Genomic DNA, 257561 nt, shown 5'->3' on the forward strand with positions numbered 1-257561 from the left:
AATTAGCTCGGATTTAAACAAGCACTTGGGGCTGGTGACTACTATACTTGATGGTCCAGGCCTAGGCATCTAGTGGGTAGGGGAGGCATTAAGATACAACTATGCACCATGGACCAAGGGCTGCTCAATGACAGGCCTCGCAGACAAAGGCGGTCACAAGGGTTGTCACGGCTCTGGAAAGCTCCCATCGCCTGGTGTTTTTACAGAACCAGTGCTCTATTGTTATATAACACACATCTCACTGTGTTACACCTGCCCACAGGATGCAGAACAGAGACATCTGTACAGGTCTGTAGCTGAGAGCAATAGGCTATGCAGAGCAGCCTGTGTGTGGTAGGCTGTCCCATCTGGGTTTATGTAAGTACACTCCACGTCTACACACAGTACAACTGGCTAATCACACCTTTCTCAGAATGTATCTCAACTGTGAATAAGATCAAACACAGGGGTTGGTGCTGTGGCACAGTAGGTTAAGCCGTAGCTTGTGGTGCCGGTTTCCCATGTTGGACAAGAGTGCCAGTTCAAGTCCTGGCTGCTCCACTTCCACCTCCAGCTGCCTGATGATGCTCCCAGGAAAGCAGCAGAAGATGGGCTTGGGCCCAGCCACCCACGTGGGACACCTGGATGGAGTTCCTGGCTCCTGGCTTCAGTCTGGCCCAGCCCACGCTGTTGCAGCCACTTGGAGAGTGAGCCAGTGGATGGAAGATCTCTCTGTCTCTGTCACTCCCTTCCACCCCTGCCATCATTCTGCCTGTCAAATAGATAAATAAATCTCTTTTTTTCAAGATTCATTTATTTATTTGGGAGTCAGAGTTACAGAAAGAGAAAAAGAGAGGGGGAAAGAAAAAGAGAGAGGGAGAGGAAGAGAGAGAGAGAGAGAGAGAGAGAGAGAGGTATCTTCCATCCACTGGTTCACTTCCCAAATGGCCCCATTTTCTGCTGCTTTCCCATGCACATGAGCAGGGAGCTGGATCAGAAGTGGAACAGCCAGGACTCACACTGACAGCCATATGGGATGCCAGTGTCTGAGGCGGTGGCTTTACCTGCTATGCCACAGCGCTGGCTCCTAAATCATTTTTTAAAAGCAAAACACAGAATTACCCTGTGATTCAGCAATTCACTTCTGGGTACAGCTCCCAAAACCGAAAGTAAATATTCAGGCAAATAACTCGCACACAAATGCTCACAGCAGCGAAAGGCTGAAACAACCCAAGTGCCAGTGAATGGGCTAGGGAATGTGACACAGCCACACAATGGTGCCACATGGGCAGCTTGGCTTTCCTCACTATTCTCAGTTCTGTGCAGAGGGCCAACAGGCAGAGGGGCTGGGGTGGCCAGATGGGCAGCAGGCCGGAGTGACGGCCAAGTGTCCCCTGCCACCTGAATGGTGCTTCACGCTTGATAAAAAGCTTCCACTGATTTCTCGTTAGATTTGCACAACCACCTGTGGATCAGCCAGGCCAGTGGGCCCCCTCCTCACCTCACAAGATGAGTCCCAGAGACACAGGGTCATCCATCGAGAGCTAGGACCCCCCCCCCGCACCTGCACCCCAAACTCAGAGCTATTGCTCGTCTTGATGCCTCCTGGAGCACACCCCCACACCAAGAATCCCTCTGCTCTCAGAGAGCACTTTTCCTGAATGCCAGAGAGGGGGTGGCAGGGTCACGGGGGTTTCCCATGTGAACAAGCTGTCCTTGGCCTTGGAAAGACAAGACGATAAAGTCTGCTGGACGGAACCAGCATGGGGAATCCCAGGTTGGCCAGGCCTACCCCTGGTCCCCAGTGGCCCTGCTCCCACTTCCCTGGGTGCCTGCCAAGGGTCTCAGCGGCGCCACTGGTGCTGAACTCTGGGAGAGGTCCCGGGCTGGCTGCAGAGAGCTGAGCCAATCCCCATGGCTGCCAAGCTGCCCAGGGACACACAGCGGGTCCTCTCAAAGTTGCTGGGGTCTGGAAGGTCAAGGCAGAGAGCAGCAGAGGGAGGCCAGATACTGCCCTTGACCTGAGCTAGCCCTGGCTTGCCCCAGATCCCCTGAGGTGGACCCTACAACTGGACCTTTGCCCTTGGCTCTCACCTGGCACAGAAAGTGCCAACCTGGAAGCAGCACTGTTTGCCTATCTGGACATCCTCTAAATTTGCCTCATGCAGCTGCAGGGGTCAGAGGTGAGAGGTCGTGGGTCAGATCCCCTAGACACAGGGCCCACAGGTCCTCTGCTGCAGGGCCCGTGGTCTCCAGGCAGAGTAGCTGCCCTGCCCCCAGCTGACCTTGTGCTCCACCTGCAGCAGCCTTAGGAGCAGGGAGGGGAGGGTGTGGGGAGAGGAGTCATTCGTGACCTGCAAGGTGTCCCCTCCCCCCTCAGCCTCTGCGCCTTCCCCTGAGCAGTGAGGTCCCTGGGCCCCTCCTGTCCCTGGAATTCTCCACCTGGGCATCCACACTCCCCGCTTCCTTCTTGTGATAGGGAGAGAGCCACCCTCCTGGGGTCGGAGGTGGGGGGGCACCAGGCAGGCTTTGCTGCATCACCTGTCAGTGTGCCCACCTCTGGCCCTAAGCCCAGGCCACCGCTCAGTGCCACCACCCACGAATCACACACACCTGCCTGGTCCTGAGGCTTAATGATTAGCACGGCTGGAGGGGTCAACAGCCCCTGGGCCTGCAGGCCAGAGTACTCTTTTTTTTTTTTTAATAGTTTTTTAAATTGATTTATTTGAAAGACAGAGTGATTGATAGAGAGCATTCTTCTATCCACAGGTTCACTCCCCAAATGGCTGCAACAGCCAGGGCAAGTCCAAGCTGAAGTCAGGAGCCTGGAGCTCCATCCAGGTCTCCCACAAGGGTGGCAGGAGCCCAGGTACTTGGGCCATCCTCCACTGCCTTCCCAGGCCCCTTAGCAGGAAGCTGGATTGGAAGCGGAGCAGCAGGGACTGGAATTGGCGTTCCAGTATGGGATGCTGGTGTTGCATAGCTTAGCTCACTGTCCCACAATGCCTGTCCCTAAGAGCCGGGGGCTTATATACAAAGCACTTGCACATGCATTTCTTACATCCAAGTTTGGCGAGAGGCCTCATCTCTGTCTTGGTTGGATAAAGAAACAGAGTAGGAAACAGGCAGCCCAGGAGAGCTCCTCCAGTGCTCAGATCCCCAAGTCCACATGCACGCTCCTTGTCTACACCCCTGGCTGCCAACACCTGTCCTTGGGTCTGTGCTGGGTACACTGGCAATCAAGGACCTTGCTTTCCAAGATGCTGACTCATGAGCACGGCTGGAGGGGGCGGGCCCAGACAAAAGGCTTCTCTCTTCTGCTGCCCTCGAACCTGCTCCAGAACCTGGATCCCAAGATTGCCCTCGTCTCCCAACTTCGGCCATGGTCGGTGGAGTCTCTATGTTCATGCTGGGCCCCGATGCAGAGTCCTAGTCTTTCCTCGTCAGGTGTCACCAAACACCTTAGGTCTCTGTGCTGCTACCTCGAGACCTGCCAAGGTCAGGGTCCTCCTCCCTCAACGTGCTTTCCAGTCACTGCCCCTTGCCTCTTCCCACAGGTGCACACACCTGGGCCTGGGGTACCCTGATGAACCTGCTCCCCTGCCCTATCAGGGCATCACCCTCTGTCTCCACTGTACCTATTGCTCCACAGGAAGGGTGGCTTGTGTGAGCCGCCAACAACCAAAGGCACTGAAGACACCGCACAGATCCTGGAACAGAGGTCTCCAGGTGATCAGGACGCCCACATGGACTTGGGAAATGCTGCCACCTGCCACACTCCACTTCCCTCCCACAGCACTGACCTAGTTTACACAGCTGCCTTCGGTGCCTTGGGCCCTCTCTGCTCCACCTGTCCCCAACATGTGGCACCCAACTGGTTGTCCGTGTTTGGATAGACCTAGCCGTGAAGCATGGGCATTCACACTGCACTCCAGGTCCCCAGAGGGGAAGTGGAGGCTATGCTGGGGCAGAGAGACCCTTTGGTGAGGGGATCCAGCTCCACATTGGCTCCAGCTCACTCTGCAGAGCTGTGTGGCCAGGCCATCACTCCCTTACCTCCCAAAGCTGGTTACTGTCCTTGCAAGGGCCCAAAGCCAGCAGGAGCAGCTGCCACACTGCCCCGGAAGCCCCCAGGGACTGTGGCTGAGAAGGGACTCCTGGAGGCTATGGCTTCAACCAGGGGAGCAAGGTGCCCCCTCCCAGCTGTGGCCAAGGGGACAGAAGACACAGGAAGGGAGGAGTTAATGTCATACTTGACCCAAGTGTCCCTTGGGCACAAGGCTCCCTTGGCAAGAGCCCTGGAGCCTCCTGATGACAAGGCAATGACTGTGCCCCTGCGGAGCTCTTACCAGCAGGGACGATAGAAGCCGTGGCTCCTTGCCCAGCTTGGTGAGTGCCACGTTGCTGCTGGAGCTCAGGGGCAGGCGCATCTCAGAGGCAACACTCAGCTTGGCTCCTTGGGGATGAGGGGGAGTTTGTCAGCTGGACAGCTGGAGAGGAAGAGGGTTGGCTTGGCTCAGCCTGGTTTCTGTGGCTCCAACACCTGTTGTGAAGAATAGGAGTCGATTATGAAGAACAGGCATGCATTTGGCTCATGGCTCTGCAGGCTGGGAAGTCCCAGAGCCTGGCCGACATCTACTTACCATCTGGTGGTGGCCTTGGTGCTGCGTCATCCTATGCGAAGACAGAGCAGCCGGGCGTCTGCCCAGGTCTCACTTCCTCTTCTTGTAGTCACCAGTCCCACGGCGGTGCCCTCATCTAACCCGAAACAGCTCGCAAAGGCCCAGCTCCAGATACCTTCAATAGATGGATTTGGGATTAAGCTTCCAACAATGAGATTTGGGGCACACAGTCAAACCCCAGCAGCGTCAGGCACAGGGGATGCTGCAAGTGAGGCGCAGAAAGACCGTGGGGCCCCGGATCTGCCCTTGCACAGTCGCCTGATGGGGAGAAAACACAGGCAATAATTTTCACTCATCGGGAGTCACATCCTGCGTGCTGCCGGCATGGAGAGCGGCACACTGGGCAGCAGGAGCGGGGGCAGGCGGGGAGCCAAGAATAAATCAATCTCTGGCCGAGAGACATCCAGTCTGGCTGGGAAACGAGGAGAAAACAAGTAGCTGAAGGTCATGGAATTTTATCCAGAGATGGAAAGTTCCAGAAGACCTGGCCCAAGTCTTTCTTTCTAAACATGGAGACCCAGGAGGTGGCGTGAGGGGATGGCATGGTAGAGCAGTACCACATCAAAGTGCAGGTTCAAATCTCACACCAAGTCCGGCTCCCTGCTAATGGCCTGGGGAGGCAGCCAGGGATGGCCCAAGTACTTGGGCCCCTGCCACTCCTGTGGGAGACCTGAATGGAGTTCCTGGCACCTGGCTACAGCCTGCCCCAGCCCTGGTGGTTGTGCCCATTTGGGAGTGAACCAGCAGATTACAGATCTCCATCTGTCTCTATCTCTCTGTGTCACCCTAAGAGGTAGACGTCTAAGACAGAAGGCCGGCTGGGAGGAGAGCCAGATCAGACTCAGGTCTTCAGAGTTCTGTCCCAAGTTCCTTCCCCTGTGCCAGGTGTGGGTGTCACCATGACAAGGAGGCAAAGGGGAAGACTTGCAGCTGGGTGGCATGGGGGTGAGGCACCTGGAGGCTGGTCCTGGAAGGCCACCAGTGGGTGTGGGACCCGGATATGGGTGAGCCCAGAGGACCTAGACAGAGAGGGCCCAGCTGGAGCCAGGGCTTGGACACTAGCATGAGCCAGTCCCCACACTAACCTTCTAAGAGGCTGATACTTTATTTCTAAGCAATGACAAAATGAGGAGACCTTGAAAGGCCCTGTGGGATCAGAGCCATGGTTGCTTGGTTGCTTGCTTGCTTCCTTCCTCTTTCTCTCTTTCTTGGCAGAGTGACAGAGAGGGAGAGACTGAGAGAATTTCCATCTGCTGCTTCACTTCCCAAATATCTGCAACCACTGGGGCTGGGCCAAGCTGAAGCCAGGAGCCAGGAACTCCATCCCGGTTTCCTATGTGGGTGGCAGGAACCCAAGGACTTGGGCCATCGTCTGCTGCTTTCCCAGACACATTAGCCAGGGGCAGCCAAGAACTTGAACTGGCACTCTGATATGGGATGCTAGTGTCACAGGTTGCGGTTTAACCCACAATGCTGGCCCCAGAGCCATGTTTTTGAGACAACTCTGGGACACACAGTGTGTGGGGTGATGGAGACACAGAGCACAGGGAGGGAGCCCACTGAAACCACAAGATTTGGGTAAAATGAGATGCACGGGATACTGGTGGCTTTGAGGTCATACAAACAAGATGGAAGGACTGGGCAGTGGGAAGAGACTGCTGGGGACCAGCTAAGCACTGCAAGGAGGAGCAAACAGCTCCAACTGAGGACTCCAATTGCCACCCACCCCGTCGCTGGCCCTTCCAAATACGCACCCCCACTCAGGCGCCAGGCCACCCTTCCAGGCAAATGCAGAGTTGATGATTCTGGCTTTGAGAGCTGCCCAGTGCTTTTCCGGCTTGGCTCAAGCCATCCTACCCCTAGAGTATCATCTGTTCATGAACTCCTCTTCCTGCCTGTAAACCCACTCCCCAAGAGTCAGCCCTCATACCCCCCAGTGACGTGACTGCACCAGCCGCTGCCCGTGGCCCTGTGGTGCTCCCAGTCCTGACCAGCTCCATGCTCTTTCCCTACTCTTCTGGGCACATGTAGACTTTTTCCCGCCCCCTGCCTGGTGGGAGCTCTGGGAAATCTGCAGCCTTTGGAGAGAAGAAAGTATGCTGAATAAGAGGCAGAGATGGTTGTCCACACCTGCAGGGTCTGACCGTACTGCCAGCCTGGGTTCACAAATGACTGCAAGGCAGAGTGTTGGGAAGAGATGGGATAGGTAGCAGGTGCAAAACCTATCAGGGCCGGCGCCGCAGCTCAACAGGCTAATCCTCCGCCTTGCGGCGCTGGCACACCAGGTTCTAGTCCCGGTTGGGGCGCCCGATTCTGTCCCGGTTGCCCCTCTCCCAGGTCAGCTCTCTGCTGTGGCCAGGGAGTGCAGTGGAGGATGGCCCAGGTGCTTGGGCCCTGCACCCCATGGGAGACCAGGAGAAGTACCTGGCTCCTGCCTTCAGATCAGCGCGGTGTGCCGGCCGCAGCGCGCTGGTCACGGTGGCCATTGGAGGGTGAACCAACGGCAAGGGAAGACCTTTCTCTCTGTCTCTCTCTCACTGTCCACTCTGCCTGTCAAAAAAAAAAAAAAAAAAAACACTATCAAATGAGGAGATTGCTCCTAGCTGAAAGGAGGGGAGGGAGGGGGAGAGAGAGAGGATAGGATGGGTGGGAAGGAGGGAGGGAGGGAGAAGGAAAAAGAAAAACACCCATGAGAGATCAGGTTCAGAACGCTTCCTCTGTAAAGTTGGAGTATATTCAACTTTGCAGGCCAGGCAGCCTCTGTCGCAAACACACAACTACACAACTCAGCCAACGCAACTTGAAAGCACCCGTAGATGATCAATACACAAATATGCCTGGCTGGACTCCCATACGCTTTATTGACAGAAAAAAATGGAGGCCAGATTTGCTGTGTGGGCTGCAGTTTGCCGACTGCTGGTCTAGGGCTGTGTGTTCGTGTCTGCCTTTCTGGTGACTACTGATGGAGGCTCCCGTGTCTGTGAAAGTCCCCGTTAGCCTGCAGATGTCAGAGAAGAGATCATTCCAAAAGATGCTCTGGGGATGTCAGGTTCTAGCCAACCTCTGATCGTATTCTAACACTTACTTACATAGCTCCCCTGAGCTCAAGCAGTTCAGCCTTCAAAGTCTTAGGTTGTTGTTTTAAGATTTATGCACTGGGGGACCGGCGCTGTGGCAAAGCTGGTTAAAGCCCTGGCCTGCAGTGCCGGCATCTCATATGGGCGCTGGATGGAATCCCAGCTGCTCCACTTCTCATCCAACTCTCTGCTGTGGCCTGGGAAAGCGGAAGATGGCCCAAGTCCTTGGGCCCCTGCACCAGTGTGGGAGACCCGGAGGAAGCTCCTGGCTCCTGGCTTCAGATTGGGGCAGCTCCAGCTATTGTGGCCATCTGGGGAGTGAACCAGCAGATGGAAGACCTCTCTCTCTCTCTCTCTCTCTCTCTCTCTCTCTGCCTCTCCTTCTCTCGCTGTATAACTCTGACTTTCAAATAAATAATAATTTAAAAAATTGTATGTATTGGGCCAGCACTGTGTTGTAGCAGGTAAAGTCCTTGGGCCCTTGCACTCTTGTGGGAGACCCAGAAGAAGCCCTTGGCTCCTGGCTTTGGATCAGCCCAGTCCTGGCCATTGTGGCCATTTGGGGAGTGAACCAGTGAGCGGAAGGTCTCCTTCTCTTTCTCTCTTTCTCTGTAACTCTACCTTTTGGATACATCGATCTTTTTTAAAAAAAGAAAGAGGGATAAGACATCAACATGAGTTCTGCTAAAAATAAAGATGTATGTATTTATTTGAAGGAGAAAGTGACAGGGGAAGAGAGAGAGAGAGAGAGAGAGAGAGAAAGAAAGAGAGGAGAGATACCGTCCATCCACTGGTTCACTTCCCAAATGTCTTCAGCAGCCAGGGCTGGACCAGGTTGAAGCCAGGAGCCAGGAACTCCATCCAGGTCTCCCACACGGGTGGCAAGGACCCAAGTACCTGAGCCATCCCCTGCTGTCTCCCAGGGTGCACATCATCAGGAAGCTGGAAGTGGGAACACAGCCAGGACTTGAACCCAGGCACTCTGATATGGGGCGTGAGCATTGCAAGCAGAGGCTTATCCTGCCATGTCTCAGGGTCTACCACCACTACCCCCCCGCCCTGCCGTGGCTTTATAAGGACAGGAAAAGGAGCAGACACACACATAGACACAGGCGCTCCCGGTCTCCTGCCACGTCTTGTCCTGTGCAGGCTCAGTCTCCTGCCAACGAGGTTGCTGCCAGGTGAGACCCCTGGACCTTGCACATCCACAACCATGAACCAAAATAAACCTTTTTTCTGGATAAATTTAGCGTGCCTCAGCTATTTCCTTATACTAACAGGAAACTGACACACCCTGTTATCGTAACTCTGTTCTCCAAATTCCCCCCGGGGCCAGCTTCACTATCCTGCTGATTCCCTCATTACAGAGATAAGTAAGCCTCCAACCATGTCTGTCTTTAAAAACAAAAACTCTCAGTAAGAGACTGAAATGGGAGATGATCAGGGAAGGCTTCTTGGAGACAGCAGCATTTGAGAAGGGCTGGAAGGCTGCGAAGGTGGGCTGGCCTGGAGGACAGGCGCAGGTGCTCCAGGGCGGCTTGGGGCTGGAACAGGACATGAGTACGTCCAGCGGAGACCCTCCTCCAGGGGACAGCGGCTCAGGGACCACAGTCCATTCCCACAGCCCCGCGTGGTCTCCTGCCTGGGGTCTGCCTTACTCAGGGCTGACGGGGAGGCAGCCGAGGGAGGTGGCACTCGGAGGGCAGGGAAGAGGGGTGGGCTCACAGCTGCAGCACCACTGCCCTCTGTGTGGTCCTCAGTACACCGCTGGGCCTCTGGACAGCTTGTCCTCTTCTGCAGATGAAGTGAATGATAACTGTGGAACTCACAGACTCAAGGCCCCTGGGTGGGGGGCTCACTTTCCCAGGTCAATCCCCCAGCTTTGTGCCCCCGCCCTAAGCCACCCTGGCTTAGGCTGTGCTTCAGCCACCTGCTCCCCACTGGAGACAGGTGGCTCCGAGGCACCCAGAAGGAACCTGGCCACTTTGATGATCGTTCCCTGGTTCTGGCCACAAACAACGGCTGAGGCCTGATGCAATATTTTCCCAGGTAACTGCACAGAGTGCAGGGAAGGCAGGACAGCCCCATTGCGCGGGCGGTCACGCTGCAGTTCAGAGGGCACGGAGACACAGTCACCCACCACGTCATCAGTCAGGACGGGGCCTGAGCGCCGCGCCCTGGGCTGTTATGAGCACAGCCTCCCCCTCCTCCTAGCAGCTTCTGAGTCCAGGGGGCTGTGCAGAGGCCCCGGGGGCAGTACTAGGTGCGTGTCATCACACGGATGACGGCTGTAAGTCAAACAGCCTCCTCGGCCACTTCGAGTCTGTGCCAATACAATTCTGACGAGTCTGGGGTGGGGGTGGGGGTGGGGATGAAGCCCTTACACCTGACACCTCCACAACCACGAATCCAAATCGACTTCTCCGAGAGGCAGCTGCGTCTCCAGCTGTGCGGACGGAGCCCAGACAGCAGCGCTGCGTCCACCCGATAGCCCTGGACGTCCCCTCTGCCCACTCACATTCTGATTCGCTGGCCCTGGTGGTACCACAAGCTGAGCTCCGAAGGGAACGCTGGTCCCGCCTGTGACGGGGACTTGTTGATTTGTTCCTTGGGCTTCCTGCCAATCAAGGCTAACTCCCAGACACCCAAAGCCCCCCTCTAGGCAGGCTCGGCCCCTGGCCGTCTGCCACTCCAAGGACGTGAACTTAGGTCCCTGAGCCATTTATCGGGCTGCGGGGCCGCGTCACAAAGGACACACGAGCAGCCAGGGAGGTCACCGCAACGCTGGGCTTGCAACGGGCTGCCCAGCCTTGCTCCAAGCCTGGGGGATTAGGCAAGAGTCCCGCGGCTCTTCCCGGCGGCTTCTGACGGCTGCCCCTTCCGAGAGGGCGAGTATGGCAGCAACGTGGGCTTCTCGCCATCCCACAAACATTCCACAGCCCCTTTTACGGCCCTGGCATTCATGGAAAATCCCTGCAAATCCTTCTGAAGGTTTCCTTAAGAAACAACTCATGACAGGGCAGGCATTTGGCCTAGCAGTTAAGACACCCACGTCCCACATCCAAGGGCCTGGATCTGGTTTCTGGCTCGGGCTCCTAACTCCAGCTTCCTGCTGATGCACACCCTGGGAGGCAGCATGCGATGGCTCAACTAATTGGGTCCCAGCCACCCACGTGGGAGATCTGGATGGAGTTGCCAGCTTTGAACTTTAGCTGCTGTGGGCATTTGGAAAGTGAACCAGTGGATGGAAACTATCTTGCTGTCTCTGTCAAATAAATAAATAAACACACTTGATCTTGGCCAAAAGGCTGAGAAGCAATGGCAAATAAGTTATTTATTTATTTATTTATTTATTTAAAGATCTATTTTATGTAATTGAAAGACAGAGTTACAGAGAGAGGTAGAGACAGAGAGAGGTCTTCCTTCCATTAGTTCACTCCCCAGATGGCCTCAACAGCCGGAGCTGAACCTATCCGAAGCCAGGAACCAGGAGCTTCTTCCAGGTCTCCCACGTGGGTGCAGGGGCCCAAGGACTTGGTTCATCTTCTACTGCTTTCCCAGGCCATAACAGAGAGCTTAATCAGAAGAAGAGCAGCCGGGACTAGAACTGATACCCATATGGGATGCTGGCGCTTCAGGCCAGGGCTTTAACCCACTGCGCCACCGCACCAGCCCCAGTAAATAAATAATTTAAACAAGCAAAACAAATCATGAGATGGCAACTCCACTCATATTTATATATATTTTATATATATATAAACACACACACACATACACACATGAAAGAAACGAATATGTATGCCCACGAAACATATGTAGAACAGTCAGGGTGGGGCAAGTATTGTGGGACAGCCCATTAGGCTGAGGCTTGGGACACCCACTTCCCATATTAGACTGTCTGGTTCAAGTTCTGGTTATTCTATACTTCTGATCCAGCTTCCTGCTAATGTGCATGGCAAGCAGCAGATGTTGGCCAAGTAGTTGGGTTCCTGCCACCTACATGGAAGACCAGGATGGAGTTTCTGGCTCTGGCTTCAGCTTGGTCCAGCTCTGGCTATTTGGGCATTTGGGGGAGTGAACCAGTGGATGGAAGATCTTTCCCCCACCCCCATCATTTGGTCTTTAAAATAAATAAATAATTTTTTTTAAAAAAAGTTCAGGACAACTTAATGCATAATTGCCCCAAACTGAAAACATGTCGGGGCTGGTGCTGTTGCATAGCGGGTAAAGCCACTGCCTGCAGGGCTGGCATCCCATATGAGTGCTGGTTCAAGTCCTGGCTGCTCCATTTCTGATCCAGCTCTCTGCTATGGCCTGGGAAAGGAGTGGACGATGGCTCAAGGGCTTGGGCCCCTGCACCCACGTGGGAGACCTGGAAGAAGTTCCTGTCCCCTGGCTTTGGATCAGCTCAGCTCCAGCCATTGCAGCCATTTGGGGAGTGAACCAGTGGATGGAAGACTTTTTTCTCTGTCTCTCCCTCTCTCTATCTATAACTCTGTCTCTCAAATAAATACATAAAAATTTTTAAAAAGCAGTATAGGGAAATTTCAGGGTGTTAGAAATGCTCTTTGTCTGGGTGGTGATTGCGTAAGGGTAAGTGTGTAAGAGCGAGCGAGCGACAGAGAAAGAGAGAATGTGTACTTGCACAGCTGTATAAAAATCCTTCAAGTTGTACATGTAAGATTTTTGCACTGTATGTATCTTACGCTAAATTAAAAAGACCACATTCAAAATGTGTCTTTTTGTAAAAATGACTTATTTCTTTCTGTATTTCTTTCTGTATTTATTTCTCTGCAGTGGCAGAGAAAGAGAGGGATCTTGCAGCCTCAGGTTCACTCCCTACACGCCCTTAACAGTCATCTGGGTCTCCCACATGCGTGGCAGGGGCTCAGGGACTTCCCAGGTGCATCAGCAGGAAGCTGGATTGGAAGTGGAGCTGCTAAGACTTGAAGCAGTGCTCCAACAGGCAATGCAGGTGTCCTGAGCGACAGCTTAACCCACCGTGCCACAAAGCCCACCCCTCAAAATCCGCCCTTTAAGATACACATCTCAACTTCTCTTTTCCGACCAGTTGAAGCATCCTTGCAATCTCTCGCCTTCTCCTTTGGCCGGATGCTGGCTTGGCCAGCTCCATAACTGGCTCTTCAGAGATTTCCCAGTCTGAAGCATGTACAGCTCTGAACTGCTGCCCCCCTGACCTGCCCACGGAAGCAGCTTCTTCTCTTTGCCTTCGGTCCCCTTAACCTCAACCCCAGATAAAATGCCAGGGCCAAAAATAGAAGGGGAAGGTGCATCCTGAGCAGGGACCTGGTGTGAGAACTTGAGAAGAGCTGTGGCAGAAAACGTCTGGGAGCCTGCAGGCTACACGGGTAACTGTGGTTACCGCTGTAGAGAAGATGGTAAGGGGGCATTCAGGGCTGCAGAACAGCTCGAGTTTTAAAACAAATATCGGGGCCGGCACTGTGACATAGTGGGTAACGCTGCCACCTGCAGTGCCGGCATCCCATATGGGCGCCGGTTTGAGTCCCGGTTGCTCCTCTTCCAGTCCAGCTCTCTGCTGTGGCCTGGGAAGGCAGTAGAAGATGGCCCAAGTCCTTAGCACTAAAAAGGAAGACCTAGAAGAAGCTCCTGGCTCGTGGCTTCATATCTGCACAGCTCCAGCCATTGCAGCTATCTTGGGAGTGAACCAGTGGATGGAAGACCTCTCTCTCTCTGACTCTGCCTCTCTATAACTCTGCCTTTCAAATGAATAAATAAATCTTTTTTTTTTTAAATAAAATGAACATAAAGTCACTGAACTATTTCTGTCTTCAGAAGTTACAGGCCATATTCCCAAGCCCATACAGGGCAACCTTCTCGGCTGGTGATGATGGAGTGAGGGCAAGGAGGGAGGAAGTGCCGTAACAGACACCACACACGGCTACAAATGCTGGCCAGCCCCTCTGCTTACCAGAGCTGGCTCTAATCACAGCTACCCAATGCTGGCCAGCCCCTCTGCTTACCAGAGCTGGCTCTGTACAGAATGCAGCCTGCAATCACAGTTGAGTGCTCATCACTGATAATTTCATATTGTTTTCCTACTGGAGGAGCACCAGTGGATCTTCCAAGATACCTAATGTATTAGCTCAGGCTGCCATAACAAAATACCTGGACTGGTGGCTTAACAGAAATTTCTTTTCTTTTTTAGATTTATTTATTTATTTGAAAGGCAGAGTTACAGAGCGAGAGGGAGAGAAAGAGAGAATGAGATCCTCCATCTGTTGGTTGACTCCCCAAATGGCTACAGCAGCCAGGGCTGAGCCAGATGGCAGCCAGGAGCTTCTTCCAGGTCTCCCACAAGCGTGCAGGGGCCCAAGCACTTGGGCCATCCTCTGCCGACATCCTAGGCGCATCAGCAGGGATCTGGCTTAGAATTGGAGCAGCCGAGACTCGAACTGGTGCATATGTGGCATGCCATGCCACGATGCCGGCCCTTATTTTTTCTTAAGATTTATTTTATTTAATTGAGAGAGAGAGAGAGAGAGAGAGAGAGAGAGAGAGAGAGAGATGTCTTCCATCTGGGAGTTCGCTCCCCCAAATGGCCCCAACAGCCAGGAACTTGAAAATGCATCCAGGTCTCCCATGGGAGGGGCAGGGGCCCAAGTATTTGGGCCGCCTTCTGCTGCTTTCCCAGGCGCATTAGCAGGAAGCTCTATCAGAAGTAGATCAGCAGAGATTGTAACCAGCACTCCAATATGGAATGCATGTGTTACAGATGGTGTAACCCTCTGTACCATGACGCCAGCCCCAGAATTTGTTTTCTCACAGTTCTGGAACCTGCAAGTCCAAGTTCAGGGTGCTGGCAAGGCCAGATGGAGGCTCACTTACTGGCTTCCATACAGGGACCACCTGCTTGCTGTGCGTTCCAATGGGAGCGGCGTGTCTTCTTGAGAGGGCACTGACCCTATTGGACCAAGGCCCCACTCCTGTGACCTAGATGGGTTCCAAAGACGCCATCCCCAAATGCCATCACACTGGGGTTAGTTCTTCAACTTGAAAATTCGCATGGTGGGGCCACAAACCCTCAATCTGTAACATGTAATGCTTCCTAGACACGCAACAGCATTGCAAACCCTTTTCCATTTTGGGCTGCTTCTTCTGAATGTTACTTTATTCCATCAACAGATCCTTGTGGAGCATTTCTTATGTTCTAGGATCTCAGGATACAGCAGCGGAGGACAAAAATCCCCGTCCAAAGGGATTCTCCTTCAAGGCTGGAGGCCCCAACCTCAGGCCTTGGTTTACCTGTCTTGTTTTAATGTCTTTTCCCGCCTCTGGTGGTTGCACTCCGTCCTATGGCTGCAGGTGACAGTGTTATTGCGAAGACTCTCACCCTTCAATTTCCAGGCCCCGATCTCTCTCTGCTAGGGTTTGAAGGTGTCCCTGAGAAATTCCGGTGTTGAAACTTGATGGCAAATGTGACAGAATTAAGGGGTGGGGCTTGTAAGCGCTGACCAGGCCACGAGGGCTCCTCCCTGGGGAACAGGATAGAAACATCACGCAGCAGTTGGCTCGCTGGCCCTCCTGCCTTCCCCCATGAGGAGGCAGCCTCCCTTTCATCTGGGCAGCGGAAAGCAGCCGTCCCCAGACAGCGGATCCTGCGGGTGCCTCCGTCTTGGACTTCCCATCCTTGAGAAGAGTAAGAACTAAGTTCCTGTTCTTCATAGATTGTCCAGTCTCGGGTACTTTGTGGTCAGCCCGCCTCCATCACGAGTCTCTCTGTGGCTCTCACTCAGGGGTTGTGTGTGAACAAGGCAGCCACGGTGGCCACGAGTGGGGCCGCACACGAGTTCTCCCCCTCTACTGCCACTGCTGAATGTCTCCTGTTAGCAGACAGGCATGCACAAGCCAGCTGCCGCTGGCTTGAGAGAGCGAATTACTCAATTTTCAGGAATTTGGGGAGACAGCTGAGGTCATGATGGGAGCCTGAGATTGGCCAAGGTGGAGGTGTTTACCCCTCGGAAATCAGCAAATGCTACATGAGGGCTCCTACCCCACCCTGCCACCCACCCCCCCCAGAGGAAGCTGTTAAAATTATTAACTTCCACTGAGTAGAGACTGATGCTGGAGGACACGTGGGGACAAGTTGATTATATTGGAATCGAAATGCTTAGCAATTCATCCAATTCATCTTGACTGTAATGAACAGTTTTTCCTACCCACAGTCTCTGCCAGCACCGTTATCTGAGGATTCGCAGTGTTGGATTGGTTGACATGACACCTGCATTATCTAGCATGGGACTAAGGCATGTTCGTTTGAAAAAAACATAAGTGTAGCAATAGGCACATGACCATGGGATCCACTGGCCCCATCCCACAGGGCGCCACATAGACACTGCCAGCCAGCCAGAGTCACGGCACAGCCTTTTGAAGGTACAGTTGAGGCACCAGCTTGTGGGCAACACATACCCTAAGTCAGTGACCTGTGTAAGGGGCTATCCTCCCACTAGGTGGAAGAGAGGGGCCTGGGAATGAAGGGGTGGAAGGCTGAGGCCCTGCTTCCCACCTCTCAGTGGCAGGGCTGGTTGCCCCCCTCTTCACAAAGAGGCAGGAGTCCTGTGCCACAGGAAGGCTGGGGAGGACTATGTTGGGCACCTGAGTGGTTCACGGAAGGTATTGTCTGATACGCCCTTGCCCAAGTTTCTGTTGGTTTTATTGAGGCAAAATTGGTATACAATAAAATTCACTATTTTGAAATATGTGAGAGACAGAGAAGGCGAGAGAAAGAGAGAGAGAGAGAGCGCTCCTAGCCCCTGGTTTGCTCCCACAAATAGCCACAGCAGCTGGGTTTAGGCAGAGCTGGGCTGGGGTCCAAGCCGGGAGCCAGGAACACTATCTAGGACTTCCATGTGGGTGGCAGGAACACAACTTCCTTGAGCCATCACTGCTGCCTCCCATGTCTGCTTTAGCAGGAAGACGGAACCAGGAGTGGAGCTGGGACTTGAACCTGGACAGCCATGCATGTCACTGTGATCCCACTGTGCTTGGCATTTGCTAAGGACTAATTATAATAGTGATATACATATGTGTGTGCATGTGTGTTTCATAGATATATGATAGATGTGTGTGGTACATGCATGCGTGCACATGTGCTTCATGTGTATATGATGATGACAATATACATGTGTATGATTCATAAAGATCACAGAATTTGCAGACTTTTCATTCCAGTTTTCCACCAATACTCTCAAGTCTCCTGTGTGTGTACACATCAAAAACTTAATGAAAAATGCATATAATGAAAAAACCATGCATAGATTTCACACTCACATAAACTTTCTTCAAAGTCCATTTTTTCACAAACGTTTTAAAGCACCCTGTGTATGTACACAGGGTATGTATATATTTGTATACATGCATATATATAAAATCTTTGGTAAGCTTCTTATTTGCCACCCATATATATCCTGAGAAAGTGTCTACTGAAACATTTCCAACTTTTTATTGGGTTTTGCCTTCCTACAAGTGCGATATAGTTCTTTTTTTAAAAAAAGATTTATTTATTTGAAAGAGTTACACAGAGAGAAGAGAGGCAGAGAGAGGGAGAGGTCTTCCATCCGCTGGATCACGCCCCAGTTGGCTGCAATGGCCGGAGCTACGACAATCCGAAGCCAGGAGCCAGGAACTACATCCAGGTCTCCCACATGGGTGGCAGGAGCCCAAGTACTTGGGCCATCTCTTGCTGTTTTCCCAAGTGCATTATCAGAGAACTGGATCAGAAGTGGAGCAGCAGAGACTCGAACTGGCTCTCATATGGGATGCTGGTGTCGCAGGAGGCGGCTTAACCCACTGAACCACAACACTGGCTCATATTTACTGAATCTCAAGTGCCTCATGTGGTTGCGTTGGCAAGGTCTGTCCCAAGGGCTGGACAGAACTCACCCCTGGAAGCCCTTGGGTGGATATATGTTTCACAAACCCCTTCCCTCAATCTGTGGCGTGGCTTACTTTGTTAACAGTGTCATTTGAAGAGAAAATGTTTTTTAATCTTTTTTTTTTTTTTTTTTGACAGGCAGAGTGGACAGTGAGAGAGAGAGACAGAGAGAAAGGTCTTCCTTTTGCCGTTGGTTCACCCTCCAATGGCCGCCGCGGCCGGCGCGCTGCGGCCGGCACACCGCGCTGATCCGATGGCAGGAGCCAGGAGTCAGGTGCTTTTCCTGGTCTCCCATGGGGTACAGGGCCCAAGCACCTGGGCCATCCTCCACTGCACTCCCTGGCCACAGCAGAGAGCTGGCCTGGAAGAGGGGCAACCGGGACAGAATCCGGCGCCCCAACCGGGACTAGAACCCGGTGTGCCGGCGCCGCTAGATGGAGGATTAGCCTAGTGAGCCTTGGCGCCGGCTAGAAAATGTTTTTTAATCTTAATGAAACTCATTTGATTAATTCCCCCCTTTAGAGCTTACACTAGTATGTGTATTTGAAGACTCGTTCCCAACTCAAGATCGTATTGTGTTCCTCGCGTGTCTTGCTGTGGTCTTCATAGCTGCAGCTCTCACATGTTTTCTGACACTCAAGTTGCTGCAGTTTGGATGTGGTTTGTCCCCCAAGGGCTCCTGTGTTGGGAGCTTGAGCCTCAGCATGGCGGTGTTGGGTGGTAATGTGGAACCTTGAAGGGGCAGGGCCTCAGGAGCGATGAGGTCATTGTTTAAGGGAGACCCACCTCACACAAAATGCCCCAAGGGAGTCAGAAGTTAAGGTGATGGCAAATGCAGACACACAATTAAAAGAGACAAAACTTACTGTCAGAGTAGACATCCCTATTCAATGTCAAAGACACTGGGCTTTAGAAAGTAGCTGACACACACCTCGCCAGGCCCACCAAGGCCAGAACTTTTTGGGGGAAGGGAATGATCTCAGGAAAGCTTGCTGGGAAAGGGGCCCAGGGACCCAGGTCACCGGAGAGGCTGGCACAGGCTGAGCATTAAAAAATTTTATTTTATTTTATTTATTTGAGTTACAGAGAGAGGGAGAGACAGAGAGAGAGGTGTTCCATCTGCCAGTTCACTCTTCAAATGGCTGCATGGCCAGAGCTGTGCTGATCCGAAGCCAGGAGCCTGGAGCTTCTTCAGGGTCTCCCACACGGAAGCAGGGGCCCAAGGACTTGGGCCATCTTCCACTGCTTTCCCAGGTGCATTAGCAGGGAGCTAGATTGGAATTGGAGCAGCCGGGGAGCCGGCGCCGCGGCTCACTAGGCTAATCCTCCGCCTTGCGGTGCCGGCACACCGGGTTCTAGTCCCGGTCGGGGCGCCGGATTCTGTCCCAGTTGCCCCTCTTCCAGGCCAGCCCTCTGCTGTGGCCAGGGAGTGCAGTGGAGGATGGCCCAGGTGCTTGGGTCCTGCACCCCATGGGAGACCAGGAAAAGCACCTGGCTCCTGGCTCCTGCCATCGGATCAGCGCGGTGCGCCGGCCGCAGCGCGCCGGCCGCGGCAGCCATTGGAGGGTGAACCAACGGCAAAGGAAGACCTTTCTCTCTGTCTCTCTCTCACTGTCCACTCTGCCTGTCAAAAAAAAAAAAAAAAAAAAAGGAATTGGAGCAGCCGGGACTCGAACCGGTGCCCATATGGGATGCCTGCACTACAGGCCGGGGCTTTAACCAGCTGCGCCACAGTGCTGGCCCCAGGGGACATCGAGCCCAGTTTGGGGGAAGCAGGCCCTGAAGAGATTCCTCCTGGTGAGTTCAGACCCGTGTCCTGACCCTGAGAGGACCAGAGTTCAGGTGAGGAGAGAGACCAGCAGCCAGACGCCTTATCGGCCCCAGTTCTCTGCGTGACTTGGGCAAAGGCACTTCCCCTCTTGGGATTTCAGCTTCCTTAGTTGCAAAAGGATTTGGGCTTTGCTGATCTCCAAGTCCACCTTTTCGCACTGAGATGTGAAAGTTCTTCCTGCTCTTTTGTTCCCCACCCCCTCCCTTTTAAAAATGTCTATTCAACCCGTTACTGGTCCTGCGCCAAATCCTCCAGGCGTGGGAGGCAGTTAGCCAGGGCTCTAAGCCTAAGCCCCTGCTGGAGGGACGCAGCCAGCCCCCATGGCCTGCTGGGTTAGCCGAGGGCACGGCGGGAGGGGCTCCAGGGGCCTGCCCCTTCCTCCCTTCCTCTCCAAGGCCAAGGGTGCGCTGATGCGGGGTTGCCTTCCCATCCCCCCGCCGCCCCTACTTTGCAGGCTTCCTACCTCACAGGAGACCCCTTCTAGCTGGAGCCCTTGCCCTTGACTCCCCGCAACCTTGAACAAGGGCCTTAACCACTTTGGCTCTCGTGGGCTCTGAAACTCACGCTTACTTTTCCATACCTTAATTGTACGGACAAACAGAATGCCAGACTGCTGCGGTTTGGAGGGTGCTCGGGACTAGAAGCAGGCCAGACTGACGCCCTCCCACAGCTCCTGGCCGGCACGCCCAAACTGCAGCGCCTTCCAGCACGTACACGCTCGGCAGAACAGGGTGGAAGCTCGTTCTAACAAATACTTATCACCGATGACAAGAGCTAGGTTTCCATGACAAGATCCAGGCTTAGATAAAAACAAGCCAGCGAGGGCTCCGGGAAGCCTGCCCGATCTTCACGGTAACTAACGTGTCATCACCACCTTTGTACCTTGGAGATAACGTGTGGACACACAAAAACCTTGAGGCTGGCAGACCTCAGCAGCTTGGTCTCTCTCTACCAGCCCCTCCCATCCTACTGTTTGGAGCTTCTCTTTTCCTCACTTAAATAAAGCTTCGCTTCTTCTACTCTCACCGTCATGTCCGGTCTTGTAAATCGTCGACACCAGCAGACGAATGCAGACGCCTCTCCGTACGTTGGGAATGTGATGCCCCCCCCCCCCTGCAGTGGTGTTAAGGAGGTGGGGCCCTGCCCCTGACCAGGGGAGGGATCTGCCCTTGGGAATGGATTCCTGTCCTCAAGAGCGGTTTGTTCCAAAAGCCAGTTCAGACCCCTCCTAATCTGTCTCACATGCTGTCCCCATGTGTTGTCACCGTGAGACGCCGGCCAGGTGGTGACGCAGCAAGAAGGCCCTCGCCGGCTGTGGCCACTCCACGCGGACTTCCGGCCTCCGCAACCCTATGGATCTCTGTCGGTCACACGTTGTTCCGTCTCAGGGACCCTGCGACAGCAGCAGAGAACGGGCTCGGACCCAGCCCAGAGGACTTTGAGAGCTTATGACGTAAAACTGATTCTAAAAAACATATTTCAGGAGGCGCTGCACGGCTGGCACGTCAGATTAAGCCATCCCGGGGGAGCTCATTAGGTCATGGGCGGCCCCGCTCAGAAGATGTGAATGTATGAATAGTTTTTCAGGGATGCAAGTTAGCTCTCCTGAGAGCAGGTTGCTCTTTATTAATTTTTGAATGGCCAGGGAGAGAGAGAGAGATGGAGGAGAGTTCTTGTATCTGCAGGATTATTCCCCAAAGGCCTGCCACAGCTAGGCCTGGGCCAAGCCAATGGCAGGATCCTGGAACTCCATCTGGGTCTCCCACAAGGGTGGCAGGGACTCAAGTACTTAAGTTACCACCTGCTGCCTCCCAGGTGTGCACTGGCAAGAACCTGGCCTAGAAGCAGAGCTGGGACTGAAACCAGACACCCTGATAGGGAATGCACGTGTTCCAGGCCGTGTGTGTGTGTTTTTTTAAAACCCAAATTACAGGCCGGCGCCGCGGCTCACTAGGCTAATCCTCCGCCTAGCGGCGCCGGCACACTGGGTTCTAGTCCCGGTCGGGGCGCCGGATTCTGTCCCGGTTGCCCCTCTTCCAGGCCAGCTCTCTGCTGTGGCCAGGGAGTGCAGTGGAGGATGGCCCAGGTGCTTGGGCCCTGCACCCCATGGGAGACCAGGAAAAGCACCTGGCTCCTGGCTCCTGCCATCGGATCAGCGCGGTGCGCCGGCCGCGGCGGCCATTGGAGGGTGAACCAACGGCAAAGGAAGACCTTTCTCTCTGTCTCTCTCTCTCACTGTCCACTCTGCCTGTCAAAAAAAAAAAAAAAAAACCCAAATTACAGTTCCACTCAACTGCTCCTTTTTGAAAAGATGAAGAACTATTGCTTTCTTTTTTTGTAAAAGATTTATTTTTATTTATTTGAGAGGCAGAGTTATAGACAGAAAGAGGGGTCTTCCATCCGTTCACTCCCCAAATGGCCACAACGGCTGGAGCTGACCGATCTGAAGCCAGGAGCCAGGAGCTTCTTCTGGCTCCTACGTGGGTGCAGGGGTCCAAGTAGTTGCACCATCTTCTGCTGCTTTCCCAGGCCGTTAGCAGGGAGCTGGATCAGAAGAGGAGCAGCCGGGTCTCAAACGGGCCCCCATATGGGATGCGGCCCGGCAGGCAGAGGCTTAACCTAGTACGCCACAGCACTGGGCCCCTCAACACAGCTTCTCCCTTACCCCTCTTTCTTTTTTAAATCCCATTCATTTGTCCTCTGGACAGCCCAATACGGCCTCTGGTCTAACATCGTTATCTCCGGACACATAAGAGGTTTTCACGTGTGGGTCACAGGAATGGTTTCTCTGTCACTATCGGATCACATGCAGAACTGAACTCCGAACCGATTGTTAGACCCAAGCAGTGTCTTAACCACTGCACCCAACACCCGCCCCTGAGAGCAGGTTGTTACAGAAACAGCGAGCCGGCTTCCTGTCCCCCCGCGGGACCTCTTCTGCGGGCGCTCCCACCATTGTGATGCTTCCGCCGTGAACCCTCCCCAGAGGCCAAACCGGCGAGGGCTGCCTGATCTTGTACTTGCAGCCTCCGGACCGGGAGCTGGGAGCTGCGTAAGCTTCTTGTCTTCACCGAGTACCCACTTCAGGTGTTCTGTTATGGCAACAGAGACAATACTTGTATTGCTCGGGGCGCCTTCGAAGACGCGAGGCTGTCAAGGCAACCGAGGTGGGAGCCAAGGCAAGCGTACCAGGCAGGGTGCAGGGGTGGCTGGCCCGTCCCGGGGCGGCTGAGCAGCCTGAGAACTTACGGGGACTTTTCTGCGCGGAGCCCTCGCCTGCTGACTGCCTGTCCGGGCTCCTGCCAGGCTGCAGACGCCGTCCGGTTCTAGTCCAAGGACAGTGCCCTCAGAGGCTGCCTGCTCGCTCCAGGTGTGGTTCAGACACAGATGGAGAGAGGCCAAGAGGCTCAGCGGCTTTGTTCTTTCCTCTGCAGAGACGATGGGCCCGAACGAGGCTTAGAAAAGGACAGAAATGTGGGTTAAGAGGAGAGAAAATGGAGGAAATAGGAGGCTACCTCGAAAAGCTCGCAGAAAATGAACTAAAGACAGGTTTATATAATCATATTTATATAATAAATATACATATTTATTATTTGAAATCCCTATTGAGGGAGTCTTCAAAATGTTCATGGAAAATGCATATTATGAGAGTCTCAGGCATGGCTTTCAGAATTTGCATCAAAATATACATTTTAAAAGAAATTTCCTTTTTTTAAAAAAAAAAGATTTATTAATTTCATTTGAAAGGCAGAGTGACACACACGAGAGAGAGAGAGAGAGAGAGAGGGCTTTTTTTTTTTTTAAAGATTTTTATTTATTTATCTGAGAAGTAGAGTTACAGACAGTGAGAGGCAGAGACAGAGATAAAGGTCTTCCATCCACGTCACTCCCCAAATGGCCACAACGGCCAGAGCTGGGCAGATCTGAAGCCAGGAGCCAGGATCTTCTTCCGGGTCTCCCACGTGGGTGCAGGAGCCCAGGCGCTTGGGCCATGTTTCACTGCTTTCCCAGACCATGGCAGAGAGCTGGATCAAAAGAGGAGCAGCCGGGACCAGAACCAGCACCCACATGGGATGCTGGCGCCGCAGGTGGAGGATTAACCTACTGCACCATGGCGCCAGTCCCAAGAGGTCTTTCATGCACTGGTACACTGGTTCACTCCCCAAAAGCCAGTAGCCAGGACTCCATCTGGGTGTCCCACAGAAGTGGCAGGTGCCCAATGGAGCATTTCTACTGCCTTCCCAGGTGCATTAGCAGGGAGCTGGATCAGAAGCAGAGCAGCTGGGGGCCAGCATTGTGCACAGGGATTACGCCACTGCCTGCAATGCCCTGCATCCCATAGGAGCACCAGTTCCAGTCCCAGCTGCTCCACTTCCAATCCAGCTTCCTACTAACGCACCATGGAAAGCAGCAGAAGATGGGCCCCTGCTATTCACGTGGGTGACTTGGATGGATGGTGAAGCTGCTGGCCATTTTGGCCACCTGGAAGTGAACATATGGATGGAAAATTTCTCTCTCTGTCTTTCATTCCACCTTCCAAATAAATAAAATAAATCTTAAAAAAAAAAAAGCGTAACAGGTGGGATTCAAGCTAGCACTCCAATATGGGATAACAGCACTGCAAGCAGTGGCTTAACCTGCTGTGTCACAATTCCAGTCCCCAGATAAACGTACCTTTAAATTCCATTTTCCTAGGAATATTTGGAAGTGCTCTAGTGTGGGACACTGTGGACAGTCAGAGGTGAATTTGTCATATGCTGCCCCCTGAGCAAAATACTAAGTTCTAAACCACAGGAGAAGGCACACAGAGCTGCTACATGAGTATCTTCAACCTCAACACGGAAAACACTGGAAGTGAAGTTCAGTGACAATAAAAACAAGGCTAAAAAATGCTGTAATTGGCCGGCGCCGCGGATCAATAGGCTAATCCTCCACCTGCAGCACTGACACACCGGGTTCTAATCCCGGTCGGGGCGCCGGATTCTGTCCCGGTTGCCCCTCTTCCAGGCCATCTCTCTGCTGTGGCCAGGGAGTGCAGTGGAGGATGGCCCAAGTACTTGGGCCCTGCACCCCATGGGAGACCAGGAGAAGCCCCTGGCTCCTGCCATCGATCAGCGCCGTGCGCCGGCCGCAGCGCGCCAGCCATAGTGGCCATTGGAGGGTGAACCAACAGCAAAGGAAGACCTTTCTCTCTGTCTCTCTCTCTCTCTCACTTTCTACTCTGCCTGTCAAAAAAAAATGCTGTAATTAATATTATAAGTAGAGTTCTTACTTAGAACAAAAACAGAAAGGGCCATCACCCCATAGAAAAAACTTTCAATGGATATGAGCTGGTAACTCAAGAAACAAAAATAGTACATGTGAAAAAGTGCCCAGCCTCATTAGTAACAAGGAAGTGCAATACAGTCACCTCCCCCCACTCTCATCTTCAGTTTTGCTTTCCATGGTTTCGGTTACTCACAGTCAGCCATGGTCTGAAAAATAATAAATGGAAAGTTCCAGAAATAAACAATTCGTCAGTTTTAAATTGCATGGCCTTCTGTGTAGTGTGATGAAATTTTGTGACGTCCTGCCTGGGCTGTGAGTCATGCCTTTGTCCGGGGTATGCCCGCTGCAAATGCCGTCTGCCCATTAGTCACGTAGAAGCTGTCTCGTTTACCAGATCCAAGCGGTCCAGTTCCAACGTCACATCGCAGTGCCTGCGTCACTCACCTCACGGCATCTCAGGGTGCAGCCTTTCTTTCTTTTTCTTTTTTTTTTCTTTTTGACAGGCAGAGTGGACAGAGAGAGAGAGAGAGAGAGAGAGAGAGAAAGAAAGGTCTTCCTTTTTTTCTATTGGTTCACCCCCCCAAACGGCCGCTGCGGCCAGCGCGATGTGCCGATCAGAAGCCAGGAGTCAGGTGCCAGGTGCTTTTCCTGGTCTCCCATGGGGTGCAGGGCCCAAGCACTTGGGCCATCCTCCGCTGCACTCCCAGGCCACAGCAGAGAGCTGGCCTGGAAGAGGAGCAACCGGGACAGAATCCAGCGCCCCAACCGGGACTAGAACCCTGGGTGCCAGCGCCGCAGGCAGAGGATTAGCCAAGTGAGCCGCGGCGCCGGCTGGTGCAGCCTTTCTACAAGGGCATTTGGAAAATTGGTGGACGTATGGAAAGGAGGGGTAAGTTTATTTTGGTGCAAAAAAACTTGAAATTCATGCACAGCTGCATAGTTCTTTCATAATACGCACTTCCTGTGAACTTTCTGATGAGCCCTCGTATCATCTTGCATCATCACACAAGAAGGGTGAGTACAGTAAAGATATCAGATATTTCCAGAGACAGAGTCCGCATTTGCGTAACTTTTACAACAATACATTGTTGTAATTATTCTATTTTAGCATGTCATTGTTGTCCGTCTCCTCCTCTGCCTGATTTAAATATTGACTTTTATCATAGCTGTGCATGTATAGGCAAAAACACAATATGAGTATATACAGTTCAGAGCTCTTCGGGTTTTCTGGCAGCCACTGGGGTCTTGGGACAAACCCCCTGTCAATATGGGGAAACTAGTGCGTAAAACACAGTGCGAGGGCAGGCATTGTGGTGCTGTGGGCTAAGCCACGAGCTGGGACACTGGCATCCCATGTCAGAGTGCAGGTCTGGTCTCAGCTCCCTGCTTCTGATTCAGCTTGCTGGGACAGAGTGGAGGGTGGCCCAAGTGTTAGACCTCTGCCACCCCTATGGGAGACCCAGATGGAGTTCCTGGCTCCTGGCTTCAGCCTGGCCCAGCCATGTTTTTTGCTGTTGTTGTTGCTTTTTATTTGTTTGTTTTGGCTTTTTAAAGATTTATTTATTTGTTCGAAAGGCAGAATTACAGACAGAAGCAGAGGCACAGAGAAAGAGACAGAGAGAGAGAGAGATTTTCCATCTGCTGGTTCATTCCCCAAATGGCTGCAATGCCTGGAGCTGGGGCAATCTGAAGCCAGGAGCCAGGAGCTTCTGGGTCTCCCACGTGGGTGCAGAGGCCCAAGGACTTGGGCCATTTTCTACTGCTTTCCCAGGCCATAGCAGAGAGCTGGGTCAGAAGTGCAGCAGCCGAGACACAAACTGGCACCCATATGGGATGCCAGCGTCGCAGGTGCTGGCTTTACCCCTATGCCACAACGCCAGCCTCTGGAAACACACTCTTGTCCTGGTTGCCATGACCCTGACCTCCCCTGGTCTCCTCCTTCCGTGCCACCTGTTCTTCTCGGTCGCCTTTGCTGGGGCCTTCTTCTGTCTAGCATCTCCCTGTGCATGTTCCTCAGGGCTTTGTCCCAGGTCTACCGGTACCAGCCCCCAGTCTCCCTGGGGTGGTTTAATGGCTTCACAGGTTCATTAGCACCCAAGGCCCACGATCCCCAGACCTACATCTCTCCCCAGAGCTCTCTCCAGCTGCCAACTAGATGGCTTTGCCTAGTACCAAAAAGGAGTCTAGGACTCAGAACATTCAAGTGTAAACTCATGCTACTCCTTCCACCTGCTCCCATACCACCCTCTCCCTTCTCTTGGCCAAGGGCATGGCTATTTGCCCAAAACAAAAAGTCACTATTGGATTTTCTCTGCCATGTCATGTTCAACCAACATAAGGCCCAGCCCTGCATTTGGTTCCATGCCCATCAGCCCACCCATTCCCACACTGCAGCCAGAGGGGTCCTTTGTGTCAAGTGCACTCCTGCCCCTTTGCCACTTCAATCTGGCCCAGATTTCTCACTTCCCTTCGGATAAACTCCACATTTCTGACCACGGCTTACATGATCCGCACACCTCCAGCAGGTGTAGCTCCTTTCTTACCACTGCCTGACTCAGCTCCAGCTCTCCCTGCAGCATCCCCTGCCAGTCACCAGTCCCCCTTTCTAGCTCTCAGGCGTCCACACAAGGGCCCCTCTCGCCACCTCCCTGCTTTCCAGAACAGGGATCTCATTCCGTACAATCACCTCCAGGGGAAGGAACAAACGGCAAGGCCCTCCCATCCCTGGGGGCACCGAGGGAGAAAAAAGTTGCAGTGGGCAAACCGAGCCCACCAGTCATCAGGGCTCCTGGCCCTCCTTCCTTTCTGGGGGTGATGCCTGATAGCAGCCCCGGGCTTGGGAGGAGCTTCCAGAGTCGCTAATGACCCGCACCTCCAGACCTAGTCATTCTGTAATGCAGAGCCGCTGCTGCCCAGGGAGACGAGTAACAGCTGCCTTACTCAGCTTCCGGCTGCAGAGCCATCAGTGGGCCCCGGCCTACCTGTCAGCAAACAGTGGGGAGCTTATTATCGAATCTTGACATGATTTTGAGGAACCCTGATGGAAGGGGAGGTCCAAAACTCATTCTGAGGTTGCCGCAACCCTGGATGGAGCCCCAGCGCCGCCTCCCCACTGTCCCCTGAGGACCCCTTCCCTGTTCTCCCTGAGTGTAAGGAGGCCAGGAAACCCTGGCTGCTGAATAAGCCACAGCTTGTTCTGAGCTCTGAGATGTCTCCAGGCTCTAGGACTACATTCTTGGGACTTTACTAGCACTATGGAAACAGGCTCCAGCTCATCCCAGTCCCACACTGGGACTTGCTTAAGCGGATCGGGTTATGTCTCACTGACCGCTGGGACAGGAAACAATTTCCGTTTGGATGCAGGAGGCCAGAGCCGATCCCTCTCAGCCCGCGGCCCCTTCCCTGGGTTCACTGCACCCCAGACGAGTCTGGGAGGACAGCCAGTCCTGCACTCACCCTGAGACCCCTGAGTTTGCTAAGACCTTCTGTAAAGTGGCTCACTTGCCAGAAACCCCAAAGCCCTTGTCAGTTTAATCCTGCAGCTGGGGGGTGGGGGAGGAGATGGAGGCTGGGGGTGGGGGCTGGAATCAGATTGTCCTTGACCTTCAGAATCCACTTGAGAAATTCACAGGAATTCCAGAGAAGCTTGGAACCCATCCTGACTGGTGACAAGGAATGATACTATGTCCTGAGAACATGGAGGGAGGGTTCCTGCACATGAGGCACGGGTGGGGAGCCCGTGACGATCTCCCTGCTGTGCCTCTTGGACTAGGAGGCCAGTGCCTCTGGGAGTACACAAGGTCACAGGATGAACTTGGCCCCTGCGCCAGGGTTCTCATCCACTGTCTCCTGCTGTCCTGGTACTTCAGGGGAAGCGTCTAAGACACAGAGTCCCCGCAGAGAACACCCAAGAAGTAATGTTGTTTGTTAGCCCTAAAATCTCTTCCCAACGGTTCCCTTGGAAGGAAAGCTATGAATTCTGAGTAATACTCAGACTCAATTCCCAGTGCATCTCCAGAGCTGCCCAAGAAAACGGCCTCTTTTATTCATCTATTCTTGGGTGTCTACGAGCCCTGCACAGTGTAGAATATTGGAAATAGAGGCTGGTGCCCTGACACATGCTTGACAGTAACTTCCCAAGGGTCCCTGGCTGCTGAAGTTTAGTGGGAGAACAAAGGATCAAGTGTGAGTTTCCCAGAGCGAGGCACAGAGACCCTGAAGAAAGGAGCTCTGCCTTTGGACTACAGCGGCCACTGTACTGAACTGCAGTGCTGGAGAAAGACCCTTCCCCTTACTAAAGGATACTGTCCCAGCTTGAGGCTTGGAGAAATAAAGCAACCAGCCCAGGGCCACACAGAGAAGTGAAAAATGTGGCTTTGGTTCTTAGCCCTGATGCTAAAACTCATGCATGCTCTGTCCTCTGTGCCTCAAGTCCTTGAGAGAAGGTATTCTTAGTGCCAACCCTGGCACTTAGAAATGTTGTGGGTGGGGGGTGGGGGGATTCTTCTCCAGGGGCTGGGGAAGGCCGGGGAGTGACTGCTGCAGGGTAAGAGGTTTCCTTCTGGGGCCAGACAGAGGTGACGATTGTAGAGCGCTGTGCATGTACGAAACACGTGAGCTGTGCACTTTAACACGGCTAATTATACGTTACATGAATTTCAATTTAAAGAAGAAATAAATAAAACGAAAGGGCTTCTCTTTACTAGGTCGGGCGTCGTGGCTCCTCCCCGCTGTCTCTGCCGAATCGCCGAGGCCGTGCATGGGCAGCAAGGGATTCAGCTTCTGGTGCAGAGGGTCTCCCTCCTAGAGAACCCATCAGTCTGTCTCCAGAAGCTTCTGAAAGATCAAGTCTGAGGTCTGGGTGCCCCAAAGTATCCACTGTGGCCCAGTTTACATTGCCGACCCCACCACGCTACAGGAAAGCAATTTTTAAAAAAAATGAGACCCCTATGGAGAGGTTTATTTTAAAATGTGACGCTCACATCACCAAATTCCACGGATGTTATTCAGGGAAAGTCAGAAAAGCAGATTCCATTGCTATGACAGAGACAAATGGCCCCTGGTCAAAGTTCAGGTATAGGTTTGGGTTCCAGGGATAATTCTAGAACAAAACTGCAGAGGGGACCTCTCAGACAGGAATTACTGAAGATGCTACTTTCTGTCATTTCACCAAAGTGATATTAATCCAGTTTTAAACACTTTCATGAGCCCCAGAGTCTCACGTCTAGAAACACACTTTCTTGGCTGGAATAACAAAGACAGTAAGAGGACCAGGGTGACAAGAGCCACTTGCCAAGGCCTCTGAACCAGGGTGGGTGGCCAACACCACCATTTTCACCCTGATCTCATCTGAAAGGTCTTTTTTTTTTTTAAGTAATTGATTTGTTATTTGAAAGGAAGAATGACAGAGAAGAAGGGAGGAAGGGAAAAAGAAAGAGGGGGGGAGAGAGACAGACAGACAGACAGACAAAAAGGAAGGAAGGAAGGAAGGAAGGAAGGAAGGAAGGAAGGAAGGAAGGAAGAGAGAAAGAGGATGAACCTCCCCAAATGGCCACCCAGCCATGGCTGGGCCAAGCTGAAGCCAGGAGCCAGGAACTCCATCCAGATCTCCCATGTGGGTGGCTGGGTGACGGGGCCCAAGTGCTTGGGTCATCATCTGCTGCCTTCCCAGGTGCATTAACAGGAAGCTGGATCTGGACCGGAAGCAGAGCAGCTGGGGCTCCAACCTGCTGCACCACATCTGGAAGGCCTCAATTTGTTTAGGAAGCTATAACAAGATGCCGTAGATGGGGCAGTTCGTAAACAACACACATTTATTTCTCGCAGTTCTGGAGGCTGGGAGGTCAAGGTCACAGTGCTGGCAGACCTGGTGTCTGGTGAGGACCCAGTCCCTGGTTCTTAGCTAGACGGTGTCTTTTCACTGTAACCTTACACGGTGGAAGGGCCAGGCTCTCTCTCCCTCTGGCTTAGAGAACTAGTCCCATTTGTGAGGGCTACGCTTTTGGAACTCCCACCCACTAACAACTTCACCACAGGGGGTTGAGATTTCAACACATAAATGTTAGGGAAACACAAATATTTAGAGCCTAACATTGGCCAAGCCACAAGAGAGACCCAAGTGCTCCACAAGAACTTCAGGGCTTTCTCAAGTCCTTGGCTGAGTGCTGATGGGAATATGTGGGAGTCGGGGAAGAACCACCAGAAAGTTGCATGCCAGATGGCTCCTGGGGCACACCCAGGACTAGAAGTGGTCCCAGCAGCCAGAGTGCAGAGCCCTTATAACACAAAGGGCCATGCCTTGGAAATGGGAATGAGTCAGACCCGCATCCACAGCTGTGATGGACCCACCCTGAAAAAGTTTAAAAGCAAGTCTCAAGGGCATCAAACTGATTCCAAGTTCCTAATTGCTCACCACAACGAAGGCAAACGCTATTTGAATAAATACAACCACTCCATCCTGTGTCAGTGTAAAATCGACAATGTCTGGCAGCTGATCAGATATTACTGTGTATGCAAACAAGCAACACAAATGGCCCCTTACCCTGGAGACGAATCCGTCAATAGCAACAGATCCAGGATTGACAGAGATGATGGAATTAGCAGACATGAGTGCTAAAGGACCTATTGTAAACATGCTCCCGATGTTCAAGTAGTTAGAGTATAACAGGAACAATACAAGGAAGGAAATGAAAGATACAAAGAGACCCAAATGGAACTTCTGAAGATGAAAACTATAATCTGATACGAACAGTACACTGGATGGGATAAACAGCACAGAAGATAGGGCAGGAAAAAGGATCAGTGGGCCTGAGGCATATAAATAGAAACTACCCCAAGGGAAGAATGGAGAAAGACAAACCAAAAATAATTAACAAAAAATTAAGGATGTGGGGCTGGCATCGTGGCGCAGCAGGTTAAGCCACAACCTGCAACGCCAGCTTCCTCACTGGAGCACCAGCTCAAGTCCCAGCTGCTCCACTTTCAATTCATCCCCCTGTTAATGCACCCAGGAAAGCAGGGCAAGATGGCCCAAGTGCTTGGGCCCTGCCACCCATGTGGGAGACCTGGACGGAGCTCTAGGCTCCTGACTTCAGTCTGGACCAGCCCCAGTCATTGCGGCCATTTAAATCAGCCAGTGAAAGCACGCTCTCTCTCTCTCTAACTCTGCCTTTCAAATAAATAAATTTTTTTTTTTTTTAAATTAAGAGCTCATCAGTGACTTGCAGACACTACCAACCACTCTGACACATTACCTGAATGATGACAGTGGCCACATGCCTCATCTTGAGCTGCAGGACTCTACCCACCTCCCTTGGACCTCTCCAATCTCGGCTCCTTCACTCTCTCATTCATCCACTTCAAGCTAGCCATGCTGGGCTTCTCTTGGTCCACACATGCTGCTCCCCGTACCTGGAGGTTCTCCCCACTCCCAGCTGACTTTTTTTTTTTTTGGACAGGCAGAGTGGACAGTGAGAGAGAGAGAGACAGAGAGAAAGGTCTTCCTTTGCCATTGGTTCACCCTCCAATGGCCGCTGCGGCCAGCACACTGCGCTGATCCGATGGCAGGAGCCAGGTACTTCTCCTGGTCTCCCATGGGGTGCAGGGCCCAAGCACCTGGGCCATCCTCCACTGCACTCCCTGGCCACAGCAGAGAGCTGGCCTGGAAGAGGGGCAACTGGGACAGAATCCGGCGCCCCGACAGGGACTAGAACCCGGTGTGCCAGCACCGCAAGGCGGAGGATTAGCCTAGTGAGCCGCGGCACCGGCCCCAGCTGACTCTTACACCTCTTCTGGATCTCAGCTAAATGTCACGTCCTCAGAGAAGTCCTCCCTGACGTCCCAGCCAAGCTCAGTGCTCTCCGCGCTCTTACCACCCACTCTTCTCCATGGCAGCATTTCGCACATTTGAGATGAATTAATCACAGATTTAATGTTTTCTTCCTTACAGTCTTAGAGTTCAGTGCCATGTGCCTAATGCCTGGGCCCCTTGGCTGGAACCATCTCTGTTGTGGCAAGAATTCCCTGGCTTGATATCCGCCTCCTCAGCTTGGAACCACAGTCTCGACTCAGCTCACGGCAGCCCTCCTGGCTACTGGCAAACACCATGCCTGCCACAAGCAAAGGGTCCAGGGGAGCCGGGGGCCCAGAAACCCACCTGCATTATTACTGTGAGTTCTCCAGACAAACAGAACTCAGAGAGAGTGGTGGGGAGGATGGTTTGCATGTTCTGGGGTCCAACGAGTTCATGATCTGCAGGGTGGGCTGGCTGGAGACCCAGGGCAGAGCCATGTTGGGGTCCAAGTCTGAAGCTCTGTCTGCTGGCAAAGTTACCTCCTGCTCCGGAAGGTCGGTCTTTACTTTAGGAAGACCTTTGGATGAGGCCCACGCCCATCATGGGGGGCAATGTGCTTTGCTCAAAGTCCACTACTTTAACTGTTAATCCCATCCGAAAACACCATCACTAAAGCATCCAGAATAATGTCAGACCAAGTATCTGGGCCATGAGGGCGAGCCAAGTTGACACATAAAATGTGAACCCCTCATACATCCCCTCCCTCTGAAGCCGCCCCAACCCCAAGAATGTTCTTCAAACTCTCAGGCCTCGGCTGTGGCTTTCTCACCTCTGCCTGGACCTATCACCCCGCTCTCAGCCGAGTGAGTGGCTGTCTAATGCATGTCTGTGCCCCCAGAGACGGTCTTGGTGCCTGACTCATAGCACATGCAAACTGAATGCAATGGGCTAAAATGTCAGGCCTCCCTCACGCTGAGGACGCATGCTCCAAAGAGCTCTTCGGTGCCTGGGCTCACATGCATTTACCTGGGGATGAAGCAAAGTGGAGTTCAGGGGAGTCAGGAGAGGCAGGGACGCTGGGCCCAGGCCCCAGCAGCTGAGAGAGACGCCCTTTAACCTCTGCTTTGCTGATTCCATAATTAGGAGCACAGGACTTTCCCACAGGGAGCCACAGGGGAGAAAGAAAACATATGGGCTTTGTAGTCCACATAACAGGAGCCAGATGCCAGCTGTTGTCTTAAAATTCAGAGACAAACAGATGAATGGTACAACAGAAAAATAGCTAAGGATATAAGCCCAAGTCAAAGAAACAAAAAAGGAGAGAGCGAGAGAGCTTAATTTCATTAAGTCACACACACACACACACACACACACACAATATAGGACATAAGTTTTCCTCTAAGAGATGAACAGAGATATAAAAGAACAATAATATCCAAGGTTGGCCAGGCTGCAACGGAACTGGAAACCCCACACAGGACAGCATAAATCACAAGAGCTCTGGGAAAACCGATGTGGAGGTCTTTAAAGTTCAAATGTGCAGACACACTGGGGCTGGCATTGTGGTGCAGTGGGTTAAGCCGCAGATTTCGATGTTGGCATCTCATATCAGAGTATTGTTTCAAGTCCTAGACATCCTGCTTCTGATCCAGCTTCCTGCTAACGTACCTGGAAAAGCAATGGAAGATGGCCCAAGTGCTTGGGTTCCTGCCACCTACGTGAGAGCCCCAGATGGAGTTCCAGGTTCCTGGCTTCAACCTGGACCAGAACCAGCCATTGTGGCCAGTGGGGCAGTAAACCAGTGGTGAAAGAGATCTCTCTCTCTCTCTCCCTCCCTCCCTCCCTCCCTCTCTTTCTGTAACTCTGCCTTTCACGTAAATAAGTCTTTAAAAGAATGTGCAGACTCTTTGAGGGAGCAAGTCCACATCTAGGAACTTATCCTACAGAAATTAGCAAAGATAAATGTATAAGGATGTTCAAAGAAGTACTAGTGTTAATGGCCAAAAAGAAAAAAAGCAATTTTAAGTACATGACAATAGTTCATAACATGTGATCATATGCAGCTATTTACAATATAGTATGAGGTACATGCTCTAACATGGGAAGGTTTCAGTGAAAATAATAAAGAATATAAACAAACCAGGTATGTATCTACTAGCTGTGCCTAGAAAAAGTCTCTGCAGAAATGCACACAAAAGCCTTTCTGGGGATATTCGCATTTTCTGTTTCTTTTATGTTTGTTATAATAAGCACTTATCACGCACACTGCTTTGGAATAAATAAAAGGAATACAGAATGCTTCTTGCTTCCCTTACTAGTTGCTAGCAAGTGACTGCCTCTACTGACTCAAAGATTCTTATTTGTAGAGTGGTCAATAAGAGCATCAGCCTAGGAGAGGTCAACGAGGAAACGCCTACAAGAGCTCAGAGACCGAAGACTGGGCTTAGCAGACGCGTGGGCCCCCTGTGTTTCGCTGTGTTTCCCAGAACTCCTCGCACCTGCTGGCAGCCTTCTGGGAGGGCCTCCTCAGGGTCCCAACGCTCACGTTAATGACTAAAGTCACCCTCCTGCAGTTCCTTCCCTCTCTTTAGCGAAGAACATGCCTGGTGTTTTGGCTGAGGCCAAACAGCTGGCCGGCTGCCAGCCCTGGGGCGAGGGTGAGGGTGAGGGAGAGGGGACAGAAGGCGGGCAGCTGACAGCAAACAGCTCAGCCCTGGCCGTGGCCTCCCGTTCCTACCTCCCTCTGCGCAGAGCCGGCCTCCTCTCTGGGACTCTTCCCAGGAGCTGGCCGTATCCTCCCTGTGCTTGTTCTTGGCTGTGCTTCCCTCTACTCCATTCCACCCGTCGTATCTGCTTTACAACTTCCGGAAACTCATTTCAAGCCCTTGCTGGCTGATGGCCCACCCTGTGTTCCTCAGGATTAAGGGTTTCATTTTGTTTCTTTTTCTAATTTTATTTCACTTTTTTTTTAAAGATTTATTTATTTGAAAGTCAGAGATATAGAGAGGGAGAGACACAAAGAGATCTTCCATCTGCTTGTTCACTCCCCAGATGACCACAATAACCAGGACTAAGCCAAGCCAGGGGCCAGGAGCTTCTTCCAGGTTTCCCAGTGAGGCAGAGGCCCAAACACTGGACCATTTTCTGCTGTTTTCCCAGGCCATTAGCAGGGAGCTGGATCAGAAGTGGGGCAGTCAGGACATGAACCAGCGCCCACATGGGATGCTGGCACACCAGGCAGTGGCTTCACTCACTATGCCACAATGCTGATCCCTATTTTCCTTTCTTATATTATTGAATTATTTATTTAATGTATTTGAAAAGCAGAGAGATGGAGACACACACACACACACACACACACACACACACGAACAGAGAGAGACAGAGAGAGCGTCCATCTACTGTTTACTCCCTAAATGCCCGCAATGGCAGGGCTGAGCCTAGAACCCAATCTATTAGTCTCCTGGGAGGCAGGACTCAATGACTTGAGTCTCCCACTGAGTGCACATTTAGCAGGAAGCTGGATTGTGGAACCAGCTAGGGACTCTAACCCGGACACTCTGATTTGGTATGTGGGAGGCCAAATGTCAAGTGTCCCAAGTGTCACCTTCATAGCTACACCAAATGCCCCCCATCTTTTCCTCATTTGAACGAACGATCAGGGATGGTGGACGACAAAACACGGGTGCAGTGTGCTCCTTAGCAAGGGAGTGTAAAGGCTGTCTGCTTCTACATCAAATTCAAATGTCCCAAGAGGTCTGACTTCCCATTGTGAACATTTATGTGCCCCCGCAGATGGAGACTGTGAGTGCCCCTTTAAGCAGAGGCAGAGGTCTGTGTGTGCCCCTTTATAAGAGGTACTGGACATGCACCACTCTATTACTTGTCATGGAAACCCAGGGAAGAGGGAAGTAGAATCCCCATCTTAAACATGAGGTCAGTGGGGCTTAGAAAGGACACTGACTTGTGTGGAGATGTTCATTATACTCATTCAACAAACGCCTTCGATGTGCCTGTCACTGTTCTAGTGCCAGCGCCAGAGGAGTAAACAAGGGAGCCCCTGACTTCTTAGAGCACACTCTCTAGTTGGCAGAGACGGACAGTGTATAAACAAATGACTAAATGCACACCCAGAACCTGCAGGTTCTGCACCTGCAGACTCAACTAACCAGGGATCAAAAATATCTGGAGGCCGGCGCCACGGCTCACTAGGCTAATCCTCCACCTAGCGGCGCCGGCACCCTGGTTCTAGTCCAGGTCGGGGCGCCGGATTCTGTCCCAGTTGCCCCTCTTCCAGGCCAGCTCTCTGCTGTGGCCAGGGAGTGCAGTGGAGGATGGCCCAAGTGCTTGGGCCCTGCACCCCATGGGAGACCAGGAGAAGCACCTGGCTCCTGCCATCGGATCAGCGCGTTGCGCCGGCCACAGTGCGCCAGCCGCGGCGGCCATTGGAGGGTAACCAACGGCAAAAGGAAGACCTTTCTCTCTGTCTCTCTCACTGTCCACTCTGCCTGTCAAAAAAAAAAAAAATAAATAAATAAATAAAATAAAATAAATAAAAAAAGGAAAACAAATACACATATACACATGCACTCATGCACAAATTTATGTGGTGGAAGACTGCACAAATTCCAGAGCCTTGTCACCCCTATATCTATGCCCTTTTGCAAAGTGACTTCACAGCTCTTTTTGTCAAAATATGGAGTCTGACTACTCTACTCCTTGAATCTGGCAGTGCCCATAGGATTTGCTCTGGTCAGTTTCATGAACAGATACGGTGAAAACAAAGGGTTGAAACTACACGTGGGACTGGCGTTGTGGCATAGCAGGTTAACCTGCCGCCTACAGGGCTGGCATCCCATATGGGCGCTGGTTCGAGACCCGGTTGCTCCACTTCTGATCCAGCTCTCTGCTATGGCCTGGGAAAGCAGTAGAAGATGGCCCAAGTCCTTGGGCCCCTGCACCTGCGTGGGAGATCCAGAAGAAGCTCCTGGTTCCTGGCTTCAGATTGGCACAGCTCCGGCCGTTGCAGCCAAATGGGGTCTGAACCAGCAGTTGAAAGACCTCTCTCTGGCTCTGCCTCTCCTTCTCTCTGTATATAACTCTTTCAAATAAATAAATAAATCTTTAAAAAAAAAAAAGGAAAAAGAAACTACTCATACATGGGGTATAACTCTTTCTACTGCTTCAAACTCTTCCATTGTCAGGTGGGCCTGGGCTAGTGTGCTGGGTATCAGTCACCTGCAGCTGATATCAATGACGTGAGGACCCCTGCCTGCCATCCTGTCCAAAAAGCCTGCCAACTTCAGACACATGACTCAGGCTCTCCTAGACTGTCTAGACCCAGCTGAGCAGGCCAAGTCTGGAACTGCCTAGCTGGCCTACAGAAACTCCAGCAAATAAAAATGTTTATTGCTTTAAATCACTGAGTTTTGAAGAGGCTTGTCATGCAATAAAAGCCAGTGTTGGCCTGCATAGGACAGAATCTCTGAACTGGCTGCATAGGCTGCCCGGGAGGTGGTGAGGAGTGGGTCACAGGCTGGGGTGGGAGGAAGGATGGTCACAGTACTGCTTTTTCTATATTTTTGAATGTTGAGCCATATGAATGAATCCACTCTAAAAAATAAATACAGTTGTAAAATGTTAAAGTCATAAAACATGACTGGTGGAGAAGGTAGTTCTAGTTCTTCTTTGTTATGACTTAGAAAATAACTGGAAAAAGTGAAAATATAAGTTTTTTTTTAAATTATTTATTTGAAAGTCAGGGTTACAGAGAGAGAGGAAGAGAGAAAGAGATATTTTCTATCTGCTGGTTCATTCCCCAAATGGCCGCAACAGCTGGGGCTGGGCCGGACTGAAGCCAGGAGCCAGGAGCTTCTTCTGGGTCTCCCACATGTGCAGGGGCCCAATCACTTGGGCCATCCTCTGCTGCCTTCCACGGTGCATCAGCAGGGAGTTAGATTGGAAGTAGAGTAGCCAGCACTCCAACAGGCGCCCATACGGGATGCTGGCACTGCAGGCGATGACTCTACCCACTATGCCATAGTGACGGCCCCCAACCAATACAGGGATTTTTGTTTTGTTTTCCTTTCTCAGATAGATATAAGGCCTCTGTATCCCAACACAATCAAGGCCTTGGTGTACTACTGGTGTTTGAGACAAGAGCCTAGTCTCCCATCCCTTATTCAGTGGCTTAATACAAGTCCTTCTGACATTTTTAAAATATTTATTTATTGGCCGGCGCCGTGGCTCAATAGGCTAATCCTCCACCTTGCGGCGCCGGCACACCGGGTTCTAGTCCCGGTCAGGGCGCCGGATTCTGTCCCGGTTGCCCTTCTTCCAGGCCAGCTCTCTGCTATGGCCAGGGAGTGCAGTGGAGGATGGCCCAGGTGCTTGGGCCCTGCACCCCATGGGAGACCAGGAAAAGCACCTGGCTCCTGGCTCCTGCCATCGGATCAGCGCGGTGCGCCGGCCGCAGCGCGCTGGTCACGGCGGCCATTGGAGGGTGAACCAACGGCAAAGGAAGACCTTTCTCTCTCTGTCTCTCTCTCTCACTGTCCACTCTGCCTGTCCAAAAAAAAAAAAAAAATATTTATTTATTGGCCGGCGCCGCGGCTCAATAGGCTAATCCTCCGCCTTGCGGCGCTGGCACACCGGGTTCTAGTCCAGGTTGGGGTGCCGGATTCTGTCCCGGTTGCCCCTCTTCCAGGCCAGCTCTCTGCTGTGGCCAGGGAGTGCAGTGGAGAATGGCTCAAGTCCTTGGGCCCTGCACCCCATGGGAGACCAGGAGAAGTACCTGGCTCCTGCCATCAGATCGGCGCGGTGCGCAGGCCGCAGCGCGCCGGCCATGGCGGCCATTGAAGGGTGAACCAACAGCAAAGGAAGACCTTTCTCTCTGTCTCTCTCTCTCTCACTGTCCACTCTGCCTGTCAAAAAAAATTTATTTATTTATCTATTTACTTATTTGAAAGGCAGAGTGACAAAAGAGAGATCTTCCATCTGTTGGTTCACTCCCCGAATGGTCACAATGGCTGGGACAGGGCAAGACCAAAGTCAGGAGCCTAGAACTCCATCCAGGTCTCCCACATGGGTGGCAGAGGCCCAAGCACTTGGGCCACCATCTGCTATTTTCCCAGGCGCGTTAGTTAGCAGGGAGTTGGATCAGAAGCAGAGCAGCTGCTCCCAGGCCTGGGGGTGGCGGCAGTGAGTGCGGGGTTGGGGAGGGAGAGCACTTGAGATCAATCTGCCAGTTGGAGCTAGGGGAGGGACCATTTTCAGAAGAGGCAAATGTTGCTTCCAAAAGAATGGAGAGTGCTGGGCAGAAAACCAGAATCTGAGGACAGAGAGAAAAGTAGGAACTGTGGAGTCAGACAGGCCTGGGTCTGTGTCCTGGTGTTGCCACCACTGCGGCGTGACTCTGGGCAGGTAACTCCATCCTTCCGAACTTCTTCTTCCCTCTAGTATCACCCAGCCCTAGGGGCGTCTGAAGCTCTAACAACCGTAAGCCTGGCAGTGGCGGCAGGGGCTTCCGTCTGACCTCGTTGCAGTCTGGGAGTTTCTGTTCACGCTCAGCCCGGAGCGGGAGCTGCACAGAGCACAGCTTTCTTTGCTTGTGACAAGTAAAGGAGACAATGGGGGAAAGGTAGACTTCTCTAAACTGAACTGCCTCTCCCAGAAGCAGCTGGCCAGGGCTTTCCTACCAAGAGGTGTCCTGTCTGCTCAAGCCAAGCACAGCTGCATGCGTTGTCTGTCCCAGAGTCTTGCAGCTTGCCCTGGCTGGTGCCCTTGGAGCCTAATGTTGCAAGACAAGCTTCCCTGGAACATCCTTGGGGGGAAAAAAAAAAAGCTCAAGCCGGAACTGTTTGAGGTTCTTTGCCCTCCGTGTCCCCCAGGCTCTTAGACTCCGGGGTACACTTTGCTTGGCTCCGGCACAGACCGGATCTCCCTTAGATTTCCTGCAACACCAAAACTACTTGTCCATAAAGACTGCGGATATTGCGGCTGGAAGAGATCTTAGATACCCATCAGCCACAGTGCTTGTCCACTGACCGGTTCCAGGTCTCAAGAGAGTTGTCAGGAGTTAATGGAAAGATTAGGAAAACGTAGTTTTCAGTGAAAATTAAGGGTATTCACTTTTAAATATCTGTTTTTTATTTTAAAATTATGTTCTAAATGTTTGGGCTAAAGTGGTTTTTAAAAATATTTATTTTCATCTACTTGAACGGCAGAGTGACAGAGAGGGAGAGAAATCTTCCACTGTTTACTCCACTAACGCTGTAATAGCCAGGGCTAGACTCGGCCAGGAGCCAGGAACTCCATCTGTATCTCCCACGTGGTGGCAGGTACTCAAGCACTTGACCCATCATCCACTGCCTCCCAGGATGCAATGCAGGAAATGGGCTTGAAAGCTGAGTAGTTGGGACACAGAGCAGCACGCCAATACTGGATGCGGGTGTTCCAAGTGGCAGCTTAGCCCACTGCATCACAATGCCCACCCCCTAAATGGTTTTAACAATGAAACAATGGCAGTGGATGGTAGAGGTTTTAAAATGTGAAACAACATGAAAAGTTGACAACACTGCAATGATTTCTGTTTTTATCTCTCCATGAGAAACCCAAAAGTACAGGAACCACTGATCTGGCCCAACTCGTCATTTATGAGTAGAAAAATAACCAAATCCTAGAGTACCTACAGGACTCCTTCAAAGACCTAGAGGTAGAAAGCAGATCGAACAGAGACCATCTCCACTCTGGGGGATGACATCTGATCCATCAGATGGTTTTGTTTTTAAGATCTCTTTCATTTAAAAAAAAAAACAAAAAACAAAACAAAAAAAACAACGTTTTAGGTTCACAGCAAAATACATCAGAGAGTACAGACAGTTCCGTATACCCCACACATACAAAATGTCCTCTAGGGGGCTGGCGCTGTGGCGCAACGGGTTAACGCCCTGGCCTGAAGTGCCGACATCCCATATGGGTGCCTGTTCTAGTCCCGGCTGCTCCTCTTCCAATCCAGCTCTCTGCTGTGGCCTGGGAAAGCAGTAGAAGATGGCCCAACTCCTCGGGCCCTGCACCCACATGGGAGACCAGGAAGAAGCTCCTGGCTCCTGGCTTCGGATCGGCACAGCTCCAGCCGTTGCGACTATCTGGGGAGTGAACCAGCAGATGGAAGACCCCTCTCTCTGTAATTCTTTCAAGTAAATGAAATAAATCTTTAAAAAAATGTTCTCTAACAGCAGCATCAGGCACCAAAATAGCACATTTGTTTCAATGGATGACCCTATATTGACACATCATAGTCATCAAAAGTCCATCTGGACATTATGGTTTGCTCTCCTGCATTCATTCTTTCTTCTTCTCCTTCTCCTTGTTCTTCTTCTTTTTTAGAATTTTTTTATTTATTTGAAAGGCAGAGTTACAGTGAAGAGAGGGAGAAAGGAAAGATAGAGATGTTCCATCTGCTGGCTTGCTCCTCAAATGGCTACAACAGCCAGAGTTGGGCCAGACCGAAGCCAGGAGCCAGAAGCTTCATCTGGGTCTCCCACAAGGGTACAGAGGCCCAGGCACTTGGGTCATCTTCTGCTGCTTTCTCTGGGCACATTAACAGGGAGCTGAATTGGAAGTGGAGATGCCAGGACTCAGACTGGTGCCCATATGGGATGGGGTGGCACAGGTGGCAGCTGTACTTGCTACAGCACAATGCTGGCCCCTCTCCTGCATTCTAATGTGCATAGTGATGGCGTGTATATCAGTAGGGTATCTTACAGAATAGCTTCACTGTGCCCTAAAGTCCTCAGAGTTCTGCCGATTAATCTCTCCCACCTTCTGTAACCACTAATTTTTTTTATATTTAAAGTTTTTTGTTGTTGTTGATTTGAAAGGCAGAGTAACAGAGAAAAAGAGGGAGAGACAGAGAGAGAGGTCTTCCAAAGATCTCATCTAGTTCACTCCACAGATGGCTGCAATGACCAGGGCTGGGCAAACTGAAGCCAGGAGCCAGGAGCTTCTTCTGAGTCTCCCATGTGGGTGCAGGAGCCCAAGTACTTGGGCCATCTTCAGCTGCTTTCCACAGGCGAATTAGCAGGGAGCTGGACAGGAAGTGGAGCAGCCGGGACTCAAACCGGCGTCCATATGGGATGCCAGTGCTGCAGACAGCAGCAGCTCAACCCGCTGTGCCACAGTGTCAGCCCCCACTCATTTTTATGAAGGTCTCCAGAGTCTGGCCTTTTCCAGAAAGTCATACGGGTAGAATTACACAGTGCGTAGCCTCTTTAGACTGGCTTCCTTCACTTAGCGATATGCATTTAAGGTTCCTCTGTATCTTGTGTGGCTCGATAGCGCTTTTCTTTTCAGCACTGAATAGTGAGGATTCACAAGACTTTGCCCATGCACCTCCTGAAGACATCTTGATTACTTCCAGGTTCGGGTAATCATGAATAAAGGTGCTATAAACGTTTGTTATAGGCTATTGTGTGCACCGTTTTCAGTTGAGTATGTACCTGGGAGCCCAACTGCTGGGTCACGTGGTCAGACAATGTTTAGCTTTGTAAGAAATTGCCAAACTACTTTCAAAGCAGCTGCACCAGTCTGCATTCCCACCAGCACTGAGTAAGAGCTCCAGAAGCTCCAAGTTCTCACCAGCATTTTTTGTTCCATTGATCTACTTATCTATTCTAAAGCTAATATGCTCTGTCTTGGATCCTGTTGTTTTATAGTAATCCTTAAAGTGAGGTTGTCAAGAGAAACCAAAAAAACGAGAGTTTCATTTTGAAAATCTGAAAATACAAAAAAACAAAAAAAAACAAAAAAAAACAAAAAAAAACAAACCAGCTCATGACAAGAGCCTCGGGTGGTTACTGACATTATAATAAGAGTGTCAATCATTGAATCAACAACGGGAGTCACTGTGCACTTGCTCCCCATGTAGGATCTCTGTCCTTAATGTGTTGTACTATGAGAATTAACGGTAAAACTACTAGCCGAACAGTACTCTATATCTTGTGTGCTGTGCGGGTGCAGTCTGTTGAAATCTTTATTTAGTATATACTAAGTTGATCATCTGTATATAAAGATAATTGAAAGTGAATCTAGATGAAGAATTGGATGGGAGAGGGAGTGGGAGATGGGATGGTTGCAGGTGGAAGGGAGGTTATGGGGGAAAAAGCCAAAACAATGCAAAAGTTGTCCTTTGTAAATTTATATTTATTAAATAAAAAAAATCAGAAAATACAGATGAGCTAAGAAAATATGCTCTCCCTGCCCACTGAGAAGCAAGCCGCTTCCACTACTGCTACATGTGTCCCTCAGAGCTGGGTGTGTGAGCACGTGCAATCAAATGGGAGAGCCCCTGGGCTCATGCAGCAACCTGTTGAAGAGGGAGCAGCCACCACGTAACACTCACAAGTTAGGGAGTTAAGTTCTAAGAAGGAGTAAGTGTTAAGACCAGGTTCTAGGGGCTGGTGTTGTGGTGCAGACGAAGCCGCTGCCAGCAAAAGCAATCTCCCGCATCAGAGTGCCAGTTCCAGTCCCAGCTGCTCGGGGTCTTGTCCTAGCTGCTCTACTTCTCATTCAGCTTCCCACTAATGCACCTGGGAAGATAGTGGACGATGGTCCAAATGCTTGGGCCCCCGCCACCCATGTGGGACACCAGGATGGAATTCCTGGCTCCTGGCTTTAGCCTGTACCAGACCAGGCTGTTGCAACCACTTGGGGAGTGAATGAGCAGATAAAAGATATTCATATTCTCTCTCGCTCTCTGCCTTTCAAGTAAACAAGCAAATCTTTGGGGGGAGGGAGAGATACAGGTTCCAGAGTAATATAAAAGGCAAGAAGGTCGTATGGAAAGGAAGGAGAAGAATAAAACTGTTCTTGTGAGAAGAGGTTATAGAGGGCACAGAAGTCAGGAAGACCTTGCAGTTTTGAGGGTCCGAAAGAAGTTCAGTAGACGGAGGACACAAAAAAAGCCAAATGGAGGAGAGAACTCAGGGCAAGAGGAATTAGCTTTTATGTTCCGGTCGGTGAGAAGCCAGGAGATGGATCAGCTGCAGGTGGAGAGGGAATTAGAGAAGGACAAGTCTGGAGTAGGAGGCAAAACACTCATTCACTCAACAAACATTTCTGTGAATATCTACCACGCGCCAAGCACTGCTCTCAGCATTGGAAATGCTTAGAAAGAAGCAACTCATACTCCAGGGTGCTTACATGCTAGTGGTGGTGACAGATGACAAAGAAATAACTTCAGAGAAGAAACATCTGTGAAGAAACAAAAAACAGGGTAATTGAGAGAAACTGAAAGAGGGCAGAGAGATGAGGGGCCACGGGGAGCCAGGTTACGCAGCCTATGCAAGACCTGGAAGCAGAGGTGTAGTTCCCCTCCCCTGGGTGGAGATGTGGTCTTGCTAGTGCTGTGTATGCTTCAGAAGGAGCAGAGCTCAACACTTACAAAGCTGCCCTTAAATGGAAGCACAAGGTTTGTTCATCTTCCCACTGGGTGATGCAAGCCTGAGTTTTAAAAAAGCAGTGATGTGGCAATAATCTGGCTTCCTTCGCAATTCTTGGAGGACCCTCCATGTGCAAAAGGTTCAGTCAGGGGCAGGGCAAAAGCTGAGACACGTGCAGCGATGCACTGTGGCCATATCACTCCCTATAGGCACTGGATCTTTGGTTACATAAATTAGGAACTTGGAGTCGGAATGCATGTCTTGTGTGTGTGTGTGTGTGTGTGCAAGTGTGTGTTCTCTTTTCCCGATCTCTGATCTAATCTGTAACATTGCTGGAAGGAAAGGAAGACCTCTCTGAGACAAAGACATCTACTTAAACTAAGAACTAAATAAGAAGGTACCAGACTTAGAAAGATCCAGAAGAAAAGCATTCCAAGAAGACAGAACAAGAGGAGGATCGTGAATCTGGGGTGTTCCTAGCATAGAAATTGTTGGGGCCATCGCTGTAGCAGAGTAGGCTAAGCCTCTGCCTGTGTGCCAGCATCCCATATAGGCACCGGTTCGTCTCCTGGCTGCTCCTCTTCCGATCCAGCTCTTGCTGATGGCCTGGGAAAGCAATGGAAGATGGCCCAAGTGATTGGGCCCCTGCATCAGTGTGGGAGACCTGGAAGAAGTTCCTGGCTCCTTGTGGGGAAATTAGGCACACGAGGCAATTCAAAGATGGCACTCAAAGGAAGTAAGATGGGCGGAACACAAAGTACCACTAAAGCTAATTGGCCATGCAGCATCAGGGGAAGTGACGACAACTGATAATGAGTGTATAGACATATGGCTAGTCCTATAAAAATCACCCCGTAAGATGACCTTTTAAGTGATTGGTTGGTCCTTATGCCCTGCCCCAATGACTCTGCAGTTTTGTGCTTTAAAAGACTTTGCTACGTGCACAATAAACAAGTTTTTGCTTGACTTGGCTCCTTGCTGCGTCTGATTGTCTCCGGGATCGCGAGGCTGGGAAACAGGCGAGCGGCGTGCTTACCTTTCCTCGGGCCCAGTACATCCTTGTACAGGTGGACTAAGACCCTGCAGCTCCTGGCTTCAGATCAGCCCAGCTCTGGCCTTTGCAGCCATTTGGGGAGTGAATCAGCAGATGTAAGACCGCTCTGTCTCTCCCTCTGTCTGTAACTCTACCTCTCATATGAAGAAATAAAGCTTAAAAAAAAAAAAAAAGACAGTGTTGCTGACATAAATGGGACCGAGGTCCGAGGTGGGATCTATGGATGTGAGGTTCGGGAGGGATGCAGGGGTCAGACTACTCAGGATCTCGAGGGTCTTGCTAAGGTGTTAGCAAGTACATTGAGAGACCACTGGGAGAAAAATGATCAGACATTTTTAAAAACAGTAGGTTGGTTTATTTGTAAAGGATGGAAACAGGGAACCCAGTTAGGAGACTATTCTAATAGTCCAGGCAAAGGAGAGAAATTGCTTCGATGAGTTTGGGGGTGCACCTGAAGACAGTGCTAAAGGACCTGTGGCATCTGTGGGATTGTCTGCTGTGTTTACTGGTCAAGATTAGGGACCAGTTTGAATACGATGGTTGGTGATCATTGTGATGCCTGCAGCTGAAGGGTAACCAAGACGGTGTGTGACTGCACCAGCTCTTTCATTGAAGGAATCATCATGATGTTACATCCAGGGGATAGCTGGGTCCCAAAGTGGCAGGGTTCAGTCACTTTAAGACCAGGATATGTGCAGTGTCAATCACTGATGGCCTGCTCCAGAGAATCCTGCAGGAACTGGGAAGTGGAGGAGTCTACAGATCTAGAGACACAGCTATAAACACCTAGTAAGATACAGGGCAGCCAGCACCTTTGCTCTCTAGCTCCTGTCTCTACTTATTTTCTGTTGTGGATGTAAATGGGTAGAACTTGAAATATTCCTCACTCTACAACTCTGAGACCCAGCAGACTCTTTTTTAAATTTTCATTTTATTTATTTTAAAGGCAGAGAGAGAGAGAGAGAGAGAGAGCTCTTCCAACAGGTTCACTCCTCCAAATGGCTCCAAGGGACTGGGCCAGGCCAAAGCCAGGAGCTAGAAGCTTCATCCAGACCTCCCATTTGGGTGCAGGGGCCCAAGCAGTTGGGCCACCCTCTGCTGCTTTCCCAGGTGCATTAGCAGGGAGCTGGATTGGAAGTGGAACAGCTGGGACTCAAACCGGTGCCCATATGGGATGCTGGTACTGCAGGAGGTGGCTTAACCTGCTACACCATAGTGCTGGCCCCTCAGCCGACTAAGAGAGCAGCACATCAAGTCCTGGGTCACTTTACCAGCTTTGGATTGGTGGATCAACAGAGCCTGAATGGAGGGGAAAGTAGGACGCTGGCTTTCCTCCCAAGGTCCAGGGCTGCATCCTTACCCATTGGTCAAATGCCAATAAACACAAACCTCCTAGAAAATGATTAAAGCAAAGAAAGGAAAGGAAGGGAAGGAAGGGCATGAGGGAGAGAGGGAAGAAGGAAGGGAGAGGGGGAAGGATGGAGGTGTGAAGTGATAGACATAGAGGGAAGTGGGTAAATTCACATCTTTAGGCAGGAGATCCACTCATGAGTGAGACTGACAAGGGGCAGGCCTGGTGGTGGTGTGAAGGAATGAAAGCAAACAAGGACTCCTAGCCTTTGTCCTGAGTGCCTGGGTAGATAATGGCACCATTTCCCAAGACAGGCAAGTGGAGTCGATGCAGGGATGAAAAATCAAAAATTCCACGTGTAACATTAGGTTTGAAACACCTATCAGACACATGGAGCTGTCAAATTGTTTTCGTGTAGACTTTGTGTATTTTTCATTAAAATAGATCCTTAATTTTATATATTTGGTGCCGCTGTGAAAGGTGGGTTTTACACTCCCTTTTCTATTTGCCCATTGCTAGCATACAATTGTAGAAATACAATCCATTTTTTTATATATTGACCTTGTATTCTATGACTTTCTAAGTTCACTTAGCTATAGTTGTGTTTCTGTTTGGTGGATTCCACAGTATTTTCTTCATACACATCATGTTGCCAGCGAATAGTTTCATTTCTTCCTTCCCAATTGGTGTACGTTTTATGTCTTTTTCTTGCTTTTTGTAACTGGCCAGGCCATCCAGCAAAGTGTGAATTGAAGTAGTAAGAACAGACAGTCTTGCCTTCTTCTCCATATTAGAGGGAAAGCATTTAGTCTTTCACTGTTAAGTATGACATTAGCTGGAGGATTTTCATAGACGCCTTTATCAGAGTAAGGAAGTTCTCCAGCTAGGAGCAAGCAAGCACAGCCCCTAAAGGGCCCTGACAGCTACACTGGGGAATTAAGATTTTATGTTCAGGTTGGTAAGAAGCCAGGAGATGGATCCGCTGCAGGTGGAGAGGGAATTAGAGAAGGGCAAGTCTGGAGTAGGAGGCAAACCACTCATTCACTCAACGTTTTATGAATATCTACTATATGCCAAACACTGCTCTCCATATTAGGAATACTTTAAAAAAAGCAACTCATGCTCCCAGAGTGATAATACTTTAGTGGAGTTGACAAACAAAAAAATAATCACAGAAAAGAAATTCCTGTAAGGAAAGAAAAATAGGGAAATTGAGTATAAAAAATGAAAGAGGGCAGGAAGAGGTAAGAGACTATGGGGAGACAGGTCTTGGAGAATATGAAAGACCTGGAAGCAAAGATGTGGTTTTCTTCCAGATCCTTTTAGGTCGGGCACCTTCTTAGTTCATAGTATAAATAGACATCTTTGTCTAGGGAGATCTTCCTTTCCTTCTAACAATGTTGTAGATTAGAATAGAGACTGAGCAAAAAGAAGGCACACAGACATGTTTACAGATGCATTATCTTTTGGATGTAGTCCTAGATGGCTGGGAATTTTATCATGAAAGCTGTTGAATTTTTTTCAAGTGCTTTTCCTGCATCTACTGTGAAACAACTGTATGATCTTTTCTCCTTTATTATTCTAATGTGGTGAATAACATGGATTTTCAAATTTTGAACCAGCCTTGCATTCTTGATATAAACTCCATTTGTTCCTATCTTTTTTGATATACTGTTGATTTCATTTCCTAATATTTTAATAGAGAATTGTCTGCCTATGTTCATAAGGATTATTGGTCTGTAATTTCACTTTCTCACAGTTTTTTTTTTTTAAAGATTTATTTATCTACTTGAAAGGCAGAGTTACAGAGAGACAGATGGAGAGGTCTTTCATCTGCTGGTTCACTCCCCAAATGGCCACAATGGCCTGAGCTAGGCTGGTCTGAAGCCAGGAGCCAGGAGCTTCCCCCGGGGTCTCTCATGTGGGTGCACTTGGATCATCTGTTACTGCTTTCCTAGGTGCATTAGCAGGGAGCTGGATCAGAAGCAGAGCAGCCAGGACTCGAACAGGCGCCCATATGGATGCCAGCATTGCAGATGGCGACTTTACCTGCTATGCCACGGCACCGGCCCTCTTTCTCAGGTTTTGTTCAGCGCCATGATAGTTTTGTGAAATGATTTAGAAAATTTTCCCTTCTCTAATTTCTGAGAGGTCGTGTAGGATTGCCATTATTTCTTCCTTAATATGTAATGGAAGTGAAGACATTTGGGCTTGTGGGGAGATTATGAATAGGATTTCTTTACTAAATATGGGATATTTTGTTTTTAAATTTCTTCCATTGTCTTAGGAAGTTATGTCTTTGAAGGAATTTATTTATTTCATCTAAGTTGTTTAATCTTCTAAAATTTTTTTTTCACTGTATCTCCTTAATATCTTTTTAAGTCTGTAGGACCTCTTTTTCATTTCTAATTTTGTTTTTCTTTTCTTTATCATTCTTGCTGGAGATTTATCAGTTTTGCTTCATTCTTTAAAATAACTAATTTTGATGGTACTTATTTTTGCGACTTACATTTTACATCTCCTTTTCTAAAATAAGTATTTAAAGCTATAAATTTCTCTTTAAGCACTATTTTAGTTTTATCTCACAAATTTTTTAAAAAGACTTATTTATTTGAAAGGCAGGCATACGGGGGAGGGGGGGAGATATAGAGAGACCTTCCATCCACTGGTTCATTCCCCAAATGACCACATCAGTTGGGGCTGAGCCAGGCCTGAAGCTAGGAGCCAGATTCATTCGGGTCCCCCACATGGGTGCAGGGGCCCAAGGACTTGGGTCATCTTCTGCTGCTTTTGCTGGTGCATTAAGAGAGCTAGATTGAAGTGGAAGATCTGAGATACAAACCAGCGGCCATATGGGATGTCAGCCTTGCAGGTGGCAGCTTAACCTGTTAAGCCACAATGCTGGCCTCTATCCCACAATTTTTGTATGTTGTATTTTCATCATCATGCAGTTAAAAATATTTTCTTTGTAATTTTTTGACCCATGGATTATCTGATAATATGCTAATTTCAATATTTAGAAATTTTCTGAGCATTTTATTGTACTTGATTTCTAATTTAACAATGGTATGGTCAGAGAACATACTGTTTAATTAATTAATTAATTAATTTTAAGAATTATTTATTTATTTGAAAGTCAGAGTTTACAGAGAGAGAGAGACAGAGAGATCTTCCATCCCCTGGTTCATTCCTCAGATGGCTACAATCACAAGGGCTGTACCAAACCAAAACCAGGAGCCAGGAGTTTCTTCCAGGTCTCCCACATGGGCAGCAGGGACTCAAACACTTGGGCTATCTTCTGCTGCTTTCCCAGGCCATTAGCAGGGAGCTGGATCAGAAGTGGAGCAGCTGGGACACAAATAGGTACCCATATGAGATACCAGCATTGCAAGCAGCGGCTTTTTAACCTGCTATGCTACAACACTGCTCACCCCACCCCCATACACTCTGATTAATTTAAAGCTTTTTAATATTTAGTGAAATATATTTCTCTTATGGGCCACCATAGTAATCTTGACAAATGTTCAACGTACTCTTGTAAAGAATGTGTAGAATGTGCATCAGTAGTTGCTGGAAGTAGTATTTGGTAAATGTCAATTAAGCTGGCTGATGTATTGTTCAAATATTCTGCATCTTTAATGATTTTTTGGCCTGTTCTATGCATTACAAAAAGAAGGGCTTTTTTTTTTTTAAAGATTTGTTTATTTATTTAAAAGGCACAGTTAGAGAGTGGCAGAAGCAGAGAGAGAGGTCTTCCATCCACTGATTCACTCCTCAAATGGCTGCAACAGCCAGAACTGGGCAGATCAGAAGCCAGGAGTCAGGAGCTTCCTCTGGGTCTCCAATGTTGGTGCAGGGGCCCAAGGACTTGGGCCATCTTTGGCTGCTCTCCCAGGCACATTAGCAGGGAGCTGGATAGGAAGTGGAGAAGCCAGGACTTAAACCAGCACCCATATGGAATGGGGGCACTGTAGGCAGTGGCTTTACCCAGTGTACCACAACACCAGCCCCAAAAACGTAGGTTTTAAAACTTCCGATTATGGCGTCAGTGTTGTGGCTCAAGCAGGGTAAGCTCCTGCTTGCAATGCTGACATCACAGATAGGAGCACCAGTTTCAGTCCTGGCTGTTCTGCTTCCTACACAGCTTCCTGCTAATGTGCCTGGGAGGGCAGAGAAGATGGCCCAAATGCTTTGGTCCTTGCCATTCAGTGGGAGACCCAAATGGAGTTTTGGGCTCCTGGTTTCAGTCTGGCCCAACCCGTTTTTGTGGCCATTTGGGAAGTGAACCAGTGAGTGGAAGATCTCTCTCTCTCACTTTGTTTTTCAAATAAATAAGTAAATCTTTTAAAAGCATGCAATTATGATATGAATTTGTCTTGTTTCTATAAACTTTTGCTTCATGTGCTTTAAAGTTCTGTTATTATGTGCGTACAAATTGTGGATTTTTATCACTTCTTGATGAATTAAACCTATTGTCATTATGAAAATCCCTCTGGGGCCAGCACTGTGGCATAGCAGATAAAGCCACTGCCTACAGTGCCGGAATACCATATAGGCACCGGTTCGAGTTCCAGCTGCTCCACTTCCAATCCAGCTCTCTGCTATGGCCTGCGAAAGCAGTAAAAGAAGGTCTGAGTCCTTGGCTCCTGAACCCATATGGGAGACCTGGAAGAAGCTCCTGGCTCTTGGCTTCAGATTGGCACAGCTCCAGCCACTGTGACCATTTGGGGAGTGAACCAGCAGATGGAAGACCTCTTTCTCTCTGCCTCTGCCTCTCTGTAACTCTGCCTTTCAAATAAATAAATAAATAAATCTTTAGGGGGAAGAAAGAAGAAAATCCCTCTGATGAATTTTATCTTATATTAATATAGCCACTCCAGTTTCCCATGCATTTGAATGGTACTTATATCTTTTTCCATTATTCACTTATCTGTCAGTACATTTAAAATGTAACTCTTGTAATGATTGACTCTTGTTGTTTTATCCAGTCTGACAATCTGGAATGGGTCCATTTGCATTTAGTGTAATTATTGATATGGCTGGTTTTAGTATATCACTTTACAATTTGTTTTCTCTGCCTCATCTGTATTTTTGTTCCTTAATTCCTTTCTTGTTTATTTTTTATCAGTAACTTGAGGGTTTTTCTTTTTTTAAGTTTCATTATATCTCATCCACTGGACTTTTGGCTACAGCTTTTTAGTGGCTACTCTAGAGAATACAATATGCATCCATATCTCAGTGCAATCTACCATGAGTTAATATTTTACTACTACTTCATGTATAATATAGGAATCTCACATTACATATTATTTTTTCTTTGAGCAGTTATCTTTTAGAATCTAACAAATGAGAAGAAAGCATATTTTATTTACTCAAATAGATGTAGCATTTCTCGTGCCTTTCATGCTTTGTATAAATTCTAGTTTCCTTCTTCCATTATTGTCCTTTGACCTGAAAAGGTTGTGTTAACGTTTCATTTCTTCCAGTGCAGGCTTCCTGGAGATGAATTCTCTCAGCCTCTTTGTCTGAAAATATCTTTGTTTTGCCTTCTATTTAAAAATAGACTTTATTACTTAGAACAGTTTTAGGTTCACAGCAAGACTGAGTGGAAAGTACAGAGAGTTCTCATATACTCCTTGACTCCTCCCACAAAAACAGGCCTTCATTTTTCAGGAATATTTTCGTGGCTATAGATGCCCAAGTTGATGGCATCCCGCTTTCAACACTTTGAAGATGTTTCTCTATGCATTGTCCTCTGGCTACCTTATTTCTGTAAAAAACCAGCGATCATTATTACTCTTGTTTCCCTACCTACATCTCTTTTGACCTCCAGACGCTCTCAGATTTTCTCTTTTATTTCTTCAACAATTTGACTCTGGTATACCTAGAACTCATTTTATTTTTCTTGCTTGCAGGTTCACTTAACTTCTAGGCTTTGTGAACTGATACTTTTCATCAAGTTAGGAAAAGTGTTTGCATTGTTTCTTTCCGATTTTTTCCACCCTTGTCTTTCTCTCCTCATTCTCAGCCTGCAATCATACGCATCTTCGAACACTTGATATTGTCCACAGTCCCTGTTCTCTTTTTAAGCCTTTGTTTCCCTCTGTGAACATCACTCTGGAAAATTTTTATGTCCTTAACTTCAAGTTCATTGATCATTTCTTCTGTGGTTCTCAATCTGCTTTTAATTCCATTCAGTGAATTTAATTTCAGATGCTATGTTTTTCAGTCCTAGAATTTCCACTTGACTTTTTGTTTCTTCGTAAGGTTAAGCAGTTATCTTTTAGAATCTAACAAATGAGAAGAAAGCATATTTTATTTACTCAAATAGATGTAGCATCTATCTTATCTTGTTCTTTAAGTCTTGCTGTTTATTTATTTATTTAAAAGGCAGAGTGACAGACAGACAAATGCACACGCAGGCAGCGGTAGGGGTGGGAGGGTTTCTTCCATTTGCTCGTTCACTCTCCACAGGCTCTCAACAGCTGGGACTACGCCAAGCCAAAGCTAGGAGTCTGGAAGCAGAGGGAGAGGCAAGACTTAACCATCGCAGGCCCTCTGATACTGGATGTGGCCACCCCAAGGGGCAGCTTAACCTGCTGCCCCCCAATGCCATCCCCATTTCATTTTCTTTGGTGAGCTCCCCCCTGTGTTCACCTGATACTTTTTTCTCTTTTAAATCCTTACATGGAGGTGGGTGTTCTGACACAGCAGGATAAACTGCCGCTTGGAACACTTGCCCATGTCGAAGGGCCTGGAATCAAGTCCCACCTGTTTCCATCCAGCTTCCTGTTAATATGCGTCCTAGGGGGCAGTGGGTGATGGCTCAAGTACCTGGGCCACGCTAAAGCTCGAGCCTGGAACTCCATCCAGGTCTCCTATGTGTGTGAGAGGGATCCAACTATTTGAACCATTACCTGCTGTCTCCCAAAGTGTGCGTTAGCAGGAGAATGTAATTAGAAGTGGAGCCAGGACTTGAACCTAGAAATTCCAATATGAGATTTGGACAACCCAAGTGGCATCTTAACTGCTAAGCCAAATGCCCACCCATAAGACTAATTTTTAAGCTTTACTGGGAAGGTCTATAGTGGCCCATTGTTTATAGCTAGAGCAGCCCTACTCATAATGAATGGCTTTTCTGGGGTCTCAATGGAATGCTCAGAGTGTTTAATGAGGTCTCTTGATTCTGGCTAATAGGAACGCCTTTGTTTCCCAGCACTGTGAGAACCAGTAGCTGTTCTCTGCCAGGCCTGTAGAGACTCACCCTGCACATATTTAAGTCTTTAGCATTTGGTTAAAGATTTAAGGAGATTGCGGTGCAGATTTTTGGTGCTCCTTCCATGCACTCCCTTCTCTCTAGTACACTGACCCACAAATCCCACAAAGCCCAGCAGGTCCACATGTTGTTTCTCCTGCAGTTTGGATTCCACCTCACTACCACAGCAAAACGGGCCTTCATGGACAGCCAGGAAGCAGTGGGGCTCACTCTGGATGCTTCCTTTGCCTTGGGGTTCAGTCTTACTCTGCCTTTTGGTACAAAGTCCGCAAACAGGGGCCTGTGTGTGGTGCAGTGGGTTAAGCTGCCACCTGCAACACTGGCATCCCATATGAGTACCATTTCGAGTCCCAGCTGCTCCACCTTCAGTATAGCTCCCTACTAATGCGCTTATGAAAGCAGTGGAAGATGGCCCTAGTGCTTACCCCTGCCACGAATTCCCTAATGGAATTCGTGTCTCCTGTTTTCTGCCTGGCCCAGCCCTGGCCATCTGGGAGTAAGCCAGTGGATGGAAGATCTCTCTCTCCCTCCCTCTCTCTGTAACTCTTTCAAATAAATAATCTTTTTTTTAACTTTTATTTAATAAATATAAATTTCCAAAGTACAGCTTTTGGATTACAGTGGCTTCCCCCCTCCCCATAACTTCCCTCCCACCCGCAACCCTCCCATCTCCCGCTCCCTCTCCCAAATAATCTTTATTAAAAAGTCCACAAACAATTGCTTCATATATTTTTTCCAGTTTTATAGTTTATGGCAAGAAGGTCAAAACAGTGTACAATTTTAAATATCATACTCTAATTTGATGGGCATTTAGGTTGTTCTTTTTTCCTCAGAAACCTTTTATTTAAGGAATATAAACTTCATGCTTTTCATAAATACAACCTTAAAAATACAGTGATTCTTCCCACTGTACCTACCCTCCCACCAAAACTCTCATTCCTCTTCCTCCACCCTCTATTCCCATTCTTATTTTTTTACTAAGATCTAGTTTCAATTAACTTTATACACATACGATTAACTCTATGCTAAGTAAAGAGTTCAACAAATTGTATTTAAAAAAAAAAAAAAACTGGCTGGCGCCGTGGCTCACTAGGCTAATCCTCCACCATGCGGCGTCGGCACACCGGGTTCTAGTCCCGGTCGGGGCGCCGGATTCTGTCCCAGTTGCCCCTCTTCCAGGCCAGCTCTCTGCTGTGGCCAGGGAGTGCAGTGGAGGATGGCCCAAGTGCTTGGGCCCTGCACCCCATGGGAGACCAGGATAAGTACCTGGTACCAGCTGCAGCGGCCATTGGAGGGTGAACCAACGGCAAAGGAAGACCTTTCTCTCTGTCTCTCTCTCACTGTCCACTCTGCCTGTCAGGAAAAAAAAAAAAAAAAAACTGTTCCTAAACAGTCAAGAAAAGGGCTGTTCAAAGGGCTGTTCAAAGTCATTGCATCTTGAAGTGTTAATTTCACTTCTTTAGATTACCTTTTAGGTGTTCTATTAGTTATCAAAATCAGAAAGAACACATGGTATTTGTCCTTTTGGGACTGGCTTATTTCACTAAGTATGATGTTTTCCAGCTTCATCCATTTTGATGTAAATGATGGAATTTCTTTTTTTTACCACTGTGTAATATTCCATGATATATATATCCCATATATATATATATATCTTTATTCAGTCTTCAGTTGACAGACATTTGGGTTGATTCCATATCTTAGCTATTGTGAATTGAGCTGCAATAAACATGGGGGTGCAGATAACTCTTTCATATGCTGATTATATTTCCCTTGGGTATATTCCTAGGTGTGGGATGGCTGGGTCATATGGTAGGCTATGTTCAGATTTCTGAGGTATCTCCACACTGTTTTCCACAGTAGCTGTACCAGTTTACATTCCCACCAACAGTGGATTAGAGTAGCTTTTTCTCTACATCCTCACCAGCCTTTGTTGTTCGTTGATTTCTGTATAAAGGCCATTTTAATGGAGGTGAGTTGAAACATCACTGTGGTTTTGATTTGCATTTCTCTGATGGCTAGTGAGCCTGAGCATTTTTTCATTTGTCTGTTGGCCATTTGGACTTCCTCTTTTGAAAAATGTCTGTTTAAGTCCTTTGCCCATTTCTTAACTGGATTGTTTCATTGTTGAGTTTCTTGATCTCTTTATATATTCTGGTTATTAATCCTTTATCAGTTGCATAATTTGCAAATAATTTTTCCCATTCTGTCAGTTGCTTCTTCACTTTGATGAGTACAGAAGCTTCTCATTTTGATGTAATCCCATTTGTCAATTTTGGCTTTGATTGCCTGTGTCTCTGGGGTCTCTTCCAAGAACTCTTTGCCTATGCCAATGTCTTGCAGGGTTTCCCCAATATTCTCTAATAGTTTTATGGTATTGGGTCATAGATTTAGGTCTTTGATCCACCTTGAGTTGAGTTTTGTGTAAGGTCTAAGTTCGAGGTCTTGTTTCATACTCTGCATGCGGAGATCCAGTTCTCCCAGCACCATTTGTTGAAGAGACTGTCCTTGCTTCAGGGATTGATTTTAGCTCCTTTGTCAAAGATAAGTGAGTTGTAGATGCATGAGTTGATTTCTGGTACTCCTATTCTGTTCCATTTGTCTATCCATCTGTTTTTGTTTAGGCTGTTCTAAATGATGGTATAATTCGCAACTCTGGGTTCAAGTCTAAGCTCTCATTTGCTGCTTGCTGTGGATCCTTGAAGAAGTTACCAGCTATTTTCCCAACTTATAAAATGAATATATAATTATAACAATCATTCCTAGAGTTGTTCTGTGAAGTACATGAGCATTCTTAGAACAGTTCCTGGAACGTGGTGAGTACTAAAAAATGCTAGCTATTATTAATCCACATTCTTACTATCACAAACAATGCGACAATGAATACTCTGGAATGTATTTCTTTTCATTCTTGTGTAATTATCTCTGGAATTCCTGGATCACTGGATATATGCTTTTTATAATTTGATAGATATTGCCAAAAACTCTCTGCTTTTCAGTGCCAATATGGGGGGGGGGGTGGGTAGAGAGAGAAATATGTGTGTGAAAGATCTGTGTTCATCTACTTGTACACTCCCCAAATGGCTGCAATGGCTGGGGTTAGGCCAGGCCAGAGTTAGAAGCCAAGAACTCCATCTGGGTCTCCCACATGGGTGGCAGGGCACAAGTAGTTGGACCATCTTTTGCTGCTTTCTCAGGGACATTAGCAGATAGGTGGATGAAAAGTGAAGTAGCTGGGACTTGAACTGGTATTGCGATATGGGATGCTGGTGTCTCAGGTGGTAGCTTAATCTGCTGTGCCAAAATGCTGACTCAGCCAGGTGCTTTTTAAAACACTGCACTAAAAATATCCTGTATGAAGGACCTCGGTGGGTGAGACCCCAGTGGAAAGAAGTGGTCATCAAAGAAGGAGGTACTTTTTTCTGAAGGGAGAATAGAACTTCTATTCTGCTTAAAAGGCTTCCATAGCTTAGGCAGCTCATGCCAAGAGCCTCGGGTGATCACTGACGTCATCTATAAGAGTGTTAATGTTTAAATTAACAGGAGTCATTGTGCACTAACTGCTCATGCAGGATCTCTGTCCTCAAAGAGTTGTATTATAATTATGTCTAAGTGCTCACAAGTATCATTCTTGGGTGCTTCTTTAAAGTTAATTAAGTTTCTAAAAAAAAAAAGTGAAATTAACTTCAAGATGCAATGACTTTGAACAGCCCTTGTCTCAACTGTTGAGGAACAGTTATGTGTATGTGTGTGTGTGTGTGTGTGCATGCGCGCGCAAATTGTTGAGCTCTTTACATAGTATAGAGTTGGTCTTCTGTGTATAAAGTTAATCGAAAATGGATCTTAGTGGAAAATGGGACTGGGAATGGGAGAGGGAGGAGGAGGAGGGGTGGGACTGTGGGTGGGAGGGCAGGTATGGTGGGAAGAATCACTATATTCCTAAAGTTGTACCATTGCCAAATCTAAAAGATATGGCCAGAGCCAGCATTGTGGCATATCAGATAAAGCCACCACCAGTGACACCGGCATCCCACATAGGTGCCAGTTGGTGTCTTGGATGCTCCACTTACAATCCAGTTCCCTGCTGATAGCCTGGGAAAAGCAGCAGAAGGTGGTCCAATAGTTTCGGCCCCTGCCAACCACAGGGAGACCCAGAAGAAGCCCCTGGCTCCTGGCTTCCGCCTGGCCCAGCCTCAGCCATTGCAGCCATTTAGAGAGTAAATCAGTGGATGGATGATATCTCTCTCTCTTTCTCTCTTTTCTTCTCTCTATTTCTGCCTTTCAAGTAAGCAAAAAAAAAAAAAAAAAAAACACACACACACACCAAATCTTAAAAAAAAAAAAAAAAAGATATCTTTCTGTGTCTCCCTTTCTAAGTCCTTCAAGTAAATCTTTTTTAAAAAAAAATATGGGGGCCGGGGCTGTGGCGTAGTGGATAAAGTCACAGCCTGCAGTGCTGGCATCCCACATGGGCGCTGGTTCAAGTCCCAGCTGCTCCTCTTCCGATCCAGCTCTCTGCTATGGCCTGGGAAAGCAGTAGAAGATGGCCCAAGTCCTTGGGCTCCTGTGGCCACGTGAGAGACCCAGAAGAAGCTCTGGCTTCGGATCGGCCCAGCTCCAGCCACTGCAGCCATTTGGGGAGTGAATCAGTGGACAGAAGGCCTCTTTCTCTGCTTCTCCTTCTCTCTCTGTTTAACTCTTTCAAATAAATAACTAAATCTTAAAAAAAAAAAAAGATATGGCCAAATCTCTAAATTTTGCTGGTCTGATTTGTGACAATACAATCACTTTTTATACACATTATGGACAGGGGCCAGCGCTGTAGCATAGTGGGTAAAGCCACTGCCTTCAGTGCTGGCATCTCATATGGGCGCCGGTTCAAGTCCCGGCTGCTCCTCTTCCGATCCAGCTCTCTGCTATGGCCTGGGAAAGCAGTAAAGATGGCCTAAGTCTTTGAGCCCCTGCACCCGCGTGAGAGAGCTGGAAGAAGCTCCAGGTTCCTGGCTTCGGACTGGCACAGCTCTAGCTGTTGTGGCCAACTGGGGAGTGAACCAACGGATGGAAGACCTCTCTCTCTCTGTCTCTGCCTCTCCTCTCTCTGTGTAACTCTGACTTTAAAATAAATAAATAAATCTTTTTTAAAAAATAATATAAACATTATGGACGGAAGTTGAACATCCTTCTTTGTTTATTGGCTTTTTCTACAATCTCCTGTTGATGTTATTCCTTTGTTTATTTTATGCTAATGATTTCATTCAATTAATTGTACTGAGTACAGATTAAGGATGAAACAATTAACAAGACAAAGACCCTTCCTCATGTAGCTCTTAGTCGACTTAGGGAAGCTAGGGAGACAGAATAAATGTGCTGGTAATAGGGCAGAACAGTGTTGTGGCACAGCAGGTTATATGGGATGCCTGTGACACCAGCATCCCATATTGGATCACTGGTTCAAGTCCCAGCTGCTCTGCTTCTGATCCAGCTTCCTGCTAATGCTACTGGGAAGGCAGCTGATGACAGTCAAAATACTTGGGTCCCTGCCACCCACGTGACAGACTTGTGGAATTCCTGGTTCCTGGCTCTGGTCTGGCACAGCCCTGACTGTTGCAGGAATGTGGGGAGTCAATCAGCAGATGGAAGATCTCTTCTCTGTGTGTGTGTGTCTTTTTCCCTCTGTCTCTGTCACTCTGCCTTTTGAATAAATAAATCTTTTTACGAATGCAGACAATAGGGGCTGGTGTTGTGGCACAGTAGATTAAGTTGCCACTTGTGTTGGCATCCCAAATGAACACAGGTCAAGTCCCAGCTGCTCCACTTCCCACCCAACTCCCTGCTGATGCACCTAGGAGAGCAGTGGAGGATGGCCCACTTGGGACCCTGGTCCAACGTGGTAGACCCAGATGGAGTTCCAGGCTCCTGGCTTCAGTGTGGCAGTCCTGGCTGTTAAGGCCACTTGGGAAGTGAACCAGCAGATAGAAGATTTCATTCATATATTCTCTTTCTCTCTCTCCACTTCTCTCTCTAACTCTGCCTTTCAAACAAATAAAATAAATCTTTGAAAAAGAAAGTGCTGGCAATGGAACCAGCTGTTTGGCCCAGTGGTTAAGAAACTGCTTGCGGAGCCAGCGTCTTGGCTCACTTGGTTAATCTTTTGCCTGTGGCTCAGGCATTCCATATGGGTGCCAGGTTCTAGTCCTGGTTGCTTCTCTTCCAGTCCAGCTCTCTGCTGGAAAGGCAGTGGAGGATGGCCCGAGCCCAAGTGTTTGGGCCCGTGCACCCACATGGGAGACCAGGAGGAAGCACCTGGCTCCTGGCTTCAGATCAGCATAGCTCCGGCCGTGGCGGCCTTTTGGGGGATGAACCAACAGAAGGAAGACCTTTCTCTCTGTCTCTCTCTTTCACTGTCTAACTCTACCTGTCAAATAAAAAATAAATAAACTGCTTGGGACACCTACATCCTATCAGAGAGCCTAGTTAAGTCCTGGCTCACTCAGTTTCACGCTAATGTGCACCCTGGGAAAGCAACAGTGATGTCTGAGGTACTTGGGTCCCTGACATCCACATAGAAAAACAGGAAAGAGTTCCTAATCCTAACTTCAGCCTGGTCCAGCCCTGGCAGTTGTGTGCATTTGGGAAGTGAACCAGTGGATGAAAGATCTCTGAGCTCTTTGTGTCTGTCTTTATGTGTGTGCGCGTGTGTGCGTTATGTCTGCCTTTCAAAAAAGAAGGGATGGAGAGGAGCCAATGCTGTGACAAAATAGGCTAAGCCTCTTCCTGCGGCGCCAGTGCTGGTTCATGTCCCAGATGCTCCTCTTCAGATTCAGCTCTCTGCTATGGCCTGGGAAAGCAGCAGAAGATGGCCCAAGATCTCGGGCCCCTGCACTCATGCCAGAGACCCAGAATAAGCTCCTGGCTCCTGGATTCGGATCAACCCAGCTCCAGCCACTGTGGCCATTTGGGGAGTGAACCAGCAGAGGGAAGACCTTTCTGTCTCTCCCTCTCTGTCTGTAACTCTCTCAAATAAATAAATGTCTTTTTTTTTTTTTTTAAAAGATAATTTTTAAAAGATTAATTTTATTTATTATTTGAAAAGCAGAGTTAGAGAGAAGAGGCAGAGCCAGAGAGAAAGAGAGGTCTTCCATCTGCTGGTTCACTCCCCAGATGGCCGCAACGACCAGAGCTGCACCCATCTGAAGCCAGGAGCCAGGAGCTTCTTCCGGGTCTCCCACGTAGGTGTGCGGACTCAAGGAATTGGGCCATCTTCCACTGCTCTCCCAGACCATAGCAGAGAGCTGGATTGGAAGTGGAGCAACTGGGAGTTCAACCGGTGCCGATTTGAGATGCTGGCACTGCAGGTGGTGGGTTTACCCCCTACACCACAGCACTGGCCCCGGAAAGTAATTTTTTTTACAATGCTGAAAATAAAAGCAAAGTAAGAGTAAAGCAATCGTAAATCCTGTAAGAAGAAAACAGAGGATGTTGAAATCAAGAGTGAACAGCAAGGGCCATTGTGGTATAGCAGGTTAAACCACTGCCTGAGATGCCATCTTTCCACATGGATGCTGGTTCCAGTCCTGGCTGCTCCACTTCCAATCCAGCTCCCTGCTATGTGCCTGGGAAGGCAGCAGAGGATGACTCAAGTCCTTGGGCCCCTGCGCCAATGTGGGAGACCTGGATGGGGCTCCTGTTTTCTTTCTTCGGCCTGGCTCAGCCCTGGTCATTGTGGCCATTTGGGGAGCGAACCAGGAAATGGACGCTTTCTTTCTCTCTCTCTCTCTCTCTCTCTCTCTCTCTCTCTGTCTCTCCCTTTCTGTTTCTGCCTTTCAAATAAGTAAATAAATTTTTTAAAAAAGTAAATATCAGAGGGGGACCATTTTCCTTATAAAGAGTACTGGTTGGCTGGCGCTGCAGCTCAATAGGCTAATCCTCCGCCTGCGGCGCCGGCACACCAGGTTCTGTCCCGGTTGTTCCTCTTCCAGGCCAGCTCTCTGCTGTGGCACAGGAGTGCAGTGGAGGATGGCCCAAGTCCTTGGGCCCTGCACCCGCATGGGAGACGAGGAAAAGCACCTGGCTCCTGCCATCGGATCAGTGCGGTGCGCCAGCCGCAGCGGCCATTGGGGGGTGAACCAACAGGAAAGGGAAGACCTTTCTCTCTGTCTCTCTCTCACTGTCCACTCTGCCTGTCAAAAAAAAAAAAAAAAAAAAAGAAGAAAGAAAGAAAGAGTACTGGTCATGGAAAGAGCTTTTAAGGAAATGCAATTTAAGCTGGGAAGAAATCAATGAGAAAGATACAATCATAGGAAAAGCAGATCATGCTTTAGGTGGAAGAAACAACCAAATGCAAAAGCTCTAATTAAAGAACGAGGTTAAACATGTTTCAGGAGCAGACAGGCCCTGGCGGCTGCACGTACTTGGGGAGGGGACAGGAAGAATGCCAACCCAAGGGCAAGGGCCACAGGGGAACACACTTTATCTCAGGTGCAGTGGGAAACCCAGGGCGCGTTTTAAGCAGGAACTGGCATGATCTCCAATTTTAAAAGCTCACTCTAGCTGCTCTGTGGAGATCAGACAGGAGGAAGTCAAGCGTAGATAAAGGAAGAAGTCTGGTTAAACCAGTGCAGGAATCAAGGCAAGTGACAGTAAGCCAGGGTGGGAGTGCAGGCACTAGAGATTTCAGGAAGTGAAGAAGCTAATGTTTCTAGATACAGAGCTGGCTTGGTCAGGAATCAGTGAGTGGTGTTTTAAAAATGGCTCTGAGGGCTTTCGCTTGTCCTGTGGAGTGAACAGTGTGTTTGCTAACAATGAGGAAGATGATACAAGGGGAGCACGTTTGGAGGTGACGAGGGAGATGGTAACCTGAGGCTTGGACATGTTGACTTGGATGTGGTGGTAATGTTACAGGAATACGTTCTTGCCCCAATGTGATGTAAGAATTCAAAGCAGATGCGTAAGTAGGGTGCATAAATGAGAATAGGATTTATTAAAAGAGTGAATATACACTCACACAACCCCACGAGGAGTGATACCCACCGTGAGAGGCTCAGAGAGCTGCCTATGAGGAGAGAGATCATGGAGAAGGGGAGGGACGGGACAACCAAAGAGCAAGAAGCCAAAATGGCTGCTCCAGTACACATCAGTCCCCTTTCCGGGGTACACAGTGGTTCCCAAATGGAATGTACATACGGGGTGGAGTTTGGGAGGGATATACTATGTGTGGGATTTCTGGGAGCTTTGTGGTGCCTCCACATGGAGTTTAACTTCCACGTGTTCATAACGGCATCTCCTCTTTCCCAGTCCCAGATGAGACGCAGATGCATCATGGGAAAGTAAGCGTACTAGACTGACATACAAAAGGTGGAATTACAGCACAAGGCTGAGAGACACAAGTTGTGTGGCAATTTCCCAGCTCATTTTTTATCTAACTTCCTGCCTAGTTCCTCCCTATCAATAAGACACCCCCACCTAGGTGACAAGAAAGCACTTCATATATGAATCAGAAGCTCAAGAGGGGTCCGAACTAACCAAATAAATTTAACGAAAATGCTCCTAGTGTTTTCAACATGAGGCTTGAGAGAAATTAAACCTGGCGATATGAACATTCAAGAGTTTTACAAACTAAAATGATTTAGCAAGGAAAAGGTCATGTACTTATATTGGCCCTTTCTCTCAAAAACTGAAGACTAGGAAGTCTAAGACCATGGTGACAGTATCTGTTTGGCTTCTGGTGAGGGTCACGTGCTTCAGCTCATGCTGCAAAGCTACCATCAATCAGTACTCTTCCCCCATGCTTGTTGCCTTTGAAAGGGACTTAATTCAATGTCCAAATCTTTTATTTATGATCTTTTGTCAAAACAGATCAAAATCTGAACTCACATTTCAGGTTATTACAATGGCCTTTATTACCAAATATGACTTGATTAGAATCAGTATGAAGGTCTTAATCCGATTTTATTCTGCTCCTTCCCTGAGTAGTAAATTTAGGCAGAACAATTAATTTTCAGAAGTGTCAATGTGAACGCAAACATGTGATTCATATCCTGGATAAGACAAATAAACTTAGGATTAGCAGAGCCCATGAGGCAAAGGATTTAGCTGGCTGGCCACCACTTGGGCCAGAAAATGTTTTCTTTACAATGTACATGACGGAGGATAGTGACGTGGGAAGGCAATGCATTGTTTGTACTGGGGACACTATGCTGATTTACATGTACTTTTCATGTTGAAACCATGAGTCAGTCCCTAAATGTATGTGATGGTGTGTACTAGGGTACTGTGACTGTGTATCAGGTAGAATGCCACAGAATCTACAGTCATTAGGATTATAACCCAGTTAAGAAAGCAACCAAAATAAATGACACTGTCACAAGAACACATGAAAAGCAAAGAAACAAGAATGCCAGGGCAGACGTTTGGCACAGCAGACAGGATGCTACTTGGGACCCCACATCCCACATCAGAATGCCTCATTTATACCCCAGCTCCTCTGCTTCTTATCTAGCTTTCTGATAATGCAGATCATAGGGGGAGGCAGCAGGTGATGGCAAAGTACTTGGGTCCCTGCCACCCACATGGGAGACCCAGATGAAGTTTCAGTCTCTTGGCTTCCTTGGTTGTTGCAGGCATCTGGGGAGTGAACCACCAGACAGAAAATCTCTCTCTGTCTCAGTCTCTCTTTCAAATAAAAATAAATAAATAAAACTTTTCAAAAACAAATGCAAAATCATGTTACACAAACTACTTAAATGCTGAGAACTCAGAAAGTGGAAGCAATTTTCTTCTCTCCTACTGACCTCTGATCAATGATTTGTTTGCTGTTTTCCCCAGTGACCTGATTAGGCATGGACCGTATGGGATTGGACTTTCTATTCCCAGCACCTATCCAAATAATTGACAAAGAGGAGACACTCCACAAATGTTGAATAAAACACAATAACTGGTTTTATAGAGGTAGGGCTGATCAAGGAATCATGCTACAAACAGTATGTTTAAAAAAAAAAAGGAAACCTTTCTTTTCCTTATTGTAAAAGTAATAAATACTCATTATAGAAAATTCAGAAAGTATTCAAGAAAACACAGCTGTCTTGGTCTATCCATCAAGAAACAATCATTATTTTTTTCTAGTCTTTTTGCATTGAGCTGTTATCTTCAAAATAAAAATTATCACATTTTAAAAATATTTTACATTAATTAATTATTAAAATGTTTAGAAGGCAGAGAGACGGCATGATGGGGAGCACGGATTCATTCTCTAAATGTCCTTTACAGCTGGGGCTGAGCTAGGTAGACACCAGCAAGCCAGGAACTCTATCCAGGTCTTCCATATGGGTGTCAAGGACACACCTACTTGAACCATCACCTACTGTCTCCCAGGGTATGCAACTGCAGGAAGCTGGAATTAGAAGTGGAGCCAGGACTCAAACCTAGTCACTCTCACATGGGATGCAGGGCAGACATCCTAAGTGACATCATAACACTGTACCAAATCCTTACAGCCATCACATTATTTAAAATAATTTTTTTAAATTTATTTGAGAAGTAGAATTAGAGACAGAGAGAGAGAAGAAGAAACAGAAAGAAAGGTCTTCCATCTACTGGTTCACTCCCCAAATGGCTGCAGTGGCTGCAGCTGGGCCTATCTGAAGCCAGGAGCCAGAAGCTTCTTCCGAGTCTCCCACATGGAGCAGGGGCCCAAGCACTTGAGCCATCTTCTACTGCTTTCCCAGGCCATAGCAGAGAGCTGGATTGGAAGTGGAGCAGCTGGGACTTGAACCGGCGCCCATATGGGATGCCGGCACTGCAGGTGATGGCTTTACCTGCTATGCCACAGCGCCAGTCCCTACTGGGAACATTTTAAAATTATTTATTTGCCTATTTGATAGGCAAAGGGATAGGGAGGGAGTATCAGAGCCAGAAGTCAGGTGCCAGGGACTTCTAATCTAGGTCTCTCATGTGGGTATCAGGGACCCAACTACTTGTGCCATCACTTGTTGTTTCCCATAGCAGGAAGCTGGAATTGGAAGCACAGCTGGGAACCAGATCCTGTAGGCCAAACACCTGCTTCAGGATACTTCTTTAAATCACATCATTTCACAGCAAACTGTGGTCCTTAATCGCCAGCATGTCCCGAAAAAAAAAAAAATACTATGACCAATTGGCTCTAAGCCTGTTAAACTATTTTTCTTGCCTAAATTTTCATTTGATTTTGCTCAATACAGTTCAGAGAGACTTCTGTTAAGGATCAAACATCAGTTTCTTGGTATTATTTTTCTGATATAATAAACTCCCTGATGCGCTGGACCCTAAGTTTTAATTACTCCTTTGCAGATATTCTTTGTACATCAAATGGTCTCATTTGGAGCCAGCATTGTGGCACAGTGAGTTAAGCAGCCACCTGCAACACTGACATCCCATATAATTTTCCAATTCAAGTCCTGGATTCTCCAGTTCTACTCCAGCTCCCTGCTAATGAGCCTGGGACAGTAGAGGAAGATGGCCCAAGTTCTTGGACCCTGGCACACACGTGGGAAACCGGGATGGAGTTCCAGACCCTTTGTTGCAGCCATTTGGGATAGAAGATCTCTCTCTCCTTCTTTTGTTGCAATTCTGCCTTTCCAATAAATAAATACATAAATCTTTTTTAAAAAATATGGTTTCATTTGTGAGGTGTCATGATGTATAAAAATATGAAGAGAGCAAAAGGAATCATCCAATTCATCTGACATTGCAAATTATGAATTCCACACTGAGATCACAGAAGTCCAGTGCCCAAGGCTTTGGCCAATCTTTCAAAAATAATAGTCTATTCAGTAACTCGTGCTAAAAAAAAAAAAAGTGCATAACTACATGAAGAACAATGAGATTAAACCCTTATCTGTCATCATATACAAAATCCAATGCAGAATGGATTAAAGACTTAAATGTAACACTCCAAACTATGAATCTACTAAAAGAAAACATAGAGGGAACACTCCATGCCTTCAATCTAGGCAATGAATTTCTGATGTGACCTCAAAAACAGAGTTGACAAAAGCAAAAATAAACCAGTGGGGTTACATCAGACTAAAAAGCATCAGCACAGCAAAGGAAACAACAAAGTGAAGAGACTACCTATAGAGTAGGAGAAAACATTTGCAAGCTAGGTTCCTGATATATTCCAAAAGATAAAAGGAACTCAAACATAACTCACTAGCAAGAAAACAAATCGATTTATTTTATAATGGGCAAAGATTTGATTAGATATTTCTTTTTTTGTTATTTGACAGGTAGAGTTACAGACAGTGAGAGGGAGAGACAGAGAGAAAGGTCTTCCTTTTGTTGGTTCACCCCCCAAATGGCCGCTATGGCCAGTGCTGCGCCGATCCAAAGCCAGGAACCAGGTGCTTCTCCTGGTCTCCCATGCGGGTGCAGGGCCCAAGCACTTGGGCCATCCTCCACTGCCCTCCCGGGCCACAGCAGAGAGCTGGACTGGAAGAGGAGCAACTGGGACTAGAACCTGGCACCCATATGGGATGCCAGTGCCACAGGCGGAGGATAAACCAAGTGAGCCACGGCGCTGGCCCTGATTAGATATTTCTCAAAAGAAGACATATTAATGGCTAACAGGTATATGATAAAAATGCTCAACCAGCAGGAGAATGCAAATCAAAGTCACAATGAGGTGTCAAACATAACAAAGGTTGGCCAAAAAGAAACCCCTACACTGTTGATAGGTATGTAAATTATGGAAAACAGTAAGGAGATTCCTCCAAAAATTAAAAATAGAACTGTCATATAATCCAGCAAGCCCACCAGAGGTTATGTATTCAAAGGAAATGAAATTAGTATATTGAACATACATCTGAGAGCCGGCGCCGTGGCTCAATAGGCTAATCCTCCACCTTGCGGCGCCGGCACACCGGGTTCTAGTCCCGGTCGGGGTGCCGGATTCTGTCCCGGTTGCCCCTCTTCCAGGCCAGCTCTCTGCTATGGCCAGGGAGTGCAGTGGAGGATGGCCCAGGTGCTTGGGCCCTGCACCTCATGGGAGACCAGGAAAAGCACCTGGATCCTGGCTCCTGCCATCGGATCAGCGCGGTGCGCCGGCTGCAGCGGCGGCCATTAGAGAGTGAACCAACGGCAAAGGAAGACCTTTCTCTCTCTGTCTCTCTCTCTCACTGTCCACTCTGCCTGTCAAAAAAAAAAAAAAAAAAAGAACATACATCTGTACTCCCTTGTTTTTTCCCAGCATGATTCAAAATAGCCAAGATGTGACCTCAATCTAAGTGTCCACAAGCAAATGGATGAAGGGATAAAGCAAATGTGGTGTACATATACACAATGGACTAGTATTCAGCCATAAAAAAGAATGAAATCTTGTCATTTGCAACAACATGGATAAAACCAGAGGACGTTATGTTAAAGAAGTTTGCTATAGACAGAGAGACAAACACCACATGATCTCACTGATCCATGGACTGAAAAAGACTGATCTCAAAGGGTCTGACTCGGGCTAAGCAGCAGCTTTGGATGCCAGCATCCCACACTGGCCTGCCAGTTCCATTCCTGGCTGCTCTGCTTCTGAGCCAGCTTCCTGCTAATGCTCCTGAGGCGGCAGAGGAAGATGGCCCAAGTACTCGGGCTCCTGCCAACCCATGTGGGAGACCAGGATGGAATTCCTGGCTTCAGGCTGGCCCAGATCTGGCTGTTGCAGATTCTGGGAGTGAATCATCAGATGGAAAATTTCTGACTCTTTGTTACTCTGCCTTTCAAATCAATACAAAATCTTCAAATGAAAAAAACCTCTAATCTCATAGAAGTAGAAAGTAGATGGTGGTTACCAAAAACTGGACTGGTTAGAGAGTGGTCAGAGGACATATAATCGCTTACAGGAGGAGAAAGTTCAAGAGATGGACTGGCCAGCAAGGGAGCTATAGTTAGTGACCACATATCGTGGTCGTCGAAACGGCAAAAAGAAACTGCACTTTGAGTAAGCTCGCCACGAACATCCTAATTATGTGAGGTCATGCATAATTAGCTATATTTAACCATTCCACAACATATACACAAGTATACTTCGCTACATGTTGTACATGATGCATTCGATTTTATCTCTCAACTTAAGAAAAAAAAAAAGCGCTGGGAACTGTTAAATTCAATCTGGCCTCACAGCTACCCTTCTAGTCAAGGAACCAGAACCGAGGTAAACACGCAGCCTGCAACCGAACGGAACCGCGCGCTCCCGTGCCCAGCAGCGGAGTCCCGGCCAATCGCGGCGGCCGAGCTCTCAGCCAATCACGGGCTGCGAACGGCCCGGCCATTTCCAAATAAGGAGAAGCCGGGAACCGCAGCCAATCAGGCCGCTTCTGCCTGTTGCTGATGCTACTTTTTTTTTTTTTTCCTACAAACCGCGGCTGCCCGCCTTGCTGAGGAGGAACGCTCCGAATCTTTAGTGGACAGGTCAAAGGAGATCTTTGCGCAAATAAATTCTGTTAAGTCCACCCAGAGCTCCGCCCACTTCCAACGCCTACTCCCTGAGGGCCCTCTGCCTCGGCAGCCCGGCCGCGCCGGGAACCGTTATTCCGTCCGCGCCGCCCTCAGGCAGCCGTCACCTCAGCATTCCGCCGGACGCCGCTCAGGAAGTGGAACGAGGGCGACCCCTTTAAGGAGCCTGCGGTCGTCCAGGTCCCCCCGCCGGCGCCCGCCCCCGAGGACCGGCGCGGGGCGGGGCCTGCGCCCCGCGCCACGCGGCGCAGCCAATAGGAGCGCGCGCTGCCCGGCTCGGCGGTCCGCTCCGCGGGTGCTGAAAACCCGGCGCGCGGGCGACGGCGCACGGGCGCGCGCCAGCGGACCCGCTCCCGGAGCCCGCGAGACCGCCGTGCGCTACCCCGCGGGCCCCGAGCGCGCGCGCCTGACAAGCCCCTGCCGGGCCGGCGCGCGGCGTCGCCAGGCCGGCGATGGCCCCCGAGACCCCGGCCGAGGGGCCCAGCCCGCGCTACTTCACCTGGGACGAGGTGGCACTGCACTCCGGACGCGAGAAGGAGCGGTGGCTCGTGATCGACCGGAAGGTGTACAACATCAGCGAGTTCGTCCGCCGGCACCCGGGGGGCTCCCGGGTCATCAGCCACTACGCCGGGCAGGATGCCACGGTGAGCGGCGCCGGGCGGGGGCGGGGCCGGGCGGCTGCAGCCCGAGGCTGCCTGCGCGGGAGACAGGAAGTTTGGCATCCTGGGGGCCGAACACCGACAGATCTGGGCGCCCCGGCCAACCTGTTGTCGGGTGGTTGGGAGTCCCGTGGACGCAGGTGGCCAGGGCAGGAGAGGGGCTTTGGAAACCAGGCCGACGGGTGGGGATGGAGTCCCGCAACGTGCGCACGCACACAAAGGACTTGCGTTGCCAACCCGTGCATTCGGCCCGCAGCCCCCGGGCGCCTCACGACCCGAAGCTGGGCCGAAGCAGGGGAGCGAGAATGCATGGCGCAGGCAGCGTTGGTGCGGCCGGGATCGGGAGGCGCGAGGGAAGGGGGGCTCCGTGTCAGAGGGACGGAGGCCCGGCCCGGCCCGCGGCCTCGCCTCGACGCTTACCCGGCTCGCGAGCTGGGGCGCCGCAGGGAGCAGGAGAGGGGCTGTAACGGGCCCCCCTGCGTGGTGTGAAGCGGGAAGGGTGGGGAGGGGGCTGCAGTGGCCCGAGGGGCCGGCGGGGCGGGCGCACTGGGAGAAGCGGCGGCGGCGTGATGGAGGTGGGGCGCCGGCACATGCACACACTGAGCGGGGATCCTGGCGGTGCGGGCGGCCACTCCGCGGCAGGCCGGCGCTGAGGAGGGCTGTTCTGTTCCGGGGTCGCGTCCCCCGCTCCCCGGAGCCTCGCTGCAGAGGCAGCGCCCCCCCCCAGCCCCAGCCCCAGCCCCGCTGCTTTGCGGACCACCCGCTCTCGGGGCTAAGGCGGGAGCGCCCAGGGTGGGAGCGCCGGGCCCTCCCTGGGGGGCGTTGGCGTCACCGCATTTCCCTCTCCAGGGCCCCCGACCATCGCTCTAACATCCCAGAGCGCGTCGGGTCTCCGGGCTTCCCGGTGGGTCTCGGCCGAGCTTAGACGCTGTGGGACGAGGACCCGCTCCTCGATCCGAGGCAGCCCGCCTAGAGGGCGAAAACAGAGCCTGCACCGGGCACCGCGGTGTCCACGCCGGAGTCCGGGCCACTGCCGCTGCGACAGCGCAGGCGTGGGCCTGCGCCTGCGCACTCGAAGCCGGACACTTGGGTTTCCCGCAGTGGGATTTGGGGCCAGAGATGCGGCGGCACGCGCGGCGATTGGTGGTGATGTGTGGTACCACCGGCTGTTGACTCCGCCCTGGCCCCCGCCCACCATGCTGTGTCCCGGGGTAGGGGGGTGGGGGCGCTCGACCTGCCAACGGGAACCTGGTAGCAATGGATTTGAACCAGAATTAGCTACCCTGGGGCCGTGGGGTGGCCAGGGCACCTCTCCAGTACAGCAGCAAAGGGAAGAGGGAAAGATTGGAAAGTAACCCCTATTCGGGCATAAGGAGACCACCTCATCGCAGTTTGTGGGGAACCAGGGCTCACAGACTGGAGAGACTTGTTGGAAATCCCACCCAGTCCTTCTGTTTCATCTGACTAAATCATGGGCAGAAGTTGTCCCCAAAAACCCCCCGGGGAAAGGCCAGTCCAGGCTGTCTCTCTGGGCCATCACAGCGACATTCTTAATGGAATACAGATGCTGGGTGAGCTCCAGTTGTGGACACCCCCAGGGCATCTCGGGGAAGAGAAGTGGTCTGGGCTTCAGCGTAGCTTCACCCTTCTTTCTGGCCAGCAGGAGTGCGGGGAACGGGGGCTAGCCCTCACCTGTCTTCTCTTGCTTGCAGGATCCCTTTGTGGCATTCCACATCGACAAGGGCCTTGTGAGGAAATACATGAACTCTCTCCTCATTGGGGAACTTTCTCCGGAGCAGCCCAGCTTTGAGCCCACCAAGAACGTGAGACCCTGTTTGCTGTTTGGAGACTTGGCTGTTGAAGGGGAGGGGCCAGGAAGCAAACCTAGATGGGGTGGCGAGGGACAGGGACCAGTCAGTAGCTCTCTGGAGTCTCAAGATCCTGCCTTCTCTTACACGTGGGGTTCCAGGCCCAGGGGAACAGGAATCCTAGCACACCTCAAGGTGGTCATCACCATTACCACCACCATCATCATCGATATGAGACTTAGTATATGCCAAGTATGAATTCATACACGAGGGCGGGCAAGAGGCCAGGGATCACATGGGTAGTCAGTGGCAGAATGGGGACCGGAATCAAGTCTGCTTAACTGTAAGGATCCCAGGGCACCTCCTCTGGTCATCCTTATTTATTGATGTGGTATCTCGGCCTAGGACTGGACTTCTCGCAGCTGTCTCAGTGGGAAGTCCATGAGCCTGAGAGAGCCGTTGTCTCCAGCAGGGCTGGGTTGCAGCTGGGAAGAGTAACAGCTCCTCCTTCTTCCCCATTCTTCCACAGAAAGAGCTGACTGATGAGTTCCGGGAGCTGCGGGCCACAGTGGAGCGGATGGGGCTCATGAAGACCAACCACATCTTCTTCCTGCTGTACCTGCTGCACATCCTGCTGCTGGATGTTGCTGCCTGGCTCACTCTTTGGGTCTTTGGGACGTCCTTAGTGCCCTTCCTCCTCTCTGCAGTGCTGCTCAGTGTGGTTCAGGTGAGACCTGTGGCTTGTCGATGCGCAGCCATGCTCACCATCAATGGAGGAAGCTTTCTGTACCCTTCAGAGGCTAAGAAACCTTGTGCTCTGACCAGGGCAGATCTGAAGATACTTGGGACAGTTGCTTCAGAAAAAGAAAATACATTCCACTGTGTGTGGCTTTTATCTGCTCTTCCGCCACATGGACCGCTTTGTTTCTCTCACTGCCTCTAGCTGTTTCTTCCAGGATTCCATTCCTGGGGAATTTGTTCTCTAACTTCAAGTTCAGGTCCCACGATAGCCCAGGTGTGCCGAGAACTAAGATCCTGCTTTCTCAGCAAAGCTTGGTTCCCTACTGCCACCGACATTGCCCAATGTGCTGATAATGTTTGGGAACTAATAGTTGGGTGTCAGAAGCCATTTAGCAAGCCTGCTCACCACTGAGTCTTCTCCATAGTCTGGATGTCAGCCTGTCATAAGTCCTGGAACTTCAGAGCTGGGCAAAGTGAAGAACAACAGAAAGCGTCGTGATTTGTCTCAGTCAGGGGTGGAGCCAGACTCAGGAGCTGGGTTTCCTGATTTCTTTCTTGATTTGCCTGGTAGGGGTGGTGCGGCTATCTCAGCCCTGAGTGGAAGAAGGAAGAGAGGTTGGAGGGGATGCTGGGCTGGTGAGCTGCTCTCAGCATGAACCTTTCCCCCCAGGCCCAGGCTGGTTGGCTACAGCATGACTTTGGGCACCTGTCCGTCTTCAGCACTTCCACGTGGAACCACTTGCTGCATCATTTTGTGATTGGCCACCTGAAGGTTCGTGAGATGGGGAGGGGCCACCTGGAACTGGGAAGTGAGAGACAGTAGGTTTTTGTACTCATATCTGGTTTTCTACAGGGCGCCCCTGCCAGTTGGTGGAACCACATGCACTTCCAGCACCACGCCAAGCCCAACTGCTTTCGCAAAGACCCAGATATCAACATGCATCCCTTCTTCTTTGCCTTGGGGAAGATCCTCTCAGTGGAGGTGAGCAAAGGTATCACTGGAAATGGCTCAGAGAATGGAAAGCAGGCAGCACAGAGGGCTTTGTGACAAATGATCACAATGTTGTCAGTGTAGTAAGACATCAGAGGATGACGGGCTGGCTGGGCCCCTTGCTGTTCGGAAGTTCTGGGTGGCAACAGATTATTTAAAGCAGGACTGCCTAGAACAGAATCCCTTGTCCTTCCTAGAGGGACTTCTAGCACAGATTAGTTATTGCATGTAGTACACATGCTGCGAAGGACCCAGAGAGGAACTGTGCAAGGCCCTGCTCATGCTTATTGAGAATGAGTGGTACTTTTTGACACTCCTGCCCCAGGCAGTCACTCCCCTTGCACTTAGTATTTCTGTTTTTTATACTTGGAGATCCTGTTTTTGTCACAGTCTCCCCATCCAGGGCTGGACTGTCTGACTGTTCTTTGATGCTCCAGTACCTAGAATATTCATTCACTGAGTAGTCAGTCTTCCATAACCATCAGTTCTGCATCTGTGGATTCAACCATCTACAGAGCAGAAATATTAGGAAGCAAAAAAGTGCATCTGTACCAAACATGTACAGGCTCTTTTCCCTGAGCAGTGCAATAAAACAACCATTTCCATAGCACTTATGTTCTACTAAGCATTGCAAGTCATACCTGGGGGGAAAGGGACTACAGCATCTACAGATTTTTGTATTCTCAAGGTGGGGGTCCTGGAACCAATCCTCCACAGATACTGAGAAACAACTACTTCCCACCATCTGATCACAGATTGATCTCCAGGGCCGTCAGAGTTGGGTTTGAAATGCCATCTGGCCGGTGCCGCGGCTCAATAGGCTAATCCTCCGCCTTGCGGCGCTGGCATACCAGGTTCTAGTCCCAGTCGGGGCACCGGATTCTGTCCAGGTTGCCCCTCTTCCAGGCCAGCTCTCTGCTGTGGCCAGGGAGTGCAGTGGAGGATGGCCCAAGTCCTTGGGCCCTGCACTCCATGGGAGACCAGGATAAGCACCTGGCTCTTGCCTTCAGATAGGTGTGGTGCGCCGGCCTGCTGGCCACGGTGGCCATTAGCGGGGTGAACCAACAGCAAAGGAAGACCTTTCTCTCTGTCTCTCTCACTGTCCACTCTGCCTGTCAAAAAAAAAAAAAAAAAAAAAGAAAAAAAAAAAAGAAATGCCATCTGAGGTTGTGAGCAGAAATCATAAGCCGAAGGAAGAGTGCTTGGGGACAGAGATCTAGTGAACTTTTATTAAGTCTAAGGCAGTAGAAGGTTCTCAGTGGCCAACAGAGTACTTTGAAAAGTTGGTTTAAAACCCCAGCTCAGTTCTACCAGCTCCTGCACCCCCACTTTATGACATTTCAGCCTGCCAGGAATTAAACTGTTGTTGGACAAGTTTCAGTTCCAGGCACGAGTTCAAGGTAGCCTGGCTCTCCTCCTCCTTCCCCTCCAGCCATGAGGACTCTGGGAGGGCCTTGGCAGCACTGGCTGTCCTAGCACGAGGAGCTCATAGCTTGAGGCTTATGCCCCATCTGTCCATACAGGTCTCGTGTTCCCACCTCCTAAGCATGGGCTGCTCTGGTGTGTACACATCCAATGTTGTTATGGTCAACAGTATGCTGACCATGAGACAGCCTTGACCTCACTTGGTTCCAATGGCTGCTTCTAGGGCAGTGTGGGCACAGCACTGGGCTCTTGGTAGCACTTCTGTTGTCACTAGAGTCTTTTTAAAAGGTCAAGGTAGGGAGGTGGGGAGCTAAGTGGAAGGGAACTGTCGCACACTACTGCCCTCATTGCTTCTTGATTTAGGGTTTTCGGGAAACTCCTGTCTACAGACATCAAAAGTAGAGACTGATTTAGGACCCAAAATAGGCTTTTGTTCCTTCTCGCCCCATCCCCCCAGCTATGAGGCTGAGCATAGGCTGCCTATTAGAGAATGCCTGCAGGCTGCTTAGGGCTTGGTTCATTTCCTCTGGATGCAGATTATTTGACATTGATGCCTATGCTGACACAGTGGCATCCACCCAGAGCCTCCCAACTCTCGGACAAGAAGGACTTTGCCCTAATTAGAACCCTTCTGACCTCCAAGGATCTAAACAAATGGGGCAAAGTCAATAAGGTCATAGTGGCATTTGGTTGCCATTCAAGGAGGCAGCAACAGATAGAGCACTTTCCCTTCACAGTTCCAAGATGGGAGGCCAGGGGTGTGTCCCACCCACCACACAAAAAAAGAAGGGTGCTCTTCTTCCAGGTTTCCCTTTCCATTAGTCTTGCCTAGGGTGGTATGACTCACCACTGCAAGCCTTGTTCACACTGCCTTCTAAACAGATCTCAGGTCTGTCAGCTTCTCCAGCCCCACTGGGTCTGGTCCATCTTGTCTGAATTAGCTTTGGCATCTTCACTGGTCTCCCTAAGACTGTACCTGCAGCCTGCAGTTCATTCTCCACATCTCCAGCCAGAGGGAGCCTTCTAAAGCACAAAGCATAGAAAGCCTTCCAGTGACTTCTCATTGCCATTGAACTAAAACCCAGACTCCTTAGTGAGGCCTCACTGGGACTTCCTAAGATCATATACTTTCTGGCCCCTGTCTGGTTTTCCTGGTCTTGAACATCACAAGAGCCTTGGTAAAGCCATTCCTTTGACTTTGAATGTTCCCCTGAATCTTTGCATTGCTGATCCTTCTCATGATTCAGGTCCAAGTTCAGATGTCAGCATCTAAGGGAGGCTAGACTGCTTCACTTCACCAAAACATCACTTGCTGTAATGTTTTCCTGGTGTTTTTTTTTTTTTTTTTTTTTTTTTTTTGACAGATAGAGCTAGACAGTGAGAGAGAGAGACAGAGAGAAAGGTCTTCCTTCCGTTGGTTCACTCCTCAAATGGCCGCCACAGCCAGCACTGCGCCAATCTGAAGCCAGGAGCCAGGTGCTTCCTCCTGGTCTCCCATGCGGGTGCAGGTGTCCAAGCACTTGGGCCATCCTCCACGGCCCTCCCGGGCCACAGCGGAGAGCTGGACTGGAAGAGGAGCAGCTGGGACTAGAACCTGGCGCCCATATGGGATGCTGGCGCCACAGGCGGAGGATTAACCAAGTGAGCCACGGCGCCGGCCCATGTTTTCCTGTTTTTAATCTGTAAATTACCTTGACCTCTATGTGGACTTACTACCAACTTCATCTTCTCAGGTTATAAGCTCCTGTGGGCAGGAACTTTGTATTGTTCACCTCTGAATCTTCAGTACTCAGAATAGGGCCTGGCACACAGTAGGATTTCCAGTAGTTGTTGAATGAACTCATGAATGTAGAAGGAATGCTTCCTTGAGATCGGCTCTCAATAAATGTCCTGGGGCCTGCATTGAGACACAGCGGGTTAAGCTGCTGCTTGGGGCACCCACATGCCTTCTCAGAGTGCCATTAGAGTCCTGGCTGTCTCTACGTCCTGCTGATGTACCAGTGGTTGATGGCCCAAGTACTTGGCTCCCTGCCACCAACATGGGAGAGACCTGGATGGAGTTCCTGGCTCCTGGCTTCGGCCTGGCCCAATCCTAGCTGCTGGGATATTTAGAGAACGAACCAGCAGATGGAAGGCCAACCTCCTCTCCTTCCCTTCTTCCCTCCCCTTAGTTCTCCCTGTTTCTTCCCTCTCCCTGTCACCCTGCCTTTCAAGTAAACAATCTCCTTTTTTAGAAACAAGTCGTGAACACAGCAGGTGGGTGCTGAGAGGATGCGCCAGCATTCTGCTGTGGGTTCTGTGCTCCTCCTCAGCCCTGGGGATGCAGGAGAGGAGGCGTGGAGTGAGACAGCAGAGCTTCAGTGTCAGGTTTCTGTGAGCCACGCTGGGGTTCTATGCTGGCCGGTTGACCTGGAAGTTCCAGCTTATCTCTTCAGCAGCTACACTTACAACCACCAACCACCAGGGAGAACTTTGCCAGAACCTTCAGATCTCGAAGTTGTTCTTGGTATCCTTTGCACAAACATGCTAAGCACAGCATAGCTGGCAAGGAATTTTTATTTTAAAGATTTATGTATTTATTTATCTGGGAGGCAGAGTGACAGACAGCGAGAGGGAGAGAGAGAGGTCTTCCATCTGCTGGTTCACTGCCTAAATGGCCAGAAGAGCTGGAGCTGGGCTGATCCAAAGCCAGGAGCCAGGAGCTTCTTTTGGGTCTCCTGCGTGGGTGCAGGGGCCCAATCACTTGGGCCATCTTCTGCTACTTTCCCAGGCCATAGAAGAGAGCTGCATCCAAAGAAAACCAGCTGGGACTTGAACCAGCGCCCATATGGGGTGCCAGTGATGCAGGCGGAGGCCTAGCACACTGTGCCACAGCGCCAACCCTGGGATCTTTGTAAAGTTCATGTTGAAGTCAGGAGACCAGAAGATTTTGGGGGCTGGGGCAGTTAGAGGCTGGACATAGAGGGAGTAGTTTCCTGTCTAGGGGTGAAAATAGTTTTCCATGGAGACTCTGAAAGGTACCACATGGGAGGAAGGAAGACGGCAGTGGGGCTTGGGCCTGGAATTCGTATGACAGAGGTATTGGAGCAACACAGGAGTCTTGAGGACTTGGAGACTCTGTGTTGTGCACAGCCTCTTCTGGACGTGGACCACTGAGCTACAGGCCTTGGCAGATTCCACAGATGCAGCCCATGGCTTCGTGTTCCCTGTGCTGGAAGTAAGGCTGGGCCTGCTAGGAGCTTCCAGTAGCACTTCTAAGCTTATAGCTCCTGCAGTAGGCCTAAACTTCTGAGCAGGGAGAAGCCAAGGTCGTAAGGGGGAAGAGGCAGCTATTAATGCTGACTTGCTTGCTCTTTTCACAGCTTGGGAAACAGAAGAAAAAGTACATGCCATACAACCATCAGCACAAGTACTTCTTCCTGAGTGAGTGTCTGGAACCAACCCAGGAGTTGCTGCACGGGGGGGTGCTGAAGGGGTGTGAGGCGGAAGCCACTCTTCCAAGGGACTGTGGTATTCTCGGGCAAAGTGCAGAGAAAGGACTCTGCCCCCAGACTTGGTTCCTCACTGTATGGGCACAGTTTGCCATCGCTGCTGAGCAAAGCTGACCATTAGGCTAATGTTGAATTAAAAGGCCTTGAGATTGTGGCAGACCAGCTCCCGCAACCCCAGTGTCAACGCCTTTTAATTGACTCAGAATCTGCCTGGTCAGGTGGGGCTTTCCTAATTAAGCTTTCGTCTTCAGCTTCGGAGATCTGGGTCAGAGTGACCTGGCGGGCCCAGTTCAGCCCCCTGGGAGAACGAGAGTACAAACAGCTGTGGGCGGGAGGCCTGAGGAGGCAGTGAAGGAGCTGCTGAAGCCAGATGTCCCTTGGCTGTCTTATACACTTTCTGAAGACTGCTTTAAAAGTCTTCCCCTAATGCTTCAATGTGGAGCTTTAAACTCCGTAAAATTTCAAATCGCTAAAGGCAGGGAGGGAGGAAGTCCTGTGATCCACTTTGGTTTGAAGTTTATCGTAACTGCCTCTTCCCAACTACCCCTTCTAAAGAAAGGTGGACAGGACGGGAGGGCGGAGCAGACTTCCTGAAGAAGGAATTTTAGAGTCCTGGGCCTGGAGATAGAGGAGCCACGGTAGGCTCTGCAGGAGGTCACAGGTAACCGCAAGGTACTGCAGAGAAAGGATAAGAGAAGGAAATGGAATCCACTTCTTCAGTTCATAGTTTTCTTTGAAAAGTCCCTCTGTTCCTTCTTACAGCCGACCTCTAGGGCTTGAGGTTGGGGTTGCACAGGCCCACACCCTCCCCCCACCCCACGTCCAAGGAGGTGGGCTCAGCCTGTGAAGGGTCCCTAGGATCCTGCTGAACACACACCTTCCTGCCCCCGTTTCTGCACCTGCATGGTGGAGCAGCCAGGAACACAGGGCAGATGACAGGAGGGGCAGGCTGGGGGCCAAGAGGAAGGCCTGGGGCAGGATACAGCGTGTCCAGTGCAACACCCGGAAGTGCCCTTTTCAAGGCACGGGAGCAGAGCACATTCCCCCGCTGCCCTCTTCCCTGGAGAAGAATGTCACTCCCACCCCTTGCCCTCCCTGGCATCCCCAGGCTGACACCCACAGCCACCTTCACTGCCTGCTGGTGTCAGGGGCTTGCAGGGTGCTGAGGCAGTTGGAGGGGCCACAGGAGGGGATGGCAGAGGAGGTACCCCCTACCAGAAGCTGTCTCCCCACCACTCACTGCCACTGCTCATGCCTCCTGTCTCTGTCTCTCTCCCAGTTGGGCCCCCAGCCTTGCTGCCTCTCTACTTCCAGTGGTATATTTTCTATTTTGTTTTCCAGCGGAAGAAGTGGGTGGTGAGTACCCTTGGCCCCAGAGTTACACATCCAGTTGTCTGGGGAGGGGAAGGGATCTCCCAAGGGAAGCGGAGACTGACTCCAGGCCTAATTTAGAGCAGAGCAATGGAACCAGGTGTAGATCCTTATCTCTGGGTAGGGCGGAGTGACAGGGCTCAGCAGGCAGCCTGGCCTTAGTCCCTGGTTGCCTACAGCCAGTGTTTCCTGAGGCTCTTGTGCTGGGCATGAAGCCAGGGAAGAGGGAGATGAACCCACTCTCAGCAAACTTGATGAAGCTGACCGTGGTTGATCCCTTAAGAGGTACGGGCAACAGGTTGTGGGGATCCCAAAAGGGCCCTGTGGCTGCCGTTTTGAAATTGCTTTTCTAGCTGGCCTTGGAGGACAGGCAGAGAGAGGTTGGGGAGGGGGAGGATGAAGTGAGCGGAGAGGCTAGGAAGTAAGGGGTAAAACAGGCCACCAGACACATTGTGTGTCAGGGCAAGAGTATGGTGCTTGGTTCGGTGTACGAAGAGGGTTTAGAGATTTGGTTGGGCTGAGCCGTGGTCCTGAGCATGTGGCAGCAAGCAGGGTTTAGATGGGTTGGGGAGGAGCTGGAGGTGGGGAGGCCCCGGATGGGTCTTGTTCCTTATAAAGGTGAGAGGCCACGAGGGCCAGGGGTAGTAGAAAGGGACAGGGGCACTGGGTATCACAGGGCGGGGCAGCTGAGTGTTGCAGTCGGGTACCTGCAGGACTGTGCCAGGTGCAGAAACAGGCGCAGTGAAAGGTAAGAGCTGCTTTGTGGCAGTTGTGCCCTCCGCCTTTGCCGCTGCAGGACTTGGCCTGGATGGTCACCTTCTACGTCCGCATCTTCCTCACATACGTGCCGCTGTTGGGGCTGAAAGGCTTCCTGGGCCTTTTCCTCATTGTCAGGTAGAATTCGGTGGGGGTGTGGGCCTGGGGGCAGCAGCAGGGGTTTGGGAGTTGGTGTGGAGGGTAGACGGGGAATGAGAGCCCTGGGCTCTGCCTGTACTCTTTTGGTGTGTGTGCTTTGGACAACAGGTTCCTGGAGAGCAACTGGTTTGTGTGGGTGACACAGATGAACCACATCCCCATGCACATTGATCATGACCAGAACAAGGACTGGGTTTCCACCCAGGTAAGGCACGGTTGCCTGGAAGATCCCAGCATGACACAACTAATGAAAAAGATGGAAGAGGTAGTGATATATATTTTTTAAAAAAAAAAAAGGCCCCCAAACAGCATTGCCTCATCAGCTTGAGGCTTGTCTCCTGCCGCCACGTGAAGGGAATGACTAGGGATGACCCCACACCCTGTACTTGGAGGAGGCTGGGCTGGCTCAGGGACATGCTCTTCTCTGACCTCCAGCTCCAGGCCACGTGCAACGTCCACAAGTCCTTCTTCAACGACTGGTTCAGTGGGCACCTCAACTTCCAGATCGAGCACCAGTGAGTGGGATGGCTGGGGAGGCCAGATCCCAGGGGCGTGGGGGGGTGTCAAGTGAGGTGGGCAAGGAGCAGGCGGGACAGCAGGAGCCACCGACTGTCCTCTTCTCTCTCGAGTCTCTTCCCCACGATGCCCCGGCACAACTACCACAAAGTGGCGCCCCTGGTGCAGTCCTTGTGTGCCAAGCACGGCATAGAGTACCAGTCCAAGCCCCTGCTCTCAGCCTTTGCCGACATTGTCCAGTGAGTATCTGGGCCCAAGAAGGGCACTGTAAGTGGGGGAAAGGGTAGGGCGAGGAGAAAGGTGACAAGCGTATGTGGGAAACATAAAGGTTTCCCAGTCTGGAGTGGAGGTGACCATGGCCCAAGCTACCTTTTCAAGAAGTGGAGGGGGAGGAAAGCCACTATAAAAGGACAAAGGTCTTGAAGCCCAGGGCTGCAGCGCCGTCACTCCTGCACCGGCTGCCTCCCTCACCATCTGCCCCTCTTCTGTCCTGCAGCTCTCTGAAGGAGTCGGGGCAGCTCTGGCTGGACGCCTATCTTCACCAATAAACACCAGCTCCCCCTCCCGTCGGGAAGAAAAGAGGAGGACCCTGGAGCCAATGCCAGGGAGCTTAAGGGACAATGCCACTAACAGTTCTCATATTCAGAGGGGGTGGGTTTGGGGACAGAAAGGCTCATACTCTTCCCCTTCATCTTCTAGGTGTAAAGGCCCAAGCAGGGGTCCGGGGAGACGTGAGCCCCCAGGAGGAAGGAAGGTGCTGCTGGGGCAGGGGAATGAGTTTTGTTTCCTTTCTCTAGCTTGATGGATGCAGGATGCTTGGTGAGCAAAAGGTAACCAGGAGGTCATTAAAAAGGGGAGAGACTTAACACTAAAATTCCACTCAGATTAAGGGGAACTCACCTTACTGGCCCACTTCTCAGCAGCCTTCCCGGGCTCCAGGCAGTGCCTGGAGTGCAGCCCCAGGGGTACGACCTGTGTCCGTCCCAGGCCGCTGGGAAAAGCCTTGTTTGTTTCCCAAGTGGCCCAGAAGGTCTCTAGCACCACGGATTGTGGTCTCATGTTCCACCCAGAGTCTGAAGGGAATATCAGGCCCTACCTCCCTGTGGTTTCCTTTTGCCTCCCAACCTGTAATCTGAAGTTTAAGAAAGTGATTATTAGCACAAGTGACCAAATTGGGAGATAGGTGTTACCAGCCAAGAGGAAGGACACGAGTTCAGGCAAAGTACAAGGCTATGAGCAGGAACTCTAACCTAGACAGCACTGCCTTGGAGCAGCAGCAGTGGCTTGGAGACGATTGCTTCACAGTTCTAAATCCAGATAGGAAGATTCAAGTTTGTCGTCGTTGCTGTAGTTACGCTTCTTACTCTGTCCTGTCTTGTTTGGGTATCTTACGCTCCTGGAGACCAGATAGGAATTTAGGATAAATTCTTAAAATGCATATCAGTCTAACGGAAACAATTTTCTAACCTCATGGTTCTGAAGAGTTTCCTGCATCTCTTCAGAGAGCAAACATAGGAATAAGGCCTGGGGATCTTGTCTGAAGTCCCAGGGCCTAGCATTACCACTCACTGTCTCTCTTCCCTCCCCACACCCAGCCTTCTGGTCCAGGTGAGGGGATGATTTACTCTAAGCATGTCAGCCATTTTGGATACTGGGAGAAGAGAACATTGACTAAAAGGAAAAGCACTTAGTTTTAGGAGGGAATGGCAGGTCCAGATGAGGGTCCTAAGATAATGCTGGGCTAGGGTTCAACGTGTCACCTGCGGCAAGGCTATTAGGAATGCTTAGAGTTTGTCAGGGCTGGAAAGAGGGAAAACAGTTGGGGGAGAACAGGTTGCAGAGTTCAGATCTTTCCCATTAGGACAGGTTGTGCCCGGCTGGAGAACTGGTTTAACAAGGCCTGAGTATAAAAATGAGAAGCAGAATTGAAGAGTTCTGCGTTAGCTTCCTCACTACAGAACAGGTGCTGATCCCACCCCATTCCTGTTCCCTGCCACCTAGGTATAGATGTGGCATCACCAGCTTGCCAAGCCAGCTGGCTTTGGGCCCAGGCTACGCAGTCTGAGCAAACACCAGTGAGGCTCTATTGTGCCAAGCCCACGTCCTCAAAGTACCTGAACCACTGTGGCCTTCTCCCCTCAGCCCATACCTATGTGGTCTCCAACATGGCCACAGCTGGACACATCAGAGTGTTAGAATGGTAAGATCTTTCTCATTTCTGCTGACAGAGGAGAAAATAAGCTTAGAAGAAAAGCCACCTCCGTCACATAGATCGTGGCACCTCGTTCAATGTTTTTTTTAAAACTCCAACATCTGTTTACTTTTGTTACTCATCTTTCTACTACCTGGCCAAGGTATTTTCTTTAATCAGGCCTGTTTCCAGTATCCCTTTGGTGTGCCAGTTTTGTTACCAATTCCCAATGAAGTAAAGCTGTACAATAAAGTTAATTTTGACCAAATGAAGGATATTTGTTGGTAATGTTTGTCCACACGCACACAGGATTCCCAGTGCCTCTGCTACAAGTTACTGTTCACCTCTGTACTTCCTTCTGAACATGAATCACTGCAGATTCCCTTTTGGGTAAGCCCCTTGGGCAGAGGAAGAAGCCTTGGGACCCTCCAGGAAACCCCAGGGCAAGGCAGAGCACAGCCCAGTCCTTCCAACAGTACCTGTCTATTCAAAGGCTAGACAGCCTAAATACACCTGCTGGGTTCCAGTACATGACGTCCTGCTCCTGAGGTAATCAAGTGTCCTCAAACTTTTGCCTTTTCCATTTTGAATTTTCTCTGCAGGCTCAATGCCATAAGGGCTATAAGCTTCTATCCTACTGTACCTCCCCTGGACAAAACCATGAGACCATTCGCAGGCAGAAGTGACTTCTGCAGTGTGCTCATGCAAATAAACTTGTAGAAAAGACCTTGCAATCCAGTTGCACAAACTACATGCTTGACTTCTGCAGTACAAGCCCATAATTAGAGTGACTACGCAAGAGCAGTAACTCCTGAAGTCTTACTGCCTCAGGCCCCATCACCATTACTATAGGTTTAGAATCAAATTACCTGAACCAGAAAATGGGACTCAAATAAGCTGTGTGGTTTGGTTCAGTCTAGAAAAATGTGCTTCATTCATCAACTGCTGGAGTACAGCAGTAGTGAAACAAAGTTCCCTGCCCTTGGGAAAGAAATTTTTTAAAAAAAAAAATCTACCTTGAAAGTTACAAATACCTTTCTCTCTGTCTCTTCCTCTCATTATCTGTACCTCTCAAATAAATAAATAAAATCTTAGAAAAAGGGGGGCCAGCGCTGTGGTGCAGTAGGTTAATCCTCCACCTGTGGCACCGGCATCCCATATGGGCACCAGTTCCAGTTCTTGCTACTCTTCCCATTCAGCTCTCTGCTATGGCCTGGGATAGCAGTAGAAGATGACCCAAGTCCTTGGGCTCTTGCACCCATGTGGGAGACAAGGAAAAAGCTCCTGGCTTCAGATCGGCGCAGCTCCAGCCGTTGTGGCTATTTGGGGGAGTGAACCAACGGAAGGAAGACCTCTCTTCCTCTCATTATCTGTAACTACCTCTCAAATAAAATCTTAAAAAAAAATAAATCAAAAGAAAGTTACAAAGATCTTTTCATCTGCTGGTTCATTCCCAGATGGCCGTAATGGCCAGTGCTGGGCCAGAGCCAGCTTTATCCAGGTCTCCCACCTGGGTTGCAGGAGCGCAAACACTTGGGCCATCTGCTGCTGCTTTCTCCTGATCATTAGCAGGAAGCTGGATCAGAAGTGAAGCCAGGATACAAACCAGTGCCCATATGGGGATGCAGGTGTCAGAGGCAGCAGCTTTACCTGCTACACCACAACACCCGCCCCAGAATTCTTTTTTAAGAGTGACACAGGAGAGACAGTTCTCTCATCAGCTGGTTCACTTACCAAGTGGCTACAACAGCCAGGACTTGGCCAGGCCGAAACCAGGAGATTAGACCTCCTTCCCAGGTTCTCCACATGGGTAGCAGGGCCCAAGTACTTGGTCCATCTTCTTCTGCTTTCCCAGATGCATTAGCAGGGAGCTGGATCAGAAGAGGAGCAGCTGGGACTCAAACTGGTGCTCACAGGGGTTGCTGCCATGGCAGCCAGTGGCTTAACCCACTGTACCACAACACCAGCCACAGGAAAGAGTATGTTTACACCCGCAGCAGTTTCCCCGGTTTTGAAGCCATTGCTGGGGAGACTGAATCCCACCTACTTGAACCTACAGTCAATCTTCAACCCAAGGTTTCACTTGAGGAAAAAGTTTGCTCCATTAAACGCCTTAGAAACCACTGGTCTTTGGTCTTCTACCTGTGTACCGTCCAGAGACACTGTCAACTGAAACTTCCAGAGAAGTATCCTGGTTCTCCTGGCGGAAATAGGAATGACAAATCAAAAACTCAGATGGGCTAGCTCCCACCAAGCTTTGTCAGGATTATAAACCCTCTGAAGTTCAAAAACATGCATCTCTTTGAGAAACATCAACCTGTATTTGATGTCACAAAAGAAACAGGCAAGTGGTTTTGGACTGGCAATTTCAATTTACAAACCAGCAAAGCAGATATCTGGGTGAGCTAGTTGATCTAAATTATGAGGATTCTCCAGAGTTCCTTTATCTCACACAAAGTAGATAAAGGACTAACAATCAACTCATTAAAATCCCTCTCCCAGCCAACATCCCCCGAAGGTCTAAAGTTCTCCCACAGCCACTGGGGCCATTTTATGGGGTGTGGCGCCATCTTGTGGCCACACTCAAACCATGTGCCAGAGCACAATTCCAGCATGAGCACTAGGGCTCTTTTCAAATGTTCTCAAAGAATGTGACGTTCTGGCTACTTTTATTTTATTGATTTTTTTTCTCTTTTTATCTTTAACACAAAAACAGGACGCACAAACCAGTGTCTTACCCAACGTCGCAATTCAGTTCGACTGCCTCAGAAAGGCCGTAAGAACACTATCACCCTACTCCTCCAAATAACCACTGTAAAGATTCAAATTACATAGCAAGTTCAAGTTTCTGCCCACCTCAAGACAAAGCCAGTAACCAAACCCTCCTGCTTGCCTGTCGGGCGCTCTCACCACCTGCAAAGACTGGGTCTTCCTGATGGCTATCTTTCAGGGTGGGTCAAGGCTGACCTAGAGAGCAGTCTGGTTCCATCACCTCCCACAGGCCATCAGTTGGCCAGCCAGGAATTCATTTCCACAGTCTTTCATCTCCATCATTTATCTCCCTCTTCCTTCTCCAAATTTGTTGCTATCACTTTCATATAACAATGGGTCCAGTGTCCATTAAACTGCCTGAGAAGTGGTTTGAGCCTGACTCACTTTCCTGAGCTAAAAAAGAAAACAAACACCTTTATGTCTTTCTGCCAAGAGATCAAGTGGGGAAAGGAAAAAAAAAAAGGAAAAAGCTACTGAGAAGCATAGCACTAGGAAAGTAATGGAATCCCCTCCCCACCCCCATGGAGATTCTTCTAGCTGTAGCTCTGGAGGGTACAAGGCAGATATTCTGGGGTCAAGGAGATACGGTGAAGGGAAACATCTTTATTTTCCCCGTTTGAACTTCCCTGCTGCCCCAGTCTTTGCCTTCTTCTTAGCCGATCCTTTGGGTTCTGGCTCCTTGCGCTTAGCTGAAGAGAGTGAGCCGGTCACCTTGAAGAAATCGTCCAGGCGGCCCTGGGTGCTGCCTTGGCGGCTCCTGCTCAGCCGCCTGACTCCACTGCGGATTCGCTCCTCGGAGAACTGCTTCTCACCACACATGAACTTGACCAGCTCTTCTTCGTTTGGCTCACTCCACTTCAGCTCTACAGACTCTGGGTCCAGCACCTCGGGCTCCAAGAAGAGCTGCTGGGCCTCCTTGTGCAGCCAATTTTCTGGCACAGCGTACTTATTGGGGTCGAGCCGCCGCACGATCTCCTCGATGCTCTTGTGCTTCTGGATGAGGTCCACAGCTCGCTTGGGCCCGATGCCCCGGATGCTCTCACAGTAGTCGCTGCCCAGCAGGATGCACAGATCCACAAACTGCTCCTGGTTCAGGCCCAGCTCCTGCAGAATCCGGCTCAGGTGGAACTCCTGGATGGGCAGCTTCTTGGCCTCACTGGCAGTCAGGTGCCGCATCAGCACAGGGCTGCCGAAGGTGAGGCAGTCCATGTCCTCTGTGGCCGCAGCATAGACTTTGCCAGCCTTCACCAGGGCTGCACAGCTGGCCTCTGCCTCACTGGGCGCGTCGAGGTATGGGATGCCCATGAGGCTCAGCAGATGTTTGCACTCGTCATTGTGCTGTTTGGTGACCTTCACCAGCCGCTTGGTGAACTTTTCCACCTCCTCCTCAGCTCCGGCAGCCTGAGCCTGCTGCAGCTGCTTCTCCGCCTCTGCCCGCCGCTCACTGCGTTTGGCCAGCTCCCCTGACTTGAGCTGTGGGGGCTTGCCGTCAAAGACATACACAGGCTTAATGCCATTCTCCATCATGCGGATGGTGCGGTAGAACATGCCCATCAGGTGGCTGGTGGTCTCACCCTCCTCGTTCTGCAGCACTTCCCCACCCTGGCGGACCGCGATCAGGAACTGATAAATGCTCATGGAGGCGTCAATGGCCACCTTGCGGCCAAAGTAGCTCTTGATGTCATTCTCCCGGATGGCACTGGGGGCCACATCGGCAATCAGTTTGGCCAGGCCTTGAATTCCCATGGCAATTTGGAGGAGGGATGGCTAAAAAAAAAAAAAGGCAAGTAAGAGGCAGAGAAACTTCAAGGTTGCAAAGAAGAAGAGGGTTATAACTGGTGCCTCACACCAACTGCATGTCCCAGCTACTCCAATGCAGCACTGCAAAGGCTGAGAAGATGACCAAAACAATGGCCGTCGTTCTCAAGAAAATTACAGTCTATCAAAAGAGGAGAAATAAAGACACTGCCACGTTCATGAGAGGACCCTGTGGCAAGGACAGCACTATCACCTCTCATTCAAGACCGAAACCCATGTATCAAGAACTGGAGAAGACGAGAAGATGGCGGACGCAGCTTGAGGAGTTTAGGGAGCAAGCTGGAAGAACTGAGCCCTAAAGGACAGGCAAATAGCAGCTAAGAAACAGGGCTTCAAAAATTTTGTGGAGGGGCCAGCACTGTGGTGCAGCAGGTGAAGCCACCACCTGCAGTGCTGGCATCCCATTTGGGCACCAGTTCGACTCCTGGCTGCTCCAATCCAGCTCTCTGCTAAGACCTGGGAAAGCAGCAGAAGATGGCCCAAAACTTGGGCCTCTGCACCCACATAGGAGACCTGGAAGAAGCTCCTGGCTCCTGGCTTTGGATCAGCCCAGCTCCAACCGTTGTGGCCATCTGGGGAGTGAACCTGCGGATATAAGACCTTTCCCTCTCTCTCTACAACTCACTGTAACTGTCTCAAATAAATAAAATCTTTTAAAAAATTGTGGGAAATCTACACATATATGTATTATACATGTAGTTTTTACTTAGTTATCTGAGAGGCAGAGAGACATAGAGCGCCCACCTGCCGGCTCACTACCCAAATGCCTGCAACAGCCAGGGGCTGGGTCAGCGGAAGAGGAAGTCAAGAACCCAACCAACTTGAACCTGCTCATCACAGGGTCTACACTGGCGGGCAGTTGCAAATAGGAGCCAGTGCTTCATCATCCGTGACCCAGGTCCCTTAGCAAATCTTTCCCAAACTGCCATCACCATTTTTGCCACCTCCAGTTAAAATCTGAACTTGCATTCACCTAACAGATCTTTAAATGCACACAATTATGTGCAATTTAAAGTCATCCTGTACGCACTGGTAGCAGGTGTTCCTCATTAAGAAATCCTCTACAGGGCCTGGCACTGTAGTGCAGCCGGTAAAGCCGCCGCCTGTAGTGCGGCATCCCATATGGGCGCTGGTTCTACTCCCGGCTGCTCCACTTCCGATCCAGCTCTCTGCTATTGCCCGGGAAAGCAGTAGAAGATGACCCAAGTGCTTGGGCCCCCGCACCCGCGTGGGGCACCCAGAAGAAGCTGCTGGCTCCTGACTTCAGATCGGCGCAGCTCTGGCCATTGCGGCCATCGGGGAGTGAACCAGCGGATGGAATCTCTCTCTCTGCCTCTCTGTAACTGTGCTCTTCAAATAAATAAATAAATACTCTACAACCAACCTCCTCAGTCTGGGAACCCAATCGAAAGGCTGTGCTCGGGGCTGCCTTTTCGGTGCCCTCTTCCCGCCAACCTCTCACCCTTCCTTCACGGTCCATCTCCTTCTAGCTCCCCTGTGAATGCCCGTGGCCAAGCCCTGGCCTTGAGTCCGGGCGCCCGCGTGCACCATCGGCGTCACAGCGCACTTCGCTCTGGGCTTCTCCACTCTGTGACAACCGAGCCTGTCTTGCGGATTCCCGCTGCGTTAACCGGCGATCTTCCGCCATGACCCAGGTGCCCGAGACGGAACCCACCCGGTCCTCGGGTTCGGGTCCCCAAGCGGGCAGCACTGTTAGCCCGTGTGCCCAGAGCAGAGCACGTCGCTCTGCGAGCCGCGGGCGCTCTCGGCGGCATTCAATACAGCAGCCAAGGGGCCTCAGCAAGCGAGGCTGCGAACAGGCTTTGCGTCCAAAGCCTTAGTTTAAAAAATAACAATAATAATAAAAAATAATACCCCACGACCTCATAACGTGGTAGTTATGGGCCTCCTTCTACAAGCAAAGGAGGGGCTCGGAGGTTATGCAAAAGATCCCAAATCCCACAACGGGAAAGTGGCGGGACGGCCTGAGAACCCGCGAGCGACAGGGCACCCGGCGCAAAGCGGCCCCCGTCGCTCTCAGGAGCGTCCCATGGAGTCTCACCTGGCCTTTGCGGCGCGAGGCCTGGGCAGGTAGCGCTTCGCCAGGTGTTGCCCAGCACAGTCCTAAGCTCCGCTCCCCTCAGCTCTTGTCGCGGGCAGACCCTCACTCCGCCGCCTTCCAAAGCCCGCGCTCCCGTCACGTGACCGGCCCGCGGCGCACAGCTTCCTGGGGAGCGTAGTGCACGCTCTGGCTCTCTCGAACACCTTGCTCCCAAGGCAAACAGTTTCGCTAGGGAGAAAGGACTCGCTCAGCTAAGCCTTCCCTATTCTTGCGTTGCTCACTCTGCTCCAGGAGTAGGGTACTACATCAGGCCCCACAGATCCCAGCTCCGAGCACACCTGAAACTAAAAGACTACAAGTCCCACAATGCCATTCGCACGAGAGCACTTCCTCTTCCGGACGAACAAGGCGCCTGCTCCTGCCGACGTGTTCTTCCGGTGGCGGAGTGGCGACTTAGGCTGTGCCCGGCAAAATGGTGAGAGGGATGAGGGGAGTTCTGAGCAGGGCGGAGAGCACGGCTCGGGGTCTGATTCACACCGCGTACTTTCGCGGAGGTCTCAAGTCCAAGATTCAGATGTTGGAGCGCTCCTGGGGCCCCGGTTTGAGCTGAGGGGCGAGGAAGGACTTGCCATGGACTCCGTAGGCTGAGATGTAGCCCCGCTGGGCTTCAGCTCCTGCTGTTTATAAAGGGTGAGGGGTGTGAGGTGCACTTTGAGTACCCTGGAACTTGTGTGTGTGTTCCCTGTGATCTCTAGAAAGTTCTTCCCCCGCCTTGTACTCATCCCACAAGGCCCTGGCCAGTGTCTGGACTCTCACGGGCACTTGGTCCCCTTCTCTTGGGAGCGCCCCCAGCCTCTGCACAGACCTCTTGCCACGTTTCTTGGCCGCCTTTGTTTTCTGCCACGCCTCCTAGTGACCACCATCTGACGCGCCTCTAGCTCTGGGTGATGTCTATTAGCCTTTGTATTCCCGGTGCCCAACACAGGGCCCGTAATTGGAGGCTGGATAAATAGCCGCGATTGTCTTCATCGTTCTTAGGGGGGTGAGGGGGACATAATTGTTTACTGAATTCAATTCCAGTATCTCTTGGAACAATGGGGTCAGTTTACTTCTCCCGAGTTGTTATGTTCTGGATTTTAGAAGCGTTGGCTTAGTGGGTGACAATGGAAGTGAACATTTGTACAAAACTTGACGTGTGTAGCCTCTTTCACAGGCATTATCTCATCATCTTCCTTGCAACCTTAGGAAGGAAACAAACACCTATTGAACAGCTACTGTATGTGGGGCACTAAACTAGATGGTGGACATGCATCAGCTTTCTTAAATCATACAGCAACTCTGTGTCAGATAGATATTATTTTTTTAAAAGATTTTATTTATTTGAGACACAGAGTTGCAGACAGAGGGAGAGACAGAAAGATCTTCCATCCACTGGTTCACTCCCCAAATGGCCACAACTTTCAGAACTGGGCCAAACCAAAGCCAGGACCCAGGAGCTTCTTCCTGGTTTCCCACGTGGGTGCAAGGGCCCAAGTACTTGGGCCATCTTCTACCACTTTCTCAGGCCATAGCAGAGAGCTGGATCGGAAGAGGAGCAGCCGGGACACGAACAGGTGTCCAAATGGGATGCCAGTGCTGCAGGCAGACACTTAGCCCACTCACTGTGCTACAGTGCGGGCCCCAAATAGATGTTATTGTAACCACTTCACCAAGACTCAGATTACTTGTTGGAGCCAGAATTCTAACTGTTTTCTTTTGCTTATGGGTCCTGAGAATCCATAAACGTGTAGTGGGAGGAATTCTCCATTAGAAATTGAGATTAGGTACCAGTCCAGGTCCGTGCCTTGTAGCAGGGATCCCCAGCTTGGTGTCTGTAGGCATACATCCACAAAGCTCTGAAGTTTGTAAGAAAACTTTTTCTCTATGTGATTTTTCTCCCAGACAGGAAGTATATCTTTCACTACGTTTCATAGTGGCCATTGGTGTCGGAAAATGCTAAGGATGTTTGAGCTGCAGCCTGTTACCTTCTGTGTCTCAGCCTCTAAGCTACCCTTCTTGTCCCATATTGAAAAGTGCCACTTTGGTGTTTTGGTTTTTAATGCTTATTTTAAAGGCGGAGTGACAGAGAGGGTCAGAGAGAGAGAGAGAGCTTCCATCTGCAGGCTCATTCTCCAAGTAGCCATGATGGCCGGGGCTGGGCCAGGCCAAAGCCAGAAGCCCAGAACTTCATCTTGGTCAACCATGTGAGTGGCAGGGGCCCAAGTACTTGGGTCATCTTTTGCTGCTTTCCCAGACCCATTAGCAGAGAGCTGGATCAGAAGTAGAGCAGCTGGGTTGTGGCGTTTGTGGGTACAGCTTTTGCCTGCAAACCCAGCATCCCACATGGGCCCTGGTTTTTATCCCGGCTGCTCTGCTTCCAATCCAGCTCTTTGCTAATGGCCTGGGAAAGGCAGCGGAAGATGACCCAAGTGCTTGGACCCCTGCCACCCATGTAGGAGACCTGCCTGGCTTTGGCCTGGCTCAACTCTGGGCATTGCAGCCACTTGGAAAGTAAACCAGTGGGTGAAAACCTTTGTCTGCCTCTCCCTCTGCAACTCTTTCAAATAAATTAATTAATTTTTAAAAAGGAAGAAGAAGTGGAGCAGCCAGGACTCAAACCGGCACTCTGATGTGGAATACTGGTGTCTCAGGTAGCAGCTTAACCTACTGTGCTACATTGCCACCCTACCACTTCAGTTTTAAGATATATAGTCCACTCTCTCTGTAAGTTCCACATCCAGGTTTCAGCCAACCATGGATCAGAAACATTCAAAAGAAAAAATTGCATTTGTACTGAACACATAGTTTTTTATATCATAGTCCCTAAATGATGCAGTATAACAACTATTTACATAGCATTTATATTGAATTAGGTATCATAAGTAATCTAGTGACGACTTAAAGTGTACAGGAGGATGCGCATTGGTTATGTGCAGATACTGTGCCATTTTCCATCAGGGACTGAGCGTCTGTGGGTAACCCCTCAGTGTCCCCAGGTTGGACTCATGGGATTCCATGATGGCTGTATTCTCACGTCCTCCCCTAGGAGCTCGAGGCCATGAGCAGATACACCAGCCCAGTGAACCCAGCCGTCTTCCCTCATCTGACCGTTGTGCTTTTGGCCATTGGCATGTTCTTCACCGCCTGGTTCTTCGTGTATCCTTTCACTGAGTGGGCCAGAACTCAGGACATGGGAAGCTGAGGGAGAAACCGCGGTGGATTCGTGCACCCTACCAGTTTTGCGTATGTGGTTGGGGATGGGAGAAGATGAGGAGAGCAAGGCTCATGATGTCCAGGGAAAGTTGTGGCCTTATTTTCCAGGTTCAGGTGAGTTTGGTTTGCTTGTCAGATGTCTAAGACAGTGAGCAGAAGGTCCCAACTGGAGCGGAGGCTGGGGATGGGAGAACTAACGTTGGAGAGGTGGTATAAGTGGGGTGTACTCATGTCAGGAAGCCTGAGGGCCAGCCCTCGCTCCACCACAGGTGAGCTGTATGACCTCGGGCCAGTCACCTAACCTCTGGGTCTCATTTCTTAAGTGGTGGAGAGTGACATGGAGCGTCAGAGTGGAGGCATCTCTTGGGCCCTCTGCCTGCCACACTGAGCCGGCCAGGCTCCCTGCACTCTGCAGTCTATCTCTGCTTCTCCTTAACAGCTGTGCCCAGCTACGAGGTCACGTCCACCAAGTACACTCGGGACATCTACAAAGAGCTCCTCATCTCCTTGGTGGCCTCGCTCTTCATGGGCTTTGGAGTCCTCTTCCTCCTGCTGTGGGTTGGCATCTATGTCTGAGCTCCAAGGGTAAGAGCTGACAGGGTGGGATGCTGGAGCCTCCGACAGTCTAGAGAAGCTCCCCACATCCACATCAGTGGGACCCTTGGGCCAGACTCCTTGGCTAATGGAGGCAACCTCTGGACAGGGACATGAGATACGTGTGCCTCTTTCCTGCCCCACGTGGGGAATTGGCCATGTGGGACAGACTTTGTCAGCTGAGTTCTCCAGACTGCCCAAGACCTCAGTTTGGCTTTGGGATGTGGATGCAGGCTTCCTGTGGTCTTCCCTTTTCACTCTTAAAAGTCATATACATGGCCGGCGCTGTGGCTCACTAGGCTAATCCTCCGCCTTGTGGCGCCGGCACACCAGGTTCTAGTCCCGGTCGGGGCGCCGGATTCTGTCCCGGTTGCCCCTCTTCCAGGCCAGCTCTCTGCTGTGGCCCGGGAGTGCAGTGGAGGATGGCCCAAGTGCTTGGGCCCTGCACCCATGGGAGACCAGGAGAAGCACCTGGCTCCTGCCATCGGATCAGTGCGGTGCGCCTGCTGCAGCGCGCCAGCCGCGGCGGCCATTGGAGGGTGAACCAACAGCAAAGGAAGACCTTTCTCCCTGTCTCTCTCTCTCACTGTCCACTCTGCCTGTCAAAAAATAAAAAAAAATAAAATAAAAAGTCATATCAAGTGACTTGCGGAAGGTGCTGGGAAGCGGGCTTCCTGGAAGGGATCAGGGCCTGGGCCTTGAAACTCCTGCAGATAATCCTCCCGCCAGGTCATGGAGAATCGGCTCCGGAGGCTCATCCGTAAAGGATTGTGCTTGTTGGTCCCTGCCCTAGGCGCAGGGCTTCAGGGAGAAGAGGTGGAAAGAACAGTCTTTGGTCTCATTTGGATATCCCTCCCCTTTCAGGTACCAGCCAGGCGGCTTCCCGGAACCTCCATTTTTGTAAAAATGTTTTTCTTTTTTACTGTTGCTGGAAGCGTCCCACCTGCTCTCACAATAAAAGCAGATGTGTGACAGTCCTGTCCAGTGCCCATTCTATGGGAGTAGGGGTGATACTGGGACCCACATGACTTCCCGGTCCCACTCTACTGTTTCTTGCCTGCCTATAGCATAGTTTCTGCTGCTGGGGCTGAGGGTTATAATGTGCCAGGGGTATCTTGTCATTAGAGTTTAACCTGTGGACAGGAAGGGTCTGGGTCTCTACCCCCTTCTGTGGTTTCTAGAACAGACTTCCTAGGGACCCATAGCAGTCAGTCCTGGACCCATATAAGTCAGTTCTGCCCTGGGCCAATCCTTTCTCTGGGCTGGGTGCCTTCACCGGGTTCAGCTTGTTCCCCAAGAAGGCTTTTGGCTGGATAGCTATTTTTAACTCAGGTGGGTGGCAGTTAAGGGGTGGGCAAAGGAGGTATGGCCAAGGGAGGAGCTGCTGAGTCCTTTCCCAGCCCTTGTAAGACACTAAGCAGGATAAGGGACACAAAGCACCCATCTGGCTCACAGGCTGGGGACTCCAGACTTTTTAGGAAGGACTTCCAAGTTCCAGTCGGTCCCAGTCCCATGGGTGACTCCCTCTTCAACCAGGACAACCTCCAGAATCAGGGAGGCAAGCTCAGATACAAAGCAGCATTTATACATTTATTTATATATGTATATTTACTCCAGAAGAAGAGAACCGATCAGGAGACCAGAAGTGAGCAGACCTGGGGCTGCTGTCCTCTGCCCACCTCAGAGTCAGAGAGGGTGCATGATAAATATGCGTCACAGCTCAGGGAGGGGAACTGGGGGTTAACTGGGAGGGCGCTCTATGCACATGCAGGCTTCTAAGGGGCAGGGTGTGGTGGGGGTTTGCACGGGAGGCCCTATATACAGCTTGAAGCTAGGGGGAGATTAGCCCAGTGGCTACAGGAACAAACAAAGAGGAGGGAAGGGAGGGACGGCCTGCTGAACCCAGGGAGGGCAGGGCGGGCCAGGCAGCCAGCCTCCAGCAGGTGGCCCACTAGCTGTCCCTGAAGCCCTTTACCTCGGGCTGAAGGCAACTTTGGTCCAGGGTTGACCCCCTCAAGCAGCTTGGAGTCCCAGCAACTTGTACTGAGGACCCCTCACCAGGCACAGAACAGAGCCAGCTGCTAACAGGATAAGGGCTACGCTGTGTCCAAGTGGGCTCCAGAGGGCAGAGGAGGGTCACTTTCCAGTTAAAGACTGAGGGGCCGCAGTCCGAGAATATACCTCCCCCCGCTGAAGAAGCCCCAGATTCCTATTACAAAGGATAGGACTTGGCAGTTTTAAGGCATTATAAGGAGGGGCCCTCCAGTGGGAGGGGGGAGAGCAGAGGAGTCCTAACCCACCCCTACCCCCACCCCTAGCACAGCATGTGGAGTCACACAATTCCTATTTCACAAGTAGGGAGTGAGCCAACGGGGGTGGGCTCGGAAGCAAGATAACCCTGCTGTCCCCTCACGCCCTGGTATTTCCCTGTCCCACGGGTAAGTGCTTTGTGATCCACGGCAGAAGGGAGCCTGTGGTTCATTGGTTTCTTCAAGAACAGTCTCCATTCAGAGCTATGAGTGAGAGGTGGCGTGGAGGCAAGGCCTGGTTCTCAAAGAGGTGGCAGAATACCAAGGGCAAGGACGGAATTCCCTTTCCTAGTTCTGAGTCCATGGCAGACACAGCTGAATGACTGCCTCACCCCTTCCATGGGCTTGGATGTGGCCTCCGAGTGCCCTAGGCACCACTAGGAAACATTACGTTGGCACTTGGGATAAAGCAGCTTCCCTAACCGAAGCCCACCCCTCCACTCCTGGAAGGGGTGGACAGAGATGGGGTCTGCCGAGCAGGTGTCCCTCCAGCTTAGCTCCCAAGTGCAGCAAGTGAGCCTTTGATGTGGAGAGACAAGGCCACCAGAAGACAGAGTGGAGAGACCGGCGTTGGCAGTTGGGAGTGACATGGGTGTCTCAGGCTCTGAGCCCAGGCCCTATCTTAGCTAGTGTCACCCCAGGGCTGTGACCCACTCTGGGCTTTCCAGCTCCATGCTTCTGCTCCTTCCTGCCCTGGCTTAAGTGCATTTAGTAATCACTTCATTAACAACAGCAAGAGCTTTTGCATCCGCCCACCAGCCAAGCCCAGCCTGCTGCCTGCAGGGATGCCTGCTCCTCTGCTCGGACGATGGGGCCGCTGACACCACTGTTCTGGAAGCTCCCATGAGCACAGGCCATCTGGGGGATCACGTGGAACTTCCCCTTCCAGTATACCCCAGGTTCAAGGGTCCAAGGCTTACCTGGCCTACCGACCCCTCTGGCTCAGACCTGCGGACAGCTTCGTCAGGCACTGAGTAGACGTAAGGCACAGAAGTCTCTCTCCAACCTGTCCGGGGCTGGGCTTGGCTGCCAAGCTCTCCCAGGAAGACACCTCCTGGGCCACACTTGAAGCTTAGAAGTCCAAGTCCAGCGTAACAGTCAAACCCCAAAAAGTCCACTGCCAAGCCATCCCCCAGGGAGCAGCTTTGAGGCTGAGAGCTGTCTGGCCCCCCTTCACCTATGGGTGTCCCAGCCAAGTCTCAGGGCTGGATCCCAGCCCCTGGCTGATCTCAAAAGTAGGTAGGTCCTCTCCAAGAGGGGTAGCTCCCGGTCTCAAAAGGGAAGGCAGGGGAGGGTGGGCTCTGGACAAATTAGGGTCACAGGCTTCCCCTTGCCTCCAGGACATCTAAAGCCAGCCCTGCAACCACTGTACTAGACAGACGTGACTGGGCCCTGTCCTGGCCCAGGAAGTCTCTCCGGCTCCCTCTGTGCTGGGTGAGGGATGACAGCAGGAACAGCAACTCCAGTGTGAGGACTTCCAGTTTCACTAGTCCCGGAGGGCCAGTGAGCAGCAGAGAGCTGGCCAGCAGCAGGCTCCAGTGTAACACCATTGCATCCAGTGTGGGAGGGGTGCCCAGGACCCCTGGTCCCTGGCATGGTGCTGCCCCTGGAGGACAGCTCAATCACACAGGCGGTAGAAGTGGAAGTAGTAGTCTGTGGCTGGCTGGACGAGGGCCTCCGAGCTGCAGTTGGCCTGACCCTGGGTGGAAGCGCAGTGAGAATCGTTGAGGTGGCTCTGAAGGGACAGGACAGGTGGCACACCCCTGCTGACATCCTTGACACTGTGCCCCAACCCCAGCCATGTACTCTGCCCCTACTTCCCTAAGCCCCACATGGCAGATTAAGGTGCCTGGCCACGCACAGGGGATGGTGGGTACCCGAGCTCACCAGCAGTGCCACCCGGAAGTGGTAGGTGAATTCACGGAAGGACAGGATGGTTACTGGCCACTGGTGTGAGGTGCCCTGAGGGAAGAAGGGAGAAGGGTCAGCACAGCACTCGCCCCTGTCCCAACCAGTACCCCTCACACCATGGCTGTCGCAGCCCTGAGGCCCTGCAGTGTGTTTCATGAAAGAAGGCAGAGAGCTCCAGAGAGAGCTGGCAGGCAGCATGTTCTGCTGTGGGGAACAGTGGCAGCTACATTCTGCAGACTCTGTCCCTACAAGTCCACAGCACCTCTACCCGGTGCTACCTGCCCTGTCCCACTGTTACCTCCCACCCACCGCTCCCGGCACATCGAAGTATCCGACTCCCTCCTCACTACCATCCAGTGAAATGATGCTGCTATTGTTCTCACCTTGGAGATCAGGAAACTGAGTCATGTGCCTAAAAATCACAATGGCAGAGCTAAGCTTCAAACCCAGGCCTGCATGGCTCTCTCCCTCACAGGGTAGCACGAGGCCCAGCTGTAGGCAGCTCCCCCATCTCTCACCCGAGGCTTTGCCTGAGCCTAATCCAATGAGCATCTAGCTGGGACACTGTGGGACACTGTCTCCTTTGGGACACTCAGTTACTCCCTCCCCCAATCAAAGTACTGTCTGCACCTCCTTTCTCTGACTCTAGGGAGTGCATTTTGGGAAGTTGAAGCCTGTGTTCATCCCACTGGTGTCTCCCATATCTGGGAGCACAGAGCTTGAAACAGGAAGCCCCAATAACTATTTGTTGACTAAACACTCCTTCCCTTCACTTGCCAGTCTTCTCCCATGGCCTCTCAGGCCCAAGGAGAAGCTGGTCTATTGGCCCCAGGATAGTCCTAACTTCTGGTTGTCCACATGGCCAGCAAGGAGCTGGATGGTGACAGGGCCCTACCCTCAGTTCCAGGCATGGAGCCCGAGAGCTCTTCTAAGACTGAAGATCTAACTGTGCCACTTCCCCAATCTGAGCAGGAGGTGTAGGTCCCTTCTTGCCACAGCAGGCCCCAACCATTCCACCTCCCTGACTCGCAGCCCTCCCTGCCCCAGGCTCCCAGGAAGTCCGCCCATCTCCATCATGGCACTCAACCCAGCTTAGTCCTTGCCGAACTTGCATCCCCAGGGCGCCATCACTGCACACACCGGAGATGCTTGGTAGAGAGTGGAATGAATGAGCACGGGCAGGTATGGCAAGGCCCAGCCCCCCAAGTATCCCCTGTGGGGATGCCTTCTCTCCAACTCCTGGCTCCCCCATCACTTGTTCATGGGTCCAGCTGTGCCCGGGAAAGGGGAGCTCAAGAGCCTGCCTGGCCCATACCTTCCCAGCCCCCTACCTGGGTATCCTGGTGGGAGTGGAGACTCTCCAGGAAGCCCCCCTCATCGCAGGGCTCCTCCTTTGACGTCAGGCTGCACAGCACCACAGACACGGGGGAGGAGGAGCTGGGGAAAAGGCCCAGTTAGCAGGAAAGTGGGGATCCTAAGTCTCTCAGTCCCACCCCTGAAACAAGCCACTGGAAAACAGGCCTAATAACCAAGGTCCTAGGAGGGCCAAACCCTTCCCATATACCATTGCATATGCTCCTACAGCCTGCGAGGTCATCTCAGCCAGTTCACCACACACAGACAATGGGGTCAGCACTCCACCCCCGCCCCACACCCCAGGTCGTCCAGGTCCTGCTCAGGCTGTCCTGAGGCTCTGCGGGGGCTTCTCCGTGGCTCCCACCCCCCCCCCCCCCCCGCCGGCACTTACTTCATCTGCAGGGTCAGGCTGAGGTGCAGCGGGGTGCTGCTGCTGATGGGGATGTGGTAGGTGAAGTTTCCAGGCCTGAAGGGGCGAAACCGCCACCTCAGCCCCAGACCACCCTGTCGAAGCATCTCCCTCTGACTCCTCACCCCTAGCTAGTCCCTGGGACCCTTCAGAGGCCTGGAAAGGGGCTGCCCTGCCGTGTGTGGGAGGCCCCTCCCCAAGGGGGGCAAGATTGGGGCACCTATGTTCGTGTCACCTGAGGGAACCCCCCGGGGGGTAAGGGACAACGGACAACCCACCTGCACGCGTCCCCTGGAGCACAGTACTGGGAAGTGATGGGCATCGAATTCTCCAGCACCTGGATGGAGGTCAGGGAAGGCACTGGGTCTGCAAGGAGAAAGGCTGTTGGGCAGGGAGGTGCCAGGCAGGACACCGATGAGCAGCAGTCCGGTCTTCCCTAGCCAGATCTGGCTCACTCATGCCTCAGTGTGACTAAGCTTTGGGGTATTTCCAGGCTCCCACAAATGGCCAGGGTCACACTGCACCCCTTCCCCAGCAGCTCCTTGTTCCCATGGGCCTGAGGTCTGCCTCCTGCACAGAACCAGGGCACCCAGAAGCCGGGACCCAACTTCCAGATCCCTTGCAGTGGGTGCAGGAGCCACTCAGAGGCCTCCCTTCCTGACCACACATCTCTTCCCAGCTCTGGGTTCAGGATGTTCCTCAGTAGCCTGGAACCTGCCATGGCAGAGTGCTCACAAGTCAGGGCTCTGCCCGACCCAGAGAGCCCACCTCCCAACATTCCTCGGCCCGCAGCCTGCACTGGATGATCCCATCAGCCTGGCTGGCTGGCTAAGGGGTGGCACTGAGGTGTGATGGGCAGCTGGGAGGGGGAGGGACAAAGCTCGCTTGTTCATCCTGGTTCACCTGCAGGCTCACTGTTGCCTGATCCTTCCACTAAGGAAGGGAGAAAGCACGGAACAGGCTGCTGAACACATGCTGGGCCCAGTTTTGAACTCTGAGGCACAACCCAGGGACACAGGATTCCAGCAGGATGCAGAACACCCTGGCAGCCAGGGACACGTGTCCTTCCCACTTCCCTTCTGGGCAAACCTAAATGTCTTTCACAGACTCAGTTCCAGTGTCACCTCCTGCAGGGACGCCTCCCTCAGTCACCTCGCCAGGCCCAGAGCTGCCTGCCTGTCCTCTTGGAGCCTTGTCACACGGCGGTGTTGTCCTCTGCAAGCGCGCGGAGGGCAGGGGCATGGCTGTCTCCCTCACCCCATGCCCTGCACAGAGCCAGCCCCAGAGCAGCACCCCAGGGAACAGCTGCCTGGGGAGCATCCATCCCTTGAGGTTTCCCTACCACCTGCAACTTCAATCTCTGCAAGTCTCCGTTTCCAAGGTTATTTATGCTTTAAGCCACAAAACCCATCATAGGAAAGTTGCTGAGGAGGCGCAGAGCTGCCTGAGAGAAGCTCACAAGGCTCCTAGCCTCTCCTTGGATCTCCGGGGCAGCCCAAGGGGCACCTGGGAGGAACGGATTCTGGAGACCTCTGCAATAGAAGGTTCTCTAGCTTTGTTAAAACCCAAGGCAAGAGATGGGAGAAGTGCAGGGAGCCCTGTACAGCACCTTTCTCTTCCTGGCGTGACCAAGGAGCTAGGCTCAACAGGCAGACCTGACGTGAAATCCCAGCACGGCTGCTGTGGGCTGCAGGACCCGGGCAAGTCTCTGCACCTAAACCTCTGCTGTTTCCTCATATCAGCAGCGTCCTTGCTGCAGGGTTGTGAGGATTACAGGATCCGATTATGAGGCTCCTGGCCAAATCCTGACACTTAGGATGTGCTCTGCAGGTGTCTGTTGACTGACAGTTCTGCACCCACGCAGCCATGTGACTGGGCTGAAAAGGGCCCTGGATGACGAGCTTTGCTGGGCTGTGTGGGGAGCTGTCAGGTGCAAGATAAAGTACCTGGCTGGCCCTGGGCCCGAGTGGGCTGGGCAGGACCCAGGCTGGGCTCGGGAGCCCCTCGGCGGGCCCGACCATGGAAATCAAGACTGGGGCTGTTCTTGGCTTTGCCCTGGCTCCCAGGGAAGGGGACGGCAGGGCTGGCCACAGGCTCCACACTCTTGGGATGCTTGGAATGGCCAATGCCATTGGCTGAAAGGCCCCAGGACTTGGCTCTGATGTTGGTGACGGGCAGCAGGGCCACCTGGCTAGGGCCTGTGGATAGAAGCAGGGACAGGCTGTAAAGGGGGGTTGCTGCCTCCTGTCTGGCAGTCCCCGGGGTCCCCTGGACTCTGAGTGAACCCCATCAGTCTCCTGGTCCCCCTCGGCGTGACTCCCCAGTCTATCTCCAGAGCCTCACTCTGGGCTTTAGGAGACCCTCCCACCAGTAGGTCTTGGGGTCCTTTTTCTGGACTCAGATAACTCCTCCTATCCCCCAACCCAAGCCCTGTCTCTGAGGTAACCATACCTGAATGGTTGGTGGTGGGGCTGGGACTGGGGCTGAGGCCATGGCCAGGGTTAAAGCTGGGGCCGAGACTAGGGTGTATGGGAGGGCTGGGGGTGGGTGAGGAGCAGCAGACGACAGGGCAGGGGTGGCTGGAGCACAGGTCCAGGGTACGGATGGTGGGTCCTGGGGTGGAGCTGGTCAGGCCCGTGGTAACTGAAAGAGGGAGACTGTGTGAGCTGGAGGGGAACAGCAGAGCCCCGCACCACAGCGTCTCCCCTGCTCCACGCCCCCAGACCTGCCCCAGGCACACACCCAGCAACAAAGAGGGCACGTCTGGTGGTAGCCCAGTGGTCACGGGGGACTGTCGGAGCTGAGTGGTCCCAAAGCTCTGGCTGGACCTGCTGGGGAAGGATGGGCTGAGCTCAGAAGGACTGAGGGGCTCAGAAGGGGGAGGCTTGGGGGGTCTGGAGAAGCAGGAGGGGCAGGAGGAGGTGGAGAGGGAAGGTGGAAAGGAGGCAGGCAGAAGGGGAGCAGGAGCCAGCGAGGGAGGGGCAGACGTACCATGGGCACATGGCCTCACTCCCCCCAGGGTGCTGGGGCCGGAGCAGGGCCAGGAGACAGGAAGTAGACACGGCAAAAGAGCTAAGGGCAGCAGAGAGGCAAGGGGCAGACAGGCCCAGGGGAGGAGAGAGAGAAGACACAGTCAGAAGTGACCCCAGAAGCTGGGAGTGATAGTGGGCACACAGCCCAGGTCTTGCCCTGGCCCTCCTCCCTTCTTCCCCCACGCCCGTTCCAACCCCGGGCCCCTCAAATGAGCCCCGACTCCCAGAGGCCCAGTTACCTGGAGGAACACTGAGGGGGGCAGAAAGAGACATCAGTGTCAGCAGGGCCTGGGAACAGCTGCCCACCCTCCGGGGGCCCCTCCTACCCATCCTATCATGCTCCTGGCAGGCTGAACCCCTTCAGAGGACACAGCCTCCCTGGCTCCTCAACAAAGCCCACCTGGCCTGGCAGCCTGCTCAGTAGCCAGGCCCCCAGGGACATACCCATCAGTATCTACCAGGTCCTCCTCGGTGCGCAGGCTCAGCACGTACAGTGTGGACATGGATACCACGCTGGGAGCCACAGAGAAGGGTCCGTTAGAGCTGGCTCATTGTCCTTGCCGTTTCTCTTGCCCCAGGGGCTGGGCTCCCAGGTGGTACTTGCAAATAGGCTGAGGCACAGTGGGTTAAACCTGCAGTGCCAGCATCCCATATGGGTGCCGGTTCAAGTCCTGGCTGCTCTACTTCCAATCCAGCTCCCTGCTAATGCTCCTGGGAAAGCAGCAGAGGATGGCCCACGTGCTTGGGCCCCTGTACCCACGTGGGAGAACTAGAAGAAGCTCCCAACTTTGGCTGGCCTAGCCCCAGCCCATATGGCCATTTGAAGAGTGAACCAGAGGATGGAAGACATCTCCCACCCCCCACCCCCACTTACTCTACCTTTCAAATAAATAAATAAATCTTTAAAAATAAAATGTGCCTCCCCAGCCCCAGGAGGAGGAGACAGAAGCAGGCAGTCCCTGAGACCTCAGCCGCTTGCTCTCCCAAGCCGCGTCTTCCTCTCCCCCAAGCCCTGGGGTCCACGGACAGCTAGCCCCACCGCACAGCTCAGCTCCCGCAGGGCCAGGGGAACCAGTCACCTGAAGGCCATGACCACCACCAGAGCAATGATGGTTCCTTGCAGAAAGCGCTGGCTGATGCAGGCCTGGTCTGGGACCATGGACGATGACTAAGGAGAAAAAGAGAAAGATGCAGAGGGAGGCAGACTCGGGGAGCTCGCGGTCCTATCCACTGTGCACTCTGCGGGAGGGGGGAGTGCTCACAGCCCCATGCCCCCCTCCCCTGGGTGGGGCTGGGGCAGAGGGAGAGGCAGGAGAGTCTGGGAGGACGTTAGGGCCAGCAGAGGGGAGCACCTGGAGTCAGTGAGGCTGCAGAGGCGGGAGCCGGCAAGGGGAAGACCCGGGTCCAACCTGTCCCCACCCCTGCCCACCCTCACCTTGCTGGCCACCTTGGGAGGCCTCTTCTTGTGGGGGACACTGCCTGCCCGGCTGAACTGACTCCCTGCATGGCTGCAGCCAGAGAGCCAGGGTTAGGGCTGCCTCTGGGAAAAGGGCCTCCCCCTCCCCCACCCCACACCCCCACCTGAAGGCGCCCGAGCTGCCAGTGGACTTGAGGCTGTCAAGCCGCCGCAGTTTGGCCAGCTTGTGGCTCCAGCGCTCCAGCTCGTCGATGCGCGTCTCCAGGTTGTCCGTCAGCTTGCACAGCTCCTTCACAGCACCCACGTTCTCCATGAAGATGCGCTCCTGCCACAGGCATGGGCCAGCCTTGAGGGCACGCTCAGTCCCGGGAGCCCCAGGGACCCCAGGCTGCGGGCCACCAGGGAGCAGGAGGGGAGCCCCTGTGTCCACAGCCACCTGGAGCCCATCTCCTCCAGCCAAGTTTCTGCTCCTGCAGACCCCTGCACCTGCTTCCAAGCACAGCCTCACCTCGGCACCTTTGCCTGACCGCTGTCCTCATGGCTCCCCCCCAGACCTGCCCCTCTGATGACCACAGTGTCTCAGACCTCACTGAGGTGACAGCATGTTACACGTCCCCTTGGTGCCAGGTAAGTTGCAAACCTCATCCTCGCAACACGTTCGAACCCTGGCACACGCACATGAGGATGCTTTCGCAGTTCTATTTCTCTCCTCTGATGGAGGCGAGAGGCTGAGGGAAGGTGTCCTGACCTTGCTCACACAGCCTGCAGTGGCCAGATCCCACCTTTGATTCACCCCCTCTGCTGTGGGATGGGGAGGGGGCTCTGGAGACAGCGGGAGGAGACAGGCTGCTCCCGCCCTCCGTGCTGCAGTGCCCAGGTCGCCACAGGGGAGATGAAGCCCCAGCGGGCATGCCCCTTTGCAGCTTGGGCCGTGCAGCTCCCCTGCCCCACAGACCTTGTTCACGACCAAGAAGTTCTCTATGGTGTTTCCGTTGGCGAAGACCATGTCCCCCGTGTCCTTCACGGCCTCGGGCAGAATCTCCTTCACCTCCTGGGCGATGACGCCTGGGGAGGGACAAATCAGGGGTGTGTGGGGAGAGGGGCAGGCTTGGAGCAGGCGGGGAAATCTGGGTTCCAAGGCAGGAGCAGGGAAGTCCCAGCCCCAAGTGCACGCCAGGCGGCAGCTCTAGGGCTCCGGGTGTGCCACCCCAGGAGGAAGGGGCCTCTTCATCGGGGATATGAGGCAGGATTCTTCCAGGGGGCCGAGGGTGAGCTTCTGGGGACCAGGGAGGCGCGGATTTCTAGGGGCCAAGGGACAGGATTCCCAAGGACGAGGACAGAGCTTCAACAGTCAAGGGGAGAGGGTTCTGGGAGTAGGAACACAAACTCGCCACAGCACCAGGGCCAGCGAGGTCACTGAGGCCCAAGGTTATGAGGTTCCCGGACCCCACTCTGTGCCAGGCCAGCCCCTACCCGTCTCAGGCGCGGTGGCCTCGATGCCCGCGCTGGCAGCGAACTCGGGCTTGTATCTGTAGTGCACCAGGCGCATACGCGAGATTCTCTTCAGCTGCTCGGTGGTGTCCACCTGCGGGATAGCCAGGGCCCAGACTTAAGCTTCCTCTGCTGCGGCCGCCAGAGCCCCCGGAGCCCAGGAGGCCGGCAGCCCGGGGAGGCAGTGTGGAGGGGAACACCCCGCTGCTAGGGTCGCCAACATCCCCTTCCTCCTGCCCCGGCAGCCCCACCTTCCCGCCGTGCCCCGCCCACAAGCCCCGCCCCTGCCTGCAGCCTCTCAGCCCCATAGCCCCGCCCTCACCTCCTGCACGTGCTCCTTGGCGCGCAGGTCTGATGGGTGCATGAGGGAGCCCATGACCTTGACATTGCCGTGTACAACCAGCGCCTCGTCGGGACGATCGGTGTTGATGCCCACGCGGCCGTGGTGGAAGACGGTGTCGGGCACTTGCGCCCGCTGCCATAGCACGTCGCTGTCGCTCTCAAATTGGCCTGGGTTGGAGGCCTAGGGGAATTGGGGCTGGCTCAGGCCGGAGAGTGGGATCTGCAGGGCCCTAGGAAAGCTGTCCCCGTGGTTCAGCCGGGGCTCCTCACCCCACTCTGAACAACTTAAACTGTCCTGTCTGTTGTGACAACTGTTAGTCACTTGCGGGATCCCAGAAGGCGATGAGGTGCTATCCACCTCCTTGCTGTACTGTGAAGGAGATGCTGTGGCCCAGAGAGGGCGGCTGCCTCGCACGAGGCAACACAGCCGGCCCCCGGCAGGATCTGCGCTCCGGCTCCTGACTCCCCAGCACCCCTGTGTTTCTCCTGGGTGCTGTTTCGTGCAGCCCCGGGCAGGACTCTGTACCCACGAGGAGGAGGTGGTCCTCACCCGCACGATGATGCGTTCTGAGATCTGGGCAGCCAGCGTGTAGTTCTGATTCTGTGCGTGGGCCTGGAGAGCCACCACCAGCATGAAGTACCTGGGACACACAAGGGGTCTCAGAGGTGCCCAGCGTCCTGCCCTGGCTGCCCCTGCCCCCGGCCACCCTTCCTGGGCCAGCATGTATAGCTCCCCATTGTCATCTCAGCCCCTCCCTACACAGCAGGGACCCGAGCCTCCACCAGGGGGCAGAAATCCTCAGGGCCCACAGCACTGGCCCCCACAGCACTGGCCCCCACTCTTCCGTGAGTTAAGGACTCTGACCCTCAGCTGCCTCATCTGTGAAATGGGCCAGGCTGCGGGTGCTGTGCCGGGCATGCTCCCCAGGGGGTGCCTTCCTGCCCTGCTCACCTCTGGTCAGGGTTGGGCTTGCCTTTCTTGCGCATGTTGTTGGCCGTGGTCTCGCTGAAGTGCAGCCGCCCCACAGTCACCTTCGTGACCTGCTCAGGGGGCAGAGTGACCCTGCAGAGGAGGGGCATGGTGCTCAGGGGGCAGGGAGGGGCACCTGTGTGTCCGAGCCCCGCAGTCCCCTCCTGGGGGTGGGCGTGGGGGCCCTGGCGGGAACCAGACACTCACGTGACAGGGTTGAAGGGCCGCTTGCTGCGGTCTGACTGCGACTGCTCAATGTTGATGGACTGGTTCAGGGCCTCCAGCTGGCGAGGACAGAGCCCAGTTGCACCTCAGGGTGTCACCCCTGCCACTCCCAGTCCTACCCTCCGCCGCCTCTCAGCCCACTCCCCACAAACTCAAGCAGCTTCTCCTATAGAGCTGCCCCCCAAACACACCCTCCCTCCCCACCTCGAGCAAATACATGGCTTCCACATCCCCCTCCGAGTGCACGGCTCTCCTGGCTTCTGCACAGGGATGCAAACAAGGCACACTAGACGCCCCCTATACCACACAAACACCCTCTCAACCCCCATCCTCCCGCACTCCCACCACTGCAGCCAGCCCCACCCACACCCCAGCACACCCACTCACACTCAGCACACACCCGGCCCAGCTGCCTCTAGGAGGGCAGCCCTGTGGGGTCAGCCAGGAGGGGATGTGTTGGGGTACTGGGAGGGTGTCCCCAGGAGAGGGAAGGTGGGGGTGGGGACAGAGAATGGGCTGAGAGGCTGCAGCACAGCAAGTGGCCAGGCTGGAGCGAAAGGCTGGGTTCCAGGTCCCTGTGGGCTCAACTTAGACGCCAGGGCTATACTGGGAGAGCCCTGGGTGGGGGTCTCTGAACAACAGAGTGCCATGAACCCCAAGTCTCAGGTGGGGCAGGAGTTGGGGCCAGAGTGGAAGCTGCAGTGGACATTCAGGTAAGGAGGGCAATGACCTGGGCCACGGGAGAGGCAGCAGGGAGGCGAAGAGGGGACAGCACAGCCAGGTGCACAATAATAGGGGCAAGAAGACGCCGGCACCCAGGACCCTGGCACCCTGTCCCCTGAGGAAGGAGCCCAGGGGAGGGGCAAGCTGCAGGGAGTTTAGTTTGGGAATGGGAGCTGAGGCAGCCAATCACAGAGACAGGAGATGGGTCTTGTCTGGGGATGTCGGCCTGGGGGACGCGAGGCAGAGAGGGACACAGAACAAGAGGCAGGAGCGAGCTGGGGAGCCAGAGCTTTAGGGGCGCAGCCACAGGAAAGTGCAGCCACTGAAGGCTTTCAATGCCAGCCCCCAGCCCCAGCCTGGCCCCCGGGCCTCCCTCCCCACCCAGCCCCAGACCTGCCTTGACGCCGTGCAGCTTCAGGTAGAAGCAGTCGAGGGGCTTGAGGCCTTCGGGCGTCTTGACGTACTTGGGTTCCCCCAGCATGCCTATGTACACCGTAACCTGGAAGTGGTTCTTCTTCTGACACACAAAGGCATCGTCGCCCACCGAGAAGTTGAAGCCCTTGTCAGCATCCACGCGGTACGTGAGCATAGGCCTGCGGGACAGGTGGGGACAGTCACCTGGAGCCCCCAGGCCAGGCCTGCGTCCCAGTCAGGCTTCTACCCTGGACCCCACACCCTCAAACCGCATGGGGCTGCCCCCACAGCCCAGGAACAGCCGGGTCTGCCAAGTCCTTGGCCAATGTCCTGTCCTCCACGTGCCTGGGGCCACTGCCCTGCCCTGGTCATGGGGATCATAGGGCAAGACCCTGGAGGCCACCAAGGGGACTCCTCAGGAGGGGGCTTGGCGGCCCCTCACCACACTTGGCTCCATCCCAGAACAATGTCTGAAGCCCCCTTCCTCCGTCCCGGTCGGGGCAAGAGGGGCCAGGTCTGCAGAGTCTCACCCTGCCTGACAGCCGGTTGCCTTGGAAACGGTGGAACCAGGCGCCGGCTCTGCCGCACACCCAGCCTCTGCCCACCAGCTTGCTCAGGGCCCCCAAATACTCTCATCCTGACTCCTCCTGTCTGCCCAGGTAGGGAGAGGGGAGTCCTGCGCTTGCTCCTCACTCAGCCTGTTTGCCCAACTGTTGATGGGGTCAGTGTCCCAAGCCTGGCCCCTTTGGGACCTCCAGATGGCAGCAAAGAGGGCACTCACTGGCCGGTGGCTGAGTCCACCCTCTCCCAGACTCCCAAGCACGCATGGTGCCTGCCCTGGGCAAGCTGGGCAAGGGCAATGCTTCCAACTCGTGGGAAGAAGCATTCAGGGACTTCAGGAAGGCCTGGGCTCTCCACCTCCTTGCCCCATGAGGCTCAGGCCACCCGCCAGACCTAGCAAAGCACCCAGGAGTGCCCAGGCCATACTGCAGGCCTCAGCTGCCAGCTTCCTGGCCTTGGGACCTGCAGTGGCAGGGTTGGCCCAGGAGTATAGAGGTGGGAGTAGGAGGTTCCTGTCCGGGTTCAGCCCCACACCCAGGCAGGACCTCACAGGACCCTTCGGCCACCCCAGCTGGTGGCTAAGAACCCCACCCAGCCTGGGACGCCTGACTCCAGGAGGCCAGACTCACCGGCTGTGAGTCGGCCCAAGCCCCAGCCACCTTGCCCACAATGGACAACGTCCAAAGTGATCGAGGGGAGTCGCCCTTCACCGGCCTGGGCTTCTGGGGGAGCAGGGGGTGGTGCCCACAGGGCTCCTGGCCTGCGGCCTGGGAAGCTGAATCCATATGGGTTTAGAGGGAGGGCTAGGAATGCCCAGGCAGCCTATGACCCAGTCCTCCCCCACCCCTCCTCCCTCCTGCAGGGAGAGGGCTGCTGGAAGGGCCCGCTTACACTCAACTTCCTGCTACCTTCCTGGAATGCAGGAGGAGGGGGAGGAGGAGGGACAGGAGGAGCCAGCGAACACCCCTCCACCCACTTCTCCTTGACTTGGCGCCCGCGGCCCCTCCCTGGCAGACACAACCTTCTTAGGGAGGCCTGGGGCTGGCCCAATACCCAGGATGCCCGAGCCTGTTTGCTCTCCTGTAAAATGGGCCTGTCTTGGACCCAGTGTGCTCCCAGGCCTGCTCTAGGATCTCAACAGGGAGAGGTGACCAGTGGCAAGCGTCACTCACAGCTCCTTGTAGTTGGCATCATACAATGTTGCCCATTTGTTCTGCTGATGCGGTTGCCACTTGATGGACTGGTAGTTGGGGTCCAGGTAAGAGCCACTGAGGCTGTCATTGTCCTGCAGAAGACCTAGAGAGAAGGAATGCCCATGCGGACCCTCGCCCTGGGCCCCCCGCCCCACCTGGAAGGGCTGGCCAGCCATATACCTGGTGAGGGTGCACCCGGTGGGTGCCAAGGTGGAGTCTGGACCCGGGCGATGCTGAGGGGCAAGGAGCCAGGGCCAGGTGAAAGCGGACCCTGGGGAGGCCAAGGTGGGGACGGGGCTCTTGCGGGGTGCGGGGGCAGGGCTGTCACAGTGCCAGGCTCCTGCTTGATCATCCCATTCAGCATCTGGGCATTGAGGGTGTTGGGAGGCGATTCAGAGTGTTTCCTCTTCTTGGAGGGGTGGGTGGGGAGCCTGGGGAGACACACAGGTACACCGTGGGGGCTGGCTTCCCCTGAGCCCTCTCCCACTGAGCAGTCACACAACGCTCACCTCTGCACCCAGTGTTGGCTGGTTACGCGCAGGCCAGAGCACATGTCCCACAGGAAGCGCTCAGGCTGTGCCTCCTCCCCTCCCCCAAGCTCCCCCATCATCAGTGCTGCCGATCTCCGCTGTCTACACTCTTCCCTGACCCCCCAGACAGTGGCGCTCTGGAGGGCAGGAGCCACCTCTCCATCAGGCCCAGCAAAGGGCCCAGCAGGTGTCTGCACAATCCATAAGCCGGTCCCATCCTTGTTGTGTCAATGTCAGTGTCACCCCATAGTGGGTTTCTATGGACAGCAGCCTCGGTGGGTCAGAAACAAGCCACAGACAGACTAGGCTACCAAAGGTGGGGCAGGACTGCCTCCTTGGGGGGCCGACTGCACCCCTTCCCCTTCTGGTTTACAAGATGCTTTGACAGAATCTCTCCTTGAACTCCACTGTGCATGGAACCAGGTAAAACGACAGGTGGAGTCAGGTGGCCCCTACAGAAGCCAGGGCCTCCTCTAGATAGCCGCAAGTCACTGGCGGCAGTTACAAAGACCACCCTTGGTTCCAGTCCTAGCTCTGCCCCTCCCTAGTTCCACTGTCTTAGCAATCCACTTCCCTCTCTCGAGACCTCAGTTTATCAGACTGTGCCCACCAGATAATTAGCTGAGGCCATAAACCCCCCAGGGCACATGACCCCCCCATCCTCTATGTAGAGCTTTCTGCCCCAGCCCCCCCATCTCCTGCCCCCATCCCATCTCCCCAGCCTCGGGAAGCGGCAGCCCAGGTCTTACTCAGCTCCATGCTGCTGCAGCAGCTGGTGCAGCACCTGGGACTGCTGGGGGTGGTGGAGATCCGTGGGCACCAGCCCCTGCCCCATGGCAGCATACGGGGGGATCGGGGGTTCAGCCTTCATGTACAGGTCCCGCTGCAGGACAGGGTAGTGAGGTGGAGGTGGCGGGGGTGGCGGGGGGCCTGGCAGGTGAGCTGGAGGTGGGGGTGGGTGCTCCAGGCGGGAGGGCACTCCCACATGGCACAGGGTCTCGGGGGTTATCGTCCGCAGGAGATGGGGGTCTGTGGGAGAGATGGGGGCAGGCGTCAGAGACCAACCTCACTCAGGTTCTTGGGCACCCATGCCCTTTAAGCAGGGTATCCTGTTCCCACCCCTCCTGAGCCAAACCAGGGGCTGCCCTCCCATCTACCCAGGTGGGAGTGAGGTTGGGCAGCTGAGGGTAGCCACCAGGGGTCTGGGCAGGGAAGCGAGACTCTGTCCAGAGGTAGGGGGCCCTTCGTCCCACACCAGCTAGCTCCTTCCCACAGGCCTCCCTGTGCGGGTCTTCAGTCTTAAGGTACCCCAACCCCCCTCCTCTGGACGTCAGAAACCCCCAGTCCCGACAGAGCCCAGCTGGCCCTCCTCCCTCCAGCAGCCCCTCTACCAGGCTCCCAGGGGCCAGCCCCCCAGTCGGAGGGGGGAGGCCCTAGCTCCCTTTGTTCCCCAGGAGGCATTCCAGGCGTGTTTTTGGTAAGATAAACAGAACTCCTGACCCTTGGGGCTGTGGGGAGCTGGCGGCATGGCCATTCTGCTCTTGGCCACTTGGGGGCCGTGGCACCCCTGAGCAGCCCCCTAAGGCGAGGTGGGCAGGGCTGCGCCCACGGCCCTCCCCAGCCGTCCACTTACCGCCGAAGGGCGCGTCCATGATGGCGCAGGCGGGCAGGCGGGTGGCATCACCGGCAGGGACACTTGCTCAGAGGCAGGGCCAGGCTCGCCACCCGCCCGCCCGTAGGGAACAATAGCCAGCGCAGGGAGTATTTGACCAGCGATAATCTAGCCCGTTGGGCAGCCGCTGGCCCCCTCCCTCCCTCCCTCCCTCCCTCTCTCCCTCCCTCCTCCCGATAAGGCCGCCCCAACCACTTGCCCAAACCCCAGAGGGGGAGGGCGGTGCCCGCCGGACTCACCATTCACCTGCTGGGGGGAGTAGGCCTCAGAGCCCGAGTCTGGGGGAGAGTCTGGCAGGGTGCTGTGGAGCCAGGGGAAGGGGCTGTTGGTGGCTCCTCTGCCAGGGAGGGTCCCTGAGACCCCCCAGGCACTGAGGAATGGAGATCCCCTCCCATCCACTCTCGGGGGGCATGTCTCTGAACCATCCACCTTGGGGGGCCCATCAGGGTCTGGACTGTGGCTGCACAGGAGCCTCTGTATCTACTGGGCATTTGGGGGCCAGAAACCAAGCCCCCTGGTGATGGCATTGGGATCCAAGGACCCTCCTCCCAGACCGGAAGCCCAGGCCTGCTCCTCCCCTCCTGTACCCACCGAAGCCCCACACTTTCCTGGGAATGTGGGACCCTGGGGGTGCTGGAGCCTGGGGGGTTCAGCCGGTCACTGGGGGGCTGCCCTGCCAGAGGCAGGTGTGGGCTGGGCGGGGAGCCAGCTCTGCCAGGCCTGGGGTTATTTTTTCCTTGCAAGTTTCGTTTTATCAGTGGTTCAGGAGAAAGAACAAACTCAACCCCAAGAGGTCAACACGTCCTGCGTGAACCCTGCTCGCCCAGCGAGGGGTGGGGGAGGGGTGGACACACCGGGAAACCAGCCCTCTGGCCATCCTGGTCCCTGTGAGGCCACCTGAGCTGTCAGGGACACAGTCCCAGCGCATCCCCAGGCAAGCCGCACACACCCACAGAGCCACAAATCCGGCCCTCCCCAGATTGTGTGAGGACAACACCGACAGGCGGACGGGGCCACCACTCCTCACCACAGCCTCGGGCCTGCCCCACTCCAGGCCTTCTCCTGCCTGCTCTCTGCACTTCCCTGATAATGGCCTTGGGTTTCTCGAAGGGATCAAGGTCTTCTCACCCCTCTCTCTCCAGTCCCTGCAATCAAAGTCTGCAGAACTGTGTTCTTTCCTCATAAACGCCTCTCACTTCTCACCATCCCTCCGTCTGCAGAGCCACTGATTAAGATCTCTCCCAGCCAGGCGGCTGGGGCCCTGGCAGTAGGGACGTGTCTGTCCTGGGTGTCATCCACCGCAGGGGCCTCCTCCCTGAGCGGCTCTGGACAAGCCCCTTTCTCCCTGAGCCTCGGGGTGCCCCGGGGGCGGCTCCTGGAGAAGGCTGCCGCACTCACACACAGAGGCGAGTGGCATAGCAGTGGCACTCAGCAGGTGCGTCACAACGTGGGTCCTGCCTCCGTGTTCTCTCTCCCTTCTGTCTGTGGCTTGGGGACAGCCTCCTGGCCTCAAGCACACAGTCTCCTTCCGCAGCAAAGGCTCGCCCCGGCACCCCCGAGCACGGCCTCCACCGTGGTCCCCCCCAAGCTGTGGACTAGGAAAGTCCTGGGACAACAACACATCAGTGGCCCCTGTCCACCTGGCACTTCCTCGGAGGCCCACTTTACAGAGGAAGAAACTGAGGCCCTGATGGAGGACCCGTAAATGGTGGGGTGGGGTGGCTGCAGCGGGGCTGGGCTGTCTGAACACTGCTCCCATCTCTGCACTTCATTCCTCTCCCACCCAGAGACAGGGCCCCTGCTCCCCCGTCCCAGACCGGGGAACCCAGAGCTTTCTCCGAACTCCTCTCCAAAAGCCGGACCCTGGGCTGGGGACCACCTGGACCCCTTGGTCAAAGTCAAATCCAAGGCTCAGCTCTGGGTCAGGCCACTGGTGTGGGCCCCCAAGGAGACAAGGGGAAGGAACTGGGAGGGCGAGGCTTCACTAGGATGAGCTCTGGGCTCCGCAGATTTGCTTGGGGGAGGAGGACCTTGAGAGCCCACCCCCGAGCCATGGTCAACGTGGGCTGAGGGCACGTGCGTTAGGTGTCCTGCAGGTGTGCACGTGTGTGCAGGTGTTCCCATAAATGTAAACAGCCGTGGCCTCCAGTCTCACCCCCTCCTGTCCACTCTCCAGCACTCTCAGAGATTTTTCTAGCACTTACGTCAGCCCTCATCACTCCCCGCTCAGAGCACTGGTGGCTGCCTTCTGCCTTGGGACAAAGCCCACGCGCTCACCCCTGGGCCTGGCCCCTGATCTCCCCGCACGCACGCACGGCCCTGCCCACCACCAGGCCCATGCCCCCTGGGCCCTGCCTCCTCCCCCCGAGCCCCACCCTGTTGCTGCCCTCACTCACCCTGGGGCGTAGGGAGCCTTGGGCTCTGCCTTGATGGGGGGCCCGGAGCCCCCGAGGAAGGGCTTGGGGCCGGCACCCAGGCCGTTGTTGTTGTTGCAGTTGAGCGGGGCACCGTAGCTTGGGGGTGGGAGGGGCCCATGGCGCCCTGGGGAGAGGCCACCCCCGGGGGGGCTCAGGTGGTGGACCCCACTGGCGCCGGGCATCGCCGACTGCCCATGGGGGTAGGCACCGGCGCTGGCTGGAGCAGAGATGTCTGGGAAGCAGCTGCAGAGGAGGGAGGCAGCTCAGCCCCAGTCAGGAGCCCAGGGCCCCCAGAGAGGCAGCCGGGGCACCCCCTCCCACAGGGACCTGGGCAGCTGGCAGAGGTGTCAGTGGCTGCGTGCGGAGGAGGGGACCACGTGCACCCCCCGGCCCTGCCCTCACACTCACAGGTCAGAGGCATCCTCCTTGCCGATGTACTCCTCCAGGATGCTGGTGTCGATGTTGGAGGGCTCCAGGGCACCGTTGATGTCGTGGCCTGTGGCGGAGCAGGCGGTGAGCTGGGCAGGGGGCTGCCTCCCGGGACACTCCCAGGCCCCTGGGCCCCGCCTGCATCCCTGCCCAGATTCCTTCCCCTCTGTGTAGAGGTGAGGAACGGTCCTTGGCCCACAAGGCCACCTCGAGAGAGATGAGAGAGTCCTCGAGCATGGAGCTGGGGACACAGCCACTCCTGCCCCTCCACACTCCTATGTCTAGCTGTGTGGCCGGGCAGGGCCCTTCCTGTCATCTGGAGACCACGGTTGCTGTCTGTCTTACAGGACGCCACGAGGAGCAAATGCGGTGTCCAGTGGGTGCCACCACCATCACTGGCTCAGACCCAGCAGGGCTATCCTGCCCTGTTTTCTGGTGATCAGTCCCAGGCAGTCCAGTGTGGGGCACACAGGGGCAGGGGGCCTGGCTGGCTGGGACCTCACATCCTGGGGGGAGGGATCTCCTGTGGGGACCAGAATCCAGAGTGTCCCGCCTCCCTGTGCTTGCCCTGGCCCTGGCCTCACAGTGGGGAATGAGGGCAGTCACAGCCCCGCCCCTCCACCTGCCCACCTCCTCCTGGGCCCTCCCTGCTGGCCCAGGCCCCAGGAAGGGGAGGGACTCCCAGGAACAGCAGCACAGGGCTCTTGGGCACCCCGAGGGCAGGAGGGGGAGGCGCTGGCCTCTTCCCACCCAGGGTCACCTTGCATGGGGAGCTGGAGGGCGGGGTGATAAAAGGGCTGACGTGGGAGATGCGTCAAGTCTGATAATGCGACAGCCCCACCCACACTGCTGACCCAGGCTGGCCAGCCCCACTGAGGCAAGAGGGCCCCTCCCATCAGCCTCTAGAGCCGGGGTCTGGGGTCTGCATCTTGTGCCCCTCCCCTGATGAACCCTGGGCACAGAGCCAGGTCCAGGACCAAATTCCGGCTCAGCCACTCCTGCTGTGTGACCTTGGGAGGGTCCCCTGCCCTCTCTGAGCCTCAGTTTCCTCATTGGTAAAATGGGGCCATGAACAGCTAAGTCTCACAGGACGGTTGTGATGGATGTCCATAAAGGTCCGTAAAGCACCTTGTACCTGGTGGGTGCTCGGCAAATGGAGTGCCTGGCCTCACTTCCTGGCTCCAGAGCCCTGGGGTCCCCGGGAGCCCCTGGCCCAGGCCCTCCTGGCCCCAGCCGGCATTTCAAGAATGCTGAGCCCCGCTTAGGTGATTAATGAGCGGCTAAGCCCTCCTAGGAGTCACGCGCTGCCTGCGACAGGCCAGGGCTCTCCTGCTGACCCCATCCCCCGGCTCACCCAGTGGGAACAGGGGACACCCACTGAGCACCACCAATGGCTGTCCAGGGTCCCGAGTGGACAGGGCAGAAACCTTGGGAGCCAGAAGTGACCATGTGCATGTCGAGGTGCCGGGACTCGTCTCTGCACAGGGCCCCCACCCCCTTACTCCCATAGAAACCACAGTTGCCATTTATTGAGCGCCTACTGTGTGCTGGGCACTTCTGGAGCCAAATACATCAATAACCGTGGAAGGGCTGGTGCTGTGGCACAGCAGATTAAGCCACTGATGGTGATGCTGGCATCTCATATCAGAGCCCCAGTTCGAATCCTGGCTGCTCTGCTTCTGATTCAGCTCCCTGCTGGTGTGCCTGGGGAAGCAGCTGACGATGGCCTAAGTGTTTAGGCCCCTGCACCCCCATGGGAGATCTGGATGAAGCTCCAGGCTCCTGGCTTCGGCCTGGCCCAGCCCTTGGCCATTGCCATTTGGGGAGTGAACCAGTAGACAGAAGATCTCTTTCTCTCTCCCCCACACCTTCAATTAATAAGTGAATAAATCTTTAAAGAAAACACGGGAAGTTTGTTATGTCCAACGCATTCCGCAAGCTCCTGCTATGCGACCGAACCACGATGGTGACAACAGCTCATCTAATGCCTACCGGTGCTTCTCAGCTCTCGACAGGGACAAGGATGGTCCCCAGGATGGAGGTTCACGGTGACTGCGTGCCTACCAGGCCCTGAATCATTGTGAGGGCTCCCACCTTGCCACCATCCCTGGTGTTCAGTGAGGTCGCGTTTCTTGCCCAAGGCCACACAGCAGGAAGGACGCACACCCAGGCAAAGGGGCCTGACTCCAAGGGGATGAGCTTTCCTGAGGGAGGACCAACCAGGCACAGCGAGCAGGGAGGACGGGGGCTCTGCAGCGTCACCCCCACCCTGGCTGCGGGAGCTGCAGGTTTCTGAGACTGAACTTGGCATCTACAGTGAAGGATGGGCCCGGGAAGTCCTGAGCTGCTATTTATAACAGGCCCAGCCCCCTCCCCTCCTCCTCCTCCTCCTCCTCCTCCCCTGGCCAGGAGCACTCCTAATCACCCCTAATCCTCTGGCCCACCTCCCCGGGGGTTGGGGGGCCTCAGGCAGAGGCATCCTGGGAGACCCTAACAAGAACCAGATGTGGTTGGGGGGAGGAGGGACCCTCTCGTGCCAGGGACGGGGTGGACGGAAGAGGGAGGAGGGAGCGGATGGAGCAGGGAGGGGGTGGGCCAAGGAGCAGGGAGGAGCCGGAGAGCTGGGGGGGGGCCTCTGAGGGATGCAGACCCCACACCTTTCTCTCCCTGGAAGCCTTCGAGGCCAGCCTCATCTTCTCCCTGTGCTTCCCGTCCTCACGGGGCCGGCCCCCAGCCTGCCCCGGGAACCACCCCAGAGATTTCGAGTAAACACGCCAGGAGCAGGGGCGGGGGTGGAGCTTTGCTGGAGCCCAGGAATTCTTAAGGCAGAAGCAGAGGCCACCCCCCCCCGGGAGTCAGGAGGGGGGCAGGGACCCCTGGGCACACTCTCGAGGGTGCTGCTCTCCCAGAGAGCCCTAACACAGCACTGGATCCCAAAAACAGGTCCCTGCCAGCCAGGAGGCTGAGCGTGGGGCACAGATTCTCAGTCTGGGGCAAGGCCGCCCCGGGCCCCATAGCCAGTAAGTGACACCATGAGGTCACAAGCCAGCCACTCTCCGCACTCCCCCCCACCCCCACCCCCGCCTCAAATCCTTCAACAGCTTCCCATTGCAGAGGGAGGGCTGGCCCAGAATCCCGGGGCAGGGCATGAGCGGCCTCCTGCCTTCCCCTCTCCTGTCCCCAGTCCCCTCCCTGTAGGACAAACACATCCCCGACCCAGGGCCTTTGCACATGCTATTCCCTCCACCAGAGAAAGCTGACTGTACTCACTCTCTAGTTTCAGAGAGTGCACCTCTCTCTCTCTCTCTCTCTCTCTCTCTCTCTCTCAAGGCAGCCCCCATTCTACCCACTTACCAGGCTTTTTCACTGTCCTCTGTACTCCGCCCTCCCCAGGTGGTGTGAGTGCCATCCACCACCACCACTACTCCCAGCTCACCCCAAGCGGCCACCCCACACTCAGCCTACAGCACCCACTCTGCACGGACAATATTCATATCTATATATTTATCCATATTTATCACATTTTATAATGTGATAAATAATGCCCATTTTACAGACGGAGAAATGGGGGTTCAGAAAGGCCGGGCAGCTTGCCTGCAGCTCCCAGGGGCCGGAGCTGGGCCTTACATGATGCCCTACTCTGTCTCCGCAGGACATAAACTTCCCAGCACACAGTGGGAATCTAACAAAATAAAGAGGAACAGAGGAGCCAAGTAGCAAGGAGGAGACTGGGAAAGGGGTGTGGGGAGCCCAGCCAGGCCAGGCTGTGGCAGGGCCCGGGGCTACACAGGCCTCGGGAGGTACCGCCATGCACCCCAGCTGCTCCTCGTTAATTAGCTTTTTATTACCTGCCTTGAACAGGAGCCAGACATGGCCCCTTCCTGGGCAGGCTGGGTCTGGACTGTGGGAAGGTGGGCCCTTCCTCTCTTCTCCTGAAGGCCACCCAGCTGGGCAAGAGAGAAGCCAAGGGGACTCAAGCCAGGTGTGGGATGAGAGCAGGCGGGGGCCCAGGTGGTCCCTCCACCCGGACCCCTCCCTTCCGCCCCTCCTCCTGTTCATGCTTGCATCCCCCCCCACCAGCTGTGGCTGCTGGCTGAGTCTCGGCCATTGTCCTGTGGGACGGGGGAGGGTGGGGACACGGCACAGTGGGAGGCTTGTGCCCTGCCCACCCCCTCCCTGCCCCGTCAATGGTGCACTTGTCAATTCATGCCTCAAACATGGCGGAAATCCCGTCAGCCACGTGGCTGTGGGCAGGGTGGGCCAGGCTGAGGATGCTGGCCAGGCTTGGTTGATTTGAACCCGGGGCAGACGTGGCATCAGGACCCAAGCCAGTCCCCCGAGCACCCCGGCTGTAACAAATGTCCACCCCAGACACCCAAATCAAAGGGGCAGCCTAGCTCCAGCAGTCACTGGGGCCAGCGTGGTGGTGGTCAGGGGACTGTCCACCTTGGCATTGAGACAGCCCTCAGGTCAAAGAGACCTGGCTTCTGAAAGGGCAGCTCCTGGGCCTCAGCTTCCATCCCCATCAAATGGGGCAGGGATGCCTGCGTCATGGGCTGGTCGTAGCCTTAAAGGGGCTGACCTCAAGAGACCAGCTGTCAGCCAAACTTAACTGCTCTGTTTCCGTCTCTCCTGGGGCTCCCCTCACGCCTCTGCCCAGGCCGCACCACTCCGTGCCCTGCCACTCTGCCCTACAGCACATCATCCCTGCTCCACGGAGCACCTGGAGCCTCCAGGGGCCCCTGCACCTGCCCCCAAGTCCCTGGTCCCACAGGAGCGGTCCTGCACTGTTATTCTTGCACATGGGTGGCACAGTTTGGCCTCCTGGCCCCAGGCAGCCTCTCCCCAATCTCAGCAGGGGGACCCCTAGCGCTATGGATCTCCTCCCTGTGCCGAATGAGCTAATCGACATCCTCCAAGCCAGTTCACATTCTCATCTCCTTTGATTTTCACTTTCTATCTTTATCAATATGCTCAAGAACCGCTAGCCGTCCTTGCTTCAGGCTCCTTTACCTTGTGACTAGAGCCTTCTTGTTCAGACGTACCACTGTGCAAGCAACCCTGAACTTCTGTGTCACCTGACGAAGACGTAGCTCTCAAGTCGCTGTCCATCAGGCTCTTAAATCTGAGCCACAGTCGCCTTTGCTGCCTCCCACTTCTTACCAAAATGGAGAAGAAGCCCACAGCCTGCCTGCAGGGGCCCCAGAATCTTGGGCTCTGGCTAATGGTTTCCTTGGTCCTCCCACTGCTGCTACGCTGGCCTCAGGTGAGCACAAGCTGAACTCACAGGCCCCAGAAGCTCCCCAGCTGGGTCAAGCAGAATGGAGAGCAGCAGGTGCTACCCCCACCCTGGCTCCCAGGGTTATCCGCTCCATTCGGGAGCCACAGCCCTGACTCTGCAGGGTTAACTCCCACCCAGTGCCCCTAACTCTCTTCCCCAGGGCCCATGGCGGGCAGGCCACAGAGAAAGAGTAGAGACCCTGCAGCTTGGGGTAGGGACAAGCCTCCACCAGGGGAAGCCATGACCACCTGTGCTTACACACCGTCCACACTCCAATGTGCACATGTGTACCTACACTGGGCATACCCATGGCCAGTTACCCTGACACACATGGTCACCAACAGCCTGTCCCCTACTCAGTTACACAAGGACACACCCACAACACATGGCAACACAGCTTATACACACATGCACACCACACCCCCAGCATGCTCTAGGGCTCCTTTATCCACCCCACAGTGACTGCCTGAGCACCTACTATGTGTCCGGCACAGCCCTAGGCTGCAGTGACACAGCAATAAACAGAACATTCCCTTCCCACGTGAGCTGACATTCTAGGAAACAGCTGGATGACAAGACAGGTCAGTAGAATCCATAGCACTTCAGAGGGTTTCAGGCAGCAGCGACAGCCAGTACAAAGGCCCTGAGGTACGGGCACGCCAGGGCCATACAGGTTTGTACACCCTGACACAGATGCATACAAATGCTCACCTCCCCCATGGTGGGTCCAGGCCACACATACCTCCCAGGGCAGTCTCACGTGCCTGGGTTGGGGCCCTCCCTCTGGGAGTCTCCTCTCCCTCTGTCAGTCCCTCTCCTCACAGGCAGCTCCAGCAGGAGCCAGAGCTGAGTAAAGCCACATCACAGCCCCAAGTCCCTTGCCCTCTAAAGACAGTCCCCTGCCTCCAAGCTAGCAGGGCAGGAGACCGGGATTCCCCTCCCCTTGGACCTCAGGAGGTAGGGCCCGTGAACTCCACTGTGGAGAGACAGGATACCCTGCAGCCCCCAGGCCACAGCCCCCTCCCAGCCTCGGCACCCTTGGGGTGCTCACCTTCAGGCTCTAAGGTCTTGAGATGCCCAGGAGCTGGATGGACATCCCTTAGCATAGCCATCAGAGGGGAGTCAGGCCCCTTGGCACGTGAGAAGAGAGGCCCCTTCCCAGGATGGCACCCGCCTGGGACCCAGGATGCTGCCCAGCTCTGCTGTGGCCACCCAGAGTGAGTCTGATGCATCCCTTCCTCCCCTGCTGAGAAAGGAGGGGGCACCACCCACCCCTCCACCAGGCACCTCCACAGCACAGGCAAAGATGGAGGACGGCCAGGCCCCATCCCTCTGGCCAGGGAACAAGTTCTGCATCTCTAGGTGGAGGGTGGGGCAGGCCCCTCGGGACATGTCGGGGACCAGGGCAAGGCCACACCTGATGTGGTGCAGGTACCTGCACACAGAACACGCCCAACAAAGCCGGCAGCTTCCCTCATCCCTGGAATAAGCAGCCCGGAGAGGGTGAGCGGCTTGCGAAAGCAGGTTCCCAGCCCAAGTGTGGGGCTCTGGCTTCTCTGTGGAGCCATCGTCCCCAAAGTGTGGTGCACAACACCTGGCCCGAGCCTATGGGGCAGGGCTGTGTAAGGCCCGTGAGTGATCACCTTGACCGAGGCCAGCATTCAGCGAGCGTTCCCAGGCCAGGAGAGGCAGGCACTGGTGCTGCACTGAACGCCCATTTTACTGAGCGGCACAGTGAGGTGCAGTGATCCACCCAGCGCAGGCCTCTGGGGAGGCTGCAGACCCCAGCTGCCCACGCCAGGGCAAGCACCAAACCATGACGTCATCCCACCCTGCCCCTCAGCCGAGGGCCACAGACAGCCAGAGGCAGCAGGCGCCGGAGTCCTGGAGACGGCAGAGCCCCCCACCAGCACCCCAGGCTGTGAGGGAAACTGAGGCCCGGAGGAGGGCGTTAGGCAGGAAGAGGAAGAAGGTGAAAAGGCAAGGCGGAGGCCTGGGCAGGGCGGGGCTGCCCCCAGTTAATGATTCAGTTAATGATTTCTGCTCCCAGTCCTTATCGGGAGGGCAAAGTCCAAGGGCAGCAGCCAATCACAGCCTCTGGCTGCCAGGTCCCCCCAGTCCTGTAACCTCCCAGGAGTCAGGCAGTGGGGGCCAGGTCCCCAGAGACAAAGCCATTCTGCCCAGAGGCGCCTGTCTGTCCCCATACACCCTCCCTGGCTCTGCCTAAGACCCTGAGGGCACTCTGTCCGGGCTCCTGGACTTAGGAGAGCCCCAGAGTCTGTGGTTGGTGGCCACCTGCTCCTCACTGCCGCTCTGACCCCCGCCCTCCTCGACAGTCCAGCCCCTCCCCAGGACGCACCCCCATCTCCGCTGCTGCCTTGGTGCCCACATCCACTGCTGGCCTCCCTTGGCCCTGAGAACACTTCCTGTTCCCCCACGCTGGCCCCCACCGCGTGGCCCTGCGCTGGGTGTGGGGCCGAGGGCATGAGTCAGACCCCCTACTGGCAATCATCAGGAGTCCCCCAGGGAGTGGGGTCTGGGTAGACCCAGGAGAGTCCCATCTCAGCTCCCTCCAAGTCAGGGGTCAAACAGCCCGGCCACCTACCTACTCCCCAGGTGCGCCGGAGAGGCTGGCACGGGACACAGTGCTGCCCCCCCACACACCCGGGCTCTGCCCCAGACACCCATCCAGGTGGGGGTCCTCTCTCCTGAGCCTCTAAGGTTGCTCCTGGGGCCTCCACTGGCCCCGGGAGGGGAGACGGAGATGCTGACCCCTGACAGGTGCTCCCTCTGCCTCCAGCAAGACCCCCCTGAGGAGCACAGAGAGCTGAGGGCCTGGGGTCAGCTCTGGCCAACTCTCTTCTCTTGGGGGCGCAGTTGGCGCCATCCTCCTCCCCTCACCCAGCCCGGAGACAGCAGAGGGGAGCCCCCACCCCAAGCCAGGATCCCGGTGTTTTTGTTCTTCTAAAAGCTGTGAGTTTGTCTTTGTTGGATGGCTCAAAAAAAAAAAAAAAGGAATCACACGGGAAGCCGGAGTTGGTCCAACTAACCTACCTACCAGGAGAGGAAGAGAGAGGCCAGAAAAGTCACCAGCCAGGCCGCCCTCAGCTCCAAGAACGGACAAGATCCCAGGCCCCCTGCCTCCAGCCCTGGTGGGGCTCTGGACGAAACCCCACCCCACCCCAATCTCTCAGGGGCCTTTCTGGAAACCTAGCTCCCTTCAGTCTCCAAGGCATGCTTCTCTCTGGGGGGCCATGGCTGCTCACTCAAGCCTCCTGTGGCCCCAGAATCAAGGGCCAGCACCTGCCCCTCTATGTCTCAGCCCTGGTCTTTCTTTTCCCAGGGCTAGGAGATAAGGCTCTTGAGAGCTGACGGCCACACCCTCCTGTCTTGCAGGTGAGGAAAGGGGGCCTGGCCGGGACAAGAGCTTTGCACAGTGCCACACAGCTCTCAGGGGCTATGCCTGCTCCAGAACCTCAAAGTCCTGGCTGGATCCTCAGATGCTGCCACGCTCCTGTCCCGAACCTTGCCGTGGGAGTACAGATCTCAGCCAGCCAGGTGATGAGAGCGCACCTGCCGCTACACCCCGGTTACCTGCTGGAAGCCAGTGCATGCTGCCCGGTAGGTCCTCCCTCTGCAGGCCCTGTGCCTGCCGATCTGGTCTGTTGTTGCCTCTCTCTAGGGGATTAGCGGGGCAGTCACGGGGGCCCGGCTGTACCAGCCTCGAGGGGGCCGCCCTGTCCCAGCCTCCCACCCGAGGTCCAAAGCGCCTTAGCCCCCTGTCCCACCAGATACACAGGGCAGGACCCAGGACACACGCCTGTGTGCAAAGGGAATGGCACTCCGGCATGCGACTGGCGTCTTGCACTGCTGCTGCATCGGCAAAACCCTTTCCCAACCTTCCAGCCCAGAGCCGAACACACAGAGCCCTCCACCCACTGTGCGCAGGGAGTGATGGAGGCCACGCAGGGACCAGGATGGGGACCCAGGTGTCCACCTGGGCGTCCCCAGCCCCAGGTCCAAGCACGCACTCGGGAAGCCACATCCACACCACCAAAGCCCAGGTTCCTCCCCCCGGAGCTTTCTTATTTCTGCTTAGGAACACAGGGCGCACCCTCAGCCGCACTGGGCCCCCATACCATGGCCCACCCCGTTTCCTGCAGGGACTTTCCTCCCAGGTGGCTGAGGCGACCCCAGCCTCCTGCCCACCCCCACCCCCATCTCAGGCTCCAGGACTCCTCCAGGCCAGCCTCCTAGCAGGCGGCTGCACACCCCGCCCTGCTCCCCACAGACATTCTTGAGTCTCCTCTTATCTCTCAGGAGGGAGCAGCACTGCCTCCTTGCCAGGCGGCCGCATGGCTGAGCCGTGGCGTCAGCCCTGCCCCCCCCCCCCCCCCCCCCCGCGGCTGGCCAGGCGGGAAGGTTTGGCTCAGGAGACAGGGAGCCCAGGCCAGCCAGGCCCACCCCTCTGCCCTGGGCTCAGGGTCTCCTCCTTGGAGGCCCCGACTCCTATAAAGTCCCTTGAGAACCCCTGGGGCTGATGGAGGCTACCTGGGACACCACCCCCCCCCCCCGATGGTGCAACTGCCTGCCTTAGGATCAACCATTGAATCCACTCCAGGCCTGCCTTCCTGGGACCTGGCCAGCCGGAGTGTCCAAAACACTGGAGTTTGTGGCCTGAGGTTGGAAATGCCCTTTTGCTGGGCTGCTTGGCAGGCAAGAGTGGCCAAAGGTTCCTGCCCCTCCTCTGCCCCCAAGACACACAAAGAGAGAAACTGAGGCATCCCCCACAGGACTCCAAAGGTATCTGGGACCCCAGCTTCCAGGCCCGGGGGCTAAGGGCAGCACAGTACACCCCCAGGGCAGGTTCAGGCTAATGAAAAGGGAGAGGTAGGAGCAGGGTAGGCTCCCCAGGTTAGCAAAGAGGGGCCCAAAAGGGGCCGGAGAGTCTGGCTAGGTGTTCCAGGGAAGCTCTGAGGAGCATAGGGGCTGGGAGACGTCAGCCCACACCTCCCCCTCCCCCGCCCACACCCTGTCCCATCCTTTCCCAGTCCAGCACTCCGGGAGGCTGGGCAGCCCTGGAGGAGGGGCACGGTGTGCAGGAAAATGGGGGAGTCGGGAGATGTAGATCAGACCTCTGAAACCAGTGTGGGGGTGGGGTGGGGGAGAAGGCAATGCTATAGGGTGTGCGTAGATCACAACCTAGGAAGGTCCTTTCAGGGTCAAGGTGAGAGGGTGAGGCCCCTCCAATGGGGCACAATCAAAGGACGCTCCAGGGACAGGTGTGGGGGACACAGCCCCGAGGCACTCCAGAGAGCCGGTGGACACAGTTCATAGCATCTGGAGGATCTCAAGAGCAGAGGTGGCTAGTGGCAGGGGTGCCAGCTTCCAGAAGGTTCCAGCCCTAGCACAGCATGCTGGGGAAGGGGTCCCAGCCACAAGTACGGGCGAGGAAGCCGCCTCGGGGGGAATTTCAGCCTGGGGTGGGGGCAACGTTGTGAAAGAGAGTCCCAGTCTGGAAGGGGGTCCTGGCCTCAGCGAAGCATAGAGGGGCCGCCCCGGCTCCCAGGAGTCATGCTGGGAGCAGAGTGTCAATGAGAAAGGCACCCAGAGGGTCCTGGTCTTCAGGTTGGGGGTGGGGGGCTCAGCCTCCAGGAGGCAGGCTAGGGTCTAGAGTACCAGCCTTAAGCGGTATGGAAGATCTTAGAAGGAGGGCAGGCTCCAGTCTGGACAGGGTTCCAGATAACCACGGCAGTGTCCGCAGACTAAGAAAGGGTGCTGGGGGGGGGGGGGGAGTCGCAATTTAGGGGGATTGAAGACCCTGGATGGCCGAGGGAGGTCCAAGCCTCGAAGGGGACGGCGGCCCCCAGGAAGCCAAATGCTAGGAGGCAAGGACGGGGAGCCCAAACTTCAGGGGAGGCGAGTAGTAACTCCAAAGGGACCTGGGAGCCACGGCGGGCACGCTGGTGCCAGCCTGAGGAGGGCCCCCACCCAGAGGAGGCGTTCGGGGGCTCGTGGAGTGGTGGGGACACAGTGGGGCGTCCCAGCCCCGGGGGAGATGCACTGAGGGTCTCAGCACAAGAGGGTCGCGTCCCGCGGATCTCACCTTCGAAGAAGCGCTGCAGCGCCTCCGTCTCGTCCACCACCTCCATGTCCGGCCTGCCCGGCGCGCACTCCAGCCGCGGCCCCGCTACAGCCCGGCCCGGGGGCGCGGCATCGCCGGCGCGGCCCGCGCTACAGTCGCGGCTCGGCTCCGGCTGCGGTCCCGCCGGGTCCGCCGCCCCGCTCGCCCCCCGCGCGGTCCTGGCCCGGCCCCTGCCCGCCCCACGGGCCCCGCCCGCCGCGCACAGCGCCCCCTGCCGGCGCGCCCCGCGCCGCAACCCAGCCGCGGGCAGCGTGCGCGCGCGTCTGCCTCAGGAGGCGCTGGGCGCAGGGGGTCCCAGCCGACTCGAGGGACTCAGGGCGGCTTGGCCAGGGTCGCGGTGGACTGGGCCTGGGGTCAGCGGCGTCTTTCGGCCTTCGCTGTTCTTTCCCTCTCCAGGGCAAGAATTAGGAGTCTAAATCTTAGGTTATCAGAACCTCAGAGGCTCGCACCCCAATTCCTCTCCTGGTCCACGCATTTCATCAGTAACTTACAGCCTGCACTGAGACTTTTCAGTTGCCATTTCATTCAACCCTCATAGGCACCGTGCCAAGGAGATGCCATTATTATATGTGTTCTTCAGATGAGGGAACTGAGGCTTAATGGGTTGGGACCTGTCTCGTAGAACTGTCTATGATGATGGAGGTGTTTTCTGTGTGGTCCAGTATGGGAGCCACTCCATGAGCACCTGAAATATAGCTATTGGGACTAAGGAACTGGTTTTTGAATTTTATTTACTTTAAATAGCCACATGTGGTTATAGTACGGAACAATGCAGGTCTGAGTTTCAAGGTCATTGGGGTTCAGGGCCAGATCCCGGCTGACCCAGGGATCCAGCGTCACTCACAGCTGCCCTGTCTGGAAGACTTTACTTGGAAGGATGTCCTAGATAAACCCATCGCTCCTTTCTCCTGCCGCCACCCGTGAGTGCCTTCTCATCTCCGTCCTAACCCAGCTGCACAGCCTCTCTTCCAGGGATCTCTAGAACCTTCCAATCATTTTTTTTAAAAGACATCAATCAGACAACGCCAATGCTTTCCTAAAACCAGTGGTTTCCCTTGGCCCTCTGACTTGAACCTCTCGATCCGGTTCCCAGGCCTTGGGTGGCCCACCCCTGCCTGTACCCCTGCCTCAACACCTTTCTCTCAACAGCCTTTCTCTCCGTTGCCCACACAGCCACCAATGCCTCCTTGCAGGGCAGGTGGCCTTGGGGCACTTGGTGGAGTCCCCTAAGGTAACGCGGATAGGAGCTCCCAGCTCCGCCCCGGGAAATCACCCTAATGGAGGAAATACTCAGTTACCAGCAGAATGCTTCTGGGGTGGTGGTCCTTACTGTAACCACTGCCCCCGTGTAAACACAGGGCAACAGTCCCCCTAACTGAGACCTGCTGCTAGAGGAATAGCCCTCAGATTACGGTCTGTGCTGCCATCTGACACGCTGCCCTCTGCTTCCTTGTGTTGTGTCCAATCACCCCAGCTCTGCTCGCTCTATACGTTTTGGTGAATTTTTTTCTTTTTTCAGAAATTTGTTTATTTGAAAGGCAGAGCAACAGAGGGAGATCTTCCATTTGCTGGTTCACTCACCATGTGACTACAACGACCAGGGCTGGGCCAGGCCAAAGCCAGGAGCCTGGAACTCCGCTGGGGTCTCCCACGTGGGCACAGGGGCCCAAGCACATGGGCCATCTTCCACTGCTTTCCCAGGTGCATCAGCAGGGAGCTGGATTGGAAGCAGAGCAGCTGGGACTCGAACTGGCGCTCTGATGCTGTGAGGAGTCAGACAGGTTAAGCGTAATATTTTCTCCGCCGCCATTTCACCTGTAACCATGAGAGATTCCTGCATTGCAGGCAGCAGCTTAACCTGCTTACTACCAGCCCCCGGTGATTCTCCCAAAGCCGGTGAAGGCAGCCTCAGTGAGGTGTTTCCTGTGACACCTGCCATTGCTTACACATGCCAGGCCCACAGCTGCCACAGGCCCTTGGCATGTGCTGTTCCATCTGTCTACAGCACTCGTCCCACCTGGCTGGTTCCTCCTCAGCGCTCAGGTCTCAGTCCACACATTGCCGCCCTGGCCACCCTGCCTAAAGCGATTCCACCTGCCTAAGCCATGCTGGTCCTTCTCGCCTCATCCTTCTCCTGCTCTAGAACGGAAGGGCCCCATGAGGACAAACGATTTTTCTGTCTTGGTCATCGCTGTAGCTTCAACACCGAGGAAACACTGCCCGGCAAACAGCAGGTGCTCGGCACGTGGCAGATCGTCCCGTTCCAGAGCGGCTGAACTCCGGCCAACCGCAGCCTCCCCGGACCCTAAGCCATGGGATTCAGAGCTGGGAAACGCTGTCACCCAGCACTGCTGGACAAACCAGGAAACTGAGGCTGGGAGGGCTGGGAGGCCTTGCGGGCCGATGAAGAGGCCAACCAGCCAGTGACCCCAGACGCTGTGGGGAGAGCTGGAGAAGCCCGCTGCCTCCCCCAGCCTCCCTTCTCCTCCTCGGTGGCCAGCCATGGGGGAGGGGCAGCGGTGACTGAGCCCCAGATGTGGCCCAGTCAGCAGGCCCGCGGTGGCCCGCCGAGGAGGGTCAATACCAGGACAGTTCTAGGGTTGGGGGAGGGGGTGCCCAGGCCGGCGGGCGCCTCACAATGAGGTTTTGTCCCTGTGGGGGCCGCTCTCCGCTCTCCGAGCTGTTGCTCTTAGATATATAGAATGGGATTCTGCTGGAGGCCCCAGCTGTGTGTGCTGACCGATGCTGTCCCGCCCCCACCCCCAGGGGCTGGGCTGAGAGGGGGGAGAGGGGCCGCACTGAGATGCCTATTCTTTTCCAGCTGATCCGCCCCAGAAGTCTTTCTCTCCCTGCAGACTCCCTTGAGACAATTGTTATTCTGCCCTCTACCCCCTCCTCTGCCCCTCTTCCACCAGGGGTCAGGCCTGCCCGTGGACAAAACACACACCCGCCTACACCGTGGGATTTTACAAGATGGCTTCCTTTGCTGAGCTACCAGCTTCTCGATCACCTCCACCCACCCCAGGTCTTTCCTCCGTAGCCCTCGTGGTGCCTGAACGCACCCTTGGAGGGCCATCCCGTGCCTTCCTCCTTCCCTGTCCGGGCCCCTGGGCTGCGGTGGGGGAAGGTGCTCCACCTCCTCGTTAGTAAGTTGATAGATTATCCGGTCCCTGGGGTAGCCTTGAAGTTGGACGGGGAACCTCCAGTGTCTCCCGTGGGAGCCGGCCAGGCTGGGGGCAACTGGCCCAGGGCTTTTCTCCTGCGGTTGGTGGTTAACATGTCTGAGACAAGGGCTCAGCTAGGAGTCAAGGCTGCCATCGCCCCCCAAGTCCACAATGGAGTGGAGGCTCAAGCATGCCTGGAGCCGAGGCTGGGCAGAGGGTAATAGCTGGGGCTGATGGACTAGGACCCTGGCCATGAAGGTGGGCCCCATCCGTGTCCTCGCTCTACTCCACCACGCTTCCCTCAGTGTGGGACAGACTCAGCCCAGCGCAGCGAGCACAGTGGTCCCCTGTGGCCAGCCAGCCTGCTCCCCAAGGCCTGCCCGCTGGCCCTTGGGAGCGCACTCATTGTTCCGGCCTTCCAGTGCAGCTAGAGGGCCAGGCATGTGATCAATAAGTGGTGCTTTTGCTTTCTCGGGTTTCTGGAGCCCCTGCCTGGCCCTGGGGGGCAGTAGGACCAGAAGGCTCTCCCAGGGAAAGGGACCCAGGCAATCCAAGGGCTAATGAGTAACGGGCAAGGAGACCAGTCCAGGAGGAGGAGGGGCCTCCTAACCCGGGACGCTTGGCCTCCCCTGGGCCCACGCAGCCCTGGCAGCAGCCCATTTGCCAGGGGGAAAGAGGAAGGCCCTAGGGTGGTGAGTGTGAACCCAGTGAGTCAGTGAGGCCAGGGTGCAGCTTCCTGGACTTGGGTGATGGCAACACCGACAGGGTGTGGGGCGGCTGCCAGGAGACTTCCCTCCGAGACTCCAGGAGGAACCGTCTGCAGGTCCGGCACGGGGACAGGCAAGGCCGAGTCCTGCTCAGCCAGCACTGCCCCTCACCAAGCTCTGCTGTGTGACCCAGGCAAGCCCAGGACCTCTCTGAACCCCACTTTCCTAGGCTTCGGCCCCACTCCCGGCAAAGGGAGAAGCCTCTGCACCCCAGTAGGTGAAGGTGGAGGCTGGAGTTCCAGGTAGGGAGGCTTGGGTTCTGGTCCCAGGTCTGTCCCCACCTCCTGTGGGACCTTGACCCTTATCAGGTCTCAGTCTCCTCTCCTGTTCCGAGACTCCAAAGCCGAGAGCACTTTTGTGACTCCCCAGCCCTTCACCAAGTACAGTCATTCTGGACTTGGAGTGCCAGGCTGGGTGGGAAAGAGGAAGGTCAAGTCTAAAACTTGGCTGGCTCAGCTCATAGGCCAGTCTGGAGGAACAGCGCCCCCTGCTGTGCAGAGGGAGAAGGAGCCCGCCTGGGACTGGCAGGAGGCCCAGCTGCTTTTCTACCCTGGGCCTCCAACCGCTCCCCGCACCTCGCTCCCTGAAGCCAGGCTGGGCAGGGGTTCCTGGGGTGCTCTGGGCTTGTCCAGGTGTCTTGTGCCCTCCATGGGAATCCCTCAGCTGAGGCTTCCAGTGGTCCCTGCATTTCAGTGCTGGGTATGCGTAGTCAGTACCCCAGTTCCTGGCTCTGCAGAGATGGGCAGCTCACTGGCACGCTCTGGGCTTCAGTCCTCAGAGAGGAAAAAGGAGTTGCCGACCGGCTGTCTTTTAAGGGCTCGGCAACAGGAGAACGTCAGTCCCTTGGTAGCCCTCTCACACAGGCGGGACTCGGGCTGCTCCCATCCGCCTGGGCCCTGAGGGTCTCCTGCCTCTGTGCTGTGAATCACACACAGCCCGATGCTGGGCCAGGATATGGGCAGCGCAGGCGTGGGTGAGAAATGCCGCTAGCACCTGACACTGCAAGGGAGCCTAGGGTGCAGGGGCCCACGGCCAAGGCCGAGCAGCTCAGTTTTAACCCAGATACAGCACCCAAGCTGCCGAACACACCTGCATCTTTGCAGTCAGGCAGGCTTGGTCTTAGGGAACCTCAGTTCTCACCTTGGGCTTCTTGGTTAGAGCCAGGCACGTACCCATCACTCACCCGCTGATAAGTCACTCGAGGCAGCCAGTGTGCTTCTACATCCAGTTTATACATAGCTCTATACAATATACAGAAACCTTTATATACAGATATATTTATAGAATAAGCTATATTAATCTGTCTCTCCTTTTTACAGCAATATTAGTGTGGATCTTTCATACATTAAGTACAAAAAAAAGTCACGGGAGAATGGCACGTAGAGAGTGCGTGAGGGTGTGTGGGGCCCGGCGCTCGTTACCCATTGCATATGGAGGTCACCCAGGCCCCGGGAGGGCAGGCCAGCATGTGGCTGGCAGAGCTTGTGCTGCGGGTCTGGGGGACGGAGTGGGGGTCGGGCTGAGCCGAGCTGGGCTGAGGGGGGTGGCTCAGACCCCCCCGAATGCGGCATGGGGTGGAGGAGTGAGACGTGCAGCAGGCCCATCCTTCTGGGGCTGGTGGGGAGGGGCCAGTGAGGGGGCTGACCCTGGGTATCCAGGGCTGAGTCCAAGCCTGCCCCAGCCCCAAGCCTGTAACATGGCGTGGTTGCAGCCTTGGGGTTGGGGGGGTCTGTCCCTGATGGCTCAGGCCTGGGCATGGGTGGGTGATACGCCCACCTTAAGGGGGCTTAGGACCCACCCTGGCACAGGAGGAATTAAAAGGCCAGACACCGAGTCTCTCGCTGCTACTGGCTGGGTGCTTGTTGGAACTTTTTTTCTGATTTAATATTTTGTCTTTTTAAGCTCTAAGAGCCTGTGATTTTGTCCTGCTTCTGTGCTGGGCTGGGGCTGTGCCTCAGCAGGGGAAGAGTGTCCTGGAGACAGGTGAGGGTGCATCACAGACGAGGCGGGAGGCCCAGCTCCCGGGTCTCTGTCCCCATCTGTCAGGGCTGGCAGGTGCTCCCAGGGCCCCCAGCCCGGGCAGCCATGTGAGGGGTGGGGGATCAAGGTTCTGCCTCCAGGCCGCAGTGATCACGAGATGGGGTCTTGGTCAGGGGAGCCCAGGCGGCCCAGGGAGGCTGTGGGTAGGGCCAGACTGGGAGGGATCATGCCTCCAAGGGGACGAAGGCACCAGCAGGCAGTCAGCGCCTGCTACACGGTACAGGCGTCTTCCAAACTAGGGGTCAGAGCAGCAGGTGAGAAAAGGGGAAAGAGTGGTGTCTGAAACTGAGCTCCTCCTGAGGCCCCACCTTGCAGGCCCCATCATGCTCACTGTGTTCTTGGCAGGCTGGGGGACGCAGCAGGCAGGCAGGGCAGGTAGGGTGGGCAGTCCCCAGCAACCCCTTCCTCAGGAATGGTGCACACTCATGCACATGCACACACACGCCTGACACTAGCATGCACAACCTCCCCCCCTCCTGCCTCTGGACAAAGGCAGTCTCCACCTTCCCAGCTGCCTCCCAAACCCAACAGGGAAGGAACCCCTATGGGAGCCTCAGGCTAAACCAGGGCAACCCCCTGTCCTCCTGGCCTCCAACCTGGGCAGCGGGCACAGGGTGTCTTGCCAAGTCCCACAATACCCACCTCTTGGCCCCACTTCCTGCCAGTAGGATACCGGGGGTGGGAGGGAAGAAAACCCAGTTCCCGGTAGGAGCGCAGGCCAGTGAGGAGAGAGGTGAGGTGGACAGAGGAGTGTTTGGTTTCAGATCCCAGGGCCCAGAGCTGCCTAGGCACTGGGTGGGGGAGGTACATAGGGAGTTGGGGGACACTTGGAGGAAGGAGGAGCCCAGTGGCCTCGCTCCTCCAAGGGCACTGAGTCTGCAGCCAGGGGTGCCACAGCAGTGCCCACCGCCCTCTGAGTGGCTGGGAGCCCTGGGGCCAAGTGTGCCCAGGACCCACAGCCAGAGGGGCTAGCATAAGGGGTACTGGCAGAGAAGGGGCAACTCTTACCCCATTCTCCACCAAGCCCTGCCAGGCTCCTGGGCTGCCTCTGGCCCTGCCCAGAAAGGAAGTTACTGACCACGTGACAGGGCAGGTGGCGGTGGGTGGGAGGGCACAAGGGGCTTGCATGCCCAGGGTACATCCTGAGCCAGCCCAGCAGCTTCTGTAAACATACACAGCACTGTGGGCCGCCAGCAGGCACCAGGTCTGGGGGTTGGGGGGGTGGCCATGGCAAGTGCCAGCCTGGCCCGCAGATGAGAGTACGTGTGCAGGGGCTGCTCACCATCATGGCCCTGGCAATGCAGCCAGAGGGCAGCGAGGGGAGCCAGCTTCCCAAGGCCTGGCCCAGGACAGGGGGTGCCAGGTGCCCCTGCTGGGGGCAGTCAGGCTTAGGATGGCCCAGGCTCTGCCACCTTTCCCCATCTGGGAGACCAGATCCCAGCCACCTTGGCTCTGGGGGTCCTAGGCTGAGGTAGGGATGCAGACCCCCCAAGCTCAGCAGTGAGGCCCCATGCCTGGGGCTACCTGGCCCCAGGGGCCTCTCCTCAAAGCTGCCCAGCTAAGGGGCAGCCACCTGTTCTGGCCTGGGCCTCAGCTGGCAGCCGCTGTGGGGGTGCTAACGCGCCGAGATGACCAGGTCATCCTGCTTGACCGGGCTGGCCCCATGGCCCGTGGGGGTGGAAGTCCGGATCTTGTCGGCTGCCAGGCACTCCTGGCTGCTGAGGCCCGTGGGCGTCAAGTCCATGAGCTCCCCAGAGGAGCTGAGGGGGAAAGAGGGCGAGAGCGAGATGCCCGAGGAGGGGTCGGCCGAGCCGGCAAAGAGCCGCGGGGGCTTGGGCACCAGGTTGGGCTCGAACTGGGCCCGGAGGAGGATCTCTTGCTGGCTGGGGGACTTGGGGCCCTCGGTGTAGTCGCTGGTGGGGCTCTCAGGCACCACCATGCAGTAGAGGTCCTGGAAGGAGCTGCTCTTGCTGTCCAGGTTGAAGAGGCTGTCGATGAACTCGGCGAACTCCAACACCTGGGGGCTGGGCGAGTCCCCCAGGCGCCCGTTGTGCAGCGCCAGCTCCCCGCAAGGGGCGGGGGCGGGGGCAGGGCTGGGGGCGGGACCACTGCCCGCCGCCGCCGCCGCCTCCTCCTCATTGGCTGCCGCGCTGGGGGGCCTCTCCGGGGTGACGCCCCCGCTGCCTGGCGTCGCCTCCAGCGGCTGCGTGTCCTGCGAGTGCTTGGACAGGCTGTCGGCCGCCAGCAGCTCTGTGCGCGAGCTCAGCGACGGGTTCTCCTCCGGGATGGCGGGGTCGATGTAGAAGAGGTGGCCCTCGTCGCGCTCCAGCACGGCGTGGAGGCTGGGCGAGCCGCGGATGCTGCGGAAGCCCGAGGAGCGGCGCGAGTCGAAACTGTACAGCGACTCGGTGTCCGACAGGCTCTCCATGGTGGCCAGCGGCGCCCGCCGGGCCTGCAGCTCCGCCGCCAGCCGCTCCTGCGTGGACAGCAGCAGCAACTCCACGGGGTCCTGGCGGGCTGCCGCGGCCACGGGGGACAGCAGCCGCCCTTCGGAGAAACCCTCCAGGCTCATCTCGGACTGGGACTTGCTCCTGCAGGGGTGGGGGTGGGGGGGGGAGGCGGGGTGAGTGTTAGCGCCTCAGAGAGGCCGCCCACACCCCCAGGCCAGCTCCCCGACTGGCAGGAAGTCACAGGGACAAGGTCTTTAACTTGGGGCAAGGAATCCTGATTTCAAAATGAAAAAATTCACAAGCACTCCAACCAAGTTGAAAGACCAGGCTTGATGCTGGCATGTGCCAGGGGCCCTGAGTTCCTGAGTTGTGCTGGGAGCACTGGCTGGGGCTGGGACTGGCTGCCCCAGGTCCATCATGAGGCCACAGTGGGAGGGGAGAAGGGGGGGGGTGGAGAAAGAGAGGAGGAAGAGGGCGAGCGCCCCCTGTGCCATCCCCCCTCCCTCATCCTGGGGTTCCTCCTGCCTCTCCCATGGCTGTAGCCTTCTGCTGGAGGGGACCAGAAGCCCCTTGCTCCATTGCAGCAGCCTGTGGGGAATGAATGAGAGAAGGGGGGAGTGTGTGGCAGCTGCAGGATGGTGGCCGAGAAAGGACACTGGCTCCTGCATCCTGCCGGGCAGCTGCCACAGGAAACTCTGAAGTGGCAGGGAGGGACCCTCCGGGTGTCTCAACCAAGGGCCAGGAAGCAGCCATCCCCCTTCTTGGCAGTCACGGAGAGGGGCAGGAAAAGTCCCACAAAGGCAGGACAGCTCTCCCCTGGATGGGCTACCGCCTGAGGGCCTGACACCCAGTAAGGGACGCGTGGCTCAGGCGTGTCTGCAGCCTGGGTGAGTGTGCACCTGTGAGCGTGTGCACACACATCTGTGTTTATGTGCAGTGTGCACCAGATGTCATGTATGTTCACATGCATGTCCACGTACATGTGTCCCTGTGTATGCGTCTCTGTCTTGGTGTGGTCCTTTATGTGTGAGTCTGGGGCCATCTGTGTATAGATATGTGCCTGCAGAAAAGCTCTGATATAAATACATATACACATATGTGTGTGTATGCAAATACATATGTATGTGTGGCCACGTGTTTGGGTCTTAGTGAATCTCTGTGTGGGGGGCCCAGGGTTTCTGGGTCTGGGTGTGCCTAGCTGTCTCCTGGCCCACATGGGGAGCCGTCTGAGACACAGGCCCCTTCAGTGACAGGAGGCCGGGGACAGCTGGAGCAGAGGGGCAAGTTGCATCGCTGTGTGTGAGTGCTGAGCTTGGTGAGGGCCCTCTGAACCACACTCTGGGTGCCTGCACACGCCCCTAGGGTGGGGCAGGCAGGGGCCAGGACTCACCTGACACTGCTGTTGGGATGACCTGCAGTGGGCAGCTCCAGCGCCAGGCCAGTGGGCATGGGTGGCCCTGTGGGCAGTGGCTGCTGCTGGAAGATGAGCTCGGGAGTCAGATCCACCTCGGTGGGACTCACCATGACCTTGGCAGCAGAGAGTAGGGCCGTCTTCCCCTTGTTGTAGTTCTCCAGCACCTGGGACAGGACAGGAGAGGTGGGAGGGGGTGGGGCAGGGCAGGCCCAGTCCTGGGGCCAGTTGGGTTCCACTCTCCTCCTCCCCCTCCTCCACCCAGGGGCCCTGTTCCTTATGGAAGGTGAAAGGCCTGGGACCTGCCCACAAGACACAGGCCTGTGAGGCTGGATGCATCTTGCCTGTGTTCAGTAGCCAAGGGGCTGGCTGAGCCTGTTGCCACTTGGCTGTGCATCTGTTACAGGCCAGGTGGCCTTCATGGCCTCTTGGCTTAGCCTGCCTGCCTTGGGGACAGATCCCTGGGAACCTCTTAAACTCCTCCCCACGGGGCAGTGGGCTGATGGGAAACAGCCCGGAACTCCTGCCGGGCTTCCTGCCCACCCCCCAGTCCCTCACCCCTAGGGTCCAGCTGGGGACTGTGGCTGAGGGCGCCTTAGCTGCCAGTGGGGCTCACCTTGTTGAGCCCCTCCATGACCACGTAGGGGAGGTGTTCGTGCAGCATGGCCGGCGAGATGATCACCTCGTTGAAGGCCTTGTTGTCGCCCCAGATGGCGAAGTACGTGGGCTCCTCCTGCTCACAGCAGCTGAGGGGGGCAGGGCAAGTGAGGGCAGGGGTGGAAGCCTGGGCCCTGGGCCCTGGCTCTGCTCCACCTCCCTGCCTCCGAGGTCCTCAGCCTGACCCAGCCAGTAAGGCTGTGTCCCTGGGACCTGGCTCCTTGCTCCTCCCTGGCCCTCAGCCTGGGACAGGCAAACTGGAGCCTCAGCCACGATTCCTACCTAGCCTCCTGCCTGCTTTTTGCTCCACCCTGGGCAGGGCCCCAGTTGTGAGTGGAGGCAGCCCATGCTGGGAGGGCGGCCCCAACCCTCTGACAGTGCAGGAAGTGGGAGGAGCCCATCAAATGGCCCACTCCCCACCTCTCCTGCCCAGCCACCATCCTCACAGCAACAGGGCGTGAGATGCCCCAGGCTGTGGGGTGATCCCTTGCTGTGGTTTGAATATGATTTGGTCCCTGAACTCCTGCAGGTCTCAGTTAATGGCACTAAGAGGGCAGGAATGGAATCCAGTGATGGGTTTGGGAGGTGGGGCCTGATGGGAAGGCCTCAGGCCCTGGGAAGGGAGGTTTCTTGTGACCTTCTGGGTCCCCTAAACAGGACTGTTACAAAAGCCTGCGTGCGGCCCACTCTCACTCTGCTCCTGGCTGGCCATACGATCCTTCCACACACACTGCACCCCTGCCATCGGAAACTCTTAGCAGATGACAAACCAATGAGGCCACTCCACCCTGGACTTGAACCTCCAAAACAGTGGGCTAAATAAACCTCTGTTCTTTGTAAAGGTACCTGCCTTGGGTAATCCACTGTAGTGACAAAGCTGACTGACCCGTCACTCCAGGGCACGCGCTTTTAAGTGTGCACAGGAGAGATGCCCTGGGTAACACCAGGCCGACCCTGATGGAGGCTGGGACTGACCAGAGAGGAGCCTGGAGTCCTGCTCTGGGCTGACCCTTTGTTCCATGTCCAGGGTCTGAGAAAGCCCTGCTGTGGGGGTCCTGGGCTGTTATCCCTCAGCCTCTGCCCCCATCCCAGCCCTCTGATCAGCCCTCCACAGCCTCTGATCACACAGCCCCTGCCCTGGACACTGCCCCCTGCAGCAGTGGGCCCAGGACCCCAGGCAGCACCTACCAGCACTGCTCAGCAGGGTGGTTGTGGACCACATGGATGATCCGGCCGGGCGGGTAGAGCGGGGTGCTGGCCGAGAGGGCGATGGTCAGGTCACTGGGGTGGGTCCAGAGCCGTGTGCTGGCCAGGGTGGTCACCTCCACCTCCTCGGGCAGCTCCGACTTGGGGATGCATTTGGTGGCCCCCACGATGATTCTCCACTGGGTGGGGTGAGGGGAGACGGGGACAGAGCTGAACAGCACTGGGTGGGCAGGGGTATGGGGTGCTCAGGAGGAGGGTTCAGTAGGTGAGAGGTCAGAGGTGGGATGGCAGTGAGGGCCGGGGAAGGGCGGTGGCTAGAGCAGGAAAGGTCGGTGCCCACCTGAAGAGGCAGTGGCTGAGGCGTACGGTGGCCAGGTGGCCACTAAGGAGCCAAGGACAGATGACATGGAATTGCTGAATTTCAGGGCTGGCCCAGGGCTAGGAGACCAGCCAAGCCCTCATCTAGTGGATGGGGAGACAGGCCCAGTGAGGGGAAGGGAGTGGTGCGGGGTCGCTCGGCAGTCAGAGGCAAAGCAGGCCCCAGCTGCACCTGCCAGGCCTGGCCGTGTCTCCGTCAGCTCCCAGCCACCTGCCTCTCAAGTGTCCTGGCCTGGGTCTGGTGGTTCTGCCTCCCCAGAAGCAGGCTCCTCCAGGAAGACAAGTCCCACAAAGCTTTGCTGCCCTATCCCTGACCTGGCACCCCAGGCCCCAAAGCTGCTGCAGCCCAGGCCGGGCTGAGACAGTGCGTGGGGTGAGGGCTACCTGGAGGCTGATGCAGGAGGCTCACCACACACAGGACCTGCCGGCCCCAGTGTGCTTCCGTCCTGCTTTTGGTCTGCCCCAGCGCGCTTGACCCCAGAACCCCTGCCCACCTTCCAGCCTGCTACAGGCCAACTTGCACAGGAAGGGCCCCAGGTCCTCCAAAGGCCTGCTGTGGCTTAGGAAGGGCTGGCCCTCTACCTGGCTGCCCAGCAAATCAGAAAAGCCGCAGGCCTTTGCTTCACCCACTCAGAGCACGTGGGCTTCCCTTCTCTGGCATCGGGCAGTTCCGGGTGATGGGAACCCTGCACTCCCAGGCCTGGCTTGGTTCCACCTTGTACGTGAGCAAAAAGCAAGTCCCTTCCACTCGTCCTCAGTTTCCCCATCTGTATATGACAGGGGCTGGACAGGTTGAGCCTGGAAGTGCCTAGGGTCTTTTAGCCTGAAATTCCCCTACCACCACCCCTACCCTACCCCTGCCCTGGCCTCACATGGCTCGGGCCTCTGGTACTTTGTCACAGGAGGGACAGACAAGGCTGCCCGGAGGCCGGCGTGCCCGGCTGGGCTCACCTTGGGCTTGGTGCTGCGCTGCAGGACGTCCAGGAGCTGCCTGCGAAAGCCCTCCAGCTGGGAGAGGCCGATCCTGGGGAGCAGCAGGACCGGAGCCGTCAGCCTGGCCGGCTCAGGGGCTGGGGGCAGCAGGGCAGGCCCCCAGGAACAAGGCAAGTCAGCTGGGGTCATGGTGGCAGGGGGAGTCCGGGGGACGGCAGAGCAGAGTCGAGGAAAGGAGGGCCAGCAGGGCGAGGGCCAGCCTGCCTATCCCCCTCTTCTCGCTACTGGGCAGCTGAGAGTGGGGAGGCGGCCAGGGAGTGGGGTGAGGCCTGCAGAAGGGACTGACTCGCCTGGGGACGAGGTCTTTGCCCAAAACCACAGCGGTCACGAACTCCTTGGAGTACTCCATGGCGTCCTCACTGCAAAGGAAGCCAGGGTGCAGCTCAGGCCAAGGGGCAGGGGTCGAGGGGCTCCAGAGCTGAGGGAGCACTGCTGGGGTCAGCTTCCAGCCTGCAGGCAGCTGGCAGGAGCTGGGCTGGCTGTCTGCCCCCTGCTCTGCTTGCCGGGGGGATCCAAGGGTCCATGTGGCCTTTTACAAAGCTCCAACCCCCACCCCCAACTCTCCACTGGCCTGGAGACCAGAAGTCAGACTGTCCAGTGCAGCAACCAGCACTGGCCAGGGCTCAGCCCTGTCCAGCCCCAGCCAGCCCTCAGCCCCCAGTGGTCCCACCTGCCCCCACCCCACCTGCCCCTTCCCACTCACCTCAACAGGCCCCCCGGGGGGGAGTAGGCAAAGCACTTGAGGGTCGGGTACTGCGGGCGCAGGAGGAAGGAGAGGATGGCGGCAGTACCGGCACCCAGCGAGTGGCCCACCACAATCAGGCCGTAGTGCTTGGTTCCGCGACCCTGGGGGCCAAGAGGAGCCTGAGTGGCCCACCCTATTGCCTTCCTTCCCGGCTGCCAGGGCACACGGAGAACCCCTCCAGGTCCCTACAGAGCGGCTTCCTAGGGACAAACTCCTACTTATCCTTCAAAGCCGTGCCCCGAGGCCACCTCCCTGGGGAAGCCCTCCCTGATTTTCCAGGAAGGGCCCACTCCTTCCGAGGCACTGCTGCGCAGCTGGGATGGATCTTTTTTTGTCACTAGAGTGGTCACACTCTGTTAGAATCACCCAACTGCTGGACGGAGCCTCCCGAGGCCAGGGACTGCTTTATTCTGGAGAGCGCAGCAGGCAGGGTCTCGGCGTGGCTGCGGGGCTCAGTAATGATTTTCACTGCCACTCTGCCGCATATGTGGAGCTTCTCCAACTCTGTTCCCCAACTTTGCAGAGGTCCCCAGCCTGCATCACCTCTGTGCCTCCAGCGCCTGCGTGGAGCAGGTGCTCAACAGGTGTGGGTGGGCTGAGCAGGGCACCCTGGAGGGGCTGGTACAAGGGTGAGGGTCCGAGGCACAGAGCAAGGAGGGGATTGGGTTCTGGGCCACAGAGGGTCTGAAAGCCTGGGGGAACGGGGTAGGGGGCCGCCACCGGCCACCCACCCTCTCCTCTTTTCCTGCGGCCTCCCAGGAGGGAGAGCAGGTATGGGAGGGACTCAGCAGGACGGGAAATGCCTCACCAGGTCTCGCCCGAAGGCCTGGGACAGAACCATCTCCTGCTCCAGCTTCTTCTTGATGTACTCGGCCGACAGGACCATTCCCTGGGTGCCGAGGAACAGAGTGGGAAGTCGACGGCAGGCCTCCCGGTGGCCAGCAAAGCCACAGGGACCCAAGCTCATCAGCCCCGCCCCCCCCATCTCCCCCTTGGATACTCATAGCCACCTGGCTCTGGAGGCTGGCGGACACCTTGGCCATAGAATCCCCGTTTCACAGATGAGAAAACTGAGGTTCAGAGGCAGCAGTTAGGCTGCTGCTCGGGGTGCATCCCACATCGGTGTGCCCGGCTTTGAGTCTCAACTCTGTTCCCCATTCCAGCTTCCTGCTAATGCACTCTTTGGGAGGCAGCATATGATGGCTGAAGGACTTGGGTCCCTGCCATCCACATAGGAGACCTGGATGGAGTTCCTGGCTCAGCCCCAGCTGTTGTGGGTATTTGAGGGATGAACCACTAGGTGGAAGATCTGTCTTTCTCCATCCCTCTGCGGGGGGCGTCTAACAGACACAGGTGTGATCTCTTCCCAGCTCCCTCCTCAGGCAGGGCTGTGGGGGCCCAGCAGGTGGGCCACCCTAATGAACGCACACCTCTGACCAGCCTCCCGCAGTGAGTGGGAGGAGCCCTCCCAGCAGCAGCTGTGGAGGGCGAAGGCCACAGGCCCCCAGGAGCCCGTGAGGCAGGTACCTTGTGACCCAGCCAGGTGCCGTGGTGGCCTTCCACGGGGAGGCGCTCAGCATCGCCCGTCAGGTCGGTCAGGGCGTCCTTGGGGAGAGAGGAAGCAGATGAGGAGGACAGGAAGTCGGAGGCAGGCACACCCGGGGCTGTGAGGGCACCAGGGCTGTGCAGGGCCGCAGGCAGCGTACCTTGGGGGACAGGGTTCCGCGGATGCTGATCACCACCTTCTTCTTGTCATGGTCCACTGCCACATAGAAGGGAGTTTCATAGACCTAGAGGGTGGGCAGCTCGTGACGCTGAGTGGCCCCGGGATGGGCCATTTTCCCAGCCCAAGAAGTGGTGCAGGCCCGAGAGGGGGGTGAAAGGGGAGAAGGCCCACCCAAGGGCAGCCTGGAGGCCGCAGCCAGCCAGTGCTGGCCCAGGGGAACACCCGTGGCACCCGAGACCCCGAGCAGCTGGTCCTGAGCTCAGACCCCGGCCCTCACCGCGTCGTGGCAGGACGTGTAGACAATGTCCACCGCGGTCATGTTCTCGTCCAGGAAGTGGCGCCGGATGGCGATGGCATTGCAGCCGCAGCAGTTGTCTTCCTCAATGGTGACCCCAGGGGCGAACCGGGGCCGTGCGGGGCACAGGCAGCACCTGGGGTGGGCGGCAGAAGGCTCAGGGCCAGGGGACCCTGGGGGGGGGGCAGGGAAGTTTCTCTTCCATTCCAGCCCCACTCCCTCCCCGCAATGTGCCCTGGCTAGGTCTCCAGGGACTCCACATTGCCAAGTCTAAGCCAGTCAGTACCCAGCCCTTCTCTTGGCTGACCTGATCCCACGGGTCCCTCCCTCTTCCTAGGCCTCTGACACTGGCCTCCTCTTCCCTCGGGCTACACTCCCTGTTCCCTGCTCAGGAATCCACTCAGGGCCTGCTCTGGCCCTCCGGCCACTTCCATGAGCTGCCCACACATCTCCCTCAAGTGCACACCTAGCCCGCATCCCCCAGGAAGAAGCCCCTGCACTTGCGAGTTAAGCCTCTGGTGGGCTCTGCCTTCCAACTCAGAACCAGCCTCCAGTCAGCCTCGGCGGCCCCCCTCACCCCCACCATTATCTCTGGCTCCGCCCCAACTCCCTCGGCTATACTCACCCCTCCACTCAACCTAGCTGCACCTGACCCTTTTAAGAAAGGGTCACTTAAAGCCCCGCAGCCACGCCCTTCTTGCCCAGTACAGAAGCCCGAGTCCTATCGAGGGCTGAGGGCCCTGCCCCATCTGGCCCTGGCCTCTCTGACCTGCTGCCCCCCCCCCCCCCCCCCGCTCGCTCCTCTCCAGCCTTCTTGCCTGTCCTCAGACCAGAGCCAGACACATTCCTGCCTCAGCGATCCTGCACCTGCAGCTCTCTCTGCTGGACACTGCGTGGCTCGCCCCTCACTTCCTTCAGGTCTCTGCTCAAAGGTGATGATACAGTGAGGTCCACCCGGCCACCGCCCAGACAGCCAGCCCTGCCTCAGCCCCCTTCCCACCCCAGCATCCCCAGCCCGACCAGGCATCTGCTCTGACACACTATGGCTCTGCTTGTCTGGGTATGTCTCGGCAGTGGGCTCCCCAGGCAGGGCTTGTTCTGCAGTGGTCATTGCCAGGCGCCCAGCAGCCTACCCACACAGCTAAGCTGGGCACCCCGTGAGGGGGTGCAGCTGCCCTGCAGGCCGCCAGAGGGAGCCAGCTCCCAACGGATGGGGCACCAGGAGCCTGGTATCACATGACCGCGGCCTGCCAGGGGATAGCAGGCGACAGCTGAGAATTTATGAAGACTTGGATTTTGGTGATGCTGAGCAGTTTGATCTCACTGGGAGCAGCACCTGCGGGGCTGTTTCCTCCTGGCAGGGCGAGGCCTCGCTGAGAAAGCCCAGGGTTAAGCCAAGTGTCCAAAGCCACTGGTCCTGGGGTGAGGGCCACCACAGGGTGAGCGTGGCTGCAGGCCCCGGGGCGAGCCCACTGCCCATATACTTGCTGCCAGGTCAGGTGAATGTGGGCCTGGGTCCTCTGTCTCCCACCTCAGCTGAGCCTGGGATCAACAGGAGGAGGATGGAGACATGTTTAGATCCGCACTCTGGGTGTCACTTCCCGGCTGCAAAGGCCTGGAGGGCGCTCAGCCATTCTGGGCCTCAGTTTCACCCCCAGTAAGAGTGGGGTGCAGACGACTACTTCACCAGGCTGGCCTGAGACCAAAGGTACAAGATGCAGAAAGGGCCCAGCACACAGCAGGTGCTTAATAAATGTTGGCTGCTCTTCCCTCCAGAGAGGGCAAGTTAGTGATCTGAGACAGGCAAAGCCACAAGGACAGCAGGGCTGGGAGCCCAGACATCCCCTGGGGCAGTGCTCCTACCTCAAGGAGGCTGGGGCTGACCAGTGAGAGGTTGGAGGCCACAGGCACCTGATGGCCAGCCTGGCCTATGACACCTCTTGTCCGATAGGAAGGAGACAGACCCCATGTCCAGGGTGGGGCTAGAGCCCAGTGTGGCCTCCCAAGGTTTGCTGGACCACAGGGCAGGCCTGGCTGGCCGCACTCTGCCTGGGGTGGTAGAATTACTGCCGGGTGCAAGGCGTGGACCCCACCAGGCGGGCAGCCCCCCCTCCTGCACCCGCAGCGGGAGCCAGGGCTGCAGTGGACAGGCCAGGATACTGAGAAGCACGTCCGGCCCTCTGGCCTCCACCTGACACGTGTGGCTGCATGTGGCACGTGGCTGACACGCAGGCCTGGGCCTCAGGTCTGCCTCTCCCTGCCTCGCAGGTCCCCCCGGCTCTTCTGGGGAGAGACTTGGCTGGGCCCTTGTGGGGTCTGAGGACTCTGCTCTCTGTCTCTCTCTCTCTGGCCCTATGAAGTCTGAAGCAAACACTGCCTCCCCTCCTGTCCATATAGCAGGAGACAGCCCCAGCCTGCACCTGCTCCCCATATTCTGAAACTCCCTGTGACCAAGAAGGAAATGGAGGCTCCTCACCCGGCGTGGGGCCTGCAAGCTCCCAGGTCGCGTCTGGGCTGGGACTCCCTAGGTCATGAAGAGGAGCGCTGGGTATATGCAGAGGACAAAGACGGGAAGGGGACATGACAGCGCCCCAGCCCTCTGGGATCAGCCACTGGGGGCACAGGGAGAGCAAGCTCCTGGGAGCCACCAGGGGGCGGGGCTGCTGTGGCCCGGAGGGCAGGGAGGTGTCGGGGATGGAAGCTGCCCTCCCGGCCAGGCAGCTTTCCAGAACAGGTGCCCAGGGAACTGTCCTCCTTCTGCCCGGCCCGGGTTGAGGCAGAGACGCCAGGGGAGGGAGGAGTTCTTCCTGGAGCCCTTCTCTGGCCCACTTAGGAGAGCAGGGAGGGCCCAGGGGGGTGGAGTGAGGGCGGGGCCAGGCTGCCGGTCAGACCTGGGGCGGAGGCCTCTCCCACTTCCTTGGAAGACAGTTGGAGTTTTGAACCAAAGGAAGGAACTTCCGATGCCTTTCCGGAGACCTCTTGGGACTGGGCCTCACTATCAGCAAGGCAGAGCACAGGACGGGAAACGCGGGCGAAAGGGAGCGGCTGACCGGCCAGAGGGGGAGCGAGAGCAAGCCAAGTGCAAGGAGCTGCAGTGTAGACTCCGCCCAACAGCCCACGTAGTCCTCGCCCCAAATTGCACGAGCAGTATCCCCATTTCATAGATGAAGAGACTGAGGCTCCGCGGCATAGCTCATCTTGCCCAAGGCTGCAGGTGACCGAGCTGGGATTCAAACCCCAGAACTGGGTGAAGGCCGGAGCCTACAGGACAGGCAATGCAGGACTCCGGGCTGAGCTCCAGCAAAGGCTCAGAAGAAAAGCAACACAGGCCCCGGGGTGGGGTGGGGGGAACTGGGGGCAGGGCAGCAGGCCCAGCCCGATTGAGGGGGCGCCTCTGCGGGCACCAGCTTCATTATCCAAGCCTGCGGCCGGGAGGGCAGGCAGGGTGGCGGCAGGGGCGTGGGGACCGGGTACTCACGAGCAGGACCGGGCCAGCTGGCAGAGGCCGCAGGCCGGCTTCCGCATCAGGTACATGGGCCAGCCGTAGGCCGCCAGGGCGAAGAGCATGTAATAGCAGACCTCTTTGTAGCGCAACATCTCTTGCTGGGAGACACAAGGTGGAGGGTGCGCCCATCAGCCCCAGGGCCCTGCACTTCCTGCAGGGGGTGCCTGCCACCCCCTTCCCCCAGCTTCTTCCCCCACCCCCACCCCCTGCCCGCCTTGGCCCGCTTTGGCGGGGAGGGCCTGCTCCTGGGAAGATAATTGTGTTTCCCTAATTATCTCCATACAACCAGGGCACACATCCTCTGGGGACCCATCCTGTTGCTCCAACCTTGGAATTAATGATTTGGGGACAGAAAACCACTTGGAACACTGGATCGATTTCCTTGCCCGTTCTCCCCGAGAAGGGAGGGAAGAGAGTGAGGGGCTCACCCTGCCTCGGCGCTCAGGCCCTGGGAAGGAGCCTTGCTCTTGGGGAAATTTAAGCCTGGGAGGTTGAACGGAAGCCCTGGGCCCTCTGGGGTATGGGGGAAGCTGTGTGTTGCGGGGAGGGGGTGGGTGTCCAGGCCTTGGGCAGCGGGGCAGTTGCCAAATTTCTCTGGCCCTGGGGTTCTTCGTAAACACAGGGAGACTCCAGCCTGACCCATCAGTCCCGGCTCCCAGGGCTGGGGGAGGGTGTGTCTGTGGGGATGGAGATCTCTGCAGAAATGTGGGAGTCCGCTGGGCTGCAGGGGGCAGAGTGTCCCAGCAAAGGGTTCCGGTCGGCCCCCCAGGCACCTGGTGCCCCAGCACTTAGAGGGAATTAGTCAGCTTGTAAAAGTTAAGGAGGGCGATTAGTCATCCTGTGAAGTGGAAAAGGCAGGCCTTAACCAAGGCCCAGAGGGGAGGAGAGGCCCTGGGCCGGCTGTGTCTGCTCTTCAGGAACGGGCTGGGAGGGTAATTATCCCGTCTGTGGCAGGAGCTCCCAGCCAGCCGGGGAGGGCAGGTGCGGCCCTGGCAGCCTCTGCCAGGTAGGTAGCAGGCAGGTGTGGACCCCAGCACCTCTGCCTGCTCCTGCCCTCTCCAACCTGGTCAGGTGGCAGGCACCAGCCGGGGTGAGCCAAAGCAGGCCGTGGTAAGCAGAGATGGCTGGTTTGGAGCACCTGCTGTGGACGGGGCTGCTTTGAGGTGTGGGGGAATGTAGCTTTTTTGAAAGATTGAGATGGCCCAGGGCTGCCGTCTGCCACTGCTCACTGCATTAGCCTGGGGCCTGGGCTGAGGCGAGCCAGTTACCTCCCACCCTAGCTCCGGCTGGAAGGTGCGCCGCGTGCCATTTTACAGCTGCAGGACCAGGCTCGGAAGAGATGAAAGGCTTGCTCAGGTCACAGCGACAGGGGGCGGAGGAGTTGCACACCAAGTTGGTTTGCTTCCCCAGGAAGAGCCGGTTCTCCCTGCCTCTGGCTGTGGGTTCCCTCTGGTCTGGGGCGTACCCCAGCAGGAGGCACCACCTTTCCTTCTAACAGCCTGGGTTTCTACGGAGGGAGCGTGGACCAAGTTCTCCTACTAGAAAACCGACACGGTCAAATGCTTTGTCTTCTGTAGAAGCGGCGCTCACCCTGGCAGAGACCTCGACAATTTCAAAAGGCCGGGATCAAATGTTCCTGGCCTTGGCCGTGGGGTTCTGGGGTGTCGTGTGCAGAACCCGCATGATGCTGGGGTTCTGGGGGGACTGTGATCTGAGAGAGCCGCTCTCGGGAGAGCCGAGGGGGCCAGGTCAGGAACAGGGCGGCTAGTGTTCCAGGAAAGAGGCAGATGGTTGGCTCAGGTCACGCTGGCTGAGAAAGGAACTTGGCGGGGAGGTGGGAGGTGACCCCTGACTCACCGAGTTCTTGAGGTCGAGGTACTTAGTGTTTCTGGTCACTGGCATCCCAGACAGGAAGGCCAAGATGTCATTGTTCGCCTGCAAAACAGGCATGTGAGGTGGGGCATGTGGCCGAGAGTGGGGGGCGGGGTGTCCAGCCGCCAGGCTCCGCCTGCTTCCCAAAGGCCTGGGGTCCTTCAGTCCTTCCCACTCGCCTGGTCTGAGGTTCCACCCTTTCTCCAGTCGCACCCTCACCACCCAAAGCACCATCACTCTGCGGGGAGGGGATTTTTGTATGAGAAGCCAAGAGACCCTAATGGGACTGCCCGTTGGCTGAGACAGAGCAGTAAGGACAGATGACCCTGTGATTATAAGCTCTTGGGGGGTCTTCCCTGGCCAGGGGTCTTTTCTGGTCACTTAAGTGGGGGCCCATGGCATGGCCGCTGCAGGGATGTGCTGGGGAGGGGACAGGGAACAAGCGGGAAGAGGTGACCTCCAGGGCCCCAGAGGGACCATGGAAACGAAGGGGCTGGACGGAAGCGGGGCACCTGTCGGGCCCACAGCGGCAGCAGGGCCTGCAGAGAAGTCCTGGGGAGGTGGGTAGCGCCGGGCACGCACCTCGTCCAGCACGGCGTTGCGCTTGGCCCGCTGCCGCTGCCGGAGCAGCACCAGGCCGGCAATGATGTCGGACGGCACGATGTCGAGGTCCCGGAAAAACTCGGCGAAGAGGTAGGCGATTTCCGAGTAGGCATCCTACAAGGTCCAGGGTGGGGGAACAGAATAGGGGAAGAGACCAGGTGTGACTCCCCCCAGGGGCAGGCTCACCTGGGCGGTTCCAGCTGGGCCTGACCCCAGCAGCCCTGTGCAGCTGCGACCCTCAGAGCCCTGTGCTGGGCTCAGCGCACCTGCAGACCTGGCAACAGCCATGTGGGGCACCACTGACCTCTCTTCCCTCCCCCCTGGCCCGGGCCTCTCCTCAGAGGCCACATGGCACGTGCTGCCTCCTATGCCCAAGTGAGCCATGCCTCTTCTCTGGCGTCTCTGGCTGCTTCTACCTGCCAGCTGTGACCTTGGAAGGGCCCCCTAAGAGCTCTGTGTAGCCTCCTGGTCTCAGACCCCTTCTCCGAGCTGCCATGGGCTGTGGGGGCTCGGCAACCCCGTGATACACCTGAGAAGGGGTATGGATCACTGGGCTGGCTGCCCTGCTGGCTTCTCTCCAGGTCCTCGGCCTGCGGACAGCTGGTTTCTGGGCCTCGGGGCAGGAGGCAAGAACCGAGGCCAGCCGTGCTGACCAAGGAGCTCGGTGACTTCCTGCCTCACGCCCACTGGAGTTGCAGCAGCCTCCCTAATCTGTCTGGAGACGTCCGGGCAGGAGCCGGTCCTATCTCACTGCGTCCCAGCCTGGAGTGTCTGACACTTGTCAGAGGAAACACCAAGGGTCAGACTCCAGTGCCTAACGGGGCCGCACAGAGCCAGTTACTTCTCAGCTCCAGCTGACGAGCCTGGGGAGATAACAATAGCACAGGCTGATCCCAGCGTGCTTAGGACTGGACCTGGGCCCTGCGCCGTCCCTGCCCAGTGGGGCTCCCCTCCCCCTCACCTAGACGTGCTGCCTCTCAGCAGGCTCCAACAGCGGCCTGGCTCTGCCCGTGAGCCTGGAGGGGCGGGTGTGCCCTCCACGGGTCCTGGCAGGCCCAGCCTCCATGTGCCAGGGGATTGCTCCCTGCCCTCTGCATGACCTGCCTGAGGCCCAGCCTTGGGCAGTGAACCCTGAGACGTCCCCAGAGGGACTCGTGGGGTGCTCCCCACCCACCGGGGAACTGTGTTCTTGCACATGGGTGCTCAGTCTTCGGCTCACCAGGGTGCCTGGTGGGAAGGAGCCACAGAGGCTTCCTTGGGGGGCACTTTGCTGCCTGCCCCAGGAGTGAGTGATCCTGACCCCGGTGCCAAGTATGGCCCCTCTGGCCACTGCTCAGGGCTCCCAGGGGCTGTGTGCTGTGCACTTGATGGTCGCTCTGCCCTGCTGAGTTGCTGCTTTTCTTCGTCACTGGGTTTCCTCTCCCAATCTAGACTGCAAGCCCCGAGGGGGTCAGAGCAAAGCCTTCACAGCTCTGCCCCACCCAGCTTTGCCAGAGGAACAAACGGCCCCCAAATTGCAGGCCGTGAGTGGAAGGAAGCAACTTCCCAGTACTTACTGACTGGGAGTCCTTCGTCCGCGTGCAGCACAGGAACACTTTGAGCCGGCGCGACCAGCTGGTGGCCTGACCCTCCTCTAAGCGGTGCCTGCAAGGGGGACAGTCGGTATGTGTGAGGTCAGAGGGCTACACCAGAAGAGCCGGGGCCCAGATGTTATGGAAACAGGCTGGCCTGTTCCCAGGCCCCCTCCACAGTCTGGGGGAGAACAGGGCTCAGACCCAGCCAAAGCTGGGTGGCCAGTGACCTGGCCATTGGCCAGCAGAGGCAGTCCCTGGGGGACTCCTATTGGCCTAACATGGTAAGCTGTTGGCTGGTGGGTGGGGTGGGGGGTGGCACACTCCACGGCATTTGGAAGACTGAACACTGGCATCCCCTGGGGCCGATCCGCAGCTCAGGTGCCCAAAGGCTCAAACTAGAGGCATGGGGAATGTCAGCAGGTGCTGGGCCTCTCCAGGGTCTCACTGCAAGCCCTGGAACAGACCTGGTGGACACACCTGCTTTTTCTTGGGAAGGATGTCAGATGCGCACATCCCCTGAACTCACAGGAAGTGTGCAGGGCTGAAAGAGGGCTGCATTTCCTAACCCCTTGGACCTGTTACTGAAGCAAGGAGGGGCTCCCACCCCCTCTTCTGCACGGCTGCCCCCCAGCTCCCAGCCCCCAGGGGTCTCACCCTTCCCATGGGGAACCTCGGTATCCAGGGTCTGCACCCCCAAAGGCAGAGCAATGGCAAAGAACACCACAGAGGTGCCTCCCACGCTGGAAGCTCGGACGTCAGTGTGCTTTCAGCATCAATACAGGAGGCCCAGTGTTAGAAATGCGGGGCACACCGAGCAGGCAGGGGTCATCTGGCCTGCGCGCCACATGCTGGCCTCTTAAAAGCCTGACAGGGTGGTTAGGAGGGGAAGGGGAGGGTGGCCCTCGCAGGCATCCAGCCACTTAACACCCATCAGGAGTGACAGGCCAGGCCCTCCCTGAGCCTCTTGGCTCCTCTACTGTGGCTGAGGTTGGCTCTCAGCTCTCATACCCTGGGTCCACGAGGCAGTGGCTGCCAGGAACAAGACAACGAGTAGCAGGGTCTTCTGGGGCTACAGCAGGAGGTTAGGAAAGGCTACAGGAGGACTGTTGTCTCCAGGATCTGCTGTCTTAGGGACTTAGCTGCCTTATATCCTAAACCAGGATCCTACCTCCTGGGCCATTACAGCTGGGCCCCTGGCCCGATGAAGCGCTGACACTTTACTGCAGTACCCTTCACATACACCAGGGGGCAGATGCCCTTAGGAATGCATGCGAGAAGGTGTCAGGTTCAGCCTAGCCATCAATAAGGCTGTGGACAAGGGAGACAGGCAGGCACACACTGAGTCTAGACGGAAAGTCCAGGGATCCAGCAGCCCTGCAGATCCCTGAAGGGAAAGGAAGGCAGACACTCCTTCTGCAGAATCCCAAGGCTGAGGCTCCCAGGGAGCAGTGCTGGGAGTAACACCCCCACCCCACCCCACCCCACCCCTGCCGCCCGTCACCACACCCCAACAGAGCTCACTGGAAGGACAAGGGGGCAAGGACACAAACAGCTCTGTGACTTCCAAGCCCCAAAATAACTCAAGAGCATGGGCCAGCAGGGCACTGGCTGGCAGATGTCCTTTCTAGAAAAACTGCTGGATTTAGAGCAGGGAGGGAGGGCACGTGGAGAACAGTCTGCGAGGCGGTCAGATTCAACCAGACCCCAAGCCCTCCATGACGGCTGGAGAACCCACAGCAGGTGGGAGAGCTGATAAGCCCCAACGCCTCCTGCTTCTCAGGGCCTGGTGACCACAGGAGAGCTTTCTGATGACCACGCAGTGAGCACCAACCCCAGCTGCGCAGGCACTGTCTGCCTGGGCCACAAAGGCAGCCACCCCGCACAGGCAAGGGCGCATGCCTACAGTGATCAAAGTCGCATGGAGGCGCCCACTGCCGCGAGGGACCTCGGCTCCAAGCCTGACACTGTGGGCTGGGAGGTGGCCAGACCAGGCGCGGGTGTGGCTCTGGCTGCAGTGCCAAGTAGAACGTGGAAGTGCCGAGGGGAGCCAAAAGGGAGAGTGCGGGGCGAGGGCCTGGGCTGCCTGCTGCGTTGGGTGAGGCTCTGGGCCGTTTCCACGCACATACTAAGCCTGGACGGAAAGTCCAGGAATCAGCAGCCACCTTCCCCTTCCCCTCACACCCGAGGCAAGGGACTTGGAGCTCCTCATCTGCAGAATGGGCCTCACCACTGCACGGGGCTTGGCGAGAGCGTCAGATGGCCCGAGTACAGGAAGGGCTCGGTGCAGGACCTAACAGAGTCAGGGCTCCAGCTGCAGCAGCTCCTATGACCCACCCTGGGCATTATTATGACCCTGTCTGCTGCCCTCTCTCATTTTCTCTGCCACAGCTCAGCTTTCTCCCTTCTGTAACACACCATACAAAACTCACCCCCTCCAGGACGTACGCCTTGATTAACCCCCTCCGACCCTTGAATCCTGGAGGCAGCCTCGCCTGGTATTTGAGCAATGGTTCTAAGGCCAGACTGCCTGGGCTAGCCCCCAGCCTCACCGCGCGTTAGCTGCGCAACCTCAGGCACGTAGCACAACTGCTTGGCACCTCAGGCTCCCCAGCTTTCTCATGGAGTTGCTGGCTTGGTTTCTGGATGTGTCCTGCAAGTACTATCACTGTTACTGTTAGTGCTGCTACTGTATCAGCCTGTTGTCTCATTTAAGTCTCTAAAATGCCTTGTCCACATCTGAAGCAGGAACTGGTATCATGCCTGCTTCATAGACAAGGAAACTGAGGCAGGGAGAGGTTCAGCCCTTCACTAATGGCCACGGCTCCCATGAAGCTGACATGCAGCTGGGGAGTGCTGGGCAGCCTCGTGGAGAACAGGAACTCACCTCTGCCCACCGCTCAGCAGAGCCCCGCCCCGGGGCTGCCCACCCATCCAGCCAACTGACCGCAGGTTGTAGGTGCGCAGGTTGCGCTGCCTCCTCTTGGTGGCTCTGAGCTTCACAAAGGTGCGGCCCGTAGGGTCGAAGACACAGAGGACGGTGATGCAGACGCTCAGGATGACCACCCAGTTGCACACGACCATCCCTGGGGGCAACAGGTGGAGGTGCTGGGGACCTCTCCTTGGCTCAGTGGCTCGGAAGGAAGGAGCACCCACCACTGTCCCCAGGCCCCATGCGTAAGGCTCAGGAGCCCCTGACTGTGTACATGGCCAAACTCTTGGGTGGCCATGACCCTAAGGCCCACCCTTCCAATGAGGTGTGTGGAGCCTCAGCTGCTGCCCTGGGCAGCTCTGTGCCTGCCGCTGCCCACCCGGACCAGAGGCCTCTAATCCCATGAGGGAAGGAAGCAGCCCCACCCCGACCCCGCTGGTACCCCCTGGCAGTGCCCAAGCTCCTCCTCCTCTACACAGATCCCCCTCCTCCACCCCAGGGCTGGCTGGGGCTGTGGTGGGTCACACCCGACATACCAAGGGTGACATTCTTGGCGGTGAGGTCGTTGCAGGAGGTGTAGTACTGAGTGAGCCAGACGATGCCCACAATGGCGTAGATGAACTCGATCACCAGGATGGCTGCGAGGAGAGCAGGCCCTGGCTGAAGGAGGGCCACCATCTGCCACCAGGGAAGGGCCCAGCAACCTGGCCCGGACCCTCCCGCCACAGGGTCTCCAGCTGGGCCAGCAGCAGAGGCGGTGGCGGTGGGTCAGCATAAGACCCCCACTGCCCCTCTGCCACACAGGTCCCAGGCTGCCCCATCACCGTTCTGTCCTACTAGCCCCTGGCTGGTCCCTCACACCCTTCACATCCCCGCGCCTCCTTCAGCACGTGGCTGGGAAGGCGGGCGGGGGAAAGGCGTCTCCCTATGCTTATTTCAGGATTTTACACTTGCATCCTGAGATCCCACACGTCTTAGGTGAGTTTCCTGATTTCTCTGGGGTGGGCACTGAAAAGGAAATTCAAAAGTCTTGGCTATACTGGCAGCCAAGAGCGCAAACACTGGAGCCAGCCAGCCCAGGTTCAAGTCCCAGCTCGGAGGCACACTGTGTGACCTTGAGAAAGCCAATAAACCCCACGGGGCCCGGCTTCCTCATCTACGAGCTGGTGACGGCTCCTCACTGTGAGCTGACACAGGGGCAGGGCTGGCTTAGCACTCAGAAGCATTTCCTGGGAAAGGGAGACAGGGCGCAGGCTTGTCCTGAGGGGAGCGGGGCCAGGCCCCTGTACGACTTCCCAGGAAGGCAAGGGTCACAGAGCAAATGCGACCCAAAAAAGGAGCTGGCCATCTGGAAAGGGGCATGGAGCAAGAATTGGACCTGGTGTCCTTGGGTCTCGGGAGCAGCTCAGCTGTGTCAGCGCTGTGCCACCGCAGCCAGAGACAACGCGAGGAGAGTTCAAAGAGTTCATGGAAAGTGGAATTAAAAGATAGGTTTATTTTGGTTCAGAAATGTTGAGAGGCCGGCATTTGCACTGCAGTGGGTAAAGCTGCTGCTGCTGATGCCGGCATCCCATATGGTCCCACTGAAAGTCCTGGCTGCTCCACTTCCGATCCAGCTCCGTGCTAATGTACCTGGGACAGCAGCAGGGGATGGCCCAGGTGCCTGGGTCCCTGCCACCCATGTGGGAGACCCCGAAGCAGCTCCCGGCTCCTGGCTTCCACCATTTGCGGAATGAACTGCAGATGGAAGATCTCTCTGTCTCTCCCTCTCTCTGTCACTCTGCCTTTCAAATAAATAAATAACTCTTTAACTTTAAATAAATAATCTTAAAACAAACTTTTTTAAAGTCATACACAATGTGGGATCTTCAAAAATTTCATGGGAACTGCATATTATGAAAAAACTAAGCATGGATTTTTTTTTCTTGCACAAAAATAAACAACTTTAATTCCATTTGCCATGAACTTTCTGTAGTACCCTCCTACATAAACGAATGGGTGTGTTCCAATAAAACTTTATTTACAAGCAACAGTGGCCTGGAGCCGGCCATATTCGGAATGTCAACCCCAGCATCTCAGAGTCTCAGCTGCCTGCTGTACCTGCTGCCAGCACAGAGCCCGGCCCACAGCACTCACAGCACAGCAGTGAGCAGAGGAGCAGGGTGCAGGCCGGGGTCTGGCGCAGCCCCCCACCCGAGGCGGGTGGCCCTTACCCAGGCGCACGTAGAGCACGTACTGCATGGAGTCGCGGGGCTCTGTGTAGAGGATGCCCCCACGCATGCTCAGCCAGATGATGGCCATCTCAGCGATCATGCAGCTCAGCAGGATGCCCAGGTAGCCGCGGCCGTGGTCCACCAGGTTCAGGGAGCAGGCCTCGTGCGGGTTGTAGACCAAGCCGAAGAGCACCACGGACAGGATTACAAACCTGCGGAGAGACCAGCAAGTGAGGCCTGGTGGCCTCCGCTTCTTGCACTGAGCCCGGCAGGCGGGCCTCCTCCTAAGACCACCGTGTCCCCCCCCCCCCCCCCCGGCCTCAAATGCCTCCAGGGCACGAGCAACCAGTGAAAGACTCGGGACAGGGGGCGAGAGCTGGGAACCCAGCCACCAGTGCGTGGAGGCAGCAGCAGCAACTCCCTGGGTGCTGGGGTCAGGTGCAGCGGTGGCCAGGAGGGGTTGCTGGGCTCCACCTGGGTGTGGCCCTAAGAGGTACCAAGTTGCAGACACCTCCTGGGGGCTGGGTCAGGACTGGGCCCAGGCAGGGAGAACAGATGGCTGCAGAGCTTCCTCCCAGGCCTCTCGGCCCGGCCTCCCAGACTTACCAGGTGGTGTGCAAGAGGAAGAGGAAGATGGCTGGCAGGACCAGGTCATCGCTGCCCACAGACCAGCGCCGCCGGAACACCACGATCCCGGGCATGGCTGGCGGCTCGGGGAGGCTCAGCGGGCCTGGCGCTCACCTCCTGGAAGGAAGCACAGGACCCTGGAGCTGTGTGGGGTGGGGGAGGGGCACAGCACCCAGGGCCCCAGCATTCCTGGGCCTCTGGCCAGTCCTAGGTGTGACCAGCAGCACACACGTCTTTGGCACTCACCTCAAGTCCATGGCCCATAGCCCAGGGACCTCCCAGCCACTGGAAATACTGATTCAATCCTGGATGGGACCCGCCTCCTGTCCTATCCACAACCCAGAACCAACACAAAGGACCTCGACAGCACAAGACTGGCTCCAGCCTCACCCCCAGGTCTCTCCTGGCCCCCGAGACTGACGCTGCCTGGGTTGCCCCAGCAGTAACTGCTCAGCTCCATCAAAGACCTGGGCTCATCCCCTCTTTCTTCCTTCATGGGATCCGTGTGAGCCCCTGCCCCCAGCCCACTTACTGCTTTGCTGCAAGCAGACCTGGCCCAGTGCACATGGTCCTTTGGGATGGGGTGGGGGCGTCCCAGGCTAAGATGGAGCCACCCCTCGGCACGAAGCCCCGCAGGACCTGGTGGGAGGGGAAGGGGGCTAAGGCCTTGGGGACAGTGGGGCAGGACCACGCTGGGACCTCGGCACACAGCAGGTGCTCAGGAAGTGCCAGTGGGATGGGGGTGTCAGTCCCCTGCTTTGCCGCAGCCCCGTGAGCCTGCTCTCTGACTTCCTTTCGTGGCCTTCCTACAGAAGCCACACCCTTGCCTCTAGGGAGGGAAGGACCAGGTGGAGCCTGGGGGCAGGGGTGTGCCCCTGGCTGCAAGGGCGGTGGGTGAGCCCAGCAGGGTAGCCCACCCTGCTCCGAGCAACCTTCCCTGCCCGGTTCCCAACTCTCAGGTAGTTGGATTCCAACTGGCCACTGGCTGGTTCAGAAAGGAGCGCCAGGAGAAACTGGGGCCCTGCTGTAAACCCAGGAAGACTGCCCGCAGGGGGTTCCTGGGAGATACCCGGGAGGGGCTGAGGGCAGCCATGCACCTGACCCCTGCTGCGGGGGGTTGGGCACCCTGCTGCTGGGCAGCTGCCCCCCAGCGGGCAGAGGCTTACAGGGCACCTGGTCCAGGGGCGAGCGGCAGGTCCTCCCGTCCCCGGTGATGACTCCGGGGGAGACGCGTGTCCGCAGAGCCCGGCAGCACTTGGGAAGGAGGCGGCCAAGTCTTCCCCCACCAGCGGGCACAGTCCTCGGGGCGGCCAGCATGTCCAGCCCGGTCCGTCTCCCTCTCCCTGGCCCCGGTGCAGCCACTCCATCCAGCACTGCCAGGGCTGCTCCCGTGGCGGGTGAGCGGCGGCGGCCGGCGGGCGGGCTGGCGGGCTGGCTGCGGGGTCGTGCCTACTCCTCCCCCCGCCTCAGGAAGTGACATCATCCCCCTCTCTCTCCGAGGAGGAGTCGGAGCCAGGATTCTGGGAAGCCAGGAGGATGGAGAGAGAAGGAGCCTCAGTGGTGGGGTGGCCGGGGACTACAGGGTCTGCTGACTGCAGGGGCTGGGGCATCGGCAGCGGCAGACAGAACAGAAATCCCGGCGTGGGCGGGGACCAGCGGGCGGGGGCCAGCGGGGCCGGGCGACACAGAGCTGCCGGCCACTGGTGTTGCTGCCGCCGCCCCCTGCACCAGGTGGCTCAGGGAGCATTGGGTGGAACGTGGGGTGGGGCTGCCCGGAGCCCCCTCGCAGAAGGAAATGTGTGGAGCTGGAGAGACCCGCGTGGCCCCAGCAGGTGTAGTGACTCCCTGCCCTGCCCCAGCCAGGCGGGGCTGGGGAGGGGAGGGGCTGGCTTGGCGGGAGCTGCCACCTGTCCTGCGCTTTCAGTTGCCTGGGATGGTCCTCCCCAGTCATGCTGGGGGGCCGCTCGGACGCCCCAGCCTTCACGTGGTGGAGGAACCTGGAACCGGATACTTCACCACCCACAGTCTGACTTCAGGCTGGGAGAAGGGCGCCCAGCTGCCATCGGGCTCCTGCAGAGGAGGCTGGACTGGCAAGCCACTGCAGCGATGTGATCAGGCTCTAGGCGGCCAGCCTGCAGCCAACACCAGGTCCCATCTGAGTGCCATGTGAGCACGCCAGGCACCCTACTCCAGGCCTGGGGACCAGGGTGGGTGCTGGGGCCCGCCCCCACAGCAGGCGTCTAGGCACAGGGGCAGGGAGCCCAGGCCCAGGAGGCAGGCTGCCTGGCTTCAAACCCAGACTCCAGCACCTACCTGCTGAGTGACTCATGTGTTGTGCCTCAGTTTCCCCATCTGTAAAATGGGATTACTCTCGCGTCCCACGTTCTGGTGAAGCTCACAAGAGGGGAGACCTCTGGACGAATGCCAGACCCCATCTTGGCCAGGGAGGGGAGTGCGTGTGAACCCCCTGCTGGCCCCTCCCACCACCAGTTAGTGGACCCTCCAGCAGGTCACCAACGGGTCATGGTCTGGGACGCAGGCAGCAGGGCCCGGCTGCATGCAGCTCGGGGGGATGGGCCAGGCCACTCTCCCTGCACATCCGTAAATCTCGGGGCTGCTATTTTTAAGGGCCTGAAAGGCATCCTTTCTCTCGGGACCCCAGCCCATCACAATGGGGGCCTGTTCGCCTGCCTGCTGGGGATGTGAGTTCATCTGGAGGAAACGTCTGGGGGCCGGGATGGGGAGGGCAGCGGCTGCTTCCTGGCCTGAGTTGCCACAAAGCAACTCCTCTTGCTGTCCCCGCCTCGGGCATGGAGTCGGTGCCCTCAGCAACCCCAGGCCAGTGGGACCTCTAGGATAGGCCCCGCACCCTCTCCAGCAGGGGGTGCAGCCTCTGGCTGGGTCCCGAGGCCAGGCGGGTGTGACCAGGGCGTCAGGAGCCCCTCGAATGGCGGCAATGATGCAAGGGCTCCAGGGGCCTCTTCCTTCCCCACCCACAGGGCCCAGTTTCCCTGCTGGTGATTCAGGCCTCCGGGTTAAGTAGTAACCATTCTGGGAGTTCCTCTTTCTAAAAATGCAAAGCCCTTTTTTAAAAATTATTTTTTTAAATGCACATCTGCCCCCTATTTTACAAGTCCTCGCAGGCTCCCTGTGGCCTGCACAGTAAGGTGAGGAGGGCCTCTTCCACCACCAGGCTGTGACTCCTGGGCCCCTGCCTCGCCTTCTCCGAATCCACACTGGCTCCCAGCAGAAGACCTGCCCCAACCCTCAGGAATGCAGGGACAACAGAGCACAGGACGGAGCTGGCCCTGGGCAGGCTGGTCCCTTCCGGCTGGGGAGTCCCTCCAGCCCCTTCTCACACTCTGCCCACCCTCCTCTTCCAACCCTCCCCACCCCGAAACTTGCTTCCTAAAAATACTTCACGGGTAGGGTCCATGCTTTGGTCACCCCAGTTCCTCTGCCAGGCAGAATCCTACTCCTCTTTCTAGCCCAGACTAAAGTCACTTCCTCTCTGAAGCCCTCCTGGTATGGCCCCCACCCATGACACTCCTCTTGGGGGACAAGATCTGTCTGCAGCAGGTCCCTGGTCCATTGTCTCACAGTTAAGGGATCCCTGCCCCAGCTCAACGGCAGTCCTGGGGCGGGGGGCCAAGGGTCATCTTCATGTCCCTCCAGCACTAGGTGCAGGGCTGGGCTCCGGTCCCTCCACCCTACCCAAACCATCTTTTCATCCCCACCTGAGCAGCGGCCCAGCCTGCTCAGCACAATGCCTGTCCCCGTCCTAAGGGCCCAGGTGGGAGCACCCTCTTCTCCTTAGCACCCACCCCTACCTCCTGGGGAAATACCCTTCCTTCTTGCCTGCCAGGCGAGGCTCCCCGTGGGGAGCCATGGCCCCCTTCCATGAGGTTCCACTGTGTTCACCTGTAAAGTGGGGACAGCGCCACCTCCTGAGGCCAGGAGGGCTCTGCAAGGTCCTGGCATACCCCTAAGTGTCTGCTGGAGTAGCAGAGCCCAGTGACTTCTGAGGACCCCTCTGACGCGATCCATGATAGGGCGTGGCCCTGGCAGGCACTCTGGGGCTCATGGTGGCTCTGCTGACCAGCAAGGGCTGCAGGGAGCGATTTTAAGCCCGGACTGGGCAATCTGCTTTGCCCTCATCCTAAGGTCGGTCCCCAGTGGGCCTGGCCTTGGGGGCGGGTTCAGCAGTAGGGGTCCCCACTGGGGCTCCATGGGTCAGGGAGGGAGGAATGCTAGAGCAACCCTGTGGACACCTCCAGAGTTTGGGCTGGGGCTGATGGGAGCAAAGGGCTCCCTGCCCGCCTGCAGAGGGGTCACGGCCCCTGAGTGCCCACCGGAGACAGGATGATGTGCTTGGCCCATCAGATCTGCCCCCTGGCCAAACGTGGTCTCAGACACCAGGGCCCAGGGCCGGGCTGGGGGTTGAGCCTGAAGGAGGAGATGACAGCCAGCTTGGGGTCACAGGGACATGCCTGACGCCAGTTGAGCACCTCTTAGGTCCTAGTCCTGGACTCATCACTTTCAGTCCCTGCAGAGGTAACACAGGTGACAGTGTCACTCATACCACGGGGAGAGCAGGGGATGGGGAAAAGTCCATGTCTAAAACCAGACTTCAAGGCCAGCATTGTGGCTCTGTCGCTTCCCAGCTATGTGGCTATGTGAACTTGGAAAAGCCGCCGGACTTCTCTTCCTCGCTTCTGAGAGGGGGACGAGCAGAGTTCCCACGAGGGTCAGGGGTCCTGCACTTAGAGCAGCGCCGGTCCCTCAGCGAGTGCACAGCAGGTGTGCCCCCTTCCAGCCTCACCACTGCTACCCAAGCGGAGACCAAGGCTCAGAGGAAGGCTCAGGCCCTGATGCTCTTTGCAGACCAAATGGCAAGCAGGACCGATCACTCCGCCACCATCCAGAGCCCACACCTGCTGGTCCCCTGGACCCCTACCCCGATGTGGCCCTGGTCATGCTGTCCTACAGTGACTTAGAAGGGGTCTCAAGCCAGTCCCATTGTCCTCGTGAGGAAAGTGGCTCCCAGCTCCTCTCAGCACGTCCCTCCCTGTGTTGTCATCACCCGGTACTGGACAGAAAGCCCCGCAGTCCCCAAGCCGGCCTACTTCCTGGGGACACCGAGGTCAGCAGGGAGCCAGGGCAGATTCCTTCTCGTGCTCGGGAAGACGCATAACCCTCACAGAAGCCGGCAACTCCACACGAGCTCCCTGCTGGAGAAAAACCTGTGGGGAGGCGTCAACCACTTGCGGTCCCACTGGCTGCTCTTAAGCCTGCAGGCAGGTGGAGTCCCGGGCACTCTGCAGCCAGTGTGACTAAGGACAGGAGGTTCACAGCCAAAGGCTACCTTCCTGAGTCCCCCTTCTGCCCTCCCCTGCTGAGGCTGAAGATGGAGCCCAGCCCCAGATCAAGGGCAGGACAGAAAGGCGTGGTCCCTCCAGGCTCCGGTGAATGGAAAGAGAAGGCTGGGGAATGAGCCAGTTGCATGTGTGAGAGTCATCAAGGCACTCACAGTTGCTTCCTGGCGGCCAAGGGGAGAGGGGAAACTGGCGGGGCTGGAAGGGCTGTTGTAGTTCTGCCGGGCGTTGTCAGCCTTGGTGTCCTGAGGGGAGAACCCAGGACTCTCCCTTCCTCAATGCTCTCGGGGTTCCCACAAGAGTGCCCTGAAGTCGGAAGGTGCTCCCAGACAGCCCAGGGGCACCTGCTCTGCCCTCTTGGCCTGCCCAATTCTGGGAGTGTCTGTGTCGGCTCTGGGGCCGGCCCAGGCTGCGGGGGGTTGTCTGAGCGGGGCAAATGACCACAGCGAGGCTAGGCCCCCCGCAGGCTGCCCAGGGCATAGGCTCCACCCCAGCGGGGATGGGCTCACCCACACAGCTCACCACCTTGCCTAACCGGGTACTGACTCCAGCCAGGTGCACACACAGGCTTTGGTTCAATTCCAGCCCCTTCACTTGGCAGCTGTGCGACTGTGGTCACTGCTTAACCTCTCTGCGCTGCCGTCTGAGGCCTAAACGAGAGGGCAGAGGGAGGGGATAGATGTGGAAACCAGGATCACTTGGAATAACTGCAGAGGCCACTCAGTGGTCCTTGGCACAATCCCGTGGGTATGGTGGGTCCGGCTGTTCCCATGTCCCAGGTGGGGAAATCGAGGCCTGGAGAGATTATACAACTCAGTAAGTGAGTAACCGACTTTGAAGCCAGGTCTGCCTGCCACATTCTCCCTGCTGGCCGGAGACTCCTGTCCACAAAGGAGCCACCTGGGAGAGGAGCCCCGTGCACCTGTAGGCTGGGGCCTGGGTTGTTTCCCTTCTAACACTCGTGTCAGCCACTTGCAAACATAAACTCACTTAATCGTCCAAACACCCCTGGGAGGGAGCAGCTGCTGTTACTCCACAGGCAGGAGAAGCAGCCGGGCCAGGACCGCGCAGCCTAGTTCCAGAGCCCACGCCTTAACCTCTGCACGCCCCTTCCCAGGTGTGGGATTCAGCGAAATGCCTGTCTTGAAACCCACGAGCTGGCCGCGCACTCCCCTCACGGAGCGACTTTCCTGCCCCCAGAAGGCAGGGCCCTGGGCACCGCAAAGAGCTCTCTGGGTCCTCAGAATCACAATCGCACCCTCACAGGGGACGGCACTGGCCCCACTGTTCACATGAGGAAAACTGAGCCCACGGGACAGACAGAGGACACACGGCTAGAAACACTGTGTGGCATCACGCGAGAGGCTGAGAGGTGAAACGTTTTCGCCAAGCACCCGGCGACCAGGCCACAGCTCCGGGCAGCCTCTGAAGCCGGGCTCCTGGCCTCCACGCACACAGACGCCTGCCTGCTCTACCGTGAGCGCCCCTTCTCTTTCCCAGCTCTGCAGCTCCCTGGGGGAGGCCGCGGGGCTGGCCTCGGAAGGCACCAGAGGGAGGAAGGTGACAGAGAAAGCACACGTGGGCTGGGGGCCGCGTGTGCCACCAGCCTGTGCCCGGCTGTGTGCCACCCAAGTGAGGGCTGTTGCTTTTCGCATAGCAGCTGTGCCAGAGCAGACGGCAGAGCTGAGCCTGCCCAGGGCCGGGGCAGGATTTCAGCGCGAGCTGGGTCCTCACATGCCCAGGCCCTGGAGCGGCCAGGGGCAGGCCAGGGATGCCACTGTCCTTTGTTCCCTGTCCCCTGGGTCAGGCTGGCCTTAAAGGACCAGGGATCTGCCTCCTACACCCTTGCTATATGCCCGCCACTCAGTGGTCCTTGCCACAATCCCGTGGGTATGGTGGGTCCGGCTGTTCCCATGTCCCAGGTGGGGAAATCGAGGCCTGGAGAGATTATATAACCCAGTGAGTGAGTAACCAGACTTTGAAGCCAGGTCTGCCTGCCACATTCTCCCTGCTGGCCGGAGACTCCCGCCCACAAAGGAGCCACCTGGGAGCCCGGCACGGAGTCCCAGAAGCCCGGGTACTGGTGGCTAAGTCCCCACAAACAGTCCCACCAGCTACTCAATCATGCTCATTTTTTAAAAAACTACACAACACTTACCACATGCTGAGTACCATCGCAGGCCCACGGAGACATCCTTCTATAGTGCAACCCTTTTGACAACACTGTCTAGCAAATGCTTTTCTTGTCCCCATTTTATGGACGAGGAAACTAAGGCTGAGAGGGCAGGGAACTCGGCCACTGTCACTGAGCGGGCAAGCGGCAGAGCCAGGGCCCTAGAGCTCAGGCTCGCAGCCCCTCCCCACAAGCCTCCACCAGGGCTCCATTTATCAGCGAGGCTGAGCCCGTGGTTTCTCACGCTAATTATTCTCCACGCCTCTACAAGGAACAGAATTTGCCATCTGCCACTGGCCCTGCCACTGCCACCAGCCGACTCCCTGGGAATCAAGTGAAGCCTTGGGTTTCCTGCCAGTTGTTCTGGGGGGGACACTGGCCGCTGGGGGACGAGGTGGGGGGGGACCCTGGAGGGCAGCAGGACCCCTCCTTGGCAGCCAGGCTGGGCCCCCTCTCCTGGGAGAGGCTGCGGCTGGGGCTATGCCAGGGCTCACTCAGTCTTGGCCTCCGACTTCTCCATGGCACAGGAGTCCCCAGGCTCTGTCCAGGCAAAGTTCTTTGTGAGTTCTTCCTTGGAGACTGTTTATTCTCCTAAAACCAGGACAGGCGGTGACCAGAGGTGGCCTGGAGCGGCCCAGAGGGGCGGGCTGTGCTGGGGTCTGGGATGGGCACGGGTGGCTCAGGCCTACTTTCCTCCACACCGGGTCCTCCTGCCTGTCTGTGGGGACAGCACAGGCGGGCGGCACGCAGACACGCATCGCCGGCTGCGATCCTTTCCATTCGCCCCTGTGGTTGTCTCACGCTCCTCCTGCACCTCGGTGTCTTCATCCCCCTCTCCCTTGGGAGACGCAGAGGCCTAGAGGGTGGTGCTGCTCCCCGGCCCCCCCCGCCCCGACCCAGCTGCCGCGCTCCCTCCAGCCCTGGGTTCCATCGCTTCTGGTTGTCTGTGACCAACATTTCTCTGAGCTTCAGTGTCCTCATCGGTGCCAAGGAACAAGGAGAGCATTCACGTCGCAGGGAGTCAACAACGACATCCCAGCGCCTGGCTGGCAGAAGGCAGCAGCTGCATTCCTCTTGCGGGATTAATCATCGCACCCTTCTCCTCGCTTAGCAAGCCCCTGCAGCCACGTCCAGCGCCCCCAGCCAGAACGGCCCCATGCTCTTCCCCCCGTGACCTGGCTGACCCACACCTGTGCCCACCCTCGCCCGGTCTCCCTTCTTGGCCAGGGACAGAGGACTCTTGGAGGAGCTCCCCTGACACACGAGGCTTCGGGGGCACCGCTTTTTACCGACAAGCCAGTGAGATGGGCAGCAAGACCCGCAGGACAGCGCGGGCCTCAGGGCCATGGCCGTGCGGCTCCAAAACAACCAGAGGCCTGCAGGGACAAGTGCTGACCCCCGGCCCGCCCTGTAGACCCTTCCCACATCCAAGATGCTCTGGGTGCAGAGGTGCCCTGTCCAAGCCACCTGCCCAGCCCCCGAGGGCCTCCCCCGGCCCAGGGCCCCCTGCTGGGAGCGCACCCCCCCCCCATGGCCCCCAGGGCATCCCCAGGAGCTCCGAGGAGCACAGCTTTCTCCAGAGGAGAATCAGTCCCGGGCGCTGGCAACACCTCGGAGAGGAATTAGCGCCTCCCAGTTCATTAGGGCCCCTAATGAGGCCGTGAATGAGATGCTAAGTGGGCATGAGGAGCCTGACACCTCCCCTCTGGGAGCCCCCCTCCCTGTGCCCAGCATACCCGGAGCCGCCAGGTCCTGCCGTGCCTGCTCAGGCCGGGGGCCTGCCCTGCTCGGGCACATGCCGCTCAAGGGCTGTGTGGTCCCTCTCTGGGTGGCACGGTCATCTAGGGCACAGGCCAGCCGCTCAGGCTATTGGGTTTCACTTCAACCATTCCCAGGGCATCGGGGACGCGGGCGGGGATCGAGTGACTTGGTAACGCGAGCTCTGTCCCGGGGGAGGTCTGCAGAACCCCAGTGTGTGGCAGGAATGACCGACACCCCCCTACCCAACAGGGCACGGAGCTAGCGGTGGCATCCATCGCCACAGTGGCACTCAGCCGGGGCCCAGTCCTCTTCCTCTACAAAGCGGGTTGCCAGCCACCCTCAGGGGCCCCGGTGGAGGGGTGGCCCCGGCAGGCAGGGTTCTGGCACTTGTAGGCCACATCAGCAGAACAGCTCTCGGCTGCTTCATGTGTGGAAGTTCCTGGTCACACTGTGTTGGGCTGAGCAGTCTGTCCTGGTCACACTGTGTTGGGCTGAGCAGTCTCTCCTGGTCACACTGTGTTGGGCTGAGCAGTCTCTGTCCTGGTCACACTGTGTTGGGCTGAGCCGTCTCTCCTGGTCACACTGTGTTGGAGCTGAGCAGTCTCTGTCCTGGTCACACTGTGTTGGGCTGAGAGTCTCTGTCCTGGTCACACTGTGTTGGGCTGAGCAGTCTCCTTCCTGGTCACACTGTGTTGGAGCTGAGCAGTCTCTGTGCTGGTCACACTGTGTTGGAGCTGAGCAGTCTCTGTGCTCTACGACGTCCGGGTCCCACTGCAGAGCTCTCAGGAAACCGCCGTGGGGCTTCCCACGGTTGCCCGACCTTGTGGGACCATCACACGGGAAGGGAGGCTGCTGACCCAGGGGCTCAGAGACCAGGGATGGTGACCGACTTCTCTGTCCTCAGACCACCCGCCTCTCCCGGGGGTGACAAAGCTGCCTGAGGCACACATGACAACAGGGTCTCCAACAAGGCAAGGGGGCTCGGGAAGCCCTCTGCTGCAGGACAGAGGACAGAGCTGGACTTGGCTTGGTCCCAGTGCCTTTATTTACTCAGACGTCCACTTGGCCATGACCTTCACAGCAACATGCAGGGGCTGCCTCCTTTCAGCACAAATGGACTACGGTCTCCTTGTCTGTAAGACGGGAATAGTGACGACGATGATGATGACGATGACAGCAGCGCCTCCTCAGGACCGGCTGTGAGGACCAAGTGAGCTGGCAGTCACGCTGTGCTGGGAGCAGGCTCCGGCACAGAAGAGGAGCTGGGTGGCACTGGCCACCTGCACACACAGTTTCCACTGAAGTACCCGCAGTCCCCTTTGCAAAAGCACGTGATGGCCCTTCCGCGTCCTTTGAGACCTGCAGTCCCCGGCTGCGAAGCCCTGTGCACCCAGCTCCCGACGTCCAGCCTGGCACACGCTCCGCATCCCCACCTCCGTGTCCCTGCCTGCTCCAGGTGCGTCTCCAGGTGGGGCCTCAGGGGCCCTCTCCACACTGTCCCCCAGCTGGCCTGAAGCCCTGGCCCCGTCACCGGTGACGGCTCGGGTCAGTCCGCGGCCCACTTCCCCACAGGTTTCTGGGGCCTTGCCTTTTATGTTACACTGCAGCTGCCCAAGGAGAAAACTCTGGCCTCCCGCTGCTCCTCTCCTGGCCTCTGGGGGATGGGCTGTGGGTGACTGGAAATGGTGGGAGAGAGAGCCACGCAGAGGACATGGGCCTCCTGCTTGTCCACACCTGAGCAGGCCCCACAGTCCCACTGGGCTCTGGATGCCAGGCAAGGGCAGGGCCCCGCCCGCTCGGCCTTGGACTCTAGAGTCTGGCATCGCGTTCCTGCCCGGAGGACTGGCCCTCAGGAGCCTAGGGCCCCGGCCTTGTCACACTCCTCCTCCTGTGTCCCCTGCTTTCAGACCCGCTCCTTGGGTGTGGCAGGAGGCGGAGCTGGGGCGGCCGCATGCTCTGCACAGCCCTGGTGACCACAGGCGGGGACAGCAGCCTTGCAGCCCGGGTGGCTCTCCGCCACCACTTAGCAAGGACACAGCAGGGAAGTAACAGGCGTTTGGCAGGGCCTCGCTGCAGTCAGCCGGGGCCAGTGCCCTCGGCCCCTCCACTGGTGGTCGTGGGCTGGGGCGGGCCTCTCGCTGACCCCCGTGGGCCTGATGGTGGTCAGTGCGGCTGTTGGGAACTCCAGGGGACGGAACTTTCAACAAAGGAGCTGACGGCAGCCTCCGGAGCAGGAGCAGCAGGGCAGGCGCTGAGTGCTAATGGGATGCCCACCTGGGGCTGTCAGCCAGACAAAGTCCTGGCGAGCCTGGCGGAGGCTGGGGCTCCTGCTGCGCCCAAGTGGCACCTCGCCTCCTCCGGGGTTCGGGTGACAATCTGACAAAGCCTGCTTCCTCGGCGGGCCCAGGCCTTCCTTGCTCATCTCAGGGAGGCTCCGGGGTGGGGGCTGGGGTGGGGGTGAAGGAGGCAGCAGGCGCTGGGGGATCTGGGGGGTCAGCCTGCGTCAGAGCTCGTGCTGACTTCTCCACCCCCGGTGGCCGCTGGATGCTATAAATACCACTCCTGTCTCTGGATGCTGCAGGAGGTGACCTAGAATCGTGGGCTGCGAGGCCTCCTAGGTGCCCCCCTCCTCCCGCCTGTTTCTGACAGAGCCTGGCTGACCAGAGCACCCACGTGACACGACAGTGCCCGTGGTTGGGCACGGTCCTCGACCTGCATGGAAAACCCAACACGGAAGGAGACAGGTCTGAGCTTCCCACCGTCTTCACATGCAAAGCCCTGAGGGCACCGGGCCCCTGGAGAGCAAAGCCTTGGCCAGCCCAAGAGGCAGGGAAGGGGCGCGCACTCAAGGCCGCCGGCCAGCTTCAGCTCGGCTGTTGTCCATACACTCGAGGCAGCTTCCAGCATCAGGCTCCCTCGGAAACCCGGTTCAGGGCTGCAAGCTCCAAAGCCAGGTGACCCCAAGTCCCACCTCCCCTACCTTCCCAGTCCCATGGTTCCTCCACGATTCTCGGTTTGACCTGGTTTCCAAACTCATCATCACCCTGGAAGCCTCCTGGGACACAGTCTACTTTGACAGGGGCCCCGTGACAACGGTTAGCGGTTGCTGCATGCGTTTATTCGTTGGCGTGCCTCTGAGCTAGCTCCTCCCTGAGGGCTCACAGGCAGGCTCGGGCCTCAAACCCTCGGCATGGCTGACCTAGGAGCACAGGACAGGAAGTGGTCTCCAGACCCGGCAGGTGAGGTCCCAACATTCACAGGTGGCCAAGATTTGTTTCCATGCTGCCTGCAAATGGGGGCGGGGGGAGACAGCCACAGAGGGGACATGGCCTCTTCCGGAACAGGCTCTTCAAGGAGAAAAGGCAGGAGACTGCTCTGGGGGCGGGCCCTGGTTAGTGCGACCACAGGTGCAGTACGGTTAAAATTAAATTCAGGCACACAGCTGTTCTCCACCCATCCATCCATCCAATAATAATGGCTCCTACTGAGTGCCATAGGAAGATGGCAATAAATAAAAGCCAACGAGGGGCCCAGAGTTCACAGCCCAGAAAGCAAGGCAGCTGGAAGTCACTCATCACACATGATGATGCACCCCACGATGTATACTTGGGAGGGGGCAGTCCCATCACAGCTTGGATGGGGGGCGAGGGGCCAGGTCCTGGATCTGGGCTTGGGGAACCATGGGTGGCACGGGTGTCAGGGTGGAGAGAAGCATGTGGCCCAGACTGAGACTTGGCAGGTGGAAGTCCGTGGGTGAGGGCACTGTCCAGGGCGACCCTGGCTTCCTGGCTTGTGAGACTGCACAGGCAGGCAGGAGGGCACCCGATCTCAGAGGAGCACCTTGAGAATGGGGGCCTGGGGCTGCCCGTCCTCCCCATAACTCAACGTGCTCCCCTAAACGGCTCAGTCCAGCTCAGTCCTGACCTTAAGCAAGCCCGTGCACAGGCAGTCCAACCTGTCAGACTGCCGGGCACCCATTCGGGGTGAGCACATGCCTGGAACTGGAAGTAATTCCCCTGAACATCCAACTCGTCACTCTTCCTGCCACCCAGCCCTGACCACCAACAGGACCCCATGGGAGGTGAGGTGATCCCAGAGCTCAAACAAACCCATGCAGGAAGGGGGGTGGCGAGGGGATATTTGCTTCATGTTAGCCTTGCATCTTTCTCTCCCCTCTCCCCCCACCCCTCCCTTCCTTCCGTACATATTCTTCCCATCCATTCTCCCCTCTCCCTATCCAACTACCATCCAACTACCTATCCAGGCATCTACCCATCTACCCACCCCTCTTCCCTCCCTTCCATCTGTCTATCCATCAACCCACCCACCATTTCCAGTCCTTCCACAATGCCCACCACTCTTATGCTGGCTGCCTGCCCTGCAGGACCTGGCCTCTGCCTGCCTTCCTCTCTCCCCACACTGCCCTGGCTCATTTCCCTCTCAGGCCCACTGGCCTTCTTGCTCACCCTCAACAGGCCAAGTGCATCCTGTCTTGACACCTCTGCCCTCACGCCTCCTCCTGCCTGGACATAGCTCACCCCACCCCCACACTCAGATCTCTGCGTGGCTGGCCTTCCTCTGACTCACTCAGTTCCTAGCTCAAATGTCCCCTCCCTCCTCAGACCTGCCGCTCATCTCAGGGAGCCCGGTCCTTCCCTGTCCCAGGACTCTGTCTTATTTAATTCTCATCACTGTGCACTAACACCCTCTTCTTTACTCTCTGGTTGCCCTCACCAGGCCTGGCTCTCCCAGGCAGGGACCCAACACCCAGCAAAAGGCCTGGCAGGTGGCAGGAGTCACTAAGTCCCTGCTGCCTGGAGGAGAAGCCATTTTTGAGGATGGTGCAAAGGGACAGAGACAGGAGACATGGAGCAGCAGCCTGTGTGGCGCTGAGCCCAGAGCCCAGGGCCCTGACTCTAGGCCCTGGCTCTTGCCACACCAGGCTGCCTCATGCCCAGCTTCCAAAGCCAGATCCTGAATTGCCCCGTGCAGCAGCAACTGAGCCTGAACTTCACTGTTGCCCAACGGTCGTGCTGTGGGCGCGGCAGGAGGAAATGTGCCATCTACTTGACTGATGAGGCAGCTGTGGTGGGAAGGGGGTGCTGGCGACTTTTCTGCAAAGACACCACGAGCAGGACCTGCTGCTGTGGGGCTGGCCCACACTGATAAGCTCCCCCCCGCCCGCTCCCTGTGGACCTGAGCAAGTGTGACTTTTGTTGTGAGGAGAGGAACACTCAGGATGCAGCCAGGGGCGGGAGCCCTCTCCCGGTGGCAGGGTCTGCAGCTTGGGCTGAGCTGGCTCTGGCCTGCCTGCGAGAGTGAAGCCCCAGGGAAATGAGGTCCCCGCTAGGGGCCTGGGGTCTTCACCTGGAAGATGGGCGGTTGCCACTGTCCCAGGATTCGCCCCATCCTTCTCCATTTCCAAGGCCCTGCAGCCTGTGGCTCAGGGACGCGGTCCACGGTCATGAGGAAGGTGCAGAGCTCTGCAGTGCTGCGGCCCTCCCACCTGCTTTCCCCTGGACCCTGCCATGGCTCTGGGAGGCACACAGGCCGTGGCCCAGGGTTGCTGGGGACCCCGTGTCGGAAGCCCGTCAGAACGAAGGTCAAAACCTAACCCATCAGTGAGGCTCAGTCTCCACAGTGGAGGGAGGGAGACAGGGAGACTCAAGCAAGCCGACCTGGTAATGGGTCCACTTCCCTCCCGTGACCCCGATCTGCTCTCTGCCAACCTCTGAGGAACGTCAGGAGAGCGAGTCAGAGGGAGGCCTCTTGGAAGGAAGGCACTAAGAGAAGCCCTAGCCACACACTCCCCCTGACCGGAGGGAGCCTCTCCCGGACCACATGGGGGCCCAGCTCCTCCCGCTCACACCTGCCCAACGGGAGACTGCAGGCAGGGTGGGAGCGGCATCCCAGCATCCCCCAGCCCTGAGGCAGCGGCAGGGCCAGTAGCCATGCGCGGGGAGGGGGGGGGCAATTTCTAGTCCTGAGGCCCCTCTGTGCCCGGCCCTTCCACTGTTGCCTGCTCACTGCTCAGAGCCTCCTCTCAGCCCTTCTGGGGCCTTTGCTGGACGCATGAGATCACGTCTGGGGAGGGCTCCCAGCGCCTCCGGGGGAAAGGGCCGGAGGGAGGGGGGTGGGATTAATTATGTATTAATGTGCTTATTTATTAGCACTTCTGTCGGCTGCAGGGGCAGAGAGGGAAATGCGTGGGGCTTGGCGTCACAGGATCCAGGCTGGAAACTGGGCCAGGCTACTGAACAGGTGTGGGCAAGTCGTGGCCTCTTTGAGCCCCGATTCCTGGACAAAAGGGATAAAGAACCACCGAGCGGTGCGGCTGAGGGCTCAGCACGATGGGACTTCCTTAACCTGTTAAGACGGGACTGCAAGAGCACCTGCCCCATCTGCCACGCTCTGGGAGGAGGAAGGGCCAGGCTGGCACAGAGCTGCATGTGAGCGGGCTCCGGCCGACGCCACTATGGCAGCTGGAGGAGCAGGGGTGAAGGGGCTGCGCTCAGGCTCTACCCCACCCCTGAAGCAGCAGGAGGAGGTGCAGAGCAGGGCCTGGCAGTCACAGCAGCTTACGTGACAAAGCCCAGGAGACCAGTACTTCTCTTCGTCCCCATTGGTCCTGCTCCCAGCTGAGAAGGCGTGATGGGGCTACCTGTGCTTCCCACGGCCAGCAGCCCGAGGCTACCCTCACCAGCCAGGCTGCCTCCTCACCTCCAGCACCTGGCAGGCAGAGTTCCCCAGGAGCCAGCAGCCAGGGTCCAGGCAACCTCCTGCAGCTATGCCCACCTGAGAGTGAAGATGCCCTCCCAGCTGCTCTAGGTTCTCAGAGCTCTTTGCCCATGGAGGACGCCAGGCGGTGTCTTGGTGACGGCCTGCTCATCCTCACAGCTTGTACAGCAGGTACTGAGCAGCACAGAGCCCACGGCAGTGGGCTTGCTAAAAGCCGCCATGCAAAGCAGGGTGGAAAAATCCGAGACCACATGCCCGGAGACTCGCGTCCTCACGGGACCAGAGCCACTTGGTGAGGCTGGCCTGCAGGGAGGGAGGCTCCTGGCTCCCTGCCTCGCTGATATGTGCCTCCTCCAGGGTCCCAGTTGTGGGAGAGACAAGGCTCCCTCTTCCCAGGGATGCCAGATCACTCCAGCCACTAGTTGCCTAACCTGTGCCTCTCAGCGCCTTGGTCCCAGGACCAGGACCACAGCCTCCAGGAGCCATTGGCAATGAGCTCAGGCAGCCCAGAGAGAGGATGCTGGGAGCCATTACTCTCTGGAGGGTACCCAGAGGGGAATCAGGTCCAGGGCTTGTGCCTCCTAGGCAGGCCCCGAGGCTGGAGGAGTTCAAGCTCCTGGGGCTGATTCATCTGAAAGGGGGGGAAGGGAAGGTCAGGGCAGGGACTGGTCGAATGGGCAAGCTCTCCTGCTCGGAGGAAGGGTGGGGGCCTGCAGACAGCTACGGCTGCTCCAAGAAATCCAGAAAAGGAGCAGATGTGTCTGTGCGTGCCTCTGCCCCTCGCCACACAAAAGCCCCATTGATACCGCCCCTCAGCCCCACACCCCAGGGCCAGTGCCCCAGCCACCAGGGCTCTTGGGGGGCCTCTCCTGCCCCTTGCCGACAGTCCTGCTGCTGCAGCCACTGCTGCCTTGGCACGCCAGGCATGCCAGGCCCGGGCACTGTAAGGTCACATGCTCTGTGTGGGTGAGGCCAGCGTCTTGCTCACAGGCAGTGTGAGTCCTGTGGGAAAAGCTGGGAGCCCAGAAGCCACCTGCCTGTCACCCTGGCACAGTCCCACCTTGCCCCTCTTCCAGGAGGGCAAATCCCTGGGCAAACAGGCAGGTACAAGCGGCATGGCAAGCGCAGGGCTGGGAAAAGCAAACAAGAGGCCTCTCCCTGCCAGGCCACAGCCCTACAAGACCATGCCCTGGTGGCCCCGCCAACGGCAGCTGCAGGTACCCCAGTACCAGGCTTCCACACTTGGAGGGTCCCCCAGGGCAGATGACTTGATCCTCCTTTCACTAAATTCCCCCCAAAGAGGCCTACTTGTGAGGACAGGGAACATGTAGGCTGTGAGTCCTCAGAGTGGGGCTTGCGATGCTTGAGTGCCACCCACCTGCCACCCCGGGCCTCTCTGCAGTGAGTGACCCAGCAGGGCATGTGCTGGACAGGGTCCTGCTGACCTGGGCCCCGGGGTCTCTACCAGGCCATGTCTTGTCTGGGTGACTCTAAGTCTTGGGACCTCAAGGCCGCGATGGCCGCCATGCACAGCCTTCAGGAAGGCTGACGCATAAGGGGTGCACACAAAGCACAGGCCTCAGCACCGAGCGGCTCGGCCTGGAGCTGCCTCTGGGTGTGGGTGGAGCTGGGGTTGGTTGCTCCACACGCTCCCTGGGCAAGCTTGCCTCACCGCTCCCTCACCCTCTGGCCTCAGTCCCTCAGGGTTGTGGAGCCAACACCAGACCCCTGATGGTCTGGCTGTACTCCATCAGCAGGGATGGTTCCCACCGGCCCCGACTCAAAGCAGAAGTCGGCTGCGCTGAGAAAGGCCTGTGCCAACGCTGGCTCCCGTTCCTGGGCTGCAGGCTCACCCCAACCCACGAGCAGCCAGAGGGTGACGAGCCTGTCTGGTGGAGCCATGCTGCCTCTCTGTGCCCTGCTGCTGGCCACAGATGAGCAAGCGCAGTGCAGGCAGAGATCCTCCGGCCTCCGTGCCTTTGCACAGCCCTGGACGCCTTTTCCAATTGTGCTCTCCGGGAACTCCTCAGCATTTAAGAATTAGCCTACATATCACCTCCTCCATGAAGTCACTGGGGCCCGCCAATCCCAGGGTCCCCTCTGCTCCGGCTTCCACCAGGCTGGGTGCTGCCGGAGGGCAGGGCTGCACTCTGCAGCTCCATGTCCTTGGCACCCAGTGCAGTGCCTGCTGCCTAGCAGCTGCTCAAGAAATGTCAGACAAGGCCCCGGCCCAGCTCCCTTGCTCCTCTCAGAGCACGCTGCCAGCATCATTTGGCCAGAGGGACTCGGAGGAGGCATGTGGGAACTAGGGCAAAACTGCATGTCCCCGACAGGGAAGGTGGGGCCCAAGGTCTCCTCTCCTGCGGAAGCCACCACAGGCTGCAAGCACCAAGCTTCACCCATAGTCAGAGGCGGCTCTAGGGGCTTGCAAGATGCCTCCCCATCTCCAAAAGCAGAAGCCAAAGTTAACAGGGGGTGAGCAAAGGGAAGGGAAGTGCACCGGAACTGCAGGGAGAAAGGCAGTGTGGCAGCCATCTGCTGCGAGATGTTTGGAGAACACGCGCTCCTCGCTCCGAGGCCCCACAGCCAACTCGGGAGGGCTGGGCCGCCCCTCTGCAGATGGGAGCTGGTGGCTCAGCCAAGCCCCACAGCCCCCTCCTGCCCGCCCCGACCCGCCGGCTGCCCCCGTCTGACTTTCTGATTCTGGAGCGGGCTGGGGGTGAGGAGGCCAGCCCAGGACACGAGTCACATGGCCTCTCCCAGGGAGCCCCCCGGGCTCTGGGGAGCTAACCTCACAATAATGAACATGACAACCTGAGGCTGACTTGGGCACTGACACCAGCTACTGTTTACTGAGAGCCCAGCCACCTGCCAGAAGGTATAGGAACCTCTAGCAGGAGACAGAGTGACCAAGAAGAGGACTGGCCCTGCTCCTCGCCACGGGGGCACCTGGCTAGCAGGCGCCCTACAGAAGTCCCTGGGACCCTCTCCTGTTTGCCAAAGCCAGGTGGGAAGGAACCTGTGTACCACTGAATCCCACACACTCACGCGAGGGCCAACGACATGGAGACCCAAGCTCATGGCAAAAGCCACAACCCTGCCTTGCATCCAGGCCCCTGAGGACTTGGCACCATCCTGTGCAGGGCTGGCTGTGTCCTGCCCTCAGCACCACCTGGCCTGCCACACAGAGCTCTGCCTCGCAGCTCTAACGACAGCCACCCTTACAGGGCTAAGATGGTGTGGCCCTGGTAGGAGGGCCCACCCCAGTATGGGCAGGGCCCCACCTGCTCCTCCAGCTACAGCCAGCTCAGCCTCCAAGCTCTTGACCACTGCCTCCAGGCTCGGGAGGCTGGGCAGGGCTGGGCCCACTGGCCACATTCCTCCCCAGGCCACCCTACCCTGCCCCTGCCCACAGAGGAATCAGAACAACAAATGGAACGGACACGCCTTCGGGTCAGTATGACACCCTGCTTGGCGTGGCCCTGGGGCTGCCCCGAGGCACCGTGCCAGCAGAGACGGCAGCATTTCTCCCTGTGCCAGGAGGGCAGGTAGGGACCGAAAAGTCCACCTGCCGAGACCAGACCATGCCAGGGCACCGAATGCTACCCTGTTGCCCTCAGCCTTGGCAGCAGGGCCCCAAGCGGCCTCGAGCGGGGGCTGTGCCCTGACCCCCCACGCACAGCTGGCCACAGGAAGGCAGCACTTTGGGGCCGATCCCTCAGAACTGTACCCCCTGTCCCAGCCCCCAGCCCGCCCCACGCAGCCCTGCTGCCTCCGCCCCCGCAGGCCTGCTTGCAAGCCGCACACTCCGCCGTGCTGTCTGCTCGGTCCTCCCCAGCCCCCCACAACCGTAATTGCGACACCTCCGTCCCACTGACTGCGCCTGCCGCTGCCTGCTCGGGGGAGGGCCCGAAGACGCGCTCCAGGGCATCATCTGTGGGACTGCAAGCAGACTCCGGTGTGGGTTTGCCTGTGGGGAGAGCCTGCAGTTCCCCCTTTCTCCCAGGGTCCTTGGCCCCGGCAGGGTCACTATGCTGACCCCACTTCCTGCCTCTCACAGTGGCCGCCCGGGCTGCCTTGTGTATGCAGCACCGCTCACCGGGCAGGAATCAATGGCTTCCCTATTCCTTCTCTGGCCTCTTGCAGTGGGGGTGGGGGCGGGAAGGCCTGTTACCCCCAGGTGGGGGTGGGGGTCATTCCCGGGCTCCTCCTGTGGTGGAAAGTGGGGGTCGTATGCTTGCTGCAGACTGAGGGGGAAGGCAGCCTCAGGATGGGGCTGGGAGGTGTGGGGGCACCCTGCCCACAGCCCGTGTAGGGTCAGCAGAGGGGCCCCCTGCCTTTATGCACGGGGACCCCACGTGAGCCGCTGTCACTACCCAGACACCTTCACAGATCCTGCCTTGGAGGAGGCACAGCCGGGCCCAGGGTGAGTCACCAGGGAAATCCCAGCACCAGCACCCACCACTGGTGATGGTTCCGCTGACACCTACGGAGTGGGGTGCCAGCCCCTCCCGCAGAGGGCGAGAGGAACACCCAGGCTCCCTCACCCCCATTTCCTGCTCCCTGAGACAGGCGCTGTGGGGGCAGTGAGGACTCGCTGGCACAAACCCTACCAGCAAGGCCCTCTCTGGGCCTCTGGGCCCTCACCTTGGGTGCATGGGTAGGGAAGAGGAGGGAGAATGGCTCCCTGTCCCCTGCCAGCTCCTGCCTGGTGCCAGGCACCCCAGCCTTCAAGCAGCCTGCCTTCCAGGGCCTCAGGAACCCCAAGGTCGCAGGAGGCAGGGACCCTCTTCTGCCTGAGCCCAGCACCCTGACTTCTTGCTGCCTGCAACTGGGCCCTCCAACTCTCCCTCCCCCAGAGGAGGAGGGGGTGAGCAGGACAGCAGGCCACCAGAGAACTGCGCTGCACAGAGCAGAAGAGGGATGGGCAGAAGACTTCTCACAGCAGGGCAAGCTGTCCCGGAGAGAGACACATACTAGGTCCCCACCAACCGGCCAGACCGGTTGGTAGTTGGTGTGAGTGGCAGCCTCTTGGCTGCCAACAGCCCCAGGGCACAGGAGAGGGGCCGGGGAGATGGGTGTCCGTCTTAGCTGTGGCTGGGGGGACATTTCTCCTGTCCCATTACTCCAATCCCTTCCAGCCTAACACTTGCCCAGGGAGGGCCACCTTCCAGGTGGGGAGAGTGAGGTGAGGATGACGTTCTGTGCACACCTGCCCACTGCCTTGGGTGGCAGAGTGGACCCAGGGCCTGGGAGCTCGCAGACGCAGACGGCATCAGTTGCACTCAGCAGGACTTCTGGGGGTGTGACCATGAAGACACCAAGCTCCATCCTCAAGGAGCTCACGGTGCAGAGTAACGCGTAGACGCAGGGCAGGCCAGCAGGTGCAGGGCAGGCCAGCGGGTGCAGGCTGTGGTGTCGGGGACCCTCAGAGGATCCACTGTGCAGCCCCAAGCAGACAGGGGAGGCTTTCTGGAGGGGCAGGAAAGGGGAATGCAAGACTTACTTGCTCCTCTCCCTTACTCCCCGCCATCCACACAAAAGCGGGGTGCCCCTTGTGCAGGGCCGGCGTGCAGCCAGCAGTCTGCCTGTGCAAGCAGGCAGTGCAGCGTGCTGGGCACCACCATGAGCTCCCAATGCCAATCTCTGGGGTGCTGGCAAAGGTCACTTCACTTCTGCGGGCTCCTTGGGCCAGGAAAAACATGCTCGGATCGCAAAGAGGGCCTGTGGGGCCGCTTCCCTGGGCGTCACAGGCTTGCGCACAGGCCTGGTGCTGCTCACACCGGGGTTCCTGCAACACCCCAGCTTTGATCTTCCAGCCCCTCGGCATGGTTCTTCCTGAGGACCGGGCCTCTCTGCACTTCCCAGGCAGGGAAGTGGGTGGTGGGAGAGATCCTGCAACCCATCCATTACTTTGAAAGAAGACTGGAGACATGTGACCACACAAAGCCCAGGGGTTTACTTAAATGTCTTGGAAACAAAGGCTTGAATGGGTTTCTCCCACCCTCCCTCCCCACTGTGCCACTCAATGGGAAACAGCAGCAGCTGGGGAGGGCCCAGAGACTTGGGGGCTGCTGGGGGTTGATGGAAATGGGGTTTCAGACACAAAGCCCCGCAGGGGGCACTTGGATAAAGAGGGCTTTGGCCAGGAGAGGATGAAAGGCAGACACCTGACCAGAGGCAGCCAGCGCAGAGGCTGTAGGGTTCACCCGAGGCCAGTGTCAGGCCTGGGAACGCTCAGTTCCTGGCTACCAGCATGGAGGCTCGGCTGTGGTGGGCAGGACCATGTCTGCTCAAGCCCTTGCCTGCAGGTCTTGGCCCCGGGCAGCCACTTGGGCACAAACCGTCACTGGGCAGCTGGAACAGAAGGGTGAGGCCTTACGCAGCTTAGAAAACCAGGACTCCCCAGAAGATCAGGGCTGGAGGGGCCTAGAGAAATCAGGGTGCGAGCCTCCCAACCCCGGGCATCTCACTGTCCAGGACCCTGAGCCCAAGAGAGGGGCGCTGGCCTGCGCTGGGTCTCTGTCCTGTCGTCGGCTGCGTGCCCAGCCTCGTTCATTCAACCAGTGCTTCCTGGGCACATCCTATGTGTCTAGACTCCGGAGTTTAGGGTTAGGCGTCCAGCTGATGCCCGCAGGCAAACGAACTCTGTGCCAGAGGCTGGCAAGGGGAGGGGGCGCGGGGGAGGCTTCCCTCCCGTGGCTCTCCCCTCCCCACTCCTTCCTCTGGTGGAGTAGAGGAGGGGCACTCACCGGTCTACATGAAGACAAAGCAGAGAGGATGGGAACAGGTGGGAGAGCCCAGGCAGGGCAGTGGTGAGGGTCACCCCAGGATCCCAGGAGTCGGGGGCCACTGCTCTGTGACTCACAGCCCTAGAAACAGAAGTGTCTATCCATACCTACTTCTCTTATCACAAAATACATGTCCTCCATAGAAAACAGACCCCCCTCCCCAAAAAAATAACAGACATCATCTATAATGCTGCCGGGAAATTACTGCCTGCCCATACTCCTCTAGTCTTTCCTTCTTCTCTGTCCAAACACAGGATCACCCGCACCTGCCACTTATCCTCACTGCAGTGCAGAAGGTGAGCGCCTCTCTTCCTTGAACACTTTTCTGCCACCACCTTCCTTGTTGCTGTTCCTGTAGAGTTGTCCACGAGCCAGACAGACTGAGCGCCTCTAACCAGTCCCCTGCGCTGGGACGTTGGTGTTCTCCCTCCTCTTGCTCCTGCAGCTGGGCCTGAGGCAGAGAGCTTGGGGCTCCCAGGCTCTGGTGGCAGACCCTTGTCCATGGCCTGGGCCTGGGGCTCCTGTCTCCGGCCTAGAGCTATTTTGCCGGCGTGGGGGGCCGTTGATTCCCAGAGACTCTCAACCTTGAGATGGATAATGCAGAGTCCCAGGCCCTCACCCAGCCATTCCCAATCTGTGAGTCCAAGGTGGGGTCCAGGAACCTGGATATTTCACAAGTTCCCCCGGCTAGTCCTGAGAGACTCGGGTGCTGGTTAACCAACCTGCGCTTAGGGAAAACCCGCTCTGGAGGGTGAGCCCCCCTTCAGAGTTGGTCCCCCCACAGCTTCCTGGACTCCACTCACAGAGATTCTGACTGGAGGCAGGGGGGAATGCTCAGGGGTGCTGAGATTCTAAGCTGTTCTCAGATCATGCTGCTCCCGCTGGCTCATGGGCCACACTCAGGAGCTCTGAACGAAACTCCTGAGGGCCTCTGTGCAGGCCCTGGGCAGGTGCAGGTGACGAGCACTTCTTGCCTGCATGGCTGGTCACAGAGCACTAACTGAGCACATGCCATGGGCCAAACACTCAGGGTGTGGCCTCTGAACCAGCAGCAGCAGCACCACAGAGCTTGTTAGAAAGACAGATCTGGGACGGAACTGGGACCCGCATCAGCAAGCTTCCAATGTGACCTGATGCCTCTTAAAGGAGCAGTGTGACAAGTGGCCTCAGGGGCCACCTCCTGACGTTCCTCAGAGGCCAGTGAGTCCTCGGACTGTACGGGGGGTGGGGCTGCAGCTGAGAGGGTACAGGACTCAGAACCACCACTGGCAGGAGCTGCAGAAAGCAGCCATTCAACCCCACCAGCACCCCAGCAGGTGGGCTCCCTCCAGCCCCATGCAGGGCCCAGGGAAGTCAAATCAAGGGCCCTGAGGCACTCCCCAGAAGCGGTGGCGCTGGAGTCCACCCAGTCGGCCATCCCCCGGCCGAGCCAAGGCCTGCTCGCTTCCTCACGGCCACCGCAGCATGGGGCCAGATCAGGCTGGTGGGGGGCTCTGCCTCTGAAGCCAGCAGCCTCTGCACACACACAGTCAGGGGCAGGAAGTGAGAACTGGGGCGGAGGAACCAGGAGCTCGGTTTGGTCTGAGGACATTCTTTCTTCGCAGCCAGACTCGGTCCTGTGTGCCTTTTGAAAGGAAGCAGAGAATAGCTGTGTTCAGCCCAATGCGGCTGGCCCCTTTCAACCTTGCAGCGGCTGCCATGTCCAATTACAACCTCAGAGGCCTCCTATAATTTATACATCCCAGGATGCACCGCTCCAGCTGCTTTATGATGGGAGTTCATTACACCATTAAGGTTAAACTTCTATAAAGTACTGGGCAGGTGGTGGGCTAGGCATCTGGCTTAGTTACTAGGGCCAGAAGCCTGCTGAATGGGGTTCACCTAGAGAAGGGAGGGGCCCGAGAAATGGAGAAGGCGGTTCCAGAGGGGCCAGGGAGGGGCCAGGCAGGCAGATACTGAGGTCCTTGCCCTACCTGCACCAGGCTGCGCACGGGGGAAGCAGGTACCCATGAAGCACAGAGCCACCGCCGCTCCTGGTATTAAGTGCACTCCGGCACTGAAACCGAGGCGGCCTAGAACTGTGCGTTTCGGATGCTGCTGTAACGCTGCTTCCGTGCGAGTCCCTAACCCCCGAGCTTCCTGAGGGTGTGGCCGCAGCTTCTCTCCTTTATTTAGTCCAGGCTCCAGGCACCGAGCTCAACACACCTGCGCCTCAGATGCTAGATGAGTGTCCTGGAACGAATGGGCGGATGGAGAGAGACCACGAATGGCAAGACTAGTCTCTGCTCCATGTCTGGCCCCGACCCCAGGGAAGGTGTCAGAGGAAGGGCAAGTTCTTCTCAAGGCCATGAGACATCCTCCTGAGAGAATTCTTTGCCCTCTCTGGGGGAAGAGACTCCGGAAGTGGCTGGTCTCCGGCCTCTTGTCTTCACATCCTTGCAGGCCCAGAGGCCTCGAGCCTCAGTGAGGGTTTGTGGCCCCCAGCAGGTCTGGTTCTCTCCTTCCCCAGCCCCCAGGAGGCTCCCGGGCTGGAGCCGAATCACGAGCCCCTACACTAGGAGACACAGAATGACCGACAGGACAGGCCACCGGCCCTCAGCCCAAGGACAGCTGTGGGGCTGAGGGTCTTTGCAGGAGGAAGAGCAGAGGGAGACTCTGAGGGAGATGTCACCCTCCCCCCAAAGGCCTCAGGACAGGAAAAGTTAGACAAAGAAAAGGCAGCGGATAGAAGAGGGCTAGAGGGAAGGAAAGGGAAATAGGAGAGGACCCGGGGCTGGGGGAGGGGGCTGGGCCGGCTGGTCTTGGAGAGAACTGGGGTGGGAACAGGGCAGGACGCCCACAGGCTGGCGGGACACTGCCAGCTCTCCCTGGAGGGGAGCGAGGCCAGGGAGCCGCGGCGCCAGGAGAGGGAGGGCCTGGGCTGACAGAGCGACCTGAGGAAAGGATCTCGCATCCACGACAGTGGTTACGGCTGACTGAGTATCTGCAATGTGTGCAGAACTTCCTAGGTAGCGCTCGTGAGGTGAGGAACCTGAGCCTGAGAGGCACACAGTCTCGGCCTCAAATGAAGCTCCATCTTTGCACTAAGGCCAACAGCTATGCTGAATTTAAAGAGAGAGAATGAATGGACCTGAGCAGATCGTCCAAGGCGCTGATGGGTGGCAGGGTCTTGGGAGGCTGCAGGTGGCAGGTGCTGAGTGGGAGGCAGGGCGTGGGGGCTGCCGGCCCCTGCAGCTGGGACTTGAGAAGGCTGGGGCAGTCCCCTGGGACGTGGGCGTGGGGCTGCCCAGTGCTTCTGCAGCCTGCCCAGAAACTGCAGCAAGGCAGCTGTCCCAGGACAGCGGAGGAGCCTGGATGAAGCGGGAGTTGGCCAAAGGGCGTGCCAGGGGAGCCTGATGTAATCACAGTCTGCAGGAGGCGGAAACTTGGGAAGTGACACAAACGTCACCTAACGGCAGCCGGCAGCCGGGCCACAGCTTTCTGAAGGGCTCCGCCAGACCTGCCTTGCCCCCACCCGCCGGGCCCCGGGGCCCTGCCCTCTTCTGCAGGGCCAGGGGGCAGCCCTGCAGCTCCAGACGCCTTCCCCAGCTGGGTGCCGAGATGCACTGGGAGCAGAGCTGAGGAGAATGTGGAGAGGATTCCGAGCCGACGCCCTGGGAACCCTGCCATGGAGAGGCTGGCGGTCTCACTGCTTTCCGGAACAGGCGCAGGGCTCACCTCTTCACCAGGCTTTCCGCCTGTTTCCAGGGCTGGGGGCGGGCCGTCCGGGCGGCAGCTTGGCGAGCTAGCCTCCTTCCTCACCAAACCCTGCCTGGACTGACCTAGTTAGGCTGCGTGTGGGAGATGACAGCGAAAGGAGGGCCTAGAATCCTCAGTGGGTTCCCTGAACCTCCATGCAACAGGGGAGCCAGGGCCGGAGCAACTGCCCTGCAGCCCCCAGGCCCTGCTCGGCCGACCAGGACACTGGACCAGGGCTTGGGAGCCCCTCTAGGGATCTCACGCCCCTCTCCTGGTCACATAGGGTCCTCAGGCAAATTCCTGGCAGCTGGCAAGCCACAGGATCCATCTGTCTGTGTGGGGTGCCCCAAGGGTAGGTGCAGATGCCATGGCCTGAGTTTAGGTGCCTGGTCTTCATGCCAGCTCTGGAATCTCAATCAAAAGCAATTCTAACCCTCAGATGGCACAGTGTCATCCCCAGTGTCCCTGTCCCTCTGGCAAACCTGAGGACAGCCAGTGAGGAAGGAGGACAAACATCACTTCTGTTATTAAGGGAAGACTCAGAGAAGGTGAGGGATGTGCCCAGAGCTGTCCAACGGGGCCAGGAACGGGCTCCAAGCCCAGTGCCCTCCGCACTCGCTGTTTCTCCAAAATCACCCACCCTATGCTGGCAGAGGGCATTCCTGGTTCCCACAACAAAGGAAAAAGCCAGACCCAGGCCAGGCGGAGCCAAGGCAGAGCTGTTTGATAAGCACACAGACACACAGGGACCTCAGAAAGCCCCTGGAAAAGGGAGTTAAAAGAGAAGCCTATTTTGTCACACACAAACATTTTTCTGAAGTCCATGCGTAGCTTTTGCATAATATGCATTTTCATTGATTTTTCTGAAGACCTCTCATCTGCTTGGGTTTCAATATTTTTACACTGAAAAAAACTAATCTTTAAATTCCATTTGTCTTTCTTTTTCAAATATGCATTATATTTATTCAAAAGGGAGAGAGACAGAGACAAAACTTCCATATTCTAGTTCATTCCGCAAATGGCTGCAACAGCTCAAGCCAGGAGCCTGGAACTCCATCCCTGTCTCCCACATGGGTGGCATGGCCCCAATCACTTGGGTTATCTTCTACTGCTTTCCTAGGCGCATTAGCAGGAAACTGGAACAGAAGTGGGGGCATCTGGGACTCGAATTGGTGCCCATATGGGATGCTAGCATCACAGGTTGTGGCTTAACCTGCTATGCCAAAATACTAACCCTTAATTCCCCTTTTCCAAGAACTTTTGGAAATATCCTTGTATGTGATAAAGAAACAGGCAGAGGAGACAGAAAGAGAAGGGGATTACAGGAAGAATCAGACAAGTACCCTGGGAATCAAGGTTGCTGGGGGTGGGGGTCAAATCCTGGCACCCCCACCTATCAGCTGACCTTGGGTAGGTATTTAAACCTCATCTATAAAATGAGCCAGTAACACCTGCCTCTTGGAGTGCTCACAAGGACCAAAGGAGGCAACCTAAGAAAAGTGCTCAGAGCGTGCCTGGCATCTGTGCTTATTTAGTGAAAGGTTACTTTGTCATTCTTGTAATTCTTCAGTGAGGATGTGGATAGTGAGGGTGACCACACACACACACATCTCAGTGGGCCATTCTAGAGTTCAGGGGGCCACGAAGAGAGGCTTCATGGGAGGAGGTGGGCTTATGTGGACCCTGAAGGAGAGACACGGTGTAGAGAGGGGCATGGGAATGAATCCATCCTGGGCTCAAACCCTGGCTTCGCAGCTAATGGCTCTGTGTCCTAGAGCAGGTGACTCGATCTCTTTAAGCCTCCTGCAAGAGAGGACTGAGGGTTGGGGCAGTGGAAGGGGTCTCAGCTGCAAAGAGAGAGAGAGATCCTCTCTGTGCAACCTTGGGTTAGCTTCAGTTCCTTGGCATTCACAAAAAAGGAAACTGTTGTGAGCATTACTGTTATTCTGTAGCTAAGCAAAGCCTCCCAGAGACACACCCTGGAACCTGAAACAACCCCTCAGTCTGCAAGGGTCTGACAAAGCCAAGTGCAGGGCCCTTTCCCCAGGGCAACAAAAATGCAGCCCTGGGGAGCACTCCCCTCGCTGCCCCCCCACCTTGGGACCTGCCCATCAGGCACAGCCAGGGGCTGGGAGGTGCAGGGTGTGTTGGGCATAATGAGGGGACATCAATAATAAATTAACCTCAAGTAAGTCTAGGAACATCAATCATAAATTAATTAAATGGCTCCAGAAGACAGCATGACAGGGGGCCTATTGCAGACCCGTGAGAAGCAGCATCCTGCCTCACCTCACACAGCCTGGGCCCGCCCTCCCCAACTCCTCCCTGGAAATGTCTCCAGGTGTAGGAACAGCTTCTCAGGAGCGGCCCCCAAAACACAGGTGAAGACAAGCCCTGTTCGCCTCCTCCCGTCTCCCAGCACAGGGAACACTCAAACGCTGAACGAGTTTTGATGAAACCTCCCAGAATAGTAACCTCCTGGGCTGAACTCAGGCAGGCGAGATTTCCAGGGGTAATTTGGTGAGAAAATGATCAAACGCCTGGAAATAAGTGCTGGGAACACTGGAACCCCTCAGTGGGTCCTCAGGGAGGAGAAGAACCTCGCAGGCAGCACAACAAACAGACAAACAGCCGCCCGGGGTTCTGAAAGCCACACACTGGCGCTCCTGGCGCCCGAGGGAATCAAACCAACTGAAAGTCAAGCGTGGGAAACACATCCGGGGCTGGGGCTCCCAACCCCGGGCCCTGCCCTGTGCCCACCAAACAGACGAATCTCGTGCCTTCTGCCTCTCTCCGTAATCAGTCTTTCCACTCCCCAAGGTGGCTGCTGCCCTGTCCAAACCCTGTGTACCTGGCCACTCCTGGCTCCTGTGCCTCAGTACCCTGGCACCTGCCACCAGATACGTCTTCCTGGGGGTGGCACCAGCCCCACACCCTTGCTCAGGACATCTCAGTGACCGGCCATGTTTCAGTCTGCAGTGGTAGCTCCTGGGGACTCGGCTTCAGCTCACATTTTCACCCTGAGCTTTCTCTACTCTGCTTCATGCACCCTGCGCGTGGGCAGCAGCTCCCCTTCCCAGCCATGGCCCCCTACTGCTGCTGATTCTCCTACAACCCCCTTCCTGGGGTCACTCCCACTGGCCATTAGGGTCCAGGGTAAAGGTCACAGCCACCCAAGTCCCCGCTCACCTCCCTAGTTTGAGTCATTCGCTTTCATACCATCCAATAGTATGGCTTCTAGAAACTGATAATCTCTTCTCAACAGAACTGAGGGCACTGAGGTCAGAACCTCCCCTTGACAGGCTCTGGTCTGGCCGATTTGTTTCCATGGCCCTCACGGACCCCAGACCCCAGCAGGTGCTCCAGGAAGAATTATCAGCTGAATCCAGGCAGACGCACTCCCCAGAGCCCAAGGCTTGATTCCTCTGTGTGATGCTGTGGACAGATACACAGGGTTCTTGGGTCCCACGGGCAGGGTGGAGCTGACTTCCTTGAACCAAGTAATAGGAACCATTACATTTTCCCTGGTGCCAACATATGCAAGTCATGATGTAACCACTTTTCTATGGGAAAAGATTCTGCTTTGCTACAGCCAAAACCTTTTTTGAGGCATTACACGGTAGAACTCTTTAGCTTCTCTTATGTGGGGGAGGTTTTGCTATCTCCATTTTACAGACAAGGAAACTGAGGTACAGAGAGAGACTAGAGTTCAAATCTGGGTCTGTTTGGCACCCAGGGACTGTCACGCTGTCTTCTGTCCCCAGCTGACTTCTAGGTGGCAGGGGGAGGAGCAGGCATGTGTGAGACGCCCCCAGGTAGTGCACAGATGGGCATCGGGGAGCCACGCCTCCAACTGGGCTTCCTTCTAAGGAATAGCGAGAAAGCAGCAAGGAAACAGCAAGGCTTCTCTCGTAGCAATCACAGCAGCAAAGGTACCAAACCTACCCCCCACCCTGCCGGCGCTCCAGGGCCACCTCCTCCGGCTGCACTGTTCTCTCCAGCAACGCCCCGCTCCACACACCCACCGACACCAGGCCAGCCAGACACGGAGCCCGCAATTCCCCCGCCACCAGGCGCTCCACACCCCCTCAGCCCTCACTTCCCACAGACACACTTATGGGCACACGCGGCTTCACACACGTGCACTCCCTGCGCTGCCTGCAGCGGAAACGGGCTTGTCCCCTGCCCACCTCACTGCACCCCAGGAAGACACCTTGTCTGCGGCCACACGGAGCACGCCACGTCATCTCCTTGGGTTCTCAACAACAAAGAGATCCCCGGGATAAAGCAGCTTCCTGGGTCTCCCAGGCACCCCCGCCCCACCCTGCACACACCCCTCACTTCCCCAGCTAACCCCAGAAAGACCAAGCCCAGTCCAGGTTGGTATCGGAAAGAGGGAAAAAACAATCAAGATCAACAGTTTTTAGCCCCACTCGCTGGGGAGGGAACCACATCCTGTGATGTCCTGGGCTCCGCGGTTCTTGAAGATTTATCTCCCTCTGACCACACGCTCATTGATATTTCCCCCAGCGCCACTTGCCCGGTCCACTGGAGTGTAATGTAAAGCTATTCCGGTGAGAAATTGAACTCAGATGGAGAGCCGGCCAACAGGTGATTAAACACTAGGGTCCCCCTGTGATCCCAGAGGGAGGGACTGGGGGAGGAGCAGCTCCCATGACAGCCTGAGCCGTCAGCTGCAGCTGTCCGGCCCGGTGCTCACAGCTCTGGTCCAGCATCCTCTGGCCAGAGATGCCTGATTCCCTGGCACCCTGAAGCTGAGCAGCTGGACACTGTGATTTATGGGGTAGCTGAGAAAGGAAAGGCTGCCAGAAGCTGAGGGAAGCAACTTTGGGAGAAACACGGACAAAGAAAACAGGAATAGGACTGACGACTGGAGTTGGAAAAAATCTCAGCTCCAAAGAGCCACTTGCCCTTGATGTCCGCTCCTATGTCGCCAGCCCCCTGCCTCCACTGGCATCTGTAAACTCAGCACCGGCGTACAATGACAAGGGCTGCTCCCTTAGCCTGGCTCCCTGCTGCCTCAAGCCCTAAAGGCTGGAAAGAAAATTCAGCCCTGCTTTGGGGAGGCCAACTCCTCCTCCCAGCGTCTTGCGATTGATCACTGCCACCTCCCACCCGCTCTGCAAAGTCCCAGCATCCCACGCGGATGGCAAGGGGTGGCCACAGAGGTCTCCTAGAGCCCAGTGATGAAAGGCTGAGCCACAAATCAGAGCAAACAGGCAGAGGTGCGGAGGGTGAGCCGAGGGGACACGAACAGCGAATCTTCCCAACAGGGCGGCCAGACACTTCCTCCTTAATGGACGCCACATTCCCAGGGGGCTTTCCGGGCAGGAGCGGCTCCTCCGAGAGGCAGGAAGATGCTGTAGGAAGTGCACACGATGGGTATCTGAGCCCCTCCGAGCGTCCTGGGAGTGACTGAGGAGCAGCGCCCAGCCAGCAGCCGCTGGGACAGGGCGAGTCCCGCAGCATGGAAATGTGGGCTCATCATCCTTCTACCCACGTGGCTTGCACTGCAGCTTGGACACAGGGCAAAAACTTTGTGCCTTGGGGAGCAGGCTGAGGCAGACACCCACACAGAATGCTCGGGAAACGGCCCTCCAGTGCCACGGCTCTCAGCTTGGCGGTTGGTCGGGGTTGGGGGGAGGGACGGGGCGGAAAGGGAGGAGTAGGGGGTGTGCAATGCACTCTGTCAGGAACTAGGCTGCTGGGAGCAGGAAACAAAGCAATTCGCAGCCCCCCTCATGTTCCCCACCTGGGAATGCCTTTAGCTGGAAGTGCAAGCCACATCAGGAGGGATGTCCCATGGTGTCCGCGCCACACCTGTCCATCCTCAGAGCACACTTTTCCTTCCCCCACACGCCCGGGGGACCCCTGCCATCGAGCCCCAACCTCCCTGGCAACACAGCCCAGCCCCAAGCCTGCTCTGGCCACTCTGGCCAACTTCACCTTCTTCTGGAACAGCCCCCACAACACTGAGGTGACTGCTCGCCACCCCCGTGCCCAGAGCCTGGAGCCGGAGAAAACACACACTTCCCAAGTCCCCTTCCCACATGGGGACCCTGGATGTGCCAGCCACAGGCACCTCCCAGACCTACCCGGACGACGAGGCCGACTGCAGTCCCAGCCAAGGGCTTCCAACTGCTGGGGCCACGCTCAGGACCATCCCCAGGAGACCTGGGGCCTGGTTCCAGCTCAGGAGCTGACTCACAGCGTCAACAGATCCCACTCTCCCCACCAGAAGCCTGCACACTCAGGGCCTCCGACTGCTGGTGCCAGGCCCTCAGCCTTCCGGCCCTTTCTCCCCAGTCACATCCCGAGCCCCTCCGTGGCCTCCTGCCTCCTGCCCTGGCCTCGTCACCTGACGATGACCTCTGGGTAGCCTTTTGCTGTTTACAAAGGGTTTCGGGGGAGGACCGTCTCCCTTCATGCTCTGTGACGACCACCGCGTGACCACGTGGCTCTGACAGGTAAAGTCACCTGCTCAAGGTCACTCAGCCAAGGCCGGGATTCAAGTTTTCTGGCTTCAAACACACCCGACAGTACTCCAGCTTTCAGGAACTCAGGGGTGTCTCCGAGTACCTCTCCTGATAAATCAGCTGCCGCCCCGAACCCTAGTTGGCAACATTCTTTCTGGACGCCTAACTGCCTTTCCAGACCCACTCGACTGCTCCCTTTTTACGCATCTACCTCTAGTCCTGCTTCCTCGAGAGAGCCACAGAGGCCTGAAAGTCTCTCCCACCTCCTAAGACTTCTCTGGGGGCCCTGGCAATTGCCCCCTTTGCAAAGCAGAACACGACGCGATACGGAGTGAGACCCTCACCCAAAGCTTCCCAAACACCAGCAGGTGCCATCTCAACACCTGTCCCAGCGGTTCCAAGGAGCAGCCTCCAAAGCTTCCAAACACCAAAGGAGACAGGCAAGCCCCAGACATCCTGGAGTGGACCCACCAGCCAGGGCCTGGTGACTAGACAGATGGTACCCGACCTGCTGACACTGGTCACCTCCCAGCCCTTTCCCGGTGTTCATGTTCAGGCACATGGACCACCACAAACACCCATCTCTCCCTCCTTCCCCACAGCTGGATAAACTCCTGAGTCCAGGACGATGCTGGAGTCTGGACAGGTCTCCTCTGGGTCACCATCAGTGCCCTGGTGACAGAAGCATCTCCTAGCATCTATCACATCCAGCACAAAGGACACTGACCTTCTCTCCGCCTTCTGCCACCGCCCCAGGGCCCAGGGTACCCAACAGGCGTGAAAGCTGGGTCCCTCTGACAGAGGCAGTGAGCATTACCGTGGCCAGGGTGGGAGAGGGGCTGTTGCCCTACCCATCCCCCAGGGGCTGGGGGCCGCACAGACTGCCCCCTCCCAGTGCCAGGCAGCCCCAGCACTGCACAGGGCCCCCGCCATTTCTCACAGTCGGAGCAGGGGCTCCAGTCGCGCTGAGGACACCAATTCTCCAAGCCCTGGGTGCCACCACCCCAGACCATCCCAGCACCCAAGCAACGGCAGCACTTCCTCACGACCATGCAGGCGGCACCACCACGCCGCCGCCGACCCAGCCCGCATGCTGCGCCCATCGCCTACCTGCACAGGGGTCCGCACCCGCCTCTCACCTGGGCGGCCACCACCACGCCAACGTGAGTTTTCTGATTCCAGTGCCTGGAAATCCACGCTGCCTGCGCCGGACCCACGTTGCCCACGCCCGTGCCACCGGTGTCACCATCCCCACACCGGTGCCGGCGGCTCCATGGACCTCACACCTGGCGCGGGAGCGCGTGGCAGCCGCACCTCCGCCCGCGGACCGGTCGGGCCGGCCCCCGCGCGCCCCGGACACTGCCCAGCCCGCCGCACCGCTTGCACTGCGCCCGCGCCCCGGCCCGGCCCGGCGCGCCCGAGGGCCCCCTTACCTCCCGCCCGCCGCAGGGCTCGGCCCGCCGCCGCCGCCGCGACCGCCACCTCCATCCTGGGCTCCCCAAGGCCCCGATTCACTAACGCCGCTTCCGCAGGGCGCCGGCGCCGGCGCGAAGGCCGCCTCCGCCCCCCGGGGGACGCTGCGTCCTTTACGTAAACCCCACTCCGCCGCCAGCGGTGACCATGGCGACGGTCGTGGGGAGGCAGCGCCCCCTTGCGTCAGGGAGGGGAGCGGCGCCGGAGCGCGAGCGAGCGCAGCCTTTCGCGGGCGCGGGGCCCCGCGCGTGGGGGCGGTGGGCGCGGGGCTCCGGCCTCTGCGGGGCCTCCGTGGGCGGCAGGGTGGGGCTGGGCAGTCCGCGCTGCCTGCCGCGAAGCCAGCCGCCTGGGTGCCCCCTCCTTCAGGCCCCTCGTGACCGGGTTTAGCGTGGGAGAGGAAGACAAGCCAGGACGCTCACTGGAGAACTGGTTCATTTAGGAGAAGGAAAGAGAGAGTCGCGCCCCACCTCCTGGGGTGACCGAGAGCTCCTCGGGGAGTCGGGGCACGTTTCCGTGGGCGTCTGCTCCATCCCTGCGCGGTGCGTAGGGTCGTGCCTGGCCTCCAGACCCGGCCCTGTGTCAAGTTTGCGTTTCTAGCAAATGAAAAAAAACACAGCGAAGCACACACCGGTTCCTTCACGCCGTAGGCCCCTCGGCACACCTTCTTGAGTCTCTCCCTCGCAGGGCCAGGCCGCGCCCACGCCCTGCACCAGGCCACCAAGGGAGCCAGACGGCGATCCCTGTGCCCAGGAACTCAGTCCACGCGGGAGCCTCACTGTGGGGACACTTGGACAAGCTCCCGGGGCCAAGGAGTTGGGGTTTCAAAGGGCCTGCGTAAATACATCAGACACAGGAACCGGGGCGCGGTGCTTCGGGCAGGGGAAGTGCCTCGGAAATATTTCCCAAGGCCCTGCTGCCCTCCCCGGATATCAGGGTGACGGGCAGGTGGAGCAGAAGAAGCTGTGTGCCCTGGGGGTGGAGGCGGGGCTCAGCCTGGCAATCACCAGTCAGACGTAGGAGTTCAAAGTGTGACCCAGGCGCAGGACCGCCTTCCCCTCCAGAGAGGCAGGTGCACTGGGAGGAGTTGGGTGGCGCCAATGGATACTTTGCAGGCCAGCTCTGGCTTAGATTAAAGAAAAGAAAATGGGGAATGGGTGGAGGAGCTCAGGGGTTCCGGCAGGAGCTGAGCCCTATAGAAGCAGTTCAGGGACCTTCTTTCTGGAGCGCTGTGCGCTTAGTCATAATCAAAACTTTTAGATTAGGAGGTGGGGGTGGGGAGGGGTTTGCCAACGGGCACAGTGTTACAGTAGGTAGCAGGAACAAGTTCAAGTGCTCTACTGCACAGTAGGGTGACTACCGTTAGCAATGATGTACCTTTCAAAATAGCTACGGGAGGATTCTTAATGTTCTCATCACTAAGAAATGATACAGTGTTTGAGGTGGTAGGCTGATTGCTCTACTTGATTGTTATACAATTGTATACACGTTTCAAAACATCGTGTTGTATGTATAATTATGTCCTTCAAAAAGAAAATTAGTAGTGAAATTTAAAAAAAAAAAAAAGAGAGAGAGAGAGAGAGAGAGAGAGAGAAATGTCAGGTCTGAACTCTTGGCACAAAGTTCCAGAGTCCCAAAAGGAAGCATCCTACTGGTTCAGTGTGGGCTACAGTTAACCAGCCATGGCCAGGGCAGAAAGCGCCGAGTTGACTCATTCTTTATATTGAGAGAAGATACCAGAGGAGAGATGAGAACGTAGGCACCCCCAAGATTGTCTGCTGCATCCCAGCCTTTAGCTGCCCCTTGCATACCCACGTTCATACCCACACTCGAGTGTACACACACACACACACACATCCTTGTTCCCATTCATTCATGGCTGTCTGCACCATCTCATCCCCATGTTCAGCCACCTCCAGACTTGGTATCACAAGGCTACTATAATTCAAGATTTTAAAGGTGATATCCACTCCTTCCCGAGTTCCATAGCAATCCCATCTGGGAATCTAGCAACTGAATTAAAGGGTACATTGAACCACTGCCAACTTTGAATTTTTTGAGCTCTTGCTACTCCAAGTGTGGCTTTGACCCCATCCGGGAGTGCCTTACAAGTGCAGAATCTCAGGCGCTGCAGCACAGCCTGTTCACAAGACAGCCAGGCAGTTCGTAGGCACTTTAGGTTTGAGAAGCCCCACCATTATGAGTATCAAGGGAAAGAAAAAGGAGATATAAAAAGTTTTTAATTTGACCATTCCTACTTTTTTTTAAAGAGAGGGGTGGTGGTGGTGCTTAATGATCTCTCTCCAATGACTCCAGCACCAATCAAGGAAACACGGGGAGAGGCTGCCATCAATTTTTGCAACTGGTCACAAACTCCTAGAAGGTATTTGTGGCTTTCTTCCTCCTGCCTGCGGCTCATTTGGGCAGGATTCTTTACCTGGCAGACAGACCCAAGTCTTCATTCTTTTTTTTTTTTTTAAGATTTCTTTATTTATTTGAAAGGCAGGATTATAGAGAGAAAGAAAAAGAGAGAGAGAGAGAGAGATCTTCCATCCACTGGTTCACTCTCCAAATGATGGCAAAAGTTTGGGCTGAGGCAGGAAAAAAGTAAGAGCTTGGAACTTCATCTGGGTCTCCCATGTGGGTTCAGGGACCCAAGCACTTGTGCTATCTTCCATTGCTTTCCCAGGCACATTAGCAGGGAGCAAGATTGGAAGTAGAGCAGCCAGTACTCACACTGGTGCTAGTTTGGGATGCCAGCGTCTCGGGCTTAGTTTGCTCTGCCACGGTGTCGGCCCCAAATCTTTATCCTCGAGTGTTTGGTGATCTCAGCTGTCAGGCGTCTCGGCAGGCGTCTATTTCTGCTTATCATTGGGCATGATGACGACAGAGGTACTCCCTGGATTCCACTCATACCTCTTGTGTGTGTGTGTGTGTGTGAGAGAGAGAGAGAGAGAGAGAGAGAGTCCCAATCGGCCAGGTGACAGTCCCCGTTTCCAATCACTGGAACCAGACACACACACACAAACCACCAGACACACAATCAAAACCCAGAGTTGCCTGCAGAAGAAGCAGACATTCTGATGATGACGAGGCACACCCAGGTCACCTGCACCTCTAGTTCCAAGCTCCATTGGAAGAAACGTCCCATAAAGGGTGGCTGGCTCAGGGCAGGCAGACCCCCTGGGGGCCTGACCTGGTCAGCTACCAATCCACACTCTGTCCTGTCCGCTGCAATGTCAAGCTTGCCTTCCCCTCGGAGCCCTTTGGAGACAGTTTCCAGGCTTGTGAGCAAACTGGAGCTGGGGAGCAGGGCAAGAGTGAGGTCTAGAGTGGGCAACAAGCCCGAGACTGGTCCTGGTCCAGCTACCAGGCTGTGCTCCTGCAGCTCAGTGCCAAATTCTCACTCTGGCCTCAGTTTCCCTATGGGTCCCAGTGGTGCTAATAACATGGCTCCTCCTCCCAGGGGGGCTGTGTGGATTAACTAATTAATGAGTGTGACATCGTCTGCTTCCACAAAGGGGCTGATTAAATGCTGAGTGCTGTTATTAGGAAGGATGGAGGGTGTGTGACAGACAGAGTCGCTGGAGAGACAGATCCGCTCTCCTTGCCTCCTCCCCACTCCCCCCTTCCTGGTCTGCCCCACACTCTGCAAGCTGAACATCCTGCAAGACAAAACCAAGATGACACTTGGCACCCCAAAGACGGCAGTGTGTAAACTTGGGCTCATTTCCCCGGTGCTGGAATGTGAGTCATGGCCAAGCTTCCTAGGGTAATCTCTCTCCGACAGCTGGCACAGCTGTACCTTAACCCAGACTCTCAGCTCCCAGCAGCTGCAGACCGGGGTGACTTGGCCAGTGACTGCAGTAGGGTACAGCCGGCCGCCTGCAGAAAGACAACTGCAGAATTCCTGAGCTGGGCACCACCCCCAGACTGCATTGCCCCGTGGAGGCAGAGATCCAGTGACCTCGCCTTCCCTCCCAGCCCGAAGGAGGGGGAGCCAGCACAGCACACTGGGGGATGGGGGAATTCAAAGCACGCAGGGTTTGAAAGTATGAAGTATCTGCTCATGGCTGAGGGAGATTGCATGACTGTTTTAGCTGGGATGCAGGGTGTAGAGTAACTGGATGAAATCATAGCTCCAGGGCGTGATGACTTTGGCCTGGTTTGTTCCCAGATGTAGGAAGTCCTGAGAGGCCTCTGAGTTCAGTAGCGAACGTGACTTTGCTATCTGCACGCCTGGATCCCTGTAGCTGGTGTGAGATCATTGCCTCCCCCAGACACAAGGTCTCCCACCCTCAAGGGTGGCAGGGTCCTGGCTCCCAATCTGAGTCCTGGTATCCCTGGTTGGGTGGGAAGGGATTGCTCAGTCCCACCACCAGGTAAATAAGTCTGCCTCTGACAGCCAAGGGGAATGTTGTTTACCCAAATAGCACAAACTCAGCCTGCCTTGGGAGGCGAGAGAAAAGCTCTGGAGGCTGAGCTGTCAGCTCCCACAGGGAGTGAAATTAGCCAGTCACAAGTCTAGAAAATGCATGCAAGTTAGGGCTTGGGGTACCTGGAGCCAGTTCTAGATCATGGGGCTTCTCCTGCTGGGATCTAGTCCCTGACAACAGCTGCTCTCTTTCCCAGCCCTTTCTCTCCCAGCCTTCCTTGTCCCTCCAGCTACTAAGTCCCTGGAATGGATCATAGAGCAAATGGGCTGGAAGTGGCAGGGGTGGGTGAGGGGTGGGGGTGGACCACATGGCTTTGCTGGCAGCCCAGGGGTTAGAAGTTCCGCCACCACTGGGACGCGCTGAGGTGCTGTCAGAGAAGCGTGCCATTCCCTCCCACCAGAAGGGAACCCGCAAGCCCAAACCCTTGATCTGAGTTAGCACAAGGTCTCAACAGATCAAAGTGATGATGTCACATTGGGGGCGGTGCTGGAGTTGATGATGGTGGTGGTGGTTTGGCGGTGGTGATTATAGCAGGCGGCTTCCAAGGGGATGTTCTAGGAGGGTTTTCCACTCTGCCTCATCTCCCGTTCATTTGGGTATCACCAACACTTTCTCCAGAACGCGCAAAGGATTGGGAGATCCCGGCATCTCATTAAACCAGCCTACTTGTAGGTGTCATTCCCTGATGGGCATCGTAGTAACTAGTTTTCTCCTTGGGGCACTGGGGAACTACGAGAGTGTAAACAATTGTGTCTCAGGGGAAAGCCCACAGGCTGTGACTGGCATGATTCATCTGCACTTTCCGGACACTAGCAGCAGAGTCTGTCTTCCTGAGAGTGTTCCCCCACCTAATCATTCACCTGCTCACCCACCTACCATTCTCCCACCCATTTCTTCATTCCCCTGCTCACACACCCATCATTCATCCCTCCATCTACCCATTCAGCCACCCACCTACCTATTTGTGAACCCTCCTATCCACGCCACCCATCTATCCAACTAAATCATGTCCTGTTGATGTTTCCTCCTAAATGCATTTGAGGCACTCGCTTCTGTCTGTTCCCACCAGTACCACCAAGTCCAGGGCACCTTTGGCATCTTCAGGGCAAGTGCTCTCACATCTCATCTCTTTTCCACTCAACAGATAGAATGACCTTTTGCAAAATGAACATCGGATTATGTCATGTCATGGCTTAAAGCCCTGTGTGGCTTCCCATTGCTCACAAAGGACAATCTCCCATCTCCCTTAAATGTAATTTATATACAGTGAAGCTCACAGCTTAATGAATGTCTGCATATCTACATGCCTGTGACCACACTCAGGTGAAAATTCAGACATTTCTGGTTCTTTGTGCCCCTCACAGTCAACACTCTCTCTCCTAGAAGCAACCACCCTTTGGAATTCTATGCCATCGATTGTTTTTGTCTGTTCTTACACTTCTGTAAATGAAATCACATAGGGGCAGGCGTTTGATCTAGCAGTTAAGCCACCAACTGGGATGTCCACATCCCAAATAAGAGTAGCTGGGTTCAAATCCTAGCTCTGGCTCCCAATTCCAGCTTCCTGGTACCTGGTGAGCGGTAGTGATGGCTCAGGTAGTTGGATCCCTGCCACCCACATTGGAGACCTGGATTGGAGTTTCTAGCAGCTAAGCGTTGACCCTGCAAGCATTTGGAATCAGCAGATGGGAGCTCTGTCTGCCTGTCTCTGCCTATCAAATAAAGAGATACCAAAAGCTTTATTTAAAAATAGTATATGGAATCATGTAGTAGAGACACTTTGTGCTGGCTTCCTTTGCTCAACACTGCATCAATGAACTCAGTCCGCTCACCTACCTATTGACCCACCACTCGTCCATGCACCCATCATCCAGCCACACATCCATCATCCACCATCCATCCATCGTCCTTCCACACATCCATCATCCACCATCCATCCATCGTCCTTCCACACATCCATCATCCACCATCCATCCATCCATCCATCTGCCCACCTGTCCAACTATCCATCTGTCCAACCATCAACCATAGTTTATTCTTCTCTATTGCTGTACACTATTGAGTGAAATTGCCTAGTTTGGTATCTATCCTGCTCTTGGTGGTTATTGGTTTTCTCAGTTCAGGGTTCTTATGAGTAATGCTACGCTATGTTTGAATGGATGTATGCCTGAGCAGGTGGCCTTGAGATAGCCAGATTGTCCTGGGTTATGTGGGTGGTCCCAATGTAATCATGAAGATTCTTCTAAGTAGAAGGAAACAGAGTGAGAAGGGGAGGGGGCAGCGGCATAAGAGCACCCATCCAGCCGTCGCTGTCTTTGAACGTGAACCCCGGAACACAGGTAACCCTGGGATCTGGAAAAGGTAAGGAAACATGCCCCAGCCCCCAGCAACAACAAGAACACCCATCAGAGCCTCCAAAGGAGCACAGCCCCCACCTGCTGCCACCTTGAGTGTAGCCCTCTTGGATTTTGAACCTTCAGAGCTGTATGATCATAGATATTTTCTGAAGCCAGCAAGTTTGTGACATTTTCTTACAGAGCCCAAGGAAGTTCATGCAGGTGGATGCCTGGGAGTGGAACTGCCAGGCTGCAGCCTGGGTGGGAGACCCCAGTTCTGCACATGGTCTCCTGGCTCTCTGTGGGACTGGCCATGCCAGCGAGTGCACGCTCATCTCGGGCCCCCTCTGCCCCGCCATGGCAGCCCTTCCTCAGAGCTCTCCTTGGCAGGTGCACCCTTCTTGCTGGGTCGGCTGCCGCTCCCCACACCTCAGCTGTCAGTTCCAAGGACCCCTCTTGAAGGGGGGGGCGTCAGCTTCCCTGAACTGTTCTGCTTTTTCCTCCAAGGCATTTGTCAAGGTTTTCCCTGCCTTCTTCACTTTAGTGATTATTTTAATTTTGTCCCAGCAGGCTCAATGCCCCATGTAGGCAGGGCCTGGGTCCCCATTGCTTCCTCTGCTCTTAGTAGGCCGTGTGCCTGGCACAGACAGGCCTGCGACAGCTCAATGTGGAATGAACTCTTACCTGTGTGGTAAGCGAGAGGATGATGTTGTCTGGAGGCAGTGGGGCTGTCAAAGAGGGGAGCAGAGCAGGAGGAAGGAAGAAAGGAAGCAGGGGGTAGGGAAGAGAGAGAGACAGAGAGGCTGTACCCGGGGGATCACCATGGCCGCTGTTCCGTCCTCAGCATCAGTGTTTTTGCAGCATCCACGCAGATGCAGCCGCAGGAGGAAAATGCAGATTTCTTAGTGAGAAAGGCCCTGTATTCCTTTACAGCCCATTCTGGGTTCTTCTGGGGACCTTATGACTCATCCTTACTGCCTGGGAAGCCGTCAGCTGGGCCCCCGAGGCACGGAGGGGGGGCAGGGATATTGTAAGTAGGGGAGGTGACCAGACTCATAGAGGGACCTTGGGTTGCTAAGGCCACTGATGTGTTAGAGTCGGAGCTGGGTCCTGAACCAGGGCCCCCGGCTCAGAGTGGTGGAAGGTGGGCGATGGGGGAGGGTTGCCAGATAGAGCAGATAAAGACACACAATTAAATCAAATCTCAGATGAACAACAAATGGTTTATTCATGTAAGTGCAGCCCGAAGATGGCTCAGGGCATACTTACACTGAAAGAGTTCTTTGTTGCTCATCTGAAATTCCAGTTTGTCTTGGCATCCTGTGCTTTGTCTGGAGGTTGGCGTGGGGCTCTGAGGTGGTGGTGGGGTTGATGCCTGCCTCCCCACCGAACGGGGCTTCCCGCAGGTGCAGCCCCATGCTGACCACAGCACGGCCTGTTTCTGCCCTGGACACAGCTGGCCACTCTGACCTATTTGGCCTCTTTCCTCCTGGGCTCCTGAGCAGACCCCAGCTTCCCGCCAGGCCACTGGTTCTGAGACGAAGGCACTGGCACCACCTGCCCAGGTCGCCTGCAGACCCCTGACGGCGGCAGTTCTGGGGGTCAGACGGAGGCCTTGTGAGTCCTTACAGCTCCCCAGGTGATGGTAACACGCAGCCTGGGCTGAGCACCGCCGCGGCGCTGGAAGGAGCCACGTCTTTGCTGCTGACGTCAGTGTTGCTCTGCCTTCGCTTGCAAGGAGAGCTGGGGACTCCTCAGCCTCAGCTGCTCCCCGCTTTGGCCTCTGGCTCTCTGAGCCCCTTCTGCATGGCTCCGAGCAGCTTCTGTTTCAGAGAATGACAGAGTTTGTCTGTCTTCAAGCTCATCAGGAAAGCAGGGGCAGGACCCCACATCTGGGACGTGAAGCCCCTGAAATGCTGATCCCCGCAGCTGGGAGGTGGAGCTACTTGGGGCTCCAGGGGAAACCCAGGCAAAGGCAGAGCTGTGCTTTGAGCTGCTTCATTGTTCCTTGAACCCCATCCCTGAGGCTGGGTTGGATCTGTTGGCTTGGGTCCTGTACCCCCTAATTTCTCCCCATAGGACATCTGGTATCTGTCTTCCCCACGAGGCTCAACTCTAGGAGCAGGGGACAGGTGTGTGTTGCTCCTGGCTCTGTGCCCAGAGCTTGGCTAGAGCAGGCCTCAATTCTTATGTGTGTCTTCCACGGATGTCCCTCAGCTTCCGTGAACCCAGCACCACTATTGTGCAGAGAAGGAGACCCAGGCACAGAGAGACAGGCTGCACAGTGTGGCAGAGGCTGAGTTAGGGCAAGAACCGCAGGCTTTGAGTCCCACTCCGGGGCTCTGCCTCTAAGTACCACCAGGAGCCCCACCCTACACTGCCCACCCCACTCCTCCCAGCCTGTTCAGAGCTGTCAGCTCCTGTTCCATTCAAGAGAGCCCACATCCATAGCTACACCTACACCTACACACACCTGCACCTGCATACACCTACAAACACACCTACACAACATACACACTCCCCTACACTCAGATCTGCACACATACCTACACCCGCACCTAAACCTGCATACACCCCTATACACACTTATACCCACATCTATACCCATGTACCGCTACAGCCACACCTGTGCCTACATACACTCACAAACACACCTACACAACATACACACTCCCCTACACTCAGATCTGCACACATACCTACACCCGCACCTAAACCTACATACACCCCTATACACACTTATACCCACATCTATACCCATGTACCGCTACAGTCACACCTGTGCCTACATACACTTACAAACACACCTACACAACATACACACTCCCCTACACTCAGATCTGCACACATACCTACACTTACACCTAAACCTACATACACCCCTATACACACTTATACCCACATCTATACCCATGTACTGCTACAGCCACACCTGTGCCTACATACACCTACAAACACACCTACACAACATACACACTCCCCTACACTCAGATCTGCACACATACCTACACCCGCACCTAAACCTGCATACACCCCTATACACACTTATACCCACATCTACACCCATGTACCGCTACAGCCACACCTGTGCCTACGTACACTCACAAACACACCTACACAACATACACACTCCCCTACACTCAGATCTGCACACATACCTACACCTGCACCTAAACCTGCATCTACCCCTATGCACACTTATACCCATATCTATACCCATGTACCACTACAGCCACACCTGTGCCTACGTACACCTATATTCATACCCCCCACATGCAATACCTACACACACACACATGCACATCGCTACACACTCATACATGTACACACAAAATACCTACACACACATGCACACACACACATGCAATACCCCCACACACACTTACACACATGCACACACACGCAATACCTACACACACATGCAATACCTAAACACACACACACTTACACACACACGCGTGCGCCCTTCCCAAGGCTTCCTATCTTGAAAGAAAGGTCAGGCTGACCCTGGCAGTGGGTGAGGAGGCAGGCAAAGGGAGAGGAGGAGAGCTGCTTTCTGTGGGAGACCCAGGAACTCCCAGGAGCCCGAAGCCTCCTCTGCCAAAGAGACTTGCAGGTAGGGCCTCTGCTGGAGACGCAGGCAGCGGGGACTCCTATTTTGATACACTTCACAGGGAGCGGGGGAGCAGGGCAGAGTGGACTTTGCCTCCTCTGAGAACTGTTCACAGAGCCAGCTCCTCCCCAGGCTGACCTGGAGACGGGAAGGCCCGCAGTCAGGGCCTGGAGCCAAGCACAGCCAGCTCTAGAGTCTGACTCTGAGACCCTCCCTGGGCTCAGTTTCCCAATCAGGATAATGGGTCTGTTCGTACGGCCCTCCTCCAGGCCTGGAAGTTGCTGGGTGACAGGTGCTCAGGGAACATGCTGTCCCCAAGCCTTTGCCCTGGGGACATTCTAAGCAGAACCTGAGCCTGGCTAGCAGAATCCCGTGCCATCCATGCCTCCTGCGGCGTGAACCTGAAGGTGGGCTTCTTGGTGAGATGGTGCGTGATGGTGGCTTCTTAGTGGGCCCCAGAGGCACAGAAGCACTTTTCAGGGGGCATCTTTGCCTTTTGAAGTTGATGGCAGGAAGGGCAAGGAAGCACTGGAGAGGGGTCTCACAGAGCGGGAGAGGCCATGGGAGGGGCAGGGGAGAGGCCACAGGAGAGACCACAGGAGAGGCAGGGGAGACGCCACCGGAGAGGCCACAGGAGGGGCAGGGAGTCCAGGGAGCCTCGGGGAGGCCTTGGATCTTGGACACCTTCTTCTCAGTGATTTCTAATTTATTGTGACCAAATATATACAACACAGGATATTCCCCAATAGCCATTTCTTTTCAGTATTTTCATTTTGCCTTCTTATGTATGTTTTAAAGAATATTTTATTTATGTGAAAGGTAGAGTTACAGATAGACAGGAGAGCAAGAACTTTTTGGACTGGAATGGACTCTCATGTTGGATGCCGGCACCACAGGTGGCGCCTTAGCCCGCTGCGCCACAATGCCCGCTCCCAATGCCGGCGATTTTGAGTGTACAGTTCAGTGACACTAAGTGGACTTACATGATCCTCACCAGCCTTCTCCAGGTCTGTACCCATTAAACTCTCCATTCCTCTTTCCCTCCTGCGCCTCATAACCACGGGGATTCTGCTTCCTGTGTCTATGTGTCTGACGATTCTAGACACTTCAGAGAAGTGGCATCAAACTGCGTTTGTCCTTTTGTATCTGGCTTATTTTACTTAGCACGATGTGGTCAAGGTTCACTCATGTTGTAGCGTGGGTCAGAATTTTATTCCTGAGGCCAGTGCTGTGGCTTAGAGGGTAAAGCCACGGCCTGCAGTGCTAGCATCCCATATGGGCACTGGTTCAAGTCCTGGCTGCTCTGCTTCTGATCCAGCTCTCTGCCATGGCCTGGGAAAGCAGTAGAAAATGGCCCAAGTCCTTGAGCCCCTGAACCTGCATGGGAGAACTGGAAGAAGCTCCTGGCTCCTGGCTTTTGATCGGCCCAGCTCCAGCCATTGTAGCCATTTGGGGAGTGAACCAGTGGATGAAAGACCTCTCTCTCTATCTCTGTGCCTCTGCCTCTCTGTAATACTGCCTTTCAAATAAATAAATAAATGTTTAAAAAGATTTATTCCTTTTTAAAGCTGAATAATACTCTGTGGTATGTATATATCACGTTTTCAGTCATGGCTGAAAAACATTTCATCCATTGATGGACATTGCTTGTTTCTACCTTTTGGCTATGTTGAACAAGTCAGCCATGAACATGGGTATACAAATACTTGTTCAAGTCCCTGCTTTGCCTTCTTTGAGGTATATAACCAGATGTGGAACTGCTAGATCCTCTCTGGATCCAATCTCCTGCTCATGCATTCTGGGAAGCAGCAGATGATGGCTCAAGTGCTTGGGCCCCTGCCACTGACATGGCAGACCCAGGGTGGAGTTCTGGGCTCCTGGCTTTGGCCTGGCTAAGCCCTAGCAATTGCAAGCATTTGGTGAGTGGATCAGTGGACGGAAGATTGATCTCTCTCCCTCTCCCTCTCCCTCTCTCTACCTCTCTCTCTCTCTCTCTCTCTCTCTCTCTCTCCCTCTCTCCTTCTCTCCCTCTCTCCCCCTCTTTCTCCCTCTCTCCCTCTCGCTATTGCTCTGCCTTTCAAGTAGATGAAAGTAAATAAATAAATAAGTAAACATACATTTTTAAAAATGGTATCTCCCTCTGGTTTTGATTTGCATTTTTCTAATGATCAGTGGTGTGGAATATCTTTTCAGATGCTTATTGGCTATTTGTAAGTAGCAATTTCTTACCTTTTAATTAAGGTCACAGACAGAGACCAGTCCTAAGTGCACAACTTAATTAATGTGTCACATATGTGTACATCCTCCAGGTCATGATTGAGAACATTCCAGCATCCCAGAAGAGACCTGGAGGCCCTCTCAGTCAGGACTCCTGCAAGAAGCCACCCTTCCAACTTCTATTGTCGCACTTCCAACAGATGGAGTCAGGGAGTGTTCACGCATGAGTGTAGACAGGGAGAGGCATGACATCCTCCCCAAACTGAGCAGGAATCCTGAGACAGAAAAATGAAGAACAAAGTTCATATAAGAATAAAAATGTTGGGGCCGGAGCTGAGGTACAGCAGGTAAAGCCACTACCTGCAGTGCTGGCATCGCATGTAGGTGCCGGTTCGAGTCCTGGTCACTCCACTTCCAATCCAGCTCCTTGCTAATGCACCTGAGAAAGCATCGGAAGATGGCCCAAGTGCTTGGTCCCCTGCACCCATGTAGGAGGTAGATAGAGAAGAAGCTCCTGGCTTCAGGTTGGCCCAGCGCTGGCCATTGTGCTCATTTGGGGAGTGAACTAAGATCTCTCTCTCTCTCTCTCCCTCTCTGCCTCTCTGCAACTTGCCTTTCAAATAAATAAATATTTAAAATAATAATTACAAAAGAGTCTATGAGGGCAACTTAGGTGCAGAATTACAGGCCGGGCAGTAGGCAGCCAGGGGCATAACTGTAGCAAGTCTTATCCCACACAGAGCAGTTGCAAAGGCAAAGGGTTTTTTTTTTTATTTGTTTGGTCATTTGTTTTTCAAGATTTGTTCATTTATTTGAAAAGCAGAGCAACAGAGAGAGAGGGGGAGGGAGGGAGGGAGGGAGGGAGAGAGGGAGAAAAGAGAGGAAGAGATTTTCATCTGCTGGCTCACTCCCCTAATGGCCTCAACAGCCAGCTCAGGCAGGAGCCCCGAGCCAGGAACTCCATCTGGGTCTCTCATGTGCGTGGCAGGGGCCCAAGCACTCGGGTCATCTTCTGTTGGCTTCCCAGGTCATTAGCAGGGAGCTGGATCTGAAGTGGAGCAGCTGGGACTGGAACAGAAACTCTGAGATGCTGGCTTCACAAGGTTACCCTGCACCTCAATGTCAGTGCCTGGAGGAGGCAAAGGTTGTACTTTTACAAATTGCTGGGGAACCTGGGGCTGGAAACTCAGTTACAAAATTCCTCCCCTGTGCTTCGGGGGCCCTCTAGGCATCCTGCCGAGCTTTCTGATGGTCAGCAAAGCTTGCGACCAGGTTTCATGACTGAGGCCGGCCCCAGAGAGGCCAGCGGGGGTCGGGCGTCAATGCCCTTCTGCGAGAGAGCGAGACTCCGTGTGGTGTCGCTGTGGCTGCTGTCACGCGGTTGGTTTCTGCGATCGGCTTTTTCACGCATTGTGTCTGTGAGATTCATTCATGGTGTCCCGTGTAGCAGAAGCGCATTCTTTCCCTCTGCTGTGTAAGTATTCCACTGTTTCCATTGCATGAGTACGTTTATACTACAATATATTGATTTTAACCATCAAATTGCTCATCATTGGCCTTCTTATCTAACAGGAAGCAGGCCAATGCATAAGGTTCAGCCCCGTGTTTCTCTGTCCTGTACTTCATAGGTGTTTGGCACTGTGAACTCTTTTTTTTTTTTTTTTTTTTTTTTTGACAGGCAGAGTGGATAGTCAGAGAGAGAGACACAGAGAGAAAGGTCTTCCTTTTTCCGTTGGTTCACCCTCCAGTGGCTGCCGTGCTGCGGCCGGTGCAATGCGCTGATCCGAAGCCAGGAGCCAGGTGCCTCTCCTGGTCTCCCATGCGGGTACAGGGCCCAAGGACTTGGGCCATCCTCCACTGCACTCCCTGGCCACAGCAGAGAGCTGGCCTGGAAGAGGGGCAACCGGGACAGAATCCGGCGCCCCGACCGGGACTAGAGCCCGGTGTGCCGGTGCCACTAGGTGTAGGATTAGCCTAGTGAGCCGCAGTGCTCATGAACTCTTGAGTACTACATATATCTTGGTAGGTATATGCACGCCATTTCTGTTGTTTCAGAAGGGATAGATCTTCTGGGTCCCTGTGTGTTAATTTGGTCGTTTCTCTTCTAGTTTTCCCAAGTGATTTTATCGCCTTTCCTGCCAACCATCGAGTTCCAGTTGCTCCACACCCTGGTCGACAGTTGCTATCTTCATTCCTTTCCACTGAAGCTGATTACCTCTTGAGGCGTGTAGTCCAACTAGCATTTTTTTCCCCATCTACTGCAACAGTGCCATTGACCGCCACTGCCCCCAACCTGGAGGTCCCTCTCTCTATACGGGCTGGATGGAAGGCTGGTTAATCCCCCTGGTCAGGGGTGGTCTAAGCTTTGTCCCACTGAGTGGCATCAGGGCCACCCAATCATAGCTGTTCTTCAGAGGCTGGGTGCCACACATGGGGACTGCTGTGGGGATACTGGGCCACCTCAGCGGGGTGGCCTGGGGCCTGGGGCCTGTGGGGCTGCTCCTTCTGTGTCTTTTCCTGGTTCCTACCTCTGCCTTTTCGCCAGCTTGGCTGTAGGTGCTGCAAGCAGTATAGCTAGAAAGCATTTTGGCTTCCACGTATGTAATGTTTTTCAAACGCATGTGGGTGCCATTGTGATTAATAACTTTCAAATTCGCTGAAAGCATTTCAGAATTCACAGTCTTTTGTGCTATACTTTCTCAGCCAACAAATACATAAAAATACAGCTATTAGCAAACAGGATGGGAACAGGTGAAGCTGTTGAAATCTAAGAGTGCAGAAAGCAGAAGAGTTCAGACAGGGCCTGGGGGTGAGCCAGGGCGGCCTGTTGAGGTTCCCACTGGGACCTGGAACACTTAGTCTTCTGCTTCCCTTGAAGGCCCTGGTGAGTCCCTGGCCTTGGCACGGGGGTGTTCCAGCATCCTTGGTCTCTCTTTTTTTTTTCTTTTCTTTTCTTTTTTTTCTTTTCTTTTCTTTTTTTTTTTTTTTTTTTTTTTTTTTGACAGGCAGAGTGGACAGTGAGAGAGAGACAGAGAGAAAGGTCTTCCTTTGCCGTTGGTTCACCCTCCAATGGCCGCCGCAGCTGGTACGCTGCGGCCAGTGCACTGCACTGATCCGATGGCAGGAGCCAGGTGCTTCTCCTGGTCTCCCATGGGGTGTAGGGCCCAAGGACCTGGGCCATCCTCCACTGCACTCCCGGGCCACAGCAGAGAGCTGGCCTGAAAGAGGCACAACCAGGACAGAATCCGGCGCCCCGACCGGGACTAGAATCTGGGATGCTGCCGCCGCAGGCGGAGGATTAGCCTAGTGAGCCGCGGCGCTGGCCCCTCAGTCTTTCTCTTAATTTCCAAAGGATGCTTCCTGTTACCTCCTGGCTGAGTTTCTGCAGGCTCCCCAGCTCCCTGCCTGCTCCTGCTGCTTTTCCCCACAATGCTTCACCCGAGCTCAGGCCTCGTCCTTGCTGGGTGGGGGTGATCACACACGAGCTACAGGAGCCAGAATGCAGAGTTCAAAGCCTCACTCTGCCGTTGACCTTGGGCAAGGTGCTTGTGTCCATCTGGGATTTGGCCTCTACCTCTCAGGGCTTGTTGAGGGTCACCTGAGTTGGTGCGACTACCATACCCTGTTGTGTGTTACTGACCTTTTTTTTTTTTTTTTTTTTTTTTGGACAGGCAGAGTGGACAGTGAGAGAGAGAGACAGAGAGAAAGGTCTTCCTTTTGCCGTTGGTTCACCCTCCATTGGCCGCCGCTCTGTGGCCGGTGCACTGCGCTGATCCGATGGCAGGAGCCAGGTGCTTCTCCTGGTCTCCCATGGGGTGCAGGGCCCAAGCGCTTGGGCCATCCTCCACTGCACTCCCTGGCCACAGCAGAGAGCTGGGCTGGAAGAGGGGCAACCGGGACAGAATCTGGCACCCCGACCGGGACTAGAACCCAGTGTGCCGGTGCCACAAGGCGGAGGATTAGCCTATTGAGCCGCGGCGCCGGCCGTGTTACTGACTTTTATGAATGGTTTGGGGACAGAGGGGTGAGGGCACATGTGTGGAATCCATCCCAGCACCAGGACACACTCACAAGAGGAGCAAGACCTTACCTGCTTAGGATCTCTTGTCCCGCCCCGGCACGAAAATGTCTCCGCAACCTGCTGTCCCCTCTGGCCACGGTCTGACGCCACTTCTTGGAGGCTGCTCAAACCGCCCCTGCCCCTAGCCTCTGAGCTCTCTTCCTAGGGCCACAGCGCCTGCCCATCTCAGCCACCTGGAGGAGATGCAACACTGATGTCACAGGCACCTACATTTTGGTCTCAGTTGCTGTCCCTAGAGTTGCAGCTGCAAAACAATAATGCTCCATGAGGCCAAGAGGAGTCTGGGAAATCACAGGGCATTTTTCTCTGCCACAATGGAGGGGTGTGTGTGTGCATGTGTGTGTGTGTGTGACCTGTTTATACATAAACACAAAGTAATTTTTGCATGCTTTTAATATACACAGATTTTTTTTCCAGGAAGGCGACGACTGTGCACGCGGGGAGAAGATTGTCCTTTGTTGTCTCGGGCATTTTGCCAAAGCTGGTTGCCCATTTCACGTCGCCGGCAACAGCAGCGCTGAGTCACCCTCACCGCCGCCTGTGTCCGTCTGTGTGGCCCCTGTGGCCCCACCTCGAGAGCCAGAGTCCTGCCTCCTGCAGAGAGGGTTTGCAATTTCTCTTCCTGAAGTGCACATTACTTTTATTATAAATTACTTTCCTTTTATTTCTCCTCCATACCACCAGTAAGATATGATCATGATTTAAAAAAAGTGAGGGTAGGTGAGATTATGTATGAATTTAATTTTCATCTGGTACAGGGGGCCTCACAAAATGCTTGTCATCCAGTGGGGGCTCAGGGGGGACGGGGTCGCCAGCCACGGCTTGAGGGCTCAGCTTGCGTGGTGCAGGAGACCCGTTACCTGGCTCTGGGCAGCCACCAGCCAGCTGTGAGTCTTTCCTGAAATGAATTGCTCAGCCTGCTCAGAGGTGGAGGCTGCTGCCCTTATCCATCCTGTTTTGTATTTTTTAAGATTTATTTATTTGAAAGGCAGAGTTACGGGGCGGGGAGAGAGAGAGAGAGAGAGAGAGAGAGAGAGAGAGAGAGAGAGAGAGGTCTTCCATCTGCCGGTTCGCTCCCTAGCTGGAGCTGGGCCAGTCCAAAGCCAGGAGCCAGGAGCTTCTTCCAGGTCTCCCACATGGGTACAGGGGCCCAAGAACTTGGGCCATCTTCTACTGCTTTCCCAGGCCATAGCAGAGAGCTGGAATTCAAGTGGAGCAACTGGGACTTGAACCGGCACCCATATGGGATGCCGGCACTGCAAGTGACGACTTACTTTACCTACTATACCACAATTCGCCTATCCCTGGTCCATTCTTTTAAATGGCTCTTTCTGGCCAGCGCTGCAGCTCACTGGGCTAATCCTCTGCCTGCGGCACTGGCATCTCGGGTTCTAGTCCCGGTCGGGACGCCAGATTCTTTCCTGGTTGCTCCTCTTCCAGCCCAGCTCTCTGCTGTGGGCCGGGAAGGCAGTGGAGGATGGCCCAAGTCATTGGGCCCTGCACCTGCATGGGAGACCAGGAGGAAGCATTGGCTTCAGATTGGCGCAGCATGTCGGCCGTAGCAGCCATTTGGGGGGTGAACCAACGGAAGGAAAACCTTTCTGTCTCTCTCTCTCTCTCACTAACTCTGCCTGTCAAAAAATAATAATAGTAAAAAATAAATGGCTCTTTCTGAGGACCGGTGTTATGGCACAGTGGCCATCCCATATGAGTACAGGTTCAAGCCCTGGCTGCTCCAGTTCCAATCCAGCTGCCTGTGAATGTGCCTGGGAAAGCAGAGGAAGATGACCCAAGTGGTTGGGCCCCTGCATCCGCTTGGGAGACCCAGATGGAGTTCCTGGCTCCTGGCTTCAACCTGGCCCAACCCAAGCAATTGTGGCCATTTGGGGAGTGAACCAGTGGATGGGAGACTCTCTCTCTCTCTCTCTCTCTCTTTCTGTCTTTTTCTCTCGGTGTGTGTGTGTGTGTGTGTGTGTGTCTCCTCTCTGTCACTTTGCCATTCAAATAAATTAAATAAATATTTTAAAAATAAGTAAATAATTAAATAAGCAAAGAGCTCTTTGCCCCTGCTCTGTGAGTGTTCTGGACTCGCAGCGCTGCTACTGGTCTCCTGCTCCCTTCCATCTGTCCTCCCCAGGGTGGCCCAGGGATGTTCCACTCTCTGCTCAAAGCCCCCCACAGCTCCAGTCATCAGTTCCTGGAGCCACTGCCTGCTGATGGCCCACTCCTCCCCTCCCACGCTGCCACTGGGCCTCCTTGCCCCGCCCCTGCCCCTGCTGCTTCTGGAATGGGCAGGCATGGCCCCTCACTGCCCTCACCTCCACCTCTGCCTGCACTCAGGGCTTCCTACCTCTGCTCTTCACTAGAAACTCAGGACTGGCATTCCTACCACTAGGACATTGGTTTCCACCTGTCCTGCAGCTGGGTAAGGGAGGAGGGGTTGTGGGGAAAGGGGCATCGAGATGCTGAGTTTTGGGGGAGACAGTGAAGAACACTCCTCTTCCCCTTCCAAGTCTGGAACCAGCCGAGAGAGACTCACAGAAACCAGACAGATAGAGATGGAAAGATTTACCTATGGCTGTGACTTCAGGTTGATGGCCAAATGGATTGATACTATCCTAGCCTTGAACTTGACTTTTACCCCATTCCTGACCCAGAGGGGATACCAGCAGCTGCTTCTGCCAGACAGGAACAGAATAATCAGTTCTTCCAAAGGATCTGGGCCTGGGCTGGGCATGTGCATGAGCCCCACCCAAACACAGCCATCCCAACAGTTACTTCTCTGGGGGTGGGGGAGGAGAGGGGAGGCAGCCCAGAGACGGAGGCTGGAGCACCACTGTGATTCAGTGCACAGCACCCCTGGCAGAAACACCACGGTGCGAGGGAGGTGCTCAGAGTGGGAGGAGGCCTGGCCTGAGACACTGGTGCCCGGGGTGGTGTTGACAGTGGTCCCGGGTGGGCAGGAGCTGGGAGAGGAGGTTGGGGCTGAAGGAGACCGTGCAGAGAACTTCTTTTATTTAAAACCATCACCAAAGCGGTATCCATACATTGCAGAAATAAGAAAATACGGGCAGGCATTTGGCTTCTGAGATCATGGGTTTGATTCTGGGCTCGGCTCCTGACTCCCACTTCCTGCCAGTGTAGACTTGGGAAGCAGCAGGCGGCAGTTCAAGTAATCGGGAGACCTGGAAGGAGTCCCTGGCTTTTGGCTTCAGCTCAGCCCAGTCCACGCTGATGCAGGTATCTGGGGAGTGAACCAGTGGATGGGAGCTCTGCCTGTCTCTCAAGTAAGTAAATACAACTTAAAAATAAGAGAACAAAACCACCCTTCCCTACCACCTGGGGACTGCCCCATGAGCACCTAATGTCAGTCCTCCCAGATATCTTTCATGCACCTGCAGACCCCTGCCCCACTCTCCCCCTTTCTGCTGATTCCTGCAAGGCAAACCAGGGTGCCGTGGAGGACACTGCCCAGGCCCTGGCTGGACGCACGTAAGCCTCTTTTGGTCTGCCCGGTCCCTGTTTCATGGCAATGACTGTGAAGGCCAGACACGGTTGTTCTGCATCTCAGGATCTGCCTCTGTCTTCCTCATGCTTCGTTGGCGTCTTCCCTTTGTCTCCTGTGTTCATGGCAGGGCCCAGGTTATCAGGCATTTGGGGGTGAGAATGGTGGTGCTTCCAGCTGCTCCACGCCAGCAGCACCGTAGCCGTCGAGGGGGCCTGAGTCAGGATGGTGATGTCTCACGGGTTGGCTTGGAGGAGCTTCCCAGCCAGGCCCCTTCGGCTCCTTGTTCTTATTTTGCACGGAAGCTGAGGACCTGGGAAGTAGCCCATTAGACCGTGCGCTCTTGCTGCTTACAGAGGGACTTCTCTAACCTCCAGGGCGCCCCCTTGGAGCTTGTGCACAGGCCCCAGGTGCTCCGGTTACCATGGCCCTGATGGCCAGAGTTGGGGCACCCTTTTCCTGTGCCCTGCACCAGGCCCCGGGATCTCCCTGTCCTTCTCCACCCTGAGAGGCTTGGGTGCATCTGGCCTTGTGTCCTCTGGGCCCAGTCTGTGAATCGAGCCCAGGGCACACTGCTTCCCCAGGGAGGCCTGCTCCTGTGCTTGCTCAGCAGGGCTCCGGTTTCCCTCTGGGAAGGAGGGAGGTGTTTTGTGGGCAGTGGAAGACAGAAGGAGGCTCTGGGGTTCTGAAGGTGGTCTGGCTGTGGCTGCCCTGTGAGTGCCCCCCCTCCCCCGGTGGCTCTTCTTCCTACAGGATCCTGCTCTGGCTTGGGGGTAAACTGAGTCTCAGAGTCTGCAAAGCACACACAGCCACCAAGGGCACAGCCAGACACGGCAGCATCAAGAGGTGACCTACCTCCCAATGCAGAGAGCTACCTGAGCCACATCTCCCCACCCCCAGCCTTCTTTGGCCCATCAACCCACCAGCCAGCCCCAGCCCAGTGCAAAGCCAGCGCTGTGTAGAGTTCTGCTCAGTCCAACTTGCCTTCCACTCAGCCCTGCCTATGGTTCACTCATTGCTGCCTCGTGTGTGCCAAGTTCCCACTAAAGGTCAGGGAGGGGCCGGCGCCAGGCGTAGCAGGTAAAGCTGCTGCCTGCAGTGCTGGCATCCCATATGGGCACTGGTCAAGTCCTGGCTGCTCCTTTTCTGATTCAGTTCTCTGTTATGGCCTGGAAAAGCAGCAGAAGATGGCCTAAAACTTGGGCCCCTGCACCCGCATGGGAAGACCTGGAGGAAGCTCCTGGCTCCTGGCTTCGGATCAGCACAGCTCCAGCCATTGCAGCCATCTGGGGAGTGAAGAAGCAGTGGATGGAAGACCTCTCTCTCTCTCTCTCTCTCTCTCTCTCTCTCTCTTTCTGCCTCTCCTTCTCTCTGTGTAACTCTGCCTTTCAAATAAATAAATCAATCTTAAAACAAATTAAAAAATAAAGGTAGGGGATACAGAGATGAGTAAAATGGCTTGGAATCCTTTTTCATACCTTGGCTCCATGATTTACATGTTGTGTGACCTTGAACAAGTCATCTGACCTCTCTTTTTCTTTTCCTTTTTTTTTTTTTTTTTTAAGAGGCAAGGTTTATTGTTGGGTGGGGAAACCCGACGAGGCCAGGGGAAGAGGGCGAGAGAGTAAGAGAGAATAGGAGAGCGTAAGAGAGAGAGAGACAGCACGTGTTCAGGAACAGGTCCTGTTAAATCTTTGCTGGGGGGTGGGCAGGGAAGTAGGAGCAGCAAATCCCATTAGGATGGGGGTGGGGCTGACACCGGTGGTAGGGCCATGTGGCCACCTGGCTTCCAGCTATGGCGGTGGGGGCTAGAGCCTAGGATGGTGCCTGGGGCGTAGATCACGCCAGATAAAACTGTGCCCTTTTACTGACATCCCCCTTTTGTTTTTTATAAAGCAAGAGTTGTATGGGATTGCATCAGCCCCAAAAGTCCAGGAGGGGTAGAGGGACGATGATCTGTCTTTAGAGCTACTTCCTGCTGACATGGAGCGACGAGGTACTCTCTGCTGTCATGCGGCGATGTCTCAAGCCGCTGTCTCCTGGGTGGGGAGCCGAGTATATCCCTGCAGCAGCATTTGGTTGACCGCCAGGTTGCTGAAGGCCTTGGTTTGGTTCCATTATCAACTCCTGTAAACACTTAAACAGGGTGAGAATAGCAACCAGTGATCCTAAGAGTGACATTAACCAAACAATGAGAGGATTTCATAGAGGAGAGGAAATGGTGGGGGGGGGGGTGTCTCTGGACCCTTGTAAAGGCTGATGGACGTGATTTGAACCTGATTCCAACCAAGACCGGGAGAAAGGCCACTCAGCTTTTGCAGGTAGAGGGGTTTGTCTATAGAGAAATTCTGAACAATCATACAACATTAAATGGGAGAGAGGACCATCAGTACACACAGTCAGGAGCAGAGCCATTGACGTAAGAGTAGAAGGTGTGATTACCGAGGAATGAGGCCCCAAGTGGGCTAGACAGGGTCTAGAACAAAGGACACAGTCATTATTGGAGGACCTAAGAAAGGCGCTGTCTAAGCCATGAATAGGTTTTCCGATTGACAGGCAAATAGAACCTGACAGAAGGGGCTTGATAATAATCAGGTGGGCTTTAAGGCCTTATCAGTTATGAGGCTCTGTCTGTCTCTTCATGTGGGGTACATCCTAAGGGAGGGGTGAACCTCCTTGGGAAGGCACCTGTTGACTTCCATTACCTAGCTGACCTGGGAGGAGAGCTGGCCGGGTAAAGGCAGGTGGCATCTCAAACAGGAAATTTACAGTTCCGCCTGTAATGTTGCTGACCCTACTTGGCTGTCCCCTCAGCAGCGGTGGTCACTTTGGAAGCTGGGCCGAGTGAAAGGCTTTTCAGCTTAGAGCAAACAAGATCTGTGGCTCTGACCTGGAGTCCTTCACTTCCAGGGCAGGTCCATTTCCAGTGACCCAACTTTCGGTTGGTAGAGCTGACCTCTTTTAACCTCTATCCCATTACCCACAAAACAGCAATAAGACTCCCTCGTTTGCTGATAGAATCAAGCATACGTAGAGGATTTCACTGTGTGCCAGGCACTGCACCCTGCATCTTACACAGAGGTTGGTTGCAAGGTACTCTACCATCATCCTTGTGTCACAGATGAGGGACCTGGGGCCCAGAGGAGTTAAACAACCTGTCCAAGGTCACACAGCATGGCAGTGGAGGAACTTGGTTTCAAACATAGCAGGAGGGCAGTCTGATTTTTTTTAAAGGTTTATTTATTGGGGCCTGCACTGTGGTGCAGTGGGTTAAAGCCCTGGCCTGAAGCGCCAGCATCCCATATGGGCGCCGGTTCGAGACCCGGCTGCTCCTCTTCTGATCCAGCTCTCTGCTATGGCCTGGGAAAGCAGTGGAAGATGGCCCAAGTCCTTGGGCCCCTGCACCCACATGGGAGACCCAGAAGCTCTTGGCTTCAGATCAGCGGGCTCCGGCCGTTGCGGCCAACTGGGGAGTGAACCATCAGATGGAAGATCTCTCTCTCTCTCTCTCTCTCTCTCTCTCTCTCTGCCTCTTCTTTCTCTGTATAACTCTGACTTTCAAATAAATAAATAAATCTTAAAAAAGGTTTATTTATTTATTTGAAAGTCAGAGTTACAGAGAGAGAGGTAGGCAGAGACAGAGAGAGGTCTTCCATCCATTGGTTCACTCAACAAATGGCTGCAACAGCTGGAGCTGGGCCTATCTGAAGCCAGGAGCCAAGAGCTTCTTCCGGGTCTCCCACATGGGTGCTTGGGCCATCTCCGTTGCTTTCCCAGGCACATCAGCAGGGAGCTGGATTGGAAGTGAAGCAGCTAGGACTCCAACCGGCACCCATATGAGATGCTGGCACCACAGATGGAGGCTTTACCCACTACACCAAAGCACTGGCCCCTGGCAGTCAGATTTAAAAACAAAAATCAATGTGTAACATTCACTATGTTTGGACTAAGGCCTGGCCATAACCCTCATAATCGCTACATGCTGTCATTGGGTACCCAAAGGGAATGCTGCCTGTTTGCCATTGTGTTAGACCCCCCACGGTCCTCAGGGGCCAGTGTGCTCGGGGCTGGCGGGTGTGTCTGCTCACAGCACAGCCTGACAAGGTACAATGGGAAACCGGTGCTGTGTAACACGACAGTCGTGAATTCTCTTGCCCGTGGGTCTGCGATGTGGCTGCCTCGGCCGTGTGGCTCTTCTCTGGGTGAGTCTCATCCCGGGGTAGCCAGGATTCCCCCGAGAAACAGCCAGCGGCAGGCATATGCTGCCCCGGCGTGCTTACCAGGCAAACGATGGTGTGGCCCAGCCTGGATCAGAAGGCGTGAGAACCAGAGCGCTTGTGTCAGGGGCAGGGGACACGGATGTCCCCACCTGAGAAGAGGGAGCGTTCTTCCTCCCTCTGCCTTTCTGTTCAGTTCGGGCCCCTCCGGGACCGGATGCCGCCCAGCTTCTCAGGTGGGGGTGATCATCTGTTGGTTCAGAGCTAAGCTGCTCCCGAAACAGCCTGCAGGCACAGCCACAAACAGCCTTTTCCCGGCTGCCTGGGGTCAGGTGTCGCCTACCAGTAACCATCACAGCCCAGGCAGAAGGGGTCGCTCCCGGAGGCTGTAGCGCAAGACCAAGGGCCGGCCCGCCTCCTAGCACACTGGTCACGGCAAGTCACGGGAGCAAGCCCAAGGCCTAGGAGCAAAGAGCCCTTGGCACCCGGCACAAAAGGGCAATGCGTAAGGACTACCCTTTCGTTAGGGCAGCGGAGAACTGGGAGCTGGGTGGGCTTCTGGCACAGCAGTTCAGATGCCCACAGTCCATCTCAGGGTGTGTGCGGTCAAGTCGTAGCTCCGCCCCTGCTTCCAGCTTCCTGTTAGTGTGCACCGCACAAGGAAGCAAGTGCTTGAGGCCCTGCCACCCAGGGGGGCACACCAGTGGAGTTCCTGTCTCTTGGCTTTGACCTGGCACAGCTCAGCTGTTGTGGGCATTTGGAGAACGAATCATCAGATGGAAAAAAAATCTCTCTCTCTCTTTCTCTCTCTCTCTCTCTGCCTTTCAAATAAACAGATAAACATTTTTTAAAAGAATTGGGATCCAACTTCAGACTTCTGCAGAAGGGAGGAGCCGAGGGCAAGGTGACCCAGCCTATGGCCAGACATCAGCTTCGGAATCTCTGGAAGCCAAGAGACACCCGGATCTTTCCAGTTTTGGAATCTCCCAGTTTATTTAAAAAAAAAAAAAAGAACAAGATATGCTAATATGACTTACAATAATTATAGCACATTTTGGATGTTTACATTTAACAAATTAATGCTTTGCACACACACAAATTGCCATGCAATGCAATTATGCTATTCACAAGAAAATGACAGATTTATTAAAATTATTAATTGCTGGCATACTCTGGCTGTGGGGCCTAGCCATGGACTGCGGGCCTGAGGCCTCCTGTCACTGGGCAGGGGATCTGCCCCAAGTCCAGCTGTCAGACACCTGCTGGGTACTCCATCACCGGGGAGCTTTTACACACGCTGATGCCTGGGCCTCCCTCACCGAGTGTCGGAGGCTGTTCCCTGGGGAACCGGCGTTTCTTCCTAAGGCCCCTGTGTGGCTGTGATGGGCAGTCAGGGTTGAGAACTATGAGCTTATGGGATTTGCTACAAAGCCATATTGGGCTGTTGGGATGGGAGGTGAGTCGTGCTCAAGGCTTTGGGGAAAGTCTTCCTCATTCTTGAAAGAAAGCCCTAGAAATAGGCCGGCACTGTGGCTCAATAGGCTAATCCTCCACCTGTGGCGCTGGCACCCCGGGTTCTAGTCCTGGTTGCCCCTCTTCTAGTCCAGCTCTCTGCTGTGGCCCGGGAGTGCAGTGGAGGATGGCCCAGGTGCTTGGGCCCTGCACCCACATGGGAGACCAGGAGAAGCACGTGGCTCCTGCCATCGGATCAGCGCGGTTCGCCGGCCGCAGCATGACAGCCGCGGCGGCCATTGGAGGGTGAACCAACGGTAAAAGGAAGACCTTTCTCTCTGTCTCTCTCTCTCACTGTCCACTCTGCCTGTCAAAAAAAAAAAAAAAAAAAAAAAAAAAAGGCGGAAAGCCCTAGAAAGCGGCACCTGGACAAGGATCCCACAGCCACCAAAGGAGCCAGCAGGACACAGAGGAAGGCAGAGAACCAGGCAGAGCCTTGATCTCGCCATATCTGAAGCCTCCCAACCTCGGGCTACGTGAGCCAACAACATCTCCTGCTTGCGCCTGCCTGAGCCTCATTTCCGTTGGTTGCACCTGCAGGAGTCCAGTGAGGAAAGCACTTACTCTACCGAGCAGTGCTGAGGCCTGCGGGAGGTGCTGCAGACGGAGCACTCAGCACGGGGCCTCCCGGAGTCTTAGCCCAGTCTGGCCATGGCTGCGGCCCTTGCAAGCCAAGTCCAGGACTTGTCCCCTGGCAGAACCTCGGCCCGCAGCCTGCACGCGCAGGGACCTGATAGCATCTGTCCTGTGGGACGGGAGCTGCAGACTTTCACTTCCCTGGGCAGATGGCACTGATCCTTCCAGATGCGAAGGGAGTAATCTGATGATCTGATTAAAGTGATCTGGCCCCTCGTGCCTGCAAGTGCAGGGCTTAAGGCACCCGGGCAGATTTGTTTGGCTAAGCGGCTTATTCCCCAAAGGGTGAAACGGCCAGGCAGGCAGCGGAACAATTACCTCAATGAACGCTTAGTAAGTGCCTACTGTGTGTGGCAGGCGCTGTGCCAAGTCGTAGAAGCTGAGGAAGCCCCAGCGTCTTTGCCCCCCACCGGAACCCTGCAGGGTCCTGGAGGAGGGGTGGAGCACCCCGTCCCTCACCTGTGTCCCCCTACTCCTTGGTTGGGGTAATACTGATGTCCCCAGAGAAGGTCCAAGGCTTCACGCCTGAGCTGAAGCACCAGACACAGGCTAACCAAGGTGCCGCTACAGCAGCCAGAGCTCACGTGGTCGGCCACGCCCCCCTTCTCCCAAGCATTGCCCAGGGCCTCCTCCAAGGGGGAGCAGGGATTGGCAGCCAAGGTTCCAGCAAGGAAACCGCACATGCGCTAGGGCATGAGAGGTCTGCTCCCACGCCAGCTCCAGGCACCCCCGGCGTCTCTCCGGCAGGGGCGACGCAGGATTCCGGTCAGCGCTCTGCCTTCCAGCGTCCGCGTGAGTGAGCACCAGCAGACCAGAATGGACGCCTTCTCCCTCCTGCAACAGGCCGCAGATTCGTGCCCACCCCCCAAATTCTTACGTGGAAATCCCAAGCCCCGATGTGATGGGATCAGGACGTGGGGAATTTGGGGGTGATTAGGACACGAAGGAGGGGCCCTCGTGAATGGGATGAGTGCCCTAGGAAAGCGGGACCCCACAGAACTCATAGCCCTCTTCCTGCCTTGTAAGGAGACCAGAGATCGGGGGTCTGCAGGGGTGCAGGCGGGCACCTGCTCTCGAGAACTGGGAGAAGTCCTGCTCTGCGCACAAGCACCCAGTCGGCGCCCAGTCGGCACCCGGCCGGCGGTGTTCTGCTGCAGCAGCTCAGACAGATGGACGGAGCCACCTCCTCTTCCTCTTAAACAGCAGGAGCGTTGTAAACACACCCTTCTGTATCTGGCCTTTGGCATTTCCCTATCTGCAGAGAAAGCTTCCTTGTTCTTTTGTTGCATCCACAGTTTATTTAACCAGCTCCAGAGAAAAGGTTTTTCCCAACCTTTTGCCATTATAAACAGTGCAGCGGCAATAACCTGGGATACGCGGGGCTCTACCCATAGGATCAAAGGTTGACTCAGGATTGCTGAGTGCGGGGAGAGCCAACTTGTAACTTTGATGAATATTGCAACAAGGCCCTGGGGAGGGGGCATTGAATCCAACGGATGAACGGATGAACGTTGTTTCTTTCTTTCTTTAAAAGTGCCAGGGAAGTGCAGTGGAGGATGGCCCAAGTACTTGGGCCCTGCACCCCATGGTAGACCAGGAGAAGCACCTGGCTCCTGCCATTGGATCAGCACGCGGCCGGCACGGCGGCCATTGGAGGGTGAACCAACGGCAAAAGGAAGACCTTTCTCTCTGTCTCTCTCTCTCTCACTGTCCACTCTGCCTGTCAAAAAAAAAAAAAAAATGCACAAATGAACTCTTCCCCCACCCAAAAAGCAAAAGCAGGTTCCTGGTAGGCGAATGGGAAATACAATCACAAAGCCTAGGATACAGTGACTGAGTGCAGGGATGTGGGAACCCCCTGTACGCACAGCCTGGCTTCACCCACCGCACGCTGTTCCACAACTTGGATTGCTCAGGCAACCGGTGTTTTGGGAACAGGTTCTCATGTCAACAAATATATATTTTTCCTCCCCTTGGAGAGGAGACAAAGCAGAGGCCTTCTGCAAGTGGACCTGGGTTTCTATCTGAAACTCTGCTTTTCTAACCGCGCAGTGTTGGGTGAGTGACTTAACCGTTCCCTGCCTCCTTCGCCTCATTGTCAAACGGGCCTCGTAAAAGCTCCCTCCCGTAGGGCTCCTGTGGGAGTCGGTGACTCAGCACACACGAAATGCACAAACAGGGCTCGGCCCGGCGAGCACGATGAATGGTAGCTGCCGCCGCCGCATTGTTCACGGCAAGGTGTGCCCCAGCTGCACCTGCCGTGGTTCATTGCGTAAATCCCCATTGTTGGACTTGTTCATTTCTGCATTTCCAGCAGTACCGCCCCAGTATGGCCCTGTGCACACCCCTGGTTATCTTTGCAGACAGAGAGGCGGGGACAAGTGGGGCCCACGACACACAGCCACTCTGGGTCTCCCTGATGTGACCCCTGGGAGCTGTCCCACCTCTTCACCTCTGGACTTCTTGATGTCCCCATCGGCTCCACCTCCTGGAACCTCTGGACCACTTCTCCTAGCCTGGAGAATGCCAGAGCCTTGAGCCATCTGTCACTGATGAATGGGTTTAAAAAATGGGGCCGAGCCACACAGTGGACTATGATGTGGTAATAAAGAGGCATGAAGTATGGAGCCAGCTGAATGAAAAGCTGGACCCCGAGAGGCGCCTATCCTATGATTCCATTTGGACAAAATGCCTGTGGTAGGCAGATCCACGGACACAGGAAGTCGATCAGGGCTCACCAGGGCCGGAGTGACCATTAATGCGGAGAGGGTTCCTTTGGTGGTGATGAAAATGTTCTGTCATCTGACAGGTGTCTTAACCCCCCATTAAACTGCACACTGGAACGGAGGTGGATTTTATCTGACAAACACATAGTAAAAGACAGCGAGACGACCGGTGCTGCGGTGTGGTGGGTAAAGCTACCACCTGTGATGCAGACTCATATTTGGGAGCTGATCTGAGTCTCCTGGTCGCTCCATTTCCCATCCAGCCCCCTGCTAAGTGCCTGGGAAAGCAGTGGTACAAGTGCTTGGGCCCCTGCACCCATGTGGGAGACCTGGAAGAAGCTCCTGGCTTGTCCATCTGGGGAGTGAACCAGCAGATAGCAGACCTCTCTCTCTTTCAGCTTTGCCTTTTAAAGTAAACAAATAATTTTTTAAAGGGGCAGCCGGGGAGAGCGTGGGGCATGTGGGGAACCTCTTCAGGTTTGATACTTAGCAGAATAAAGAGTAATCTCGGGGCCTGTTTGGGGCCCTTCTCAACCCTTGCTGCTCCTCAGAACCCCCTGGGAAATTTTAAAAGCCCCAGAGCCTAGGATGCACTGAGAACCAGGGGGTCCAGGGACTCCCGTGTGTAGCCAGGGCAGGGAACCAGTGCCCATGTCATCTACCACAGGAGAGGCTCCGGAGGTTGTGCACCTGTGTGGCAACACCACGGGCTGGCCCACGGAGCAGACACAGAGCCTTGTGCACGAGAGGCAGATCCACTGGGCTCAGATCCCGACTCTGTAGGGCATTGCTTCCAAGAGGCCAAGGTAGAGGGCGAGGTCCCCAGACGGATCCCTGAGCTCTCCTCCATACGGACTTACACAGGGCTGGGCGGTAGGAACGGGGCGGCCCCAACTCTCCCGGTGGTGGGCTACTCTAGGGTGGGAGTCTCCTCCTGTCTGTGTCCACAGCACGAGCACAAGGCTTGACACTTTAAAAAGAGCTCAAGAAACATTTAGGATTTGGAAAGCAAGAGAGCTCCTTCCGTCCTTCCGGTGGCAAGTATCAAGACGAGAGATGCAGGGTCCGATGCGGCCACTAGGGGTCTCCACGCTCCGCTGAATGTCCCAAGCTCTAACCAGGAGGCCCTGCGCACCTGGTGGCCGGCGTGGGTCGCCTCGCCCTGGCTTCCCCGCTGTCCCTTTTGCGTGAGCTTGCCGATCACAGCGGGGATCGAGGATCGGCCTCTGAAGCTGTCCAGCATAAGGTGCATGTAAAGGAGGGTGGTGTGCTCCCTCCCCAGTGAACCCCTATTACCTGCTAACGGTGGCAGCTCATTTTGTTTAATCCACGCAGGGAGGCTGGGATTCCAACCAGATTATGCCTGGTCCCGAAGCCTGTGTTCTCTCCAGAGTGCCCCCCGATGGAGGGGGGGGGACTCAGGCGTGGGTGGCCCCCCCACGTGCATGCCCCACGCCTGCTCTCTCCCCAGCCCCACCCCTGATCTCGGAGCCCCATGGTGTTTGTTCCTCTCCTCCAGGGCCAGAGTGGTCACGAGTTGCCAGCATCGGGGGCCCTATCTGTCTCTGTGTTTTGGATTTTCTTCTCTGAATATACCTTGTAGCAAGGGCTTAGCTTACTTGCTCCTGTGAGAACACTGTGATTTTTCTCGTGAAGTTTCCTTTGTAGCTTCTTCCCCTCTGCTATTACAAAAGCAATCTGTGCCACTGCAGAAAACATGGAAGCCAAAAGAGCGGAGATGCCCCGCATCCTCACCTGCTGGGACGGGTGTACAGGTGTCTCTCCTACACCGATCCCTTGGGGACACACCCTTCCTCCACCCCAGAGCCCTGGGGTTCCCCTGTTATCTGAGCTGGCTCCTGGGAGTCAGAGGTTGTCTTCCTGCCCCTCCCTGGGGCCTGTGTGTCCTGGGGCAGGACTCTCCCTTGCTGGGGCGGGCATGAGGATGTAAGGGACATTTGTCCTAGCACATCAGGATGAGTGACTCTGGGGGTGGGTCAATGAGAGGCAGCTGCTGGGAGCTCCCAGGTAACCTGGAGGCCAGGCAGGGACGGGCACCCCTCCCGGGACAGACGGCCATGCCTGGATATCCTGTCTTCTGGCCAGAGCCGTTACCCGCCCAGGCCCCGTGCTCAGAATGACCTGACCCTTGAGTCTGTGCACTGCCGTCACCATCTTGCGATTCTGAATCGTCTCTGAGCAGGGACCCCACACTTGCATTTTGCCCCGGGCTCTGCAGATGATGCAGCCGGTCCTGCTCCTGCTAGTAACAGCTGTTGGAGAGCTTGCTGCATGCCCCTGGGCTGATACCTTTTCCTGTGCATCAGTCACCTGTCCGCTCAAGCAGCCAGGTGTAAATCGCCTCCCTTAGGCTCTGCCGACCCTATGAGGATGTGTTCTGGGTGCGAGGCCATACCTGGGTGCAAGCTCCTAGGGCTCTCTGGGTGCGAGAGGCGCTGCCATCACCCAGGTTCTAGATGAGGGGTGGAAGCCTGGGGTGTTAAGTAGTGGGGCTCCAAGTGCAGAGGTAGCGAGGACTCCAGCTGCTAATGAAACCCGTGCATGAAGCAATTATGCCTCAAAGACCCTGCCCGCCCTTGCCCACCAGCCAGGCGCTCCGCAGCCCCCCAGCCCCTGCGGTGGAAGCAGCTCCATCCCCACTGTCAGCTTCCATTCCCACCTCTTCCAGATCGTTGACATCTGCCGCGCTCTGCCACCTCCTGTGCCCAGGTGTGCTCGCTGCTCCCCTGGCGAGGGCACAGAGCCGAGGGACCCGGAGGTGTCAGTTTCCATTTCTCCCCACTGTGCTGAGCTCCCGGAGCCGTCTGGGCTGCAGCTGTGGCTCGGGTGACCCTGGTGAATCCAGGGCACTGCTGAGTTGACAGCTCAGCGGAGGGGGCTGACGCCAGAGGTGAGCGCAGGCAGCTGGAGGCGGGGCGGACAGGCGAGGGCTCCAGAGTCCCATCCTTCACCGCCCAGCTCAGCTCCCGGATCTGTAAAGGGGGCAAAGGACCCAGCTGTTAGGAATTCAGGGTTTGCAGGTGCACGGTCCTGAGTTGAAGAGCCAGGTGCGACATTCAGCACATTCAGCAGCCACGTGACACTGGCCAGGTTCCGAGACCGAGCGTCAACCTCCTCCTTGGCAGGATCACGGGCGCCTGGCAGAGCCGACTCTGGTCAGCTACTGGGCTTCCTGAGCCTTGTCTCCTCATTCAGCAGGTGGTAATGATCCCGGAGGCACCCTTGGGGGGATCTGTGGGGTCTGAGTGGCCCAGTACCCCCTGAGTGCTTTTCTCAGTGTTTGGTGCTTTACAAATGCACAGTGAGCTGTTACTACGGGGTGACCCACAGGATGGCTGGGACGTCGCCCTTGCTGGGGCCCTGCTGGCCGGGTCTAGGTCAGGACAAGCTGTGGAATGTGGTGGGCCATGCGCACGGCCTGGGAACTCACAGCTAAGGCCTGGCAGGTGAGGCAGGTGACTGAGGGCTGGGACAGCACCTCCAGCCTCAGTGTGGGGACAGTGGCAGAGGGGTGGGAGAGAGGAAACCAGGCCCATGACTGCCTGGGCCATCTTGCAGCCCCTCCAGCCTGCAAACCCTAAAGCTTTGTTCCCACGTGTTGCTCTATGCTAGAGCCCCTGGGGAGCCTGCTAATGTGTGGATTCAGATTCCATCTCCAGGAGTGGGGCGGAGAATCTGCTTTTGTGGTAATATAATGTGGGTCACAGAAAATGGAGAACAACGTGGCATGGTGAGCGATTTTCTCGTCTGACTCCAGTCGACGCTGGAGGCCCAGAGGTCAAGGGGCGGCCTCCTTCAAGGTTCAGGGGTCACTGGATCTGGTTTTGCTCCTAAGAGCAGAGACAGCAGGAAAGGGCACCTGTGAGCTTGAGTGACAAAAAAGCAATGGGTCCCAAACTCCAGGCCACATTTCGGCTGTGTAAGGACTCCTTGGGAGCCAGAGCCGGCCCTGAGGCACAGTGGGCCGGCATCCCGTGTGGGAGGATGGTGTCCGCCCAGGCTGAGCACTGGGATGGGACTTGTTTCATGGGAGGAGTTTCAGATTTACAAGATGAGAACATTCTGGAGATCTTTTAGTCTGGTCAGTGATGTCACTTGACTCCACACCCCTGAACTGTAACCTACCCATGGTAAGGTGGTACATTTTATGTTATGCATTTTTTTTACCATAATAAAAACACACACAGATTCTGGTCCTCACCCTTAAAATTATATTTAAGTGCATCTGGGATAAAGCCTGGGAACCTATTTTTATTTTATTTGAAAGGCAGAGCCATACGCGCGCGCGCGCACACACACACACACACACAGGTCTTCCATTAGCTAGCTGCTTCATTCTCCAAATGCTCTCAACAGCTGGGGCTGGTCCAGGCAAGAACCAGGAGCCAGGAACTTCACCCAGGTCTCCCACTGAGAGGCAGGGACCGAAGCACTTGCGCCATCATCTGCAGCCTCCCAGAGTGCGCATTAATAGGAAGATGGATCAGAAGTAGAGCCAGGGCTCAGTCTCAGCTGGCCCCTGTGACACAGTGCTCACCCCCAGAAACCTATATTTTACATTCTCTCAGGAGAGGCAGTGCGGTGGTGCCGTGAGTTAAGCTGTCCCTGCTCAGACTGGAGTGCCAGTGCAAGTCCCAGTTACTCTGCTTCTTACCCCCCTCTCTGACAACACTCCCGGGAAGCAGCAGGTAGAAACTCAATGCTTGGGCCCATGCCCCCCATGCGGGAGACCCAGGTGGAACTCCAGGCTCCTGGCTGCAGACTGGCCCAGCTCTGCCTATTGAAGCCATTTGGGGTGTGAACCAGCAGGTGGAAAGTCTCTTTTTACCCTCTTTCTGTCAATCTGCCTTTCAAATAAGTAAATCATTTAAAAACACCTCTGGGGGATTCTGGTGCATTGCCAGGCTTGGGGACCACTGGTTGGGCGGAGGCTGTCTCCAGGATGTCCCTGGAATCTTTCTACCTCCACCTCTGCTGCCAGCAGCCGAGCCCTGGGCAGCCTCATTGTGAGTGATCACGGGAGCCTCATGGCCCCTCTGCAGCAGCTGCCCCACGGCTCCATTCAAAGTGTTCCTCGCCTCCCACTGCCCTTGGCACAGAAAGGAAAAACACATAGAGTCTCTTGGCAGAGCGGGGGCAGGGAGTCAGCGGCACACAGAGGCTGCACTGGATACCTTTGGGGCAGGAGCGGTTGGTGCCCCTGGGGGCAGGGACTGCCCGGGGAGGGCAGAGGCGGTGGGAAGTCTCCCAGAGGAAGAGTGGTCTTAGGGAAAGAGTCAGCAGGTGCATGGAAGGCCAGACACTGGGGCAAAGGTGGGGCCAGGGGGCTTCCCTCCAGGGACTTTAGGAGGATGGGGAGGGCAGGGAGAGGGGAGAGAAAGAAAGAGAGGATCCTGCTCAGCTGGGGCTGGGGACTTGGGGTGGGAGTGGGGGGTGAGCGCCCACAGGGCACACTCCAGCTTCCCCTCCTGGAGTCATCCCACCCACAACGTGGGTGTCCAGGCCTGGGATGGGGTTTCCACTGGGTCCTCAGTGCACTGCCTCCTCTGCACTCCTGGTGGGGGCTGCAAGTAAGGGGTATGCAGGAGCAGGGTGACTGGGCTGGACTGGGGGTCGGGTCTACTTCCTGAGAGCCCTGTGGCTCCCCAGTATCTGTCACAGCCCTAGCTCACAGCTTGTCTCCCCCAGAACCCTGCTGGGCTGTATCGGAAACCCGGCTGCTTCCCGCTCCCCTGTGTGTGCAGTGTATCTCTTCCAGGATGTGTGCTCAAATGGTCTGTGCCGCCGCCTGCCTGCGGGTGTCTGGGAAAAGTGGTGCACAAGTGTGTCCCCGGCACAGTCTCAGTGTCACGGACGAGACCCCTGAGCCTCCCGAGGACGTAAGAGAGCCCAGCGGCTGCAGCACCAGGGAGCTATCAGCCGCCCGGCCAGCTCCCCAGGTGAATGGCACAGCCCAAGGAACAGGACAGAGTCTGCCCGGCAGTCCGCATGCAGAGGGCCGACTTTCCTCTCTGGTCAGCTCGGCCATCACCAGCATCACCCCTGAGAGACTTGGGAGCTGTGTGCATTACGGATCAAATAAGTGGGTCCCCAGGGGCTGGGGCCCCTCTGCATCACCTTCTCTGCTGGAGGGAAGGTCTTCCCTCTGCCCCTTCCTTGTTCATGCAGAAGCCAGGTCCCCCCAGGCTGGGGCAAGGAGGGGTGGTGGGGTTGGGGGAGGGAGGCGCTCAGCCTCGCCGCTAGGAGAGGACGCGGAGTCTGGACGAAGGATCAGCATCGCCTCGTGTGTGGCCCCGGCGGGAGGCACTCACACAAGTGGCTTCCACTGGCTTCTGTCTCCAGGGCAGATGGGAGCAGAGATATCTCTGCAAGGCTGGGAAAGAAATCTCATCGTATAACGGTTGGCAGGAGGTTAATTGGATGTGGTTGTAAGCTTGTTCCAGGGACAAGCCTGTTAATAGCACTCGCACAGCCGAGAACGCCAGAGACCCGTGTGGAGCAATTAATAGGCTCGGAGGGCCCCAGGTCTCCAGCAGACAGCACCCAGGAGTGGAGGAGCACTGGACCGGGCTCCTTGCCCTTGGCTCCTGGCCCTGGCTCTCCTCTCCACCCCTCAGGAAAGCATCCCTGAGTGTGGGCTTGCCTCCTGGGCCGCAGACTGAAGTCTCACTGTGGTCGGTGTGGTTGTGGTCTTGTCGTGAGCGCTCTTTTGTAGACTGAGCTTTGCAGAAACAGGTGACTTTTGCCACAGCTGGCTGGCCCCTGACTTCAAGCTGGAGCCGTCAATTATGGGTCTGCTGGGCGGATGTTCCCTTGGTGTCCACTAGGAGGCGTCCTAGACCGCTTCTCCTGGGAGGCACTAGCCCCATCTGCCCTCACCAGAGGTGTCTCTCCTAGGTGGTCTCAGAGCTGGGGCGGCCTGGGGCTGCCAGCTCCAGGTCAAAGCTGGGAGGTGTCCTGGTCCCCTCTCCCTCCCTCCCTCTCACCCCCACGTTACAAGGGTGAAGAAAGAAGGCGTGGCATCTGAAACCCACAGGGACATAAGGGGCCATCAGTCCCTCCCTCAGACCCCCTGCAAACCCCACATGGCAAACTGGAGGCAGCAGCACAGAGCTCAGAGCAGGCAGTGACGTGCTGGTGGTCACCCAGCCGGACGCGTCTCATTCTGAGCACCTGAGCGCACTCCCGGTGCAGGGTCAGGTGAGGCTGGGGGTGGATGTACCGGGCTCTGCCTGCCACCTGGCCCCCAGCAGTGGGGACAGTGGCCTTGGCAGTGGCCACAGAAGGGTGTTTTCCTGCAGTCCCTCAAGGGTCCAGGGCTGGGTCTGTGTCATCAGGGCTGGGCTGGGAGCTTGTAAAAGCGTAGGGGAGGCCTGTGGCCGACAGCCGGTGGATGTCTGGCGCCACTGTCGTAAGTGTTGGCGTCTTTGTCTCAGAGTGCCTGTGTGAGTGGGGGGCGGGGCAGGGGGTGGGGGCCAGGCCCCAGACCCCAGGGCGTGCCAGCTGGCCATTCCAGTTTGTCAGCCCCTTGGAAGAAGGAGGTGGCCAGTGCCTTGGGGGATGGAGGGGGCGGCTGTGGGGGTGGGGGTCCAGGCTCCAGGGAGAGTGCTCCTGGTGACCTGGGCTGGGTGAGGGTGGGGGCTCAGGGCCCTCCTTCTCCCCTGCTGGGCTGTCTGGAGAGCAGGGGGCTGCTTCTCCACCACCCATGGTGGGTGGTCTGGACTTGCCAGGGAAGATGGAGCTGAGTGTATAGGAACCGCCTCCAGCTCCTGCCCCCTCTGCAAAGCTCAGCTGCTCCCCCCACCCCGCCCTGCACAGAACCCCTTTCTAACCCAGCCCAGCCTCCCAGCCCCACACGCAATCCTGGAGGCTGGGGGAGTCGGCCCAGGGCTGGAGACGTGGAGAGGAAGCTGGGGAGACAGGAAACCACCAAGGGGCTCACCCACAGGCTGCCCAGGCTGGGGGTCAGCGGACTTCCCCTCTCAGGCCTGGCCAGAGGAGAGCTCAGCCCTGCCCTGGGCGGTTCAGAGAACCGGCTCTCCCGGGTGAGGCCGTTCCCTCCCAGCGCTGAGTCCAGGGGCACCTGACTTGAACTATAAATAGAAGATGACGGAAGGCTCCCGAGACCCAGGGCAGAAAGGGAGTCTGGTTCTCCCCGCATCTCGTTGCGGGCGTTCGAGGGTAGGTAGGAGTCCCCTGGCCAGGGAGGCTCAGGGGGAGGGGGCATCTGGGCTGGGGGAACAGGCTGGGGAGGCACAGTCTGCCTGGGGCTTGCAGAGGTGATGAGACCCAGTGGCCAAAGGCCCAAAAGGCCAGAGTGGTGGCTCTGTCTTGGGTCTGAGCCTTGCTGATTGGATGCTCCTGGTTTGGGGGCAAGGTGTAAAGAATAACATACCAGAACCAGGACCCCAAGGCTGCCTGGGCCATGGTGCTTCTCCTGCGGCATGGAGGAGGAGCCTGCCAACCAGTCCCCAGCATCTACGCTTCCTGCCTTCTCTGACACACAACCCCTCATTTTTAGTTGTGCACAAATCAGTCAAAATAAACATTACATTTCCCAGACTCCCGTGAAGTCAGGTGTGGCCATAGGAATAAGTTCTTCCATGGAATGCAAGAAGGAGTATCACTCAAAGGAAAGGAGTTGCATGCTTTTGGCCTCTTCTGCCTTTCTGCTGACTGGAATATGCATGTGAGTGCTGGAGCTGGTGCAGCTACCCGGGTCCTGAGATGGAAGTTGTGTGTTAAGGGTGAAACAAGAAGGAAGAGAATTGGGTTCTTGTGTGTGCAGCACGAGATGTGGGCCGGATTTTCTCTCCCTCCCTCCCTTCCTTCCTTTCTGATTTATTTATTTATTTGAAAGGCAGAGAGAGAGAGAGGTCTTCCATCTGCTTGGTTCACTCCCCAGATGGCTGCAATGGCTGGAGCTGCGCCGATCCGAAGCCAGGAGCCAGGAACTTCTGGGTTTCCCACATGGGTGCAGGGACTCAAGGACCTGGGCCATCCTGCACTGCTTTCCCAGGCCATAGCAGAGAGCTGGATCGGAAGTGGAGCAGCTGGGACTCAGAGCGTCCCCATATAGGATGCCGGCACTGCAGGCGGCGGCTTTACCTGCTACGCCACGGCACCGGCCCCCAGCTACTTTCAAATGTCATTTACTTGGGAGAAAAATAAACTGCACTGCTTGCCTTGTTGTTTCTTTGGGGATTTCTGTCTCCTTCTGCTGAATGTATCAAACACGCACACAGGTCAGGATCAACTTCTCAAGAGCCCTCATGGTGTTGCTGGCACCGGCATCCCATAAGGACACCGGTTCAAGTCCCGGCTGCTCCTCTTCCCATCCAGCTCTCTGCTGTGGCCTGGGAAAGCAGTAGAAGATGGCCCAAGTCCTGGGGCCCCTGCACCCGTGTGGGAGCCCCAGAGGATGCTCCTGGCTTCAGATTGGCGCAGCTCCAGCTGTTGCACCAGCAGATGAAAGACCTCTCTCTCTGTCTCTCCTTCTCTCTGTATGTAACTCTTTCAAATAAATAAATAAATCTTAAAAAAAAAAAAAAAAGCCCTCATGGACAACTGTCATGTCACTGACAGAAGCATGAGAATCCCGGGGGCAGGAGAAGGCACTGAGCGTGGCTGCTGTAACACCCGTGTCCCACGGCAGAGTGCCCAGGTTCGAGCCTCCGCTCCGGCTCCTGACTGTGGCCTCGTGCCAACGTGCACCCTGGGAGGCAGTAGTGATGGCTCAAGTACTTGGGGCCCTGCCACCCATCCAGGGGACCCAGATTGGGCTCTGCGCTCCTGGCTTCAGCCTGGTCCAGCCCGGACTGCTGCCGGCATTTGGGGAGTGAACCAGCAACCCTGGTTAACGCTCTCCGCCTGTCAAACTCATTTTGACAAGAAGACGAACAACAAACCCTCCGGGGCAGCTGCAGTTCCCTTGCAGGCGGCCTTCCTCCCAGAGGCCTTCAGGAATCAGCCTCCTGGGCCAGAGGCTCAGTGGGGCTGCCTGGAAAATGCTGGCTTCGGCCAAGAAGCCGCGGGGTCCCGGGCTGCTGGCCTGGCCGTCCAGGGCCTCCGCGCTCACCGGGGCAGCAGAGGCCACAGCGGGAGAGACTCGCTGCCCACCTGGTGCTCCTGGGAGGCTCCTCTGTCCCCGTCCCCTCTCCCCTGCCGCGGAGGCAAGGTCAAACAACCACCGTGCCATCTGCATGTGACGAAGACGGCACGGTGCTCGCCAGCCGCGCTCTGCTGTCTGTGGGGGGGCCCTGGGCCCCTCCCCGAGGCTGAGCTGGAAACCGAGGTGCTGCGGCCTCAGCTAGGGGTTGATGGCACCCTTACCTGGAGCAGCTGTCCGTCCCGTCCCCCGATGGCCAGGCCGAGTGGGGGCTGCACGTCCTAATCAGGGTGGGACAGGAAAGCCAGGTGCTGAGCGCAGACTCTGAGGCAAGAGTGCTTGGGTCTGAATCCGAGCCCTGCTCTTCCAGAAGGTTCCTTAACACTCTGCACCCTCTTTTCCTCACCTGTGACCTGGGATGATGTAAGTGCCTCCCAGGGAGATTTCCTTTTTGTGTGTTTTTTTTTTTTTGCTTATTATTATTATTTTTTATTTGAGAGGCAGAGATGGAGAGAGATCCCCATGTGCCAGTTCACCCCCAAATGCCCGCCACAGCCAGGGCTCAGTCAGGCTGAAGCCAAGAGCCGGGAGCTTGATCTGGGTCTCCCACGTGCCGGGCAGGGATCCCACCTCTTGAGCCTGTTTTGGGAAATTTAAAAGAGGTCGTGTGTTCCCGGTAAGGTCTGCTGACAGCCGGCTGTTGGTGACATGGGAAGACCAGGAGCCAGGGCGGGGGCTGCTCCAGGCCCATCCTACTGGTGCCCCTGAGCTCCAGGGGGACCGACCCGCTGGGGGCATGGGGGCTGGCCAAGCTGCACCTAGGCTCCCAGCGGTGCAGCGGCCCCAGGCAGTGAGGCTGGAACTGAGTGGGAAAGGCTTGGGCTCTGAGCAGGCCCTGCCAAGCTGGAGGCTGCTGACCACAAGGGGCACAGTGGGAGCCACACCGGTGCCCCGCCACTCGCCTCACTCCATCTTCCTCCCACCCGCAGGCGCTGGCCTGTCGCTCCCCCTCTTCGTGGAGGAACGACACAGGACCCTGCGCTGTTCTTTCGTCTGCTCGGCCCTCCCCGGGTTTGCTGCTGGTTCTTCCCGGGTTGGCTACTATCCCTTCCACCTCCGTGGAAGGGCAGTTCCCCCTGGCCGCATTCCCCACTTCCGCAGGGGAGCGGCACACCACCGGCCGGGTCTCTCGGGGGCTGCACGGGTGTTCCCTCAGCTAGATGTTCCCCATAGATGTTCCTGGTGCATGCCGTCTCTCTCCTCCTTTATAGTCCTCTTTACCAATCCCAACTCGGCTGCCCACACACCGAGTACGCTGCTCTCCTCCAATCAGGAGCAAGTCCTACAGTTTATTGGTTGAACTGGAGGCAGCTGGGTAGAAGCTGTTTTCTCCTCTCCCAGCGCCATATTGTAGGAGAGCAGATGCATAGAATAAGTCTTAATTCCAGTAACCCAGTCTAGTCCGAGCTGCTCCCCACAGAGGAGAGCAGATGCATAGAATAAGTCTTAATTCCAGTAACTTAGTCTAGTCCGAGCTGCTCCCCACACTGGCCTTTACTGCCCCCTTCTACAGATGCAGAGGTGGGGGGTGCATTCCAGGCCCGACTGGCCTCAGAGCCTGCCGTTGCTGGCCAGGCTGTACTTGGACTTCACACAGACTGTTCTGAATCCTCACGCACACAGAGACAGCCAGCAACGCCCCCGCCCCAGACCTGTCCTAGAGCCAGGGAGGGGAACGTGGTATGGAGTGAACACATGCTGCCTCTCGGGCCCGTGGAGGGACCCGTGCTGGAATCTGCCAGGAGGGCTTCCTGGGGGCGGTGGGCCCTGAGATGGACTTGCAAAAGATGAGGCCCCTTGGCCAAAGCCATGGCATAGGTCACAGCTGCTGAGAGCTCGGGCACCTGCAGATCTGGTGGGAGTCCCAGCCTTGCTACCTGTTAGGCTTGGGGAGTAGGAAGCCCGTGTCCCTAACACTGTGGCCACTGTCTCTACCCCTCCTCCCACTCCGGGTGTTCCGTGTCATTCAAAAGGGCAGAAGGTGGGGACTGGATTCTGCCCCACCAACCTCGGCTGCCAGCTGCAGCAGGGAGGTCCCCGCTGGGCCCAGCCCTCACCTGGCCTCTCAGCTCGGTCCCTGACCCACCACTAGGGCAGGGGGAAGCCCCACCCCAGGGCCCTTATTCTGCTTCCACCCAGGGCGGGGGGCTTGGTGAGGGAGGAGCTGAGTCCCCAGTGCCCAGGCTAAATTTAGGTGCAGGGACACAGAAGGACAAGGGTAATTAGGGGTGTGGTGTCACTTCCCAGCTGCCTCTCACATCCCCTGAGCAGTCACGCACCACTTAGGAGGGAGAGAGGAGGCGTGGGTGACACAGCAGGGAGATGGACACTGGGGGTTGGGGGTGGGGGAGCCTGCAGGAGCAGCATCTGCCTGGAGACTGTCCCTGTCGCTCTGGAACCAGGGCAGCCGGGGGGCATTTGTCAGGGGAGCACCCCAAGGGCATCCTCCAGGCGCTGAGGTCCACACAATTTTTTTTTAAGGATTTTTGTATTTATTTGAAAGTCAGAGTTACAGAGAGAGGGAGAGAGAGACAGAGAGATTTTTCATCCACTGGTTCACTGCCCAAAGGGCCGTAACGGCCGGAGTTGGGCCAGGCCAAAGCCTGGATCTCCATCCGGGTCTCTCACGTTGGTGGCAGAGCACCAAGCATTGGGCCATCTTCTGCTGTAGTTTGCCAGGCCGTTAGCAGGGAGCTGGACTGGAAGTGGAGCAGCCGGGACTTAACCGGATGCCAGTGTTGCAGGTGGCGGCTTTACCTGCTGTGCCACAGCACTGGCCCCGTGGTTCTGGAGTTGTTAACCACAGCCTGTGGCTGACTCTGTCCTCTGCAGCATGGCCAAGGACCAGTCTGTGATCACAGCAAGATGACAAAGAAGGCTTTGCCTTACAGGTGAGACCAACAGGCACCCAGGCATGAGCCACAGCTGCTGCAGAGACTGAGAGGTAAGTCTGCCCAACCCCCAGTGCACAGGTGTTGAAGCAAGCATGGGACGCCCATGTGCAGGCCCTCAGCAACGTCACTCTAGCCCTACATTGTTAAAACCGGCTCTGAGTCACCCCATAACAAAATGGGCCAAGGAGTTGAATAGGCATTTCTCCAACGAAGATACACAAATAGCCGGGAAGCACACAAAGCGTGCTCAACATCCAGCTCCCCAGGGAAATGCAAATCCAAACCTCCGGGAGAACCACTTCGCAGCCGCTAGAATGGCTGCAGTCGCAGGCACAGACAGTAACAAGTGCTGGCAAGGGTATAGAGACTCCAGAACCCCTGTGCATTGCTGCTGGGAATACAAAGTGGTGCAGCCGGTCGGAAAGCAGCTTGGCAGTGCTTCCAAAAGTGAAACACCGAGTGCCATATGGCCCAGCAATTCTACTCCTAGGCATATACCCCTGAGAATTAGAAGCATATGTCCTAAAAAAAAAAAAAAAAACCTGGTACAGGAATGTTCCAAGGGCGCACTGTAGCAAAAGAAGTGGAAACAATGTGCCCCAGTTGGAGAATGGCTACATCCATACCATGGACTATTACACAGCAATGAAAAGGAATGTGGTGCTGATGCTTGCTACAGCATGCATGACCCTAGAAAACATCATGCTAAGCAGAAAAGCGAGACACAAAAGGACACATACGATTTGTGTGTCAATCATTCTGTATGAAGTGTCCGGAACTGGCAAAGGTATGGAAAGAGAAAGTACACTGGTGACTTCTGGCAGCTGGCACCACACTAGTGACTTCTGGGAGCTGGCACTGGGAAGAACATGGGGAGTGACTGCTAATGCATGCAAGCTTTCTTCTGAGGGTGACGTAAGCGTTCTGAAATTAGCAGTGAGCAATGCAGGACTTTGTGTATGGACTAAAACCACGACAGTGCACGGTTCAGACGGGTGAACTTTATGGTATGCAAACTCTGCATCAACAAAGCTGTTATAAAGAAAAAAAAAAGGAGGGACAGGCAGTTGGCACAGCACTGAAGATCTGGCTTGGGACACCTCATCCCTAGTGGGAGGGCCTGGGTTTGAATCCTGGCTATGCTGTCCAGTCCAGCTTCCTGCTGTCGCACACCCCGGAAGGCAGCAGATGATGGTTCAAGTCCTTGGGTCCCTGCCACCCACATGCGAGACCCAGATTGAGTTCTTGGTTCCCAGCTTCAGCCTGGCCCAGCCCTAGCTGTTGCAAGCAGTTCAGAGAGCCAATCAGTGGGTGGGAGATTTCTCTCTGTCTCTGCCTTTCAAATGCAATAAGTTAGTTAATAAAAATTTGCAAAAACAGGCCTGACTTTGCTATTTGCAAGCGCACAAGTGAAGCCCCACAGACCATATGCCTAAATCTCTGAACCTCAAGCAAACGAGCTGTTAAATAAAGTCTGCTCTCTTCTCTTCCTTTGCCAAAGGTGGCTCCGAGGTGGCCAAGTTGAGAAAAGTGTGTGGCGAGCTCTGGTTTCCTATGTGCTTGAAAGCTGGCGTGTTTGGAGATTCTATTGACAGTCCGGCTGTGTTTAGACAAGTGATAAGATAAAGGCACAAACGATTCATGGATTAGTACAGTGTTATTCCATGAAGCGCTCATGCCTTCATTTCCCCAAAAGTCCCCATGTATAGTCTAGTGACAATGATCTAAAAAGACCAGGGAAATTAAAAAAAAATAGTTCTCATCAAAAAGATAAATGATAGGGCTGGGGTTGTGGCTTAGCAGCCCTAATGGGCGCTGCTTTGTGTCCTCAGCTGCTCCACTTGTGGTCCAGCTCCCTGCTAATGGCCTGGGAAGCAGTGGAAGATGGCCCAAGTGCTTGGACCCCTGCACTCGCGTGGGAGACCCGGAAGAAGCTCCTGGCTCCTGGCGTTAGCAGGCTCAGCCTGGTCGTTGAAGCCGTTTGGGGAGTGAACCAGCAGGTGGGAGGTCTCTGTCTCTCCCTCTCTCAGTAACTCTACCTTTCAAGTCAAAATAAATAAATCTTTCAAAAAATAAAAAAGGAGAAAAGATAGATGACAGTAAATTACTTAAAAATATTTTTCAAAAGTTTTTTATAAACTCAAAACTATTTACTGCAACAAAAAGGCAAAATTAAAATGATAATGAATGGGACATCTTACATTGTCTTTCGAAATGAAGTCTGATTTTTTTTGAGATTTTTCATGAGATTTTTTTGGAAAAACAGCACTATCAGCAGTGCTGGTGTTCAAGGTTATGAAAAGAATTAGAATCGCATGTCTCGTGTGTTAGACTTAAATGTATGTATTCAAACATAAGAGTCATACGAACTCCTTAAACGTTGCAAAAGGGGGCCTGCATTGCGGCCTAGTGGGTAAAGCCGCCGTCTGCAATGCCGGCTTCCCATATGGGCGCCGGTTCGGTCCCTGGGGCCTGAGCAGTGCTGGCCACCGCATGGACGTCTGGGGCAGTGGGTGCCGTGGGCCGGCGTCCAGCTCGGCACTGTTAGTCTGCGAGGGGCACTGTGGACGCCGCAGAGCCCCTCTCACGCCCTTGCTTGCGGCCGCTCCCGTCCTGCTCAGACTTCTTCAGCGACAGCCTCGGAGACTCACAGTGTGCAAGCCGGGGAGACCTGAGGGCTGCCCCGCGTCCTGACCCAGGGCCTCTGCTGCTGGCTCAAGCAGCTGAGCCTGGGAGGCCGCTGCCCACCCCTCCACACCAGGGATAGTGCCCCTCTCCAGGGCTCCCCCACCCCTCTGAGCCCGCTGTGCTCTCCAGAGCCAAGACCACAGGAGGGGGACCTGCTGCCTCCCCCACTGCTCCAGCCCTGCCGGGTCGGCTGAGCAAGTGGGCACCAAGTACGGGGGCCAGGAGAGCAGCCAGGCCCCGCCCACTTCCTTTGCCTCCACGGCGATATCTCCAGGCAACAAGTGGGGGTCCTCCCGGAGGAGTCTGGGGAGCAGGGGGGCGGGGGCAAGGTGAGCAGCAGCCCGTGGGCCCCCAGGACGGGGAGAGCCGCAGTCAGGCCCTGAGACAGACTGCTCCCTGTCTGCTCTGGTCTGCCAGGGGTCCCGGATTCCCCCTTGCCAGGGGCTGGCGTGCTGCTCCCCTGACTTGCAGCCCTCGGCTCCCTGCGCTCAACGTGGCAGCATGTGGCAGTGGAGGCTCTGAGCCCCGGGGCCACCAAGTCCACATGGTGCCTTCGGCCAATGATAGAGCTGTTCCCTTGCTTGACCTGAGGATGTGAAGTGAGGGGAACCAAGATGCGGCCCGCAGCCTACACACATGGATCAAACCCTGGCTTTACCACCTGAGAGCCGTGCGAGGCCTTCTGCGCCTCAGTTTTTCTCACCTGTAAAATGGGCACAGTTAAGGTTCTGCCTCAAGGTGTTGGTACCAGGACTAAGTGAAATAATGTTTCATGTAGGGGCGCAGCAGATCCTCAACACAAGAGGTTACTATAATAACAATTATCACAATCATACGACAATTAATTTTATCACCATGAACATTTATAAACTAGATCCTTGTTATCCATTCATTTAATCAGTTAGTCGATCAACAGGTATTTCCTGGTATCACTGAGGCACAGTCTCCGAACACCCTCCAGGGTTTTAGAGTAGTAGAGACATCCGCAGATGGATTCCAATCCGTATCTGGGAGGAGCCGATTCGGTTACAAGACAAAGAAGATATGGAAACACCTCTCACAGAACAGGGAATCCAGAAGCAAGGTGCCCAGGACCACTGTGCTGGCTTCAGGTCAGCTCCTGGCTTCCTGCGTCCTCAGCCTTCGATGTTAACTTTCAACCTCGTGGCACCTCACTGGCTGCCACATTGCCAGCCATCATGTATAGATTCCTGGCAAGAGAAATGGAAGTTGGAGCCACAAGGAACCTGCCTAGCTCTGTCTGCCCCTTATTTTAAAACGTTAAAAAAAAAAAAAAAACTCTCCTGAAACCCAAAGCAGTGAACTTCTATGACTGCTCTATTGGTCAGCTATGGAGGTGGGGAGAAGCTGAGATCGTGATTAGCTGACACCTGACCCACGTGGGGTTGGGAATCTGGGGACCCCATGCAAAATGGGATTGTGGTCATCAAGGAGGGAAGGAGAGGGTGGGGGGGCAAGCAGTGGTGTTTGCACAGCCATGCAATGGGGCAGGCTTGGCGCTCATTGGCTCCTAACCCGGCTCATCTGTCCATCAGGTACCAGAGTGCAGCAACTTGCCTGGGGTCACGCGGCAAAGCAGGGCCAGGACTAGGACCCAGTCTTCTACGGCCACAGAGCGTGTCCACTGCCTGCACCATGAAGTGACTCCTTGGTTAGCAAGCCTTCTAGGAGGCTGGGTCTCCTCCAGGCCCCTGCACCCACAGCCTGCAGTGGGAGGAGAGACTAAGGCCACAGCTGGAGGAGGAGGGGGCCTGCTGTCACCAGCCCCAGGGCGGAGCCAGCTCCCGGGATGGCTAGCTGGCGGGCAGCTAATTACCCTTGTCACCCACTGTCTTCCGGGAGAGACAGCTGTGTAATCTGCCCATCAGCTGCGGCTCAGGCTGACTCTGGCAGGGCAAGGGTGATGGGGCCCCCAGCAGTGGGCAGAGTGGGGAGTGGTACAGGACAGTGGGGGCAGGGCACAGCAAGTGTGCCAGGAGCCACAGCATGGGAGGATGGGTAAACCCAGGCGAGACCCAGGTGTTTTGCTAAGGTCCCTATCCTGGGTGGTGGGTGGAGCTTTCCCTGTGGGCACCGTGGGAGATGTCCCCCGGGAGGCTGGCGTGGGGGACACTCAACCCCAGGCGGAGGGCTGGCATCAGAGCAGGCCATCCTCCAAGTTGGATCCTGGAGGGAGACTAGGGATTCTGAGCGTGGAGAAGGGAGAGAAAGCCTCGTGTGTGTGTGTGTGTGTGTGTGTGTGTGTGTGTGTGTGTGTGTGTGGCGGAGGGTGGGTGACACGAGCAGTGGTGTGGGGGCAGCCTGCGGCCAGTGAGGGCAGAGAGAGGCCCAGGTGGGTGCCTGCAGTAGGCCAGCTGCCCTTCGTTCTCTCTTTTTTTTTTTTTAAAGATTGATTTATTTATTTGAAAGGCAGAGTTACAGAGAGGCAGAGAGAGAGAGAGAGAAAGAGAGAGAGAGACAGAGTGTTCATCCACTGCTTCACTCCCCAAATGGCTGCAACAGCCAGAGCTGCACCAATCTGAAGCCAGGAGCCAGGAGCTTCTTCCAGGTCTCCCACGTGGGTGCAGGAACCCAAGGAGTTGGGCCATCTTCCACTGCTTTCCCAGATCCAGAGAGCTGGATCGGAAGTGGAGCAGCCAGGACTCGAACCGGTGCCCATATGGGATGTTGGCACTGCAGGCGAGGGCTTTACCTGCTACGCCACAGCGCCAACCCCTCTGCCCTTCATTCTTCCTGTCACCAACCCCCTCCCCCCGTCCCTGCCCCAGCAGCCCAAGGTCCTCTCTCCACCCAGCATCTCACAGGTGGAGGAGTTGGGGGTCGGAGGTCCCTGGCAGCAAGCAGCAGAAGTGGGCCTCGGGCTGGGGTCAGCCTCGCTCCAGAGCCCCTGCCCTCGCCCGCCCTGTGGCCCGGCCTCTCTGCATTGGAGGAGAAGCGAGGCCCCTTGTGTGCCGGATGAGGGAGGGCTGCAGGCCTCAGGAGGAGCCAAGCAGGGGGTCCGTGCGTGGGGACAGGATTCCTGGTTCTCTTTCTCAGCAGTCCCCCCTGCCCACCCCCATCAGGAGGTGGTGGTGAAGGGCTTGGGACCCGGGTGGCGCTGCCCGGCTCGGGTTCTCCCCTGCCGCAGCCCCGCCCGTGACCTCGGCTCTTTCTGCTCCTCCGTGTCCTCATCTGTCGAATGGGCATTGGGAAGATCTGGTGTGGGGGTGGAAGGAGCTGTGGGTAAAGACTGGGTCCAGCGCCAGGCAGGTGGCCAACGCCGATACAGGCCAGCGCCCTCACCAGAGCGCCACGTCCTGCCATTCCTCCTTTACGGTCCTGTTTCCTGTGCCTCCGTCTCACCCAGGCTGCCGTGGGAGCTCCAGCAGGCCCGTAAGCGTGTCTCTCACTGGATTCCGTCGGGGGCTGCCCCGGTGAAACCCTGCACGCCGGGTCCCTCCAGACAGCACACGCTGCAGGTCTCGTGCTCCTGGAACTGCGAGTCTGGAGCCAGAGGGTGTTCGAGCGGCGCTGGCCTTCTCCTGGCTCCTGGGGGTTGCTTACCACCTTCATGCTCCTTGACCTGCAGACGCGCCGTGCCCGTCTCTGCCTCTGTGGTCACGTGGCCTCCCCCCGCCCCCCCAGCATCTGAGCCCCCACGTGGCTGTCTTCCCCTCCTCGGAAGGACAGCAGTCCTGTCGGATTAAAGGCCACCCTATTGCAGCCTGACTTCATCTGATGACATCTGCAATGGCCCTGTTTCCAAATAAGGTGCTGGGGGTGAGGGCTTGAGCATAGCTTCTGGCAGGGCGGGGGGCGGGGCGCAGTGCAGCCCGGAACACTCCAGGCGTCCCCAGGCCCTGGCTGAGGAGCTGTCCCTGGGATGAGCGGAGCAAAGGCATGGACCTTTCTGATCGCCAGCCCCAGGGGCCCAGCCCACCTGTGTTTCCTGGGCCGAGGTCACAGCTCGAGCTCCCAGAGGGCCAGAAGCTGCACTGTAACTTAGATGCGTCCTGGGGCGTTCACTTAGGCAAGCTCACCGAGCAAACCACCAGGGACCAGAGGCCTCTGGGGGCCTGGTGGGAGCCAGCCCTCGGCAGAGCAGGCCTGCCTGCTGAGCCCAGAGAAACTGACAGCTCAGCCTGCTGTCACTCAGCTCAGACGGGCAATCCCCAGGGAGACGGCACAGGCAGCTGGGGGCGACCGACGTGTCAGTGACACTGCTAATCCGGGGGCCCGGCTGCCCATGCGTGCGTCAGGCAGTGACGTGCAGTGGGAGGGGATCCTGGGTGGGGGGCGGGGAACACCTGATGGTGACTCAGAGGACAGTGGGCTCCTCCTGCTGGAGGTGAGGAGGGGGTCTGCAGGGCCCACCACCTGGGCCCCTGCCCCATAGCCCTTGGCTCCCTGGCCCTCCCTGCTGTCAAGGCTCCAGCAAGGGGTGGTGGGGGGAGCGCAGCTAAACCTGGAGGCCTGAGGGGTAAGAAGGACCCAGGAGCAGCTGGCAAGGTCAGCGGCCCTTGGGGCCAGGAACATCCACGATGCAAATGTGGAATTTACACTCCTGGAGTGCCGCTGGCCAGCCCGCCCGTCTGTGTGCGTGCCAGCCAGCAGCCTGGGCAGTGCGTGCCCAGCAGATGTCTTGAGCTCTGCCTGGCGCGGGGAGCTCCGGGATAGCCCACTGCTGCCAAGGAGGGCTCTGGGGTGTGCGCAGGGCCTGGGCGGGTCTGCTGTAGTCACACCCATGCTGGGTCCAGGCTGTCTGCCCGGGATGCCTGCCCTCAGCTCTCCTGGCTCCAGGGCTGAGTGGGGGAAGAACAACTGGAAACCAGCCGCTCCTGTCTCGGCTCATCCTGCACCTCCCGGCTTCTTTCCAGGGCCAACTCCATTCACTGGGACTCTGCTGATCCCGTGAACTTGGGGTGAGGGCAAGGAGAGGCAGCGTCATGGAGGCCCCTGTGGGCCCCCCAGGGGTTTCCAACCACCCTCTACTACCACCTGCCACTCCAAAAGAGGCAGCTAGGGCCCAGGGCAGGAACTGACAAGGTTGCACACTCGGAGCGGAGCAGAGCAGGCTCAGTCCCTACCTTGTGGGAGCAGGACTCCAGCTCTCAGCCAGCCCCCCCTTCCGGCCCCCTTCCTGCAAATCCCTTTGCCTGGCAGACCTGAAGAGATGTTTCGCATCCCACACGCTGAGAGTCCCACGTCTTTGCTGTGTGTGTGCATGCGTGTGCCTGTGCGTGTCCTGTTCAGCTGGGCACAGGCTCAGACCACACGCGGGCAGGGTGACCTTGAGAGCCTGGCGGGGCCTCTTGGGCCTCAGGCTCATGGCGTGTCCCCAAGGGCATAGGTCAGGGACCCTTCCAAGTCGACTTGAGCCAGCTCCCACCCCCACTGTGTGTCTGGAACTCTCGGGGCTCAGTAGCCCTCCTTCTCTCTTTGCCAGCCCCCACCTACCCTTGGCACCCACTGGAGAGCTTGACACCCCGTGGGTGCTTGGCACATCTCATCCCCGCCTGAGTGACAAACCTGCCATCCCGAGTCCCCGGGGACGCCGTCCGCAGCCTCCTCCGAGGCCTTCCCACGGCAGAGTGCTTCTCGGCACTCAATCTTCATTTTCCTCCCCACGTTTACAAACCTACTCCTTCCCTCTTCTCCTCTCCTCTCTTCTCCCCTGCTCTGCCCTCCCCTCCCCTGCTCTCTCCCTCTCCTCTCCCTCCCACTACAATGTCCCTCCCCTCCCCCATCTCTCCCCCCACCCCATTTCTCTGTCTCCTTCCTGCTCTTTCTCCACCCCTCCCATCTCTCTCTCTCTCTCTCTCCCTCCCTCCCTCTCTCTCTTTCCTGCCCCCATCCCTCTCTGACACAAGGCCCCTGCCCATGGGAGTCCTTCCCCACTGTCCATCACGTCACGTGACACCGCGCTTGTCTCCTGCACCACCAGACCCTTTAATCCTGTTGACATTCAGCTAACAAGTGCTCCTGCTGTTGACAGAAACTCCCGCCCCACCCGTGCTGGAAGGACCAGGATCAGAGTTCAGAGTTGTTGCTGGGCCACTGGGGCCTGGGAGGGAGAGAGCAGGAAAAGGCCATGGTGGTGAACGCCTTGCGGTCTCCCAGGAGGTGGCCTGGGGGACCCCTGTGAGTGCCAACAGGGTGGTGTTGCAGCCCCGTCCAGGAGGGCAGAGCAGAGGCTCCAGGAAGTCCTGCTCAGGGAGGGCCTCCGGGACCAGTTGTCTGTCTGTCTGTCACCTCATTCCTGGGGAGCGACAGCCCTGAGTGGGCCCAGTGCCTGGTGGAGATGGGAAAGGGCAAGGTAGGAGTGATCCCCGGGCCTCTGGCATCGTTAGCAGCTGAGCCTGCAAGGAATGAGTTGGGAGCATGGGCCCAAGGCAGCTGATCTGGGTTCAAGTCCCCGTTCTGCTCCTGTAGGCTGTGGGACCTTAGAAAAGGACCTGCCCTCTCTGGGCCTCCATTTTTTTCTGCATAAAACAGAGCAACTGCTTCCTGGTGCCAGTGGCTCTTGGTGGGAAATGAGCATCGTGTCTCATGTGCCTGTGAACACCCACAAAAATAATGAACTCTGCTAACCACCCCGACAAGATAGCTGGACTTGAAGACTGACACGGCACTGTGCTGGCAGGGCCAAGGGGGGCTGGTGGGAGGGCAGCATGGTGCAGCCCCCACGGAGGGCAATCGGACCCTCGGCATCCTTCTTGGCTGCAGCTGGCCATTGCACAGGTGGGAATCTAGTGCTGAAGCAGCGGCCGTCTGCAGCAGGCTGTCTACTGCAGCCCTTACTAGAATTGCCACGGGCTGGCAATGAGCTAGATGTGCAACCAGGGAGGGCTCGTTATGGAGTGTGGGGTCCCTCCACGCAATGAAGTCATGTACAGCCATAAACTAGGGTTGAGGAAGGCGTTCTGTAGCTGACAGAGCCCAGTAAGCAAGCTGTGTTTGTAAGAGAAGGAAGCCAGGTATAGAAGAGGATGTGGGTGCATTTTAAAGGATGACAAATGACAGTGCTGCGGGTCCCCTCTGGGCGTGGGCTCCACAGCCACAGACTCAGCCAACCTCAAGCCAGAAACGCTCAAAAACAATTGCATCTGCATGAACGTTTTTCCCCAAAAGTAGAAAATGATTACAACACACTTAATCTAGAGGTGTTTTTTTAAAAAAAAAAGAGTTTTTTTTTTTTTTTTTTTTTTTTTTTTTTTTTTTTTTAATTTGAAAGGCAGAGTTGCAAAGAGCTTCTATCTGCTGCTTCATTTCCCCAAATGGTGACAACAGCTGGTGCTGGGCCAGGCCAAAGCCATCTGGTCCTCTCACGTGGGTGCAGGGGCACAAGCCCTTGGGCCGTCTTCCACTGCTTTCCCAAGTGCATTAGCAGGGAGCTGGATCAGAAGTGGAGCAGCCGGGACTTGAACCAGCACTCATATGGGATGCCTGTGTCATAGAAAGTGATTTAGTCTGCTGTGCCATGATACCGATCCTGAGTGATGATTTTAACTATATGGGAAGATGTGCCAACGGAACATGGGAAAGACAAGGCCACTTAAAAAAAAGATTTATTCATGTATTTCAAAGGCAGAGTTCCACAGAGAGATATATTCCATTTGCTGGTTCACTCCCCAAATGGCTGCAATAGCCAGAGCTGGGCTAGACCAAAGCCAGAAGCCCCGGAACTCCATGTGGGTTTCCCATGTGGATGGCAGGGGCGCTAGCCATCTTTCACTGTTTCCCAGGTGTATTCTAGCAGGGAGCTGCATCAGAAGTGGCGCAAATGGGACATGCACTGGTTCCCTTATGGGTTGCTGGCGGTGCAGGTGGCGGCTTAACCCACTGCACCACAACGCCGGCCCCCAAGGCCATTTTTCATAAGGGACTTGAGGCCTGCTCAATCTCAGTACCCACAAGAGCTCCCAGAACCCTGCAGACTCCCAGGGACTGGGTGGAGAAGGGCGATGGTTTATAGAGAGAATATCTCTATGAGGATCTTTCTCACTGGAATGACAGCACTGGGCAGCTGGGGAGAGAGCAGAGGAACAACTGTGCGCTGGGTGTCCTGTTGGAACCTTGAATATCGTGTCTCGTGAGTGTATCTCCCATTCAAATTACCCACATAAGTCATTTCTGATTTATTTCTGCTCATTATTTTTATAGTATCCATTTCATGATGAGAGCCTTCTGGCTGAAACTGAGCTTCAAAAGTGTTTTTGGCGAGAACCAAAGGTTCCAGGGGTGGGAATGGCATCTAGGGACCCTCATCGGGGACCCTCGGGAGTCTGGGAAGTAAAGTGAGACCACCAGGGGGTCCAAGCCCACCCCAAAGCAGGTGTGAGGTCCACATGGATAGGACTGTCCCCTATGAGCTTCCCCAGGTCTGGCTGAGGCTGGCACCAAGGTGAGAGTAGATATGGGCCCTGCCTCGCAGGTGGAGAAAGGTTGAACATCCTTCATCCTCCCAACAGCCACTGCCAAATGCCCCCGCACCCTGAGTGTGTGCTGACCCTGCTGGTACCAAAATGCTCGGAATCCCACCAAGGGAAAGTTCTCCCAATCGCTGACCACCTGCCATGCACCTGCGCCAGGTGTCTTCCCTCACACTGCCTGGGCGGGGCACCATGCTGCCACCTGCCCCTGGGCGAGCAGGCACCTCTGCCTGGCCAGATCCTCCTTCTCACTCCTAGGACTGAGTCAGCCCCATGCCAGAGCGCCTGCAGCCCCCGGGGTGGGCGTGGCAGTGCCACAGACACCCGTTTGGGGCAGCAGGAGCTCGGCTGCCAGGAGACCGTCTCCCTGGATTCTGACTCTTGGAGGCGGCGGCGACGTGGAGGAGGCAGAGTGCCACCCACCCCCTCCACGGTGGGGGATGGCTGGCATTGGGCTTGAGGATGGAGTGAGGGCTCTCTGCCAGCTCTGGGTACGGCGGGCCCTTCCTGATCCCTGGTGCTGGGATCCGAGCAGAGAGGCACGGGGTGGGTGGATGGGGTGAGGGGACAGGTGACTCCCTAGGAACAAGAGCCCCAGGTGATGGCTTTTCCTGCCTTGCCCACCCCAGACGATTTTCTCTGGAGTCACAAAGGGAGGCGGGTTCTCCCTCCCCCCATCAGCAGGTGCACACGGATCTGCAGTGTGCCAGGACCTTCATAGTAATTGCCATTAAACCTCCCACACCAGCGTGCCTGGGTTTGATGCCTGCCTCTAGCTCCTGACTTTCTTAACCCCTCTGGGCCCAAGCCGCGTCTTCTATGAAATGGAAAGGGATGATAATGCAACTCATGGGACATTAGGAATACAACATGGGCTCAGGCACGGTGGCACTTAGGGCACCAGCTATTAGGAAGACTCAGGGAGCCTCAGCCACTTGTATCGCCGGCGTGCCGCTGCTCAGCCCATCTCAGTCCCAGGCCACTGGGCCCTGCGGGCTCTGCTGCTGCTCTGAGAAGGAGCGGAGGGAAGCTGAGACCCTGTGGCGAAGGAGGTGCCCCTGGCCTGGATCTCCAGGGCTCCCAGTGTTTTCAGATCCCTGGGAGATGACCAGACAGACAAGGACTAGCCCTGGTGGCTGGGTCCCCGCCACACCTGACCTTACCCCAGTCCCAGGTGGGCGGGGGCGTCTCACACCTGCTTGCCCAATCAGGACTCACTGTGCCCACTGACCAAGACCCCCACTCAGGCTCCACATCCCCCTGGCTAAGCTGGGGAATGGCAGGGGGCGGTTGGCTTGCCAGGGCAGCCCTAATGAGGTTATGGAGGCTGCTGCAATGGGTGGTGGCGCGGAGGGGGGGGGGCAGGGGCGCGGCAGGCCCAGTGTGGCAGCCGTGTGTGTGATCAGCCCTCCGCCGCCGGCGGTTGCTCCGGTGAGCGAGTGCGCTGGGAGTCACTCGATGGTAATAACCCTAATCCCCTCATTATCACTCGCAGGGCTGACGGCTGATGGGTGACTCAGGCCGGAGCTGCCAAGGGTCCCTACCTTCATACGCCGCTCCACCCGCCCTCACATCTGTGCAACAGCTGGGCTCTAGGACAGCCAGTCCCCGGCAGGCTCCGCTGCCATCTGCTTCCCCTGGGGGAGTGCGTCTCCAGAGAGGGGTGAGCTCAGGGCGTCTTCTGTGCCCCCTGGAAGGACGGGGGTGGAGCCAAGGCCGAGCTGGCCTAATGGCAGGCAGCTCTGAGCCTCATTCTGCTCCTGCCATAGGACAGGGTTCAGGTTGGGGGCTCTGGAAGCTTGGGATCTCCCCCTGGCCCCGTCACTTGAGCCTCAGAATCGCATCTGTTTGTCTACCCACCCTCCCCCCTGCTTCTTCAGCCAGCTGGAACTTGTGCACGAAGATGCTTTTCCAACATGAGCCTTGGGGCGTGTGTGTGTGTTGGGACGAGAAGTTCTCCAAGGACAATTACACTGCTGACTTCCACGGCGTGCACAGGGCAGGGAGTGAGGGATAGAGCCACCTCCCAGCCCTGGGCTGCCCGTCAACTGTGGGGTCCTCCATCCACTCTCTGTACCCCTACTTGGTTCCCAGGTGCTTTCCTCCACGGCTGCCCCTTCCTAGAAACGGGCAGAGCTGTGGGGGATCCTTGGTAAGAAGACAGTCACTAAGGCGTGGCAGGACCCACTTATGTCTTCTGAAGGCACCATGGCCTGGTCACGCAGCCATCTGATAGGTTGGCGTCATCACTCCCAGGTCACAGATGAGGGACAAAGGGGTTACGTACAGCCACAGGGTCGCACGGGGGTGGGAGCCACGGTTGCTGTGATGCTGACCCTTCTCACAGAGCCATAGAGACGCAGGTGGCACTGTGCACCCTTCAAGCTCATGGAGGCCGGAGAAGCTGGCTGCTCAGCCGACCTCAGCCCTGCCCGGCTGGCGCTGGGTGCAAAGAAGAATCCTTGGACAAATTGTCTCAGAAGGACTGCTGTGATGGGCGCAGACAGGGTCCACTTGCAGATGGCTAGGACACCCCTCTCCCAGCCTCTCATTTTGTAAAACTGGAGTTGGGGGCCAGCGTTAGGTACAGTGGGTTTCCCCATCACCTGTAACGCTGGTATCCCCTGTGAGCGCCGGTTCAAGCCCCAACTGTTCCACTTCTGATTCAGCTCCCTGCTAATGCACCTGGGAGGGCAGCAGAAGAGGACCCAAGTGCTCGGGCCCTTGCCAGCCATGTGGGAGACCCGGATGGAGCTCTAGCCTCCTGGCTTTGGCCGTTACAGTAATTTGGGGAAGGAACCAGTGGATGGAAAACCTCTCTCTGTTACTCTGCCTTTCAAATAGATAAATAAATTGAAGGAGGAGGATGAGGAAAGAAAGAATTGAAGTCGACAGAGGGAAGGGAGCCCCAGCCACCCATCGTGTCAGTGGCAGAATGAAGAGAGAACCCTCCGGCAGAGGGAGTGCCCTGGGATGGCAATGCTGGAGGGGTCAGGTGCAGGCTCCAGGGCCGGATGGGCCATGCCACTGCCCCTTTCGTCAGGCTGAGACTAGGCTGAGAGCCAGACACAGGTGGGGCCTGGTTTTCTGAGCACTGAGCGGAGCACTGGGCTCCCCAGGCTCCTGCAGCTGCACCCTGTGTGGCGCGCTGCCTGGCCCAGCACAGCAAGCGTAGGGCAGGCCACCTCACTCCGCACTGTTGACACACCAGCTCCCTTATTCCATCGGCAAACAAGGGGCCTGGAGAGACAGTCTAATTGGCTGGCGCTGGCTTAGTCCCAGCTCCCCTCCTTGCCTAAACAGCCAGCCTTGTTTGTCCTGCCCGCTCAGCCACCAGGACCTGCCCGTCACCCAGATCCCTGTCTTATGGGTAACTCACCCTCCTCACGCCCGCAGAAGGCGGCTGTCAGAGCTGGAGGGGCCGCCAGGGAGCTCCCAGGAGTACCCCTCACCCTGTACCCGAGCCCCACCCCACCCCACCCCCATTGCAGATGAGGAAGCGGAGGCCCAGGCAGGGGGCAGGGCCAGTACCCAGACACTCACAGCCGAGCACGAGGCATGTCCTCTGGCCAGCAGAGCCTTTTCTCTGAGAAGCCCCAGCCCACGCAGCCCCCTGACTGCACCCCCACATCACCCTGCACCTGCCTCCACCAACACCCACCGCTGCCTTCGCCACCCTGTGAGCTCCCAGAAGCCGAGACCTGGGTGGATTCAAGCCCAGGGCCCCCAGAGTGAGGCCTCAACAAGGCACTGGAAGTGGGTGAATCCTTGGGCCTGAACCAGATGGATCTTCCCCCATTCTGGCCCAGCTTAGCCCTTTAAATCCCTGGGCCTGCCCTCCTAGGCCAAGGCTATTGGGCTTTGAGACGGTGGTCTCCCTGGCTTCCCCCACACCTGGGCCCAGCCTGCTCTGGGCTGTTGTGGTGTCACCGGCAGGCTGTACACAACTCCACAGAGCACTGGCTGTACCACAAGGCCCTGGCACGCAGCCTAGCCGGGCTGGGGGGGATCTAAAAGAAGACACAGCTCCCACGCACCCACGATGGAAAGGAGAAGGTGGAATAGAAACAGGGGGGAGGGTTCCAGATTTACATATCCACACGTGCCCAGGAGGCTGTAATGCAGCCAGCCTTGGAGGGGACCAAACAGAGGCTGGGGGTGGGGGGTGGGGGTAGGGGAGAGGAAGGCACCTGCAGGGAGGTGGGGGGGTGGCTCCTGGGGATTTAAAAGTCACCAGTGTTTACTGAGCACCTGCTATGCAGCAGGCGTCGCTCCAAGGCTGGGAATACGGCAGTGAGCACCGTGAGGACCCTGTACCTGGGGAAGAGGAGAGCGGGGCGGGGGAGGGGAGACTGTGGCTGACCCTTACTCACCAGCTGTAAGGAGTTGTCCAAGGAGACGACCTGGGAGAGCTTTCCAGCCACTGGACAGGTAGGGAAACCGAGGCCCAGGGAGGGCTGAGGATTTGTCTGAAGTCTCCCAGGGAGGCAGGGCAGAGGCTGCCCCAAGGAAGTGGCCGTGGAGGTGAGCTCGGTCCCTTAGGCCTTAACAAAGGAGGGACCTCGGTCTTCGCAAGGTGCCCAGAGCTCAGCCCCTCTTCCTTGTGGCCCCCTCGTTACCACAGTCCTGGGGGAGGCACCGGCTGGGCAGGGGACCCTTCCCTTCCTGTGCCTGGGAGAGGCGTCCCAGGGCTCCCAGAGAGGCAACGGAAGCTCATGGGTGGAGCCCCCAGCCATGCAGTCTCGGAAGGCCCCCTCACCCCCATTCCCTGTTTTGTGCCAGTGCAGTTCTAACACGGCACCCCTGCACAGCCGCCTGAGACCAGAACCGATGCTTCCCTACTCCCTGGAAACAGCTAGGCGGGGCCACCATGCTGGGCGGGCAACCGAACATTCTGGCACATTCCAGCATCTTCCACGCCTCCCTGCACAGCCCCTGCCAGTGTGGAGTTCTACGCTGCCGAGTGCCTCTGCTTCCCTGGCCACGGCGGCCTCTGCCAGCTCCGGGTCAGCCTGCGGACAGTGACATTTCCGAAGCCCGTGCTTGGCTGAGCGAGCGTTAGACACAGATTACTTAGCCGCTGAAATTTGCGGCTGCCTCCCACATGCCAGTTGACAAGCTTTTATTGTCACCTCACTCCGGAGCTGCAGCCGGGGCCTGTGGCCGTTTGCCCGCAGCCAGGGGACTACCGGGCCATGGAGGTGAGGGGGGGAACAGGGCAGTAGACGGCCCCAAGGCCTGGCTGGGAGCTGCCGCCCAGCTGGGACCTCCCTGGAGACGATGCCCATCGGCCGACTCAGCTCCTTGCCTGTACCTGTCTGCTCCTGGTGCAGGCCTGGGTTCAGGACAAGGCAGCCTCTTCGTGGGTCACTAACCTAGCCCCAGCCCTAACCCCTACCCCATGTGAGTTGTCATTCAAGGCCCCTCCCTGCTGGCTCTTCAGGAGCCCCCTAGGATCCTGCTCCAGTGTTCCCCTTCCTTCCTCTGAGCTCCCACGGTGCCTCGTCCATACTCATCCAGACGGCATCCTGGGCCACGGGGTGTGTGGGAGTTCCAGGGGCTCCACTGGGACTGTCCTTCATCTTCGCAGATTTCTATTTAGTCACTCATTCATTCAACAAACAGCCCCTTGGGGCAAACTGTGGACCCAGCCAGCTTCCCACTAATAAGGCACAGCCTCCCCCTCAGAGAGCTCCCCGTCTGATGAGGAATACAACCCCAGACCAGGTATGGGAAGCTCAAGGAGCAGCTCCTGGCAGAGCTACCTGGGAAAACCAGGAAGGCTTCCTGGAAGAGGCAACATCTAAACCGGGACTTGAAGGATGAACAGGAGTTAACCAGGTCGAGGAAGCAGTTCCAGGAAGAAGGAAGAGGAGGCGCGGGGGTCTGCAGTATGGAGAAAGCATGCCATGGGCTGGGGGCTCTCTGTGAGTGGGGCTCTCTGCTCCTTCCTGTTGCCTGGGTCTTCGCACTCCTTTAATAAGGAAGGGGAGGTAATCTCCCCATGGGGTGAGCCCCCAAACCCTGGTCCCTGCTGGAAGGAGCTGCAGAACCCCCAGGAGACTGTCAGCCCCCATCTGTCAGCCACCTCTCCACCCTGAGCTTCAGTGGCCTACCTGCTAAATGGGGTGGGACACTCACGCCCACAAGTTACTGTTGTGAAAGACCAGGAGGAGAGGGAGCAGGTCCAGCCCCACCCCCGCCCAGCGAGCTGCGGGTTGGGGGCGGGGATCTGAATGCCCACGCCCACCCATCTGAGTGCAGGCCCTGGGCTGCTGGCTCAGCTCCCGTCTCAGGAGCCTTTCCCTCTGGGTTCCCTCGCTCCCTGCCACGCTGGACGGTGATAAAAAAGGCAAGGACAGACGCGGTCCTCCCACTACCCGGCAGGCGTGCGTGCGAGGCGCCTTTCCGGCTGAGCCTGGTCCGCACAGCCCTGCCCACCTCCCAGCCCTACCTGGCGTGTTCCTCCGGCTGCCCCGCCCAGTCGTCCCCTGAGCAAGCACCCTCACGCTGGGGCACGAGGGGAGAGCAGAGAGGGACCCAGGATCAGCTGAGACATCGCCCTCTTCCTGGTTTACAAGGCGGTGGAGGGGGGTCGGTGACCCGCAGATACAGTCCGCTTTTACAGTTAGATCTGCGGGGGTGGGTGGGGGGTGGTCTTCAGCCAGGAAGGGGCGGGGCTTTCCTATTCACACAGCAAGTTAGAGGAGCAGGTCAGGACTAGAACTTGGCCTTTGGAGTCCGGTCCCAGGGATGGAAGTGGAGTGCAAGTTCACCTGGAGGACTGTGGCCAAGCCAGGCCGGGCTGCACAGGGCACAGGGTCCAAGCCTGACCGTGGCTCCTATGCCCCCTCCACCTCCTGCCCCACCCACTGGGGGTGCAGCGGCACACAGGAGGCATTCAGACCTGGCTCCTCTGCTGGCCAGATTCCCAGGTCTCTTCCCATTCCAGAACTGCAGAATCACTGGACAGAACCTTCTGGATCACCTCGGATGAGGGGAGGGAGCAGCTGAGGTCCAGGGAGGGGAGGGTCGTCCCAAGTCCAAGTCGGAGCACCATGCGTGTGCTCCGACTCCGCCCGAGGCTCATGAGGGTGCAGGGGCCGGCCCGGGTGGAGCCTGACACACCAGGGTCTGGCTCTCTGCTCTGCCGCTCACTGGTTCTGGCGCCTCACGGTACCCCCAGGGAGCCTGTTTGTCCATCTGGAAAGCAGGGCTAGCAACACTTAGCACACAGGGTGTTGCAAGGATTTAACGCAGCAACACAAACCCCAGAGAGGGTCTTGTTTGCCACTGTATCCCACCACCTGGAACACTGCCAAGGCCCACAGTAGGTCCTCACTCTGTCCTGCGCTACTTGAGGCTCGACATCGCCGCTCAGGGCAGAAAGCGGTGACCCCGCTTTCACTCCAAGGTCCTCCCAGGGGAAGGGGAGAGTCTGCCCATTGCAGAGGAGGCAGCCGGCTGACCCAGAGAGAACGGCTGTGCATCCTTAGTAAGTCTCACACCCTCTCTGTTTGCTTTCCCCACAGTACAGGGAGGGTGTTGCTAAGTGATGACTGAAACCCAACTCCAGGGTTGCTCCAGGACCTGGGGCACTGCCCAGCCTGGGGGCACTAACCTTGGGCACTAAGCAAAGGGCAGGGCTGGACACAGGGTGGGAATCAGGCAACATTGGTCCCTGCCTGGCCCCCTGGGGGCCCACACCCTATTAGGAAGCCTGCTAGCAGGGCACACAGGAATGCATGTGGGCACCGCCCTCCGTGGGAGCCTGAGCCTGGAGCTGGGGTGGGTACCAGCTGGTTCATGAAGGGGGTGAGGGGCAGGGCCAGGGCCTCACTGAGCACTTTGTCTACCCACCCCCTCACCCCCAGCTGGCACTTAGCGCTGCCTCCCGCCCTCCCCACCAGGCCTGTGGTTGTGGCAAGTAGCATGGTGGTTCTCACGGCGGCCTGGAGCCCACTCCGGCCCATTAGCTCTCACTTCTCGAAGGCCCCCGCCCCGCCCCTGGCCAGGAGGCTTCATTGCCGCCTCCAGGATGCAGGGGTGGAGAGCCGAGGCCCCAGCTGGGCCAGGCAGAGCAGGGCCCCGCGCAGGGCTGTGGCGCCCCTCCCAGAGCTGCCGGCTCCCACCCTGTGCTCTTCCCAGCCATGCAGAGGGTTGTGAGGCCACATTTGTCCCCACCAATCCTCCTAACCCCTCGATACACACACACTCATACTCACACTCATACACACGAACACAGTCACACACACTCAAACTCACACAATCACACACACACACTCATACACATGAACACAAACACACACCCACACACATTCAAACTCACACTCACAATCATTCACAAACACACTCACACACACATACTCAAATTCATACGCACACTCATACACACACTCATACACATGAACACACACCCACACACTCATACACAAACCCACACATACACACAATCATACGTACACACTCACACCCACAATCTCACACACACACACACTCACACCCATGCACTCACACCCACCCCCTCCCAGGTCCCAGAGATCCTGATCTAGAGGTTCGGTGAGTCCAGGAAGCTCTGGGCTCCGGAAAGACAGGGAGAGAGCAGCCTCCTGCCCTGACCCCTGGGAGGAAATGGGCTCAGGGGCCAGGAAGAGAAACAGGAAGGGCCTGGCTGGGGAGGAAGTCCTGAGGGTGCGCCCTGGGGAAGAGGAGCCAATCCCAGCGGGCTCTACTGGGAGAGTGGCCAGTGTGGCCCTGGCCCTGGGCTGAACAAGGTTGCGCTGTGGGCTCATCCCAGGGAAACCAGCTCCTATGGTGGGAGCAGCGGTGTAGACGTGACGCCTGCCATCTTCTCCCAGCTTCTTGGCATGCAGCTCCGCCCCCCTCACTCACCCTCACTCTTCATTTAGCTGACTCCTCCCCTAGGCCAGGCAACAGGTGCAAAAGGACAACCAAAGACAGTGTGACAATTACTGTTGCCCCATTTTACAGATGAGAACACTGAGGCATGAGAGGATTAAAAAAAAGTGCCCCGGGTTACACGGCAAGGAGATAGTGGCGAATTCAAACCCTGCTGGCTGCCCGCCTGCATGGTTCTTGCTTGTAACTGCCAAGGAGAGGGACCCTCCTGGAGAGACAGCAGAGCAGAAAGCATCTGAAACTCAGCAGAGCGAGGGAGGGTGTGACCTGGGTAGGGCGGGCAGGCGTCTGGTGTAGCCCCTCCCCCTGGCCACCTTCCTCTCCCCACGGGTGACTGTTTCTCACCGCCTCTTCCCCTCCAGCCCCTCCCCTGCCTCCCTCAGCCTCCCCCTCCGCGAATGACCTTGTTTTCCACTCCCTGATGACAATCCGGTCTCTTGCAAGAACTTCCAGATCCGCACGGGCACAGGCGCCCCCACCCGCATCTGCGCCCACATGCTCTGCCTCACAGCACCCTGGGGGAGGTGACTGCCCACGCTCCGCCCACCACCCCAGAGCCTCGGATCTGCTCAAGGACGCGGCTCCCATCAGTGAGCCCCCAGGCGGGTCTCCTGCCGTCTGCGCAAGCCTGTTCTGATCCTGCCTCTCCCCTGCCTGCTACCACTGTGTCCCTGTACCCCTCTGCAGCGACACGGCCCCCAGAGTTGCCTCTGTTTTCTCTGCTTCCTCTCCTCCTGCTCACTCTTCAACTCACTCCAATTTGGCTTTTGTCCCCACCACCCCATCAGAAATGCCCCTGTTGCACAGCACTGTGGCGGAGTGGGTTAAAGCTGCCGCCTGCAATGCCGTCATCTCATATTGGAGCACTGGTTCAAGGCCCCGCTGCTCCACTTCCAATCCAGCTCCCTGCTGATGTGCCTGGGAAAGCAGCAGAACGTGACCCAAGTGCTTGGGCCCCTAAGCTCACATGGGGGACCCAGATGGAGTTCTGGACTTCTGGCTTTGGCGTGGACCAGCCCCAGCCATTGTGGCCATTTGGGGAGGGAACCAGTGGATGGGAGCTCGCTCGCGAGCTCGCTCTCTCTCTCTCTCAGCATTTGACACAGTATGGCTATCCATCCTCCTGGAAACACCGTTCCCAGCAGCCTCCCAGGCTTGTTCCTGCTCTCCTACCTCTCTGGCTGTTCCTTTGCTGCTTTCTCTCCTCCCAGGTGTCCAGACATGGAGTGCCCCACGCCCAGCCCTTGGTCTTGGTCTTTGTCTCTGTGCTCACTGCCATATTGAATTCACCATCTCAGGGCTACACAGTGTCTACACACCGATGACTTTCACATCCACACCTCCAGGTGAACCTCAACCACCCACCTGTCTACTGGCCATCTCCCTGCTGTGCTAGCCAGCTCAAAGCCGCCCGTGCACAGCCAAGCTCAGCTCTCCCTCCCTCTTACACCTCGCTCTTGCACAAGCGTTCTCCATGGGGACGCCAGCTCCCGGAAGAGGGCGAAAATTGGTTCTGGAGGGATGAAAAAAGTCTCCGCCATCACAATGGCTTATGATGCTCCAAGCTAAAGAGCATCAACATGGAAGTATTACAGCTGCGGCATTAAAATTCCATCAGGAGCCAGCGCTGCGGCTCACTAAGCTAATCCTCCGCTTTGCGGCGCCAGCACACCGGGTTCTAGTCCCAGTCAGGGCGCCGGATTCTGTCCCAATTGTCCCTCTTCCAGTCTAGCTCTCTGCTGTGGCCCAGGAGTGCAGTGGAGGATGGCCCAAGTGCTTGGGCCCTGCACCCCATGGGAGACCAGGAGAAGCACCTGGCTCCTGCCTTCGATCAGCGCGGTGCGCCGGCCGCAGCGTGCCGGCCGCGGCGGCCATTGGAGGGTGAACCAACGGCAAAAGGAAGACCTTTCTCTCTGTCTCTCTCTCTCACTGTCCACTCTGCCTGTCAAAAAAAGGAAATTCCATCAGGAGGGATGATCAGAGAGGGGAAAAAGTCCGTGGGGGTGGGTGGTAACAAGCAAAGGCTACCGCGCCCTGCCCATCTCGGCCTGTGGCCGTCACCACCTTCCAGTGCACTGCTATAACCCTGGAGGCAGTGTCAGCTCCTCCCTGATGTCACAGCCCACACCCAATCCATCAGGAGACCCTGTTGGTTCTGCCCTCACCACAGACCCGGAATCCAGCTCCTCCACCCACCTGGACCCAGCCCCCCACCACAGCCTGGTTTGTGACAACAGCCCCTTGGGCGGCCTCCCTGCTGCCAGCCGACTGCCTCCACCCCAGCCAAGTGACCCCTCCTCTAAAAGCCTCTGCAGCAGCTCCCACAGCCCTAAGTTCTCACAGTGACCCCTCCTCCCCAGGCCCCTCTCTGACTTCCTCTCTTCCTCCCTTGCAGGACCCCAGTCCCACCAGCCTTCTTGCGCTCCTCCCCCACACCAGGCATGGTCTTGCCTTAGTACCTCTGCACTAGCTGCTCCCTGGTCCTCGCTCAGAGGCCTCTGCCTCCATGCAGCCTGCCTCGGCCTCCACGTCTTGGCACTGCCAGCCTCCTCCAGCCGTGCAGAGAACCCTGCCTTCTGCCTTACTCTTTCTCCCACAGTCCTCATCAGCTGCTGACGTGACATGTGTTTGTTTTGCTTATTCCAGATGGCCCACGTCCCCCTGCCAGGACACCAGCTCCCTGAGGCCAGGGGTCTTGCTGCGGGCCCTGCTGTGTCCCCAGCATGAAAGCAGTGCCTGGCACATGGCACGTGTGCCGGATACACCTGTTCACGCAGCCCGGGTTCCTGCCGTGTCATATTTCTGACTTTTCCCACCTCGGGGGCCATCATTTCTCTCTCCTGCCTCCCAAAGGGGCCCCACTGCCCCTCCTCACCCTCAGGCACCTCTCAAAGGCCACTTGGGCCCTGCCTGCCAGACAGGGGGGGCGGGGAGCTCAGCACATTCTTGCCTGCAATGGGGAGCCGTGGAAGGGCCCCGGAGCTGAGAGGCAGCGTGGCGAGAGTGGGCTGCAGGGGAGCCAGGCTGGAGGCCGAGAGAGATGAAGAAAGGCCCGAGGAAGAGGGCCAGGGGAGTCTGAGAAGGACTGGAGAGGCAGCCCGGGGTGGGTGGAGATGGGAACATACCCAAGGGTCCTGCTCCGTGGGGTCTGAGGAGGTGACGCCTTAGCCCAGGGTGGCGACGAGAGAGCGTTGGTGGAGAGGGCGGGAGCTGGCAGCTCCGTCCTCACTACAGCTGCCTCCCCTTTCTCTGGCATGCATCTTGTAGCACCACAGCGCTGCCCAGGAGGGGCAAGGACTACAGGCTGCTGGAAAGGGATGGGCTTTCCCGGGGCACCCCAGCCCTGGAGCGGGGGTGGAGGGGAGGGCCCCACCTGGGAGGGGGGAGCCTGTGCCCCAGGACTCACAGGGGAGCTTCTGGCTGAGAAGCCCACACCGCCTCACTCTCTGCCCAGCTTTGACCAGGAAGACAAGCAGGACGGGGAGTGGCCTTTTTGTGACCATGAGGTCAGCCCAGGGGGTGGCCCCCTGCCACGCACATCTGTCCCATGGAGCACCTCCCTGGAGAAGCCAGAGATCCTTAGGACAATTTCACCCCACATCCTCAGGTCTGCAGAGAGAAGCAGCTTGTCACAGGGCACACACACGCGCTCTAACATTTATTTATTTGAAAGGCAGAGAGAGAGAGAGAGAGAGAGAGAGATCTTCCAAACACTGGTTCACTCTCCAAATGGCCACACCGGTCAGAACTCAGCCAGCCCAAAGCCAGGAGCCAGGAACTTCTTCCAGGTCTCTCATGTGGATGCAAGGGTCCAAGCACTTGGGTCAGCCTCCTCTGCTTCCCCAAGCACATGGGCAGGGAGCTGTATCAGAAGTGGAGCAGCCGCGAC

At 56.1% G+C, this 257561-nt stretch overlaps 5 protein-coding genes, 2 long non-coding RNA genes and 1 pseudogene across 27 annotated transcripts in view; 4 read left to right on the forward strand and 4 right to left on the reverse strand.

Moving 5' to 3' along the window:
* The window catches only part of LOC103352296 (uncharacterized), a 17937-nt gene extending 6926 nt beyond the window's left edge, over positions 1 to 11011 (reverse strand). Inside the window, exons 1-3 of one of the 3 annotated variants that reach the window (XR_007914318.2) lie at positions 10257 to 11011; positions 4623 to 4776; positions 4329 to 4522 (exon numbers count right to left, since the gene is read on the reverse strand). This is a non-coding gene — a long non-coding RNA (uncharacterized lncRNA). Of the gene's footprint in view, positions 1 to 4328; positions 4523 to 4622; positions 5185 to 10256 lie in introns of those variants that run through there. The other 2 variants (XR_011386921.1, XR_011386920.1) reach the window with 2 other exon arrangements.
* An 11465-nt stretch (positions 11012 to 22476) lies between these two features.
* On the forward strand, positions 22477 to 23249 carry LOC138848814 (uncharacterized). The gene is made up of 2 exons (XR_011386922.1): positions 22477 to 22649; positions 22917 to 23249. It is a non-coding gene; the product is annotated as an uncharacterized lncRNA (long non-coding RNA).
* A 23164-nt stretch (positions 23250 to 46413) lies between these two features.
* Positions 46414 to 46966, forward strand: LOC108178913 (transcription elongation factor SPT4 pseudogene; annotated as a pseudogene).
* Positions 46967 to 70424: 23458 nt separating this feature from the next.
* On the forward strand, positions 70425 to 84520 carry FADS1 (fatty acid desaturase 1). 2 transcript variants are annotated; one of them, XM_070069685.1, is made up of 13 exons: positions 70494 to 70510; positions 70555 to 70784; positions 72512 to 72622; positions 73137 to 73334; positions 74019 to 74120; positions 74202 to 74330; positions 79127 to 79187; positions 80535 to 80611; positions 81423 to 81520; positions 81650 to 81746; positions 81977 to 82056; positions 82171 to 82296; positions 82554 to 84520. In XM_070069685.1, the coding sequence occupies exons 2-13, from the start codon at positions 70593 to 70595 to the stop codon at positions 82603 to 82605; spliced, it is 1323 nt and encodes a 440-aa protein (XP_069925786.1). In that variant the 5' UTR covers positions 70494 to 70510; positions 70555 to 70592; the 3' UTR covers positions 82606 to 84520. The 2 variants fall into 2 exon arrangements, with proteins under 2 accessions (XP_008272627.3, XP_069925786.1); XM_008274405.4 differs by having other exon boundaries at positions 70425 to 70784.
* Positions 84521 to 86900: 2380 nt separating this feature from the next.
* On the reverse strand, positions 86901 to 91090 carry FEN1 (flap structure-specific endonuclease 1). Its single transcript, XM_008274406.4, has 2 exons — positions 90901 to 91090; positions 86901 to 88787 (listed from the first exon to the last, which is right to left on the reverse strand). The coding sequence occupies exon 2, from the start codon at positions 88764 to 88766 to the stop codon at positions 87624 to 87626; it is 1143 nt and encodes a 380-aa protein (XP_008272628.2). The 5' UTR covers positions 88767 to 88787; positions 90901 to 91090; the 3' UTR covers positions 86901 to 87623.
* Positions 91091 to 91238: 148 nt separating this feature from the next.
* Positions 91239 to 95720, forward strand: TMEM258 (transmembrane protein 258). The gene is made up of 4 exons (XM_002721019.5): positions 91239 to 91375; positions 93986 to 94095; positions 94602 to 94737; positions 95611 to 95720. The coding sequence occupies exons 1-3, from the start codon at positions 91373 to 91375 to the stop codon at positions 94726 to 94728; spliced, it is 240 nt and encodes a 79-aa protein (XP_002721065.1). The 5' UTR covers positions 91239 to 91372; the 3' UTR covers positions 94729 to 94737; positions 95611 to 95720.
* Positions 95721 to 96315: 595 nt separating this feature from the next.
* MYRF (myelin regulatory factor) lies at positions 96316 to 127728 on the reverse strand. 10 transcript variants are annotated; one of them, XM_070069649.1, is made up of 27 exons: positions 127535 to 127728; positions 116127 to 116214; positions 115698 to 115961; positions 113541 to 113602; positions 112379 to 112658; positions 111280 to 111530; positions 111079 to 111202; positions 109329 to 109524; positions 108191 to 108267; positions 107966 to 108076; positions 107564 to 107654; positions 106994 to 107194; positions 106654 to 106765; positions 106136 to 106245; positions 105345 to 105505; positions 105199 to 105271; positions 104843 to 104931; positions 104208 to 104276; positions 103723 to 103803; positions 103474 to 103559; positions 103183 to 103374; positions 102678 to 102929; positions 101010 to 101097; positions 100714 to 100788; positions 100298 to 100403; positions 98943 to 99017; positions 96316 to 98754 (listed from the first exon to the last, which is right to left on the reverse strand). In XM_070069649.1, exons 1-27 carry the CDS (start codon positions 127578 to 127580, stop codon positions 98674 to 98676), a joined length of 3441 nt encoding a protein of 1146 aa, XP_069925750.1. In that variant the 5' UTR covers positions 127581 to 127728; the 3' UTR covers positions 96316 to 98673. The 10 variants fall into 10 exon arrangements, with proteins under 10 accessions (XP_069925750.1, XP_069925746.1, XP_069925724.1 ...); XM_070069645.1 differs by having other exon boundaries at positions 103474 to 103562; XM_070069623.1 differs by lacking the exon at positions 127535 to 127728 and adding an exon at positions 125023 to 125532.
* A 4987-nt stretch (positions 127729 to 132715) lies between these two features.
* On the reverse strand, positions 132716 to 191931 carry DAGLA (diacylglycerol lipase alpha). Of its 9 annotated transcripts, none has more exons than XM_051833227.2 (21): positions 191742 to 191931; positions 156708 to 156845; positions 156102 to 156313; positions 154425 to 154526; positions 153904 to 154042; positions 150942 to 151029; positions 149365 to 149499; positions 148768 to 148845; positions 146884 to 147008; positions 145882 to 145929; positions 143388 to 143541; positions 143091 to 143174; positions 142912 to 142989; positions 142193 to 142273; positions 141343 to 141485; positions 140930 to 140998; positions 140598 to 140670; positions 139251 to 139447; positions 138022 to 138151; positions 137385 to 137572; positions 132716 to 136135 (listed from the first exon to the last, which is right to left on the reverse strand). In XM_051833227.2, the coding sequence occupies exons 2-21, from the start codon at positions 156800 to 156802 to the stop codon at positions 135160 to 135162; spliced, it is 3195 nt and encodes a 1064-aa protein (XP_051689187.1). In that variant the 5' UTR covers positions 156803 to 156845; positions 191742 to 191931; the 3' UTR covers positions 132716 to 135159. The 9 variants fall into 9 exon arrangements, with proteins under 9 accessions (XP_051689187.1, XP_051689181.1, XP_051689183.1 ...); XM_051833221.2 differs by lacking the exon at positions 191742 to 191931 and adding an exon at positions 191235 to 191389; XM_051833223.2 differs by lacking the exon at positions 191742 to 191931 and adding an exon at positions 191235 to 191379 and having other exon boundaries at positions 156708 to 156871.
* Between the last annotated feature and the right edge of the window lie 65630 nt (positions 191932 to 257561).

Source organism: Oryctolagus cuniculus, chromosome 1 (genome assembly GCF_964237555.1).
Source record: "Oryctolagus cuniculus chromosome 1, mOryCun1.1, whole genome shotgun sequence".
NCBI classification, from domain to species: Eukaryota; Metazoa; Chordata; class Mammalia; order Lagomorpha; family Leporidae; genus Oryctolagus; species Oryctolagus cuniculus.

Coding starts and splice junctions, on each gene's coding strand:
- FADS1 (XM_008274405.4), top strand. CDS start 70,593: ATGGCCCCCGAGACCCCGGCCGAGGGGCCCAGCCCGCGCTACTTCACC. Junction 74,331..79,126: donor GGAAGATCCTCTCAGTGGAG/GTGAGCAAAGGT, acceptor CTCTTTTCACAG/CTTGGGAAACAGAAGAAAAA. Junction 79,188..80,534: donor GCACAAGTACTTCTTCCTGA/GTGAGTGTCTGG, acceptor TCTCTCTCCCAG/TTGGGCCCCCAGCCTTGCTG.
- FEN1 (XM_008274406.4), bottom strand. CDS start 88,766: ATGGGAATTCAAGGCCTGGCCAAACTGATTGCCGATGTGGCCCCCAGT.
- TMEM258 (XM_002721019.5), top strand. Junction 94,096..94,601: donor TTCACCGCCTGGTTCTTCGT/GTATCCTTTCAC, acceptor AGCTGTGCCCAG/CTACGAGGTCACGTCCACCA.
- MYRF (XM_070069621.1), bottom strand. CDS start 125,473: ATGTGGCTTCCCGAGTGCGTGCTTGGACCTGGGGCTGGGGACGCCCAG. Junction 115,962..116,126: donor AAGGAGGATGCCTCTGACCT/GTGAGTGTGAGG, acceptor CCTCCTCTGCAG/CTGCTTCCCAGACATCTCTG. Junction 108,077..108,190: donor CGGCCCTTCAACCCTGTCAC/GTGAGTGTCTGG, acceptor CCTCCTCTGCAG/GGTCACTCTGCCCCCTGAGC.
- DAGLA (XM_051833227.2), bottom strand. CDS start 156,802: ATGCCCGGGATCGTGGTGTTCCGGCGGCGCTGGTCTGTGGGCAGCGAT. Junction 148,846..149,364: donor GCAACGCCGTGCTGGACGAG/GTGCGTGCCCGG, acceptor CCTGTTTTGCAG/GCGAACAATGACATCTTGGC. Junction 147,009..148,767: donor ACCTCGACCTCAAGAACTCG/GTGAGTCAGGGG, acceptor TGTGTCTCCCAG/CAAGAGATGTTGCGCTACAA.